Source organism: Bos indicus, chromosome 6, assembly GCF_029378745.1.
Source record: "Bos indicus isolate NIAB-ARS_2022 breed Sahiwal x Tharparkar chromosome 6, NIAB-ARS_B.indTharparkar_mat_pri_1.0, whole genome shotgun sequence".
Lineage (NCBI taxonomy): Eukaryota > Metazoa > Chordata > Mammalia > Artiodactyla > Bovidae > Bos > Bos indicus.
The window spans coordinates 46950244-47238601 of NC_091765.1; the positions used below are offsets into that span (position 1 = coordinate 46950244).

General features: G+C 39.8%; 1 protein-coding gene across 3 annotated transcripts; it reads left to right on the plus strand.

The window, feature by feature from the left end:
* Window positions 1-35338: 35338 nt before the first annotated feature.
* STIM2 (stromal interaction molecule 2) lies at window positions 35339-217648 on the plus strand. 3 transcript variants are annotated; one of them, XM_019962556.2, is made up of 13 exons: window positions 35339-35934; window positions 107872-108002; window positions 153636-153750; window positions 184411-184522; window positions 188306-188421; window positions 191545-191722; window positions 192245-192422; window positions 198124-198291; window positions 198558-198581; window positions 198984-199084; window positions 199380-199618; window positions 211284-211557; window positions 216210-217648. In XM_019962556.2, the coding sequence occupies exons 1-13, from the start codon at window positions 35517-35519 to the stop codon at window positions 216685-216687; spliced, it is 2532 nt and encodes an 843-aa protein (XP_019818115.2). In that variant the 5' UTR covers window positions 35339-35516; the 3' UTR covers window positions 216688-217648. The 3 variants fall into 3 exon arrangements, with proteins under 3 accessions (XP_019818115.2, XP_019818116.2, XP_070647355.1); XM_070791254.1 differs by lacking the exon at window positions 35339-35934 and adding an exon at window positions 39124-41013; XM_019962557.2 differs by lacking the exon at window positions 198558-198581 and having other exon boundaries at window positions 35340-35934.
* The last annotated feature ends 70710 nt before the right edge of the window (window positions 217649-288358 follow it).

A 288358-nucleotide genomic window follows, 5' to 3' on the forward strand; every position in this document is an offset into this window, starting at 1 on the left:
TCATCTCACATGCTAGGAAAGTAATGCTCAAAATTCTCCAAGCCAGGCTTCAGCAATATGTGAACCGTGAACTTCCTGATGTTCAAGCTGGTTTTAGAAAAGGCAGAGGAATCAGAGATCAAAATTGCAAACATCCGCTGGGTCATCAAAAAAGCAAGAGAGTTCCAGAAAAACATCTATTTCTGCTTTATTGACTATGTCAAAGCCTTTGACTGTGTGGATCACAATAAACTGTGGAAAATTCTGAAAGAGATGGGAATACCAGACCACCTGACCTGCCTCTTGAGAAATCTGTATGCAGGTCAGGAAGCAACAGTTAGAACTGGACATGGAACAACAGGCTGGTTCCAAATAGGAAATGGAGTACATCAAGGCTGTATATTGTCACCCTGCTTATTTAACTTATATGTAGAGTACATCATGAGAAACGCTGGACTGGAAGAAGCACAAGCTGGAATCAAGATTTCTGGGAGAAATATCAATCACCTCAGATATGCAGATGACACCACCCTTATGGCAGAAAGTGAAAAGGAACTAAAAAGCCTCTTGATGAAAGTGAAAGAGGAGAGTGAAGAGGTTGGCCTAAAGCTCAACATTCAGAAAACTAAGATCATGGCATCCAGTCCCATCACTTCATGGGAAATAGATGGGGAAACAGTGGAAACAGTGTCAGACTTTATTTTTTTGGGCTCCCAAATCACTGCAGATGGTGACTGCAGCCATGAAATTAAAAGACGCTTACTCCTTGGAAGGAAAGTTATGATCAACCTAGATAGCATATTGAAAAGCAGAGACATTACTTTACAACAAAGGTCCGTCTAGTCAAGGCTATGGTTTTTCCAGTGGTCATGTATAGATGTGAGAGTTGGACTGTGAAAAATGCTGAGCACCGAAGAAATGATGCTTTTGAACTGTGGTGCTGGAGAAGACTCTTAGTTCTTTGCACTGCAAGGAGATCCAACCAGTCCATCCTAAAGGAGATCAGTCCTGGGTGTTCATTGGAAGGACTGATGCTGAGGCTTAAACTCCAATACTTTGGCCACTTCATGCGAAGAGTTGACTCATTGGAAAAGACCCTGATCCTGGGAGGGATTGGGGGCAGGAGGAGAAGGGGACGCCAGAGGATGAGATAGCTGGATGGCATCACCGACTCGATGCACAGGAGTTTGGGTGAACTCTGAGAGTTGGTGACGGACAGGGAGGCCTGGCATGCTGTGATTCATGGGGTTGCAAAGAGTCGGACATGACTGAGCGACTGAACTGAACTGAAATGAATATATATATATATATATATATATATATATATACCATTGGTTATAGTGAACATTTTGTAGAGAAAAATATAAGAATGGAAAACACTATTAACGATGTTTTACATTCTTTCTAATTTCTTAAAAAAATTTAAACTTTTAAATATTGGAGTATAATTGCTTTACAACGTTGTGAGAGTTTCTGCTGTACAACAAATGGAATCAACTATATGTATACACATATCCCCTCCCCGTTGATCCTGCCTCCCACGCCCCCATCCAGCCCTTCTAGATCATCACAGAGCACAAAGCTGAGCTCCCTGTGCCTTATAGCAGATTCCCACTAGCGGTCTATTTTACACATGGTAGTGTATATATGTCAATACTTCTTTCTCAGTTTGTCCCGCCTTCCTCTCCCCTCCTTCCATGTTTTAAATTCTTAACAGACTTCTTGTGGCTTTTCAATATACGTTTGGGAATCATTGTTGTAATTGACGTCTGTGTGCATTTTGTCAGATTGGGTTCGGCTAGATATTCAAGTCCTCTAACCACAAAGTCCAGGAAAGCTTGGCCTTATGACATTTCAGTTTATAACCGTGTTTGGCAAAACTAACACAATTATGTAAAGTTTAAAAATAAAATAAAATTTTTAAAAAAAATTAAAAAAAAAAAAAGAAAAGACAGCACTGCTTTTACTTAATAAAGATTAGTGCTCCAATGTTGGGTAGATGTTTATATTGGTTCAGGGTGTGATTGGTGACATAGATTGAGAGGAGAGAGCAGAGTAGTTGAGAGTGAAGTGTTATTAGCAATAAAAGATAAGCTCTTCCAGAGAAATAATAATAGTTTTGAAATAGGAATGAACCTCCCAGTCAGTTCAACCCCCTACTGAGAGGTGGGGTCAGGCAAGCCTCTCTCCTAAACTGATTACATAATATTTTTTCCCCCTTAGGAAGTTTCACAACCTCTTTTACAAACTGTTAATGTGCTTATTCAGTCGTATCATGGGGAAAGGTAACTAATTTTTAACTTTAACCAGGATGGCTTGACCTTTCCATGATCACTCTGGTGAACCAATGGGGCTTACTGTTCCATAACCTTTCTTTTACTCCTCATCACAAATTCCATCATAATACATGATAAATACAAAAATTGAACACAGTTTATTTTCCATTTTACTTGATTAAAATACTCAGCTTTAAATGTATTACTATTTAAATGATCTCTCATCTTATTCACTAATCCCATCATCTGCATCAAAAACATTAGGCTGGCACCCAACTATCCAGCCCTAAATCCAAGCAAATGTGTTTTGAGGAAGGGGCCACTTCACTGGGCTTTGAGATGGACAGAGGCCATCTGACAAATCCACATCTGAAGATTTGTAAAACAAAGAACTTTGCACCAGCTCCTCCAAGAACTAGTATGGCAGAAGCTTTGATTACTGTGAGTTTAAAGGGTAAGATGGAAACTCCCCAACACCGGTAAGTCCAATGCCTCAGCTCTGACTCATTTGTGTGTGGTCCCAGGAGAGATATCAAGTCCCTGAGCCTCGGTTTCCTCCTCTCTAAAATGAGCTCAGCAAAGGATCCATGGGCTATATGTGTAAACACAAAGGATACCTATTATTTTATTACTTCTGTGGGAGACATAATGTTCATCACCTGGGGAAATAAACTTCGGCCTCCAAGACTGTAGCTTCAACTGCCTTAAATGGAAAGAATGACCTGTGAACCCTAGCTCCGTTGAAAGTAGACTCTTTCTGGTAGATTTTTATTTTGTTTTGTTTTTTCAGAAATTCACAGTGGGATTAGAGACAAAAAGAAAGTACTGAAACATCTTTGCCTGTTTCATACAATCTTGGAGTTGTTGCTTTTATACTCAAAGATGATTTAATAGGAACCACTTTGTCATTCCAAATTATCTCTAGATTAGCCTTTGCTTGGATGATAAAATACTAGATGAAATGACATTTTTAAAACTTCTATTGTAAAGCATTGCTTCCCAAATTCATGCATGCCCAAGTACAATACACTGTGCTAAAGTAGTTAAGAGTCTGAGCTCTGGAGTCCTACCACCTTCAAATTCTGCTTTTGCCGCTTATTAGCTGTGTGACAAGTTACTAAAGCTCTCTGTGCTTCAATTTCCTTGTTGTTAAATATGAATAATAAAAGTATGTACCTCATAGGATGGGATTCCCTTGTAGCTCAACTGGCAAAGAATCCACCTGCAATGCGGGATACCTGGGTTCCATCCATGGGTTGGGAAGATCCCCTGGAGAAGGAAAAGGTTACCTACTCCAGTATTCTGGTCTAGAGAATTCCATGGACTGTATAGGCCATGGGGACACAAAGAGTCAGATACAACTGAGCGACTGTCAGAGGATTGTAGAGAGAGTTTGCTAAATTAACAAATGTAAAATACTTAGAATATTGTAAGTGCTGTATTTAGTGTTAGCCCTTAGAACAGTGTTTGGCAATTAGCAGGCACTGAGTAAATGTTAGCTTTTATATTACTGTTTTAAATGATAGAGACTGTGATGCAGGAGAGTGGGAAGAGCTCAGGAAGGGAGATTAGAACAAATTCATTTAGTTAATACACTTTAGTCATTGTATCTACAATGTTTATCAAACTAATTACCCTTCTTGAGAGCAAGTTCGCCTGGGCATCCAGAGATGCCCAGAATTCAAGATTGGAAGCAAACATGAAGCTCTAATAACAGGTAATTAGAAGGAGCTCACTTAAAAAAAAAAAATGTTTGCTTTTAATGGAGCTTTAAATGAGCTCATGGGAAGTTTATTATAAAATGCTTGCCTGCACCAAATGCCTTAATGGGAAAAACCTTACTGTGATTCAGTTGTTTAAATAATACACAGGCCATGTTCTTTCTGAGAGACTTTGTTCCCACTATGGGAGTCAAAGATTTCTTTGACTGTCCCAAGGTATTCCAAAACAATTACAAAATCACATTTCAGAGCTATAATAGGAGGGAATTTAAAAACCATCTCCTCCTAAGCTCTCTTTTTATAGCTGAAGAAACAAATCCAACAGGGTTAAAGGATTTGCCTGAGGCAACTCAGCAACCTCCAACCTCGGAGCTAAAGTCAACCCCCACTTTCTTTAATTCTTAGTTCAGGAGAGAAGGGGGAGAGGAAGGAAAGAGGGAGTGGTAGAGGGGAAAGGATGCTGCAACTTGCAGATGGGGAGCACTCCAAGTTCTTCTCTTTCACACAGAAAAAAAGGATAAACTGATCACATACCTGTAGAAACAATTATGGTTTACCAGAAAACGTGTTGAGGCTAAGGAATGATCAAGAAGCATTCAAGGAGCAAGTGTATTGGCTGCAGGTATGTTTCTTGTTTGTTGATTTTTTTCTTCATTGGGACTAAAACCTGAGCATTTTGAGATGCCTGTAGACTAACAGCATAGCTAGCTACCCAGTTGGTGAGGTTTCACTCTCCCGGAATTACTCTAGCGAACAATGTAACCAACCTGACACAGTATAATAGGCCTCTATGGGTGGCTATAGCTGCTGCTGCTGCTGCTGCTGCTGCTGCGTCACTTCAGTCGTGTCCGACTCTGTGTGACCCCAGAGACGGCAGCCAACCAGGTTCCTTCTGCACCCCTACCACACTCATAAAACCCTACAGGAACCATCTGGGACCTGGACTCAGGAAATAGGGACTCAAAGATGCGGGTCGTTCCATCTCAAGGAAGTTACGGCTTCCCAACCTCAGGTGTCCACCATCCACAAAAGAGATTTCTGTAAGAAGTAGACCCTATCATAAGAGCACTCGATTTCACATATTCAATGGGGAAGATCACATAACTAGTTACTCAACTTTACAGGTACTTGCAAATCACCTGCTCTGTTCCCTCTGTGAATAAACAAAGCCTATATGCAAATGGTGAACACCCCGTGTTTGACCTGGACTCCTGAGCAGTGTGGGTCTCACGCCAGTGGAGACTTCACTGGAGGGTTTCCATCTCCCATCTTTAACTTGTTGGATTATCATCCAGTTATTCTGATTTCTTTAAGTGTATGTGACATCCTACCTCTGCTTAGATGTTTCTGCCAACCTGACTTCCCTGGTATGCTAATGGGTAGACAAAACTGAAAGAGATAAGAGAGAGATAGGTCTTTGCAGTTAAGCATGGGGCCCATGTACAACTCTCAGAACTGTGCAGTGTTTGCATATTTCTGGGATGTTTTCACCTCTGACTTCTGCAGTTGCCTTCTGTTACTGGGGATTCCCTAACCACCAAACTGCAGCTTCTGCAATTCAGGGGCTCACAAAGGTTTTTGTTTGTACCTCAGATCACATAGTACAAGCATTCAGATTCTAGTATCTGCAGCTTAAAAACACTTTAAGGTTTTAGATTTATAAAACAAAATGACTGCCTATGAGGTGTGATTTTCCATTAATGTTGGGACTGCCCAAGAGCCTCCACATACTCCTCCTCAAACTGGCTTATGCCTGGAGTTCTGCCTGTCAAGACTCATTGATCAGTAAAGGAATAAGTTACCTGGACTGTACAGGTAGACTTCAGACCTCTGTACGTTCTTGAGGTTAAACACAGAGTCCGTATGCATTTGCCCATTTTTAGCCCTGAAGAGAGGCACTTTAGGTCTTTGCTGGTTCCCAAAAGTATCAGTAACCCCCCAAAAGTTTAAGAATGATTGCTTTTTCTGGTAAGATGTTTTAAGTTATTTACTATTGAATGTTCTGGAAAACACATAAATGAAAAGACAATCATAAATTTTTTATGTCATAAAGAGGGCCAACTGGAAACTTTGCCTAAGATATTTTCTAGAAAAACAAACAATGATTTTATTAGCTTTGCTCTCATTCTTTATTCAAAACAAAATATCTGCATTCTTGGGAGAGTTGATCACAACACAGATGTGACCTTTTCATTCTTCACTTCGAAAGTAAGGCCTGAGTATAGGACTAAGGAGGATTCTGAACCTGACTCTGGAAAATGTTATTTCTAAGAACAGAGGTGGTCAAATTTCTGTAAAGAGTCAGTAGTAAATTCTTTTTTGGGGGCCTTGTGGTCTCTGCTGCTTTGTGCTACTCAATTGTGCTGCTTTGTGGAAAGCAGCCATAGACAACATGTGAACAAATGGAAGTGGTGATGTTTCAATAAAATTTTACTTACAAAAACAAGTGGTGGGCCAGATCTGGCCCATAGCAGCAGTTTGCTGATCCCTATCTTAAAGGTTTAAAGATGCGATTGAATAAAAATGATAAGACTCACGTATTTGCCGGGTTTATGATATATACCAATATCAAGCTCTTTTGCAAAAAATGAAATGTCTGATTATATTATTATATTGATTGTTGCATTGGAATGAAAGTAATTTCACAAGTTATTCTGCAAGTCAGGCAAGCCACGCATTACATTAAACATCAGACAATTAAAATCCATCACTCCACATGCCACCATCAACAAAACAAAAAGACAACCTACTGAGTAGGGGGAAATATTTGCAAATGATATGATCAATAAGGGGTTAATATCCAAAATATATAAACAACTCACGCATGCGTACATGCTAAGTCACTTCAGTTGTGTCTGACTCTTTGCGACCCTGTGGACTGTAGCCCACCAAGCTCCTAAGTCCATGGGATTTCCCAAGCATGAATACTGGAGTGGGTTGCCATTTCCTTATCCAGGGGATATTTCTGACCCAGGGATCAAACTAGCATCTCTTGCATCTCCTGCACTGGCTTTACCACTAGCCCACATGGGAAGTCCAGGCACATGAAAAGATGCTCAACATCATTAACTATCAGAGACATGCATATCAAAACCACAATGAGATATCACCTCATGCCTCATGACATGCCTCATGGCTGTCATCAAAAAGAGCTCAGATAACAAATGTTGATGAGGATGTGCAGAAAAGGGAACCCTCATTCACTGTTTGTGTGGGAATGTAAATTGGTGCAACCTCTGTGCAAAACAGTATGGAAGTTCTTCAAAAAACTAAAAGGAGCTATAAGAGATAAATGGATAAAGAAGATATGCATATATACACACACAATCAGAAAAAAGAATGAAATTTTGCCATTTGCAACAATGCAGAAGGACCTGGAAATTATTTTGCTAAGTGAAAGAAGTCATACATGTTGGTGTACATGATATCACTTATGTATAGAATCTAAAACACAAAACGAATGAATATAACAGAATAGAAATGGACTTCCAAATATAGAAAACAAACTACTGGTTACCGGGGAGGAGTGGGAAGAGGGGAGGAACAAGATAGCGGTAGGGGATTAAAAGGTACAAATTACTGTGCATAAAATAAAGAAGCTACAAGGATATATTATATGGCTCAGGGAATATAGCTAATATTTTATTAAAACTTTAAATAAAGTAGAATCTATAAAAATATTGAACCATCACATTGGACACCTGAAACCAATATAACATGGTACATCAATTACACTTCAATTAAAAAATAAGATAAATAAAAGACAAAGCTTAAAAAGACCAAAAGATTTAGACATGCCTGATTTTTCCAGGGCATAAGACGAAAATAAAACTGGATTCTTTAAACCATGATTTGTCTCCATGCACCTCAAGGAAATTGTATTTTTGGCAAATGATGACAGTAAAATAACCCTTTTACCCTCAGACCTCACTCCAGGTGGGAAATCCCTCCCTGATCCTCCACAGGTAGACTTTTGTTTTTTCTAGAAACCTGATATCCTTTAGAATCACAGGCTTTTGGCATCACAAACGCAAGCAGGCAGCGCCTGCCAGGCTTCAGGCTGCTGCTTGTCCAACAGGGGAGAAAAGAAATCCTTGTGATGCTCCCAAAGTCTGCAGTTTCTTTCTTTTCTAAAGCAAGATGACAGAAACCCTGGACCTCTTTTTACTTTCTGCATTCGAAATAATGAGTCATTTTATCTTCCTGTTTAATATTTAGTTTTGCATGCTGTCTGGTTAGAACATTTCATATCTGCACAGTATCAGATTGTGAGGTTTGAACAAATGCGCTAAGAGGTTAAGGGAAAGGGCCAGAATGGGCACCAAATGAATCAGAGACAAGTCAATCCAAAGACCATCACAGAGCTCAACAAAACTGAAATCACTCTCTGGAAAACAGACTCCCTCAGAACGAGTGAGTGCTAACTGACCTACAGGAAAAACAGCCCAAATGTATGTAAGCTCTGCCCACTGTCTGCAGGAGCAAACAGCAGTTGCAAACACACAAAGAGACAAACAAGGGATGATTTTACAGTGCTGTACTGTGCTTAGTCTCTTGGCCATGTCAGACTCTTTTCGACCCCATGGACTGTAGCCTGACAGGCTCCTCTGTCCATGGGAAGTCTCTAGGCCAGAATACTGGAGTGAGTTGCCATTCCCTTCTCCAGGGACCTTCTCAACCCAGGGACTGAACCCAGGTCTCCCGTGTTACAGGTGGATTCTTTACTGTTTGAGCCACCAGGGAAGCCCGATTTTTACAATACATTGCCCAATAACAGATTTAAACTGAAATGAGTAGCCAGATTTCACACATGCCAAAGTAGGAGGGGGTACAAGAGAGAAATTAGGGGTGCAATTCAGGTGCAAGAGTCAGTAGGAAGGAAAGATTTTTTTAAGTTAAGCTTATTAAAGCATAATTTACAAGCAGTTAAATCACCCTCTTGAGAGTACAATTCTTTGAGTTTTGACAAACGCATACAATCAGGAAACAGGATTTCCATCACCATAAAATATTCTCTTGTGCCCTTCACAGTCAACCCCTCTGGGGAGTCCCAGCCCCTCCCAAACACTGACTTGATTTGTGTCCCTACATATATATGGGGTCTCTGTTTTTGCCTTTTCCAGAATATCAGATAAATGGAAACATCCAGTGGGTAGCAGAAAAAGTGAGATTTTAATCTCAAGCAAAGAGGAGTGTTTTAGAGATCAAATGTCTATAAAGCATCTTAAGACAGACAGGGCAGTTGGTAAAGGTGGCCTGTGCCATAAAATCTGCCATGGATAACGGAACTTCTGCAGGCATGTTATTTCCACACAAACTTCCTAAAATGAATACCACCATAATGGTTTCCCATTGTCTTTTAAGATAAAATCCAGATTCTAGAATGTAGCTTACCAGGCCTTCCTCGAGAATGACATTTGTTGCCTCCTCCAGCCCTGTCTTTCCCCATTCTCCTCTTTCCCATTCTCCACTCTGCCCACACACTGGTTCTTTCGCTCACAGTCCACTCTCTCTCATCTCTGGACCTTTGTACGTGAGTTTCTTTCTATCAAGTGCCTTTTCCCCTGACCCCTATCTCTTTGGCTTCAGACTTTGGCTTCCTCTAGAAGGACTTCCTGACCCTCCCAGTTTGCTTTAAACCCCATTCTTGTGTGGGCTCCCACACTTGGACTTTCCCTATCTTAGTGCTCATCAAGCTACACTGTATGATAGTGAAAGTGAAAGTCGCTCAGTCGAGCCCGACTCTTTGCGACCCCATGGACTGTACAGTCCATGAAATTCTCTAGGCCAGAATACTGGACTAGGTAGCCTTTCCCTTCTCCAGGGGATCTTCCCGACCCAGGAATCAAACTGGGGTTTCCTGCATTGCATGCGGATTCTTTGCCAACTGAGTTATCAGGAAAGCCCACATTGATAAGTGCATATTTAATGGTGTGTCTCCCCAGTGAGACGTTACATTCCATGGAGCTTCAGGGGAAACGAAGTGCAGGCTGTCCTACTCATAGCTGTATCTTCAGCACCTAGCATGGTGCCTGGTACAAAGTGGTTTCTCAATAGACATACTTTAAATTGAGTCAAAGAGACAAATACAATGTAGACAAGATTCAGAAGAGGGAGTGTTTCTTTCAGCTAGGGATGGTGAAGGGGCAGGGAGGTAGGAATTGAGAACTCCTTTGGGAAATGCATGGAGTTTGCACAGGGCTCTTGTCAAGTTATTGCCTGTGGTCTCACAGCCCCATTCTGCTCTGGAGAGGTAAGTTTGAGTGCCTGAAAATTATATTTCCTAGACTCTCTTGTGAGCAGGGCCCAGAAGGGAACCAAAGACAGGAGAGAGAGGAGTCCTGCTGTAGATCTGAGAGTGAGGTGGTTGCTGGGGTCACTGCAGGGATGGGGGTCCAGACCGTGGCAGCCCAGAAGAAGGCAGCGTCATTTCAGCAGTTCCAGACTGGTCCAGGCAGCACCCCTTTGGCAAACCCGGAACTGACAAGCAGCACAGGAGCAGGTGTGGACTGAGGGGTTTAGACCAAGGGTGCCTAGTTGTGGCTTCTCTTCCATTCCTTCAGTTTCTCCCGCCTCACCTTTTGCTCTTCCACCACTTTCAGCACTTTTGCCACCAATTCCCTGTATTAAAATTCCTTGTGTTTGAAATACCTAGAGTAGTTTCCATTCTCCTTCCTGGATCCAGACCAATATTGTCGAAAAATCAGAATAAAGGTGAAGACAGAAAGGTAATCTGTTGGGAGAGATTTGCATGAGCAAAAGTCCAGAGTTGAAAGAGTTTGGAGGAACTTTTGGAGAACACAAAATAGTCCAGTTTGGCTGAGGTATAGCTCAGCTGGTAAAGAATCCACCTGTAATGCAGGAGACACCAGTTTGATTCCTGGGTTGGGAAGATCCGCTAGAGAAGGGATAGGCTACCCACTTCAGTATTTTGGGGCTTCCCTGGTGGCTCAGCCGGTAAAGAATCTGCCTGCAATGCGGGAGACCTGGGTTCGATCCCTGGGTTGGGAAGATCCCCTAGAGAAGGGAACAGCTCCCCACTCCAGTATTCTGGCCTAAAGAATTCCATGGACTGTACAGTCCATAGAGTCACAAAGAGTCAGACATGACTGAGCGACTCTCACTTCTTTTGGCTGAGGTATAGTGATTAAATGGGAGAATGGCAAGGAGAAAAGCCACAGAGGCATACAAAGTCTGTGGTGTGGAAGAACTCAGATAGTGGTAGAAACGTCTGCACTGGGTTTGGTGAACAAGGAGATTCACTGAGGCTTTGAGTCAAGTGCTCTGATTGGAGATGGGCATAAGACAACTGTTCTGCTTAGTGGTGGGTGGGATGAGTTGGAAAGAAGGGAAAGATGCAAAAACTGGCATCCTCTAAATACTATTAGTATTAGTATTATTAAATAGTATTTAGAGGCTGAGAGGCTTTGTTGGATGAGGTGAACAAGAGAGGAAAAACCAAATGGCACCACAATTTCCCCCTATTTAATTAAGAGAAAAGTAGAGGTATTAGGTGAGTCAAGAAGACAGAATTAAAGTGACTGGGAAGCTGCGGAAGGCAGAAAATGACAAGTGGCATCTGTAAAGCAGTTTGAGTTTTCACCTGTGATCGCATTTGGTTTCACTTCCAGTTTCCTTGCTTTTCCATTATACTGCTTGTTGATCTTAGTGTACATCTCGACAAAGAGGTTGGGTTTACATAACATGACTCGATAGTCATTTGCACAGAAGAGAGAATCAAAAACCTAATGCTGGATGAGATCACTAAAGATGAGAGTGGAGAAGCCAGCCCCACAAGGATGCCTGTGGGCAGGTGGGTAGGAGAATGAAGTGCTGGATGTGAGAGAAGCGAGGTAGAGAAGTAGTTAGCATGTAGGTGGCAGGAGGACCAAGGCAGTTCTGTGCCACGCAAGTTAAGAAAGAAGACAGCTTGATGAAAAATGGAACTTGCCAAGACTGTCACCTCCTGCAAAGTGTTCAAAAGTATAAAGGTTGAAGAAAAATCCTTGGGATTTGCACATATCAGTTTGAGTCATGTAGCAGGGACAGAATCTAGGTTTCTAATGGCTGTGTGTGTGCTAAGTCGATTTAGTCACGTCCCACTCTCTGCAACCCATGGACTGTAGCCCACCAGCTTCTCTGTCCGTGGGATTCTCCAGGCAAGAGTACTGGAGTGGGTTGCCATGCCCTGCTCCAGCGGATCTTCCCAACCCAGGGATCAAAACCGCATCTCCTGCGATTCCTGCATTTCAGGTGGATTCTTTTTCACTGAGCCACTGGGAAAGCCCATTTCTAATGGTGAGAGTGGTTGAATAATGAGGAAGTAAGACAGTAAGAATGTGTATTTACCATCCTCCTGACCCCTTCTGCATCCATTTTCTCTGTCTACCACAAAACCAGTCTCTCTCACACCTCAGCCCCTTGCCCACAACTCCCCACACCACCTTCATCCAAGTCTAGGATGGGTCCACTGTAGGAATTATGCATACAAAGCCAGCTCGCTGACTTTCAACTTTGAACTTCATGTAGATAGTACCAGCTTATTGTGGAGGCCAAAGCTATTTATTGGGCTTCCCTCATAGCCCAGTTGGTAAAGAATCTGCATTCAATGCAGGAGACTCAGGTCGGAAAGATCCCCTGGAGAAGGAAATGGCAACCAACTCCAGTATCCTTGTCTGGAGAATCCCATGGATAGAGGAGCCTAGCAGGCTCCATGGGGTCGGAAGAGTCAGACACAACTTAGCGACTAAATCACCACCACCAAAGCTATTTATTAGCATCAAAGAATGGTGCTCAAAGCTGAAGATTAATGACCCTTAAAATTATGCTTAGGGGTTTTTCCTAGAGATAACTAATAGTTTATCAAATAAAGGCTCGTTGCCTTCTACAACTTCATTAAAAACAAACAGAAGAATTATGCAGCTCTCCCCTCCCCTCCTTTGTTTTTTGAATTAAGTGTAGCTTGTCTCATATACTTGACATCCACTTAAAGTCACAAAAATCTCATCAATACACACTTTTAAGTGCTGAAAGCTGCCTGTGTACAAGACCCAGCTGAACTCTGAAGAATACACTCTAAATACTTGGTGAGAGGAGGCCACAGAGGGAGTGAGCAGGCTTCCTGTATTTTGAGACTAGCGGAAGCCAAGGTTAAAATCTGATTACTTTGCAAGGATTCCAAAACTTGACGTAAATCACTTCGTACAAGTCCATTAACAAATCAGAGCATCTCCAGTAACACTGAGCCAGAGGTATTCAACTCTCATGATTCTAGTTAAGTTCTGCTTTGGGGGTAAAGTATACTTGCCCAAGTTAGACCTTTCATAAAATGTAGAACCCACTAAATACAAACCTAACTAGTTCATGGTAAAATATCAGCCTGTAAGACTCATTCTGTATAGAAAAACAAGCCTGCAAAATATCCCAACAATGGTGCAGTAGGTGGAAACAGATGTCATCATTTATTTTAAGATTAGTTTATTCAACAATTGAAAGGGAGAATGTTGCTTATTCTACATAACAGCTTAAGATTTGAGTAGTTTACTTGTTTTTTAAATTTCTAATACAGGACTATCAAATAGTTTTCTAGATTTTTTAAAACAGTGCCTAAATGTTAGACTCTGTGTTGTCCTGCCATATTAAAAAGAAAATCAGGTTTTTCCATACAATACTATGTTGCCATAGGATAAAATATTTTAAAGTAACTTAAAAAAAAAAAAAAAAACAACCTCTGCCTTCCTCTCGAATGGCCTAACTTTATTTTTTCTAACTGCCAATATGAAGCAATAAATTGGTATCTTTGAGGATGACATTTTAACATTGAGCAGTGAAATCTCAGTTAATTTCCACTTATGGTCTTGAAGTGATTTTTTTCCCCCCAAGTGTAAAATTTCAAACAGAGATCTTGCTTCATGTCATGTTGCTTTCCTTCTTTATTTAGATATAGAGAGTGTGTGGGAAGGAGGAGGAGGGAGGGATACAGAGAGCTGGGTGGGTTCAAACTACTTTTCTATCACCCTCCTTTATGACAAAAAAAAAAAAGTGCTTGAAAAATGAGTCCTTAGCCTTGCTGACTCAACTTCATCACCTCCCATTCACTTCACAACCCACTGCCATCTGGCTCCCATCCCGTGGCCCCATTCAGACTGCTCTGATGCAGATGTCACTAGCGGCTTCCTACTTGCCGAATCCAGTGACCCATTTTTAGGCCCCCTCCTACCTGACCTTTCTGCACATTGGACAGGCTGTGGGAGCCGAGGTTCTGATCTCAGCGCCCACGGTGATTGGTCGGGAGAAGGGGTCCTGGCAAGGCTGCACAGGTTAGAGCCCAGTGAGTCGCCGGAGGGTGGTTCAGCTCATCGTTGATTGATTTTGGCTATGGTGGAGTGTAATCACGGTGTTGTTAAAGCTCTACATTTGTTAAAGAAAAACTTGTTTGTTATGAATGCTTCCCATTTCTAAATATTGGCTCAAAATTTTAAAATGAGTGTGGGACAAGCAACCATATCAGTAGACCTCCCGGGAGAAGCCTCCGCGGAGATGGTCCTCTGCTGCTCCTGGCATCTGCGCTTGCCTCTCTCTCCTTGTTTATCTCTTCCTTGTTCCCGCTTTCGTTTCTGTGTCTGATTTTCATCTACTCTCTCATGTCAGGGCTCCCCAGTCTTCCTTCTTGGCTCTCTTCTATTTTCTCATCCTCTTGGGTGATACCATAGGCCTAGGGCTGGCTCTACAGGTTTGTAATTATTAATAGTAAAGTTCAAAGAGTTCCCCACTTGGGGTTTCATACTACTCTGAGAATCTTATGCCGTTTTTGAATTTGGGTTTGGGAGTGAATCTGATGGGACAACGGGAGCTTGTGCTGAAGGCTTGGCATCTCAGTTTAGGTGCCTTCTCTCCTCCTCTGCCTCCCTAGGAAGGGTTCCTCGCCCCCCGCTCCCTACCCCTGAACCCTGGGTCCTGCCTGCTCTCCTCTTCCTCCACTTTCCCCCAAACTGCTACTGCCTTCCGCCCTGGCAGGGATCTGAGCACAGGTGTAAGAGGGTTGGGGTCACAACCAGTGGCATCTCGGAGGTACAGCCTGGCTGGTGTCTCTGCCCACCTCAGGTTGACAACCCTGCAGCTCCTTCAGTGGATAATTGGCCAGAGCCAACCTCTGGCCATCCGTAATTCAAATACCCAGCATATCCTGACACAAAGGCCGTGGTACCCTGGGGGTTGTCTCTTTGCTGTGGCTTGGTCTGTGGAAATGGGAGATGCCTGACTTGATTTCCCAGCTCCCTATTGAGGTATGGCCTTTAAGCAGGGGGATGGGAGGGTCCACTGGTGGAAGGGGGAATATGGTAGCCATGACGCAGAACTTTCCAGTACCAAGGCGGAATCCCTAGGACCTTTGAGGCACTGAACTTACCCTTCAAGTACCTCCAGATTCTTAGGGCCCACACTGTGCTGGGGGAACCTTCTCTTCTTAACTTTCCTGAATCTGGCTAGTATTTATTTTTTTCTGAGCAGCTTGAGGCACCCTCCAGGGTCCAGCCAGAAATATAAATTGCATAATTTCAGTGATTCCATGTAAGCTAAACATTCTGATATCTACATTTAGAACTGGTGTTGCACAATATAAAGATGAATGGTAAAATTCATGCCAATGATTTAAAATTTTTATTTATTTAGAAGAACATTAAATAGCAAATAAAAACCACCATGACATGCTAAGAAACTGGAAAAAAGAAAATGCTTTGTGTTTTCAGTTCAGTTCAGTTCAGTTCAGTTGATCAGTCGCGTCCGACTCTTTGCGACCACATGAATAGCAGCACACCAGGCCTCTCTGTCCATCACCAACTCCCGGAGTTCACTCAAACTCATGTCCATAGAGTCGGTGATGCCATCCAGACATCTCATCCTCTGTCATCCCCTTTTCCTCCTGCCCCAAATCCCTCCCAGCATCAGAGTCTTTTCCAATGAGTCAACTCTTCGCCTGAGGTGGCCAAAGTACTGGAGTTTCAGCTTTAGCATCATTCTTTCCAAAGAACACCCAGGACTGATCTCCTTTAGAACAGACTGGTTGGATCTCCTTGCAGTCCAAGGGACTCTCAAGAGTCTAAGTACAAGTTTATTTAATACCTTTAATGGCACCCTTTCCCTGCTTTGTGAACAAGGAGGCCCACGTTTTCATTTTCACCAGGCCCCACAAATCGTAAATCTGGTCCTGTCCAGGCCTTCATTTGCTGATGGCTCCCACCCTGTGTCTTCAGCCTGGGCATCCCTCCTCCTCTTAGACCCACATTTCTGAGGGCACAGTTGGTCACTGCACCTGGAGGGTTTGCGGGCAACTCAAATTCAACATATTCTCATCTGATCTCACTCCCTTAAACTGCTTCTCCCCTTACATTTCCTTTTTCTGTTAATGAAATATCATCCACTCATTCTCTTATAACAGAGGAGGTAATAAAATTTTTTTGAGGTATTTATTTATTTCGGCTGGGCTGGGTCTTCATTTCTATGGGCACGGACTCTAGTTGTGGCGAGCAGGGTCTACTCTTTGCTGGGGTGTGCAGGCTTCCCATTCTGGTGGCTTCTCTTGTAGCGGAGCATAGGGTCTAGGCAAAAGGGCTTGGTAGGTGTGATGCATGGGCTTAGTTGCTCTGCAGCATGTGGAATCTTCCCAGACCAGGGAATGGCAGGTGGATTCTTATCCACTGCACCACCAAGGAAGCCCTAAAATTGTTAAATGAATGAATAAAATCTTAGAAGCATTTTCAATTCTCTCATTTCTCTGTTTCCAATATCCCATTGGTCATCAAGTTCTATCAGTTCAACCAAACATTCCATTCCCTCTCATGTCTCTGTGCCTACATATGGTACATGCTGCCCACAATATCTGTTTAATTCTGGTTCAAAATCCAGATCATATATCACCTTCTCCAAGAAGCCTTTTCATAACCATCCAGGAAGAATCAGTCATTCCTTTTTCTGTAATCCTATAGCTTGCTTTTACTTTTATTATGCTGTATTATGATTATTTGTGCATATATATGTGTCTCCCTTACTGGAGTGGGAGCAAGCCAAAGACAGAATATATTTATTTACCCCTAAATTCCCAAGTGGTGCTAGTGATAAAGAATCTACCTGCCAATGTAGGAGATGCAAGAGACTTAGGTTCTATCCCTGGGTTGGGAAGATAACCTGGAGTAGAAAATGGCGACTGACTCCAGTATTCTTGCCTGCAAAATTCCATGGACAAAGGAGCCTGGTGGGCTATAGTCCATGGGATCAGAAAGAGTTGGACACAACTGAGCACACACATATACACACACACACACACACATACTTTTTATATCTGGCATAGTATATTGGACACTCTCAGTAAATTATTAGATGGTGCAGCAAAAATATGACAGAATTTATGGGTGCCAGAAAAAGCAGAATATTATACAGAATAAAGCTATTCTCTAGGAATACCTGGGCCTCGGTACAGAAGATGGAGGCAGACCCCATATCTGCATAGCTAAAGGTTCATTCCAATCACAGACTTGTCATGAAGAAGAAAAAGCAAAAAAGCAGGAAAAAAATTTGTTACTTGCAAAAGCATTTAGTTCAGTTCAGTTCAGTCCAGTCACTCAGTCGTGTCCGACTCTTTGTGACCCCATGGACAGCAGCATGCCAAGCTTCCCTGGCCATCACTGACTCCCTGAGCTTGCTCAGACTCATGTTGGTCAAATTGGTAATGCCATCCAATCATCTCATCCTCTGTCGCCACCCTTCTCCTGCCTTTAATCTTTCCCAGCATCAGTCTTTTCTAGTGAGTCAGTTCTTCGCATTAGGTGGCCAAAGTATTGGAGTTTCAGCTTCAGCATTAGTCCTTCCAATGGATATTCAGGACTGATTTCCTTTAAGATTGACTGATTTGACCTCCTTGCAGTTCAAGGGACTCTCAAGAGTCTTCTCCAACACCACAGTTCAAAAGCATCAATTATTCAGCATTCAGTTTTCTTTATGGTCCAACTCTCTCATCCATACATGACTACTGGAAAAACCATAGCTTTGACTAGATGGACCTTTGTTGGTAAAGTAATAGTTTCTGCTTTTTAATATGTTGTCTAAGTTTGTCATAGCTTTTCTTCCAAGGAGCAAGCGTCTTTTAATTTCATGGCTGTAGTCACCATCTGCAGTGATTTTGGAGCCCAAGAAAATAAAGTCTGTCACTGTTTCCATTGTTTCCCCATCTATTTGCTGTGAAGTGATGGGCATTATATAATGAAAATTAATGAGTAATGAAATAATTCCCATATTAAATTTTTTGGAAAGCATATCATGTTAATATGACATTTAAAAAATTTTAATATAGAGAACGCTATACATAATTAATGTATACAACTTGATGGGTTTAGAGATAAGTATATATCTGTGATGGAGAAGAGTACGGCAACCCACTCCAGTATTCTTGCCTGGAGAATCCCATGGACATATGAGCCTGGCAGGCTACCATCCATAGGTTCACAAAGAGTTGGACATGACTGAAGTGACTGAACACGAATGCATATATCCATAAAACCATCACCATGATCTGTACATTAACACATCCCTTACCTTGAAAAGTATTTATTACTATTGTAATAATCTCATCACACTATTACTATGTGATGAGAACACCAGATATAAGATCTACCTTCTCAGCAAAATTTGAAGTATGCAGTATAATATTGTTAACCCTAGGTATTATGCTGTACAGGAGGTCTCTAGGACTGATTCATCTGTATAACTGAAACTTTATACCCTTTGGCTAATACCTCCCTGTTTCTCTGGCAAACTTCATTCTACTCTCTGTTTCTAAGAGTTTGACTATTTTATATTTATCTCATAATTGCTATCGTGACACTTAAAGCTTCATGCTTATTTAAAGTCCACACAAGGGAAAAATATCAATGCCATGTACATCTCATGATGTGCTCCGCATACATCTGTACCCTGTCAGAATGGCTATCCTCAAAAAAAGAAACAAAAAACAGAAATAACAATTGTTGGCATGGGTGCAGAGAAAAGGGAACCCTCGTACACTGTTGGTGGGAATGTAAATTGGTAAAGCCACTATGGAAAATTATGTATGGCAGTTTCTGAAAACACTAAAAATAAAAGCACCATTTGACCCAGCAATTCCACTCCTGGATATATATATATATATATATATATATATGAAAAAAACAAAACACTAACTTGAAAAGATACATGCCGCTCAGTGCTCACAACAGCATTATTTACAATTGTCCAGATAGGAAGCAACTTCAGCGTCCATCAACTGATAAATGGCTAAAGAATATGTGGTGCGTGTATATATATATACACACACACACACAATGGAATACTACTTAACCATAAAAAGTAGGACATTTTGCCATTTGCAGCAACATGCATGGACTTGGAGGGTGTTATGCCAAGTGAAATAAGTCAGAGAAAGACAAGTACTGTATGAAATCACTTATGTGTGCATGCCTGCTCAGTTGCTCATTCATGTCTGACTCTGCGATCCCATGTACTGTAGCCCACCAGGCTCCTCTGTCCATGGAACTTTCCAGGCAAGAATACTGGAGTGGGTGGCCATTTTCTTCTCCAGTGTATCTTCCTGACCCAGGGATCAAACCCACATCTCCTGTGTCTCCTGCGTTGGCAGGTGCATTCTTTACCACTGAGCCGCCTGGGAAGCCTGATGTCACTTGTATGTGGAATCAAAAAAAAAAAAAAAAACACCACAAACTAGAGAATAAAGCAAAAAAGAAATAGATTCACAGATATGGAGAACAAACTTATAGTTCCCAGTAGGAAGAAGGAAGTGGGGAAAGGCAATATAGGGGTAGGGGGTTAAGAAGTACAAACTATGGTGTATAAAATAAGCTATAAAAATATTATACAACACAGGGAATATAGCCAATATTTTATAGTAACTATAAGTGGAATATAATCTTTAAAACTGTGAATCAATATATTGTACGCCTGTAACTTATATAGTGTTGTACATCAACTGTACTTCAGTTAGCAGAACCCAGAATTATAAAACCTTAATTAAAGGCAGTGCAAATGTGATCCTCAACTGCCTTAAAAAATGCAGCCAATTATTCTGGGTAGGTTCAGTTCAGTTCAGTTCAGTCGCTCAGTTGTATCCGACTCTTTGTGACCCCACATGAATTGCAGCACGCCAGGCCTCCCTGTCCATCACCAACTCCTGGAGTCCACCCAAACCCATGTCCATTGAGTTGGTGATGCCATCCAACCACCTCATCCTCTGTTGTCCCCTTCTCCTGCCCTCAATCTTTCCCAGCATCAGGGTCTTTTTCAATGAGTCAACACTTCACATCAAGTGGCCAAAGTATTGGAGTTTCAGCTTCAACATCAGTCCTTCCAATGAATACCCAGGACTGATCTCCTTTAGGATGGACTGGTTGGATCTCTTTGCAGTCCAAGGGACTCTCAAGAGTCTTCTCCAGCACCACAGTTCAAAAGCATCAATTCTTCTGCGCTCAGCTTTCTTCACAGTCCAACTCTCACATCTATATATGACCACTGGAAAAACCATAGTACTTTCCTTCAATCTAACAAGTGATGTTTTCTACCTCTTCTTGTGTAGAGCAGCAAGCATTGATATGTTCTCAGCTGGAGGTCTGATAAAGTGGAGAACTCACTAGTAATTCCTTAGCTAAGTCTTCATAGCTTGATTCCACTGCTTCAGGATGTCCAGACCACATCATCTGAAGTGTCTGTTAGAAATGCCAGTACTTAAGTTCCATCCTAGACTTGCTAAATTAGAATCTTTGGAGGAAGGACTGAGAACACTGCCTTTTTAACAAGCCCTCCCCACCATCTCAAGTGATCATTAGACACTCCAGATTTTAGGAAAACCCAATTTCCAACATAAACACAAGAATTTTAAATTGTCAAATAAAATAAATTTTCTTTTCTCTTTAACAATATTGGGGAAATGAGAAGTTCCAGCTGAGTTTCTCAAAAGAATTTAATTTCAGTTTACCCACAAAAGTTTCACTGTTTTAAACATTTTAATGAAAATCCTTCTAAACTGTGTTATATAATGCACCATCTTCTCAAACAGAATATATTATACACATTAGGCAGCGTTATGGATGACTCAGGATCATTATTACAAATATCCATTATTATAAGAATAGCTTAAAAATTATGAAGTCTATAAAACTGTCTGATCCTGCCCTAAACTCTACAGCCAGCTGTGTTTTTATGATACTACATTTACTTTTTTGTGCTTTGTTTAGATTTTTTTTTTCAGTTTTCTTCCTTGCCTGTAGGTAACTTTTATTAATGGTACCATTACTTTTTTTACTTTCCACATCACTCTTTAATAAGCTCTGGGAAAGCATGAGGAATTCTAGATGAGTAAAGTTCTTGTGTGGGTGTAAAGATCCGCTGGAATGCTTTCAGGTGTCATAAAAAGCCCCAACTCAGATTGACTTAAACAATAGGGGAATTCATTATCTCACATAACAAGAATCTTTGTTTTTGCATAGTCCAAATCAAATTGTATATACAAGTTTTACTCTGCCTTTTTTCACTTATTATATCACACCGTTTCCTTTCAGGGTCTGGTATATATGTGTTGAGCTTTCTGTGGTAAATGCATATGTTAGACATCATGTTAACTACTTCTAAATGTACAATTTAGTGGTATTAGATACATGCACAGTGTTGTACAACCATCATCACTAACCATTTCCAGAGCCTTTCATCATCCCAAACTGAAACTACTCATGAAATGATAATCTCCTACTCTTTTCTCCCCAGACACTAGTAAGCACCATTCTGCTTTCTGTCTCTGTGAATTTGACTATTCTAGGTACTTTGTATATGTGGAATCGTATAATATTTGTCCTTTTATGTCTGGCTTGTTTCACTTAGCATAATGTTTTCAAAATTCATTCACAATATCAGTTCAGTTCAGTTGAGTCGCTCAGTCGTGTCTGACTCTTTGCGACCCCATGAATTGCAGCACGCCAGGCCTCCCTGTCCATCACCAACTCCCGGAGTCCACCCAAACCCATGTCCATTGAGTTGGTGATGCCATCCAACCATCTCATCCTCTGTCGTCCCCTTCTCCTCCTGCCCCCAATCCCTCCCAGCATCAGAGTCTTTTCCAATGAGTCAGCTCTTCGAATCAGGTGGCCCAAGTATTGGAGTTTCAGCTTCAACATTAGTCCTTCCAATGAACACCCAGGACTGATCTCCTTTAGAATTGACTGGTTGGATCTCTTTGCAGTCCAAGGGACTCTCAAGAGTCTTCCCCAACACCACAGTTCAAAAGCATCAATTCTTCTGCGCTCAGCTTTCTTTATAGTCCAACTCTCACATCCATACATGACCACTGGAAAAACCAGAGCCTTGACTAGATGGACCTTTGTTGGCAAAGTAATTCACAATATAGCAGTATCAAATTTCCTTTTTAAAGCTAAATAATATTTCATTGTGTATATATACCATATTTTGTTTATTCCTTCATCTGTTGATGGACACTTCGATTGCTTCTACCTTTTGGCTATTGTGTATATCTCATTTTCTTTTTAAATTTCATTCTAAAATAAATTATATCTGGTTAGGTCCATTGACAGTATATAAGTAATTTTTTTCACATCTTAGTTGCCATAATATTTTAAAACTCTGTTAATTAATCGGAGAAAAATGTCTTAGCATTGTTTTAATTGATATTTCTCCATTAGTTGGTCAAGTAGAGCATTTTCAATTGTTTATATTTCCACTTTTGTGAAATGTCTGTTCATGTTTTTCACCCATATATTTATATATATTAGAATCTTAAGATTTTTCTAACTGGAACAGTTTTTTACACTTAAAAATATTTCCCCAGTGTCAAATTTACTGTATATATTTTCTCAGTTTATTTTAGCCTTTTAATTTTGTTCAGGCTTGTTTTTGATACTGAAAATATTTTTTATTTTATTGTAGTCAAATTAATCATTTAGTACATTTGTAAATTATATAACTTATTTTAAGCTTAAAGAAGTCTTCCCCATCAAGAGCATATTTCTTCACTGATTTTTTTCATTCAACATTTTATCCATCTGGAGTTGGATATATGATGTAAGATGATCTAAGCAATTTTCGCGGACACTTTTTATGGCCACTCTTACTTATCTTTCTGCTACATTGGCTGCTAATCACTCTTTCTGAAACTATGTCTACAATTTACTGCTCACTGTTTTCCTGGTTCTTCCACATTCTTGCTGTTGGTTTTCAGGCTCTTTCCCTGCACCTTTTGCCTACCTGTTTCTAAGATTGATTTCAATCATTTGTTCTTCTCATGCTGTACATGCTATCTGAGTAATTAGCCCCTTGGACCCATATGTCAATGATACCCTCTCCCTATTTTTTAAAATCTTTGGCAGAAACTCTAGCCCAGATCTGTAAGTTCAGTCATTAGGTCATTTAATATTCACCAAATATTACTTGAACATTTACTCTACCAGGCACTTTTTTAGGCTCAGGAGATAAAATACCTACTCTCACGGAACTTATAAGGGAGAGACTGACAATATTCTAAGTACATACAATATACAGTATTTAAGGGCTATAGAGAACTGATGCAAGCAAGGAAGTTCAAAAGTGCCCATGGGTGGTCCTGGAAGGCCTGGCTAAGAAGGGGACATATATGCAAGGAGCTGAAGGAGACAGATGAGGGAACAGCCATTGAGGACATTTGTTAGAAGAACATTCCAGGCAGAAGGAAAAGCAAATGCAAAAGTCTGAAGCATGTTGTACTTAGTTTGTTCCAGAAGGAGTGAGGGAAATTAAAGGCTTATGCAGATTGAATCAGGAGGAAGGCAAAAGAAAATGAGGGCAGAGATGCAATTGGGGCCAAATCATGCTGGGACCTGTCAGTCATTTATTGTCTTTACTCCAAGGAAAATTGTCTGTTTGAGAGTTTTAAGGAGAGAAATAACATGATCTCTGGCAGATGTGTCAAGAATAGAATTTAGGAGAGCATTGGCAAAGCAAGGAAGCCAGTTAAGAGTTGGTTGCAATAATCCAGGCGAGAGGTGATGATTGCTTGGACCAGAGTGGTAACTGTAGAGGCGATGAGAAATTGGCAGGGTCAACAGGATTTACTGAGTGCTTAGATGTGGGAGTATGAGGAAGGATCTCAGTTACTGACTAAGCTAGGGACTAGAGAGAAGCAGGACTGGGCAGAATGTCAGGACCATGGGTTTTGAACATGTGGACTGGAGATGCTAATTAGAGATCCAAGTGGAGATGTCAGTATGAGTCTGGAGTTTACAAGACAGCTCTGAGCTGGAGAAATTTGGGATTCATTAAAATATGATGGCATTTAAAGCTATGAGGCTAGATGAAATTATTAAAGAATGAATATAGCTAGAGAAGCATTCTGTGCACTGAGCTCCAGGCACTCTGTATATGTACAAAATCACAATTTTCACAGAACAGAGGAATAAAAACTGAGAGGAAACAGCAAGCTGTTATATAGGTTTAAGTTTCTATATGATTATTGAAATTTCACAGCACATTTCGCTTTGAGCTTCCTGGCAGCCAAGGAATAACACTGCTCATCAAATTCTCATAAGTCTTACTGCCATTATTACTTCTTTTACCTTGCAATGATAAGCCACTAACTTTTCTAAAGATCTTCTCCCACTCATTTCTGCTCCAGTGGGTATACATGACTGTGGTTTTCATTGCTTATTAGGCAGAAATAAACTTTTAGGTTTAGATCTTTCCATTTAAAATGTGGTATTCTAAGAACTTCCCAAGTTGCTCAGTATTAAAATATGCATGTGTGTGTGTGTGTGTGTGTGTGTGTGCGCGTGCGCATCATGGATCTGAGGCATCATGATGTCAAAATCTATTATTCAGTTATTTACATGCTAATGTTGAGTGAAATGGTTCTCCAAAAAGTGCATATTTACTCTTCTATAAGGAAGTTTTTACTTAGCTGCTAGTACTTCTGTTTGGAATGTCTTCTCCTTCTTTTTCATCTTGTTACCCTTAGATGGTATGGTAACAGCTTCTTGACCTTCAAAATCATTTCAATTGTTGTCTCTTTTAGGACAATTGTCCCTCTGTTGTATTTTTTTAGTGCCCTAATTGGACTGTGGTTATACAGCATTCTCTTCTTACACCTATTACTACATTGTTATCCCTGTTATCACTTTTTACTATAAATCTTTATTCATATGTCTCCATCATTAGATAGGAAGTTTCTTTGTAGCAGGCAGTCTCTTTTTAACCTCTGATACTCAGCTAGGATCACAGTGACTGGCCTTAGTAATCAGTGAATACAAATATGGTGACAAAATTAAGGCCCTTTGCAAATGAAAGAGCTTAATGACTGCACAGAAAAATAAAGTTCTCTTGTTGTTGGGTGGGCTTCTAAATCATTATCCAAGTTCTACAGTAACCTAACACACTTATTGGAGAAGGCAATGGCACCCCACTCCAGTACTCTTGCCTGGAAAATCCCGTGGATGGAGGAGTCTGGTAGGCTGCGGTCCATGGGGTTGCTAAGGGTTGAACACGACTGAGCGACTTCACTTTCACTTTTCACTTTCATGCATTGGAGAAGGAAATGGCAACCCACTCCAGTGTTCTTGCCTGGAGAATCCCAGGGACGGAGGAGCCTGGTGGGCTGCCGTCTCAGGGGTTGCACAGAGTCGGACATGACTGAAGTGACTTAGCAGCAGCAGCAACACACTTACAGATGCAACTATTGGTTGGATCTGAAGGAGAGTGACATTTTCATTATTTTTAAAGCCAGCTCATGTCTGTTACTATGCTAATTGTTGTCTGTTGTTTAGTCGTGTCTGAATCTTTGCGACCTCGTGACTGCAGCCTGCCAGTTTCCTCTGTCCATGGGATTCTCCAGGCAAAAACACTGGAGTGGGTTGCCATTTCCTTCTCCAGGGGATCTTCCCAACCCAGGGATTGAACCTGTGTCTCCTGCATTGGCAGGAGGTTTCTTTGCCACTGAGCCACCAAGGAAACCTGGACTATGTTAATAGTACGGGTGTGTGTGTGTGTGTGTGTGTGTGTGTGTGTGTGTGTTTAAGGGATCGTACTTAAGTCAGTATTGTTTGCCAAACTGTATTTTCTGTTACCCGACAATATTTGATAGCCTACTATATGCCAGTTACTGTATCAGATACCGGACTTATTTAAACTTCAAGATAGTATCACAACCTAGATTTATTATTTTCACAGTCACTGCTCTGGGTTGAACTGTGTCCTCCTCCTAGTCCATATGGTGAAGTCCTAACGCCCGGTACCTCAGAATGTGATGTTATTTGGAGATAAGTCTTTACAGAGGTCATCAGGTTAAAGTGAGGTTACTGGATGGGCTCTAATCCAGTATAACTGGTGTCCTTATAAAAGGGGGATATTTGGAGATAGACATGCACGGACAGAAGGCAACATGAAAAGACATGTAGAGAAAATGTCCCTCCACAATCAATGAGAGAGGACTGGCCAGATCTTTCTCTCACAGTCCTCAAAATGAACCAGCCCTACTGACGCCTTGGTTTTGGACTTCTAGAACTCTGAGAATTCTTTCCCAGAACTCATATTTCTGTTTTTTAAGCCAGTGTGGTACTTTGTTATAGTAGCCCAAGTAAACAAATACAGAAATGTATTTATTTTCTCAATGACAATCAGAGTAGTTTCAAAGACTTTTTCTTTTATTGTGAAATATACTCCTTGGCATTTCAAACTTTGGGTGAGTGGTGCAAGAATATAAACCTCATTTGCTGAATTTTCTTTATAAGCTCACTTTGGACCATTTGGCCATTAATTTAACAAAGTCTTTGCAGTTATTTAGTACTTATTTCATACAGCTTCTAAGGGCAGTACAGTCTATAAATGAGTTCCTTGCTGCAATAAGTAATTTTTCTTTGATTTGTACCTGTTTAATGCACATACACAAAAAAGACAGGATGGATGTATTTTGGTCAAGTGTGTGTGGATAATCTCACGGTTTTATAGTCAACCCATGTGCTGATGACCACTAAAGGTAGGTCTCTGAACTCCAGGTCTGTATATCCAACTACTCTTTGGTGTTTCTATTGAGATACCTAGTAGCATCTCAAATTGAACCGATCCAAAACTGAGCTCCTTATCTTTTCCAACACATACCATCTGATCTTCAAATAGTCTTCGCCATCTTGGTTGATGACAACTCTACTCTTCTCATTGCTTAAGGCAGAAATGTCGGTGTCAATGTCAATGTCAAAGATAACTTTGACTTTGTTGTCACACATTTTTTTCAGTTGGTTCAATAATGCCAGCTGATTCTACTTTCAAAATGTACCAATAATTTCACCATTTTTACCACCACGTCTGCCTCTGTCTTGGCCCAAACTGCCATCACATCTTGTCTGGGCTGTTGGAGGAGACTCCAAACTATTGTTCCTGCTCTTGCCATGAAGCAACTGGCATGATCCTATAAAAGTGTATGTTGGATCTCATCATGCTATTCAAAACCTTCCACTCATTTCTGAACTCATTCACAGGGAAAAGCTAAAATTCTTACTATGACCAGAGAGACCCTGCATTTTCTGGCTCCTATTACTTCTCTTACATCTTCTACTATTCTCTTCCTATGTCTACTCTACCACACTTGTGTGTGCATGCATGCATGCTCAGTCATGTCCAATTCTTTTCAATTGTATGGACTGTAGCCTGCCAGACTCATCTGTCCATGGGATTTCCCAGGCAAGAATACTGGAGTGGGTTGCCACTTTCTTCTGAGGATCTTCCCAACATGGGGATTGCATTTGTGTCTCCTGTGTCTCCTGCATTAGCAGGTGGATCCTTTGCCACTGAGCCACCTGGGAAGCCCACTCTACCACAGTTATGTCCTTGTTATTCCTGGAACAAGCCACACGTATCATTTTCCCTCAAACTGTCCTGCTTCAGGATCCTCTCTCCCCAGATATCTGTGTGGTTATTTCACCTTGTTTGAGACGTCACTCAAAAATCTTTCACTTTTTTCCCCCATCTTTATTACTTATTAGCATCTAACACTGGACATGTCCTTATTTATCTCACATATTGTCAGCTTCCCCAGCTAGAACATACTTCCCACGAGGTGTGTTTTTCTTTTCCTCTTACATTTCAAGGACTCAATAAAGTTTGGACAAACAGCACTAATTTGTCCTGTTTAGAGAGATAACACTGAACTCTCATTTTCTTCCTTCTGGATTTGCAATAATGCTATGAGAACGTGTTCCTTCATAATCTGAACCTCCACGTCTCAGGCTGTTTTCATTCTTTTCCATGTCAGGCGGCTTGTTCCCAAACTCTGCTTTTATCATTCCACTCACCTGATTGCAAACACATTCTGGAACACCTTTGTGTAAACATTAAAACATTCAGACAAATGCCTAATTTTCCAGTTCCTGGCAGTTGTATTATGTAAAGTATGAGATCATTCATAAACTCACTTGATATTAATTTTTTGGGGGAAGAACGTTAAAAACAAATTGTTTTCTTGGAAGTTTTAGCCACACCAGATAATGTAGAACCAGCATTTAATGATGGCAGATATTATTAAACAGTTAACAAAGCATGAATAAATGAATGAAAAATCTATTTTTTATTGCTGCTATGTGGCTGTGAGCTCCTTCAGTCCTGGACCTAAGGATTATTTTATTCATCTTTGATTCTATCACCTAATTTATCATCTAACGCCTAAAATAAATTCAGTGTTTGATGCATGAATCATGAAGGGCTTCTGTTAGTTCATATTGCCTTTTAAGCCTTGGTCCTCCTATGTTTCTGCCATTACTATTATGTCTAATCCAGGTTATGTGCCTCCTTGAGTTTGCTTGGCTAAAGTGTTCTGTTTGATGCTATGCTTACCATCCAGTAACATGACTCCACTATAGAGCACTCTTCTAGGTTGCAAAAGGGATGTTTCAGTCTTCCTTGGAAGGAGGCTTGTTGAAATCTGTGGCTGCCTTGGTGATAGTGGCCAAGATACTCTGATGCTCTGCTTGCTCAGGTTCCTCATGTTGCTTTTGGACATGACTTAGTAACATTTTACTTAATACCTTGAAAACCCAGCCTTTTTTCCTGGAACTTCTCTGTTGCTACAGTGGTGGTAGGCACTGCTGGAAGCTGCAGGCTGCGGGTGGACAGCTGGGGAGTGCTCTTGGCTCTCATTCACTTGCAAGCTCAGCTCATGCATGGATAATGCCACTGCTGTTCAGAGTCTCACTTCCCTAGAGCTGCCTGGGGAGGCAGGAGGCATGATTCAGAAATACGGGGTAGTCCACAGCTCCTGCAGTAACCTGTGCCCAAAGGGAGCTCCATTGTTCTCTCTTCCTCTGTTCCAAAACAGTGTAGTTTCCCAGGTCTGCCATGGAGAAATCACATGAGACTGAGCAGCCAGACCTCTTTGTGGCCATCTCAGTTCATCACCTTGGTTATCTTTCTTTTTTTTTTTTTAACCTCCTTGCCTGCCTCATTTCCCCTTTCCCTTCACTCTTGCTTTCCTGGGGTTGCACTCCCTAAGGAATTGTCATACAAGCCCTTACCTCAGGTTCTGTTTTCTAGACAACCAGGATTCAAATATCACCATTGAACATCTCCTCAAGCATAGGCCTTGTAAAGATTTTTATGTGTTTACTTTTGTGGTATGTGCTCTCATATATGTTTCTTGTGTTCTTTCTTTCCATGTTCCTCTTTTGCACAATTCAAGTGAAAACAAGTTCTTATCCTTAACACCCTTAAGGGCTTAGATCACCCTTAAGGGCTTAGATCACTGACTGGTAGTGGTCCGTGGCTTGTTAGGAACCAGGCTGCACAATAGGAGGTAAGTAGCAGCAAGTGAGCAAGCTTCATCTGTATTACAGCTGCACCCCATCACTCTCATTCCTGCCTGAACTCCTCCTTTTAGATCAACAGTGGCATTGGATTCTTGGAGGAGCACAATGAATGTAATGTGCTTGAGTCATCCCCAACCATCCTCCCACCCTGGTTTGAGGAAAAACTGTCTTCCTCAAAACAGGTCTCTGGTGCCAAAAAAGTTGGGGACCACTGGCCTAGATAATAACAGCTAATTATGCACCAGGCACCTTTACGACCATTTTTATCTCTCAACAGCTCTGTCTAGGTACTAGCATTATGACTTTTTTTTTTAACAAAAGAGGAAACTGAGATTAAGGTGTTTAGTGACTTGGTCAAAGCCGCACAGTTAGTAAATGGCTATGTGAACTCCAGAATTCATATTCTTAAAGACATCATAGCTCAAAGAAGCCTCCAGTAAGGACCTGGCTTTCCTGGAACCAAGATAAAGGAGCTTCTCTCTTAACAAAGAGTTTAGATTCCAAATGGCTATACTTATGGCCATGGCTTTAATTCATTCAAACTTAACACGAAGGGGTTTACATTTCCAGTCTCCAGATGAATTTCCCACAAAAGGAAAGGGAGATGGGCAACCCTTTTAAAAGATGTCTACTTTTCTCATCTTTGCTCATATATGTCCTATGGCATCTCTTTCTTTTTTTCTGGCCACTCCATGTGGCAAGCAGGATCTTAGTTCCCCAACCAGGGATTGAACCCATGCCCTCTGCAGTAAGAGCAAGGACTCAACCACTGGACCACCAGGGAAATACAATAGTGTCTCTTTCTAAAGGAGACATGTTTTCTATACTTTGAAATTGAGGGTAGGTAATTCCCTCCTAGATAATCTCTTCAAGTGTGAAGAGGAACTGTTTAGCAGCTTTGTGCCCACAGATATTTTGAACATTTGATTAGTGCTTTGAGCCTATGGAACCACATTTTGCCCAAAACACAAATTTTACCATCTTAAACTTTAGTTCTAGAACCAATACTTGGTCTTAACTAACTCCAGATTAGGTTAGTAAGCATCTGACTTGGAAGCTTATCTCTTGGATTATACTCCAAGGTTTTTCCATTCCATCAATCACTTTCCCAGTCTCCTACTGTCAAGAGCATAGGCATATCATGTTTTACCTGTTGCCTGATTTGCTTTTCACCTTCAGAATTGTCAGTACTATCCAAGGAGTCATCTGTGTGCAAATGAAGCAATTCTCATTCTCATCAGTTTCAATTGTAAATATCTCCTCTTTTATCTCCATCACAATTCTATTCCTCTTTTTTACAGGACCTATCAGCACTCCTACTGCTTTTGTATCAATCAGATACTATGTGATCATTATTGTTCATGTAGCGCCTCAAATTAAGCAGTAGCAGAGCAAACATCTTTAATAAAAAATGACTCCAGAGCCCGCTGACTCCCAGGACTTTGGTGGGGAAAGATGACTTGCTTTTGCTCTAATTCAGTTCAGTTCAGTCGCTCAGTCCTGTCCGACTCCTTGCTACCCCACAAAAACTGCAGCGGGCCAGCCCTCCCTGTCCATCACCAACTCCCAGAGTTTACTCTTAAACTCATGTCAGTGATGCCATCCAACCATCTCATCCTCTGTCGTCCCTTTGCTCTGATGGGTGGCTTTTAAAAATGTTAATAAATTAACAGTTCTTAGTTTTTGATTTTTCTACTCTGGATGCTTGACATCTTTTAGGAGGCTTCCTTCTTCCACTCAAGGAGAAAGATGTAATAAGGTTACCACGTTCATTGAACTAGTTGAGTAATACTCCATGCCTTATTGGCTTATTGACTTTAGAAAGAAAGGATCTTGCTAACTAGTTACCTCCCTTTTTTATAGTGCTTTAATTTATTGATCAATTTGAAGCCCATGTTTATATGCGGAGGCGTCACTGATCAGATCCTGGGGCCATCACATAAGCAGTATCACTTTGGACATGTTTCCAAAGTTCTCAGGACATCGAGTCCCTTGCAAGCTAGTGTGGGGAGTCGGTGGGAAAACATAAAAAGAGTTGTTATGCAAAAGGGTTTCCACCAACGGAAACTCTTTGAATTTCTCTGAGGGGCTTAAACAGGATGAGCAAGTGAAGCAAGATCTCGTATGATGTTCAGTCAGTCCCCGATATTCCAGGGACAGGGAATAGAAGCTGAGAAATCCAGATCACAGGCGGACGGGATAAATTCCGTGCGTGGAATGAGTCGCAAGACTAAGCCCCGCTGGGTGAACCACAGGCTGGAGCGCCCCACTTCTCCACCTCCATCCCTGTTCTCGCTCCACGCCCACCCACAGCCCGCCAGCATCGGAACGTCATCGCCGGGCAGCCGGGTGCCGGGTCGCGCGGCCCAAGGCGTGGGAGCCGGAAGCCGAGCCATCAGGCGCGCGGCGTCCCGGAACCGCGGGAGCCTGAGAGCTCGAGCACCTGGGGAAAACCGGCAGGAGACAGCGGGCATGCGCGAGGCTGCCGGGCGGCGCAGGCGCGCTGGTGGCCTCGCGCGAGGAACTAGATCTGGTTCTCCGGGTTGGAGTGCTTGGGGGTGTCGTGGGTTGTCCTGGCTGCGGGGGAAGAAAGGGGAGAAAAAGGAGATGCGGTTGGAGCCGGACTCTTGAGACGGGCGGATTTGCTTCTGTGATGGGGAAGGGCCGAGTGGACGGATCCTAGTGTGCGTCTGTGCTGGACGCACACTACAGAGTTAGGGATTTATCGGAAGATGAAATCAAACTGTTCTGCAAAGGTGCGATGAGATTTTCCTAAGCCAGGAACACGCTCAGATTCACGCCCAGATCCTGGGGATAGTGCTCCTTCGGGGTGACTCTGTATCTGTGTGCCGGCACCGCGCGAAAGCTGACCTGTTATTTCAGTCTCTTGTCACCAACGACTGCAGGGCTGGCTTTAATACATTACTCCTCAGTTTCCCTACTGGAAACCTAAGACAGATAAAAGTTGTCTATAGGTCGCACAGCTGAAGTCATGGAGTTGCTTTTTCCACCAGGTTTGTCTCCAAAGCCCACCTGCTGCCTATTAGACGGTTGGAAGTCGTGAAGTGAAGTCGCTCAGTCGTGTCTTTGCGACCCCATGGACTGTAGCCTACCAGTTCATGGGATTTTCCAGGCAAGAGTCATGAATAGGTGATAATTAGACAAGAAAGACATTCTGTAAATAAGTGGTAAATCGTGAGGTTTGAACGTTAAAAGGTATAAATCAGGCTGTAGGAATAGGTAGGTGTCAGGGTAAAGGGGTCACAGTGGATTTTGAATAGAATTTGGCTGGAAGTAAGGAAAGGGAAAGCAGAAACTTGGAGGTGGAACCGGAAACCGGAAAAGAAAAGGAAAGAATTGCCTCAACTGAAACCTTGTGTTGGCTTGCAAATTATAGCATCTGTAATTCTAGAGATTCTTCCAAAGCAGTGGACTATCTCTTTTCTGTACCTAGATTTATGCTAGATGCATAGTGCTAACTATTCCTCTGTTCAGCCAGAAGATGCATTACGGCCACCCATTTAACAGTCGGAAACTTTGGTACCCATCACAAAAATAATAGGAGATGGAGGGTTTCTTGCTGAACTCTGACCTGCCTTAGAGAGGTCTCTTTAACGCTTGCAGGTTTTCTAACTCCGTAACTCTTTTGTGGCTCCAGTAAGAGGAATAAATAATCATAACTCCCAATCTAGTATCATCTCAGTGCCAACATCTATTTTTAAAGACAGGAAGAAGCCCATATCATCTTTGTTTAAAGAAGCTTGGAACCAGTGATTTGTTAATTTGTTCGTGGTTTCATACTGCTGTTATTGCTCTAACAGCTTGCTCTGCCCAATTTAACAACTGATTACTACCTTGTCTTAACCTCTCATTGTTTAATGGGTATAAATTTTATCTCCCAAGCAAGACTGTAAGATTCCCCAGGCAGGAACGGTGTTTTCTATCTTATATCTGAATACTGACTTTGACTTTGCCTTTCGTTCCCACTACTGAGCATACGCGAGGCACTCAGTTAATAATGAATGAAACGTTGCCTTCTGAAGAGCAGGAAACAAGCCTGTTATGTCTTTATATTTTGCTGGCCCTCTAGCAGAACTATCTCCTTTTGGAGGACATTCAGCAAGTATGTGACTTGACTGCTGTGCCTTTCAGCAGAGGAAATATAATCTCCCTGTTGCCCTATAAAGAATTGGCACCTAAACACCATGTTCCCAAGAAGTCTGTCAAGAAATCATTGTTGATAAATTGATTAGCCTCAGAGAAATTCTTAATTCCTTTCTGAAGTGTGCATCTGCTCTTCCACAGTGAAATTCATGGTCAGGCTGCCCAAGAAATTCTTTGGGAGACTGTAATTTGAGTATCTTCTTGATTGAGAAAATAAATAAACCAATAAAAACCCCAACCCAACAACGGAAACCCAATACCAAACAAGACCTTTGTGCTTAAGAACCTCATCTGCAAATCAAACAACTTCGTGCCGCTGGGGTGGGGGAAGGGTGCTGGGGGGGGTGGGGAGAGTGGGGCGGGGATGCGGGGGAGAGAGTTGGGGGAGCTGGGAGGGAGAGAGTAGGGGGTCGGCGCGGGGAGAGAGAGAGTGCATGTGTGTGTGTGTCTCGTGCTTCATTTGAGGTAGCAGAAGCCAAGAAAAATCTGAAACACCGTTTTTCTGTTAGCCTATTCAACTGACAGCAAAGACTCCATGGGGTGGGGGTTAGGGAGGCGATGAGTTCAGGTAATGTTTGAGCACAGGAGAGTCAGAGGCTAGACCAAATCCTTTTCAATATTTACATCCAGTGGCGCTAAATCTGGCCCTTTCTCCCATTTATTAGCTGTGGAAATTGGGAACATTTCTGAGCCTTAGTTTCCTCTTTTGTAAAATGGGCATGAAAACGATACCACCATTTAAATTTTGTCCTCACAATGTGTAAATTTGTAAAGCGCTCAGGATAGTCCCTGGCACACTAGTACTTAGCAAGAGCTTTAAGTAAGTAAAAGGCGATGACCTCGACTTCCACACTGCTAGCCTCCTGTAAACCCCACCTGTACCAAAATACTGGAGCCGCCGCAGTTTCGGATTACAAGGTTTTCTGACCCATGCAATTATTTGTCTGCTGTCTGCTCGGCTAAAACTCGCTCAAACGATTTGGGATGTTGGTACTCTCCTCCTCGCCTCCATGGTTCCCGCTCCCAGTTCCTTGCCGTCTCAATCGCGGTGGGGGCGTGAACGGGGGAGGAGGACATGCCGGTCTTCCTCCCCACCCCCAATCTTCGCGGCTCTGCGAAAGCCTTGGAAACCACTCCGCGGCCCTCTTCCTCCCTGGAACGCCCGAGGGGCGGGGCTCGGGGGCCGCGCAGGCCCAGTGCAGCCGCTCCGCGCCTGCGCAGCGGAGCAGCTGAAGGAGGCGGGGGATTGGTATCCGAGCGAATGTGTGAGGGGAGGAGGCGTCCGGGCCGAGCGTGGTACTACGACGGGCGCGGGCCGGAGGGGGCGGGGGGATGCGCCGCGGCGGTGGCGGCGGCGGCGGCGGCGGCGCGGGCGCCGGGACTGGTGTTTGGAGGCGCCAGAGCAGCGGATCCCGGTCTCGCTGCCGCAGCAGCGCGGGTGTCGCGCGCGGCCTGAAGACGCCGTACCTTTTTGCTCCTCACCTTTTTTTTTTTTTTTTAAATAACCGGAACCAATGAACGCAGCCGGGACCCAAGCTTCAGAGGCCGCCGGTGCCGACGGGACCAGACTGGCGCCCGGCAGGAGCTCGCGTCTGGGGTGGCGGGGGCGGCCCGAGGAATCACAGGCGGCGGCGGCGCCTCTCGAAGCGGGCGAGTGGCCGGCGGCCGGGGCGCTGCCGCGCTTTCCCCCCGCTCCTCCTCCTTCTCGTCCTCATCCCGCCACGACGTCTGGTCCGGCCTCGGGCTGGCTGCTGCGGCGGCTCTGGGCTCCGCTGCTGTTGCTCGGGCTGCTGGTGGCCGGCGCGGCGGACGGATGCGAGCTGGTGCCCAGACACCTCCCCGGACGGCGGGCGGCGGGCTCTGCTGCGGCGGCCGCCTCCCCTGCCCCTGCCGCGGCGGCGGCGGCGGGCGACAGCTCGGTGCTCATGACAGGTGAGGGCCCGGAGGGCGGCGGGCGGGGCTCTGCCTGGCACTGCGGGACCCCCATCTTCAGGAGGGGCCCGGGCCGCTCCCCGACGCCTGCAGTTCGACGGCCCGGGTCAGTGTGTGATGCCCGGACGCCAGCGCCCTGGTCGCTGCTGGGTCGCAGTCTCCTGCACTCCGGATGCCTTCCCTCTCCCCCCTGACACCCCGCCCTCGCCAGAGCCTCCCGACGGCATTCGCTTCCCCGCCCTTAAGTCTGCTCCCCGGTGTTCCACGCTGAGCAATGCAGTGGTTTCTCTTCCGTGCTGCAGAAAGAGCCAGCAGGGTCTGCAGGGTACTGGGCTGATTCTTTTTTTTTTTTTTGAAGCTGCTAGAAGTAGTCAGCAACAGCAATGCGGTATGGAGTTCGCCTCTGGTGCTGCTTTTGCAAAGGCAGCTGGCAGCGAGTCTCACCGGTTCAAAGCCCCGCTGAGCAAAATGTCCCAGGGGAGACTGCTAGAGCGGATTCTTTGACAGCCATAATACCTAGTGGTATTAGTGGTTCCTTGTTAGTAGGGCAAACCTCTAGTCTAATGTGGATTTCTTTTCTTTTTTTTTTTTCTTTTTGAGTGGGAGGAAGACCCTTTTGAAGGATGGATAGATAGTATTTGCTGGTGGGATCTTAACAGTGCAAAGAGTGCAGAAAGCTCAGCAGCTAACCAGCAAGATACCGAAAATTTACCAGTGCAGGATATTCGGTGCTTGTATTTGAGCAGCATAGTCCTTACAGACTGCAATAGCACCTTTTAGAAATATGGAACGTTCTTGAAATTTGCGAACATATATGGTGAGGTGAGGTACAAAATTAAATCCTTTAAAGCTTTCCTTTTTCGTGTGCTACTGATAGGTTGTGGTTTAAGTAATGATGTAAGGATCTTGAAATGCTTTCTTTTGGAAAGGTAATGGCGTTAAAGTGAGCTTTTTTGTGTGTGTGTGAACTTTATTTTTAAAAGTAATTTGTAGGTTTTATATATAATTGCAGGACTAAAAAGGAAACAGTCAAGTGTAACAATATGACCCATCATTAATTTAACCAAAGAGATAGTCGAACAGGCGTTTGAAAGTTACTAACAGCTGCTGAGTGGTGCTCAGGAGGTAGAGTTCAGAGCAAAGCAGCTATACTCTGGGTTCTATGACAGGATGTTTACTATTCTAAAGAGGAGGGTGTTGGTAAACTTTCCAAGCTCTTTGGAAGTTTTATGAAACATAATGATCGGAATATTTAACTTGCTTTCCCTAAAGCTTATCAGGCCCTTTAAATGGAACTTGAAACATTAGATCTCCATGGTTTGATAAAAAGATTACAGAATGGTCAGTATTAGGAGTGTAATAGAGTTTGAGTGAGAGAATAGATTGGATACTTTTATGCTTGAATAGTCTTAGTCATTATTAAGAAGGTAGCAAGATAAAACTAGACTGTGGAGTGTTAATGCCTCATGCAGGAAGGGAGGGGGTGAAACTCCTTGGGTTTCTAGAAGCTATAGGAGTGTGACTCTTAGTTTCTTGAGTAGAAAAGTTTGTTTAATAAATAATTGACTACTGTTTTATCAATATGTAGTTGGTAGAAAGGCATATGATTGAGAAAATTTAGAATTAACCGCTAATGTTGTGTGTCATGTAGATTACATCAGGAAAATTACTTAAGATGGGATTTTATTTTAATAAGCAGTTAATAATCCTTCCTTTTGAAGACTTAAGTTCCTCTGAGTTATTTATGGCATTGTGAAAAAGGCAAGGTGATTTGTACTGGATGAAAAGTATGATATATCACATAAAATGAGTTTGAGTGGTAGTGCTTTAAGTTTACTAAAATAATATTAACCCTGAAATTTGTTTTTAATATCCTTTCCCTTTGTTAGAATATTAGTTTTGAAAAGTTGGACATTTCTGTTTAAACTTTAAGATAATCAAACTACACAATGCACAAGTTAAATTGTCATTTTAATAAGTATGTAAATACAGTCAACAGAACTGGTAGCTGGGAAAAGGTAAATTGAAAGTCCACAAGAAGGTTAGAGAATATTGAAAATTTCACTGGTTTATATGGTCTGTATGGGGCTCCTTCCTATTCTTCTGATTGTATGAATAGTGCTGTCTTTTATGGTTTCCGTTTGTAAATGTTGTGCTAAACTCAGAACATAATTATTGCTATTGTACACTTCAGGAAGTAGAACCATAGACTGAACCAAAAAAATACAGCATTATCATAATCTAGTCAGTGTTAATGGATAGAAATGGAGTAGAGAGTTTCAGTAGTAAAACTAAGTTTTATGTAACTTTTGAAAAGTGGAAAATTCTTGTAAGAATTTGGAGACAGTTGTTCTGTCTGACTCTGTATGAATGATGTCATGTAACCGTGAATTCTTAGTAGATCTGAAAATGACAATCAGAGTCACTATCTTCTTTTCCTCTTCAGATTAGTATTTTAAATACTTAGCTTTAGCAACACCATGAGTTTTTCTCTTACTAATAAAATCTAGAGAGCGTTCTATTCCACTGAAGTTTTCCTCTCAAGAGTTTTACTTTAGAGGTTTAGTGTATTTTGAGAATAAATTGCCTTTCAATCATCTATTGCATGCTGAGTTTTGAGTAAGCAGGTGTTCTTTTAAAGAGACTGTGTGTGCACGTGTGCTCAGTTGCTTCAGTGGTGTCTGACTCTTTGCAACCCTGTAGACTGTAGCCCACCAGGCTCTGCTGTCCATGGAATTTTCCAAGCAAAAGTACTGGAATAGGTTGCCATGTCCTCCTCCAGAGGATCTTCCCGACCCAGGGATCGAACCCCCATCTCCTGCTTTGCAGGCGGATTCTTTACTGCTGAGCCACTGGGGAAGCCCTTGAAAGAGAGAGACTATGTCAAATCATCAGGATAAACAGACCCATTGTTGTAAGAATATTGATTTTTCTTTTCTTTTCTTTTTTTATATTACTGTTTTAGGATTTAGTGTGTGCAAATTTTTGATAAGATGAAACCATTAAATGTTTACAATGCTTTGTAGTAAGGGTTTAAGTTGTATATGTGTATATGTATATATGTATATGTATATACATATGTGTATATATATATGAATACATATGTATATATGTATATGTATATATACACACATATAACTTAAACCCTTACTACAAAGCATTGTAAACATTTAATGGTTATGTATATAAGATTTTAATAATAATTTTAATTTAATAACTGGATGTATACTTAGGGTTCTTTGAAAGCAATTTTGAAATTTAAAGCAATTTAGGGATGCACTTGTTGATTATAATCTAAAGCAGTGCTTGAATAATTTAAAATATCATGTTTTTTTCTCTTTTGCCTAACAGATTCACAGTCAATGACTTGATCTCAATCAAGTCTGAGTGATGGATCTCATCCAGATATGGTCTCTGAGGAACAGTTTATGAAAGGGCATTGACAGAGGGCATATACATATATATATACACATATATGTATGTTTGTGTGTGCATAATGTACATACATAAACATACTGCATGTATATAGAACACAATTATTCTGGCAAAATATGCAGAACAATTGAAATATTAGAACATTTTCAGAGTCTTTTAAAACAAATTTTATCTTAAAAAAATTTGCTTCTATCATTATTTTATGAATTAATGTAACCCTTTTTAGTGTTTATATAAAGGTTTTAACTGTAATACTTTTCACTAGTTTGGCATACTAGTAAAAATATAAAATTCATATTTTTAAACACGTCTTTTGGAAGTATTAACATTTCATTGAAAATGTAAAGTGTTCTTTTTTTGAAAGTATAATACCGTTTAGAAGAGCTACCACTACTTTCTAGTGTTAAACGTATCTGTATTGTAGGGCTTGCACTTAGATGAAAATACCTCACATGAGCATGATTGTCTTTGGGAAAACATTAAACTTCACTTTTTTCACCTTGCCTCCCTAACATTTACCCCAGCAAATGCTGTCACTTTTTTGAAAATTAGCAGTTGGCTTGAGTGTAGTGTGTGTATATATATATATATTACTCTGAGTAATATTTTGTGAATTTACACGTGTCAGTGGTTTCATTGTGACAGTAGTTAAATTCATAGTGTAGCTCACATAGTAATAGAAAGTGTTTTTACTCCTTTCGCGAAGTTACTCTTTTTGGATTTAGGATTTCATGAAACCACCTTTTGATGGCTAGCTCTTCTGCTGTATCCTTTTTTTCCTTTCCCATGGTTAACATTTACCAATCCCTTTCTTTACTAGTCTTTGGCCATAGCTCTAGGTTGTTTTTTTCTTTTCCCTGATTGCAGAATTAAAGAATATACTCATATCCCTTTGATCTAGTGTATTCTGACCATTTAAGAATTGGTAGTAATATCATTGATCTGGAAACACTGCATCCCTTGGTGCTCTTTGAGAATACTGTGGCAGAACTGATTGGTCTCTGTTGGGAATCCCCTGGTACAGGAAAAACTCCGAGGGCCAGCTGGAATAGTTCAGGATTTAGCTTAATTTTAACAGTAGGAGGATCCACACAGAAATTGTTTAATTTGCTAAAGGCTTGCTTTGTGACTGGATACATGCTGATATTTTTAGATTAATTAAGACTTTGGAGTAACTATATCAAGCATTTTAGATATTGCCCTGCTCATTGATAATAATGCAGCATGGAACACTTTGTGTATATGGTAGCTAAAGTATGAACTCATTAAGCTAATGTTAAAATTAACAACTAATAATATGATTAGCTGATTAGCAAGCCATTTTTGATTTTTGCCAGAATTTGGACCTTACCTGATTAAGACCTACCTAGGAGATTACTTCGGAATTGATCAGATTTCATCAACCAAGCAAGTATCAAGCATATGCAGAATACCACAGGGTCGCTAAGTCGTGCCCAATTCTTTTGCAGCTCCATGGACTGTAGCCCTCCAGGCTCCTCTATTAATGGCATTTCCCAGGCAAGAATACTGGAGTGGATTGCTATTTCCTTCTCCAGGGAATCTTCCTGACGGAGGAATTGAACCTGCGTCTCCTGAATTGGCATGTGGATTCTTTACCACTGAGCCACCAGGGAAGCCCACCAGGTAGTAGGAATGGGAAAAAATAGAAAAGAGAGTAAGACGTGGGTTTGCGCATTGGGAATAATACTATTATTTGGTGGTCAGTATTTTGCTGAGTGCTTTATGTATATCACTGTTTTTGATTGTGAAATTAATTCTGTTAGGTAATTGCTTTCTTCAAATAAAAGATGAGAAAATTGAAGCAGGATGATCTTAAGTAAGTAACTTGTCCAAAATCCCAGTAAGTAGCAGAGTTAGACATTGATGTGGGTTTCTCTGACTCCAGAGCTTTGTTTCTTAACTGATATGTTGTATGCATCATTATATACTCAAGTAGACATAATAATAGACTGTGATTAACTGTAACAGAACCCACTCCAGTGTTCTTTCCTGGAGAATCCCAGGGATCGGGAAGCCTGGTGGGCTGCTGTCTATGGGGTCACACAGAGTTGGACACGACTGAAGCGACTTAGCAGCAGCAGTAGCAGCAACTGTAACAGACTTCAAAATGTTGGAGAAAGTAAGGCTACTGGAGACTGTGCCTTGGAGCAGGGTTAGATTTGAGCTTGACCTTGATGTATTATAGATAGGACTTCTTGTGGAGATGAGTGAAAAGGCTTTCAAGAGGGAGGTGTATACAAGAATAACTAATAAGTGAAATAGTTTTCTTTAATGTTTAAGCATGACTCAGACAGTAAAGAATCTGCCTGTGATGCTGGAGACCCAGTCCTGGGTGGGGAAGATCCCATGGAGGAGGAAATGGCAACCTATTCCAGTATTCTTGCCTGAAAAATCCCATGGACAGAGGAGCCTGGTGGGCTACAGTCCATGGGATCGCAGAGTCAGACGCGAATGAGTGACTAAAACTGATAGGGTGTGTGTAGAATAGTAGAAATGCTGGGAGAAAGAAGGTTTGCCAAATTACCAAGGACTTTAATATTCCCTTATGTCAGGACTTCCCTGATAACTCAGTTGGTAAAGAATCCCCCTGCAGTGCAAGAGATACCAGTTTAATTCCTGGGTTGGATAGATCCACTGGAGAAGGAAAAGGCTACCCGTTCCAGTATTCTTGGGCTTCCCTTGGTAAAAAACTCACCTGCAATACAGGAGACTGGGTTTGATCCCTGGGTTGGGAAAATCCCCTGGAGAACAGAAAGGCTACCCACTCCAGTATTCTGGCCTAGAGAATTCCATGGACGGTATAGTCCGTGGGGTCACAAAGAGTTGGACACAACTGAGCAACTTTCACTTAATATTCTCTAGTTTATTCCCTGGCTACTGAAATGTCAAGTCATCTAAAACTGGGGTATGCAGCCATGTACCTGGGGAGTATGGAAAGCTGCAGGGAAGTTTTGATACATTTTCTTGGTATATTCATTTTACTAATATTTTGAAAACAAACATTAAATATTTAATAGTAATTTAAAACATTTAACAATACTAAACGTGTAGGTTATGGAAAAAATAGGTTTATTATAAATTTTGAGGTTGAACAAAAGGCTTAAAAATGTATCTTGAACTTTCAGAATGTTTTGTTCATGAACTGAGTTCTAAATCTATCATCTTGTCAGGGGTTGAGAAGCTCTGTGGTATTTAAACATGGAAGTGAGATGACCTCAGTGTTTGAAAAGCTAAATATGGGTGGATGGAAGTGGGGAGATAAGAGAGATAAAGAGGCCAATTAGTAAGCTATATAGAAGTGGAGGTCTTGAGAGTTTAAATGATGCAGTGGCTATGAAAATGTTTAAAGGAAATTTTATAAAATTTAATGTTAGATTAGAAAGGAATCTATTTATAGGAGGTCTGAGAAATAAGTTACCTTTAATCTTTTAACTCCTAGAGCTTGTAGAATGATTTAAATTGGTACAAGTCCTTGAAAGTTGGGCAAGAAGAAACACTTGGTTGTAGAGGGTCTTCTTTATTTCAAATATGCCTTTATTTTTGTATATGATTGGACTTATGTGTTGATTTCCTAAGTATTTATATGAAACTTTTTAGTATTCTGTATTTAGAAATGAATGTCTGTTCCTTAACAAAGGATATAGATTGAACTAACATTACAATGCTTCAGAGTTGGACCTACCCCCCACCCCCCCCCACGCCACCCTTCTTTGAATGAATAACAGTGCCTCAGAGTGCTGACATATTGTTTCAGAATTAATTTTTGAGTTTCATTGTGTGAATTACACATTTGATCACATGCCAAATCTAAATGATTTGTTTTTTTTCTGTATTCTTCCAGATCTTTATATTAGTAGGTATTAGCTATTCAATCCTTCTTGACACTTGCTAATCCTACCTTCAGCAACTATTCTTGACTGGTTTTACTGTTGCAGATTTAAGGGTGGTTCTCTCCTAAGCCTGAGTGCCCAGTCCTGTGTTCCTCTGGTCTAGCTGAACATTTCCTCCTCAGAGACCTTCATTACTAGGAAAGTTCTAAATTGGGGGTGGGGAACCCCAAGCCAATGATTGATTTGACTTTTGACTTTATTTCATTTGGCCCTTGAGGTGATACTGCACAGTTATCATAGTTGCAGTCCTGAGAGTAATTTCCTTTTCTGCTAGGCTTCATCAACCATCTGGTCGAAATGAAACAACTTTTAGGATTAAGACTAAGATTAGTTGTAGAACAGTGCCTTTTCAGTGTTTTCTTAAGATAGTGGCAACTTCCCCACCCCAGGACCAGGGAGCTAGAGTATGACAAAGAGAGTTTACTTGGACTGATTCATTTCAAAACCAAGTGCCTGTATCTGTCCCAGTATTTCTTTCTAATGAATTTGTGTTGTTGTGTTCTTCTGGATCTTAGCTTCTGTAATTTGCAATTTACTTTTTTCCTCTAGTCATTTTCACTTTCTGTACCTCTCTTTGATTTCCCTAAATGTGACATTATATGGAACTGAAAATTTTGAAGACATTTTACAGAATTAAATAAAATTAAAATTTAAAACTATTTGAATTGACTATCTTATGTTTAATTAAAAAATACTGAGAAACCTCATCACAAACCCCCACATTAATAAAGATGATTCATAATTGTTTTTTAAGCGATTCTCAATAATTGAAAAGGTTTTTAAATCCTGATTTGATTTTTTTCCCCTGCTATTCACAATGTACATGTTATTGCACTCATGTTTTCTTTACACTGTTGTTTTTCTTTCCTTTCAAAAATATACGATGTTGTGTAATAGATAATCTTAGTTCCCCTCCTTTTTTATTCCTCTTCTCCAGCAATAAATCTTTTAACTTTTCCATTCGTGACAAATACATTATTTTCCCCATGTTTTCCTGTTCTCTGTCATCTTCAGCTGTTTCTACTTTGTCACACAACTTCAGGCTATATTAATCCTTGATGTTTCCTCCTTCTGTGTTTCTGGGTCTAAATTAAAAAAAGAAAACAAAAGACTACTCGAAATCTTTGTCCAACTGTGGTATAGGTATGCTTTGCTGTTTCTTGGCTGCTGTGAATGTAGGATCCTAGATCCCTGATGAGCGATGGTACCCTCATGCCTTGGAAGCACGAGGTCTTAACCACTGGACTGCCAGGGAACTCCCCTCCTTTGCTGTTTCTTGAATTTGCTTTTTAAAATATACCTTGTGCTATGCATCCAGTGTTTGGTTCTAGTTCTGTCAAAATGGATTCTGAAAAAACCCATAGAGGCTAAAAATGAGAAAGTCAGATTTCAGTGAATGTGTGTGTTCACGTAAGTTTTGAACATTTTTAAGTGACTGTTTCGTGCCAGACATGATACAAAGAACTGGGGATATAAAATTTGACCATTTTTATTGTTGCAAAAACAATGTAAACTTGAAAATTGCCAAAGTGTTGCATAATTTTAAAAAAATGTTATAAATGTTATATCATTCTTTAAAATTGAGGTATAGATGTACAATAGTATATAAGTTTCAGGTGTACAGCACAGTGATTCACAATTTTTAAAGGTTATACTCCATTTATAGTTACTGTAAAATATTAACTATGTTCCCTTTGTATCCTTGTAGCTTATTTACTTTATGCCTAGTAGTGTGTACCTCTTAATTCCTCACCCCTTTCTTGCCCCTCCCCACTTCTGTCTCCCCATTGGTAACCATTAGTTCTCTATATCTGTGAGTCTGCTGCTTTTTTTTTTTTTGTAATATTCACTAGTTTGTTTTGTTTTTTAAAATTCCACAAATAAGTGATACCATACAGTATTTGTCTTTCTCTGTCTGACTTATTTCACTTAGCATAATACCCTCCAAGTGGCAAAATTTTGTTCTTTTTTGTGGCTGAGTAGTATTCCGGTATGTATGTATGTTTGTGTGTGTGTGTGTATACATGCCACATCTTCTTTATTCATTCATCTGTTGGTGGACACTTAAGTTGCTTCATATCTTGACAATTGTAAATAATGCTGCTGTGAACATTGGGGTGGATATATCTATTTGAATTAGTGGTTTTTTTTTTTTTTTTAAATGTATATAGGTGTGAAATTCCTAGATCATATGGTAGTTCTAGTTTTAGTTTCTGAAAAATCTCCATACTGTTTTCTACAGTACCTGCACCAGTGTGCATTCCCACCAACAGTGTAAGAGGGTTCCCTTTTCTCCACATCCTTGCCAGCATTTGTTATTTGTATTCTTTTTGATGATAGCCATTCTTAATAGATACCTCATTCATAATGAGGTGATATCTCATTATAGCTTTAATTTGCATTTCTCTGATGATAAATGATGTTGAGGATCTTGTCATATGCCCATTGGCCATCTGCCTGTCTTCTGAAAGAATGTCTATTCAGGTCTTCTGCCTGTTTTTTAATTGGGTTGTTTGCTTTCTTGATATTGAGTTTTATGAGCTGTTTATATTGGATGTTCACCCATTATTGGTCATAGCATTTGCAGATATTTTCTCTCATTTAGTAGGTTGTCTTTTTCTTTAGTTGATGGTTTCCTTTTCTGGGCAAAAGCTTTTAAGTTTAGTTTGGAACCATTTGATTATTTTTGGTTTTATTTCTTTTGCTTTAGAGGACAGAGCCAGAAATTATTGCTATAATTTATGACAAATTCTTCTAGGAATTTTATGATTCCTGGTCATACACTTTGATCTTTAATCTATTTTGAATTTATTTTGTATATGGTGTTAGGGAATGTTCCAATTTCAGTCTTTTCACTTGTAGCTGTCCGGTTTTCCTAGCACCACTTATTGTAGAGACTGTCTTTTCTCTCTTGCGTGTTCTTGCCTCCTTTGTTGTAGATTGACCATAAGTGTGTGGATTTATTTCTGGACTCCCAGTTCTGTTTAGTTGATCTGTGTGTCTGTTTTTAATGCCAGTACCGTACTGTTTTGGTTACTATAGCTCTGTAGTATAATCTGAAGTCAGATTCCTCTAGCTCTGTTCTTTCTCAAGATTGTTTTGTCTATTTGGGATCTTTTATATGTCCATACACATTTTAAAACTACTTGTTCTAATTCTGTGAAAAATGCCTTTGGTGTCTTGATAGAGATTGCAGTGAATTTGTAGATTGCCTTGGGTAGTACAGTCATTTTAATAGTATTAATTCATCTAATCTAATCCATGAACACAGTGTATCTTACCATTTATTTGTGTTGTCTTCAGTTTTCTTTCATCAGTCTCTCACAGTTTTTTGAGTACAATTCTTTTTTTTTTTTTTTTTAATTTTTTTTAAAATTTAATTTAATTTTTTTTTAATTTTTTAATTTTTTTTTTTTAAAATTTCAGGTATACACGTGCTTTTACTTCCACGGGTAGATTTCATTCTAGGTATTTTATTTTTTTGATGCTATTGTGAATGGGATTGCCTCCTTAATTTCTCTTTCTGATAGTGTTTTGTTAGTCTGTAGAAATGCAACAGATATCTATTTGTTTTTTAAAAGGAAATGACTATATATACTAGCTTATTTAGTAGCATGCCTGTATTTATTAAAAATATCAGAATATTTGTTACAGGTGTCTGTTATACATTTGCAGTATTAAGAATAAGTCTCCCCTTTCTTTGGGAAAAGTTATATAAAAATAAATGTTCTTTTTTGTTTACTCTTTTTTGTGTTACTTTTATCCTTTATTAACAAAGAAACTAAAAAATGCAAGCAAACAAAAAGCTTCAGTGAGTTTTATGTGCTACTCACCAAGGATTAATAAACTATCAATCCTTCCTGTTTTTCCAGGAGGGGATATACCCACTGAAAAAGTGATGCTCCACTGTGATGGAGGTATTTGAACATTCGGCTATGTACTATATTTAATAGAATTACAAAGATGGAGTTCCTAACTTTGATTTGGTGAGGTGAGTTATTAATGAAGGTGTTCCTGCTTCTCCACAGTAGAGGTATACCCTTACTGAGAATATATGAGAGTTTACCAGATAGGGAAATTTACAGTGGTGTGAGAGGCATAAGCTGGTGGAGGGGGAAATGACTCTGGTCATGAACATTGGCATTTGAGAATGCTACATGGAGCTTGTGAATTACCAGATACCCAAGATGGCAGAGTCAGTTGTGAGCCAGCTTGTAGTGTATCAACATTTGTATTTGAATGTGAGATTTAAATTTATACCTGGCATTTGTGTATTTTATCTCACTTAAACTTTACAGAAGCCTTGTGAAATTATGGTCTTCTCTATGATAATTATTCCACATAATGGAGAGATTTAGGATTGCTGTCCAATAGTTTATACATTAAAAATCCTCCAGTGTGAAGGATTTTTATGATAAAGCCCAGGGTGTGATTAGAAGTGAATTAGAAAATGAGGCTGGAGAAGTAGTAGAATTAAACTTTTTGATTAATGTTAAATTCTAGATCTTTATTGTTTGAGGAATTTTATAAATTCCTTCTTCATTTATGTTTTGTTCGGTTCGGTTCAGTCACTGAGTCATGTCCAACTCTTTGCAACCCCATGAACTGCAGCACGCCAGGCTTCCTTGTCCATCACCAACTCCCAGAGCCTACTCAAACTCATGTCCATTGCGTTGGTGATGCCATCCAACCATCTCTTCCTCTGTTGCCCCCCTTCTCCCTTCTCTTCCTGCCTTCAGTCTTTCTCAGCATCAGGGTCTTTTCCAATGAGTTGGTTCTTCTCATCAGGTGGCCAAAGTATTGGAGTTCCTTCCAAAGAACATTTGGGACTGATATCTGTTAGGATAGCTTCCCTGGTGGCTCAGACGGTAAAGCGTCTGTCTACAATGCGGGAGACCCGGGTTTGATCCCTGGGTTGGGAAGATCCCCTGGAGAATGAAATGGCAATCCACTCCAGGACTATTGACTGGAAAATCCCATGGACAGAGGAGCCTGGTAGGCTACAGACCATGGGGTTGCAAAGAGTCGGACACGACTGAGTGACTTCACTCACACTTTCCTTTAGGATAGACTGGTTGGATCTCCTTGTAGTCCAAGGAACTCTCAAGAGTCTTCTCCAACACCACAGTTAAAAAGCATCCATTCTTTGGTGCTCAGCTTTCTTTATAGTCCAACTCTCTTCTATACATGACTACTGGAAAAACCATAACTTTGACTAGATGGACCTTTGTTGGTAAAGTAATGTCTCTGCTTTTTAATATGCTGTCTAAGTCGGTGATAGCTTTTCTTCCACGGAGCAAGCATCTTTTAATTTCATGGCTGCAGTCACCATCTGCAGTGATTCTGGAGCCCCCCAAAATAGTCTGTCACTGTTTCCATTGTTTCCCCATCTATTTGCCATGAAGTGATGGGACTGGATGCCATGATCTTAGTTTTCTGAATGTTGAGTTTTAAGCCAATTTTTTCATTCTCCTGTTTCACTTTCATCAAGAGGCTCTTTAGTTCTTCTTCGCTTTCTGCCATAAGGGTCGTGTCACCTGCATATCTGAGGTTATTGATATTTCTCCTGGCAATCTTGATTCCAGCTTGTGCTTCATCCAGCCCAGCATTTTGCATGATGTACTTTGCATATAAGTTAAATAAGCAGAGTGACAATATACAGCCTTGACGTACTCCTTTTCTGATTTGGAATCAGTCTGTTGTTCCATGTCCAGTTCTAACTTGCTTCTTGACCTGCATACAGATTTCTCAGGAGGCAGGTCAGGAGGTCTGGTATTCCCATCTCTTGAAAAGTTTTCCAGTTTATTGTGATCCACACAGTCAAAGGCTTTGGTGTTATCTTTGGTAAATAACCAATTTTTCCTTCCTTAAAGTTTTGCTATTAAATATTCTGAGCTCTTAAAAATGCTCATTTAAAGTGTACATTTCTGGGGCTTAAGACAAACAACTTTAAAAAAAATTGGTATTCTCAATAAGTGGGTAATTCCTGTTTGTGCTTTGTTTTCATGGCTATTTAAGGATGAAATGTAATTTTTAAGAAACATAGCATTTTATATCTTGAATTTTTATTTGGGCCATAAGTCAGTTCCAGCTTTTGTGAAGAGTAATTAAGAGCATAGTCTCTAGACTACAGCATGATTTCCTGGGCTTGAGTCCCAGACTGACAGTGGTATTGTAATTTAGGGTAGATGGTTTAACCTATTAGTACCTAAATTTCCTTATCTCTAAAATGGGTTTTCAAGTACAAATGAGTTAATCTATGTAGAAGAGTGCTTAGAGTATGGCAAGTGTAAGTGTTCAGTTATTGTTGATTTTTTTTTTAATCAATAGATAGAGATGTAGGAAAGTTGGAGAAATGTGCAGTGATATATTACATATTGTTAAGATGTTTTACATACATTTAGAAAAGTAAGAAGACATAATTTGAGTCACTTCTGTAATCTCAACAACCATTAACGGCCTGTTGTTGTTCCATCGCTAAGTCATGTCCAACTCTGCAACCCCGTGAACTGCAGCATGCTGGGCTTCTTGTCCTTCATGGCCTGAGATTAGTTAAAACTTTGTCTAAATAGAAAACTAAGTATAGACAGAGATTGAGGAGTACTATGGTATTTTTAAGAAGTTGGTTGTATTGTTAACTTGAGTTGTTCTTTACCTTTATTTTATATAATTAAAAGATGCATGTAACAGCTGAAATATTAGTCTTAAAAATCTTAAATTTCCGAGTGTAAAGATTTATTACAGGAAATTCAGAGCATGTTGAAAATTATAGTTAATGTATCTACCTCAATAACTAGAAATAATAATTGTAGCATCAGTTACACCCTTTTAAAGATCTGTATGTATGTTTAATAACAGGCTTATAGAATGATATTTTCCTTAATGTGGAATTAATAAGTATTTAAATGTTAAGTATACAACAGGCATATGATAAATATTAGGGACATAATGATGAATAAGACTGATGAGGTCCTTGTCCTGATGGAGCCTGCATTTTGTTTGGGAAGATAGGGGGAAAAAATAGTTAATTAGAAATGCCATCAAGGAATGAAAGAGACAGAAGACAGAAAATAATGTGGATGGTGTGGGGACACCTATTAATTTAGGTAAGCTGGTTAGGGGAGGCTTCTGAGAAGGTCACATTTAAGGTGACATCTGAAGGATGATGGAGAGCCAAGACTGTGAAGATTAGGGATGAGCATTCCGCACAAGGGCAACAGAATGGACAAAGACCTTGAGGCAAGAAGGGATCTGAATTGTCTGAAGTGAGAGAGTATTATTCTGACTGAGCATCTTGAAGGGAGGAGGAGAGAAGCGTGTGATCTGGCTGTATAAGCAAGAAGGACCAGATGGTACAGAGCCTCATAGACCTTGTTTGAAGTTTATCAGTGGGTGATAGGAAGCAGCTGAAGGATTTTAAGAAGAGTTAAGTGATAGGATTTATTTTTGTTTGGCCTGATGTGTGTGTATTTTATACTGTGAAAAGAATGCTTCACATAAAATTTGTCATCTTAACCGTTTTTAAGTGTACAGTTGAGAAGTGTTAAATACATTTACTACCATTCTACCTATTTCTGTGAATTTGACTACTTTTGATAGGCCCTGTAAGTGAAATTATGTGGTATTTGTCTTACTGTGACTAGCTTATGTCACTTAAAATAGGGTCCTCACGGTTCGTCCTTTTTGTATATAATACAGAATTTTCTTTCATCTGAAGGCTGAATAATATTCCAGCGTATGTTTATACTGCACTTTCTTTTTTTTTTATACTGCACTTTCTAAAAAGAGATTTATTTTATTTTTTGGCTGTGGGTGGGTCGTCATTGCTGCACATGGGCTTTCTCTAGATGCGGCCCGCGGGGGCTACTCTTCACTGGGGTGTGCGTGCTTCTCTTGTTGGGGAGCATGGGCTGTATGTGCCTGGCTTCAGTAGCTACAGTGTGTGGGATCAGTAGTTGGCGGCTTGTGGGCTTAGTGCTCTGTGGCATGTAGGATCTTCCTGGGTTAGGGATCGAACTGGTGTCCCTTGCATTGCAAGGTGAATTCTTATCCAGAGAAGCCCTCTACTGCGTGTTTTTTTTTTTAATGTCCTTTCATCTGTTGGTTTTACCTCTTGGCTGTTATGAATAGTGCTGTTCTGAATGTGGGTATGCAAATACCTCTTTGAGACTCTGGTTTCAATTTTTTTGGATGTGTGTATATATATACATAAATATATATATATGTATATATTAGTGTTTTGAGGAAACTAAACTTTTTTTCGTTTCTATGGTGGTTTCTTTTTGTTTGTACTCTTTTCTATGGTGGTTGGACCATTTTACAATCCTAGCAGCAGAGCGTGTGTTCAGTTGCTCCATGATTTATATTTTAAAGATTTCTTTGGCTGCTCTTCGGGGAATGAATTGTTGGGAGCAGGAGTGTCCACAGGGAGATTGACTAGGAGAGTAATTATTAGAGTCCATTTGAGAGTTAATAAAGGCCTGGAATAGGATGATAGGAGAAAAGGGTTCATGAGATATTTTGGAACTAGAATTGATTTGACTTGGTGATGGATTGGAAAGCAGGGATAACTGTTAGATTGGTAGCTTCAATATCCGAAATGCTAATGCAGGTAGAAAAGTTCCCCAGAGCCCTCAACGTATTTCTTCTCATGCCTCATGGGTCAGGCCTGGGTTATTGGACAATGGAAATAGGATTTCCTTTGTTTAGAACAATCAGGATTCATTGTCCCTGGGCTAGGCGAGTGGCCCACCTTCCTGAGCACATTGCTGGCCCATATTTGAACAAAATGGAGGTTGTCTTAGGAAGGAAGAAGAGAGGGAGTGACACATAAGTAATTAGCTTTGTGAGTTTTGGGGAAGCCTCTTGACCTCTTTGCTCCATTTGTAAAATGGGAGTATAACTATCTCACAGAGATGTTTTGAAGACTAAATAAATGGTGTATTTGAAATGTTTAACACGGAGTAAATTCTCAACAAACATCATTTTCTTTATGTGATTCTTCCTCCCACCCCCACCATCTTGTTTTGGACTTTGTATTTCCTTAAATTATCCTACTGTTTTTTGATCAGCCAAACTCAAATTCTTAGAATTACATTTCACCTTTCCCCCACTCCTTTCGTTCTTATTGCTACCACAGTGGTTCTGAACTAAATCGTTTGTGTTAGAGGAGGGAATAATCTTATAACTCATCTTGTATTCTCTTATATTCTAGTTTCATTCATAAAACTTATTATTATTTTTGGTTATACCAAATTAAGTTTAAACGTTTTGAAATTCATAGTGGACACAAACTCCTCCTGATCTTCTGCACGTTATAAATATACGCCACCAAAATTAGGCTAATTCTTGTTCTTTGAAACACATCGTTATTTCCTCCTTTATTCTTTTCCTTACACGTTTCCCTCATGCTAGAGTGTCCTCTCAGTCTCTCAAGGTCCATTTTAAATGTTGTGTATTCAGTCAGTAAATATTACAATATTCTGTGTTCAGTGCACTGTTTTAAGAGTTGGAGATACAGTGGTAGGCAAAAATTGACGTGGTTCCTGCTCTTCTGCGTTTATTTAGTCATAAAGTATTTTCAGAGTCATCGTCAATTTGAAGACATGACTTCTACCTTCAAACTTTGTTAGCATTCTTTATACCCTTCTTATTGCAATTCTTGCAGGCAATATCTGTCTGCTTACATTGTGTTAGAGTGGTTTTTCTTTCTTTTTTACTCAGTTGAGAGGCATCTGTTCTGGTATCTTTCTCTTAAAAGTTGTATCATAGTCTTGTAAATGCTTTTTGACTTGAAGCTTTGTCTTTGTAATCTGTTATAGTTGATTCTTTACATCTGTATAGTGATTTATGGTTTATAAATATCACTTTGCTACATTGTGGTCTAACACTTGAAAATATATGCATAGTTTGGAATACTGTATGATTTAATCATTGACACCTGATCTAACATGTATTTGTTGATATTGAAAGTTTTGTGTATCAGGTATTTTTGGGCAGAATTATAGCACATCTTTATTTATGCCTGTAATTTCTAGTGGAAAAACGTTAACAGGATTAACTTTGCTTTTCACTTTAAAAAACTGAGCAGTTATAATTAATATGTTACTCAGTTGTCTTAACACTTGAACTCTTTAATTGATAATTTCACATCTTTTTGAAAGTGTTTAGGGGAATTAAAATGATGTGGTTATTAAAAGGAATGGAATTTATTCAGTTTATAATCTTACAGACTTTAAAAACTTTTAAAAAGTGCTGATTAGTATGAAATTAAGAGTAGTAAAGTCAGTAAGTATTCGGCAGGGACTTACAGTGTGTTACTTAATTGGGGAGCATATTCAGCAGATGTTTGAATGCCTACTTCAAACTACTAGACATGTTTTACATGCCAGAGGAGTATAGAAAATAAACAAATGAAGTCTCTGGTCTCATGATTTCACTTGTCATGAATCTGTAGTTTCGCTGTGTACAGTATCTGATCCTTGAACAGATTGACATTTTCCTCATTTTGTGATTGCCACTGATCCCAGTGTTCACTGGTTTCCACACTCCTTTGTAATCGAAGCTGGGTGGCACATTGATTTTATTTGTGCTCATTTATAATATCAGTTATACAAGTCATAATAAATCTCTTTGAGTTTTATGCAAAGCATGTATAAATATATGTTTTCTGAAGTCTAATATAATATAATAGATCTAGAACTGGAATTAAAAATCTATTAATTCCTGGTTCTGTGTTTTTTTTTGCCATATGCCATATCATATTTCTTTATGGGACCTATTTTTTCTCATTGTCCTTGGCTCTCCCCACCCTCCATCCCTCTGCTCCCTCCTGCTACAGTGCACCCCTTGCTTGATGCTGCCTCCTCTGCCTGACTTGCCCCCAGTTGCTCTCTTCGTGCCTGCTCCTGCCCTCAGCTCATGCTTCTGCCTTGTTTAAAGGTGTGTACTAACTTCACTCTTGATGCCTCCTTGGGAGCCTTTTTCTGGGTAGTGCCAACTGTGTGTAAGCCTCAGGGCATCCACTTTTCTGAGCCTATCTTTGTCAATTTTTGTGTTTTTATTTGCAGCTCTTGGAGTTTACTTATAGATCTTTTTTTTTTTTTTTAAAGCTTGCATTAAGCTTTTTTTTGTATTTGTATGTTTGTCACCATTTGTAAAATCTTAAAAATAACCAAAACAAAAATTCTTAACGTGTATTTTAAAAATTTTACGTTTTAAAACTTTTAACCCCTAGAAACATGTAGATATGTTGGCCCTTTGAATTTAGTCGAAACACATATGAACATCTCTGAAGTTTTTTAAACTTGTTTATAAAATTATCAACTGGCTTTTATAGTGTATTAAAATTTAGTTTTACATTTTGAAGTCTAAAAATTTTGTTTTTAGGTAGGTGGCTGGTGATTATGATATATTCATCATAAGCCTTGAATATTGAACTGTTAGTAATTAGGACTTTTTTCTTCATATTCTAGATTAGTAAAGGGATAAAAAATTGTTATATTCTAGGACCTCTAATTTATAATGAAATGACATGGGAATAGACTCTGCTTAGGAAATAAAAGATAAGTCATTTTTTGTCTTTAGTCAGTGTTTCAAGATTTCCAGATAAATAGCAGCTGCTTTTGGTTAAATACAAATTCCAAAGCAAGACATGGTATGTTTATAGATAATTCTTTTCTAATGATGCTGAAGATGGTCCTGAGAAGTCTTAACCCTAGCACAATTTGAAATTGAAGAACTAAAATCTTATAGGAAAAGTGGGCTTTGAAGTGAGGATCAATAGACACGTCAAAGTCTATTAGTATTTATGTTTGCTGAAAGAAAATACCATAGTGAAGAGTCATTGCATGTTCTGACTTGGTAATTCAGGAAAGTGTCTTCCTTGGAGGCTCAGATGGTAAAGCCTCTGCCTACAATGCGGGAGATGCAGGTTCGATCCCTGGGTCGGGAAGATCTCCTGGAGAAGGAAATGGCAACCCACTCTAGTACTCTTGCTTGGAAAATCGCATGGACGGAGGAGCCTGGTACGCTACAGTCCATGGGGTCGCAGAGTCAGACACGACTGAGCAATTGTCTTGAACACCTTGAATTTCCATTTATCATCTTTTCATTATGAGGAAGGGTTCAGAATTTCCTTCTGTAGCTTGTGAGGTGCTTGAAAACTCATTTTAAGTTATAGTAGACTATCTGGTAGTTTGTGTCACTAGTTGAGCTGGGTGTGGCTTTCAATGTCACCTTCAGTGCACCACAGACCTGAAATTTCCCCAGTGGAGTATTGCTGTTACTTGGTGTTCTGTGTGGCCTGAATAATGTTCCTGCTTCACTGGCAACTGTCTGCAGCACGACTGTGCTGTAGAGGGGGCCCTCTGTGTGTGCTGGGTTTGCGGTAGGAATGGAGGAATTCTTGATTCTCCTGAGGGCCCTTCAGCTTTAGGTAGGGCTTGTGAGCCTGGGCCTTGGTAGTGGGTCTTTCTAAGTCTTCTCCCCTTTCTCCTAGTGGAAGCTAAACTCTGCCTTGTGTCTGAGGGAGTACTTAGGCTAGAGAGAGCTTCCTGTCTTTTGCCCAGTGGTAGCTTACTGCTTGGTTGCAGCATGGGATCCTGGGCCAAGTGGGTTTCTTGTCTTTCTCCTAAGGTAGTGGGATTTTACTACTGCTCTGTCTTAGGAGCAGTGAATCTGCCTGGGCCCTGGGGATGGGAGGATTTCTCAACTATCCTGCTGGTAGATACCTACTTCTCCCAGTCTATGCTTATCTCTCAGACTCTGACCAATAGTGGTTTTTGGTATATGTATCTGTGCATCTGTGCTAATTCTTTGCTTCCAGGTTTTGGATTCTGTTCTCTTATCCTGGTACTCACTTGTCTTCCCTCTCTATGTCCTGACTTCCTATTGATAATTTTTTGCTGTCCAGACCCTCATGGTCTAACTAAATTCCTAGTCTTGTGCTTCCTCTGCAGTGTCTTCAGGTTGAGTCATCAACATTACTGAAGTACTTACTGAAAAGCCAGGAAATGTTTCAGTTAATTTTGTGATTCAGAAATTGCCAGTTATTCTATAGTTAATCCACTTGACTGTGTATTATACTTAGCCCTCTGGACCTTGGACTTTTGTGTAATTTGTACCAAAAAGTCTCTAATGAGGATTCCATCCATTCTCCTTAGTTGATTTCACAATCTAACAGTTGTTACAGGTTTTATTCTTCATTGCTCACCTGTGGTATAGAGTGTATGGTTTTGTAGAGTTTGAGTCAGATGACCTGGGTTTAAATTCCTGTTTCACCATTTCTTTTATCTGCCTGTCTGTCTATCTATAAAATATTTATTGACTACCTTCTTTATTCTGGGTGCAGAGTCATTACTGTGACTTCTGGCAACTTTAACTTATTGAGCATAGTCATTATGTTAAGTGCTTTTTATAGGTTCACATTTAATTTTCCAACAGCTCTATAACAGCAGTAGTTTTTTTTTTTTTGTAGTAGTAGTAATTATTTGAGGATTTTTTTTGTAGTAGTAGTAGTAATTATTTGAGGAAATATTGAGTAATTAATTTTAGGAAACTCAAGGCTCAAATAGTTAAGAATCATGCCTACTGCCTCTGGATAGTAAGAGAAAGCAAACCTTCCACAAACATTAGTAATGTTTATCTGATGGAGTCTTTCATAATATACTTAACTCTTTCTCTATTAGAAACACGCTGTTAAGTTTTAGTTTTGTAAATAATGATTCAGCCAGACTTCTAGGAGCTGTACTTGATTGTTCTGATTTCTCATTTCCCACATCCTGACCATCTGTCAGTAATACTATGGGTTCTGACTACCCACATAAGTTTTGAGTTTCTCCACTTTTCTCTGTTCCCGTTGCCATCACTCTAGTCCAGGCCATCATTACCCCTCGCTGGGGTTCCTGCAGTAGCTTCCTAACTTCTGGTTATTGCTCTTAACCTTCGACAGTCTCTCCTCTCTGAAGCCTGTAAAAATGCACATAAGATCATTTCCTTCCCATTTCAGTGGCTTTCCTTTGCAATTACAATAAAATAGCAACTTTTTACCCTGGCCTGTAAATCCCTGCTTGTTCTGATTTCCTTTCTGCTGCTAAATATGCCAAACTCTTTCCCTGTTTCTGAGTCTTAGTACTTGAGGTTTTCTGCCTGTTGCTCATCAGCTTTTTTTTTTTAAGTTTTATTTTAATTGGAGGCTAATTACAATATTGTAGTGGTTTTTGCCATACATTGACAGTCAGCCACGGGCGCACATGTGTTCCCCATCCAGAACCCCTCCTCCCCATCCCATCCCCCAGGGTCATCAGTGCACCAGCCCTGAGCACCCTGTCTCAGGCATCCAACCTGGATCATCAGCTTTTTGCATGGCTGACTTTAGTGTTTTGTTTTGTTTCTTTTTCGGTGACCACCTGTAGGATCAGCCTGTTTCCTTCCTCTCTTCAGTATATACACAAATCACTTAATAGTTTGATACACTTATAACTAGAAATTATATCTTAATATATTTATTAATTTGCAGTCTGTACTTGCCGATAGAAATGTAAGTTTCTAAAGAATTGGACCGTTGTCTGTCTTATTTGTATCCTAAGTAATGTCTAGTATGTTGTCGGTAATCTATAAAACTTTCTGGATGATGAATGTCATGATTCATGCCTTTTGTGCATAAGTCTTTTTCTGTATTTTGATCTTTTCCCTTTCTGACGCTAGAAAGCCAAAGTAGAATTAAGCTAAGGGAAATGTTTAATGTATTTTTGTAACTGTATATGCTAATTTAAACATTCAGTAATAATTTCCTTTCTATTTAGATCTTATGATACTTAAAATGGGTGCTGTATTATCTCAGTTTTCATTCTTCTTTTATACAGTTTTTTTATTATGAACTTGAGACAAGTGTAGCAAAGAAAATAAATTTCACGCTCAGAACCACTTTGTTACTGTTCTTTTTAAATGTACGCAGTTACATTTATATATATATAGTTGCAATTCTTTTAGATGCAATTTTGCATCTTGCTTTTAAAAGTCTAACATATTCTGAGCTTTTCCTAACTGTTAAATGAAATAGAAGATATATTTGCTTGTTCTTATTGTCGGATAGTTTCCCATTTTTAAGTAGACTCTCTTCAGTTTTTCCATTAAATATATTGTTACAAACATTTATGTGCATAAAGCATTTTGGCATTTTGGGTATTAAGGGTGAGTTCCCAAAGGCATACTATTAGATTAAAAGGTATGAATGTTTTAAGATTTAAAAAATATATATTACTGGCAGTAATTACTGGCATATTTTTGCCTAATGCATATATTACTGCCAAATTGCATTTTGGAAGGATTGTGTTTTTGAGTGCCCATTGGTGTTTTCTGAAACTCCAATACTTTGGCTACCAGATCCGAAGAACTGACTCATTGGAAAAGACGCTGATGCTGGGAAAGATTGAAGGCAGGAGGAGAAGGGGTCGACAGAGGATGAGGTGGTTGGATGGCATCACTGACTTGATAGACATGAGTTTAAGTTCCGGGAGTTGGTGATGGACAGGGAAGCCTGGCGTGCTGCAGTTCATCAGGTCCCAAAGAGTCGGACACGACTGAGGGACTGAACTGAATTGAACTGATTGGTGTTTGCAGTGAAAAAGAATCTTTGCTAGTTGGGGTGAAATATCATGTTTCGTTTCTATAATTACTAGAGTTTGAATGTTCCCCCATGATGTATTGTTTAACACTTTGTCCCTTGTGAGGGCTGGGGGGTGGATTAGAGTGGTCCTGACAGCAGATCTCTTATCTTAAACTAATGAGAGGATGAAGCTTGATTCTTTCCTGACATTCCATTATTGTGATTTTTGTAACAGTGTGATGTTAAAAAGGCTGAGCTTTCCCATAGATTATTTATGCTTCTTTTCTCCAATTCTGTTGACGTTTGAGCTGTTGGTAGTTTTTTTCCCCTCTTAATTCACATTTAATCCAGCAATTTAGTTCCTTGAATTTATTGAATTTAACAACTTAAATTTCTTACCAGTAAGATCAGATCAGTCACTCAGTTATGTCCGACTCTTTGCGACCCCATGAATCGCAGCACGCCAGGCCTCCCTGTCCATCACCAACTCCCGGAGTTCACCCAGACTCATGTCCATCGAGTCAGTGATGCCATCCAGCCATCTCATCCTCTGGCGTCCCCTTCTCCTCCTGCCCCCAATCCCTACCAGCATCAGAGTCTTTTCCAATGAGTTAACTCTTCGCATGAGGTGGCCAAAGTACTGGAGTTTCAGCTTTAGCATCATTCCTTCCAAAGAAATCCCAGGGCTGATCTCCTTTAGAATGGACTGGTTGGATCTCCTTGTAGTCCAAAGGACTCTCAAGAGTCTTCTCCAACACCACAGTTCAAAAGCATCAGTTCTTCAGCGCTCAGCCTTCTTCACAGTCCAACTCTCACATCCATACATGACCACAGGAAAAACCATAGCCTTGAGTAGACGAACCTTTGTTGGCAAAGTAGTGTCTCTGCTTTTGAATATGCTATCTAGGTTGGTCATAACTTTCCTTCCAAGGAGTAAGCGTCTTTTAATTTCATGGCTGCAGTCACCATCTGTAGTGATTTTGGAGCCCAGAAAAATAAAGTCTGACACTGTTTCCACTGTTTCCCCATCTATTTGCCATGAAGTGATGGGACTGGATGCCATGATCTTAGTTTTCTGAATGTTGAGCTTTAAGCCAACTTTTTCACTTTCCACTTTCACTTTCATCAAGAGGCTTTGAGTTCCTCTTCACTTTCTGCCATAAGGGTGGTGTCATCTGCATATCTGAGGTGATTGAGATTTCTCCCGGCAATCTTGATTCCAGCTTGTGTTTCTTCCAGTTCCAGCGTTTCTCATGATGTACTCTGCATATAAGTTAAATAAGCAGGGTGACAATATACAGCCTTGACGAACTCCTTTTCCTATTTGGAACCAGTCTGTTGTTCCATGTCCAGTTCTAACTGTTGCTTCCTGACCTGCATACAGATTTCTCAAGAGGCAGGTCAGGTGGTCTGGTATTCCCATCTCTTTCAGAATTTTCCACAGTTGATTGTGATCCACAGAGTCAAAGGCTTTGGCATAGTCAAGAAAGCAGAAATTGATGTTTTTCTTGAACTCTCTTGCTTTTTCCATGATCCAGTGGATGTTGGCAATTTGATCTCTGATTCCTCTGCCTTTTCTAAAACCAGCTTGAACATCAGGAAGTTCACGGTTCACGTATTGCTGAAGCCTGGCTTGGAGAATTTTGAGCATTATTTTCCTAGCGTGTGAGATGAGTGCAATTGTGGGGTAGTTTGAGCATTCTTTGGCATTGCCTTTCTTTGGGATTGGAATGACAAGTGACCTTTTCCAGTCCTGTGGCCACTGCTGAGTTTTCCAAATTTGCTGGCATATTGAGTGCAGCACTTTCATAGCATCATCTTTTAGGATTTGGAATGCACTGGTCATAACAAACACCCTCTTCCAACAACACAAGAGAAGACTCTTACCAGTAAGTTACCATGAATATTATAAATGTTGATTGCCTTTATTTTCTGTTGGAAATTCCCCTTGATTGTTGACTTTTCTCCAGGTGGTTATGTCCATAGTACCTAACTGCATAGTCTGAAGTTTGTGTTATTCATCTCTTTTTATGGCTTGAAATATAATATGTAAGTCTGGGAACTGTGTGTCTCTTTCACCATGGGAACTGGTGATGAGAGAAAATTGCAGAGTGAGAAACAGGGAGGGTAGGAAGTGAAGACAGGCTTGGAATAAAGGAACAGCTACCGTTTACAGTAATGTAAACCTGCATTTTAATTGTGTCCCATTTACTGATTTGAAGCTTCTGTGCCTCAGTTTCTTTCTTGGGGAGAAAAGGAGATGATGATTTCTATCTTAAGGTCACATTAAGGATTAAATTTTACACACACACAGCATGTATATTCCTGTGCTGTATAGTATGTTATGGCATTCAGTAAATAGCTGTTTTTTCCCCTTGGGAAATAGAGGGAGTGTCATGATGTCTGGGAAGACCATATTGTTCAAACACAGGTGTGAGTTGTATGAGCATATGTTAAGACATTGTCTCAGATTCCGAACATATGCAGTAAGTTACATTGTGGTGAGCAAAACTCTTGAGCAGGTTTGTTCTCTGTAACCAAGCTGTAGTGGAAATAGAATTGTATACTTAAAATAGGGTATGAAAAAAATTTTAAACTTCAATTTAAAATGAAAACTTCCTGCTACATTTGTTAATTTTTTTGGAAGAAGACTTAATGTTTTATCAAATAATGCTCTTTTTATAATTGAAGAAAGCAAGCAGCATGTGGGATACTGGAATACTGTCGCCTTATGGTGAGTCATATAAATCTGCAAGATTGTGTCTTTTGATAGGATGTTGGTAATTTGATAGTGGATGCCCATCAGATGGATCCTCAGGATTTATCTTATTCTCTGAAAAGTAGTTGTTAAAATAGGATTATCAGATTGTCACCTGAATTAGCAATTGGCAAATGGATTGCCTTCTCAGTGAGCCAAAAGCCTTACTGTATCTCCAGTGGGATTGGGATAATGGGATGAGATACCTGAGTTCTTTATATTCCTCTGGAAGAAAAGGTGCTGCTGTGGAGTTCACTTACATGCAGTTGGGCTTAAGAGTTACAGCTTCTCACCTTGTAATGAGCCAGTTCCTGGAGAGTACCCCCCAGTCCCTTCTTTGTGCTATTTTCTGTACCAGCTCTGGGAATGGGGAAAGTGAAAGTCACTCAGTCATGTCTGACTCTTTGTGACCCCATGGACTACACAGTCTATGGAATTCTGCAGGCCAGAATACTGGAGTGGGTAGCCTTTCCCTTCTCCAGGGGATCTTCCCAACCCAGGAATTGAACCCAGGTGGATTCTTTACCAGCTGAGCTACCAGGGGAGCCCAAAAGTACAGGAGTTGGTAGGCTATCCCTTCTCCAGGGGATCATCCTGACCCAGGAATTGAATCCATGTCTCCTGCATTTCAGGTGTATTATTTACAGGTGAGCTACCAGGAGAGCCCTGGGAATGGGTTGTTGAGGTATTTATAACCTAGTGAGGAAGAGTGGATATAACTATGAGACACTGTGATTGATTAACAGAGGTATATATAAAAAGATTTTTGAGAAAAAAAAAATTGTGAGAGTAAAGTGAAGGAGATAAATGTAATAACATGGGCTCTGAAATAAAATGGACTTAGGAGAAGGCAGTGGCACTCCACTCCAGTACTCTTGCCTGGAAAATCCCATGGATGGGGGAGCCTGGTGGGCTACAGTCCACGGGGTTGCTAAGAGTCGGACACGACTGAGCGACTTCACTTTCACTTTGCACTCTCATGCATTGGAGAAGGAAATGGCAACCTACTCCAGTGTTCTTGCCTGGAGAATCCCAGGGACGGGGGAGCCTGGTGGGCTGCCGTCTATGGGGTCACACAGAGTCGGACACGACTGAAGCGACTTAGCAGCAGCAGCAGGCTGTTTTAATTAGGATGAATAAAAATAAAATGGGCTTGTGCCATTTTATTTAATGGAATTGTTTTGAATAAATGAGAGCAGTATAGGAAAAATGTTTGACATAGTGTTTGCCATATAGTGACTTTTATAAAGTGTTAGCTGTTAGTATTACTTTAAATTCATTTTTTAAAAATAATATAAATTTATTTATTTTAATTGGAGGCTAATTACTTTATAATATTGTATTGGTTTTGCCATACATTGACATGAATCTGCCATGGGTGTACATGTGTTTCCCATCCAGAACCCCCCTCTCATCTTCCTCTCCATCCCATCCCTCTGGGTCATCCCAGTGCACCAGCCCCGAGCATCCTATATCATGCATCAAACCTGGACTGGTGATTCGTTTCACATAATGATATTATACATGTTTCAATGCCATTCTCCCAAATCATCCCACCCTTGCCCTCTCCCATAGAGTCCAAAAGACTGTTCTATACATCTTTGTCTCTTTTGCTGTCTCGCATACAGGGTTATTGTTACCATTTTTCTAAATTCCATATATATGCATTATTATACTGTATTGGTTTTTTCTTTCTGGCTTACTTCACTCTGTATAATAGGCTCCAGTTTCATCCACTTCATTAGAACTGATTCAAATGTATTCTTTTTAATGGCTGAGTACTACTCCATTGTGTATATGTACCACAGCTTTCTTTTCCATTTTTCCAGGCAGTAGTACTGGAGTGGATTGCCATTTCCTTCTCCAGGGGATCTTCCCAACCCAGGGGTTGAACCCCGGTCTCCTGCATTGTAGACAGATACTTTACCGTCTGAGCCACCAGGGAACTCTGCTGATGGGCATCTAGGTTGCTTCCATGTCCTGGCTATTATAAACGGTGCTGCGATGAACATTGGGGTACATGTGTCTCTTTCAGTTCTGGTTTCCTCCGTGTGTAATTCCTGTTGTTTCTTTCTGTGATGATGCATCTTAAAGCTATTTGGAGTAGAGAATTAAAAAAGTACTGGAATGGGACCGGAGTGTGATTTGTTGCTACTATCCCAGCTTCTTTAGGAAATTCAAATACAAGGAAAGCTAACAGTTAATAATCCTGTGTTTTAGAAGGGCTTCACTGGTAGTTCAGCTGGTAGAGAATCTGCTTGCGATGCAGGAGACCCCGGTTCAATTCCTAGGTCAAAGATCCCCTGCAGAAGACATAGGTTATCCACTCCAGTATTCTTGGGCTTCCCTGGTGGCTCAGGTGGTAAAGAATCTGCCTGCAATGCAGGAGACCTGGGTTCAATCCCTGGGTTGGGAAGATCCCCTGGAGAAGGAAATGGTAACCCACTCCAGTATTCTTGCCTGGAGAATCTGCATGGACAAGAGGAGCCTGGTAGGCTATAGTCCATGGGGTCACAAAGAGTTGGACATGACTAATCACAGCTTTTTAGAAAGAGTACAGTGCATGCTATTTTAAGAAGGGGCTTTTTGTTGTATTCTAGCCCCCATCTGTCATTTGACTGTGGTGGAAACACCCTGTTTATTTAGCATCATTGGAAGATTAAGTATGCCACTCGAGTGAAAAGCCAGGATTTATTGAGTATGCACTGTGTGTCGGGTGTAGTTCTGAATGCTCTACATAGGGTACTTCATTTAGTCTTCACTGCAGGATTGCGAGGTAGAGCTCCATTTCACAGGTGACGTAATGGAGACCCAGAGAGGTTAGAAAAACATTCATAGGGCTTCCCTGGTGGCTCAGTGGCAAAGAATTTGCCGGCAAATGTAGAAGCCACAGGTTCGATCCCTGGTCAGGGAAAATCCCACATGCAACGGAGCAACTAAGCCCGTGGGCCACAACTGCTAGCCTGTGCTTTGGAGCCTGGGAGCCGCACCTGCCGAAGCTGCGCACTCTAGAGTCTGTGCTCCGCAGCAAGAGAAGCCTGCGCACCACAGTAAGAGAAGCCTGCGCACCACAGTTAGAGAGTAGTCCCACTCACTGCAACTGGAGAAAAGCCCAAACAGCAATGAAGATCCAGCACAGACATAAATAAATAAGTGAAAAAGAAAACATTCACAGGGCTGCTAAATGGTAGAGACAGGATTCTACCAACAGCACTCCTATCCTTAATCAGTCCTCCTTTGATTCTTGAATAATTAATTGTACTTTAACTCTTTTGAATTATAAACTTCCTTTATTTCAAGTGTTTTGGAAGCAGATTATTTCTCAAATTTGTTACTTCTCTGCCTTGTACTGAATGTAAATTAACAGGTACATTGTTAGTGCTCACGCAGAAGCACAGGTATTTTTCAGGACTGTTGATCTGTATAGATTTGTTCAACTTTATCTTTCATGGCTTTGAACTGCTGTAGTATTTATTTCTTCATAAGCTTTTTACTAAAGTAGAACAGTACAGAAAATGGCACAAAATCATTAGTGCAATTATTTTTCACAAAGTGAATGCTCCCATATTACCAATACCTAGGACAAGAAAACACAGTATTGCCTTCACTCATGCCCCTCGTGCCCCTCATAGTCACTCTCTGCCTCTGCCCGTGGTTAACTGCTCCTGTCATTAATTCAGTACTGTAGGGTAGCTTTCCTGCTTTTGAATGTAAAACAAAGGTAGACCTGTCAAAATATGATTATAATCACGGTTTATTAATTGTACAGCTGTATTTAATTTTTTTTGTTGTTGTTGTTAGCTGCTTAGGCTGGAATGCAAAAGGAGAAAGGAGTGGCAGAAGGTGAGATGGTTCACTGACTCAGTGGACATGAATCTGAGCAAATTCTGGGAGTTAGGACAAACCTGAATCTGAGCAAACTCTGGGAGTAGAGGACAGAGGAGTTAGAGTCCATGAGGTTGCAAAGAGTCGAAGGTGACTTACCGACTGAACAACAACAACAAAGGCCGGAAGATGGGTGTCTAAAAGCTTGAGTGGTCATAACTATTGGTAGTGTAAGGGATCCTCCTTTGAGTAAAGGCTGTAGTTTTTAACGTGTGATATTTGTGATATCTTTTTCATTTCTGAGGATATATTTGTAGTTTTTCAGGTTTATCTGTGTTTTGCCTAGGTGAAGTCAGAAGGAAGCTTTCATATAATTCTGCTTATAAGACTAAGGAGTTTAGGAGCAGAGAAATGCAAAATCTGTAAGGTTCACTGTTACTTGCATTATGAGAATGTAGCTAAAATTATCACCTCAGATTATAGATAAGGTGTACATATATGTAATATATATATATTACAGTGTTGACTTATCCTAAGTACTGAGAGATTTCATGATAATTTATTGAAAAATTCATTTGAACTTTGCTTCATACCTGATATTTAGATGCTAGATTTTTAGAAACTGATTACCGTGGGCCAGTTCCTCTTATTTGACAAATAAGGAAGTTGGGACACTGAAAGCCCATAATTTGTGGTTAAGTGGAAAAGAAGAGAAATATGACAGGTGGAACATTTCGCTATCTTTTTATGTTCATTGTGAAACCAAATCGGTAAGAAGAATGGAAGGAGAGCTAGGGAAGTATATCAGATTTTCCTGCTTAAAACTTTTATTATCTAGCAGCATATTCACATAATTGAGAAGATTGTTTTAAATTTTAATTTAAGGCTAATGTATTAAATCAACATATATTTATTGAGCGTTTATAGACATTGTTCTAGGCTGTAGAGCAATTAATAAAAGAGAATAAAACAATGAGCTTACCTTTAAGTGGGTAAGACATAGTAAAGAAGTAGACAAACAAGTGTGTATTAAGTCAGTTCAGTTCAGTTCAGTTGCTCAGTTGTGTCCAACTCTTTGTGACCCCGTGGACTGCAGCATGCCAGGCTTCCCTGTCTATTACCAATTCCCGGAGCTTACTCAAACTCAAGTCCATTGAGTCAGTGATGCCATCCAACCATCTCATCCTCTGTCGTCCACTTCTCCTTCTGCCTTCAATCTTTCCCAGCATCAGGGTCTTTTCCAATGAGTCAGTTCTTCGCATCAGGTGGCCAAAGTATTGGAGTTTCAGCTTCAGCATCAGTCCTTCCAGTGAATATTCAGGACTGATTTCCTTTAGGATGGACTGGTTGGATCTCCTTGCAGTCCAAGGGACTCTTGAGAGTCTTCTCCAACACCACAGTTCAAAAGCATCTGTTCTTTGGCACTCAGTTTTCTTTATAGTTCAACTCTTACATCCATACATGACTACTGGAAAAACCATAGCTTTGACTAGACAGACTTTTGTTGGCAAAGTAATGTCTCTGCTTATTTTAATTAGCTGTCTAGATTGGTCATAGCTTTTCTTCCAAGGAGCAAGCATCTTTTAATTTCATGGCTGCATTCACCATCTGCAGAGATTTTGGGGCCCCCCAGAATAAAATCTCTTACTGTTTCTGTTATTTCCCCATCTATTTGCCGTGAAGTGATGGGACCAGATGCCATGATTTTAGTTTTCTGAATGTTGAAAACTAAATATTAAGTCAAGCAGTATTAAATTCTTTGGAGGAAAATTAAGTACAGGGAATGAAGAATGCCAGGGCAAAGTCTAAGTGTATTTGCTGTTTTGTATACAGTGGTCAGAGAAAGCTTGGGTGACATTTGAAAAGAGGGAAGAGAGGGACAGAGTGATGTGAGTCCTACTTAGGTGGAGGGAACAAGCAGGTACCATGGGCCCTGAAGTGGATGGAGTGTGTTTGGATGTTGCAGAAACTTCCAAGGAGATCTCTGGACTGGTGGGTGGAGTAAGATATAGAGAGAGGAGTAAGAGATTAAGTTGGAGAGGTAGATGAATCTAGAATGTTTAGAGTCTTATAGATTGATGTAGGGGTGTTGGTTTTTCTCTGAGATGGGGACCACCGCAGGATTTGAGGAAAGTTGTGACATGGTCTAATTTGTGTATTAAAAGCATCCCTTTAGTTACTTCATTGAGATTAGACTGTAGAAGATCCTAGTCTCAGGGAGCAGCGAGACCAGTTAGGAGGCTTTTGTCCTTGTGGGAGGGAGTGGTGTCGCTCTAGTGCTAGCTGTGGAGTTGGTGGGGGTTTGCTATGTTGCTGCTGCTGCTGCTAAGTCGCTTCAGTCGTGTCCTGACTCTTTGTGACCCCATAGACGGCAGCCCACCAGGCTCCACCATCCCTGGGATTCTCCAGTCAAAAACACTGGAGTGGGTTGCCATTTCCTTCTCCAATGCATGAAAGTGAAAAGTGAAAGTGAAGTCGCTGAGTCGTGTCTAACTCTTGGCGACCCCATGGACTGCAGCCTACCAGGCTCCTCCGTCCCTGGGATTTTCCAGGCAAGAGCACTGGAGTGGGTTGCCATTACCTTCTCCAGGGATTGCTATAGGTGGTTCTATATGCAGATACTAAATGCAGTGAAAGCCTTTCTGTTCTCTGGCCCTCAAAATCAAGTTCATGTAACATAATATTGTGATGTAAAAACATGAAAGCTGCTGCTGCTGCTGCTGCTGCTGCTAAGTCGCTTCAGTCTTGTCCAACTCTGTGCGACCACATAGATGGCAGCCCACCAGGCTTCCCCATCCCTGGGATTCTCCAGGCAAGAACACTGAAGTGGGTTGCCATTTCCTTCTCCAATGCATGAAAGTGAAAAGTGAAAAGTGAAAGTGAAGTGAAGTGAAAATACATAACTGAAGGAATTAAGAGATTGCAACAAACTTTGTAGTTTTTCAAATGTTGTATATTAGCATTAATACCAAGCCAAATAAACTTTTTTTTTTTTTTTACTGCTCTCTATGTCCTTGATTCCTTTAAAACATAGTCTATTGTAGTTTTTCCCGTTACTTTTTATGTTGATTTTGCTTTCATTTCTGTTGTTTCTGATTTTTAGCTTTCCTCTTCTGTGGTGGTGTAATTACAAATACCTCATGTCTTTTATTTATCCATACTTTAACCAGTATTCCTGTGGTAGTTTATTAGATTTTTGATTTTTCTTTCTTGATTCGGATGATCTTTTAAATTCTCTTGAACTTACATCATTGTCTCTGTTACCTAACCTGAAGTTATTTTGCTTGATCATATAATTGGAGTTTTTTGAATTCTGAAAAGGCGGTAGAGAGATAAATGTACGAAGTAAATGCTCAATATTATTTTGCTTGTTCACTCTGTTAGTTGCTTGTTATTTGGTTCATGGTTTACTTACCTGTTGCAAACTGTATTCATTATGTCATGAACACACTTAAAAATTTATACACATGCCTATTTCAGTAATTATAGTCCATGGTAAGTATCCAGGCTTTGCAGTCAGGCCAGTATGAGTTAGAATCTCGGTTCTGCTGCTTATTAGACTTGCAGGGTATGCTAGGCCCTTCTTATACTTACCTGTGAATGGGGAACACAGTGTCTTCTTCCAAGAATATGAAATGCATAACTGTTTCTGGCAGTACTAATAATAGTCCTTCAAGTGGTTATTGCCTCTTTTTTCTTTATAAGCCATTGCTGTTGCTTAGTCTCTAAGTTGTATTTGACTCTTGTGATAGAATGGACTGTTGCCTGCCAGGCTCCATGGGATTTCCCAGGCAGGAGAACTGGAGGTTGCCATTTCTTTCTCCAGGAAATCTTCCTGGATCAGGGATTGAACCAGCGTCTCCTGCATTGTCAGGCGGATTCTTTACCACTGAGCCACTGAGGAAGCCCTTATAAACCACTGGGGTAATTTTTAAAGAGTTAACAAGTGATAAATATGAAGTGTTTTTTTTTTTGTTTTTGTTTTTTTTAATTTTCTTTAAGCTGGAATTCCCTTTGCCTTCTTTCTTCTTTCCTTTTCTTTGTTCTTACCCCAGTGCATAGTCATCTTGCTAAAAGGCTGTGGATCCTTTTGGGAATGGCTGGGACAAAGATAAATAGAATGAAATTTTTGCTGTGTAGGAAGGTTTTTCCTTAAGGGGACCTATTCTCCCCTTCAGCCAAGAGGTTCTAAGTCTGTAAGCTGGGAGGGCCTTGACTCTGTTTTGGTAATTCAAATTAGTCTTGTGTTCACTTGACCTAGAGCTCTTTAGTGCATATGGATCAAATAAGAATTTAGTAGACAGCTGATATGTTTCTCTTTTACAGGTACCATGATCAACTGGCAAAGGCCATATACGGTTTTCTGAGTCAGACTGTTGTGATTTCTGTTTTCACCCTGCTGTGCATTGTGGTAACCAAGTCCACTTTGTCTTTGGTGATTAAATATTGTCTAGGCCCCTGCCTCCCAGGATCCACTTTTGTCCATTGCATTTGGGGAGCCCAGTTCAGTGGTAGTAGTTCCCACTGTAATTTCTGACCTACAGAGAAGAGCAACCATGGAGTTCTTCAGTGATGCTAAGGCTCACCTCACACATTTATTTCTGACAGTTGTCCAGAAAGGTATGTCTTCTGGACTATCCTTTATTATACTGGTATTCTACCATATTATTATTATTCTACCAGTTGAGCTATTTCAAATCCTGAAAGATGATGCTGTGAAAGTGCTGCACTCAATATGCCAGCAAATTTGGAAAACTCAGCAGTGGCCACAGGACTGGAAAAGGTCAGTTTTCATTCCAATCCCAAAGAAAGGCAATGCCAAAGAATGCTCAAACTACCGCACAATTGTACTCATCTCACACACTAATAAAGTGATGCTCAAAATTCTCCAAGCTAGGCTTCAGCAACATGTGAACTGTGAGCTTCCAGATGTTCAAGCTTGTTTTAGAAAAGGCAGAGGAACCAGAGATCAAATTGCCAACATCCATTGGATCATGGAAAAAGCAAGAGTTCAAGAAAAACATCTATGTCTGCTTTATTGACTATGCCAAAGCCTTTGACTCTGTGGATCACAATAAACTGTGGAAAATTCTGAAAGAGATGGGAGTACCAGACCACCTGATCTGCCTCTTGAGAAACCTGTATGCAGGTCAGGAAGCAACAGTTAGAACTGGACATGGAATAACAGACTGGTTCCAAATAGGAAAAGGAGTACATTAAGGCTATATATTGTCACCCTGCTTGTTTAACTTATATGCAGAGTACATCATGAGAAACGTTGGAACTGGAAGAAACACAAGCTGGAATCAAGATTGCCGGGAGAAATATCAATAACCTCAGATATGCAGATGATACCACCCTTATGGCAGAAAGTGAAGAACTAAAAAGCCTCTTGATGAAAGTGAAAGTGGAGAGTGAAAAAGTTGGCTTAAAGCTCAACATTCAGAAAACTAAGATCATGGCATCCAGTCCCATCACTTCATGGCAAATAGATGGGAAAACAGTGGCTAACTTTATTTTTTGGGGCTCCAAAATCACTGCAGATGGTGACTGCAGCCATGTAATTAAAAGACGCTTACTCCTTGGAAGGAAAGTTATGACCAACGTAGACAGCATATTAAAAAGCAGAGACATTACTTTGCCAGCAAAGGTCCGTCTAGTCCAGGCTGTGATTTTTCTAGTAGTCATGTATGGATGTGAGAGTTGGACTATAAAGAAAGCTGAGAGCCAAAAAATTGATGCTTTTGAACTGTGGTGTTGGAGAAGACTCTTGAGAGTCCCTTGGACTGCAAGGACATCCAACCAGTCCATCCAAAAGGAGAAGAGTCCTGGGTGTTCATTGGAAGGACTGATGTTGAAGCTGAAGCTCCAATACTTTGGCCATCTGATGCGAAGAACTGACTCATATGAAAAGACCCTGATGCTGGGAAAGATTGAAGGCAGGAGGAGAAGGGAACGACAGAGGATGAGATGGTTGGGTGGCACCACCGACTTAATGGACATGGGTTTGGGTGGACTCTGGGAGTTGGTGATGGACAGGGAGGCCTGGCATGCTGCAGTCCATGGGGTTGCAAAGAGTCAGACACGACTGAGTGACTGAACTGAACTGAACCGTATTATATTGAGGCAGTCCTGGCATTTCAAGTTCTGTTAGTGTATACTTCTTTTTAGTACATGTTTTAGCCCATTGAACCAGAGCCTTTTCTAACCAGCCCCTTGAGGTACAATATTGAATCTAGAATAGCCATTTGGTTAGTCTCATAACAACAAATTCTCCTCATACAAGTTTGTCTTGTCCATATTAGCCCACATCCATAATATTAAATCCCACATGTATTACTCAGGTTTTTATCTGTGTATATTGGAAAAATCATACTGTTCTTTTGAATTATAGTACTAGGGGCGTAGACCTAGAGGTCACTCCTTGCATCACACCTTTCAGGGCCAAGGGCCAGTTGGGACTTTTGGGTCTAGAAGGAAAGGGTCTGTGTAGATCCTGAAGAGAATTAGCTGTGTCTGGCAAGGCACCTACCTAAGGGGAAGTTATTACAGAGTGTTCATGCAAACCAGAGTTCACCTCTGTCAAGGGTCTGTGTCTTATAGCAAAGAAGACCCAGCAAAATTTAGAGGTTCAGTGTCCCCAGCTTCATTGAGATTTGTGTACATGTTGTCACTCCAGTTTGCAAGGCCCCATTTCTTCCTAGCCAGTGCCCTTTAAAAGACAGTATCTTGTGAGGTCGAGAATTCAATTTGTGTTGGAATTCAGCCACTCACCGGATGACTCTGGGTTTGGTTTACAGAAATCTCAGCTCTGAGGCTTCAGTAGATAAGGGTTTCTTTCAGGGAAGACAAGAAACTTTCAGGTCATTTATATAGCATTTGAGCTAGGCATGTGAAGTGCTGAGCTTATCCTTTTACTTCCCCACTTTACCCAGCACAGGAGTCACTGCTAATCTCATTGTAATTTTTAGTTTGACACATGTTGTAAGGTATCAATTGCATGTTCACCTAGAACCTTGATTTCTGTAAGTATTTGACTAAGAGTATCCAGTGGTTATATATCTTTTTCTGTACATCTCTTTTGCTGTGTCACTCTATGGATTGGCAGTGCCTTCTTTGCCTGTCCACTGGAAATGGAATCAGTGCCTTTAAATTTAATCAGAGTAGAGAACCAATTTCATAAACCCCAGAACAAATTCAGAAAACTCATGTTTAAGCATCTGTTCTTATAGAACTACTTTTGATACCCAAGTCAGTATCAGGTAGGGTTCTTTAGAGAAACAACAAGTGTATATGTGCACACACATGTACAGATGACTTCCATGGTAATAATTTTCTTCCTTTTGTTAAGCAATATTACTTAGTTTTGTCTTGAAGTATGTATAGAATCATGTACCTTTTGTCTCTCTTGCCAGTGCTGAGAAGTATATTTTGTTCATTTATTGTATGTAACTTCATTTTATTTCTGTATTGTATTCCAGGTGTGAATACTCCACAGTTTAACTTTTTAAATGAACATTTTTTTCTTTCCAGTTTCTGCCCTTTTGTGAGCAGTGCTTCTGTGAATATCCTTTTATTTACATCTATGTGAGTTTTTCAGGGTGATGTAATCAAGGAGTTTGCTGGGTCAGATAGTATCATCTTTACTTGTTTATACCTAATTATTTGCCAAAAGAGGAAATGTTAGTTTATTTTCCCAGCATCACCAATATTGATATTATATACACTTAAAAAAAGTTTCTGGGGTGGATGTGAAAAATGGTATCTCTTTGTGTATTTAATTTGTTCATTACTGTTGAATGTTAGTTGCTCAGTCCTGTCTGACTCTTTGTGACCCCATGGATGGTTGCTCGCCAGGCTCCTCTGTCCATGGAATTCTCCAGGCAAGAATACTGGAGTGGGTTGTCATTTCCTTCTCCAGGGGAACTTCTTGACCCAGGGGTGTAACCTAGGTCTCTTGCATTACAGGTAGATTCTTTACTGTCTGAGACACCAGAAAAATTAAGCATTATTTCATATTGCCGGTTATTTCAGTTTCTTCTTTTGGAGATTGTCTATTCAGGCCTTCTTTATTTTTTTCTATTGGGTTGTTGTTGTTTTTTTTTTAATAATGTTTTTGGAATTCTTTATATTTCTATCCTTTTTTACAAACTATTTTGTAATTCTTTGTATTTCTATCCTTTGGTTACAACTGCAGTATTTCTTTTCAGTTTATGGCTTGTCTATTTATTTACTTATGGTGGGCTTAATATTAGTTCTTATAGTTAGTTTTGTCAAATTAACTGGGCTTTTCTTTTATTGTTAAATGCTTTTTGTGTCTTAGTTAAGAAATTCTTGCTCACTCTGATATATAATCTTACATTATCTTCTCAAAGCTGTGTAATTTGTATTTCAGTTGAGGATTTTAATTTGCCAAGAATTGACTTTTGTGTATTTTGTGAGAATCCAGTCTGATTTTCTTTTCTTTTTTTTCTGTATGTAGATCCTCAGCTAATTCCAGAACCATTTATTTTACAAGTTTCAGTTTTCCTCACCAATTTGTATTGCTCATTCTGCCATTTATCAAGTGTCTATATATGTGTGTGGATCTGTTTCTGAGCTCTTTATTTCTTCCACTGATTTGTTTGTCTGTTACTTTGACAATACAGTTTTTTAAGTTACTGTCATCTTAAGTATAGCAGGTTTCCTCATTTTTTCCCCCAAACTGGCTATTCATTGTCATTTTGCATATTCATATTCATTTTATAATCAGCTTGTTCAGCTCTAGTGGGGGAGAAAAAACTGTTGGGTTTTGACTGGAATTGCAAATTGATTTGGGGATAGTTGACATCTTTATAACATTGAGTCTTCCAATCTGAAATTTTGGTATATATCTCTATTTTAATGGCTCTCATAAAGCTTTATAGTTTTTTGCCTTAGAAGTCTTACATGTTGTTTTAATTATTCCTAGGTAGTTTGTTTCATTCTCCCTCTTTTAAAAAAATATTCTAGTATCTATTTTAAAAATGTAATTGTCAAAAAAAATGTAATTGTCAGTTCTCCTGCTGTAGGATAGCAAACATTATGGATTCATGGTTGTCTTGAGTTGGTTGTTTTTTTATTTCAAGAAGCATGAACTTGTAAATTTTCTCTTTTCCTGAAATTTTTTAGCATGGGTAGGAAAAGGCAAGAGTTAGGCCTTAAATTGGGTTTTGGAAACCCTTTGTGTATGAGAAATGTGAAAAAACAGAAATTTGACTCTAACCAAATTTCATCAGTTTAAAGTCTTCATCTTGCTCTGTTGTTCAGAGGGTCAACTGAAGTTGTAATCCCAACTAAGTAACTCCTTGGATAATTTCTTCTTATGAAACTTTCAGCTAGGACATGAGGGCCTAAGGTTCAGACAAATTTTGAATTAGTTTGAAAAAGTAAGTGAGTCTATTTTAGGCTTTATCCACTCCTCAAAGTAATAGTCTTTTTAAGCACTTTTGAGGAATAATTGTCAAACTCAGTGTATTATCTGTATTGCTGCATCGTACATTACTACAAACTCATCTACTTAAAACATGTGAATTCATTATCTTAGAGTTTCTCTTGGTCAGGTATCTTGGCGTAGGTTAACTGGAGTCTCTGCTCAGTCTCCCAAGGTTGAAATCAAGGTGTTTGTTGGGCCACATTCTCACCTGGAGCTTGGAGTCCTCTTCCAGGCTCATTCAGTGTTGGCAGAATTCAGGTCCTTGTGGTTACAGTACCAAGGACCTTGATCTCCTGATGTCTTTTGGCCCTTTGTTATTCTCTCCACAGTATGATGGTTTGCTCCTTCTAGGTCAATCTTTTTTACATGTTGTGTCTTTTTGACCTTTTTTTTTTTTAAATGGGCCCTTTTAATGTGATGAGGTTATTCCCGCCCTGGATAAAATCTCTTTTAAAGTGAAGTAAAAGTCAACTGATTGACTTAACCTTAAAGACATCTACAAAATCTTTTCTGCCAGGTAATATAACAAATCACACTAGGGATATCTCATCATATTCATAATTCCTCACATTTGAGAGAAATGGATTATGTAGGTTGTATACACCAGCGAGACAGCTTAGAATTATGCCTGTCACAGTCTGACTCATACAAGAAGTTTCCAGTTTCTCATATCTAATGATACCTTGATTGTTGTTAACACATGATTTATGTTCACACATAAAGCTTTTTTTAAAATGTGCTTTTATTTTGAACTAACTATAGACTGAAGTTGCAAAATTTTTACAAAGAGGTTCTCTGTATCCATTCTGATAAACTGAATCTTCCAATCTAAAAATTGAAAAAATTTCCCCAGTGGTGATACCTTACATAAATACAGTACATTATCAAACTCAGGAAACTGATACTGGCATAGTATGAATAAGTAGACTACAGACTTTACTCCAGTTTCAACAGTTTTTATGTCATGAATTTTTAAATTTTGGTATGTCTTTGTGCATAAATATATGTATAGATTCTTAATAACAATCTCATTCAGGACAGAACTGCTCTGTCATCAGAAAGGAATTTCCTTGTGCTCTAGGCATATAGTAACACATTACTTCTGAATCCCTGACAGCTGTTCTGTTCTCCACTTTGATACTTTTGTCATTACAAGAATGTTATATAAATGAAAATTTAGATTATGTAATTTCCTGAGATTGATGCTCTTCACTCAGCATAATACCCTTAAAGGTCATTCAAATTGCTGAATGTATCAATAGTTGATTTCTTTTTTAAGGCTGAGTAGTATTCCACTGTATGGATATACCACAGCTTGTTTAGCCATTCATACCCATTAAAGGAAATACGTGTTTCCAGTTTGGCCCTGTTAACAAATAAACTTCCTACAAATATTTCTGTTCAGGATTTTGTATAAACATGTTTCTGTTTCTCCAGAATAAGTGTCTAGGAATGCAGTTGACCAGAGAAGGCAATGGCAACCCACTCCAGTACTCTTGCCTGGAAAATCCCATGGGCAGAGGAACCTGGTAGGCTGCAGTCCATGGGGTTGCGAAGAGTCAGACATGACTGAGCAACTTCATTTTCACTTTCGTGCATTGGAGAAGGAAATGGCAGCCCACTCCAGTGTTCTTGCCTGGAGAATCTCAGGGATGGGGTGCTTGGTGGGCTGCCGTCTATGGGGTCGCACAGAGTTGGACATGGCTGAAGCGACTTAGCAGCAATGCAGTTGATGGACTATATGACAAGTATGTGTTTAACTTTTTAAGAAACTGCCAGACTGATTTTCAGAGTAATTTCTGTACTGATTTCCAGAGTTCAATTTTACATTCTCAGCAGCAAAGGATAAGTGATACAGTTTCTCTGCATCCTTGCCAGTTTTTAGTTCTATTGGTATTTTTTATTTTGAGTGTCCTAATAGATGTATGGTGGTATTCCACTGTGATTTTAATTTGCCTTTTTCTGATTGCTAACAGGGTTCAACACCTTTTCATGTGTTTATCTGCCATCTCTATGTTCTTGTTTTTGCTCATTTTCTAACTGGATTTTGGTTGTTTTTCACTGTGGATCTTTTCAAATAAAGTGGAGACAGTAGTATAATGAATCCCTGTTATCGAGTTTCAGCAGTTATTGCATTTTGTTCTTTTGAATATGTCAAAGCAAATCAGGTATGTAAGTTTCATGTCATTTCACTTGTCTTAGTATCTAATACTAATACCTAATTGTATTAGTGTATACCTATTATATATTGTTGCTGCTAAGTTGTTTCAGTTGTGTCCGACTCTGTGCGACCCCATAGACGGCAGCCCACCAGGCTCCGCCGTCCCTGGGATTCTCCAGGCAAAAACACTGGAGTGGGTTGCCATTTCCTTCTCCAGTGCAGGAAAGTGAAAAGTGAAAGTGACGTCGCTCAGTGTCCGACTCCTCGAGACCCCATGGACTGCAGCCCACAAGGCTCCTCCGTCCCTGGGATTTTCCAGGCAAGAGTACTGGAGTGGGGTGCCATTGCCTTCTCCAATTATATATTAGTAATAGTATATATTAGTAGTTAGTATATACTTAGGATATGTCAGTAATATATGTATCTAATACCTAATATTTAGTCCATGTTTACATTTTTCTGTTTCAAAGATGTATTTTTAAAAATGGTGAGTCTGAATCAGAATTCAAGTAAGATCATTTAGTTATATATTCTTTTTTGATCACTCTCCTTGCTTTTTTTCCCTCAAGCATTAGATTTGTTGGAAAAGATGGGTCATTTGTCTTCTAGACCAATTTGGATTTGGCTGATTTCTTTCTCTTTGTGTTAATTAACTTGTCTTATCCCCAGTTTCCTCTAAATTGACAGTAAAATTTAGTGTATTCGTTAGATACTGGTTCAGATTTTTAGACAAGAGTACTTCACAGGGCTATGGCATACTCCCCATTGTATCACATCACATGACACGTAACGTTTGACTGTTCCGCTTTTCAGACTGCTAAGTTCGATCATTTCAGGCATTGTCAGCCTCATGCCTCCATTTAAGCACTTCTCATTTATCTTTTACTTAACGGTTATGGCTTCCATTGAGGACTCTTGCCAGTATTTCATGTGGGGTTACAAAGTGATGATTTTCCAATTCAGTTGTTTTTGCATTTGTTTGCTGGATTGTTGAGAACTTTTATCAACTTTTTGATTTTCATGAAATACATTCATACAGGAAAGGTAGTAAAAAAAATGCTCAATTCCCCCCACTCCTCTTTAATTATCAGTTCTCAGAGTAATGACTTGTTGTCCAAGTCATCTACAGAAGACACCAATGAGGTGTTTCCCTTCCTGTCATTTTCTTTGTGTGTCATTTTGAATTTGTAGTTTTTTAAAAAAGTATTTTATACTTTTCAATGACATTTTCTTTAAAATTTCACTTTCTAACCATAGATGTTTAGAAGTGCAATTGATTTTTGTACACTGATCCTTTTAATCCAGGAACCTTGCTAAGTTCTTGTTCATTTAAATTTATTTTTAGATTTATAATTACAAGTTTTTTATTCTGCTTTTCACATCTTTATACCATTTTTGGTTCCTTACTGTGGTAGTATAATACTCTATTATTGTTTGAATAGAAATGGAAAATATAACCCTTCTGTTATTCCTTACATCAGGGGCAACATTTTAAATATTTTATTATTAAGAATGTGTTTTGCTATAGATTCTTTATCTGATTAAGGATGTTCCCTTACATACCTATTCATTTTATCATGTACTAGTGTCTAATTTTGTGAAATGTTTTACTGTACTTGTGATTCTACGAGTTTTCTGCCTTTAATCTGTTAATGTTAATATATTAATTGATTTTCATTAATGTTCAGCCTTCTCCAGTGGACCACATTTTGTCAGAACTCTCCACCGTGACCCATCCATCTTGGGTGTCCCTACACGGCATGGCTGTTTCCTTGAGTTAGACAAGGCTGTGGTCCATGTGATTAGCTTGGTTAGTTTTCTGTGACTGTGGTTTCAGTCTGTCTGCCCTCTGATACCCTCTTTAAGAGCCTACTGTGTTACTGGGGATTCTCTTACCTTGGATGTGGGGTATCTCTTCACAATGCTCCAGCAAAGCTCAGCCGCTGCTCCTTTCATTGGATGTAGGTTATCTACTTAGGGCTGCTACTGACCTTGGACCTGGAGTATCTAACAGAAGAGGAAGATATTAAGAAGAGGTGGCAAGAATACACAGAAGAACTGTACAAAAAAGATCTTCATGACCCAGATAATCACAGTGGTGTGATCACTCACCTAGAGCCTGGTATCCTGGAAGGTGAAGTCAAGTGGGCCTTAGTAAGCATCACTATGAACAAAGCTAGTGGAGGTGATGGAATTTCAGTTGAGCTATTTCAAATCCTAAAAGATGTTGCTATGAAAGTGCTGAACTCACTATGCCAGCAAATTTGGAAAACTCAGCAGTGGCCACAGGACTGGAAAAGGTCAGTTTTCATTCCAATCCCAAAGAAAGGCAATGCCAAAGAATGCTCAAACTACCACACAATTGCACTCATCTCACACACTAGTAAAGTAATGCTCAAAATTCTCCAAGCCAGACTTCAATAGTATGTAAACCGTGAACTTCCAGATGTTCAAGCTGGATTTAAAAAGGCAGGGGAACTGGAGATCAAATTGCCAGTATCCACTGGATCATCAAAGAAGCAAGAGAGTTCCAGAAAAACATCTATTTCTGCTTTCTTGACTATGCCAAAGCCTTTGACTGTGTGGATCACAATAGACTGTGAAAAATTCTTCAAGGATTGGGAATACCAGACCACCTGACCTGCCTCTTGAGAAACCTGTATGCAGGTCAGGAAGCAACAGGTAGAACTGGACATGGAACAACAGACTGGTTCCAAATAGGAAAAGGAGTATGTTAAGGCTATATATTGTCACCCTGCTTGTTTAACTTAAATGCAGAGTACATCATGAGAAACGCTGGACTGGATGAAGCACAAGCTGGAATCAAGATTGCCGGGAGAAATATCAATAACCAGAGGACATCACCCTAATGGCAGAAAGTGAAGAAGAACTAAAGAGCCTCTTGATGAAAGTAGAAGAGGAGAGAGAAAAAGTTGGCTTAAAACTTAACATTTAGACGACTAAGATCATGACATCTGGTCCCATCACTTCTTGGGAAATAGATGGGGAAACAGTGGAAACAGTGGCAGGCTTTATTTTTATGGGCTCCAAAATCACTGCAGATGGTGACCGCAGCCATTAAATTAAAAGATGCTTACTCCTTGGAAGGAAAGTTATGACCAACGTAGACAGCATATTAAAAAGCAGAGACATACTTTGCCAACAAAGGTCTGTCTCGTCAAACTATGGTTTTTCTAGTAGTCATGTGTGGATGTGAGAGTTGGACTATAAAGAAAGGTGAGTGCCAAAAAATTGATGCTTTTGAGCTGTGGTGTTGGAGAAGACTCTTGAGAGTCCCTTGGACTGCAAGGATATCCAACCAGTCCATCCTAAAGGAGGTCAGTCCTGGGTGTTCATTGGAAGGACTGATGTTGAAACTGAAACTCCAATACTTTGGCCACCTGATGCGAAGAACTGACTTATTTGAAAAGACCCTGATGCTGGGAAAGATTGAAGGCAGGAGGAGAAGGGGACAACAGAGGATGAGATGGTTGGATGGCATCACCGACTCAATGGACATGGGTTTGGGTGGACTCCAGGAGTTGGTGATGGACAGGGAGGCCTGGGGTCCATGGGGTCACAAAGAGTCAGACACTACTGAGCAACTGAACTGAATGTTCAACCAGTCTTCCATCCCTGGTATAAACTCTGGTTTGTCATGATGTATTATTATCCCTTTTCTGTAGTTTGCTTAATTTGCTAATATTTTTAGATTTTTATGTTTTAAGTGAGGCTGGATTGTAATTTTCAGTTTTAGTACTGTTTTCTTGGCTTTGGTACTGGTGTTAAGCTATCCTCATAAAATGAGTTAAGGAAGTTTCTGTTTTCTTTTTGTGTTAAAAGTCGGATTCCTTTTTCCTTGATTATTGTTAAAACTCAAAAATGAAAACAACTGGGCTTGGATTTTCTTTGTGGGAAAAGTTCCTAGGTAGTTTAGTTTTCGATTTTTTGAAGACTGTAAGTTTAAAGTAGTGTCTTTCTGTAGTGATAAGCTAGTAGTTAAAAGTGAAAAATTCCGTATTTTTATTTTAGGAGTTATTAGGCTTCCCTGATAGCTCAGTTGGCAAAGAATCTGCCTTCATTGCTGGAGACCCTGGTTCAATTTTCGAGTCGGGAAGACCTGCTGGAGAAGGGATAGACTACCCACTCCTGTATCCTTGGCTTCCCTTGTGGCTTAGCTGGCAAAGAATCTGCCTGCAGTGTGGGAAACCGGGGTTTGATCCCTGGGTTGGGAAGATCCCCTGGAGAAGGGAAAGGCTACCCACTCCAGTATTCTGGCCTGGAGAATTCCACGGACTGTATAGTCCATGGGGTCACAAAGAGTCGGATACAACTGAGCGTTTTTCACTTTCACTTTTTTATGTATATATGTATTTATTTAGCCTCCGTAGAGTCTGCCTGCAGTGCAGGAGATGTGGGTTTGATCCCTGGATTGGAAATATCCCCTGGAGAAGGAAATGGCAACCCGCTCCAGTATTCTTGCCTGGGATATCTCGTGGACAGAGAAGCCTGGTGATTTACACTCCAGTTATATACTTATTTAAATTGTGGCATAGATGATCTACAGTGTATTAGTTTCAGATGTTTGAAAGTGAAAGTGTTAGTTGCTCAGTTGTGTCCATCTCTTTGCCACCCCATGGACAGACCCCATCTAAGCCCACCAGATGTATAGCAAAGTGATTCAGTTAAACACACACACACACACACAGAGTAGGTCTTTAATGGTTATCTATTTTATATGTAGTAGAGTGTATGTGTTAATGCCAAACCCCTGCTTTATCTGTTCCCTCCTTCACCTTTGATAAACATGTTTGTTTACTTTGTCTCTGGGTCTAGTTCTGATAAGTTTTTTTCATTTTTAAAGATTCTTTTTTTAGATTCAACATTCTTTGATTAATGGTTTGAGATGAGCTATTTTGTCTCCATTTTTTGAGGTATTGCTTGCATGCTTTTTGTCTGTAAGTAACAGTTATTTTAAATAAAATTACATTAAAATTGATTAGTATATTGTGCTTTAATATAGTTTCAGTTCAGTTCAGTTCAGTAGCTCACTCGTGTCCGACTCTTTGCGACCCCATGAATCGCAGCACGCCAGGCCTCCCTGTCCATCACCAACTCCCGGAGTTCACTCAGACTCATGTCCATCGAGTCAGTGATGCCATCCAGCCATCTCATCCTCTGTCGTCCCCTTCTCCTCCTGCCCCCAGTCCCTCCCAGCATCAGTGTTTTCCAATGAGTCAGCTCTTCGCATGAGGTGGCCAAAGTACTGGAGTTTCAGCTTTAGCATCATTTCTTCCAAAGAAATCCCAGGGCTGATCTCCTTCAGAATGGACCAGCTGGATCTCCTTGCAGTCCAAGGGACTCTCAAGAGTCTTCTCCAACACCACAGTTCAAAAGCATCAACTCTTCGACACTCACCTTTCTTTATAGTCCAGCTCTCACATCCATACATAACCACAGGAAAAACCATAGCCTTGACTAGACAGACCTTTGTTGGCAGAGTAATGTCTCTGCTTTTGAATATGCTATCTAGGTTGGTCATAACTTTCCTTCCAAGGAGTAAGCATCTTTTAATTTCATGGCTGCATTCACCATCTGCAGTGATTTTGGAGCCCCCCAAAATAAAGTCTGACACTGTATCCACTGTTTCCCCATCTATTTCCCATGAAGTGATGGAACCGGATGCCATGATCTTCGTTTTCTGAATGTTGAGCTTTAAGCCAACTTTTTCACTCTCCACTTTCACTTTCATCAAGAGGCTTTTTAGTTTCTCTTCCCTTTCTGCCATAAGGGTGGTGTCATCTGCATATCTGAGGTGATTGATATTTCTCCCGGCAATCTTGATGCCAACTTGTGCTTCTTCCAGCCCAGCGTTTCTCATGATGTACTCTGCATATAAGTTAAATAAGCAGGGTGATAATATACAGCCTTGACGTACTCCTTTTCCTATTTGGAACCAGTCTGTTGTTCCATGTCCAGTTCTAACTGTTGCTTCCTGACCTGCATACAAATTTCTCAAGAGGCAGATCAGATGGTCTGGTATTCCCATCTCTTTCAGAATTTTCCACAGTTTATTGTGATCCACACAGTCAAAGGCTTTGGCATAGTCAATAAAGCAGAAATTGATGTTTTTCTGGAACTCTCTTGCTTTTTCCATGATTCAGCAGATGTTTGCAATTTGATCTCTGGTTCCTCTGCCTTTTTTAAAACCAGCTTGAACATCAGGAAGTTCACGGTTCACGTATTGCTGAAGCCTGGCTTCGAGAATTTTGAGCATTACTTTCCTAGCATGTGAGATGAGTGCAATTGTGGGGTAGTTTGAGCATTCTTTGGCATTGCCTTTCTTTGGGATTGGAATGAAAACTGACCTTTTCCAGTCCTGTGGCCACTGCTGAGTTTTCCAAATTTGCTGGCATATTGAGTGCAGCACTTTCACAGCATCATGTTTCAGGATTTGGAATAGCTCAACTGGAATTCCATCACTTCCACTAGTTTTGTTCGTAGTGATGCGTCCTAAGGCCCATTTGACTTCACATTTCAGGATGTCTGGCTCTAGGTCAGTGATCACACCATCGTGATTATCTGGGTCGTGAAGATCTTTTTTGTACAGTTCTGTGTTCTTGCCATCTCTTCTTAGTATCTTCTGCTTCTGTTAGGTCCATACCATTTCTGTCCTTTATTGAACCCATCTTTGCATGAAATGTTTCCTTGGTATCTCTAATTTTCTTGAAGAGATCTCTAGTCTTTCCCATTCTTTTGTTTTCCTCTATTTCTTTGCACTGATCGCTGAAGAAGGCTTTCTTATCTCTTCTTGCTATTCTTTGAAACTCTGCATTCAGATGCTTTTATCTTTCCTTTTCTCCTTTGCTTTTTGCTTCTCTTCTTTTCACAGCTATTTGTAAGGCCTCCCCAGACAACCATTTTGCTTTTTTGCATTTCTTTTCCATGGGGATGGTCTTGATCCCTGTCTTGTGTACAGTGTCACGAACCTCATTCCATAGTTCATCAGGCACTCTATAAGATCTAGGCCCTTAAATCTATTTCTCACTTCCATTCTATAATCATAAGGGATTAGATTTAGGTCATACCTGAATGGTCTAGTGGTTTTCCCTACTTACTTCAATTTAAGTCTGAATTTGGCAATAAGGAGTTCATGATCTGAGCCACAGTCAGCTCCTGGTCTTGTTTTTGCTGACTGTATAGAGCTTCTCCATCTTTGGCTGCAAAGAATATAATCAATCTGATTTTGGTATTTACTGTCTGGCAGTGTCCATGTGTAGAGTCTTCTCTTGTGTTGTTGGAAGAGGGTGTTTGTTATGACCAGTGCATTTTCTTGGCAAAACTCTTATTAGTCTTTGCTCTGCTTCATTCTGTATTCCAAGGCCAAATTTGCCTGTTACCCCAGGTGTTTCTTGACTTCCTACTTTTGCATTCCAGTCCCCTATAATGAAAAGGACATCTTTTTTGGGTGTTAGTTCTAAAAGGTCTTGTAGGTCTTCATAGAATTGTTCAGCTTCTTCAATGTTACTGGTTGGGGCATAGACTTGGATTACTGTGATATTGAACAGTTTAGATTTGTGTTTTAAGCTTCTTAAATTTGTAAGCTTTCCAAATAATGAATCTTCAAGGAATCTTTAGAGGACTTTGAGCTAGGTATCTAACTTCAGCTTCTTGCTCTGCTACTTAAAATCATTGAATATATCTTTTACTTTTGGGGTTTCAGATTTCTCATTTGTAAAAGTATCTACTTATGAGGAAAAACTGAGAAGTGCTTTATAATCGTACACTATTTTATGTATATATATATATATATATATATGTATATATGAAAAGTTTAAAAGATCATGGATATAGATAATATGTTTGAAGAGAGACATGAGAAGGAAACTTTTTACTGAGGTATAGTTGATTTACAGTATTGTATGTTACAGGTGTGCCACATAATTCACAGTTCTTAAAGGTTACACTCCACTTGCAGTTATTATGAAATCCTGGCTCTTTCCCCTGTGTTGTGCAATATATCCTTGTAGCTTATTTATTTAATGCATAATAGTTTGTACGGCTTAATCCCCTACCCCTGTCTTGGCCTTACCACCTACTTCTTCCCACTGGTAACTACTGTTTGTTCTTCATAACTGTGAGTGCGTTTCTTTTTGCTATATTCACTAGGTTTTTGTGTTTTAAAATTCCACATAGAAGTGGTATCATATAGTATTTGTCTTTCTCTGTATGACTTATTTAACTCAGCATAATACCCTCCAAGTCCATCCATTTCACTCTTTTTTATAGCTGAGTATTATTCCATTTTGTATGTATATATATGGGTGTGTGTATACACACATACCATATCTTCATTGTCCTTTCATATCTTGATGAACGCTTAAGTTACTTACATATCTTGAAAATTGTATAAATGCTGCTGTGAAGATTGGGGTGCATGTATTTGTTTGAATTAGTGTTCTGATTTTTTGTTTGTTTTTTTTTTTTTTTTTTGCATATATATACACAGTAATGAAATTGCTGGGTCAAATGGTAGTTCTTTATTTAGTTTTTAGAGAAACTTCCATACTGTTTTCCACAGTGGCTACTTCAATTTACGTTTCCACCAACAGTGTGGGAGGGTTTCTTTTTCTCCACATCTTCACCAACATTTGTTATTTGTGTTCTTTTTGATGACAGGTATTCTGACAGGTGTGTGGTGATACCTCATTTTGATTTTAATTTGCATTCTCTGAGTTTTACTGGTGGTGATCATCTTTTCATGTGCCTTTTGGCCATTTGCATTTCCTCTTTAGAAAAATGTCTATTAGATTCTGCTCATTTTTCATTTGGGTTGTTTTATTTTTTTGTATTGAGTTGTGTGAGCTGTTTATGCATTTTTAATATTAACTCCCTTATTGGTAATATCACTTGCAAATATTTTCTCTCTTTCAGCTGGTTGTCTTTTTGTTTTGTCAGTGGTTTCCCTTGCTGGGCAAAAGCTTTTAAGTTTAATTAGGTCTCGTTTGATTATTTTGGTTTTATTTCTTTCCTTTAGGAGACAGAACCAGAAATTATTGCTGTGATTTATGTCATAGAGTATTCCATCTATGTTTTCGTCTAGCATTTTCATGGTTTTGTCTTATAAGTAGGTCTTTAATCCATTTTGAGTTTATTTTTGTGTGTAGTGTTAGAAAATGTTCTAATTTCATTCTTTTACATGTAGCTGTCCAGTTTTCCCCGGAGAAGGCAATGGCAACCCACTCCAGTACTCTTGCCTGGAAAATCCCATGGATGGAGGAGCCTGGTAGGCTGCAGTCCATGGGGTCCCTAAGAGTTGGAAATGACTGAGCAACTTCACTTTCACTTTTCACTTTCATGCATTGGAGAAGGAAATGGCAACCCACTCCAGCGTTCTTGCCTGGAGAATCCCAGGGGCAGGAGAGCCTGGTGGGCTGACGTCTATGGGGTCACACAGAGTCGTACACGACTGACGTGACTTAGCAGCAGCAGTCCAGTTTTCCCAGCACTGTTTGTTGGAGAGACTGTCTTGTATATGTTGTGTATTCTTGTCTCTGTGAGTTTGTTTCTGGGCTCTCTCTTTTGTTTCAGTAATCTTCTGTGTGTCTGTTTTTGTATTGGTACCATACTATTTTGATTACTGTAGCTTTGTAGTATAATCTGAAGTCAGGGAGCATGGTTCTTCCAGCTCTGTTCTCCTTTCTCAGGATTGTTTTGGCTATTTGACGTCTTTTGTCTGTCCGTATAGATTTTAAAAGTATTTGTTCTAGTTCTGTGAAAAATGCCCTTGATGTTTTAGTAGAGATGGCATTGAATCTGTAGATTGCTTTGGATAATATCATCATTTTAACATTATTTCTTTCAGTCCATGAACATGGTATATTTTTCCTCCTGTTTGTGTTGTCTTCATTTTCTTTCATCAGCGTCTTACAGTTCTCTGACTATAAGGCTTTTACCTCCTTGAAAGTGAAAGTGAAGTTGCTCAGCCATGTCTGACCCTTTGTGACCCCATGGACTGTAGCCTACCAGGCTCCTCCGTCCATGGGATTTTCCAGGCAAGAATACTGGAGTGGGTTGCCAATTCTTTCTCCAGGAGATCTTCCCCACCCAGGGATTGAACCTGGGTCTCCTGCATTGGTCTGAGCCACCGGGGAAGTCCTTTACCTCCTTAGGTAGCTTTATTCCTAGATAGTTTATTCTTTTTGATGTGTTTGTTTCCTTAATTTCTCTTCTGATGGTATTTTGTTAGTGTTAAGAAATGTAAGATTTCTGTATATTAATTTTGTACCTTGCAACTTTACTAAATTCATTGATGAGCTCTAGTAGTTTTTTGGTGGTGTTTTTAGGATTTTCTACTTACAGTATCATGTCATCTGCAAACAGTGATAGTTTTACTTCTTTCCTTCCAATTTGGATTCCTTTTATTTCTTTTTCTTTTCTGACCACTGTGGTCCAGTATTATGCTGAATAAAAGTCCAATATTACGTTGAATAAAAGTGGTGAAAGTGGGCATCCCTGTCTTATTCTAGATCTTAGAGGAAATGCTTTCAGCTTTTCACCATGAGTATGTTGTTAGCTGCGTGTTTGTCATATATAGTCTTGATTATATATTGAGACATGTTCCTTCCATGCCTGCTCTTTGAAAAGTTTTTTTTTTTTTTTAATCATAAATGGATGTTGAACTTTATCAGAAACTTTCTGTGTCTATTGAGATGATCGTGTGGTTTTTATTCTTAAGTTTCTTAATGTGTATCACATTGATAATCTTCAGTTATTGAAAAATCCTTGCATCTCTGGGATAAATCCCACTTGACAATGGTATGATCCTTTTAATGTATTGTTGGTTTCAGTTTGCTAGTATTTTGTTGAGGATTTTTGTATCTTTGTTCATTAGAGATATTGATGTGTACTTTTCATTTTTGTGTGCACTGTCTTTGTGTGATTTTGGTTAAAAAAGTAACCTTTGAGATCTGGTTGAATCCCTCCATTTTTTAGATAATAGAAGCTACTGGAGGATATGTAGAGCTCTCTGCACGGTCTGGGCTTCTTGTTTCCCAGATTATTGGCTTTTCCTATTTTGTCTTCCTTCAAATTAAATACTGGGTACTTGAGAGAGACTGACTTCTTTAGGCACATAGATGACTGTATCATTCCTAAGAGGTCAGGTAGAAAAGTACACTTGATATTAGGGAGAAAAAGGAATGTTAAGACTTTAGTTTCTTAAGTTACAAGTAATTAAAGCTGCTTCAGAGAAGTTATTGATCTTTTTTTTTTCCACCACAGTTTAGACAAAGAGAACCTTGTTATACTTTTCAGGGATTAAAATTGATGTAATTCAGTAAGAAGTAAAGCTCTTTGTGGTTGCTGCATAACTTTGTACTTGAAATTCAGTTGAAATTTTACTTAAAAAACCATTAGTTCAGAATAATTTTAGTAAAATTTTACCTTATGTTTAACATGACTTTCAAATCAACTGTGTCTATGAGATAGTATTTGAAATCTAATTTGTCTACTTGATTCTTTATTCTCACTAAACGTGCTTGTGCTAAGTTGCTTTAGTCATGTCCAACTCTTTGCAACCCCACGGACTGTAGCCCACCAAGCTCTCCTGTCCATGGGATTCTCTAGGTAAAAATACTGGAGTGGGTTGCCGTGCCCTCCTCCAGGGGATCTTCCCAACCCAGGGATCGAACCTGTGTCTCTTACATCTCCTGCATTGGGAGGTGGGTTCTTTACCAGTAGCTCCACCTGGAAAGCCCCTCACTAAATATAGTCTTGAAGAAAATTGTTTCCTTCAAATTTAAGTTGAAACTGATAGTGGGAAGGGTTTGAGCTTTGAAGATGCCGTATATTGTATCCTGTTTGTGGGCTTCCCTTGTGGCTTAATGGTAAAGAATCCGTCTGCCAATGCAGGAGACATGGATTCCATCTCTGGATTGGGAAGATCCCCTGGAGGATGTAATGGTAACCCACTCCAGTATTCTTGGTGGGGAAATTCCACGGACAGAGGAGCCTGATGGGCTATAGTCCACAGGGTCACAAGAGTTAGACACGACTTACCAACTAAACAACAACAACAGCATCCTGTTTGTGGGGGCTTTTTCCTCCCTCTCACTGCTGCAGTAACTGAAGACCCCAGACCACTCTCTTCTCCATTCCTCCAGCTTAACCTCCTCTTGCCCCATTGTGCGTGCATGCTAAGTTGCTTCAGTCGTGTCGGACTATTTGCAACCCTATGAACTGTAGCCCTGTAGCCAGGCTCCTCTGTCCATGGGGGTTCTCCAGGCAAGAATACTGGAGTGGGTTGCCATGCTCTCCTCCAGGGCATCTTCCCGACCCGGGGATCGAACTCACGTCTCTTATGTCTCCTGCATTCTCAGGCAAGGTCTTTACACTGGCGCCACTTGGGAAACCCCTCTCCATCATTAGTACAGCACGTATTTCAGTTGCTAATTATTATCTCCAGTTCCTGCTATCTGTTCTTGTTTGAGAATTTCCTCTTTCCTTCCTTTTTCACCCCTCCTTTCCCAGGAAGTTTATTACTTGTGAAATGATGAGGCACACGGGGACTTGTTAATGGGAGGAGCCCAGGTTTGCTAAGGCAACTTTAAAATCCCAAATGTCTTGTAGAAAGTATGTGACCCATATTTTAAATCAATTACATGCTAGAGTTGTTAATAGTTATTTTGAGTAAAAATTTTCTAGAAACTGAGGCTGTGTTGATTTTGTATGAATAGAAATTTCTCTGAGGAGTTAGATATAGTTGCTTAGTTGTGTCCGACTCTTTGCAACCCTGTGGATAGTAGCCTGCCAGTCTCCTGTGACCGTGGAATTCACCAGGCGAGAATAGTGGAGTGGTTTGCCATTTTCTTCTCCAGGGGATCTTTCTGACCCAGGGATCGAACCCAAGTCTCCCACATTGCAGGCAGGTTCTTTACTGTCTGAACCACGAGGAAAGCCCCTGAAGAGTTAATAAGGATTTATATAAAATTAATGGTAATTTTGTTTAAAGTAACTTTGATTTAAAGTTGAAGGTGACATTTAACACGGCTTATGACTTCTTTGTTCTGAAAAACAAGACATTTTATTCAAATAAAACTCATTACATACATCCTGTCACAAAGGTTGTGCTTATACCTCCATAGAGAATGTTTAGTTCCTTTATGTAATAAATGTGAGTTTCTTTTTAGGTTTTATGAGTGTTATTAGCTGCACTGTGGTTCTTCAAGTTTACTAAAGTGAAGTATTGCTTTTTACTTGTATTTTTCAATGCTACTCATAAGAAGTCATGAGGATGAGTATTTTATGCTAATTTTGTAGCTAGGGAAACTAAGAACCAGAGATGTTGAGGTTTGCTGAAGGTTACATGGTTATTGTGATAAAATTGAAATTACGATTTACGTCTCATGCCGAAGTTGAAGGTATTGTGATTATTTAGGAAATTTTGGCATTGATAGGTAGACTACTACTTGTAATTATAATAGTTATGTATAAAAATGCTAAAAGAGTGAAGAATAGGAAGTACCTGTTACGAAATCAGGGAGTCTTTATAGAGGAAGGTAATCACTAGTGAAGAGATCCTTCAGGGATCAGAATGTGTCTTGTATTTCGTATTGTGGAGATTGGGGAGTCTGGGGAGTCTCTATGGGAGACTAGGAAGTACTGAAGGATTTCAACAGGAGGGGAAGATGAGACCATCATCGTATCCTAAAGATGTGGTGACCATAAAGGAAGATACGTTTGTAGCACGGTGGTCCTGGAGATAGGGACCATTACAGGAAGGCTGTGGGCGAAGCATTGAGGTTCTCTCTGATGGCAGTGATGGAGAGGTAGAGAGGCTGGAACTGGATTTGTGCTTTTTTTTTAAAAAGTATTTTTTATTAAAAGATAATTGCTTTACAGATGGATTTGAGCTTTTGATAGACTGACGACATACAATTGTTGTTCACACTTATTCTACTCCCCTCCTCACCACCAGTGTCAAAAATAGAGCTAAAAGTTTGTGTTTAGAAAACTGACCCAGTTCTGCAATCTTCAGATTGCTAATTTGCAAAGAGCCTTGCTGTAAATTGTTAAGAGTATAGCTACATTTAGGATAGAAATCGTCTTAGTGACAAAGCTGTTTCTTTGGATGAAAGCTAAATTTATGCCTGGATTATGGTAATAGTGTAAATAAGACTTTTCAATATAGGATATACACAGTCATTTCAGGAAGCAAAGCTCATATTACTTAAAGTGATCAGTATTATTTTATGAATGGCTTCTTTATTCCCTTCTAGATCATTTCTTAGAAATATCTGATTGAGTTCTGTAGGCAGGAAGAATGCAGTAATTGTCCATCTTTTTGACATCATATCCTTCTAAGCCAGATTCTACTTAATTGATGCCACCCTGCATCTTGTCCTTTCTTCATATCCTGAAGTGCAAGGGACCTGTTGCAGTGTTCCAGCCTGTCATGTGGTGGAGTTTTCTTAGGTTTTCTGTCAGAACAGTCTTCCTGTTGTTAACTGTGCCAAAAAAAAAAAAAAAAAAAAAGGTTTATATGAGCTTAGTTTTTAGTCTCTAATCATTCAGAAATTTAGGTTATTCCTCTAGATTGTCTTTCTGTAAAATTATGAAGTACAGAGGAAAATGATTCATCGTTGTCTTTATGCTTGATAATCAAGAAAGTCTTTTATTTAATGGAGACTGCATACCATAGTGGAATTAAATGAAAGTTCTAGGAATTAATACAATTTATCTTTTAAACACTTTTGTAATCTGCCTCATTCTGTCTCACCTTATAAGCATAACCTTAGTTTAGACCTTGTCGCTTGGGATAATAAAATAACTTGTCTCTCTGCCTCTAACTGGTTGTCCTTACATCCACATACTGGAGCTACCTGAATATTCTATTCCAAACAAATCTGACACCATCCCACCGGTGTCTCCATGAGTTTCTCATTGCTGTTGAGTTCTCTAAACTTTTGAAGTTGTGGTGTAACTAGAGTGGTTTCTTGAATATTTAATTTCCATGAAGTCTTGCTGTCTCTGACGGTTTTACATGTCCCCCCCCCCCCACATATTTAAATTTTTGTTAAATATTTTAATGTATATGTTTCTTTTCATGTTTTAAGTACTATTTACTTATTTACTTAATCACTTATTGGTAGTATTTATTAAAATGCTTGATACAGGTTAATGTTAGTTGAGACAGGGGTATAAAATTATGAAAAGATAGAAAATAGGACACATAGCTGATAGTAAATAAGAAAGTGGCACAGATCTCTGGCAACCATTTTCATAGTTCTTAAAGGCCAAATTTAGCTGAGGATTGCCGACCCTGCTAAGAATAATAAGAGACATTTTGAATGTTTGGAGAAAAATCCCACTCCAGTGTTCTTGCCTGGAGAATCTAAGGGATGAGGGAGCCTGGTGGGCTGCCGTGTATGGGGTCACACAGAGTCAGACATGACTGAAGCGACTTAGCAGCAGCAGCAGCGGCAGCAGCAGATTATTTCTGACCTTGTAATCATAATGGATGACAATAGAGAGTCAAACTCTTCACCACCCGTTTGACTCTCTCTTTTGTTAGTAAAGTAATTTGATTGAAAACGGTAGATCCAAGTTATTTTGAGAGAATAGGATGAGAAAGGAACTAACTGTTCTCAGTGGCTGGGATATTTTCATTCTAGGATTTAAAAACAACTTTAATAATTCTGTTGTCATGATCTCTGAGCAGTCTGAGAGACCAGGAATAGTAGGTGAAGGCTGACGGGTTTTTTTTGAGGTATAATTGACCTATAATAAATGGTTTCTATTAAAAGTGTACAGTTGGCAAAGTGTTAGTATATGTATATATATTTTGCCACAGTTAGAATATGTATATAAATCTTTGCCACAGTCAAGATAATTTACGTAGCCATCAGCCCCCCAAATTTCCTTTGCCCTATGGAAGAGAAGACAGAAAAAGCAGTCCATGAGGAGGAGAATGACAATACCATGTTGTCCTGAAATCTGGAAAAAGAAGAGACTGATCAGCTGTGGCAGATACTTACTGATAGGCCAAGTAATATGAGAACTGAGAATTGATACTGAATTTAATAATGTGGAGATCACTGGTGATTTTGACCAGGACTGTTTAGCTGAAGTGGTAAGAGCACAAACCTGACTGGAATGTATTTTAAAACATTTTATAAATTCAATTTTTTAAAGGTTACTTTCCATTTTCAGTTATTACAAAATGTTAGCTATGTTTCCTCTGTTGCACAATATTGGGTTGGCTAAAAAGTTTGTTTGGGGTTTTCATTACATCTTATGGAAAAACCTGAATGAACTTATTGGCCAATTCAATACATGCTTGATCCTGTCTTATACCCAGTAGTTTGAACCTCCCATTTCTCCACCCATATATTGCCTCTTTCCCCCAAGCACAGTTTGCTTTCTATATCTGTGAGTCTGTTCCTTTTTATTTTTCATTATATTCACTAGTTGTATTTTTTAGATTCCCCACATAAGTAGTATCTTACAGTGTTTGTCTTTTTCTTTCTGACTTATTTCACTCACTGTAATACCCTTCAAGTGTATCCAAATTGCTGCAAAACTTCATTCTTTTTTGTAGCTAAGTAGTATTCCATTGTATTTATATACCATATCTTTTGTTGGTGGACCCTCGGGTTGCTTCCATATATTGGCAATTATAAGTAATGCTGCTTTGAACATTGAGGTGCGTATATCTTTTTCAATTAGTATTCTGATTTTTTTTTTTTTTTCTTTTTGAGGGAGATATATACCCAGGAGAAAAATTGCTGGGTCAAATGATAGTTCTGTTTTTTAATTTTTTTAGAAACCTCCCTACTGTTTTCCATACTGGCTGCACCGGTTTACATTCCCGCCAACAGTGTATGAGGGTTCTTTTTTCTCCACATATTCTCCAATGTTTGTTATTTGTGTTCTTATTGATGATAGCCATTCTGATAGGTATGAGGTGATAATCTCATTGTGTATTTGATTTGCATTTCTCTGGTGATTACCGATGGTGACCATTTTTTCATGTGCCTACCTGTTGGCCGTCTACATTTCCTCTTTGGAAAAGATGTTTGTTTTCTTTTGTACATTTTTAAATTGTTTGTTTTTGATGTTAGGCGATATGAGCTTTTTATATATGTTGGATATTAATCCCTTATTGGTCATATCATTCGCAAATACTTTGTCCCATTTGGTAGATTGTCTTTTTGTTGAGGGTTTCCTTTGCTATGCAAAGGCTTTTAAGTTTAATTAGGTCTCATTTGTTTATTTTTGCATTTATTTCCTTTGCTTTATGGAGACAGATCCAAAAAAATGTTGCTGTGAAATATGTCAAAGAGTGTTCCACCTATGTTTTCCTCTAAGAGTTTTATAGTATCTGTATCTGGTCTTATGTTTCGGTCTTTAATCCATTTGAGTGTACTTTTGTATATGGATTGGTGAATGTTCTGATTCCTTTCTTTTAGATATAGCTGTCCAATTTTGCTAGTATCACTTATTTGAGAGACTGTCTTCTCCATTGTATATTCTTGCTTCCTTTGTTGGGGATCAATTGACCATAAGTGTGTGGGTTTATTTCTGGACTCTGTGTTTTGTTTCGTTGATCTGTATGTGTTTTTGTGCTAGTACCAGATACTGTTTTGATTACTGTAGCTTTGTAGTATACTCTGAAGTCAGGAAACTTGACTCTTCTAGTTTTGTTCTTTCTCAAGATTGTTTTGGTTGGAGTGTATTTTAACAGAAAGGGAGGAGAGAAATTAGAGATGGTAAATTAACAGTGTTTTCAAGGAGATTTTCTGAAAGAGGAGTAGTGAAGTGAAATTAAAAAGTATTTTGCCTTTTTTTTTTTAAGAATGAGAGAAAAGGATGTTTATATTCTGATGCTAGTGATCTGCTGAGAACAAAATGTTAAAATGTTAAGGATGAATACTTGGAGTAGTGCTGTTGAGGAGTTCATTGAGGTGAGATTTAGTTCATAAGGAGATTAACATTATATAGGAAGTTGGATAATTCATCTGTGTCAGTAGGTCAGAGGCACAGTATGAGGTGCAGACACTGGGAGGTTGATTGGTCATGAGAGTTTATGGAAAATCTCTTTTAATTGCTTCATTAAAAATTTTTTTTTCAGTGAAGCATGAGAAGCAGAGTCATTGCCATGAATAAGGATGAGGATAAGACATTAAGGGTTGAGGATCAGGAAGGTGTGAAATAGACTGGGAGAGTGAATAGACCAGATAGTTACAGTATGATTACCTGGCAACATTAGGGTGCCATTGAAGTCTGTGGTTATGAATTTCAGGCATCATGATCAGCCTTGTTTAGATGCATGGGTATAGAGGTACAGTAGGTGGAGAATTAGATTTTTATCAAGGTTGTGGCCTGGCTAACCAAGTGAGATAATAGAGAAGGAGGTGAGGGTGTTTACAGAGGGGTGGTTATTGTGGGTGGCCATGGATTTAGCTATAACAGGAGGAGACAGAAGACATTAAAGATGAGGGACAGTAATCCATGCAACAGATGGTGACCCTGAATAGGGCAGAGTCTACATAATGTTTCAGAGGGAGAACCAGCAGGTTTCTTGAGGTCAGATGTGATGTGTATGAGTGTCATCAAGAATGACTTTAGAGTTTTTGACCCTTAGCACTTGTTAAGAGTGAAGTTGCTGTCAGCTCAAGTGCTCAGTTTGTTATCACAGTTGGTGGTTTGGTCATACTTTGTTGATATGATTGTTCCATATAAAAGAGAAAGTTTTCTAGTGTAATTAAAAGTTAGGCAAATATAATATAAGCCAGCCTACCCCATGACCACTCATTAACTTTCTGTATTGATGCACTCATTCAGTATATACTTACTTAATGAGTGCTTGTTATGTTTCAGGTGATAAGAATATTGCACAAAATATTCTTTTTGGGTATTTTTAAAACTGAGAAGTCTTTTTCTTTTGACAGATTGTGGGATATAGGGAAAAATTAAGTTCTTTGGATTTGGACAGATCTAGGTTGAATTTCAGCAAAATGATTAAAACTTTTGACCTGGGAGTAAATTATTTTACATATGAGAGTCTTGGCTAATTCATCGTGAGAAGCTCTAGTGTGTTTTCAACTTGGTAGGGCTGTTGAGAGAAGTAGAATTAGCCAAGCAAAGCAACTGGCATGTAAGTTATCCAACAAACTCTCTATTCCTTCTTTAACTTTTCTTTTTATATTTTAGGGTGTATTTGGTTTTGAGATCAGGCAAAAGATATTCAGAGTTAAGTCTAATTAAAAACTAATGTTTTTGCTGTCTGTTAAGGTAATAGCAGTATAATAGGAAGAGTACACTTAGATTGCAAGAGACTTGGCATTGAATTCCTGCTGTGCTGTTTACTTTCAACGGGCACTTTACCTTTCTGGATAATAATAATAATAAAAGGTATCTCTTGAGTGTTGTTTGTGGAGTTCTAAGTATGTGCCAACACTGTGCTAGATGTTTTATACATAGATATCTCATTTAATCCTAATAACAACCTTGTAAATATACTGTTACTCCCATTTTATAGATGAAGTAGTTAAGGCAAAGAAGTTAAATAACTTTCCTGAGGTTGTATAATAAGTGGCAGAATGAGAATGAATTGAAAGTTCTTTTTCCCCCTATAGAGTGCTCAACCTTTCTCATCAGTAAAATTGGGATACCGTTTTTATTTTCTTATTGTTGTTGGTTTCTTGTGCTGAGAAAGAAGTGAAACAGTGTCATGCTCTTAGATCAGTGCCTGGCAGTACCAGTAATGTTCTTTATTTCCCAAAGTGTTGATATAAGTAGAATGGTTTTAATAGTCTTTTTTTTCTACTTGTTTTGCTCATAGCTTTTAAAAAAATTATAGAATATATGTAACATCAAATTTATAATTTTAACCACTTTAAGAATATGAATTAGTGGCATAAAGTACATGCAGAATGTTCTGGTTGTAATTTTGAATTACCATTTTCTTCCCTTCAAAACAAACGAAAATAAGCAAAGCTATTCCATTGCTCTGTGCACATAATATTGCTAATCGTCATTAGTGTTCATAGCATCCTGGGAAACCAGGAGTCAGTAAATAAGTGTATACATGCACCTGTTTACTTCTGTTTTTTCCACCTAGTCAGCAGTATTTTCCTGCATATGACAGATACAACAATGTCATGTACAGATACAGTATTGCTTTCTAGGAGGTTATAGTATAAAATAAAATTGGAAAAATTAGGCATCTGTCAGTGAATCTAGAGATGAATACAGCTGCATAAATACTCCTGCTCATTTATTAATATTTATTAATATTAATAAGTTGATTATTAAAATCAAAGGAACATATTGGTTAACCATGAATATAATGTAGATATTTTTGGATTGAGGAATGTTTGGTAAATGAATTGCATATTAAGAGTTTTGAGGCAGAGGGGATTACCTTCTGTCTCCTACCTTTGAGAAGATTAGCAGGAACTTCTTGAGGTGACAAGGACAACATGTTTTGTTTGGGCTGGGGAATAAGTGGGAGTAAAATAATCAGAGATGGTAAGTTGAAAGATGTCCCTGGAAAGGGAAAAGGGACCTAAGTAACTGAGTTTGTATCCAGTAGTCTGTTTAAAACATTTGGAAGGTATTTTTGGACTTAGCAGTTTTTAAGGGAAATTTTTAGCTAACAGATTGGGGAAAGTTTTTTTCTCTTTACAAGAGTCAGACTACTTCTTTGTCAACAAAGTCAGTCATTCAGAGCTCCAGTCATTAGTCAGAAGAGATTTCAAAGAACAGGCCCTTTATTTTCTGTTGAGTATAACAGTTAAGCCATAATTTGATAATATCAATGGATGTTTCTCAAAAAAATAAATTAATCCTCCTATATGGCAGATTTTGGTGATATGCTTGACACTGGGAAAATAAGGGACAATAGACTCTGCCTTAAAGAGGATATCAAAAAAGAAAGAAGGCATTATTCACTTTCTTTTTGAATTTGAATCAGATTGTTGGTTTATTGGAAAATGACACCGAATGGTAATCTCTGAAGATTTTAGAGAAAATATCTCAAAATACTCTGATTGAAGTATTTAATTTGATAAGTGGCTTGGGAGCCATTAATGAAAATACTAAGTATGAACAATAGTTGTTTAAAATTTTTCTCTCAGTGGTAGTAATTAAGAAAAGCCTAATCATGAGACTCATAAACAGTCGCCAGTGTGGTAAGTCAAGTTCTTGGCAATATATGATGTTACACATTGTTAATGGGCTTCAGTCATTGGTTTGTGATTAAAAGTCAGCTGGCTCTCCTTCTTAGTTGTTATGAAACTGCTGACCTTCAAGGTTTTGTAGGAGGGAAACTAGCTTTAAAGACTGGATTTGCTTTTTCAGGTTCATTTGTTTCTTAAGTTCTTATTTTTCTTACATTTCTGAACTGTACCCCTACCTGTATCAATTGACTGGGACAAAAAAATGAAGAATATGGCATAAATATTGGTCTCTAGTAAAGGCTTAATGCAATCACTTTTGATGCATTTGTAACGATGTTATTTGGTTACACTCAGCCAAATAGAAGTGTACCTTTGTTTTACCTAGACTTGTAGTTCAGAAATGTCAGTCATGGTTGCCTCCTTTCTCTGACTACATTTCAGTTGTCACTTCAGTCTGACCTTTTCCATCTGACCAACTGCTGTGATTGTGGTTTATGTTCTGTTACTTCCTGCCTGCAGTTGGAATAGGCATTCAGTGGTGACAAGCATGTTAACTGAGACTGTAGTTTTCCTCTGTAGATTAAAATGAAATTGAGTATATAGGAAAGCATTTTTTTAAACTTGAAAGCACTATACAAAATATAAATTGTGACTTATCTCTGTTATAGTTACCAACAAGTCACGGTTCAGTTCAGTTGCTCAGTCGTGTGACTCTTTGTGACCCCGTGGACTGCAGTACGCCAGGCCTCCCTGTGCATCACCCGAGTTTACTCAAACTCATGTCCATTGAGTTGGTGATGTCATCCAACTACCTCATCCTCTGTCGTCCCCTTCTCCTCCCACCTTCATCTTTCCCAGCCACTTAAAACTTTATCAGTAGTTCCTTGAATATTCTATTTTTTTAAAAATTTATTTTAATTCTTGGTTCCTTGTCATTCACTGACTAATAGCCCCAGGCCACCAGATTCACATCCTACTGCTTCTCCACTTGCTAGTGTTTTCCTTCCTCCTTCTAGGGAGGAGTGTTGTCTAGCAGAGGACAGTTCCTTGTACTGTGGGACTGACCTTCCCGCCCCACTCTTGTGAAGGCCAGAGGCAGCATCTGGGAGAGGTGAACAGGGAGGAGCACTGAGTAGCACTCTCTGCTGAGAGCCAGTCTGCCAGCAGACTGCTCTTTGTGGGTCCCAGATCTTATCTTATTTCCTCTTTGGGTTTGTTGTTTTCTCTTTTTTCAAAACCCTGCTTATTAAAATCCAATTTCTTTTTCATAATACCACCAAAAATGCAATTGCTTGCATGTAAAAATCAGTCAGGCATAATTATTTATTAGGAGTGCTGATCCCCTGGAGGAAGGCATGGCAACCTACTCCAGTATTCTTGCTTGAAGAATTCCGTGGACAGAGGAGTCTGGTGGGCTACAGTCCATAGGATCGCAAAGAGTCAGACACGACTGAAGCATCTGATCATGTACACACTGTATAATAATAATATACATATATCATAACATATATAATAATAGTGATGTATAGTAATCAATAAAATGGGGCTTCTCTGGTGGCTCAGTGCTAAGGAGTCTGCCTGCCAGTGCAGGGGGGCGTGGGTTTGATCCCTAAGTTGGGAATATCCCCTGGAGAAGGAAATGGCAACCCTATCCAGTATTCTTGCCTGGGAGATCCCATGGACAGAGGAGCCTGGTGGGCTACAATCCATGGGGTTGCAAAGAGTTGGACATGACTGAATGACTAAAACAACAATCAGTAAAAACAAGCTTAGGCCTTGCCTTCATGAAATTTTATCTTTACTGCTCAAGTTGTAGAGCCTTGAATCTTAAATATTTTAAAGTTCTCCTTCCATTTTTTTATAATGTGTTATATATTTTGTTCATTAAGTATTTATACAGCTGTCTTTGACAGTGGATAGATAAGATTTCATACTTCAGGCTCTTGAAGACTACTGAATAGTTTTCATGAAAGGAGGAGTAATATTAATAGATTTCAACTAACTGCTTAGACTAACGTCAGTGTTGTAAAGAGGTAAGGGATTTTTATTGTCATTTTCTACATCTTAGTTTTCTAATCAGCCAAGTAATTTCGTGAAAAGTTTTTCTCTTCCAAAAATTTATATTGGAAACCAGTTATGTAAGTAATTCAGTGAACGCATTTTTTGAGTGCGGACTATGTGCCAGGCCCTGTTCTAGGCACTCAAGGAAGAGCAGTGCCTATAATCTCATGACTGCATTATAGTGGAGGAGTGGAAAGTAAGGAAATAAATACATAATATATGCGCTGTGATTAAGTGCTGTGAAGAAAAACATAGCAAATAGAAAAGGCGGGGAATATTTTAGGTGAGGAAAGAAGATGACCTCTGAGGAGAAACATTTGTGCTGGAATGAAAAGAGTTACCAACAATGGGTGTACTTGGGAAAAAGAGCTTTGCAGGTTGGGGAAACTGCAAATAGGGGGTTTCAGTGAGTAATCTATTAATATTTTTTCCCCTTTTTGGCACTTTATAGTAATCTGTAGATCCCTCCATAATCTGGCCTTCATTGATACTGTCAGTCTTATCTCTTAATTACCTTGTCAAATGGTAATAATAGTGCCTATTTTATAGGCAAAGTGAAATGTATAATATGTAACATAGATTTATGTGATGTGTAATAGACACTCCATAATTGATAGCTGTTGTCATCATTAGTTTGTTAGTATAATAACTATTAGCAGCTTATGTTCTTGCCTATTGATGTCTTCCTAGAGAACACTTGCTCATCTTTCAAGATTCAGTGTGAATGTATCTTTCTTCTCAAATCTTTTTCTTGCCGTGTAGGACTACGTTCTAAGTTTTGCTGCCATTATATATTTATTACATGTCTGTCATTGCATTTGCCATGTTTAACTTTGTTTTTACCCTTTATATACCTGGCTTCTAAACTGAAGCCTGGCATTCTACATTTTTCCAGGTAAAAACTTATATTCAGCAGTTTATTTGGCTTCTGATATTTATATATGTTTAAGCTTTCAGTTCTTCCTTGGTGGCTCAAACGGTAAAGAATCTGCCTGCAATATGGGAGACCCGGGTTCGATCCCTGGGTCAAACAGATGCTCTGGAGAATGGAATGGCAACCAACTCCAGTGTTCTTGCCTGGAGAGTTCTATGGACAGAGGAGCCTGGTGGGCCACAGTCCATGGGATAGCAGAGTCAGACATGACTGAGCAACTAACACTTTCATTTTCAAACTTTCAATATATGTCTATCACTGTGGTAATATAGTAAAGGTTTGTTCAAGGGGAGTGTGAGTTAAAGGTACGTTATTATCAAAAGGAGAAGAAAGCTAAGAAGTGTAGGTCTGTATTTTAGATTGTGTCTGTCTTTCATGAGGTGTCTAATGATCCTCTTCCATGGGATACAATTGTGTTTCTTGGTTTTCTCTGCTTCTCAGCCAGGTTTGGGCATGATCTATGATAGCGATTCCTTATTCTTCTCTGACACGGGAAACACTGATGTATTTATATTCATTGTACTGACACTCAAACATGAATTTGAAGACTGGTGTGAATCCCAAGTCTGTCATTTCTAGGGGTGTAATCTTTAGCAGGTTACTCATAAGTCTCATTTCCTCATCTGAAAAACGAATATGTTCTTCACACAACGTTGTAGGGATTATATTACGTACATAAAATAGCTTTGGCTTCTAGAATACATTAGATGCTTCTTACTAGGTAAAATCATTTTAATTCATTAGTTATTTCTGCAGAATCAGACTGAGCATTTGTTTGGGTAAAGGAAAGCAGGATAGAACTTAACAATGGTGTTGATTGCTGACTTTGGTTGGTTAAGTCTTTCTCTGTTTCAGCTGATTTCTTTTTTATTTTTTTCTCACTGGAATGTGCTGCTCTTGATTCAGAGAAGAGAAAGGAATGCTCAGCATAATGCTGAAAAGATACATTGCTTCATGTTGCGTTTAACACAAGATGAGGGCACTGAAAGCTTCCCAGGTGGCACTGGTGTTAAAGAAACTGCCTGCCAATGCTGGAGACAGACACAGGTTTATTTTCTGGGTTGAGAAGATCCCATGGACAAGGAAATGGCAACCCACTCCAGTATCCTTGCCTGGAGAATCCCATGGACAGAGAATCCTGGCAGCCTACAGTCCATAGGGTTGCAAAGAGTCGGACACGACTGAAGCGACTTAGCACACACACACACACATGAGGGCACTAAGGGGAGGAAATTTATTTTTGGTGGGTGTCTGCACTAAGCACAGGGCCTTCCAGGGACAGGCACTCTTTATCATGTGTAAAAATGAACAGGTGATTTTTGTTTAAGTGAGAAACTGGTTATGGAGTACATGGTGCATTTTGGGTAGCTAAGGTAGATGTCTGTATGATGGCAAAGGAGACAGATTTTGGTATTTAAGCAGTTGTCTTTGAAATTTGTCTATTAATCCCGATTCGTTAACTGCATAGTTCTTTTATATCAGTTTGTATATTCTAAAAGAAATTTAGATCACCTACTTTGAGTTAAAATGGTCAGTTGTGCTGAATTAACCTAGAAGGAAAAACAACTGAGAAAAAAATGAAAAAGACGTTGGAACAGGTTCAGTTCAGTTCAGTCACTCAATCCTGTCCGACTCTTTGCTACCCTATGAACCGCAGCATGGCAGGCCTCCCTGTCCATCACCAACTCCCAGAGTTCACCCAAACCCATGTCCATTGAGTCAGTGATGCCATCCAACCATCTCATCCTCTGTCGTCCCCTTCTCCTGCTGCCCTCAATCTTTCCCAGCATCAGGGTCTTTTCAAAATTAGTCAGCTCTTCGCATCAGGTGGCCCAAGTATTGGAGTTTCAGCTTCAACATCAGTCCTTCCGATGTACACCCAGGACTGATCTCCTTTAGGATGGACTGGTTGGATCTCCTTGCAGTCCAAGGGACTCTCAAGAATCTTCTCCAACACCACGGTTCAAAAGCATCAATTCTTCAGCGCTCAGCTTTCTTTATAGTCCAACTCTCACATCCGTACATGACTACTGGAAAAACCATAGCCTTGACTAGATGGACCTTTGTTGACAAAGGAATGTCTCTGCTTTTTAATATGCTGTCTAGGTTGGTCATGACTTTCCTTCCAAGGAGTAAGTGTCTTTTAATTTTGGCTGCAATCACCATATGCAGTGACTTTGGAGCCCAAAAAAATAAAGTCAGCTAAGAGGCTCTTTAGTTCTTCTTTCTGCCGTAAGGGTGGTGTCATCTGCATATCTGAGGTTATTGATATTTCTCCCGGCAATCTTGATTCCAGCTTGTGCTTCTTCCAGCCCAGCATTTCTCATGATGTGCTCTGCGTATAAGTTAAATAAGCAGGGTGACAATATACAGCCTTGACGAACTCCTTTTCCTATTTGGAACCAGTCTGTTGTTCCATGTCCAGTTCTAACTGCTGCTTCCTGACCTGCATACATATTTCTCAAGAGGCAGGTCAGGTGGTCTGGTATTCCCATCTCTTTCAGAATTTTCCACAGTTGATTGTGATCCACATAGTCAAAGGCTTTGGCATAGTTAATTAAGCAGAAATAGATGTTTTTTTAGAACAAGTAATGGAATTCAGAATTCACAGCTCATCTAAGTTAGAATTCAAAGGCCGTAAGACACTGTACCAAATGGAAACAGAATTTCATGTGGAAAATGGATCATTCTTGCCGTATCCTCAGCTCCTGTCTTTCCTTTCCTTCTGCTGTTCCATCATGGCAAAACACCAAACCTTAGCGCAGTCTTCGTCCTTTACCTTCCCATTCCTTGGGAGCATGGGCTCTTGAGTGCTGCCAGGATTCCTGCAGCACTTCCTGATGATTGTGCCTCCCAGTCTTGTCTCCATTTGTCTTCCGCTGTCACCAGATTGATCTCTCTATATGAATCTGATTTTGTTGGTCTTCTCCTTGAAATCCCTAGTGGGCTTCTTATAGTTTTCAGAGTAAAAAATCCAAATTCTTTAGTATGGAAAAACGACTTTTAGAGTTTTTATCCCTTCTTACCAGTCTCCTATTTGGTCTCTTGTTTATTGATTTTTTTCCCCTCTGATTGTAATTTGTGCCAGCCATATCAACCAGTTGGATTTCTGTGAGTGTTTTGTGGTCTTTTCATGACACTGAATGTATGATGCATGCATTTCTGTCCTTCCCAAGGTCATCAATACAGTTCTTTAAAACTCCCTGTGTTTACCTCTAGAAAAGTTCTGCCTCTTCTTTCCCAGTCTGGATTAGGTGCCGTCCCTCCATGCTCTCACAGCACTCTACAATTAATGTTCTCAGTGCCAACAGCATGCCTTTCCCTAGCCTGTGAGCTTTTTTAGGTACAGGATACTCTTATTATCTCTTTAATGCTGGCCAGTGGTTTGCCCAGTATAGAAGACTAGAACTTTGTGATTTAGTTAATGTATGAAATAGCAGAATTTACAGAGGTCCAGAATGTGTCCAGCTAAGTTGTGGGTATTATGAGCATGTGAGAAATGGAAGAACATGGCCCCTGCCCTTTTCATAAGCTTAGTCATATGGACAAAATCACATTAAGCAATTAGAGGTTAAAGTGAAAGTCGCTCAGTCGTGTCCAACTATTTGCGACCCCATGGACTGTACAGTCCATGGAATTCTCCAGGCCAGAATACTGGAGTGCGTAGCCTTTCCCTTCTCCAGGGGATCTTCCCAACTCAGAGATCAAACCCAGGTCTCCCGCATTGCAGGCGGATTCTTTACCAGCTGAGCCACAAGGGGAGCCCAAGAATACTGGAGTAGGTAACCTATCCCTTCTCCAGCAGATCTTCCTGACCCAGGAATCGAACCAGGGTCTCCTGTATTGCAGGCGGATTTCTTTACCAATTGAGCTATCAATGAAGCCAAAAGCAGGACCTGTTGTACCAGAAGTGGGTTCGAACTCATGAGGATATAAATCCATTGGAACTTAAGTCTAATGCCTTAACCACTCGGCCATTCTGGTACAACATTAAAGACTGATTTGAGAATAAAGATTATAGTTGAGAATTTCAAATTCCTTGACATTTCATTATCTGCTCTTTGTTCTGTTGTTCCTTAATACTTACCACTCCTGACATGCTATTCCAGAGAAAGCACTGGCGACCCACTCCAGTACTTTTGCCTGGAAAATCTCAGGGACGGGGGAGCCTGGTGGGCTGCTGTCTATGGGGTCACACAGAGTCGGACACGACTGAAGTGACTTAGCAGCACCAGTTAGCAGCTACTAGTAAAAGTTGAGGTTGTTTCTAATATTTTGTTACTAAAAACAACATGCTATTCATTTTGCTTATTTACCTTGTTGTGCTCATCTCCTGCATTAGAACGTAAGTTTTGTGAGAAATTTTTCTCTCTGTTGTTCACTGCTATTTCCAATGCCTGACACATGGTAGTGCTCAGTAGATATTTGTTGAATGGATTGAATGGCATTCAGAGAAAGAAGTACTCAGAGTTGGTTTTTATGAAATACGTCATGAAGAAGTTAAATTCAGAGGTAGATTCTGATAGTGTTTTATTAATTTAAGTTAAAAAAATACAATTTTGTTTACATGTGAGTTTTTTCCAGATTATAGGACTTCCTCCTTTTCTCTACTTTTTAACATTTCTACCGTCCTCACTGTTGACTCTGCTTAGAGAGTTTAACAACAAGGCCTATTTAATCAGAGTGAGTGATGCTGAACCTTTCCTTATGTGCTAGTTATAATAAACTTTCACTTCACATGCTTATTTGCAAAATAAAATATGTATAAAAATATGTCTGAGAGGCAATAACACATTTTACACATAATCTTCTTTATGCCATATGTGGTGGTGATACCCGAGAGCTTATATTTTATTTTGAATCCATTCAGGAAAAGTTGGGGCATCTCAGGGTTCTGGATTGTTTTGTGAATTAGGGATTATAATTGACCATTATTTTTATAAGTTCTTAGATTTTTAGCAAATGGTTATCAGAGTTTTAAATATTTACACATTTATGTCACATAACTTATAATTTCATTTTCTTATTTTTATAGGCTTTTCTGTTTCCTTCCTTTTCAAGACTAAAGGAATGAAAATTAGGTTTTGATTTAAAACTGTTAAAAATGTTAAATTGCCAAAATGGTCTGTAAGTAGAACATGTAGGTAATAGAGGCGTAAATTGTTTTGTTTTGTTTTTAAAGGAAGTTACTAGTTGATCTCCACAACTGACTTCTTGTTTTTTTTCCTCAGTGCAGAATTAGATACTCTTAGGCCATTATAGTGAAAGTGAAGTGAAAGTGAAGTTGCTCAGTTTCACTTTTCACTTTCATGCATTGGAGAAGGAAATGGCAACCCACTCCAGTGTTCTTGCCTGGAGAATCCCAGGGATGGTGGAGCCTGTTGGGCTGCCATCTATGGGGTCACACAGAGTCAGACACGACTGAAGTGACTTAGCATCAGCGAGCCATTATAACTGCAATCAATTCAGGTGAGCAAGAGTCCTTCCAGTGAATATTCAGGGTTGATTTCTTTTAGGATTGACTGGTTTGATCTCCTTGCAGTCCAAGAGATTCTCAGGAATCTTCTCCAGCACCACAATTCAAAAGCATCAGTTCTTTGGCTCTCAGCCTTCTTTATGGTCCAACTCTCACATCCATACATGACTACTGGAAAAACCAAAGCTTTGACTTTAAAAACTTCAAGACCACACTATTTGTGGAAATACATGTGGATTTGATGACATTTTAAAAGGATATTTTACTATTTTAGTGACTTGGTATAAATCAGTTCTTGGAATTTGTCAATCTGCCAGTCAGCCAGATTGGGTATGAGTGAAGCTTTGACAGTACTTTTCCATTTTGGTGTATAGGCTGTTTACTATTTGAGGTCAGCAAGAGGTAATTTTTATTAATCTCATTTTAAGTCATGAAAAATTACATATTCTCTATAAATTGTTATTTTTTGACAATCTACATGTGAGGATTCACTCATTTCCGTACAAAATTATTTAGGCAATAAATTTATGTTAAGAAAAATATGAAGAACAAGGTTTTTAAAATTCAGTTTTTCCTTGTTGAATCTAAGAAGTTACACATTTAGAGAGTCATATGATGGACTCTTAGAATCTGTTAGAAAAATGATAAAGACATTTCTAAGGATCATGTCAATGTTCTACATTTCTTTTTCTTGTATTCTTTGTGATGTTGCCCTAAGGACTTACATTTTAGACTGGCCTATACAAGAAAACCCCTTGTGCTCTGTGATTTTTTTTTTTTTTTTTTAGTTTTTAAGGAGGGAGTTTATCTGTTTTTTTGGGGGGTTAATTTACAAATATCATGAGTTGAATAAGAAGATGACTGTTGAAGATGTATAAGAATGTGGACAACTTGAATTTAGTATTGGTTGTAGTTTGATATCAATTAAGTTGGATTATTTATTTTTAGTCAGTATGTTCATATACTATACTTTTGATGTGAAGAATATCCTACTAGATAGAATTGTTAAAGCATCTTAGTTTGACTTAGTCTGAAATTTAATTTGTTGGTTTTGTTTGAAATCCAACTGTCTTGATTATAGCCTGTGTTTTGGGGTGGCAGGTTAGTAATTGCCCTTTGTTTTATTTCAGATCCATGCATGTCACTGAGTCCACCATGCTTCACAGAAGAAGATAGATTTAGTCTGGAAGCTCTTCAAACAATACATAAACAAATGGATGATGACAAAGATGGTGGAATCGAAGTAGATGAAAGTGATGAAGTAGGTGGAGACCCTTTTTCACTGATACTCTCTTGTAACAGCGTGACCAAGTTTATAGTCTTGAATTTTCCCATTATTCCTTGTATGACTCAACTCCATTTTCCTCATCTTTAGTTTTTTTCTTTATGCTTTAATTTTGCCCTTTGTATTTAGCATGATTTTTTCTTTTTTTCACACGTATATGTCTTCCTAGTTTTATAAGAATCCTTGGCCTCATGTACTTACGTTTCTCAAACATATATTCTGTTCTATGTCACCTGTTTCTGTTTTATAAACCACCACCACATTTTGTCGTCTAAAACAACAACGATTTGTTGTTTGTCCTGGTTCTCTGGGTTGACCGGGCTTTGCTGGGTACATTTTCTGTTCCTGTAGTTATGGCCCAGGGTCATGGTGGCAGTTGTATTCAGTTGTGATCTCTTTTGGGCTGAAATATCTCAAATGACTTTTTTACCTTCAGTCTCTCCATTTGGCCGTTACTAACGTGTCGTCATTCAGGGGTCTAGCTCAGACTTCCTCATGACATGACAGCTGGCCTTCCAGGTGGCAGTGTTCTAAGAAAACAAGTTCCCGTGTGAAAGTGCTTATTATACCCCTGCATGCCAATACCTGTTAATATCAAATTGGTTTAAAACAAAGTTAATTGGCTGAATTCAGAGTTTGTGTGGGAGAGGATTATATGAAAATATGAATGCCAGCATATGTGGTTTATTGGGGGTCACCGGCGTCATAGTCTACTGTAACCACTGTACAAATAAATAATGCTTTTTTTTTTTTTTAAGGATTCTCACCTTACCCCTGCTCTGGTGTCCCTTTTAGTTTTCTTCGTAGAAATTGTTTTCTTTATTTGATTATGATCTCATTCTTACCAAATCTTTTAGGTCTGTTCAACCTTTTTGTTGTATTTGTCACTGTTGACACTGCTTCTCTTTTAGTTTATATAATACTAAATTACATTTTTTTCTACATTATTATCTAATGTTGTATAACAGTGACATCTTCTTATCACACTGTTGTCTAATCACATTGTTATGTAACAGTAGCATTCTCTAAAGATCAATTTTTGACCTGCTGTATCCCTGGGTGCTTAAATGGTAAAGAATATGCCACCAGTGCAGGAGACCTGGTTTCGATCCCTGGGTCAGGAAGATCCCCTGAAGAAGGAAATAGCAACCCACGCCAGTGTTCTTGCTAGGATAATTCAATTCACAGAGGAGCCCGGAGGGCTACAGTCCATGGGGTTGCAAAGAGTTGGATACAACTGAGCGACTAACACTTTCAATACTTACATAAAACATTTACCTTGAAACTCCTCATCTGTTTTTAGGTTACTCTTATTTCTTCCATCTCTAAGTCAGTGCAGATTCTGACCTACATGTATGGCTTTCTGCCTGATGTCTTTTGAGGACTCTTGTTTTCAGCTTAGTTTATCTAAAACAAAATCCCAGATCTTTGCTTTGAAATCCTCAGTGGCACGTGTGGACCTATTTCTTCTTTTTTTTAAGTCTTCTAAGTCAGGAGTTGGCAGACTTTAATGTAAAGGACCAGGTTAAGGGTTGAAATGTATCCCAGTCCCTAAATATTTTGGAGTCCTAACCCCCAGAACCTCATAGTGTGACCTTATCTGGAAATGAGGTTGTTTCAGATGTAGTTATTTAAGAGGAGCATATGGAGTAGCATGGGTCCTTAGTCCAGTATGACTGGTGTCTTTGTAAGAGAGGAGAAAACCATGTGGAAAGGCAGGTGTGGGGGAAGATTATCATGTGACAGTGGAGGCAGAGATTGGAGTTATGAAGTTAGAAGTCAAGGAATGACAAGGATTGCTGATGATCCCAGAAACCAAGACAAAGGCATCAAACAGATTGTCCCCTAGAGCCTTTCAGAGAGCATGGCCCTCCTAACACTTGATTTCAGATTTATAGCCTCCAGACCTGAGAAAGAATAAATTTCTGTTATTTTAAGCCATTTAGTTTATGGTACTTTATTACAGCAGCCCTAGGAAACTAACATAGGTTAGCTAATCAATATTTTAGATGTTTGTGGGCCATATAATCTCTGTTGTATCTACTCATCACTCCCATTGTAGTGCCAAGCAGCCACAGACAGTATGTGGAGTAATGGTCATGGCTGTGTTTCAATAAAACTTTGTTTGCACAAAAACAAGTATCGGGCTGTAGTGTGTTAACCCCTGCTATAAATGAAATTTTGTGTTTTTAGAATTAATTCCTCCCCCCCTTCCACTTATCTGTTCTAGTTATTGTTCCATTTTAATCTAGGTATTTATTATTTTATGGGTAGATTATCACTTTTACATTTTTCTGCTCTAATTCATCATGCATATCACTTTGAGAATGTTTTTCTCTAGCTTAGAAGTTTAACAGTGATTTCTTAGTACTTATTAGATCAGATATTAACTCTTTAGTCTTTTTTTTTTGACTGTCTCTGCATCAACTGATTTCTGCTTACTGAGATAATAATCTCTTCTCATTTGGTTTAAATCATTTTGAATTGAGTTCAGTTCCAGTAATACCAAAATCATGGCTTCAGTTCAAAACAGTCAAATTTATTTGTTCACTTTTAGAACTACAGATGACAGGGTATTCCTATTTTACATTGTTCTCAACTTAAAAAGTATTTAGTAGAGTAAATGAAATGAAGTTGATGGATTGTTAGTTTTACTTACTAGAATGTAACAAAGTAGTTGTCATTTATTAAGGGTCACTTTATTATACTGAGTAATTCATTCTCTCAGCATCACCATTTTTTCTCTCTTCCACTACAAAGACACACAATATACACAACAAAATTAAGCTATAAAACTACTTTTAGTTTTTTAGTAAAGCATTGAAAAGTAATGCTCTAGATTATTAGTGATAAATTGTTCATTCTAATCCTCTCAAGATTGTCTAAATGGTTTATTTAGTTGCCAGTATATTTACTTAGGATTTTGAAGATCAGTATTCTAACATAAGTTTTATTTACTCCATAACTTATTACTTGCACATGAATTATGGAATAAATAGCATTTTATGTTCATATATTTGATACTCTTTGTAAAGGAAATTATATTCTCTAGACTGAATAGATTTCCTAAAAATATTGTTGTACATTTTCTTAATCATTTACAGTATTAGTTTGATCAGACTCCGTGTCAGCTCAGAGTGTCTAGTGTTATGTAGATGAGTGCCCTGTTCAGTTTCATAATTCAGTCCATCAATTAAATTGGAAATAACTTGTAACACTAAACCCTGTACTGTGTTGAAAGGTTATAATTTTAAGCTATTATACTAATGGTGCTGTTTTCCTCTGATTTTTAGTATTACTGAGGAACTAATAATTGTTTAACAGTGTTTTAGGTTAAGAAATATATTAATTCAGAGGGATTATTTCAGGGAGAGTTAGAGGTGGGACTGGAAGAGCATATGTGGTTAATTTGGAAAGTTTTGGTATTATAAAATGTTTAAAAAAAGATTAGTGTGCACTTTCACTTTTTGAAACTAGAAACACATGTATACCTGTGGTGGATTCATTTCGATATTTGGCAAAACCAATACAATATTGTAAAGTTTAAAAATAAAATTTAAAAAAAAAAGGAAAAAAAAATAAAAATATGAAATGATTCAAAAAAAAAACTAGAATAGTTTTAGATAGCTACCTTTCAGAACTTATAAATTAAGATTGGTTCATTTTTAGCTTAAAAAATGTTAGATTTTTTAATATTAAAATCTACATAACAAAATTAGTCTTGTTATTAATTGATATATCACATTATAAATATTATTACTCTGGGGTGTTTTCTGACACCAAGCAGTTTTTTCAGTTTTCTAGCACCCAACTGCATTTCCAGGAGTTCAATTCTGACACTCTCTACCTGGAGATGGTATCAAATCCATGAGTTAAAGGACTCAGTCCCATTATACCGCCCTTGCTTCAGATGCCAGCCACAAATCTCTGGTTATGTTTATGAACTTTAACTGACTGGCCTTGAATCTGAGATTCCCATGGCTCTTTCCTCAGATTTGAAAATTTGCTGGGTATGTATCTGAATAAAACGAAAACATGAATTCAAACCATACACGCACTACAGGTTCATAGCAGCATTATTTAAAGTTGCCAAGCTATGGAAGCAACCTAAGCATCCACCAATAGATGAATGGATAAAGATGATGTGGTATACAATAGAATATGACTTAGCCGTAAAAAGAATAAAATTTTGCCATTTGCAGCAACATGGATGCACTTTGAGGGTATTATGCTGCTAAGTGAAATAAGTCAGACAGAGAAAGACAAATACTGTATGATACTGCTGACGTGTGAAATCTAAACATACAACAAATTAGTGAATAATACAAAAAGGAAGCAGAGTCACAATATTGAGAGCAAACTGTGATTACCAGTGGGGAGAGGGAAGTGCTGGGAGGGGCAAGATAGTGGGCATAGGGTACTAAGAGGTAAAAACTGTTAAGCTACAAGGATATATTGTACAACACAGGGAATATAGCCAATATTTTGTAATAACTATAAGTAGACCAGGGCCTTTAAAAATTCTTAGCCACTATTGTACACCTGTAAGTTAGATAATATTGTTTATCATCTGTACTTCAATAAAAAAAGAAAATTTGCTTCAATGGCTCTCTGGAACAGCCAAATGGAAGAGATGTACAGGACAGGGTTTGATAGAAGGGGCATGAAGCTTTCATGCCCTCTCTGGGCATGCCACCCTCCCAGCACCTCCCACACTGTGATGTGTTCACTGGCTCTCTGAATCTCTAAGTTGAGGAGTTTTTACAGAGCTCAGTTTTCCCAGAGGTCAGGTGAGAGGTACTAAAGTTTCCAATTCTCTAATCACTTGGTCCTTTTGGTGACCAGCTCCATCTTGAGGCTGCCTGGAGGCCCCACCCTTACTCATCTCATTAGTGTGAACTCAGGTGTGATCAAAGGAGAAAAGAACACGGTCACTGAGGAAATTCCGAGAGTTTTAAGAGCTCTATGCCAGGAACCAGGGATGAAGAACAAATATATTTTTTATTCTGTCACAATTATAAAAATATTTAAATATGAAAAAACAGCAAAAACTCATTTAATTATTAAAAGTGCATTCAGTGGGAAAGATCTGTTCCAGTAGTGTGTTATATATAGGCAGGTATTAAGTAAGCTTATGCAGATAATTGACAGCCTGTTTGAATGTATTTGATTGCATAATAGTTTCTAGAATTACAAGTTATTTTAATCTTTTTACCTCATCATAAGATATTAAGTGCTCTAGTGTGTGAGGTGTTATCATTATCACTGTGCCAAACAAAGTAAGCATGCATGGCTGTATAATTTATACTTCAGTGGAATTTTTATTCAGTCTTTTAAATTTTAATAGAATTCCAAATATTTTGTAATGAAAATAAAAACTATAAAACAAAGCTTATGTTTAAAGAACCTAGAATTCTATTAGTGTGATAGTTAACCTTTAATGTTTAAAAACAGAAGATGATATCTTTCTCTTTGTATTTCTTTTAATATTAATATTTAAAAGCAAATATAGCATGCTTCTGTGTTTTAATAGTACCCAAAAGAATCTAGAAATCCATTGTACAGTATGGTAGCTACTAGTATGTTTGTGTATTGAGCACTTAAAATTGAAGTGTGTTATATGTGTAAAATGTACTTCAGATTTGGAAGATTTATATAAATATAAAACATTTAAACTTTGAAATCTTGATTACCTGTTGGAAATGGTTGTATTATGGACATACACACTGAGTTACATGAAATACAAAATTTGTTTTACTTGTTTCTTTTTACTTTTTAATGTGACTCCTAGGAAATTTTAACTCACAATTTATTTCTATTGGACAGGACTGATCTTAGAGACTATAATGTATTGCAAGTGTTAAGGAATAGGTTTTTAATTCTGAGTTTTTGGACCAGTTTGCTGTCTTCAGTTCATTACAGCTGTGTCTTGATTTGTATTTCTTCAGTGTCTGTTTTTTAAAGTGAATATTAATACTATTATACATCTCCAGTGGGCATCATTAGGAAACTTCCTGAGTTTCTTAGGGAACCTTACTCAGAAATGTTAAAATACTTAATTTCTTGTGATTTTTGGAATCAAAGTATTGCTTTTAAAAGTATTTTGAATTAAAAACTTTTTATCACAGTATAGTCTTTACAATGTTGTGTTAGTTCTGCTGTACAGCAGAGTGAATCAGTTATGTGTGTACATATAGCCACTCTTTTTTTGATTTCCTTCCCATTTAGGTCACCACAGATAATTGAATAGAGTTCTTTGTGCTATACAGTAGGTCTTCATCAGTTATTATTTTATGTGTGTGTTAGTTGCTCAGTCGTGTCTGACTCTGCAACCCATGGACTATAGCCTGCCAGGCTCCTCTGTCCATGGAATTCTCTAGGCAAGAATACTGGAGTGGGTTGCCTTTCCCTTCTCCAGGGGATCTTCCCAACGCAGGGATTCAACCTCGGTCTCCTGCACTGTGGGCAAATTCTTTACCCTCTGCGCTACCTGGGAAGCCTATTTTATACATAGTAGTGTATATATGTCAGTCCCTATCTCTCAGTTTGTCCCATCTCCCCCTTCCCTTCTGGATAACTGTAAGTTTGTTCTCTACATCTGTGACTCTATTTCTGCTTTTTTTCATCTGTACCGTTTTTCTATATTCCACATATAAGCAATATTATACAGTATTTGTTTTTCTGACTTCACTCTGTATGACAATCTCTAGGTCCATCCATGTCTCTGCAAATGGCAATATTTTCATCCCTTTTTATGGCTAAGTAATATTCCATTGTTATGTACCACATCTTCTTTATCCATTTCTCTGTTGATGGGCATTTAAGTTGCTTCCATATGCTGGCTATTGTAAATAGTGCTGCAGTGAACATCGGGGTGCATGTATCCTTTCAAATTATGGTTTTCTCCAGATATATGTCTACGAGTGTGATTGTAGGGTCATATGGTAGCTCTATGCAGCTTAGTATAAAAAAAAAAACCTAATCAAAAATGGGGAGAAGACCTAAACAGACATTTCATCAAAGAAGACATACAGATGACCAGCAAACACATGAAAAAATGCTCAACATCACTAATTATTCCTGGAGAAGGTAATTCTTTAATTTTTAGAGAAATGCATATCAAAACTACAATGAGGTATCACTTCACACTGATCATAGTGCCAGTTATTAAAAAATCTACAATAAATGCTGGAGGTGAGGAGAAAAAGAAACTCTCCTACACTGTTAGTGGGAATATAAATTGGTGCAGCCACTATGGAGAACAGTATGCAGGTTCCTTAAAAAACTAGCAATATTGCTTTTTTTTAAAAAAAAAAGTTTAGGATAATATTTAGCATTTGAAAATGCTGATTGGAAGCTTAATTTTTTTCTCACATGCCCTTTGTTTTTGGTCATATGAGAAAGCATTTTCTTTCTAGTTTATTCATTCATTTGATATTGAGCTAGTATTGGGTATCTGCTGTATGCCAGATACTCAAGTAGACCTTGGAATACATCAGGAACAAAACAGACAAAATTATATAAATCTTCAAGCACTTGCTAACATTCTAATGGGCCTTGTGGGAAGGCAGACTAAACAAACTAAGCAGGGAAAGGGGGATCAGACAGGTAGATAATGGATAGCCACAGCTGTAGCTTTAAATAGGATGTCATGGCAGAACTCATTAAGAAGGTAGCACTTAAAGTGTATATTGTATGCAGTGCTTGGACAAGAGAATAAATATCTGGAAAATTTCCAGAGCTGTTCTAAAACTGAAATTGGAGGACTGGGGATGTTTTAGATTAGGAACAGGATGTATGGCTTTTGCTCTCTAGGTCATTGTCTTTTGACTCAAGATCAAGGAGACTAAGTGTCAGTATATGCCGAATTTGTGACCTGCTTAGATTGACGTGTTGATTACAGTTAAGTTTACATGTTCTGTTAATACTGAAGATATTTTGGACAGTGAAGGTACTTGATTAACAGGTAATTTAAATGAAATTATTGAATGATTTTGTGGCCCTGAACCCAGCAGTAGCAGGCAGTGAGAATTGACATTATTATTGCCTACTAAGTGGCTGGAAATTTTATTAAATTTCTAGTGTATATGAACTTTGTTTTCTGTTTTTACTTTTCCTGCTTTTTCTTTTATATTTTAAAAAGTTTTACCTTTTTTTACTTTCTCTTCCTTTTTATCTATTCTTCTTTTCATTCATGTGATTTTGAATAGTTTCAGTTTTTGTTCTTAATCAGTTTGTTTTATATGTATATAAATATAAATAATTTATATATAAATTTATATATACATAATAATTTCTTTGAAAAATCTGATTGTACCTTGTATTTCAGTTTTTCTTAGCTATTCTACCTGAAAAACACCTTTGTCATCATTTATCTGTACCCCTTTCAGAAGACTTAGTTTTAACCACACAGTTATATCTGTCTGAAACAAGGAGAGTCACCTAAGAAAATAGGCAAAAGTAGGGTCAGAAAAAAATAGTAGATAATACATTTTAAAAAAGGATCACTGAGTTTTGAATTTCATGGAGTACTGTTTGTAAAGGAATGTTGTTGTTGGTGTTGTTTAGTTGCTAAGTTATTTCTGACACTTGCGACCCCATGGACTATAGCCCGCCAGAGCCTCTGTCCATGGGATTTCCCTGACAGGAATACTGGAGTGGTTGCCATTTCCTTCTCTAGGGGGTCTTCCTGACCCAGGGATCGAACCCACATCTCCTTCACTGGCAGGCGAATTCTTTACCACTGAGCCACCAGGGAAGGTCTTCTGAAGGAATAACTAACTGCATGCATTCTTCTTAAGTTTTCTAAGTTAAAATTTCAACTTATGTATTATTATCTATTATATAATAAATTCTCCCCAACTTAATGGTTTACTAAGTCACTCATGGTTTTACCATCTCACAGTTTCCGTGCATCAGAAATCCAGGTGCAGTTTAGCTGGGTTTCCTGGTTCTGAGCCTTTTACAAGCTGCAGTTAAGATGTCAGCTGGTGTACTTCCTGGAGGTCCAGTGGTTAAGACTTCATGCTCCCAATCCTGGGGTCACAAGTTTGATCCCTGGTCAGGGAACTAAGATCCTGCACGCTGAGTGGTGTGGCAGGAATAAAACAGAAATAAAACAAAAAGATGTCAGGTGATATTGCAGTCATCTCAAGGCTAATTTGGGGAGGATCCACTTCAAGGCTGACGTATGTGGCTCTTGGCCCCCCAGGTCCTCACTGGTCATTGGTTGGAGATGTTGGTTCTCTGTCACATGGCTGTCTCCATGGGGCAGTGCGTTTCACTCATTGAGTGAGAGGGGAGCTAAAGGGGCAGGGAGATTGTAGCGTGGGGAGAGAGAGGAAGCGGGAAGAGCAGACAACATAGAAATCAAAGTCTTTTTGTAACCACATCTTGAAAGTGACGTTTCATCCGTTTTTTGCTTTGTTCTGTTTGTCTAAAATGAGTCCTTAGGTCTAGCTGATTCTCAGGGGAGGCGGTTACATTGGAGCAGGAATAAGAGGATGTGGGGACTATTATGAGCCACGTTAGAGGCTGCTTACCATGGTTTGTTTTTATTTTCTGCTAACTAGAGATATTTGACAGGAACTTCTCAAGCCACAGGATTATAAAAACAATAAAATTATATAACTTCCTTCAAAAGGCTTCGTTTTATAAGCGACCCACAGTAAGACTTTTCATGTTTATCTTTGTAATGCGTGTGCTAAGCTCACAGTTGTGTCTGACTGTCTGCAGCCCCATGGACTGTAACTCGACAGGCTCCTCTGTCCATGGGATTCTCCAGGCAAGAATACTGTAGTGGGTTGCCATTCCCTTCTCCAGGGGATCTTTCTGACCCAGGGATTGAACCCTGGTGGCCTGCATTGCAGGCAGATTATTCACTGTCTGAACCACCAAGGGAAGCCCATCTTTATAATAGGATACATCTAACATTTTAGAGCACGTTAAATTTGATTAAAATGATCTATTGAGTAGCGCTTTACATGGACAAATGTACAAGTACAACATAATTTGACTGAAGGATCACTTGGCATTCACCCAAAAGGACGGGTGGGACAAAGTAAACTGAAGAGAGTAGGTGCAAAAGAGTTCTTGCTGTTAAATTATAATTATTGAGGTATTTTCCTGTATGTTGAGATTTTTCATAGTTTCATAGTTCAGTTATTTAAAGACTTGATGCTGTAAAAACAAGCTTTAGTTCTTTCTGGAAAATAGTAGCAATAAGCATACAACTGGAGTAGCAGAGAACATTAATAGTTATTCCATAGAAAAAAGTTTTTCTATGGAAAAACTGGAAAATAGCTAATTTGCTTTTGTTACTGTAGGACTTCTCAAGCTTCTATTTGTGGATTTATATACTAAAATAATAGAAAACATTTATTTAGCATTTACTTTTTCTTCCACAATTGTAAGCACTTTGCACACACTCTGGTATGGACTCCTCATAGCAACCCTAGGAGCTAAGAATATACAATAATTATCTATTTGCAGACAAGGAAGTCCATTTAGGGAGATTGGGGAAATGCCCCGGGCCACTGGCTTAAAAGTGATAAAGCAGACTGAACCCATATTCTTGATTTCTAGTCTGTGTTGCCTTTCTGTGTAAATGTATATCATTAATCTCTATCATCAAGCCCTCCCTGATACAATTTATAAATAAATAGCTGTCTATAAATAGTGTGTGTATAAAAATATTTTTACTATACAATATATACATACATGGGCTTTCCTGGTGACTCAGTGGTAAAGAATTCGTGTGCCAGTGCAGGGGATGCAGAATCGATCCCTGGGTCAGGAAGATCCCCTGGAGAAGGAAATGACAACACACTCTAGTATTCTTGCCAATAAAATTCCATAGACAGAGGAGTCTGGTGGCCTGTATATAGTCCATGAGATCACAACAGTTGGACATGACTTAGTGACTGAGAAACATATACATACATGCTACAATATCAGTGTTATTGTTTTTAAAAGGTTTACAAAAAATATAAGTTAAAAATGATATAAGATTAAATACAAGTGGAAGCTCTAATATTTTCTCCCTTTAAAGTGGATTAGATTTTACATCCCTTTGGCGTCTGGGCAACCAAATTTGGAGACCACTGCAGTAATGAATTGTAAAGCATTATCTGTTATCTGTCACATAGGCTTCACTCCACAATTGTAAGTACCAGCAACTGTGAGAATGTTTCACAAAAGCAAGTTCCTGAACACTAATAATGCTAATATTCTTCTCTAATTTCCCACTGTTCATTGTATACAGGTCTCCTTATTATATAGCATATAAGTTACTGATATTCTTATGGTGACTGCCCTGTTTCTTATGATTGAAATTAGCTCTGATACTATGATACCTTTCAGAAATTATATTGTGACTGGGCTTCCCTTGTGGCTCAGCTGGTAAAGACTCTGCCTGCAATGTGGGAGACCTGGGTTTGATCCCTGGGTTGGGAAGATCCCCTGGAGAAGGGATAGGCTACCCACTCCAGGATTCTGGCCTGGAGAATTCCATGGACTGTATAGTCCATGGGGTTGCAAAGAGTCGGACACAACTGAGCGACTTTCACTTCACTTCATTGTAAGAATGAAGGAGAGGTCACACTCTTTATACTAATTTAGAAAAAGGCAGGAGATGACTGAGACAGAAAATTTAGATACCATTTTGATGAGTGAATCAGTGACTAAAATCTATATTTTCTTTGAACAGTATGCTTTTTGTAAATTTATGATTTTTCATTTTAGATGCAAATTCTTTTAATTTTTAAATTGAATTTTTACTTGGCATGTGTCTAATTATTGATCTGTAGAGATCACAAAAGAAGTAATGATTTTGAACACCTTTGAAGAGGAGTCTGTGCAAGAAATACCCTTCTCTTATCAGGAAGAAGTCATCTGTTTGGGTTTTTTTGCACAGTACTGTTTGGGTTTTTATGCACAGTATTGTTTTTAAATTTTATTTTAAATTGGAAGATAATTACAATATTGTGATGATTTCTGCTGTACACCAACATGAATCAGCCATAGGTTTACATATGTCTCCTCCCTCTTAAACCTTCCTTCCACCACCCCCCCCATCCCACCCCTCTAGCTGGTCACAGAGCATGGGCTTTGGGTTCCAAGTCATACAGCAAATTCCCACTATCTGCTTTACATATGGTGATATACATGTTTCAGTGCTACTCTCTCAAATCATCCCACCATCTCTCTGCTTCACTGTGTCCAAAAGTCTGTTCTTTATGTCTGCATCTCTGTTGCTGCACTATAGATAGGTTCATCAGTATCATCTTTCTATATTCCATATATATATACATGAATACAGGATATTTGTCTTTCTCTTTCTGACTGACTTCTCTTTGAATGATAGGCTCTAGGTTCATCCACTTCATTAGAACCTACTCAAAGCATTCCTTTTTATAGTTGAGTACTATTTCATTGTGTATATGTAAGATGTTGAAGCTGGTTTTAAAAAATGGCAGAGGAACCAGAGATCAAATTGCCAACATCTGCTGGATCATCGAAAAAGCAAGAGAGTTTCAGAGAAACATGTATTTGTGCTTTATTGACTATGCCAAAGCTTTTGACTGTGTGGATCACAATAAACTGTGGAAAATTCTTCAAAAGATGGGAATACCAGACCACCTGACCTGCCTCTTGAGAAATCTGTATGGAGGTCAGGAAGCAACAGTTAGAACTGGACATGGAACAACAGACTGGTTCCGAATAGGAAAAGGAGTATGTCAAGGCTGTATATTGTCACCCTGCTTATTTAACTTCTATGCAGAGTACATCATGAGAAATGCTGGGCTGGAAGAAGCACAAGCTGGAATCAAGATTGCTGGGAGAAATATCAAGAACCTCATGCAGATGACACCACCCTTACGGCAGAAAGTGAAGAAGAACTAAAGAGCCTCTTGATGAAAGTGAAAGAGGAGAGTGAAAAAGTTGGCTTAAAGCTCAACATTCAGAAAACGAAGATCATGGCATCTGGTCCCATCACTTCATGGCAAATAGATGGGGAAGCAGTGGCTGACTATTTTTCTGGGCTCCAAAATCACTGCAAATGGTGACTGCAGCCATGAAATTAAAGGCCCTTACTCCTTGGAAGGAAAGTTATGACCAATCTAGACAGCATATTAAAAAGCAGAGACATTACTTTGCCAACAAAGGTCCATCTAGTCAAGGCTATGGTTTTTCCAGTAGTCATGTATGGATGTGAGAGTTGGACTATATAGAAAGCTGAGCACCGAAGAATTGATGCTTTTGAACTGTGGTGTTGGAGAAGACTCTGGAGAGTCCCTTGGACTGCAAGGAGATCCAACTAGTCCATCCTAAAGGAGATCACTCCTGGGTATTCATTGGAAGGACTGATGTTGAAGCTGAAACTCCAATACTTTGGCGAAGAGTATTGACTCTTTTGAAAAGACCCTGATACTGGGAAAGATTGAGGGCAGAAGGAGAAGGGGATGACAGAGGATGAGATGGTTGGATGTCATCACCGACTCAATGGACGTGAGTTTGGGTCGGCTCCAGGAGTTGGTGATGGGCAGGGAGGCCTGGCATGCTGCGGTTCATGGGGTTGCAAAGAGTCGGACACGAGTGAGTGACTGAACTGAACTGAACCACAACTTCTTTATCCATTCATCTGGCAATATCTAGGTTTCTTCCATGTCCTAGCTATTGCAGATAGTGCTGCAGTGAACATTGGGGTGCGTGTGTCTTTTTGAGTTATGGTTTCCTTAGGGTATATGCACAGTAGTGGGATTGCTGGATCATATGGTAGTTTCATTCCTAATTTTTTTAAGAAATCTCTATACTATTCTCCATAGTGGCTGTATCAATTTATGCATGATTTTTCATACCTTGTGACACATCAAAATCTGTTAAGTACCAAATATGTTTGTTACTTTGCCTCATCTCTTCTCTGTTCTCATGTTCCTATAGCTTGTGTGCTGTGCTGAGTTGCTTCAGTTGTGTCCGATTCTTTGCGACCCAGTGGACTGTAGCTTGCCGGACACCCCATCTGTGGGATTCTCCAGGGGATCTTTCCAACTCAGGGATCAAACCCATGTCTCTTACATCCCCTGCATTGGCAGGCGGGTTCTTTATCACTAGTGCCACCTGGAAAGCCCCAACTATAGCTTGCTATTCAAAATAATTTGGAGGCTATAGACATGTTTTGGAAACAAGGCAGAAATGAGGTTGGGGCACTCTTCTACTTTGCATTTAGCCTACAGAGTGAGAAAATAAAGGCAGTGAACCCTTAGGACAAAGGGATCACTGCAGCCAAATCTGCAGGCCTCAAGGGAGAGAAGTGGATTGAAAACATTTTTTATCTTTTGAAAGGTTGCTGTAAGGAATAAATAGAAGGGTGTCCCAGGATAAGCAGGAGCTTGTTAGAAATGCAAAATTACAGGCCCCATCCCAGCCCTACTGGATCAGAAACTTGGGGATAGAGCCCAGAAATCTGTTTTAACGTGTTCTTCCATGATTCTGATGCCTACTCTGTACTTAATAAATCTTGATAGTTTTTGCACTATGCTTTTTTAACAGTTTTTATAATATCAGGCATTATATTTGGCTGCTGTGATAGTCTTGGTCCCTGAACTTTGTGATTTCACTTTGGCCACGTTCCACCTTAAAGAAGTTACAGACCTGCGGTTACTATGAAACAGGGCTGTGTGTGTTTTTGGGGGGAGATTCTTTGCTTTTGTTAAGGTAAGGTGGTTCTATAGACTAGAATAGTTATGAATCATTGTATAAATTATTTGGGCAGATCTTAAGAAAACGTCTCATTTTATAGTTATATAAATATAATTAGAATGTTTCTTAGGTTCTAAATTTTCTATCCTGCTGCAGCATGTGTTTACTTGAGTACCTGGGCTCTTATATCTTTTCTTGACCATTATATTAATATTACCTATTTACTAGACTTCCTCTTCTGTCTCTTACTTTTGCAATTCATTTACCAGCTGCTGTTATCTTTTTATGATAGTTGGTAAGAACTAACTCTCCTGCTGCTGCTGCTAAGTCGCTTCAGTCTTGTCCAACTCTGTGCGAGCCCATAGATGGCAGCCCACCAGGCTCCCCTGTCCCTGGGATTCTCCAGGCATGAACACTGGAGTGGGTTGCCATTTCCTTCTCCAATGCATGAAAGTGAAAAGTGAAAGTGAAGTCGCTTAGTCGTGTCAGACTGTTAGCGACCCCATGGACTGCAGCCCACCAGGCTCCTCCGTCCATGGGATTTTCCAGGCAAGAGTACTGGAGTGGGGTGCCATTGCCTTCTCCGACTAACTCCCCTAGAATGTTTCAGTTCACAAACCTCCTTCTCTTTCAAAGCAAGTGCCATAGAAACCAGAAGACTTCTCTTTTATAATCATCCAGACTGTCTCACCTCTACGCCTTCCATCCCTGATTTATTATAGTAGGTTCCCTCTTGATAATTCCTTAGTCACAGGTCATTTGAGAATACCATTGGTCCTATGTAGTTCAGTTATATATAGATTGAATATTAGGCTTTTGTTGTAGGACCTTAAATAAAACAACAATTTCTGTGGAAAGGTGGGTTTCAAACAGCAAATAAATGCTCTTACGGCAAATAAATGCAACTGGGAATTAATAATTTGTGGCATGAGATCTGTATATAAAGAACACAAAACTTCGGAATTATTTTATGGTGTTGAAACTTTTGAAATTTTTGTCTCTTTCTTGGAGTTCCCACAACCCCTGCTTCAACTGGTGAATATTTTAGCCTTTTCCTCCAAATAATATCTGCTTTAGTATCCTATCATACCAAATGATAATTATGTATTTTAATTTAATTGACTTCTCATTCCTGTTGATTAATTGTTAAAGTGCCTTGCAGAGGGTTTCGTGTTGAGTACTGTTACAGACTGGAAGGGGGCAGCAGCGTGGGAGTGTCCATCAGGACCTGCATCTGTGCTCCTTCAGTTCCAGCCCGACTGTACTGCCAGTCCTGCTCTCTCGTCCCCCTCCTTTCCTGGGCACTCGCTGGATCACAGCATGGCACTGCATTTATGTAAATTTTTTTTTTTTTTGAGAGTTTAGCACCCTTCACATTATTGTAAAAGATCTCTTGAGTCCCAGTGGGTACAGAACCTATTTATTCCCATTTCACCAATGAATTAGATAAAATTGTACCTTTGCTGGAACATTAACTCTGTCTGCTGTTTATATGACCATATGATTCATCATCCACACTAGAATCCTTTTCAGAATGAAAGGAGGTCATATGAGTTAACTACACGAGGACGGCAGTTGTGAGCGAGGGGTGCCCCTGGCAAGTGGGGCAGCGTAGTCACCTCACTGTGTGTCCTATCACAGGTTCCCGTTGTGCTGCTTATCTTTATCTTCGTTTTGCTCCTTTACTAAGTTGTTGTTAAGTTGATCTAAGTTTGTGCCAAGGTTTGTTCTGTTAGCAAAGCTTGATTGGATCTATTTCAGTTTAGTTTATCATCTTAAGTCCTTTTACATGGTATAATTTGTTTTCTAGTAACATGGCAGAGACTTGGGTGGTTTTCTATTACTTTTTCTTAGAATTGAGTGATTTCTCTCTCTCTCTCTATTCTTTAGAAATAATGTAGTGTAACAATATTTTCTGTATTAACTTAGTACTTGCTGACCCTTTCATTGCTTTTTAGTTATTTTTTTTAGTAGTTTTCTTGGCTTTCCCTCATTTTTATATGTGAAGAATTCAGTCTAAATTCTCCTATGGACTTATCCAGTTTTCAGCCTGCTAGGCAGAAAGGAGCAGAACAAAAATGCGGATTGGTTGTGTCAAGGTCGCTTTCCTTTAAAAGGGGACAGTAGGTGTCCATCAGACAGCTTACCTCGGTAGTGCTGACTAGGTGATTCCTGACTGAATTAAGATTCCATTCCTGGGAGAGGGTGAAACTGTAATTAAGTTAAATATTGTCTTGGTTTAGTGATGTGGGGCTTAGCGTAAGTGACTCCATTATGGGCCTGTTGTCTTTGTTTTTAACAGTTCTCCCCTTTTGATCAGACCTTCGGCCTGAGAGGTGTAATCAAAATTTAAGGTGTTAGTGACCCTGCCAGCTATTGCTCTGAAATTCTAGCTGTTTTTGCTGACCCTCTGTGTGGTGTTGACGGGTCATGACTTCAGGTTCACATTTTTTAAGTTGGTCATTCTCTTCATTCCTTTTCTGATACATTCCTTGTTTAGTGGTTAGTAGCTATGAACATTCACTTAAAGCTTTTGAGAGAATGCAGCATACCAGGAAGACACTATGGTTATTATAAGGATAATTCTTAATATCTGGAGTTCATTTTGAAGCCATGGTCCGCAAGACCCAAACCACTCAGATTCAAATAAGTCAAAGACAGACTTGGTTGAAAGAGTCACTTTGTTAAGCCAAGTGGCTTGTTCAGTGATCTTATATTGTTGAGTTTCAGCTCCCCCAGGAGTGTTGACCCAGGTTCAGCAGGTGGTGTTAGCCACAGCACAGACACCTTCTTGCTCAGCTAAAAGATAACCAAGGGCTATCCCATTACCACGAACAACTTTGGCCAGAGAGTTAAGGCTTATTGTTGGACACCTGCATTCTGCTTTTGCAGCAGATTCTGTAGTATCTTCAAGAGTAAAGGAGAGGTTCCTGATCAGAGCGTCAGATTTGTATTCACTTCTAACCAAGGTGGCTCAGATGGTAAAGGGTCAAATGAGGGAGACCCGTGTTCGATCCCTGGGTTGGGAAGGTCCCCTGGGGAAGGAAATGGCAACCCAGTCCAGTACTATTGCCTGGAAAATCCCATGGACGGAGGAACCTGGTAGACTACAGTCCATGGGGTCGCAGAGAGTTGGACACGACTGAGCGACTTCACTTTCACTTTCTAACCAAGGAAGGAAGTAGGGATCTGCCAAAGGAAGCAAATCCTGGATCATGAATGCCTCCTGTTAGATTCCTTCTAACTTGATGTAAATTCAGGGGAATTGACCAATGAGGTATTTCACTTTGACTGTGGACGGTTAGGGCTGCAGTTAGATCACCTAAGGGGCATTGCTAAGTTATGTGCCAGCCATCTAGGCATTCATAAGTCTAAGGAGAATGATAACCACCACAAAGATAAATCCTATCAAGGCACAGACTACTCCTGTGTAAGTGGTACTGTTAATGGATTCATTTGTCTGTTGCAAGCCATGGGTCAGTTAGGTTTCCAGTGAATTTGAGACGTAAATCTCCTAGCCTGAAATTAAAAAAAAAAAGTTCTAAATTCCTTGCAAAGGTGGGTGCTGCTGGTGAGATTTTTTCTGTGATTGAGAGTAGGTCCAGTTTAAATGATCCTAAGAACATGCAGGTGCAAATGTGCCGTGATTTGTATAGGTATTTATGTCTAATTGAGAAAGTACAGTTTTAATTGGAGAAAGGTTAGAACAAGGCCGTGGATGTTCTGGCTATAAAATTTGGACTCTAACTTCCAGGGGGTTTGACTGTAGTTTGTTCGTTCCCTCTCTTCTTCCCTCCTTCCTTCTTTCCATCCTTCTTTCCTTGTTTGTAGTTTATGTTGACATTGGGAATAGACAGAAAATTGGGAGGACGAGGGGGGTCTCTAGCATCATGGACAGATTGGAATTTTTTGATATGAAATTCAGCAGTCTGAAAGGTTACCTCTCTTAGCAGTGGCTTGGGAGATATGGATGATGGCTTTATCTTTCCAGGCCAGTACCAGAGTAAAGGAAAGAAAGAGAGGAAGAAAGGGTTTCATGTTTAGTAAAGTATGAAGTCTTGACCCAGCAGCTTGGATGGAAGTAGTCTACCTTGATGTTGGCAACTTCTCTAACTGGTCAGTTTGATTTGTAGATCTCCAGTGCTTGTACAGGACCTGATGTCAGGTGGAGCCTTCAGCCATGAAACGTGTACCCAAGTTTTAATGCTTTCTAGTTTCACTGTAGTGTCAGTGCTCAGAAGCACTTGGTAAGGTCCCTTGTAGTGGGGCTCAGAGGTTGTTTTCCTCTGATGCTATTTCCAAAATACCCCGTCATCAGGCTCCAGACTATGACCTACAGGGTCCTTTAAATTGGGATCTGGGAAAGCTTTTTTAACCTGTTGATAATAGGCTTTAGCATAAGATATTATAATAGGTAATCATATTTGCATGTGATAAAGGGATCAGAAAGTTGTATACCAATAGTTTATATGGAGTAGTTTGTTGCCTAAAAGGAGTACAGAAGCAGACCCTGACCAAGAAGCAGTACCTTAGGCCAAAGGAGGCCAGTAGTTTCAGTGAGTTTTGCAGTGTTTTTTTGTTCAGGGTTGTATAATTTGCCTAGTGAAGTGAGTTCCTTGATCACTGGAGGTTGTGGGAGGTAGACTCAAGTGGGACATTAGCTTCGTGGCTAAGGAAGGCTTCAAGTCATCTGAAAAACATACATACACTAACATAAACATACTGGTAAGTCATTCAGGGCGGCAGTTGAGTAGTTTTCCCAGGAGTGGACCTGACAGGTCCGACACTGGTGGTAAACTGTTTCCACAGTTTTGTAGAAGTGTCCTCATGCATGTTTGTTCATAATTTGAGTCACCATAATTGTACCATGGTTGGTAAAGAGATGTAAAAACCGAAAGATGGGGTTTGCCAGGGGGTCAGGAAGAACCAAGCAGCTTTGGTTCTTGGTTGGGTTTCCACAGCCCCAACTAGTCATTCAATTTGTAACCATTATTTGCCCATTGTGGTTTCTCCTATTTAGGAACAGATTGTTTCCATGTTGCAAGGACATCAGGGTGACAGAAATACGGCAGCACGTGGTCAGTTTTTGCATAAACAGAATGGACTTGATCCACATGTACCGTGACCTTTATAGACCTTGCTGCTGCCTGTACATGAAAATCAGCCAGGACATTCCCCCAATAGCCAGGTTTAGTCCTTTTAGTGTGAGCCTCAATTTTGATACAATTTAGAAGGTAAGAGAACAGTAGCAAGAAAGTCATCTACTTGTTGTCCATTTTTGATTGAAGTCTCAGTGGATATAAGAAAACCCCTTTCTTTCTATAATGTCCCCAAATCATAGATGATCCTAAAGGCACACCAGCTGTCAGTATAAATATTAATAACTTGTCCTCCTGATAATTTGTGTTTTTCTGGTAAGGGCGTGGACCTCTGCTTGTTGGACTGATTTAGCTTGTGGGAGGTTTCCCCTCTCAAGTAGTTTGTATCAAGTAGTAATAGCATAGCCAGCTGGGAAATTCCCACTTTCATTTTTACAGTATGATCTATCAACAAACAAAATTAGATCAAGATTAGTCAAAGGAGCATCTCATAAATTGCTGTCACAAAATGGGATGTTATTATCTCATCGTCATGGGGTTCACTCTTGTCAGGCAAGGGTAGTAATGAAGCAGAATTAATAACACTGTAGCATTTAAGATGCAGATTAGGTGATGAAAGCAGAAGGCGCTTGTAAAGGGTTAGACTGCTTGCAGAGAAATGCTGAGTCAGTTCAGAATTAAGAAGACTTTGGACAGCATGTGGAGTTTGTAAGTAAATGTCATTTCCTAGGATTAAATCTGAGGCTTCTACTGACTTTACTGCTGCAGCTGTAGCCTCAAGGCAGTTGGGAGAGACACAAACAACTGAATTGAGCTCTATGCTCTAATAGGCAATAGGCCTGTGTTTATCGCCTTGGTCTTGCACGAGCATTTCCAGGGCTTGGTTGTCTTGTTCATGTACAAATAAGGTGAAAGACTTTGAATTGTTAGGTAGCCCTAGGGCAGGTGGTTCTTACAGGCTTCCTTTAAGTCTTATGATGGCCTACTCATGTTTACCTTCCCAAAAGAGGAATTTACGGTTGAAATTTTAGTTAGTTCATAGAGTGGGAAAGCTGATAGAGAAAAATTAAGAACCTGTACTCGACCCATAGCCAGGCAGGCCTAGGAATCCACAAATCTTTCCCTTAGTTGTGGGCCTACGAAATAATTTGCGTGATTTAGTTCTTTTTGGAGATAGCTGGAATCCTTTAGCACTTAAGATTATGACCTAGATGATGAATAACGTTCAGGATCTTTTGCAGTCTGTTCATAGTCTACATGCAGCTTCTTTACACACTCTTTACTCTCGCCAAAGTGAACTATTGACAGACAGCTGTCTTGTACACATCCTGTATTCTTATGCTTACAAGGCACTTCACTCATGATTTCTCATAGTCTTTTCTTGTTCTATTTTTTTGGTTTGTTTTAATCTTTTGGCTGCACCACGTGGCACGTGATATCTTATTTCTCTGACCAGGGATCGAATCCATGCCTCCTGCATCAACAGCACAAGAATCTTAACCACTGGACTGCCAGGGACGTCCTCTTGTTCCATTTTGTATGTCAAACTATATCCAGTTTCTTAAGATTAATTTTATAATTTAGCTGAAATAGGACTTAGTCCATATAAAGTCTCTCCTGTTTCTTTTTTTGTGTGTGTGTGTGTGTATTTTTTCCTGTCCGTTTTCTAAGCCAGAATAATCCCTTTCATTGCACTGTGTTTTTCCCTTGGGGTATTTGTTGGCTTATAGTTTAGCTTGACCTTTATTTTCATTTTATTCCCTTCTTTCAGTCAACTCTTTGTGTTTTGCCTGTCCCAGATTAGTTACTTAGCATATGTCGTTGAGGGAAATTGAACTCTTTCTGTAGGCGATTAAAGGATGCCAAAAAAACCAATATTTTCTGAGTACTAGTATAGGATTGTCTTCATCAAAAGAAATGGATTACAGTTACGACCCTGAGTCTCACTGATGGAAATATTTTTACCTCTTCCTCTACTCTCTTTTCTACAGTTGAAAACCACAAATGATAGAAAAAGATGTTTAAAAATTATAATATATTGCAAATTAATGAAATTTCTTAAAGGTTGGTTTTCTTAATGATCCTGAGATATCAGAAGTACATTTAATTCTTTTAAGTGAGTAAAATTGTGCGTATAAATATAAGACAAAGAGTTTCCTAACATTCTTGATGGTTTAAATATTTGAGGTATGTTTTACATTCAGTTCAATGCAGAGATTTTAAATATACACTTTGATGATTTTTGACAACTGTGTGATAACCCAGATAACCGTGATGGTGTGGTCACTCATCTAGAGCCAGACATCCTGGAGTATGAATTCAAGTGGGCCTTAGGAAGCATAACTACTACCAATAAAACTAGTGGAGATGATGGAATTCCAGCTGAGCTATTTACAATACTAAAGGACGATAGTGTTAAAGTGCTGCAATCAATATGTCAGCAGATTTGGAAAACCCAGCAGTGGCCACAGGAGTGGATAAAGGTCAGTTTTCATCCTAATTCCAAAGAAGGGCAATGCCAAAGAATGTTCAAACTATCATACAATTGCACTCATTTCACATGCTAGCAAGATAATGCTCAGAATCCTTCAAGTTGATAAAGTCCTTCAGACTTTATCAGTCTGTGAACCAAGAACTTCCAGATGTACAAGCTGGATTTAGAAAAGGCAGAGGAACTAGAAATCAAATTGTCAACATTTGTTAGATCATAGAGAAAGCAAGGGAATTCCAGAAAAACATCTACTTCTGTTTCATTGACTACAGTAAAGCCTTTGACTATGTGGGTCACAACAAACTGTGGAAAATTCTTAGAGATGAAAATACCGGACCATCTTGCCTGTCTCCTGAAGCCTATATGTGGGTCAAGAAGCAACAGTTAGAGCCTTACATGAAATTACTGACTGGCTCAAAATTGGGAAAGGAGTAAGACAAGACTGTATATAGTCACTGTTTGTTTAACTTATATGTAGAGTATATGATGTGAAATGCCTGGCTGGGTGAGTTAACAAGCTAGAATCAAGATTGCTGGGAGAAATATCAGCAGCCTCAGATATACAGATGATACCGCTCTAACAGCAGAGAGTGAAGAGGAAATAAAGAACGTTTTGATGAGGGTGAAGGAGGAGAGTGAAAAAGCTAGCTTAGAACTCAGAATTCTAAAAACTAAGATCATGGCATTTGGTCCCATCACTTCATGGCAAACAGAAGGGGAAAAAGTGGAAGCAGTGACAGATTTTCTCTTCTTGGGCTCCAAAATCACTGCAAATTTTGACTGCAGCCGTGAAATTAGAAGATGCTTGCTTCTTGGACGGAAGGATATGACAAACCTAGTGTGTGGGTGCTTAGTCGCTCAGTTGTGTCAGACTCTCTGCAGCCCCATGGATGGTAGTCCACTAGACTCCTCTGTCCATGGAGATTCTCCGGACAAGAATACTGGGGTGGGTTGCCATGCCCTCCTCCAGGGAATCTTCCCAACTCAGGGATTGAACCCAGGCCTCCTGAATTACAGGTAAATTCTTTACTCTCTGAGCCACCAGGGAAGCCTAAGAATACTGGAATGGGTAGCCTGTCCCTTCTTCAGGGGATCTTCTTGACCCAGGAATTGAATTGGGGTCTCCTTCATTGCAGGCGGATTCTTTACCAGCTGAGCTACCAGGGAAGCCCATGACAAACCTTGACAGTGTATTAAAAAGCAAAGACATCACTTTTCCCACAAAGGTCTGTATAATCAAAGCTATGGTCTTTCCACTAGTCATGTACAGATGTGAGTTGGATCATAAAGAAGGCTGAGTGCCAAAGAATTGATGCTTTCAAATTGTGGTGCTGGATAAGACTCTTGCAAGTCCCTTGGACAGCAAGGAGCTCAAACCAGTCAAGGAAAATCAACCCCGAATACTCATTGGAAGGACTGATGCTGAAGCTGAAACTCCAGTACCTTGGCTACCTGATGCAAACAGCTGATTCATTGGAAAAGATCCTGGTGCTGGAAAGATTGAAGGCAAAAAGAGAAGAGGGTGGCAGATGATGAGATGGTTGGATGGCATCACTGATGCAATGGACATGCACTTGGGTGAACTCTGGGAGATGTTGAGGGACATAGAGGCCTGGCGTGCTGCAGTTCATGGGGTCCCAAAGAGTGGACACAACTTAGCGACTGAATAGTAACAGCAAAAATACACCCATGTATTTACCACCCCAGTTGAGATACAGAACATTTTGATTCTCAAATTTTGAAACTCATTTTCTTTTGTAGAAGACAAGAAATCTTTGTGCTGCTTTAAATCTATTAAGTGTAATTGGCCAGTAATTTTCCTTTAACTCCCCATTGCTAGTTTATTTCCCACACTTTGCAGTATATTTGAAATCTCATTCTAGCAATTCAGTGATTAACCAAAGATATTAGAAATCAGGTAGGGAAGATTTTTCCTCTCTCGTTGTCAATGACCACATAACATAGGGGGAGGGTTCATCCACCGGCATTCATATCTACAAACTCTCTCTCCTATTACTGTGGATTCACTGTTTGTGCTCTTGGAAAAAATTGAATTTGTGTACTTAGGCATTCAATCTCATCAACTCTTTGTCACTCTTCAGCATTTTTCTCTCTCCTTCAAGAACCATATTTTCCATATTCTACTGGATTTTTCTCATCTGACTCAAACCTGCCGTTATTTTCCCACCTTATAACCACAGGAAAATAAAAACTTCTCTTGACTCTACTTTTCCCTTTGGTTACTGCTCAATTACTTTCTCCTTCGTTTACAACAAGATCCCATGAAAGGACTTGTGTAGTATTTCTCTCATCTTGTTGTTTCTTGAACTCATGTAAACTTTCGCCTCTTGCTCACCAGAGATGTCTGTATTGCTATGCAGTGGTCAGTTGTCAATCGTTACATCACTTTTTGGTATCATGCTTTCCTTTTTAAACATGAAATTTTCACTTGCTTCCATGAAGCCACACTTTCCTTGTTTCCTTCTGTATTAGTTGCTTTTTTTCACTTTCTTTGCTGATTTTCTCTTCATCTCCCCGACTGCCTAATGTTGGAGTGCTCTGAACTTAGGGTTTATACCTCTTTGCCTGTTCATACTTACCTCCTTGGTGGTAAAGTATACTTACTTCCTCATTTCAAGGCTTTCAAATACCTTCTACTGATTGGTATCCTAAGTTCTGGTTTTATATATCCGACTGCATCAATACCTTTATTTGGATGTCTAATAGTACATTCAGACTTACGTTGTTGTTCAGTTGCTAAGTCGTGTCTGACTCTTGTGACCTCATGAACTGCAGCATGCCAGAATTCCCTGTCCTTCACCATCTCCCTGAGTTTGCTCAAACTCACGTCCATTGAGTCAGTGATGCCATGCAACCATCTCATCCTCTGTTGTCCCCTTCTCCTCTTGCCCTCAGTCTTTCCCAGCATCAGGATCTTTTCTGATAAATCAGTTGTTGGCACCAAGTGGCCCAAGGATTGGAGCTTCAGCTTCAGCCACAGTGCTTCCCATTAATATTCAGGGTTGATTTCCTTTAGGATTGACTGGTTTGATCTCCTTGCTGTCCAAGGAGACTCTCAAGAGTCTTCTCTACCACCACAGCTGAAAGCATCAGTTCTTCAGCACTCAGCCTTCTTTATGGTCCAACCCTCACATCCATACGTGACTACTGAAAAAATCATAGCTTTGACTATACAGACCTTTGTCAGCAAAGTGATGTCTCTGCTTTTTAATATACTGTCTAGGTTTGTCATAGCTATTCTTACAAGGAGCAAGTTTATTTTAATTTCGTGGCTGCAGACACTGTCCCCATTGATTTTGGAGCCAAAGAAAATGAAATGTGACACTGTTTCTACTTTCTCCCCATCAATTTGCCATGAGATGATAGGGCCAGATGCCGTGATCTTAGTTTTTTGAATGTTGAGTTTTAAGCCAACTTTTTCACGCTCCTCTTTAACCTTCATCAAGAGGCTCTTTAGTTCCTCTCACTTTCTGCCAATAAAGTAGTATCATCTGCATATCTGAGGTTGTTGATGTTTCTCCTGGCAGTCTTGATTCTAGCTTGTGAGTCATCTGGCCCAGCATTTCTTAGACTTCAGTTGTTCAAAATTTATTACTGATTTTCTGCTTGACTCAGATCTTTTCTCAGTTGTCTTCATTTCTAACAATTAAATTATTGTTTAAGCAGTGTATATAAGAAGCATGGACTGGCCTCCCAAAATTTGCATCATCTTTAATGTTTTGTGATTTTTTTCACTATCACTGTTCATATCTGAGATCCTTTAACCTATTAGAGGCTGCAGAATGCTGATTATTTTAATGCCATTCTCCTTTCTTGCTAGCGGGAATACTTCTTTAGAGAAAAATTTCAGTATATCAGTTATTGGAATTCCTGTTTATATGGGAAAGGCTGGATAAATCCTTGATTCCTTCCTCTTATTTATAGATTTAAAAAATAACTAGGTATTTTCCAGGAGTTCTCCAAAGGAGATAAAAGAGAAGTATGTGTGTGTAGTATCATGAATTCATAGATGTAAATGAATTTCAGGCTGTTATTATTGTTATCATTTGTTTTATTGTTTAAACTGTGCCAGTGTTTGACCTTATAAATATTTGAAGCTTATTTAAGCTTGCGTTGGGTCTTTTTGCCCCAGCCTGAGTAGGCTTCCCAGGTAGCACTGGTGGTAAAGAACCTGTCTGCCAATGCAGGTTATACGTAACAGGCATAGGTTCTGCCCCTGGATCGGGAAGATCTCCTGGAGGAGGGCACAACAACCTATTTCAGTATTCTTGCCTGGAGAATCCCATGGACAGAGGGGACTGCAGTCCGTAGGGTCGCACAGAATTGGGTTGACTGAAGGGACTTAGCACACGTGCACGAGTAGACTTTGATAGGCTTCTTGTTTTCTGCTGTAATTTGTTCCAGGCTGTGCTTGTACATAGCTGGTTCCAGAGTTCCACTTTCTTTAGCCATTTCTTTAGGGGACTTGATTGTTTTTATTGGAAAACAATTTCTGACAGACCATAGTTAAGGTGCTAGCAGTGCTGTTAGTCATTGTTCCTAAATGTTCTTTCAGTGGACAGAGTAAGAAACATTTTATTGTTTTTTTTCTTTTTTCTTTTTGCTAAAGGTGATACTATGAATTCAGCCTGAGACTTAAGATTCAAATTTAGTACTACAGGGTTTTTATTTTACTTTATTGATTTTACCCCTGTAATCCCATTGAAACTTTTTGTGCTTAATACCAGCATAATTACTCACTAGAATTATTCCACAGTAGGTACCCACCAGTCTCAGGATAATAGTACTAATATTAACTCCAAGATGTGATTACTAAAAGCAGTTTAAACCCTTTCTCTCTTAATTCTTGTTTCGTCCATAAAGTATATCCCACTGGAGATACATGATTAAAATCATTGGAAGATATTTCCTATGTTGTTATGCTACTAACTAGATATAACAGATGCATTTGTTTTATTTTACTTGTGATTTTAGGGTTTACATTTTAAAATTCATTTTTTAATAATTATAAAAGACATTTATTTGATTCTACAGTAATATCTGTAAAACAAAGTTTATACAAAAAGTATAGCTTCTATCTCTGTGTGAAATATCATTTTCCTTCCATTTCTTTTAGAGGTAACCCCCCTGACCTTATGGTTTACTTGCCCTTTAATTTTTTAAAAATAAGTAAATATTTACATATTTTTATTCTCTTCTTAAAAAGTCAACCTTGTTTCAAGTAACAGTATACTTTTAATTTTATCTGTTTATTTCTGGGTTCCATATGCTAGGAAGTATATTCTTTGAGGGTAGGGATTTTTGGTGGTTTCAAACCTCTATGTTCTCACCACTCAGAACAAAGTCCAGTTCATAATAGATACTCAATAAGTATTTATGTGAATAATTGTTTGCATTGTGCTTTCCTGGTGTTTTGTCTTAATACAAATTAAAATTTCTGTGTTCATTAAAATACATTACTTTATACTCTATTTAAGAGTGATAATATACTTAAGAGCTCAAATTAGTATTCTGAAAGTTTATTTTTACTTTTGTGTAGTAATTTTCCCAGTAACTAGTGAAAACAGTTTCTTAATAAAAGTAACAGGACATTGTTTGTAAGTAACAATCACTGAATATGTTTTTCTCATTGATTACCCAAATAGTATTTCCCCTTGTAAAGAATCTGCCTGCAGTGTGGCAAACCTGGGTTTGATCCCTGGGTTGGGCAGATCCCCTGGAGAAGGGAAAGGCTATCCACTCCAGTATTCTGGCCTGGAGAATTCCATGGACTGTATAGTTTGTGGGGTTGCAAAGAGTTGGACACGACTGAGTGACTTCCACTTTCAGACTCTGTTAACTCTACGCATGTGTGGTGCATATGTACTGATTTGTAATATGGCTCAGTATAGATTTTTAAATCTTAACAATGTATGGAGAATGTTTAAATGAAAAAAAGCACGTACTGGGACTCCCCTGGTGATCCAGTGGCTAAGAGTCCGTGATCCCAGTGCAGGGGGCCCAGGTTTGACCCTGTTCAGGGAACTAGATCCCACATGCTGGAACAAAGAGTTTACATGTAGCAATTAATAATCCCAAATGCTGCAATGAAGATCGAAAAGCCCATGTACTACAACTAAGACCCAGGGCAGCCAAAGAAATAATTGAAAATAAATATATATATATATATATATTTTAAAAGTATGTACTACAGGGGCAGAGGTTATTTGGAAACTCTATACTTTTCTGTTAAATTTTCTGTGAATCTTAAACTGTTCCAAAAAATAAAGTCTTAAAAAAAATCATGTACTATTGTAGTACTACTACTACTATTTTAATTAGAATCCATGGCAGATTTTAAAAAGCCACAGTGACATCAATTTTGTGCCAGGAGCCATGTATAAAATAGTTGCATTTGTCTATGATATTATTATAAGTTGCACATGCAAAAATCATCATTTTTCTACTATTAGTATTAGAATTAAACAAGTAATGCATTAATAGACTAAGTGTCTCAGACATAGAACCATCTATGTGTATGATTAGTTGAACACTGTGAAAATACTGATATTTAACTGTTTGCATTATATAAAGGTAGCATTGTAGATCATTGGGAATATTAAAGTTATTACAGTAAGTTATACTTGGATAACTAAGATTTAGAGAAAAATAAAACTAGATTCTAACTTTTCACCTTACATCAAAAATAAATCAAATTAAAGAACTTAATAAAAGTGAAACCACTTTGAAATTAAAAGAAAATATAGATGAATACTTACCAGAAGTCACTAGAACTTATGACTAAGCACCTGTCAGTTCCCTTAATTAGTCTGATTAAAACTTGGTTTTTAAGTTTGACAAGGGAGAAAGAATATTAGATGGAAGGAACTATTCAGTTTATAGCACTGACTTTTATCTCTAGATTTTTTTTTTCCCTTATAAAGGTCTCTCACTGTTTGCTGCTGTGATAGCCTGGCATGCTTGTATGTGTGTATGCGTGCACACTTCTGTGCATTTGCACTTCTCTGCACTCCTCTTTTTTCCTTTTATCTAACTCTAATATTGGAGAAGGCAATGGCAACCCACTCCAGTACTCTTACCTGGAAAATCCCATGGACGGAGGAGCCTAGTAGGCTGCAGTACATGGGGTCGCTAAGAGTCGGGCATGACTGAGCAACTTCACTTTTCACTTTCATGAATTGGAGAAGGAAATGGCAACCCACTCCAGTATTCTTGGCCTGGAGAATCCCAGGGACGGGGAGCCTGATGGGCTGCTGTCTATGGGATCGCACAGAATTGGACACGACTGAAGTGACTTAACAGCAGCAGCAGCAGCAGCAACTCTAATATGGAAATATGCCTTTCCCAGGTGGCACTAATGGTAAAGAACCCGCCTGCCAGTGCAGGAGACCAAGAGACGCCAGGTTCGATCCCTGGGTCGGGAAGGTCCCCTGGGGGAGGACATGGTAACCCACCCCAGTATTCTTGCCTGGAGAATCCCATTAACAGGAACCTGGCAGGCTACATTCCATAGGGTCGCAAAGAGTTGGATACAACTGAAGTGAATTAGCATCCATGAGTTCCCCCAAAGCTGAAACAAATATGGCTTCATGTCTCTTAATTAAGAGAATATTGAGATATAGTAAAATGCAGTTGGATAATCAGTTTATGAAGTCAGTTTTCAGTTTAAATTTGTGGTTCTTTAGAGCCAGACATCCTGGAATGTAAAGTCAAGTGGGCCTTAGGAGGCATCACTATGAACAAAGCTAGTGGAGGTGATGGAATTCCAGTTGAGCTATTTCAAATCCTAAAAAGATGATGCTGTGAAAGTGCTGCACTCAATATATCAGCAAATTTGGAGAACTCAGCAGTGGCCACAGGACTGGAAAAGGTCAATTTTCATTCCAACCCCAAAGAAAGGCAATGCCAAAGAATGCTCAAATACCGCACAATTGCACTCATCTCACGCACTAGTAAAGTAATGCTCAAAATTCTCCAAGCCACGCTTCAGTAATACGTGAACTGTGAACCTCCAGATGTTCAAGCTGGTTTTAGAAAAGGCAGAGGAACCAGAGATCAAATTGCCAACATCTGCTGGATCATGGAAAAAGGAAGAGAGTTCCAGAAAAAACACCTATTTATGCTTTATTGACTATGCCAAAGCCTTTGACTGTGTGGATCACAATAAATGTGGAAAATTCTGAAAGAGATGGGAATACCAGCCCACCTGACCTGCCTGTTGAGAAACCTGTATGCAAGTCAGGAAGCAACAGTTAGAACTGGACATGAAACAACAGACTGGTTCCAAATACGTCAAGGCTGTATATTGTCACCCTGCTTGTTTAACTTCTATGCAGAGTACATCATGAGAGATGCTCGGCTGGATGAAGCACAAGCTGGAATCAAGATTGCCGGGAAAAATATCAATAACCTCAAATATGCAGATGACACCACCCTTATGGCAGAAAGTGAAGAAGAACTAAAGAGCTTCTTGATGAAAGTGAAAGAGGAGAGTGAAAAGTTGGCTTAAAGCTCAACATTCAGAAAACTAAAATCATGGCATCCAGTCCCATCACTTCATGGCAAATAGATGGGGAAACAGGGGAAACAGTGGCTGACTTTATTTTTTGGGGGCTCCAAAATCACTGCAGATGGTGATTGCAGCCATGAAATTAAAAGATGCTTACTCCTTGGAAGCAAAGTTATGACCAACCTAGACAGTGTATTAAAAAGCAGAGACATTACTTTGAAATTAAAAGATGCTTACTCCTTGGAAGCAAAGTTATAACCAACCTAGACAACGTATTAAAAAGCAGAGACATTACTGTCTAGTCAAGGCTATTATTTTTCCAGTGGTCATGTATGGATGTGAGAGTTGGACTGTGAAGAAAGCTGAGCGCCGAAGAATTGATGCTTTTGAAGTGTGGTGTTAGAGAAGACTCTTGAGAGTCCCTTGGACTGCAAGGAGATCCAACCAGTCCATCCTAAAGGAGATCAGTCCTGGGTGTTCATTGGAGGGACTGATGTTGATGCTGAAACGCCAGTACTTGGGCCACCTGACGCGAAGAGCTGACTCACTGGAAAAGACCCTGATGCTGGGAAAGATTGCGGGCAGGAGAAGAAGGGGATGACAGAGGATGAGATGGTTGGATGGCATCACTGAGTCAATGGACATGAGTTTGGGTAAACTCCAGGAGTTGGTGATGGACAAGGAGGCCTGGCGTGCTGTGGTTCGTGGGGTCCCAGAGTCAGACACAATTGAGCGACTGAACTGAACTGATACAGCAAATTCCTTGTATGTCTCTTGCTTTATTTCCTGTGTCAGAAGCCACCTTTGCTTATTATTGGTCATTAAATGAGTCTACACTTTGGGTAATAGGGACCTGCAAGCTACAGAAGTTTTGTTATTTGAGGACTGTATATTTTAGGGTGATGTAGCCTCAAGTTATTCAATACCTGAATTAAAGTAGCTGTAAAAACAGGTGTTTAGTATTCAAAATTTCCATAAGTCTCAGACCAGATGGTATCATGGTTAGTTCACAAGCTCAGTGATGTGTAGCTCCGAGCTTTGTGTATCCTCCCATGGTAATATCAAGAGTGAGGAGGTTTGTCCCAGTCTCTCTTTGTTTTATGAGAGAGGAGTCTAGTACCTATTCCCTTGTAAATTATACTTGTAAATTAAGTATATAATATTTCATAAGATAAATACAGTGGTTAATAAACATATGAGAATTTTAACCTCAATAAGATTTTGGGAATGCCTAATTTAATTGTGTTGTTCTTGGGAATTATCAAACACTGCCTTGGTGAATCTAGGTTAACACCTTTCTGCATCAGGATAGGAGTTAAGAGACACTATGAAAATGTCATCAGAAGCTCTGATTGATTTGTTATAATTTTATTTTTTAATATATTCAATATATAGCTTCTAGTCAGTATAAAAAATATACAAGGAAATCATACTCAGTGGACATAATTTTATTAAATATCAGATTTATTAAATGTAAGCTGCTTTTTTTTATTAAGGATAAATATGCCTCATTTTAAGTTATGCCATGGTAGTGCCATAATTTGTGTAATAATTCTAATTGTTGACAGTTTGGGTATCTTCAAATTTTTATTATTGGTAACAATATTACAATGAAAGTTCTTACCTTTCCTGAAAAGTGGAAATTTTGGTATAAAAGCAATTACCATTTAACATTTTAATTGTTTTGCTAAAATTATCCTCTAAAAAGGTTGTACTAGTTTTTACTCTTTTTTAACAGATGTGTGAATGTGCCATTTCCTTTGTGTCCTGTAGACTGTGTTTTTTTCCAGCCAGTAGCTTTATTGAGGTAAAGTTGACCTATCATAAATTGCGTGTATTTTCCCATGTAGTTTCATTTCCAGCAATCTTTATTCCTTTATAAAGATTTTGATTTTCAGCTGGTTACATTTTTCTTCTGCTTATAGGGCTTTAAAAACATTTCTGATGGTACAGGAACAAGCTCTTTTGGTATTTGTATATATGAAAATGTTTTTATTTTGCCTTTATTTTTGAAAGATGCTTTTGCTAGGTGAGAATTTTAGGTTAAGAGTTTTTTTTTTTCCCTCCTTATTTCAAATATGCTGCTGAAGTGGTCTCTGGATTCTTTGTGTCTGATGAAAAATCTGCTGTCCTCCTTTTCTCTGTCCCCCAGTTGTACTTAATGTGCCCTTTTTTCCCTCCTCTGGTTGCTTTTAAGATACTCTGTTTATCCCTGATTTTAAGCTAGTTGACCATGATATGGATTGGTGTAGTTTGTGTCTCTTGTCTTGAGGTTCACTGATCTTATGGAATGTGTAGGTTCATAGTATTAGTAAGAATTGGAACAATTATGACCATCATTTCTTCAAATAAACTTTTTTGTTCTTCCTTCTTGGCTCCTTGGAGACTCCAGTTATACCTGAGTTATAGCTGCTTGAGGTGGGCCCACAGCTCATTATCCAGTTTGGGTAGTTTCTGATGCTTATTGTTAAAAGTTTGCTGATATTAGTCTGTCATGTTTAATCTATCATTAATTTCATTTAGTGTGAGATTTTTTCATTTCCTTCATTATAGTTTTAATGTTTAGAATTTTGATTTGGGCCTTTAAAAAAGAACTTTAATTTTTCATGTCTCCATTAATGTGTTTAATATTTACCCTAACTTTGAATATCTAGAATACATCTGAAATGACTATTTTAATATCTTTGTTTACTAATTCTCCCTGCCATGTTTGGATTGGTTTTGATTGACTTTTATCCTAATTTGGGTTTTAATTTTCTGTATCTTTGCATGCCTGGTAGTTATTATTAGATGCTAGACATTGTAGATTTTACCTTTTTGGATCTGAGTATTCCTATTTATGGGCTTCTCTGGTGGCTCAGACAGTAAAGAATCTGCCTGCAGTGAGGGAGACCTGGGTTCATTCCCTGGGTGGGGAAGATCCCTTGGAGAAGGGAACGGCAATCCACTCCAGTATTCTTGCCTGAAGGATTCCATGGGCAGAGGAGCCTGGCGAGCTACAGTCCATGGGTTACAAAGAGTCAGACCTGACTGAGCTACTAACACTTAACGCTGCTTCTGTTTATTCCTGTAAAAGTTCTTAAGCTTTGTTCTAGGTCAGGTTGAAATTACTTGGAAACAGTTTAATCTCTTTGGCTGGCACTTTTAAGCTTCTTTCCAATGAATATTCAGTACTGATTTCCTTTAGGATTAACTGGTTTGGTCTCCTTGCAGTCCAAGGGACTCCCTAGAGTCTTCTCCAGTACCACAGTTCCTACTGTTCATGGGGTTCTTGAGACAAGAATACTGAAGTGGTTTGCCATTCTCTTCTCCAGTGGACCATGTTCTGTCAGAACTCTCCACCATGACCCCATCTGTCTTGGGTGGCCCTACACGGTATGGCTCACAGTTTCATTGAGTTAGACAAGGCTGTGGTCCATGTGATCAGTTTGATTAGTTTTCTTTCATTGTGGTTTTCATTCTGTCTGCCTTCCCACTGATAAGAGGCTTATGGAAGCTTCCTGATGGGAGAGACTGATGTGAGGGAAACTGGGTCTTGTTCTGATGGGCGGGGCCACGCTCAGTAAATCTTTAATCCGATTAAAGATTGAGATGGTTGGATGGCATCACCACTCATGGACATGAGTTTGAGCAAGCTCCGGGAGTTGGTGATGGACAGGGAAGCCTGGCGTGCTGCAGTCCATGGGGTTGCAAAGAGTTGGACACAGCTGAGTGACTAAACTATAAGCTTTAGACAGGACCAATGTGGTGTTTAGTCTAGGGTTAATATTTCCCAGTACTGAGGCACTCTTAGTATTCTGTGTGGTGACTCACATATTATGGTTTTCTACTCTGTCTTGTTGGAACAAGCACCATTCCTTGCCCTGCATAATCTTTAGGGATTGTTTTCTCTGGTTCTTTTGCATGTCTTTTTTCCTTGCATGCCTGAGCTGATTAGTAGTCAGCTAGAGACTCAAGGCACTCCTTTGAGATGTCCAGGCTTCTCTCCTCTGTGCAGCTCACTCTTCTCTGGTACTTAGAGCCCATATTCTCTAGCTTCCCTTAGTCTCCCCAACTTTCTACTTCCATCTCTTCAACTCAGAACTGCTAGTCTCTGCCTGGGTTCTCTCTTCCTGTACCTTTTCCTGGAAGTTCTCTCCAGGAACTAATTTAGGGCAACCATAAGGTGTACTTTGTTTCTTGTCTCTCAGAGATCACTGTACTTTGTTGCCTAATGTTCAGTGTCCTGAAAGCTGTTGTTCCTTATGTTTTGTCTTATTTTTTAGTTGTTTGGGGAGAGGATGGTAAATCTGATCTGTATAATTTCATCTTGGCTGGAAATACAAATTCTGACTTACTAAGTTTTAGCCAATAAAAACAGAATAAGATTTTTTGTTTGTTACATCTTGAATGCTTATCACTACTTAAAGTGAAATTCACATATTTATGTTAAATTTGAATGACTGGCCTTACGTATTACTGATTTTATGCTGATTGTATAGAAGTTTAATTTTTGTGGTCTTATGACCACACAGATTCATGGATGACAGAAAGATGTGTAAGTAGCTTTTTGGGTGTTCAGAGTTCTGGAATCTGAGACCACATCCTAATGGTAGATATTGACAGAAGAAATGAAGGCCAAGACTTGGCTTTGGTGATCTAGTTGCCACGAAACCTATCTGTTTTAGGTAAAAGCAATAAGTTTTCACCATATATTTGTAAAGCTGTCCTCTTTTCTTTTTTAAGTCATTATAATTTGTGAAATAATTTTTACCTTTTATTTCCTAAATGAGGATCCAAAAGGTAAGTCATTTGGACCCTATCTTAGTGTTCTTTTAAATGATAGTACAATGCCTTTTCTTTTTTTTAAACTAGTGGACAGACTGATAGAATCATGCATAAATAATTTCGTTAGAGATTTTTGGATTATAATCAATAATAATACTGAAGAGTAACCAAGATACAGGTCATGCATTGGTTTTTGTAAAACAAATGGCAGGCCAACTTCACTCACAAAAACATTGAGTTTCACAAGTTTCTTTGTAAATTACTTGTTTGGCTCTGTCCGCCTGTCATTTCTCTATTAACTGATCAGTCAGTTGCACCTGTATCACAAATAATGGTTAAGTTCTACAATTACTTAAAAAAGGCTGTGATCTAGGTTAAATGGTGTTGACAGTAATTGTGCAGCTCAATTGAACCCTGGAGTTGTTCAGAGAACAAAATCCTAAGGAGGTCACTGTTGGATTTACTGTAGGTAAACTGGGGATTGATGGGTAGATTTTTGATGTTGGAAACTTGGAATGGGATTAAGGGCTGAAGTGGTTCTATAGCAATACTGCAGGGAGTTACTGTGGTGGGAGGTGGAGCCAAAGTGTGAAGTTACGCTTGTGTAAAATGGAGACTCTTTTCTAGGTCAGCTTGCAGTTTTCATTAGCATAGAATTTAAATTTTTGAATTTAGGATCTGAAGAAATTTTTTCAGATGTTACATAATTTACCTTTAAAAAAAATTCTTAGTTGCATGACGGCATGTTCCACTTCGCCTGTATTCTCTTGTGTACTTTATGTCAGTGTCATCAACCATCTTAGATAATAAGATCAGTTTTTAAAACAGGTTCTGTCTTCAGTACTATAAATGGCTGACATTGTTGAGTGTTTACTATATGCCAGGTACTGTTCTTTGCACTTCATATGAAATGAATTAATTTCACAACCCTTTGATACATGACTTTTATTACCATTTGCTGATGAGAAAGCAAGAGCACAGAGGATAAAGTAACTTACTGAGGTCAAATGACAAATGGTAGATTTGGGATACCTGCGTGCTCTGGGGACCCAGGGTGTGCTGTCATCCACTGTGCTGTTTGCTTTAACAGTTTTGGGAAGAGGAGAGAAACATAGGCAGCTCATGCTTAATTAGCATGAAGGGAAAGGCTACCCACTCCAGTATTCTGGCCTGGAGAATTCCATGGACTGTATAGTCCATGGGGTCGCAAAGAGTTGGACATGATTGAGCAACCTTCACTTTCTGAGACATTATTCTAAGCTATTTTAATATTATTTTCAAGACAGGAAGACCCTGGAATTTTTTTTTCAAGGAATGATTCTGCTTTGACTGACACATATCAGACCTTGGACACTGTTGTTTTCTTGACAGGTGTCATTTGGGGAAGTCTCTGCTTACATTGTTATGAAAAAACTGTGGTTTTCCTCTTCACCTCTAGGTTGTATGTTTTGTTTCAGTATGTCTGAGATGGCACTTTAAAAGTACTGGGCTTGGATAGAAGGTGGGAGGGAGGTTCAAAAGGGAGGGGGTGTATGTATACCTATGGCTAGTTCATGTTGATGTATGGCAGAAACCAACACAACATTGTAAAGCAATTATCCTTCAATTAAAAATAAACAAATAGCATTGGGCAGTCTTTTCCTCATAAATGTCCGAATTCCTCAAAATCCTAACATATAGTCAGGATGAAACTCATTTATTTAAGCTTTAAACAACAGTAATAACATTGACATATAAAAACCAGTCATTTTGGGTCAGAAATATTTTTATTGTCTAATACTTCTGTGTACTATGAATGCCTTTTTAATTTATTCATTTTCATGGCTGTATATAATGGGCAGTTTTGTTTTCCTCACTGTATAGAGGAGAAATTTGAGATCAAAGAGAATATAAGTAGTAGAGCCAGATTTTGAATATAGTCTGCCAACTTCGAGAGTCTTGAGTGCTTAACTGTGATGGTAAATCACCTCTCCTGGGGTTTGAGGCCTTTAAGTGGTGCATTTAAAAATAAAAGAGAAAACACAGATCTGTCATTGTATGTCATAGAAATCAGGGCCAGAGCTGTGTAGCCCAGGCCTCCTGAGACACTAAGGCAGTCCTGGCACTATTTCTTTCTGTCTCTGTGTTCAGTCCTGTCTCTTTCATCATTTTCTTTCTCTCTCTGCATTTTGGCTTCCTCCTTTCTCCTTACCACCTGGCTCACCTTGACTGTTCCTAAAATGATACCTTCAACACAAGTGTCTTTACCACCTTGAATATGCAGACCCTTGGCCAAGTGACTCAGCTTTTCATGATCAGATTTATAGTTTGTCGTGAGATAGAATTCTGTCGTTCTGGTCAGGCTCTGGATTATTTTCTTCAGGGCCAAGCGTCCATCCTTCGATCACCTATCTGTGGTGGGGCTGATAGGCTGAAGGACAAGTGAGTGGACAGGATAGTCAAGGATCTGTCTACACGACCACTGGTAGGTAGTTCTTAGGGAAAGATTAGTACCCCAGAATATGTCTATACTAGTACATATTGGATTTTATTAAAGCAGTATCATAAAACTAACTACACATATATAAATATCAATACAGATGCAATAAACACATCATAAAAATTAAATGAAGCGATAAAAAGTAAAACAACTTCACAAATACAAATATAAAATGCAAAATAATATATATGTTATAGGTACAAGTTTTTTAAAAGATGACTTCCTTTTAGGTTGTGAAAATCAAGGAAAGATTGAAGAATTGTTCTAAATTGAAGAAGATGAAGGGACATCTGGGGCTTCCCAGGTGGCTCAGTGGTAAAGAATCCACCTGCCAATGCAGGTGACGCAGGATTGGGAAGATCCCCTGAAGGAGGAAAGGGCAACCTAATCCAGAATTCTTGCTTGGAGTTCCCATGGACAGAGGAGCCTGGTGGGCTCCTGTCCATGGAGTTACAAAGAATCTGACTAGACTTAGTTACTAGGTATGATGCAAAAGGACATGTGGACTAAATGTAACACATGGTCCTGGATTGAATCCTTTAGCTGCAAAGATTTTCATTGGGACAACAGCACATATGGAATGTGTTCTGTGAATTAGATAGTGCAAAATAGAGAGTGTCAGGATTAATTTCCTAATTTATATGGTCATACCAATACTATATAGGATGAAATCATGTTTATAGGAAAACATGCTGAATTATTCAATGATAATGGGACAACATGCCTACAACTTATTACTAAGTAATTCATTTGGGGGTAGGGGAAAGCTTTTTGTTCTGCAATTTTTGAAAATATTTCAAAATAAAAAGTAAGAAAAGATAACTTCCTGCAACTGCATATATAATTTCTTTAATGGTACATGCTAGAAGAATTTATATAATAGAATCATCTGATAAATGTTTTTGAAAAGAATATTTGAGTCATTTATTTGCTGAGCACTCCTTTATTTGTATTGTCAATGCAGACTTTCCTGAAGTATGTTTACATAATTGGATAGGTTTACCATGAAACTCTACGTTATTTGCTATATGTTATTTGAGGATTTACTTAATAAGATTTCAAATTCCGTTTTCAGATTTCATAATTTACTGGCCTTACTGAATAAGAAGTACCTCCCTGGTGGCTCAATGGTAAAGAATCCGCCTGCTAATGCAGGAGACTTGGGTTCAATCCTTGGGTCTAGAAGATCCCTGGAGTAGGAAATGGCACCCATTCCAGTATTCTTGCCTGCGATATCCCACAGACAGAGGAGCCCGGCAGGCTACAGTCCACGGGATCACAAAAGAGTCAGACACGACTTAGCAACTAAACAACAACATGTATTTTCACTTATTGGTGACTCTTTAAATTTTTTCTTATAGCGTCCCCCATTTCGAAAATATGCAGTTGTCTGTGAAGTTTTAGAAAAGTGTGAATAGTCAGAATTGTCTTCTCCTCTCTAGGATATTGAGGAGTTTATTGAAGCTGTTGGTTTGTAGTATATTTGTTTTATTTTCCAACTTAGTGTCAACATAAAGTAATTCTAAATATAGTACTTTCTCATCATCTTTCGTGATCAAAATGTTGAAGATATATGAAATGTAGAATATACTTTTGTTATATGAGTATACTTTTGTGTTATCCTGAAGGTCATATTTTAAAGCAGAAATATATATATATTAATTTTTGAATTATAATTCTACAGAAAACATAATTCAGTGTTATTTATTCAGTTTTTGCCCAACTTAGGAGCCAGATAGTTTTTTTACTCCAGATAGTTACTTTAAATTTATAAGCTTTTTTAAAAATTGCATTTTGATACCTTTATTTTGTTAAGCACACATTTTGGTAGATATCTATACACTCATTTTAGGCTTTCTAAAATAGTTCAGTATTTGGAATGTCACATCTAGTTTATAGGTGGTAAGTAGCTTTATTTTATGAAGTGTATTGATCCTAAAGCCACTGAACTCTTTTTTTCTGGTTTTTTTCTGGGTTCTCTGTGTTCATTGTGGTAAGAAGAATTTCCTAGGACATTGTTTTTTTAATGTATCACATAAATGAAACACTTGCTATTTGTTCCAACTGACTGGACCATTTCCAAGGCAGGCTTCCTCTCTGCCATGTCAATCATCGTATTTTTCAGTCTAGAATTTCTCTCTAGCTCTTGGATCTCTTCCAAGATAGGGTTTCTGAGCATCTCAGCAGCAGTGATTTTTACAGGTATATTCACAGGATTCTGAAAATGTCAGTCAGAATGAAGTGGGATGGACAGAAATAGGGAAATAGAAATAGACAAGAGAAGTAGAGGCAATGAGGCAGGTCGCTTTAAAAACAACTTTTTTTTTTAAAGGAGCATTTAGAAAAAAAAGAGTAAGGCACTGTTTAGAACAATAGAATATACAAGTGCTAGAGTGGACCTTCTAGAATAGTGCTTTCCAGATTATCTAGATTAGTGTTAACCTGTGGTGAGGGACCAGATTTTTTGTTTCCAATTCATTGTGGATAGGGCCTATCCAGTAAGTCCATTTACCACACGATTGGTTAGGATTCTTTGAACACATTGTCTCATTGCTATAATGGATTCTGAATTCTGAAATTTCTCCATTTCTGTGTGTATTGTATGCAGCTATCAATTTGCTGACTGATGCTAGTCTGCTGACCACATGTTGAGTAGTGATTTTTATTTTCCTAAAACTTTATTTCCTCATTTTACACCCAAGGTTATTTAGCTCAGAAAAGTGAAATGATTTTCTTTATATTGTATAGCTGTTAAATTTTCTTTTGTATTTTCAGTAGAGAACAGTTGTACTCAAAAGCAAACGTTGGCCTTTGGTCGGAAGGCGATATTCACAGTCAGTACATTGTTGTTGTTCATTCTGTCAGTCCTGTCTGACTTTGTGACACCATGGACTGCAGCATGCCAGGCTTCCTTGTCCTTCATTATCTCCTGGAGTGTGCTCAAATTCATGTCCATTGAGTGATGCAGTCCAACCATCTCATCCTCTGTTGCACCCTTCTTTTCTTGCCCTCAGTCATTCCCAGCATCAGGGTCTTTCCCAATGACCCAGGATCTTTTCCTGCTCCTCACATCAGGTTTTCAAAGTATTGGAGCTTCAGTTTTAGCGCCAGTTCTTCCAGTGAATATTCAGGGTTGATTTCCTTTTAGGATTGACTGGTTTGATCTCCTTGCTGTTCAAGGATCTCTCAAGAGTCTTCTCCAGCACCAGAATTCAGAAGGATCAATTCTTTGGCACTCGGCCTTCTTCTTTATGGTCCAACCCTCACAATCATACGTAACTACTGGAAAAACTATAGCTTTGATTATATGGACCTTTGTCAGCAAAGTGGTGTTGCTGCTTTTTAATAGGCTGTCCAGGTTTGTCATAGCTTTTCTTCCAAGGAGCAAGCTTTTTTAAATTTCATGGCTGCAGTCACTGTCTGCCATTATTTTGGAGCCCAGGAAAATAAAATTTGTCCCTGTTTTCACTTTTTCCCCATCTATTTGCCATGAAGTGATGGGACCAGATGACTTGATCTTAGTATTTTGAATGTTGAGTTTTAAGCTAGCCTTTTCACTCTCCTCTTTCACCAAAGTCATAAATATGTGCCTCTGTGGTTTGGGTCTGTAACAGATTTATACTTTCTGCATTATGGATTTCTTAAATAATCTTTTGTATGCCATTATAATTTTAGAATCAGGAAAAAAATCAATAAAGATGCCAAGTAAACAATACCAAACAAGAAAAATCAGAAATATTGAAATAGAAAAAGCATCAGTTCATTTCAGTTGCTCAGTCGTGTCTGGCTTTTTGTGACACCATGAATCACAGCACGCCAGGCCTCCCTGTCTATCACCAACTCCTGGAGTTCATTCAAACTCATGTCCATTGAGTCGGTGATGCCATCCAGCCATCTCATCCTCTGTTGTCCCCTTCTCCTCCTGCCCCCAATCCCTCCCAGCATCTGACTCTTTTCCAATGATCAACTGTTTGCATGAGGTGGCCAAAGTATTGGAGTTTCAGCTTTAGCAGCAGTCCTTCCAGTGAACACCCAGGACTGATCTTCTTTAGGATGGACTGGTGGATCTCCTTGCAGTCCAAGGGACTCTCAAGAGTCTTCTCCAACACCACAGTTCAAAAGCATCAGTTCTTCAGTGCTAAGCTTTCTTCACAGTCCAACTCTCACATCCATACATGACTACTGGAAAAACCATAGCCTTGACTAGACGGACCTTTGTTGGCAGAGTAATGTCTCTGCTTTTTAATATGCTATCTAGGTTGGTCATAACTTTCCTTCCAAGGAGTAAGCGTCTTTTAATTTCATGGCTGCAGTCACCATCTGTAGTGATTTTGGAGCCCAAATAAATAAAGTCTGACACTGTTTCCACTGTTCCCCCATCTATTTGCCATGAAGTGATGGGACAAGATGCTATGATCTTAGCTTTCTGAATGTTGAGCTTTAAGCCAACTTTTCACTCTCCTCTTTCACTTTCATCAAGAGGCTTTTTAGTTCCTCTTCCCTTTCTGCCATAAGGGTGGTGTCATCTGCATATCTGAGGTTACTGATATTTCTCCCGGCAACCTTGATTCCAGCTTGTGCTTCTTCCAGCCCAGCATTTCTCATGATGTACTCTGCATAGAGTTAAATAAGCAGGGTGACAATACACAGCCTTGATGTACTCCTTTTCCTAATTGGAACCAGTCTGTTGTTCCATGTCCAGTTCTGTTGCTTCCTGACCTGCATATAGGTTTCTCAAGAGGCAGGTCAGGTGGTCTGGTATTCCCATCTCTTTCAGAATTTTCCACAGTTTATTGTGATCCATATAGTCAAAGGCTTTGGCATAGTCAATAAAACAGAAATAGATGTTTTTCTGGAACTCTCTTCCTTTTTTCGTGATCCAGCGGATGTTGGCAATTTGATCTCTGGTTCCTCTGCCTTTTCTAAAACCAGCTTGAACATCTGGAAGTTCACGGTTCACGTATTGCTGAAGCCTGGCTTGGAGAATTTTGAGCGTTACTTTACTAGCATGTGACATGAGTGCAGTTGCGTGGTAGTTTGAGCATTCTTTGGCATTGCCTTTCTTTGGGATTGGAATGAAAACTGACCTTTTCCAGTCTGTGGCCACTGCTGAGTTTTTCCTGGCATATTGAGTGCAGTACTTTCACAGCATCATCTTTCAGGATTTGAAATAGCTCCACTGAAATTCCATCACCTCCACTCGCTTTGTTCATAGTGATGCTTTCTAAGGCCCACTTGACTTCACATTCCAGGATGTCTGGCTCTAGGTCAGTGATCACACCATCGTGATTATCTGGGTAGTGAAGCTCTTTTTTGAACAGTTCTTCTGTGTATTCTTGCCACCTCTTCTTAATATCTTCTGCTTCTGTTAGGTCCATACCATTTCTGTCCTTTATTGAGCCCATCTTTGTATGAAATGTTCCCTTGGTATCTCTGATTTTCTTGAAGAATCTCTACTCTTTCCCATTCTGTTGTTTTCCTCTATTTCTTTGCATTGATCGCTGAAGAAGGCTGTCTTATCTCTCCTTGCTATGCTTTGGAACTCTGCATTCAGATGCTTATATCTTTCCCTTTATCCTTTGCTTTTTGCTTCTCTTCTTTTCACAGCTATTTGTAAGGCCTCCCCAGACAACCATTTTGCTTTTTTGCATTTCTTTTCCATGGGGATGGTCTTGATCCCTGTCTCCTGTACAATGTCACAAACCTCCGTCCATAGTTACATAATAATCTATAAAAACTTTTCTTTTTGCATAGAGTAATGGGTTTATATGTAAAAATGTCAAGGGATGAGGCCTAAAAGATGGTCAGAAACAAGATTAGGAAGCAGTACATAATTCATAAAAATTTGCTTTTTATTTGGTAGACAGTGGAGGGCAATTGAAGAATTTTATATAATGAGGCAATACAGACTAGTTTGGTTTTTAGCGAAGAAAATTTTAGTGTTTTCTTACTATATATTTTAAAGTCAGATTAAGTTATATCCAACCTAGATAGCATATTGAAAAGCAGAGACATTACTTTGCCAACAAAGGTCCGTCTAGTCAAGGCTATGGTTCTTCCTGTGGTCATGTATGGATGTGAGAGTTGGACTGTGAAGAAGGCTGAGCACCAAAGAAATGATGCTTTTGAACTGTGGTGTTGGAGAAGACTCTTGAGAGTCCCTTGGACTGCAAGGAGATCCAACCAGTCCATTCTAAAGGAGATCAGCCCTGTGATTTCTTTGGAAGGAATGATGCTGAAGCTGAAACTCCAGTACTTTGGCCACCTCATGCAAAGAGTTGACTTATTGGAAAAGACTCTGATGCTGGGAGGGATTGGGGGCAGGAGGAGAAGGGGATGCCAGAGGATGAGATGGCTGGATGGCATCACTGACTCTATGGACGTGAGTTTGAGTGAACTCCGGGAGTTGGTGATGGACAGGGAGGCCTGGCGTGCTGTGATTCATGGGGTCCCAAAGAGTCAGACACGACTGAGCGACTGAACTGAACTGAACTGAACTTCAGTTTTGTAAAAAAAACTTTAGTTCTAAATGCTGTAATTGAATGTCTTTCAACTAGAAAAAATGAATTAAAATGTAGAAGAACAAAAATACGATGTAGTGATTGAGGCTGTTTACTATCTTATGGAATATCCCTGTCACTAAGTATTTGGTCAGATTGTGGCAGCATATTATACTGTTGAGCATAACCAAACTGCTTGGGCTGGACTCTCAACTCTGGTGTTCTTTTTTCAACATTGGAAAATTACTTAACCTCTTTGGGTCTTGGTTTCTTCTCCTATAAAATAGCGATACTTGATACTTTGCTTATAGAACCATCATAAAGTTAAATAGTTAAAAGACTCTCTGTGTGTATGTGTGTGTTGATGTGACATCTTTATTCTATAACAGATGGCAATATCTGATAAATGTGTGTGCTTAGTCACTCAGTTGTGTCCAATTCTTTGTGACCCCATGGGCTGTAGCCCTCCAGGCTCTTCTCTCCATGGAATTCTCCAGGCAAGAATACTGGAGTGGGTTGCCATGTCCTCCTTCACAGGGGATCTTCCCAACCCAGAGATCAAACCCAGGTCTTCCACCTTGCAGGTGGATTCTTTACCGTTTGAGCCACCAGGCAAGCCTAAGAATATTGGAGTGGGTAGCCTGTCCCTTCTCCAGGGAATCTTCTGGACCTAGGAATCAAACGGGGGTTTCCTGCATTGCAGGCAGGTTCTTTACCAGCTGAGCTACCAGGGAAGCCCACCTGATAAATAATGAGCATTAAATACGTACTTTTAACTGCTGCTGTTGTTGTTACAATTAGAAGATATCTTATTAAATAAATTTGATAAGCATTTGAGAATAATATGAGTGTAAAATACCAAAAATATGCCAGTTGTTATGAGAAAATTACCAACCGCTGGACTTCAAATTTTACTTTTTTCTGTTTATAGAGAAATGCGGAAAACTATTCTATCAATGCTCAGGAGTTTTATTAATGTGTGAGATGATTTGCTTATATTTTTTGTTTTCATTTAAGTATACTTAATATTTTCTCTTTTACAGTTTATCAGAGAAGATATGAAATATAAAGATGCCACTAATAAACACAGCCATCTGCACAGAGAGGATAAGCACATAACTGTTGAGGATTTATGGAAACAGTGGAAAACATCAGAAGGTAAGGCTGTTTTAGTGATCTGGAGCTCTCAGCTGCTTTTCTGCACTGCTCACCCATTTTTAACATACGATTTACAAAAAAAATCCAAATAGTATTTCTGTAAGGATGTTTATATTTTAATAAATAATTGTTCCAGTTTTGGTTTTGAAATATGATTTTCATTTTTCTTAGGATTTAAGGGTCAGCCTGTTTTCAGATAATTTGATACCTTATACTAGAATAAAAAGATAATACATGTCTGAGAGCTTAAAATTTTAGTGTGTTGTTTCATCTATTAAATGGCATTATTATAAAAGGTTTGTCAAATAAACATATGGATCACAAAGTTTTCCTTTTACTTACGGAGGACAGTTCATAAAGTTTTTAGAAGGCACAGAACTTTTAACCTTTTTCTTAAGGAAACTGTTCATGAAGTCATCTAATAGTTGCTTGGTAAAGTGTAATTTATATTTTATTCCTTTTTCTACACTTAAGTCCTCAAACTGTCTTATGGATAGTAATTGTTTAGGGCAGAAAAGATGTGTGACATAAAATTTCAACTAGATCTCGAGTATTGGAAAGCTACTTAAAAAAAAAGTCTTCCAAGTTTTTGGTTTTTTTTTGGTAACAGAGTTCAATAAAATGTCTTTTTTCTAATGTTTCTATTCACTTATCAAATCACAATTATATTGTAGTTTATATTTTTCTCAAGTTTGAATGGTGAAATGAAATTAAAAAGAAGCTAGGACAGAGTGCCAAGTAGGAATATGAAGCAATTATGAAGCTTACTAGACTGTCAGTGATAGCATTTGGAAATCAGAAAATACAAGAAACTATTTCCATCAGTGCTTCATATTTTTATTCATGCTTAAGATTTGCTAACATTTTTGTTTTCATTTTTTAAAAATAATTCTGATGAAATACTCTGGGAAGAAGAAAATGAAAGAAGGGAAAAAATACTGTTGACCTCAATGAAAGATACATAGATTAAAAAAAAAAACCAGTTTGTCTCCATTCCCCTTCCCCATACGATTTAAAGTAATACAAACTTGAGTAGGAATAGGAATGAAAGTGAAAGTGTTAGTTGCTGAGTTGTGTCTTACTCTCTGCAACCCCATGGACTGTAGCCCACCAGGCTCCTCTGTCCATGGAATTCTCCAGGCAAGAATATTGGAGTGGGTTGCCATTCCCTTCTCCAGGGTATCTTCTTGACCCAAGGTTGAACCCAGGTCTTCTGCATTGCAGGAGGATTTTTTTTTTTTTTTTTACTATCTGAGCCACCAGGAAGGAATAAATGAGTATAAATTTCATGGGCAAAAGTGCTAGAATGGTCAAACTCAGTAAGATTTACTCAATTTATATGAGATATCTCAGTAGTACATAGATATTAGTAAATATTAGTAAATGGACTTGGTGATCCATTATGGAGTTGATTGCTACTAATATCTTTTAGATTTGGAGTTTGTGATAAGTTGAATGGAGCCCACTTAACTATGTTTGAAGGAAGGAAAAAAAAGACTTGACCACTTCTCACCACCTGTTGTGCTCTCACCATGGTTCAGCCCCCATCTCTTTCCTAGATATCACGGTAATTTTCTGATAATGGTGGAGGGTCCTTAAGCATCTCCCTGTGGATGCTTGTGTTCTGTGGTAGTCTGTGCTTCACTTGTAGAGTAATCTATTTACCATATAAATCAGATTTGCTCAATATCCTGTAATGACTCGGTCAGTTCATTTCAGTTGCTCAGTCGCACGACCCCATGGACCGCAGCACAACAGGCTTCCCTGTCCATCACCAACTCCTGGAGCCTACTCAAACTCATGTCCATCGCATTGGTGAAGCCATCCAACCGTTTCATCCTCTGTCATCCCCTTCTCCTCCCACCTTCAGTCTTTCTCTGCATCAGGTTCTTTTCCAGTGAGTCAGTTCTTTGCATCAGGTGGCCAAAGTATCGGAGTTTCAGCTTCCACATCAGTCCTTCGAATGAATATTCAGAACTCATTTCCTTTAGGATGGACTGGTTGGATCTCCTTGCAGTCCAAGGGACTCTCAAGAGTCTTCTCCAACACCACAGTTTAAAAGCATCAGTTCTTTGGCACTCAGCTTTCTTTATAGTTCAACTCTCATACATGACTACTGGAAAAACCATAGCCTTGACTAGACGGATCTTTGTTGGTAAAGTAATGTCTCTGCTTTTTAATATGCTGTCTAGGTTGGTTATACCTTTTCTTCCAAGGAACAAGCATCTTTTAATTTTATGGCTGCAGTCACCATCTCCAGTGATTTTGGAGCCCCCAAAAATAACATCTCTCACTGTTTCCACTGTTTCCCCATCTATTTGCCAGGAAGTGATGGGACCAGATGCCATGATCTTTGTTTTCTGAATGTTGAGCTTTAAGCCAACTTTTTCACTCTCCTCTTTCACTTTCATCAAGAGGCTCTTTAGCTCCTCTTCACTTTCTGCCGTAAGGGTGGTGTCATCTGCATATTTGAGGTTATTGATATTTCTCCCGGCAATCTTGATTCCAGCTTGTGTTTCATCCAGCCTGGCATTTCACGTGATGTACTCTTCAGATAAGTTAAATAAGCAGGGTGACAATATACAGCCTTGATGTACTCCTTTTCCTATTTGGAACCAGTCTGTTGTTCCATGTCCAGTTCTAACTGTTGCTTCTTGACCTGCGTACAGATTTCTCAGGAGGCAGGTCAGATGGTCTGGTATTCCCATCTGTTTCAGAATTTTCCACAGTTTGTTGTGATCCACACAGTCAGACTTTGGCATAGTCAATAAAGCAGAAGTAGATGTTTTTCTGGAACTCTCTTGCTTTTTTTATGATCTAACAGATGTTGGCAATTTGATCTCTGGTTCCTCTGCCTTTTCTAAATCCAGCTTGAACATCTGGATGTTCATGGTTTACATACTGTTGAAGTCTGACTTGGAGAGTTTTGAGCATTACTTTGCTAGTGTGTGAGATGAGTGCAAATGTGTGGTAGTTTGAACATTCTTTGGCATTGTCTTTCTTTGGGATTGGTATGACAACTGACCTTTTCCAGTCCTGTGGCCACTGCTGAGTTTTCCAGATTTGCTGGCATATTGAGTGCAGCACTTTCACAGCATCATCTTTTAGGATTCAAAAGAGCTCAACTGGAATTCCATCACCACCACTAGCTTTGTTCGTAGTGATGCTTCCTAAGGCCCACTTGACCTCACATTCCAGGATGTCTGGCTCTAGGTGAGTGATCACACCATTGTGGTTATCTGGGTCATGAAGATCTTTTTTGTATAGTTTTTCTGTGTATTCTTGTCAACTCTTCTTAATATCTTCTGCTTCTGTTAGGTCCATACCATTTCTGTCCTTTATTGTGCTCATGTTTGCATGAAATGTTCCCTTGGTATCTCTAATTTTCTTGAAGAGATCTCTAATCTTTCCCATTCTATTGTTTTCCTCTATTACTTTGCATTGATCACTGAGGAAGCCTTTCTTATCTCTCCTTGCTATTCTTTGAAACTCTGAATTCAGTTGGGTATATTTTTCCTTTTCTCCTTTGCCTTTAGCTTCTCTTATTTTCATAGCTATTTGTAAGGCCTCGTCAGACAACTGTTTTGCCTTTTTGCATTTTTTTTTCTTGGGGATGGTCTTGATAACTGCTCCCTGTACAGTGTCATGAGCCTCCATCCATAGTTCTTCAGGCATTCTATCATATCTAATCCCTTGAATCTGTTTCTCACTTCCACTGTATAAGGGATTTGATTTAGGTCATACCTGAATGGTTTTAGTTTTCCCTACTTTCTTCAATTTAAGTCTGAATTTGCCAATAAGGAGTTCATGGTCTGAGCCACAGTCCACTCTTGGTCTTGTTTTTCCTGACTGTATAGAGCTTCTCCATCTTTGGCTGTAAAAGCTAAAGTCTTTAGGAAGACCTCTAAAGGTCAGTGATCTGCCCTATCCTAGACCCTCTTTTCCGTTTTCTGTCCTGTCCATCTCACTCTCACTGGGCTCTGTCTTAGATGGACTTCTTGCTGCAGGACTGCAGATGTCCTCCTGATAACCTCTTTTATTGGGCTATTCTCTCCCTAAGGTCTATCCTGACCACTCTATTTAAAACAGCAAATTGCAAACCACAACCCCCATTGTCTCTTGTACCCTTGTTGATCCCTCTTCTGTAGCTTCAGACTTTCTCCACCACCTCCATCATGTATCAGCTTCCAAAATATAATTGATTAACTTGTTTTGCTTGTCCTTTTCCTTCTCTCCCCTGCCCCCAAAAAAGTTAGCTGCAGAGAAAAGGGGTATCTTGGTCTATTTTTGTTTATTATTGTGTCCCAGATTTGATGGGTTCTGTCCCTAAACCCTATTTTGATTTCTCACCGTAGTGAGGGATCTTTTGTGAGAAATGAGAAATGTCTGTTTGGTTTTAGTTGGAAGATCTTTTTAAGTTTTGAATAGCCTCTTAAATTTCTTTTTCCCTAGGCTTTCAACTTGATTTCCATGCCCTGAGATTTTATCATCATGGTGGTACGAAGATTTTCCCCTTAACTCTTCAAAGAATTGGCCTAAATTATCTACTCCATGCATTTTCTCTGAACTCCAGTCTCTCACATAACAACCTCTTAGGGGTTAGGGTTTGGGAGGAAGAGTCTTAGGTTCCTACTGCAAGAACTGCATGGGAGGGAAGAGAGAGGAGCTACATGAAAGAAACGTTTATTAGAAGTTCTGTAGTGACCGAATTGATTTTCTCAGTGTCATTTCTCTCAGTTGATTTGACCATGTGTGACTCTTTCCAGTTATTAAAGTGCTCATGTGAAAAGGCAGGGCATTGTTCTTAAGTCAGTGATTTTAATCATAACCTGACAGGCCCCCGGTTTCCTGGAGGCATCTCGGGGGACAGGGCATGCTAAATGTGTAGGGTTCTGCTTTTATCTGGTATATTTGTTCCTCTTAAAGATTTCTTTTCGGAAACAAAAAGTAATTCTGAAAAGATTTGAAAACTGCTGATAAAGTGACTAGAATGCAATAATATGTAACTTAAGTTTGTTTACTTGAATATGAATACAGATACATACACACACACATGGACATACACACAAATATCCAGTCATACCTGTGCCCATCCTTGTGTCTCCAGTGCCTAGAACAGTGCCTTATTTACCTTAATATTCAGTAAAGATCTGATGAATGAATGAGTGTACAATGTCTGATGAGCGCTGGATACTCAGTAGTTCAGTTCATACTTTGAGTACAGGCATTTCTGTTGTAATGAAATATATGCATTCCTGGAAAACTTATGCTATTCAATTATTATGCTTAATAATTGGAATTTATGGAAGAAAACTGGGGTTGGAGCCAACTACTCAAAACCTATGCAGCTTTGTAATCAGAGCACTAACAGTACTAATAAAAATACTAGCACAGGTAAAAAAAAAAGAAGTGTTGAATTTCAAACCAGTAAATACTGTGCTTACTGTAGAACTTTACCTTTAATAATACATAAAGATAACTTAATAAAAGGAGTGTTAGATAGGGCTGAACTTGCTAAATAATGACGATAAGGGCAATGTATGCAAAGGTGAAAACTAAACAGCAGGCATATCTCAGAGGCTGTGGCCAGGCTGAGCTAAGAAGAAGAAGGAGTGGCAAGCAGACATCATTTTCATAGCTTTGTTGTTCTGTCTTTATACTTTTTTGTATCCAGTTCCTGTTACTTGGTGGTATAAAATGATAACATGTGAGGAAAAGTCACCTGTGAGATGATATGACTTTTATGTTAACACGATTTCTTTTTATCAGTTGCAGGTAAGCTAATTCATGCTACAGAAGCAGTGTAGCCTAATAGGTTATATCTATTTTGTGTTAAGCAGCCAGTGGATCCTGGGTATTAAAGATAAGTTAAATGCATTCTGTGCTATTAATATGAGAAGTAAGTAGCTGAGTGGAAAAACCAAAGTAAAGAAATAATTACAACATATGGTGATAGTGTATAATAATAGAAGTAAGTATAAGATATGAGGTAGCTCATTGGAAGGACTAATGAACTCTCTGATAGAATTATACCCAGAAGGGGGTGTTTGTAATCAGCTGTGAGGATTGACCGGGAGTTCTGGAGGGGAATAAGGAAAGTAAAAGTTGCTCACTCGTGTCTGACTCTTCGTGACCCCATGGACTGTACAGTCCACGGAATTCTCCAGGCCAGAACACTGGAGTGGGTAGCCTTTCCCTTCTCCAGGGGATTTTCCCAACCCAGGGATCGAATCCAGTTCTCCTGCATTGCAGGTGGGTTCTTTACCAGCTGAGCCATAAGGGAAGCCCAAGAACTGGAGTGAATAGCCTGTCCCTTCTCTAGCAGATCTTCCTGACCCAGGAATTGAACTGGGGTCTCCTGCATTGCAGGTGGATTCTTTACCAGCTGAGCTATCAGGGAAGCCCTAGGCAATAAGGAGGTAGACCATATATTGGAGCTCCCTTATAGCTCCTCTTTCAATTACCTGAAAATTTGCTGGAAGTGGAGGTAGCCTGCTTTAGGTGGTGTGTGGGTTTTCAAGCTGTATAAATATACATCACAGCCCTTCTGTTTATAAACATTAAGACATCTGGCACATTTTAAAATGCACTTGAAAATGGATCTCTTGTGTCATATAAATGAGTAATGTAGTAAAAGTGCCTGGCATACTTCCTGGCAACACCTGATAGGCACTTAATAAGTGTTGACTTACTTACATTTGTAATAATGCTGAATGAACAAAAATGTTCAGCCCTATTTAAAGTTTTGTAAGGTTTTTTGCTTCAGTCTCATAATATTCATCAGTAAAATGAACAGATATATTAGGCTAAAGACTCACCATTTTAGTGTACAAATCTCTGGGTGGTGAAATGTAACTAAGATCTTTATGGAATGTTGTCAAATGGGGGAAAAGGTAGAATTGTGTTCCTCAGAAATTGATACTGATCTCATATAGAAAAATTTCAGTGTGACCTGAATGTACTGGTGTGTGTGTATGTGTAGAGAATCCTTGGTTAGCTTGCACATGGCAAAAGTCCGATATAAATAAAAGTCACTTAAAAAACTAATATTAGATTTCAGACAGATTTTGATAAACTGGATCAGTTGTTAAAACTAATGAATGCAGCAGTTAGACAGCAGCCAGATACCTAATGAAGGAAAATATATATAGAAAATTATTGATTATGTATGAGATCTAGGGACTCATGTTAGATATAAAACTGATTAAGTAATATACTGTTTTTAAAAACAGCTCATTGGGTTAAATAGTTATTTTAACATGTGACAACCATGAGGTAATCTTTCCATCCTGTTCATGTTCAGTATGGGTCTTATCTTACATAAGGTCATTGTATAATTTTGGTCTTTACACATTGAATAGACATTTGGAAATTTTGCTGAAGGTTTATTGTTGTTTTTTTGACTAAGAATTTAAAGAATCTGAAATTGCTGGAGAGAATGAAAGATGTCAGCCTTTAATAATGTATGTTTTAAAGTGTGTCCAAAATCTAGCTAGAGAGAAATGAGCAAGAGCATTTTCCTTCTGTTTAGGAAAGCAAAAATGTCAGTGTTACATGAAGAAAATATAAAGGAAAAGAATTCCTGATGATGGGTGTTAAATTTCTAAAAGTAAGGAGGATTTTAAATCTTTCTTTATGTAGATCCTTGATATTCCTAAGGATATTTTTCTGGGTGTAAAAGTACAAATGGATCTCTAAATGTCAATAAAATTACTTTTTCATGTGTATGCTGTTGGTTGCAGTGAGACTGGAATAAAATAAAATGTAAAACAATCAATGCATATTGTTTGACATTATCAGTGGAGTAACTCAAAATGTAGACCTTGTGGATAATAAGGTAGCCAGTTATCTTTGTGGCATCCATCAACACAATATTGTATATTTACAGTATGCATAGCAGTCACTATGGCAGGATACAAGTATAAGATAAGGCCTTTTTCTTCCAGAAGTTTACAATATTGTTACATGTGCACAGATGAAATGTTAAACAACAATACATGAAGATTTGATTAAATAGTAGGTAAGTGGTTCTATTGTGGGACTTTAAAAGAATGGATAGATTTATTATGAGGAAGTCTTCATTAGAGGATGACTCTTTAGCAAGATTTTGAAAGATAAAATTTTCCTAGAATTGAGAAAAAGAGGGATATACATACAGGTTAGCATATTAAAATGAGTACTTGTAATTCCCATTAGTCCTAAATCCCTCAAATAAGCATAGTTTTCAAGTCAGAAATGTAATTTTTTAGTGTATAAGATAGAGTAAATCACTGTTTAATATTTGTCTTTTACTATTAACATGTAGTGTTTAACCTTTCTGTATCTTGGTCTTGTCATCTGTTAGATAGGGGTAAGGCTGTCTACTACAGAATGTTGAAGATGAAATGAATTTGTGAATGTAAAGTGCTTAGAATAGTGCCTGCCACCTCGCAAGTGCTCAGAGACTAAGATAAGTGTGAGCACAACACATACAGAGGACACTGGAGATTAACGTTTCTGAGTTGGGGGCCGTATCACTTACTAAATGATACTGATTACCTGGAGCACTTATTGAGGATGTTTGATGTGTGCCTGATCTCAGTAGCAAAGGAGGATATTATTGTAGAAATTATGAGTTGGCAGTGTTTACAGTCTTTTAACCTTTTTAACATCATTGCACTAATTAGGAGCTATTACAGCTTCTTGTTTTAGAAAGTCATATAATATAGAAGAGATATAGGACAATGAATTCACTATAGTCAAGAAACCCTGCTTTGAGTTTAATGTAATATGGATTTGAGTAGGAGGAATAATAATACACAGATACTGAAGATACACAGGTTCTGAAGAAATACAGATGAAGAATATGTTTTCTGTTCTCCACCTGCCTACAGTCTGCTATTGGGGGAAGTTCTGTTGACAAGTAATTAAAGGATGTGCTACTGTCTACGATCTGTAATCATGATAGGCAGTAGGCACTGTGAGTTAATAGAGAAAGAAGTATGCTGGTCTGCCTGCAGAAGTCAGGTAAGGCCTGAGGAGTTAGTTGCATATAAAGGGACATTTATCTTTTATCTTTTGTCACTCTTTCAGTGGTAGGCACTCTGCTGGATTAATAGCTTTCAGGGTATTTGTAATTAATATATCATTTTAAAAACATAAGACTCTTAATATGCTTCAGATGCTTATCTGTTTTATTAATCCAGCTGTTTAACACTTCAAGTTTTATATCATACTTTTAGTTCTAGGAGAAGTTGTTAACTATCTATAGAGGTACTGGGTTTTCATAGCCCACAGAAAGTGGTTTATACAAAGGAAGCCCTGTTCTTGAGGTAGAGTCTAGTTTCAGAATGACAAATGTCATTATTTGCACCACTAACAAAAGTCTTTTATAGTCAAAGTTTCTTTTATGTAGAGGGTAGGTAAGACAAGCATATTGTTCATTTATTCTGTCAACCAGCATTCAAGTGTGTTAACATGGGCTTTTTCTATAAGAATAGAATAAATATTACTTGATCAGTATGTAAATTACTTGATCATTTTGCAAAAACAGTTTTGTATTCATCAGAATTGATTTTTATACTTTATATAAAGTGTGGTTTTATTCTTTTACAATCAGATAGCTTTCTTTGTATTGGGTCCTTCTCCAAATGAGTTCAGAGCACTCACAATAAATTGCTAGTGTTTCTTAATCTTATCCTGTGTAAGTATTTTGGTCTCTGTTCTCTGAATTTCAGCTCTCTTTCAGGGATAACTATTTTAATTATTTTAGTTGTCTTCTATTTCTCTTTTTCTTTTCTTGTTGGGACTCTGTCTTTTACTTCAGGATACTTGACTTCTGGAGATTTAGTCATTGCATATGCTGATTTGCTAGGATGAATTATGACTTTTTAATGTATAGCAGATACTTGACTTTGAGACAGCTCTGTGTTCCTTTATAGTTCTTTCTTGGTTTTGTTCTGAAGTAGAGACCACCTGTCAATATGAGATGCAGAGACCCACTGCTTATTACATTTCTCTCAACATTGGGCTCTAGAAAACTTGATCGTTTCTATTCTGTGTGAACACGTGCATTAGATGTATTGTGAGCTTCATTTTTTCCTCAAATAATGAACTTTTATATAGTCATCATGCAGCGAAGCTTTTCTTATCATTTAAGGAGGTACTATTCTAAAATTGTTTGTGAATTTGCCTTATTATGGTTTTTTATATACCTGAATTATTCTACATTTCTCCTCTGCTATGTTCACAGACTCAAGGGATACCTCACGTTTGGAGTACAGTAACAGAACCTTCTGCAGAAGGTAAACATAAGGGCTGTCCACTTTTCACTGTGATGGACTATCTAGAAAACAGGCTTTCTTGAACATCTTACTGTTCTTTCTTTCCTTACCCCACCAATTGGGAACCAGTTCCGTATGGATGTGTATTAAATTTTGCTTTACTAATCTTTTGGGAAGGGGCTGGGTAGGAGGGACTCTGGTTCAAGTTCTGGTTGTTAAAATTACATGATTATGGAAGACTCACTATGTCAAATTCTGCTTTAGGTGGAACAGATGTTTTGTTCCTGCTCTTTTGGATACAGAACTTGTTCGTTGGTAATAGTATTTTCTTCTTCAAAGGTGGCTAGTTTTACAAACTCTTTTTTCAAGCAAGTCTTATGTTTACTTGGGTCTCTTTTTCAATTCTAGTGAAAATTAGCAACTTAGAAGCAACTGTAATAGAAATAATGCAAATTATAAATACAAAGAAAATAAAGATTTCAAAGATACTAGATAACAATTTCAATTTGAATATGAACATGACTTATTTCTAAAAATTCTAAACATTTCTGTAATTCTGGAACATATGTATATACATATATTACATATATAAATATGTTTCAGAGGGAATGTATGATAAAACACAGGATAAATCACATAGCACTTATGTCTTATGCTTAAAAATCTTTACACTATGAATGGCTATACTACTGAAATGGAGTACTAAGTACAAATAATGTTAATTGTCTAACTTTCTCATCTGGTTAGGGTGCTCTTCAATAAGAGGGCGTTAATACACATTCTTCTGACATTTGGGTAGTCTGTTTCTCTTTCTCTTTGTATCGGTATTAATTCTTCCAGGAAGTTGAAAATGATGGATCATTTAGAAACTTTTGATTAAAATTGCTTAAAATCAGCTGCATGCTTAAGTTATTAAACTAGAAGGTCATTACATTTCTATGTATCTTCACAGAAGATAATGTACAAAAAGGATTGAAGATTCACATTTGAAATTAAAATATTTCATGGTTGAGAAAAAGTCTAGATCAGTCTGACAAAATGAAACAGCAAATGTCAGTTGCATTGAAGGAAATTTAATTTTTACTTCCATTATCAATTTTCTTACCATGTAATCAGCTAAAAAAAAACTATCAAACAGGTATATATCACTAGTAACTTATGGCTGCTTAAGGGCTATGTTTCAGAACAGAATTAATGATGTAGAGTTGTGATTCACTCATATAAAGGTCTCATCGTTAGAGTCATATGAATTAAGAGTTCACCGAGAGAAGGAAAAGGAAAGAGAATAGCTCCTTGGGAATACTGCTAATAAGACAAATGCGTAGCTAATGAGATAAATATGGCCATCAAGACATGGGGGATGAATCAGGAAGGTACAGTTTCTTGAAAGTCTGTAGAGGAGAGTTTTCAGAAAGTGACAGATGGTTGTATAGTTGAGGGCATGGTCCACCTGTGCCCCCAAAGGACATGCTGAGAGCCCTCATGAAGAATCCTTTTTTAGTTCTGAGGAGATGATTTGTGCTTATTTTGTGAACCCTTTCAGTGATTTCATTTCCTTCTTTGTCTACTTTTTGTAACTGTTAAGGGTCCTCATGTATATTTTGTGTATCCTTTTAGTTTCATTTTATTTTTCTAGTTCACTGATGTCCTTCATGTTTTACGTCTTTGCATTATATGAATCTTTGTAAGTAATTTCTTCTCTCTCTCTGGGGGATAGAGAGAGGAAATGGAAAGTGGCCAGTAGTACTAAATAGAGAAATGTGATGTATTGGAAAAAAGCCATTAAATGTGGTGAGAAGACAATCATTAATCTACAGATAGCAATTTAAACATTGGTATGGGGAATTGACTCACATTTGCACACAAAATAAATCTTAAAGAAGGTGTGAGTAGAGCAGCCCGAATGGTTATCAACAGATAAATAGATAAACAAAATGTGGTATACGGTGAAATACTATTCAGCCTTAAAAAGTATGGAAATTCTGACAAATGTTGCAACATGGGTGAACCTTGAAGACATTATACTAAGTGAAATAACTCAGTCACAGAAAAGCAAATACAGTATGATTCTGCTTACATGAGGTACCTAGAGTAGTCAAAATCAAAGAGTAGTATAGTAGTTGCTGGGGGCTAGCAGGAGGCGGAGAAGGCAATGGCACCCCACTCCAGTACTCTTGCCTGGAAAATCCCATGGACGGAGGAGCCTGGTCGGCTGCAGTCCATGGGGTCGCACAGAGTCGGTCGAGACTGAGCGACTTCACTTTCACTTTTCACTTTCATGCATTGGAGAAGGAAATGGCAACCTACTCCAGTGTTCTTGCCTGGAGAATCCCAGGGACGGGGGAGCCTGGTGGGCTGCCGTCTATGGGATTGCACAGAGTTGGACACAACTGAAGCGACTTAGCAGCAGCAGCAGCAGCAGTGGGAGGAGAATGGGGAATTATTGGTTAATGGGTACAGAGTTTAAATTTTGCAAGATGAGAGTTCTGGAGTGGATGGTGCTGATGGTTGTACAACAATATGAATACTTAATACCATTGATCTATACACTTAAAATGGATAAAACGGTAAATTTTATGTTACGCATGTTTTGCCACAATAAAAACTGATTTATGAGAATAAATAGATATGACATAGGTAAATGAGTGACTTCTTATTTAAGGCGTAGGTAAGAAAATGGAGGAAACTGAATGGCAGTTACAAATGGGTAGTTTGATGAGGTAAAGGGCTTTCTTAAGAAACTGGTAGAGCTGATTATGCTTGAAAAAAGGAAATACTTTACTGACATGTTAAAAAGTTGAACATTTAAAAATTTTTAATTCAACAAGAATTTTGTTCAAAAAGTAGTACCACCATGTTTTAGCATAAGAGTTGGAAGTTGGTATTACCCCTTATTACATCTATTTTATCCACAAAAGTTTATTAGAAATATTATAATCTTGACAATTATATAAGCAAGCAACAGTCTATACCTTATTACATCTTAATGTAATCTGTATTTCTTTCTTTATAATTATGTTGGTTTATGGTTTGAAAACATAGGTTAATAAAAAATGCATTTAGTGTGGGCAAGAAACTGGTTGACAGAATAATATTCCATTGCTGGATGGCACTATCACTACCCATTTTCAAGTCCTTTATAGAATTACTTCCCATGAAGAATTTGAATGACAGTTCTCTTAAAACAGTGCGCTGAACTTTTTGGAAGGCGATGGAGGTGGGCTGGGCTGGGCTGGGGAAAGGGAAGATGAGAGGATGAGTAATGAGAGAGGGGAGATGCAAGAAATTCTTACCTTTAAAATATGCTTATTCGTTTGTTTGGTTTCTGAAGTATATATCGTAAGAATGTAGAATTCTAACATCCTTATTTTCCATGTTTTGACCAGTACCAAATATTTTGTGGCAGGATTTTAATGGTAGTGCTGTAGCTCTACTACAGTGACTAATAATAGGTTTCTGTGTGCTAGCTGCATACCCACTGATCCAGAGCCTGTGACCCTAGCAAAGGTAAGCAAGCAAATCCCAGATTGCAGTGTGAGATAGTTGAAGACTGATGTGCTTTGGTAGCTGTTAAATTTCTCTCATCTGTTTTTAATGAGCATGCCCAATTGCATGAATCTGACCATGACTTTAGACTGCATTTTCTTTTAGATGTGTAATTTTGAAAAAGAGAAGATTAAGTTTTAAGTTAGTGGATATATGTTTTTAGGCCTGTGTCTAGATTCTTTGAGTGGTTTTAAAGAATGTCCCCTCAAAGTAATCATTCTAGTTTCTAATGGAACCCGCACTATATTAAATATTGGAGGCTGAATTTATCACAAGACTAAACGCTTAATAAATTACTGTGCATAACTGACTGTTCAACATGCTTTGTTGATTGGCTTGAAATTACGGTATACTGTGTCTTCTTCTGTACTCTAGAGCTTTCTTTTAAAGTTTGAGAAGTTGATGTGTTTTAGTTAAGTCTTTTTTTTAGTGGCAGAAGATAAAGAGACTTAAAGTACTTCAAGTAATGGGAAATTTGTTGTAAGAATGCTTATCATCAAAGGTGTTATTTATTGCAAGTGACAAAAGCATGCCCATTTGCTCCATTCATTAAGTCATTAAACATTGATTCAGTTCCTCCTGAAGACTGGCATTATTCCAGGTTTTGGAAATAGAGCACTGATCAAAATAGATATCCTACCTTCATGAAGTTAGCAGTCTTAGGAAGACAGGTAATGAACAGGTTTGCATGATCTCAGAAGACCTTGTAGGGCCTAATAGAATTCAGGATTTAAGTTTAAAGTCATTATACTTACTGCAATTCTAGCTCCATTTAGGAGTTTTGAGCTAAGCAGTGAGGTGTGATCTGTCTTTTGAGAAGATTATGTAGTTACTGTGTGGCTGTTAGACTCTGGAGAAGAGAGGAGTAGAAGTAAAAGGTCTGCTCTTGCAGTGACCTGGGAGAGGGAGGTAGCAGAGGGGTCTGATTCCTGAAGGACTAGCTGACAGGATTTGCTGTTGGATTGGATTTAAGAATTTGATGGGGGGAGGGGGGTTGGAGACAGGAATTATGGATCATACAGTGCCAGTTTTATGTACCTGTGGTGTTAAAATTTCTTGGAGGCAGTTAGGGGAAAAAAGGTTGAAAAAGGCTCAGTTGAGGGATCAATAAGGGTCACATTTCAAAGAGGTGAAGAACTGAGTGCTGAGAGGTCAAGATGCAGTGAGGGATCCTGGAAAGAAGAAAGAGAAGTGAGCAATGAGCTTATGAGGGGAACTGGGAGAGTCTAGGGTGCTGAAGTATATGAAGGAAATATTTTTTTTTTAAAGGGCATAGACAGTGTCAGATGCTCCAGAAGTTTGAGTAAGATCACAACAGAGAACCACCCTTGGGTCAGCAAAGTAGAGGTTGAGGTTGCGCTGTAATGGTGGAAGTGAAAGTCACATTAGAGTGGATGAAAGAGGAAGTGAAGACAGTAAATACTGACTTTCAAAAGAAGGGGAAGAGAAATGGGACTATGATAACCTGAAGATAGATATGATGTCAGGGGCAGTTTTATTTTTTTTTAAAAGGTGAAAGATTTTAAATGTGTTTACATATTAATGGAATGACCCAGTTGAGATATAATTGATGTAGGAGAAAATCAATTAATTAAAGCCATCTTTATTTAAGGAGAGTATAGGTATGTAGTAGGGGCTTAATCCACTCTGGTCATCTGTATTTCTGTCTGTTTCTTTCTGGATTTTGCTTTTATTTTCTCCTACTGTATTTCCTAAAGGCTAACTCTGTGGCTGCGGGCAGTTGTAGACTTACCTTTTCCCAGGGTCATGACAAAAGAGAAAATAATTTTTCCTGCCTCCTCTAGTTAGAGAAATTTCAGGAAGTAACTGGCTTTAGGTCATGTGGCCATAACCTAGACCTGTCAGTGTGACCTCCAGAATGATGCCCTCTGATTACTTCCTTCTCTGACCCCCTCTCCCTGGTGATTATGAGTCTTGTCTCAGAAGACAGCAGAGAGAAAAGGGGTACCTACTTGACAAACAGCTGTAACAGATTGATGAGCAAGAGAAGGTAGATGTTGACAAGAGTAGATTGAAGAAAAGCTTAAAAGGTTATTCTGGATCCAGAAGTAGGTGAGTGGAGTCTGGCAGCATGGGTCACAAGTTACAAAATATAGTTACTCCTTCAGAAAATCTGATACGTTCTTGACATTTTCAGTCGAAAACTTTTGGATTACAAATGGATTTTTCTCGTAGACCTCTTTTCTTCCCACTCTGGATTTTATGGTAAGAGCATGTTATTTCCCAAATGTAAATGCTTTATTAAATCCCATTTTGGTATTTTAATTAAATGAGCTAATATAACTCTCAACACTGGGCACTATCATTACAGTTTGCGTCACCTCTACCCTTTCCAAAATTTTTCTGGCTGTTACAGATTTTCACTACTGCACAGCAGTTTTTTCATTGATGAGGTGAAACCCTGACTGTGTTCACCTAGGATTGCCAGAAATGCCTATACTGTGCAGGAGGAAACAGGTGTTTTTAAAAGCATCATTGGAGGATCAAAGAAGTGAATTTGAGGTGTCAAAAAGTAGGTGCTGTCCATTCCACGTTAGTTTGGAAACGTTGAGAAAGTGATGCCCTCCAGATACTTGTCAGTGTAAGGAATAATATGAGTCTTGGAGCATGACACACTCCCTAAAGGCAAATAGTATTCATCACACTTCAGTAATATCTAAAAATACCGCCTGCTGTTTGCAACTACTGTAAAGAGCTTAAGAATATGGAATACTTTTCCCATGCTGAGTCTTCATCATGTCCTGGAGTTCTTGTCAGTTGTGCTACTCATCAGTTTTTGCCAAGTGAGGTCTTCTCAGCAGGGAGAAGAACAGACATAACATTAGAGAATCAATGAATATAAAGTTTATAAAGTCATCCTTAGTGAGTTGTCTGGAAAGATATGCTTTTGTGAAACTACAAAGAGTTACTAAATTAATAGTAGTTATGGGTAATTTCCTGCTGTTATCAATTCTAGGAAAAGCAATACTTGTATGAGTTTAGGCTACTAGAAAAAATGGAAGTTTTATTTAGTTTACAATGCTGTTTTAATTTTCTGTATTTTCTAATGGAAAATTTGGACAGTATTTTTTTCAAAAAATTGTCATTTTGGTTGTCTTTCACTTCTCTTTATATTAATAGGAAGCAAGGAGCAGAATTCTCTGAAATAGCAAATTGGTGTAATATTTTTACTAGTAACATTTGTGTAGACTGAAGACGTGTATAAGCTACAAAATAGATAATGTATTGTCTTCAGGAATGTAAGAATCCATTTGTTTTCCAAGTAAATGGACTAGGCAGGATTTAGAGGTCACTTCTAGGGTTTTGGTTTGTCAACAATTCCATTGAAATAAATTATCATTACTTACTAGATAATAAAGTATTCTGTTTATGTGGAATAAGAGGGCAATTTATAATTTAAGAAGAATTCTGAATTTAATAATTTGGTAATAACTGTTCATTTGTCTTCAACACTGTTTCACCAAAGTGAGCAAAATTACTTTTTTCCCCAGTGACACAGCTGGGGCCTGAAAAAAAAATTAAAACAGGAAAGCACTTTTGGATCTTGGAAATAAGTCAATTGCAAGAGAACAAGGAAATACAAATGTGAATTATTGAGTAGACAATTAGAAAAGTAAAAAAAAGAGAGGTTATTTCAATTCCAGCTGTGCTTTTATAGTAGAGCAATATGTATGGATGTGAAAGTTGGACTGTGAAGAAAGCTGAGTGCTGAAGAATTGATGCTTTTGAACTGTGGTGTTGGAGAAGACTCTTGAGAGTCCCTTGGACTGCAAGGAGATCCAACCAGTCCATTCTAAAGATCAGTCCTGGATGTTCACTGGAAGGACTGATGCTAAAGCTGAAACTCCAATACTTTGACCACCTCATGCAAAGAGTTGACTCATTAGAAAAGACTGATGCTGGGAGGGATTGGGGGCAGGAGGAGAAGGGGACGCCAGAGGATGAGATGGCTGGATGGCATCACTGACTTGATGGACAAGAGTTTGGGTGAACTCCAGGAGTTGGTGATGGACAGGGAGGCCTGGCATGCTGCGATTCATGGGGTCTCAAAGAGTCGGACACAGTTGTCCCAGATATGACTGTTGTAAACCTTTCAAGCTGGCTTTTCTATTCTTTTATATGTGTGTCTCCATAGTTTTTTAAGCCTTCCTTATATTCTGGCACAAAAAGGTGTTCTAGGCTTATTTTGTTATTTCTTAGCTCTACCCCTGGAAACAACCATTACTCCAAGGAGTTCTGGTTACTTGTAGTTGAGGTAGTATTTAGAAACCAAGATTTGCACACTAGGTCTTCTCATTGCTATTGAGGTATTATTCCCAGGCCCTCTCAGTAGCAAGACTTAAGAAACACACTCCTGTATTTACTTCTCTCTGTATATTAAAAGTCATGAACTGAATTGAATAGTAAATCTCGTTTTAAAAGTGTCAAAGATATTTTTGCAGTAGTTTATTATTGGTTGTTTTTTTCCCTAAATAAACAGCATAAATCTGTATGGCAAGCTTTCCAATATTATGAAGATAGGATCTTAGATCTTTGCAACCTGGTACTAAGTGAATGTTGAACAATTAGCCTTTTTAAAGATTCTGAGTCGTTATAATCACTGAGTCTCTCACCTTTTGGATACTGATATCTTGAGAAACTCCAAGGTACAGCTATCCTTTCCTAGACAGACAGTATTCTAAAGAAGGTGTGGCACTTGACTGCCTGGATTCAAGTCTTTGTATAGATTTTTTTCCCCTTGGGCAAGTGTATTAATCTTTTCTGTCTTTAACTTTCCCCATCTGTGAAATGTAGATGGTAATAGTACCCTCTATAGAAGTCTCTGTTAAGGATTAATCAATCAGTATATACAGCTTAGAACAAGACTAGACAGCTAATAAGGACCTGGTATTTGCTATAACCATTGTTAGTGTTAAAAGATTGCCATACTTTCTCGAAGAAAACCACAAACTACAAAGTAATGAAGGAGTTAGCAATTATTAGAAGTCTATGCCTATATAATGGAAAAAGAAAGATTAGTAATACAGTTTTTAATTTCTTAATTGAAAGCAACTTCAAATTGAGTGAAAATCTTCAGGACCAAAACACTGCCCAGAGGCCCTCACCCCAGCTTTGCTTTTGGTCCTGATAAGAGTATGCAAGTATACCCAGGTGTCCTCACTTTGCAGTCTTCTTTAATCTGCAACAATTCCAAAGTATTTCCTGGCCTTGCATGTCTGTGGCCAGTAATTGTTAACAGTGTCATTTTGTAGGTTGTATCTAAATTAGGATTTGTTGGGTATTTTCTCTGATTAGATCCATGTTAGGCATTTGGGGCTGGACTGTCACAGAAATGATTCTTTTCATTAGAGCCTTTGAGTGCCACCTGGTGTTAGTCTGTTATGCAGTATTACCTTTGATCACTTGATTAAGATAATGTCTGTTCTGCTTCTGTAACTGTAAAGCTGCGTTTTCCCCCTTTGTAGTTAGTATTTTTTTATGAAGAGAAACTTGCAGACTTTGTAACATCACATCCCTCATCACTTTTCACCCACTGATTTTAGCATCCATTTTGCCTGAATTAATTGTTACTCTGATGGTTGTCAAATTATAGTTTTTAAAAATCCCGTCATTCCTTCTATTTATTAGTTGCATTCTACTATAAGGAAAAATTAAACAGAGTATATTAACATCTTGTCCTGTGAAGATGGTGGGAGATAAAAGGCATATCTTGAAAATAGAAGTGGGAGAAATAATGAATATCAAAATCTTATGACTGATCTGAAAATTGATCTTCTGTATTTATTCATTTATATCAGCATGGTGCCTGGATTTCAACTTTATTCAGTGAGTTTGTTGCTCTTGTTATTTTGATGCTTTAATTGTCCCAGATATGACTGTTGTAAACCTTTCAAGCTGACTTTTCTATTCTTTTATATGTGTGTCTTCATAGTTTTTTAAGCCTTCCTTATATTCTGGCACAAAAAGGTGTTCTAGGCTTATTTTGTTATTTCTTAGCTCTACCCCTGGAAACAACCATTACTCCAAGGAGTTCTGGTTACTTGTAGTTGAGGTAGTATTTAGAAACCAAGATTTGCACACTAGGTCTTCTCATTGCTATTGAGGTATTATTCCCAGGCCCTCTCAGTAGCAAGAGTTAAGAAACACACTCCTGTATTTACTTCTCTCTGTATATTAAAAGTCATGAGTTCTCACTGATACCTGATACTAGTTCACATTGATAGCAGTTTAACACTACTGGATTAATTCTAGCTGGTTTATTTAGTTGACTTCTTGTCCTATTTATCTCTCGGTTATGTCTGACTCGTTGTGACCCCATGGACTATACAGTCCATGGAATTCTCCAGGCCAGAAGACTGGAGTGGGTAGCCTTTCCGTTCTCCAGGGGATCTGCCCAACCCAGGGATGGAACCCACGTCTCCCTCATTGCAGGCAGATTCTTTACCAGCTGAGCCACAGGAGAAGCCCAAGAATACTGGAGTGGGTAGCCTATCCCTTCTCCAGCAGATCTTCCCAACCCAGGAATTGAACCGGGGTCTCCTGCATTGCAGGCAGATTTTTTACCAACTGAGCTATCTCTTTTCACCAATCATGAAAAAACTAGTTCTGTTATCATCAATATATTTTCTAGTTAGCTCAGTCCCCCTGTACATTTTCAGTCTCTTGACACCATTGGGCTGTTACCTCACGGAGGAGCTTGCCTTGTATGGACCTAGTATTCCCATGTCCTCATATGCAGACTCTGACCACCAGTAGTCTACCTTCCCCTCCCCATATGGAACTCAGCTACTGTTGGGCAATTTGAGACTTAAAAAATAGACCTTGGAGAGAAGTTGAGTGAGCACTGTACAGTGACATGGTGTTCAGGAGTCCATCTTTATGAATTTATTTTTATTATTGAAGCACATTATTTTCTTTATGAATTTATTTTTATTACTAAAGCACATTATTCACATTTTTCCTTTATCACATAACTCTAGCTATTGAAAAAGTCCCCTGTAAATGGGGGTGCCATTTAGTATTTTAATGTTTTAATCATTGTGTTAGTAGTACTCAAAAAACAAGTAAACTTTTCCTAAAAGTTGTTTTGGTGTTAGTAATGTATATTAGTAGATGAAGCCTAAGTTAGAAAATGCTATATACCAAATGCAGCTAATATAATTTGTGAACTGTTTCAGATGCTAGATGTCCTAGAAAGAGTCATATCAAACAAATTTCCTGAGTAACATTATCTTGAAAATGCTTTTACCATGGAAATTGGTGAATTTTTCTATTCTGGAAGAAATAAGGATTAACACGTTTCTCATGTAATGTCTCTTCTTGCCCAGAGATGTGTGACATGAAACTGTGAAAGCTCAACTTTTATCTGGCCTTTGATTTAATACTCTTTGGAAATAAAGCATGTATTAACTGGACGTTGTGTTCATCATTTGTTGAACTCCTTGAAGTCAATACATTTTCTTACATTAAGCTTTACATTAGTCTTAGTAATAATTTCTTGTCTCTGATGTTTTATCTAGTGCCCGCTGGTAATTACTGTGCACTCAGTAAATATTTGTTGAATAAAAAAATCCCAAGTCACCTGTGCAGGTAGTCTTTTGAAGAGACTTTCAAATTCCAAGAGAAAAAAAATTTGAGCATTTTTGAACTCTTAGCAGAAAATAAAGCAAACATTTGTAAAGCTGTAATTTAGAATTGTTTTTGTTATTTTGTTATTAACATATTCTTTGAAAAGTATCATCCTCTCTTTTTTATGAAGTTTAACCATACTTTTGAAAAGTTTGTTGCTTTATCTAGAAATGCCACTCTTAAGAGTGAATGCAAAGGTGACATTTTCCTGGCAGCTTTGGTTAATAAATCATTTTATTATTCACTCACTTATCCAGCAAGTATTAATTGAGTTCCTAAGAAACATCTGCCATTCCACATTTGTTTAGTGCATGTTATATTTTTGGCATTGTATAGCGTGTTGTGAGTATAGGAATGAACGAGAGATATTGTTTGCCCTTAAAGAACTTGTTTTCATTTGATGTGAATTATTCTTTATAGTCTCAGTTTGGGGTTTAAAAAAAAAGGTCAAGGGCTGAGTGTAAAATGGAAGATACATAACTAGAAATTCATCCACTCAGTCCCTCAGGTGATGTCTTCAATGATGCCATAATGAGATATTTAGGAAAACTTGACATTTAGTTCCTTTATAGCCATTGAGTCCACTATTTTATTGACTGATACATAAAGTAAGTAGACTCCTTGAACTTACTTATTTGTTATAAGTAATAATACTTATTATACTATGATAATAATTTACATTTGTGGAGCACTTTTACCATTCCTAAGAGTTATTTCCTCATATGTTTTGTTAATCTTCAGAACAGTCATACAATTTTGAGATTCAGTGTTTCTCCAGTTTCTGTTTTTAGATATGTCTTTGTTATCTTCCATAATCTTCATGAAAATAGGTGTTGATGGCATATTCTTGTTTAAATGATAAGAATGCACTTGACAATAGGAAAAGTATTAAAATCTTCTCTTAGTGTCCATTGTACCACTGTTGGGAAGAGAACAATAATACCCTTGTAATTTTTGAACTCTGAGCATTGAGACATTTACCAATATTTATCTAGGATGCCTAAAAATTACATGTAGTTCTTGAATGATGAAAGGTAAGGAGCTCCTGAGAGAAAGTGTGTAGTTATTTCTCTTTGATACAACTACTGATATTTAGGTTTCCCAAGTTCAGGGTGTGGCTCTTAGGTGTCCAAATATAGCATAGTGCAGGAATTTAGTCCACGTTACAGAGACATGCCCTGCTGACCACCATGCATCTGAGGCGCTCACATGCTTGCTTGTTCTAAAGATAAGCCTCTGTTGATGGTCTTGAGCAGCTGATCAGCTAAAATCTCACTCTGAGCTCTGGACACCACAAAGTCTGTAAACCGTCTGAGTTAAGATGGAGTGTGGAAGGCTTTAAATTTTTTCATTTTTTATATTTGAAAGTTATTTTTTATGTTTATATTATATTTCGTTAAAGTTGCTTTTCACCAAAGTCTTGCTATGTTGAACCTTCAGTCAGTTGCATTTTCCCATAATAAGTTATGACTGTCACTGTAAGAACTTCTGAGTCTTTTGTAACTTGAAATTCTTAGTTGAAACAGACTTTGGAAAAGTTATGAATACGGGTTGCACCTATATTTTAGAAATTAGCACTTCACATAAACATGGCAATAATTGAGATATTTTTCAAATGACAAATAGTTTTTAGGTTGTGTATCTGGGTAGCTTCAAAATATAGGACTTCTTTCACTAACCATTTCATATAGCCAGCTTTAAGGATAGTTACTTTCATTAACAATATTTTTACTTTCTCCTTCCTGACCCTCCTACCATACCTTTGGATACTTACAAAGAAGTTTTCATACTTTATTAGAAAGTAGTAAGTGTGTAGTAACTGTAACGTGTTTAGCTGTACAGTACTGTATTAAGATATTAGGAATTGATTTTTCTAAAATACGTAGTTTGCCAAAAGAAACTATTATGCCAGTTGCTTTCTTAATATTAAGAACGTTAGATACGGTATCATAAATTTAGAATGTAGCGCTTTTTAAAAAGTAGTAAGAAAGAAAGATATTAAGAAATGAAGTGCAGAGTAAATGTAAATGATGTATTATATCCATGGTGTAGATATAAATATATCCAAGGTGTGACACAGCTAATTGTGAATTTGGAAATATTTTTGAAATATTCTCATTAATACAGAAAAGAGGAGAACAAGGAGTGTAATGGTGAAGAGCTGGGGCTTTGAAGTCAACAGATACTGTTTTGAATCCTATCTCCACTGCTTACTTTGTGTGTGAATTTAGACAAGTTACTCATACTGTCTGAGCCTCAGCTTCCTGATCTGTAAACCAAGATTATATTACTCCTACCTACTTCATAGGATTTCATGAGATAGTTCACATAAAGCATTTAGCCCAGTTGCTGGAACTTGCTAAGTGCTTATAAAATGTTAGGTGCTGCTGTATTAACATGTCTCTACATGCACACTAATGCTTTGTCATTAGTACCACACCCCCCCGCCCCCCCACACAGAATTTAGGTGATTTCACAAATCATATTTGAAGGCTTTTAGGACAGCTTGTACTTATATTAAATATAACAGATGAAAACTTAGGTGGTGGTACTTCACAAAGCTGTTTCGTATTTTTAGGCCTATAACTTCATGAACTGAACTGAACTTAACACAAGTATATGGCTAACTGCACTGGGTGCATTCAGTTCAGTTCAGTTGCTCAGTTGTGTCCGACTCTTTGCGACCCCATGAATCGCAGCACGCCAGGCCTCCCTGTCCATCACCAACTCCTGGAGTCCACCCAAACCCATGTTTATTGAGTCGGTGATGCCATCCAACCATCTCATCCTCCATCGTCCCCTTCTCCTCCTGCCCTCAATCTTTCCTAGCATCAGGGTCTTTTCAGATGACTCAACTTTTCGCATGAGGTGGCCAAAGTATTGGAGTTTCAGCTTCAACATCAGTCCTGACTGATCTCCTTTAGGATGGACTGGTTGGATCTCCTTGAGTCCAAGGGACTCTCAAGAGTCTTCTCCAACACCACAGTTCAGTAGCATCAATTCTTCTGCGTTTGCTTTCTTTATAGTCCAACTCTTACATTCATACGTGACCACTGGAGAAAGTTTTATAAGATTCCATTTTATAGATGAAATGAGCAAGTAAATACATGTATTTTAATCTTCTGAAGTTTCTCTTTCACAGTTTTTGTTTCTGTCACATTTGCTTGAGGCAGGAATGGACAGGAAGCACACAAATTCTTACCTCATCCTAATGTCACATACATGGCTATACACTGGCACCTTATAACTTCCAACATGTTATAAGTTCCTGTGATCTTCTTTTGGAGTCGGGGGATTCTCCATTGTTACTTTGAAATGTGATATTGTGAAAACAGTATCATATGTCTTTCATACAACTATGGGATAGCAAGTGGACACAATTAAAAACAAAACAGGTTCTTTAAGAAAGAAAAAAGTCAGTTATATATTCAGCTAATACTTAAATGGCAACTTTATGCTGAGCTGCTGGAAACTTACAATATGGTAGGAACATAAGATGTAATTAAGCAAATAGTTACAAAATAAGGCAGCACATATGATATGCCATTTGGTAGGAATAGTAAGTACTATAGAAATTCAGGGGAGGGAGACATCACTTTCAGTTGGTGTTTCTTCTCCTTATAAGTTCATTTGTTCAATTGAGGATGTACCTATGCATGACTCATGCATCTTTTTTGGAAGCCTGCTTTTGTTAAATGGCCACAGGAATGTTCCTTTCTTTACTCTGTTGCTGGGTGTTTCTAGCCTTTCCTATCTCTTCATTCTTCTCATTACTACAGCTCCTGCTGCTATCTAAAAGCTTTCTCCTAAGCACAGTTATAATTTTTCTCTTTAAAGTGCTGGTCCAAAATAATTATGTGGAGGTAGGATTGATAACAACAGTTAGGATAAGGGGAAGAAAGGGAAGCTGTTTTGGTACAGAACCAGGAATCTCATCCCTTATTACAGTAATAGCTCTTTAGCTAGCAGCAAAGGGAGATAATGGAAAGGAGAATCCTCATCTTGCCTGTGTTCCTGTGAAAAATCCATAAATGTGCACCCCCCACACCCTCTTATCTCCTGGAGATTTGCTTCTAGTCACCATCCTGTCCCCATTCTCCCCTGTCCCACACTACTTCCTTTGGTCCAGAGCCCTGCTGCAGCTCTGAATCTCCTGAAATCTCTTTGAAATCTTACCCTTCAGGCTGGTAGAGCCCCCTTTTCAAGTCATAGAAGCCAGTGCCATGATGAAGAACTGGCATAGCTCCACTGGGCTATAGTGTTACTATTGCCGGGCCTTCAGCAGGCCATGGTGCTTACTTGATGTCTCTAGTGGAATCCTGACTCCATTAACACAATTACTCTTGGCAGATTGCTCATATGTAATGTTTAACTCTTGAATTACTATTAATGCTATATGTCCAGAAGCTTTGATTCTAAGAGAAAATGTGTTTTGAGTTTTAAAGTTAAATAATGAGCACTTCTTTTAAATCAGGAGCCACCTATATTGTCAGTGAACTTGGGGTCAGAAGATTAGAGTCAAATTCTAGCTGTGTGCTACATTACAGTTATATGGCCTCTCTTGGCCAAGGTTCTCTGTATAGACTGTAGAGAAACAGCTGTCTCACAGATGTGGCTTGGAGATGTTAAATATAGTGTATATTAATATATAAAATCCTAATCAAAGGGATGTGGCATTATGGTGTTAATAATCACTGTGTTAGGCAGAACAAGTTCCTGCCCTTGAGGAACTCATCAGCCAGAGGGTAACCCAAGCACGGACAATTTCATTAGAGCACATGGATAAATCCTATGACAGATATATGTACATATGATCAGGGGCGTGAGGAAGAGCAACTGTAATCTAGAAATGGATAGACAGGGAAGACTTCATGGAGGAATGAGTTCCTGATCTGGGTCTCAAAGGCTAAGGAAGAGCAGCCTGACAAGGAAGAAGACGGGCATGCCATTCCAGGTTAAAGGAATGACATGTGGGAATATGGCAGATTTAGAAAGCTACATATATGGCAGATTTAGAAAGCTACATACATGGTTGCAAGTGTGGAGCATAAACTGTTTACTTGAAGTGCCTAATTTGATAAGAGGGCCATTTACCTGACTCTAAAGAGGTAACGGTATTGTACAGTGGTAAACGATTCTAGACATGGACTTGTTTGAAACCTGGTTTGACCATTTAGTAATCCATTTTAGCTAATTAAGAACTTCACCTTCATAAACTAACAGGTTCAGTATGATGCTGAAAGTACCTACTTCAAAGAGTTGTCGCAGTGGTTTTGGAAATAAGCTTTGCAAATCTCCCAGTGTTTAATAGGAACAGTTTTGTTGCTGTCCTGAAAGTTCTTAGAGTTACTTTTCCCCCTCTCATTATTCTATAATCTACTGTTCTAGGTTAACAGTCTAGCAGTATTTTAAACATCATCTTTTGTTCATTATAACGAAATCAAAAACAAAGAATTTGAATGAATTTTAAAGATGGTCTAGCTCAGTTTCATTATTTTTTATGGTGAGAAATTGAGTTCCTGGGATTGGAATCAGGTCTGTTTTAATTCCAGAGTTCTTTCTGTTGATATTGGGATAAATTGTCCTAGATCACTCAAAGACAACAACCTGTAGCGCTGGTCGCAGTTTCTAGCAGAAACAATAGAATTTAAGTAGAAACTGACATTTCCATAGCTTTCCAGATAGACTAAAAGAAGAAAATCTATATTTTTAAAGAAATACATTATCCTCCTCTGTCTGCCCTCTGGTGGAAATGCTGTTTAGCAACAGCGCATGTGAAAGAGGCAGTGAGACTTGGATAATAAAGAACTGGATAATTTTTTTAAGTTTACTTTTTAAAAATTGAAGTATAGTTGATTTCTAGATAATTCTTAATAACTCTTTTGCCAACAAAAATTTCTTACACAGAAAAGTTCCTCTTTCTGTTTGAATCTCCTTTCTGAAATGTAAAAATAGATTTTCATCAGATCAGTCGCTCAGTCGTGTCCGACTCTTTGCGACCCCATGAATCGCAGCACGCCAGTTGTCAATTACACACACAGTCTGCTTCATTTATTTGAGAGGATCTTGTTGAGCACCTTTTGTGTACCAAGTGCTAGGGACAGAAGAGTGAGCAAGAAACTTATGCTTGAGAGGTATAAACAGATGTTAAGACAATAATCCTAGAAACAAATAATCATAAATGCTATGTTAAATGCTGTGCCTAAAAGTACAGTGTGATGTATGATCATATAGCAGTGTTTGACAAGGTTTCCCAAGGAATTAAAGTTTTAACTGCAATATGAAGGCTCAATAAAGTACATAGGTAAAGGTGAGTCAGAGGGGTGGAGAAAATGAAAGAGGAAATGCCATGTGTGCAAAGACCCCGAGGAAGGGCATAGTATTATCTGTCCTAAGAATCAAAAGACAATTACTGAATTTGGAGCGGAGAAAGCTAATATACATACAGTACAGGTCCTGGTCCTGAGAAGATACTTACCGGACATTACCAAAGAAACCAAAAAGCATGAGAAAAAGATGATGAAATGAACCCCATACCCCTGCACCCCAAAGCAAACTGTGTGCTCTGTGTTAGAATTTTGTAGTTTTACAGATTCATTGTAAAGAAAATTACTTTAGCACCAGTGTAATCCTCTACTTATCAGATGGAATAATACTAGAATTTGGGTACTTTAAACATGTCTTCTTCTTCATTTGATTTTTCTTCTTTTCTGTCTTATTTCATTGATAATTGAGAGAATATTTTGATGCACTGGAGTGTTTAGGCTTTTGCTGTTGATCAGATGAACAGCCATGGGCATGACAGCATCTTATCCTGTTATCTTGGCTGAAGTTTTCGTGTGGGTGTGTGAGGTGCAGCTGTGCTGTCGGTTTCTTGGCAGAGTCTCAGACCAGGCAGTTCTCAGTGCAGTTCGTCTTGAATAGGAAGAAACTTAAAAAAAAAAAAAAAAGCTACTTTGCATGTATTAAATTCAGTGGAAAGCACCCAGGTCCTGAACCTTTGGCTGATATTTATTCTACGTTATTTGGCTAAATGGGTACAGCAGCCTCAGGCACATGGCCAGTCTTAAGGGCAGGAACACAAGAAGAAGAGCTCATTTAAAAAATTGTCAAAGCTGTCTTAGTACAAAATTATCAAATGTTGTATGTTATTTAAAAGTTAAGTTTTGTTAATGTTTTGTTTCTGATTTATTTAAACTTTTCTTCTAAAGAACACTTAATGAAAAAGGCAGATTGTGAACATCAGCTTTGCTTGCAAAAGTAAGTTCATACTCAGGAAGATCTCATCTCAGGTTTATCACAGATGGATTTCCAGATCTGCTTTTATTGCTCACTTTTTTCCTTTCCTCTCCTTTGGCCTTTTCTGTCATCTGTAAGCATTTTGTTTTTCCACATCTTCAAAGTATGTATGAAGACGAATATGGAGCTCTTCTTTTTTCAAGCACATTCAAATCTTTTCCTTTGGATAAACTTGTCTTTGTTCTTCTTGAAGTAGAATGTGTTTAGCTGCTTCCAGTATTTAACTGCTTGTTTATATCTCTACTGTTATTTAATATTATTCCTCTCACAGTAGCATAGAATCAGGTCCTGAGGTCAGTTGGTCTGAGTTGAGATCCAGTTCTGCTACTGACTGTCTTGATCCCATTAACTTCTCAGTTTCTTATCTCCAGAATGGAGATAATCATGTTAGTATCTCATAAATTTTTGTTTGTTTCTTTATTTTTAAGGCTTAAAGGGAAAAATGCATATAAAGGGCTTAATTCAAAGTAAGTGTCTAGAAGAGATGTTAGTTGTCCTTTTCTTCATGATTTGGAGCCAGTCTCCTAGAATCCAGTAATAGCTATCTTTAGCTCTTTTGGGTGATCTCATTCAGTCTAAAGACCATCTGTATGCTCATGACTCCTAATTTATGTCTCTATTCCTAACCTTACTTTTCTCTAAGCTCAAGATTTGTATATCTGACTGCTCTTGTCTATCTGCACTTAAATATCTGATACATACTTCAAATGTTTAGACATGTTATAATGTCTAAAAATAGAACTTTTGGTCTCTATCACTTGCCCCTACTTGCTGTCCAAGTCTAGTCCTCCTCACTCTTTCCTATCTTAATTAGTGGAAGCACTCTCTGTGCTTCTTTAGACTTTCTTCTGCCTACCAGCTTCCATCCATTTCATCAGAACATCTAAAAGCATTTTCCCCGGAATACGTCCTGAATCTGGCCACTTGTCACTATATCCTCTACTAGAACCTTGGTCCAAGACAATAACTCCTTTTGCTTGGATAAGGACTGGTCTTATTTCTCTTTGTTTTCAGTCTTGTCTCCCACAATTCATTCTCCACAGTGGAGAGTGCTATTTTAAAAGCATAGATTATTTACTTTTCCCTCTTCTTATTGAAAGATATCCAGAATTCTTGAAAATCTTTTTTGGACTGGTCCTTCCAGTCCTACACGCTATCCCTCATACACAGCTGGTTCTTCCGTAAGGTTTTTACACCAGCTTTTAAGTCTGTTTGGATTGTTTTTTCTCCAAGATCATCACAGTGTTGGCTCCTTGTAATTTTTGAGTCTTAAATCAGGTAACAGCTCCTCAGAGAAACTTACCCTGACATCTTTCCTTTCTTTTGTAATAGCTGATCATTATCTGAAATTCTTCCTCTTTTCTTCCTCCTCTTATTAATTGCCCCTGCCTACTCCCAAAAGAATTTGTTTTATGAAGGCAAGGAGTTTATCCATCTTCTTTACTGCTATATTCCCAGTGCCTAGAATGGAATCTGATACTGAGCAGGTTTATAATGTTATGTGGATGGATGGTTAAATGAAAGGAAGAATGAATATATATCTGGTAAGTTTTTTTACAGCCAGGGAAATAGTAGATTATTTCATCCTGTTCAAATTTGCATAGGTTCTTATTTTAGAATTAAACATGCTAATGTTTTGTTCTCTTTTCCTTTATGTGTCCTCTCTGTTCTAGATTGTAAGCCCTTAAGGGTAGGAGGTATGTCTCCATTGTTTTGAGCTTCTCATATAATGCCAAACATTATTTTAGTACTTATTAGTGATTGAATTGAAAATTCAGTCTAACATCGTTATTTCCTCTGAAGTTACAGTAGTGTTATATATGTATGTATATACATATATATAATTTTTATAAATTCTGAATGCACATGTGTTTAAAATATTCTTTGTTTTTATCTTTTGTAGTTCATAATTGGACCCTTGAGGACACACTTCAGTGGTTGATAGAATTTGTTGAACTACCCCAATATGAGAAGAATTTTAGAGACAACAATGTCAAAGGAACAACGCTTCCCAGGTGGGTCTTTATTATCCAAGTGTTTTTTTTTTTCCTGCTCCTAGAGAATAAGGTCACTTTTCAATTAAGTTACTTCTGTGGCTAAGGACTCAAAGAAAATATTATAAATATATCCATTCCCTGACACTTGTAAGGTATGAATTTGTAAGTTTTAATCAGTTTTTCTTGCTTGAATAATCAGGTCTTTGAAAAAAATTATTTCTAGAGAAAGTAATTTGAGAATTAGAAGATGGGTCAACTATATCTTTTTTGCTGCTGCTGCTACTGCTAAGTCGCTTCAATAGGGTCCGACTCTGCGACCCCGTAGACGGCAGCCCACCAGGCTCCCCCGTCCCTAGGATTCTCCAGGCAAGAACACTGGAGTGGGTTGCCATTTCCTTTTCCAATGCATGAAAGTGAAAAGTCAAAGTGAAGTCGCTCAGTCATGTCCGACTCCAGTGACCTCATGGACTGCAACCTATCAGGCTCCTCCGTCCATGGGATTTTCTAGGCAAAAGTACTGGAGTGGGGTGCCATTGCCTTCTCCTTAGGTAAATCAAAGGACCAACCTCTGAACCTATGGTAAAAGTAACAGAACTTATTCATTTGATATGAGAAAACCTATTTGAATGGATTAATGTACAGATATCTCTTAATTGTTGTTCTTTTAATAACAGCAATAACCACTTAATATTAGAGACAGTAAGTTAAATCTCAAAAAAAAGTTTAATAAATAAAAGGTAAATGATAGTAATTATTTTTGAATGTATATTACACAGAGATGCTTTGTGTTATCTCATTTAAGCTTCAGGTTAAAATTAAGTATGTACTATTATTCCCATTTTATAGATTGAAGAAACCAAGTCAGAAAGAATTTAGATATTTTGCCCAGGTAGTATTTGAACCTGGATAGATCTGATACCAAAGTATAAGATGCTAGTTTATCCCTTAGATGTCTGGAATTAATTGTCACTACTTTTCTAAATTATATTTTAAAATTCCATTAGTTAACCTAATAATCACTAAAGATTTAAATGTTAAAATTTGCAGAAATTTCACTGAAATTTGACCCTTACAAGATTGCTCATGTTCCATTCAAACTTAGATTGTTTCTGTATCAAAAGACTTTAATAATGTTGTCTATTATTATATGCATATTTCTAATCAATTTGCCTGCATGTATCTTATTTAAGTACACAGCTTTTTTTTGCTTAGAAGTTGGTATTTTGGATCGAGTTGAAAGTTTCCGTATCTCCTTAAATGTATTCTGAGCATCAGTATTTCTGATTTTACTGTGCACATGACTATAATGATGAAATTAATGGGGTTAAGAGTCAAATCAGTAAGTGCATATTAAGTATTTTTTATATTCATGGTGCAACTAGATGCTGGAAAGAAGAAAAAAAATTGAGTTCTTGCTTTTTAAATAAGACACATTTCTAAGTTAAAACAGAATAGTAGAGCATTAAGGTGGGATTAGGGTTTTTTAAGTTGTTTATGTTAACCCTGTGACTTATACAACTTTTCTTATGTGGTCCTTTGGAAAGTTTCTTTACATAATAACAACATGAAATAAACAGGCTGCTCAATATTTTGACTGTACATGTTATGGCCACTTTTTTTGTTTTAGTAAAGTAAACATTTTCAGTTTTTTAGTCACTAAGTCATGTCAAACTCTTTTGTGACTCCATGGCCTGTAGCCTACCAGGCTCCTCTGTCCATGGGCTTTCCCAGGTAAGAATACTGGAGTGGGTTGCTATTTCCTCCTCCAGGGGACCTTCCAGACCCAGGTATCAAACCTGCATCTCCTGGATTGCAGGCAGATTCTTTACCACTTAGCCATCTGGGAAGCCTGAAAGTTATCAGAGATAACCTCAAATTCTGGTAGAATTGTTGAGATAACATCACACTTAATCAAGATAAGTTTTTCAAAATAGTGAACATGTTACTACAGAAGAAAACTTTTAGGTCAGCCTACTGGTGCCTTTTTGAATGGAGGGGAAAGAAAAACTGGCATAGTCTTCATCAAGCCCCTTTTATGTGGTGATAGAGATTAGAGGAGTCCATTCAAAGGGGCAGTAGCAATTAATTACCTACGTCACAAAGCTTTTTGTAGTGTAACTGTAGATATAAGAGCTATTTGTAAGAATGTATAAGAAATGTATTACACATTCCAAATGTACACATACCTACAGTAATTCATTATTTTGTTTCCTTTCTGTGACTTTAAAATACTATTACATCTGTAGTAGGTAGGTAAAACTATGTTCGTTTTCATGTCATGGTTATCTTAAACCTTTTACTGTATTTTCTATATTCTGTAATTCTGTTACCAGAGCTTATACTAAGGCTCTCTTCACCTGACACATGCCTCCTCATTCCTTTCAGACCTGTGTGAACTTCCCTGACATCCTCACCCACTCAGGTAGAATCCCTTCCACCTCTGGACTCATATTGAACTTTGCATAAAATTCTGTTTTATAGTTTCGTTTTTACTACATCTCATTGTCTCTCTTAAATTTTGTGTACTGATAGTATTGCTATTCATTCTTGCCCCCATTCATGCATTCATTCATCTATTACATAAACATTTATCAAGCATCTACTTTTGCCAAGCACCATGCTAGGTTTGGGGATAAAGAGATAAGACACAGTTTGCCTTCAGGCACTTTAATAAGTGTCATATTAAAGATGTGACAAGAGCTTACACACAAAAGTTTACCCACAGAGATGATGAATGTAGGCATTTTCTATAGGGAAAGTTAGAGTTCTTTACTCTCTAAAGTTTTGTGGAAACCTCATAGGAGTTCTGTAACCTGAAATTTTCCTAAATAAAAGGTTCAGAGTTCAGTCATTGGAATCATAGATAATTGGGATTGTCTTACTTACTAATTGTCTTCTTACTAATTATGTCATCTTGGGCAAGTTACAACTGCCATAGTTTCCTCATTTATAAAATGGCAATTTTACATATATTATAGAATTTTTTGAGTTTGAAAAGTTCTTGGCACAGTACTCAGCACATAATACATGCTTATTTTTTTAATTGTCATTGTTATTAACAGTTTTATTATTATTATTACACTTTGTGTCATAAGATTCGTCTTTGTATCCCACTTGGTTGATAAGACATCTTAACTACTGGCCTGCTTGGATTGGAAGTCCAAAACAAAGCAGTTTTATTTCCTTATTTCACCTGAGCCTTTTGGCACCCTGCAGACTTTCTTCATTGCTAGTGAAATGGTTCTATACTTCTTATTACAAATATTCTTCAATTTATTCCCCCAACCAGCGATGACTTTTTACTTTTCATTTATGACTTCAGTGAACTTTTAAATAGTTTAAATATTAGAATGTAAAGATACAGGTTTTTAAAATGCTATTTATAAAGAAAATGAATATGATCTAAACTGAGAATGATTAAGTCTGCTGTGTTAATAAGTAAATTGCTTACAACTTTCTTGTTGTTTATGAAATGATGGTAAAATGCCAGAGGTAATTTAATAATCATAAAATATTTTGAATTTGATAAATTTCTGAATCACATTAATTTATAGCATAAAGAAACCTTAGAAAACAAAAACATCAATATAGCAATGAAATTATTGACATACAGAAGTCTTTGCACTGCTAAGCTTGCACTGAAAAGGTTTTTGTTGCATATAATAAAGTATTAAATTGCACTTGGGTGAACTCTTAAAGTAATCATCACTAATATATATAAGTATTAAGTATGTTGCTGAAATATTTAAGTGTACATCCTAGTAATATTTTTAATATGTATGTATTTTTTTAAATGAACAGGATAGCAGTGCATGAATTTTCATTTATGATCTCTCAGTTGAAAATCAGCGACCGGAGTCATAGACAAAAACTTCAGCTCAAGGCGCTGGATGTGGTTTTGTTCGGACCTCTAACGCGTTAGTATTCTCTCGCACAAAATATGATGAAAAAGAGTAATCAGATCATCTGTTGTTATTTAAAGAAGGAAAAAGTAAGAAAGGTAGTAGACCAGAAGAATCCTCTGTTGGGTATAAGAGTATAATACTATCTTAAAAGATTTATAGGATGAGATTTTCTGTCATTGAAATATCCCGTGTGGTATTTTCAAAGCTGGTTACTGATGTAGAAAGTTGTAAAACTATATGTAAGTTGATTAAATTTCTAGATTTAAAACTCTATAGCAGTTTTAATGTTTGTTATTATAGTTCAATATTCACTAGAGTCCTTTTTTTAAAAGGTGCATTCCCACTATCTTGATGACATGAAATAATAAATCCTAACTGGACTGTATTAATTACCAGGAAAAGGATTTTTAAGATACAGATCAAAAACAGTGGCCCTAGAGGCCTGCTTGAAACTGTATAAAGGAACAGACTATTCTGGCAGAAGCACAAGGTGGAGAATATTATTTGATTGTTCTGAGGAAGAACATTTAAGAAATTGCTTTGTCATATTTGTAAGGAAAATAAGCCTTCTTCTTTACCTTTACAGGAATACTTTCTTCCCAGAAGGGAAGTTTAATTTGTTTACGTCATTTAATTTCAGATTTCAGAAAGCTTTGGGGGGAAATTGTTTGAAGAGTACACATTTTAGAGGAATTTTATTTTTCAAAACGGAAAGACTAATTCTAGAAAAATGGTTTTCACAAATTATAAATGAAGAAACTAATGTTTATTTTACCTCAGTTTTTGCAGTTAAGAGGCTTATAGATTTCTATGATACTGCGTTGGGGGTGCCCCTGCTTAAAAAAGGGTTACTGGAGAGGTTTGATGCATTCCATGAGTTTACTGGTGGTTCTTTTTTGGCTCAGGCTAAAAGAGCAGCTGGTGAAACAGCTGGAACCCCCCTTTGTGAGAGTTGGTGGAAATGCACTGTTGGTGGGAATTACAAACCTAGGAAATAGAACACTATTGAAATGCCAAGCATTCCATGGAGATGATACCCTTTCTAACCTTTTCCTTGTCCTGAATTTTCAACTGAATCTATTGGGGATTGTCTTCTGTGAGAGTCACTCTAGTTTTTTCATGTGAATTATTGGTTAAAATAGGAATTAAACTATAGCATTTGTCTCTATATAGAGGTTGATTGGGGATATTTTTATTTTATTGATCCAAGAACAAACTATTCTGTAAGCCAGACAGTATTATCATTTGTAAAGAAACCAAACTAGTCTCAAAGAATGTTGAAAACAAATGTATTAATAAATAAACTAGTTTAGAAGTTAATGATGCATTACCTTTTTAATGTGTTTGTCTTAGAATTATGACTTGAGTGAATGAAACTTATGGTTGGAACACCCACATTAAGATTATTTAAAAAAAAAAAAAAAAAAAAACTAGCAGTATCCAGTGAATAGAGATACATTTTAAAGGAGTTTTCACTGAAATCCTTACCAGTTCATGGTATTTGTTGTATAGTTAGAGACTTGTCCCTCTTTTTATTATTATTTCTGGTGATTATAGTTCAGCCTGAATAAGTCTCATATTTGAACTAGAGCCTGAGCTGAACCTCTCAGCCCGAGGCAGAATAAAAACAAATCCTTTTGAGACTTTAGCCTTCTGCCAAAGAGTGAGGAGAGAATCTCTTTCACTGTAGGTGAGGGTATCTGCTCTGAAAATATGTAGCGCTGAGGATCTCTGGCATGGAACATGCTGTTTATCACACCATGTAAACATACATGAACCCTAGGCTTATAAGCATGAGAACTTTTCATTTCTGTGGAGCTCTTCATCTTGTCGAACATGGAAAATATCTCCTTCCTGCCAGAGGTATGGGCAGCTAGGCAGTTTTTCACTGAACACCTGTAATCTCTTTGCAATACATCAAATAATACATCATGTTTTATTAGTTACCCTGCATCCCTCAATTGAGCCCCTGCATTCAGAGATAAACTAGGAAATTATTTGACTAGCGGTTTCTGTGTTTTGTATTACTGAAGACAATAGGCCCTGGCTCCTGACTCCTTACTTTAGAAACAAGTAAGTGTGGGGGTTACATCTGTCCCTGGCACCTGTTTCCCTCGAGTCACCCAGATCTCTCTGGCAAAAAACCACCTAAAACATGGCTTGTCGTGATCATTTGACCCGTGGTTTCTCAACCTTGCCACTATTTGCATTCTAGGCTGTATAATTCCCAGATAATTCTTTGTTATCACCAGAGTGGGAGCGGGAAAGAGATTATTTTGTACATTAGTGGGTGTTTAGCAACATCCCTGGCCTCTACCTACTGGATACCAGTAGCAAATAGCCCTACTTCCACTTCCCGAATTGTGACAAGCAAAAATTGTCAAATGTCTGCTGGAGGGAAGTGTCCCTCTCAGTTGAGAATCACTAATTAATCCTAACTAGTTATGTGGCTACATGCTTCGGAAGAAAGCTTTCTGGTGAATGATTAGGGTTTCAGTTTTTGTATTACAGCATGGCCACTACCTAACTGTCTGAAGGAAGGAGTTGGGCTGGTGATGGTGATACTCGTTATGACTCTTCACCCCATAGAGGACCATTCCCTGTGTATGTGATTGGAGATACTGTGCTTTTTCAGAATGCTCCAGGATTTTTGTCACTAACTCCTGTACCAGCAGGGGTGTAGTGCATCCATGTGGGGTTATCTCTGCCCCCTGTTGTTGTGGTTTAGTTGCTCAGTCATTTCCAGCTCTTTTGTGACCCCATGGACTATAGCCCGCCAGGCTTCTCTGTCCATGGCATTTCCCAGGCAAGAATACTGGAGTGGGTTGCCATTTCCTCCTCCAGGGGACCTTCCTGACCCAGGGAACGAAACTGCATTTCCTGCATTGCAACCAGATTCTTTACCACTGAGCCACTGGGGAAGCCCCTGCCTCCTATAGGTGTAGTATATCAGGTAGTTATCATAAACTCATTGATTATTTGAAGAAAAGATTTGTAAAAGGCTGGGGCTTATATATGGGAGGAACATCTTCATATTTTGTTTTTAGATATCTACTACTTTTTAAATTAAGTGGCCATGTGTATTGAGATTTTGTGATACTCAGATTAATTTGCCATTTGTAATTCTCTTTATAGGCCCTCCTCATAACTGGATGAAGGATTTTATACTTACAGTTTCTATAGTAATTGGTGTTGGAGGGTGTTGGTTTGCTTATACGCAGAATAAGACATCAAAAGAGCATGTTGCAAAAATGATGAAAGACTTAGAGAGTCTACAAACTGCAGAGCAAAGTCTAATGGACTTACAAGAGAGGTGAGTAGATAAAAAAGGCTATAAATCTTGTTTATGTGGGACCATACAGTTTGTGAATATGTAATGTGGGCATGTGCTTATGCGTTTGTATTTAGATTGATATATATATCAGGAATTGTGTGTACACTGCATTTCACATTTTTAGAAAGGTCCTAATTACAAATTTATTAAAAAGATATGCATTAGGGAATAAATGGGTAGAAGACAAGTGGAAATCAAATGTAGGTAGAATTACATGTGTAGTTAAATTTTATTTTAAACATGACTTAAATAATTATCAATTTTTGAAAAGTCTTTTTCCTGAAGAGTATTTCCATGCTATTTCTGTATTTTTAGGCCAAGATAAACCAAATAGCTATCTAGTATGTTACCTGATTTTTTTTGTCCAGATTTAAGATTAATAGAAATGGCTGCGAATTTTGATCAAAACATGTATATTATTGCTTGATACATATTTATTCTTCACTAAAATAATGAAGTTTTGGAAACTTTTGTGAGGAATTTTCATGTTTATTCTGTAAGGCTTGAAAAGGCACAGGAAGAGAACAGAAATGTTGCTGTAGAAAAGCAAAATCTGGAGCGCAAAATGATGGATGAAATCAATTACGCAAAGGAAGAAGCTTTTCGACTGAGAGAGCTGAGGGAGGGAGCTGAATGTGAACTGAGTAGACGTCAGTATGCAGAGCAGGAATTGGAACAGGTATTTACATTTTTAAGAAGAGTTTGTGAGGAAATTTGTATTGTTACTCTGAGGATTTTTTTTTTAAATTTTGTTCAGTCTCCTAGATTTGTTCCATCGTATATTCTTCCTTGGTCAGTAATAGGGTCACCTGTCCATATTGTTAGCATTGGGCAGAGTTCATACAGCAAAAAACAAAGAACCAACTAAAAGATAAAGTTAGCATTATGTTCACTCATTCATGAAGTCCTAGCCCATGCCATGTTGTCTTGAGTAAACCTAAGATGTTTATTTAACATCTGTAGTATGTCTCAGTTTCTGACTATAACCTAGTAGTAAAGTATTAGTATGTGTAATGTTAAACTTCTCTGCTCATGTTAATAATCTCTATTAAAAATCCATTTGAATCCTGTTGGATGGTTTTAGAACATTCTGTGCTACAGATTTTGAAGTTGTCCAAAAGGTGTCCTTTCCAGTGTCTGCTTCTACTGTGCATTTACTCAGGATGGAATTCAGGCATTGCACTATCCTTCAGAGAAGGTGGGGAGGTCGCAGGAGAATATCTTCATAGGTAGATGTATTAGTTTTCTAATTCTGCTATAAAAAATTACCACAAACTTAGTAGCTTAAAACAACACATCGTGATTATCTTAGGGTTCTTGCAGTCAGAGTCTAAAATAGGTCTACAAGGCTGCATTCCTTCTGGAGGCTCTGGGGAGGATCTGTTTCCTTGCCTTGTCCAACTTCTAGAGGCTGCCTGCATTTCTTGGCTCATGGCCCCTTCCTTCCTCTTCAAAGCCTGTTGCTCCAACCTCTGCTTCCATAATGTCATCTCCTTCTTCTGACTTTGACCCTTTGTTTACTGATAAAGAATCTGAGGAACAAAATGAAGACAAGAAAGTGTGTTCAAGTTTAGAGAGTGACTCATAAGAGAGGGCCAAGAACTTAGGTATTCTGCCTCCCACTTTGCTTTATGCACTGTTGCCTTCTCAGTCAGGTGCTAAATATGAAATAAAAATTAAGTTATGAATGAGTTTCAGTTTAAACTTAAACTCATCAGAAAATGTTCAGTGTATGGTACTAGTTCTTCAGGATTGTCATTTTTGGTAGGACTTGTCTGACTGAATGCAGCTATCTCTTTTGTTAACTGTTAACTTTTCTTTCTCTCATACCCTAGACATTGTCTTTTGAGTCTTTTCCCTGTAAGGAGTTTGTTCTCTAAAATGACTCTTAGACTTATTTTTCAGTCTGGTCCTGTTTACCTGATAGAACCTTCTTTCTACAGAATGTAGTAAAGAAACAAGGAGTTCACAAAAAAGGCCTAGCTAAAATTAGCCTGTGTTTGAGAATTAATTTTATGTTTTTTACTTCTGTGACAACTCCATACCTCTTCTCAATGAGAATTCAAGTCTTGGTTTGTTCCCAGTGCTAAACTAAAACGTTTGTTAACTGTTTTTCTGATCTTTGCAGATAAGAAAGAACAAATCAGAAAGCAGTAGAGGGAAAACTTCTATAGAGACATAAACTGATAGCATGTTATAATGGAGACTGCCCCTCAGCGAGAGGAAAAGACACCATGTAAGGAAGGACCTCTTAATCACAAGTATTCTAGTCTGAGGTTTGGAGCCTCGAGGCCTTGCACTCCATGGTAGACCCTAAGATTACCAGGATATTACAACCCAGCACAAACTTAATGATCCTAATGAGATCCTCAGTCACTAAGTGTAAAGGAGAGAATTGGGTATTTAAAAAGAACTCTATCCTATGTGATTATGGTAACAAGAAACACAATTTTATGAGTGCTTACTGTATGCCAAAACTTTATGCTGTGTACATCATTGCAAACGGTTTGCTCATAAATTTTAATCCTCACTGTACATAGATACATTCTTATTTACAGATGAGATGTGTACGCAGAGAAGTTAAATAACTTGCCATAGGTAACACAGCTATTATGTGGCTAAGGGAAGATGATTACATGCGTCTTATTCCAAAGTCCATGTTTTCCCATACTGCTATTAAAAGCTTTGTTTATAGAAGTAAGTTTAACTGGGAAATTAATTTACATATTATGTCACATAATCCACAATCCCACATAGTTTAAAGCTTTATTGTATTTTATGTGATGGGTAATCAACTCCTCAAAATTAAAAGGCAGAAAAACTGGTATATATTTTGTTAATTTCCGTTAAACAGGAGCTTTTGGATGAATAATAGTACGACTATATTTTGTGTGGTTTAAATACATAAATTATTTTGTTCTTAAAGTCTTAAGAAACTTAAAATCAGGACAAGTCATAGTACCCCTGTTATACATGAAACAACAATAAGCCTCAGAAAGGAAAGAAAGAAGCTCATTTCAGTTCAGTTCAGTTGCTTAGTTGTGTCCGACTCTTTGTGACCCCATGAATCGCAGCATGCCAGGCCTCCCTGTCTATCACAAACTCCCGGAGTTCACTCAGACTCACGTCCATCGAGTCAGTGATGCCATCCAGCCATCTCATCCTCTGTCGTCCCCTTCTCCTCCTGCCCCCAATCCCTCCCAGCATCAGACTCTTTTCCAATGAGTCAACTCTTCACATGAGGTGGCCAAAGTATTGGAGTTTCAGCTTCAGCATCATTCCTTCCAAAGAAATCCCAGGGCTGATCTCCTTCAGAATGGACTGGTTGGATCTCCTTGCAGTCCAAGGGACTCTCAAGAGTCTTCTCCAACACCACAGTTCAAAAGCATCAATTCTTTGGCTCTCAGCTTTCTTCACAGTCTAACTCTCACATCCATACATGACCACAGGAAAAACCATAGCCTTTAGAAGATGGACCTTTGTTGGCAAAGTAATATCTCTGCTTTTGAATATGCTATCTAGGTTGGACATAACTTTCCTTCCAAGGAGTAAGCGTCTTTTAATTTCATGGCTGCAGTCACTATCTGCAGTGATTTTGGAGCCCAGAAAAATAAAGTCTGACACTGTTTCCACTGTTTCCCCATCTATTTCCCATGAAGTGATGGGACCAGATGCCATGATCTTCGTTTCCTGAATGTTGAGCTTTAAGCCAACTTTTTCACTCTCCACTTTCACTTTCATCAAGAGGCTTTTTAGTTCCTCTTCACTTTCTGCCATAAGGGTGGTGTCATCTGCATGTCTGAGGTGATTGATATTTCTCCCGGCAATCTTGATTCCAGCTTGTGTTTCTTCCAGCCCAGAGTTTCTCATGATGTACTCTGCATATAAGTTAAATAAACAGGGTGACAATATACAGCCTTGACGAACTCCTTTTCTTATTTGGAACCAGTCTGTTGTTCCATGTCCAGTTCTAACTGTTGCTTCCTGACCTGCATACAAATTTCTCAAGAGGCGGGTCAGGTGGTCTGGTATTCCCATCTCTTTCAGAATTTTCTACAGTTTATTGTCATCCACACAGTCAAAGGCTTTTGCATAGTCAATAAAGCAGAAATAGATGTTTTTCTGGAACTCTCTTGCTTTTTCCATGATCCAGCAGATGCTGGCAATTTGATCTCTGGTTCCTCTGCCTTTTCTAAAACCAGCTTGAACATCAGGAAGTTCACGGTTAACGTATTGCTGAAGCCTGCCTTGGAGAATTTTGAGCATTACTTTCCTAGTGTGTGAGATGAGTGCAATTGTGTGGTAGTTTGAGCATTCTTTGGCATTGCCTTTCTGAAAGAAGCTCACAGAGGTATAAATCATAAAGTCAGGTCCAGAAGCCATGTTTTCAGATACTTAGGTTGTTTTTATGTGTGATACCATGTTTTTAGTACTGTTTTAGTCCTAAGACACAAAAATTATATAATTATTGTATTTTGAAACAACTTAATTCATCATTGTAAAAACTATTCATTATTCAATTTTCACTGCATCTATTTCCCTCTTTATTGAGCTCTTTGGGGGAAATACATTTATGGACACAACATTAAGGAAAATCTTAATGAGAAAAACATGAGTGAATTTGTTCAGATTATCTGTATACTTACATGACAATGAAAATGTACAGAAATTTTAGCTTTATAAGAAGACAGGCGTGTGACCTTCACTTTGTAGTGTTACATAGAACTCCGTGTCACAGGACCTGAGCTCAGCTTCTTTCCTGAGAGATTAGCAAGGACGCCGCAGGGCCCTGCCAGCTGTCTTATTAAGCACAGTATTGTCCCAAGCATATTGCATAGCTAATCGCGTCAGGCAAGTGTTGCTTATGATTTGTCTTAAGTAAGTGTTGTTTTACTTTCCCTGTTAATGTCTACATTTTGAATTATTTACTTCCTGTCTGATGGTTTTAGAGTTTCAGAAAGTTTTTAGGAAACTTGAAAAAGTTTTAAAAAATATTTTTCTACATTTTTTGTCTTGTAGTATCTGACAGCTGTTCTCTTTATCAGAAATTTGTGTCTAGTATTCTAGTTTACTCTGGCATGTAAGATTTATTTAAATAAATTAGATTTTATCAGATCAGACATTCCTTTGCACATTAGTTTAGGAATGAAGTTTCAGTTTACTTAACTTTGGAAAAATTAATTTGCAGTTTTGGTGCTCCCGAAGGATGTCTGAATATGTGTGTCTTGTCTTGAATATGTGTGCATAATTTCATGTGTGTCTTGCATATGTCTTGAATATGTGTGCATAATTTCATAAATTCCATCATGTATCTTTACACATCCTTAGCTTGAGCTCTTGCTAGTTTTTAAATGAATCATTCCTAGAATAGGTTATCTCTTCCTCTGTGTCATTTTCTTAGACTGTCCCTAAGAGGTTTTTTGTTAGCACTTAATGCCACCTCACAAACTCACACACTAAGCATTTTAATTTTCTGTTTGTTGTCTGCCTTCCCTAAAAGTTGACTAGAAGAAAAACTTACACATTCTGACACTGAAGCTATTCATAGTTTCCCTTGGAAAAATCAAGATGAATCTCACTCACAGTCTGTTTTCTTGAAATTTACATTTGGTCTGCAGGTGTTAATTTATCTACTTTTTGATGTGTCAGAAGCAGGAAAAAATTAAATAGAGGTGATATAAAACAGACTATAAGAGGCAGATGTGCTCATAACAATGAGGAATAACTGGCATAAAGAAGATTTCTGAAAACCTTTTTTAAAATGGTATAATTACTTAAAAAATGAGTGTATAATTATAGTTTATAGTTCCCAGCAGAGTCTCTATAGTGTATAGTTCCCAGCAGAGTCTTCTGGGAACATTAGAAGGGGTAATAGGACAAGTATTCACCCTGTTTTGGATACTTCTTCATATCCTGTCCATAAACAAACAAAAAAAACACGTTATGAGAAAAATACTATCCATTTCAGTTGGTACATGCCCTGGGTTTTTGTCTCTCAGTTGAGTCTGGCTGTTGTAAAATGTGAAAATGCAGTATTGCAACCTAAGAGAGATGTAAGCTCCCTCTCACCCTCTGGCTTTTTACAACCTTGCTTAGTGAGTTTAAGATGTACTTAAATCTTTAACTTTTGTTTTAATGTTAGAAATATCATTTTAGACTGTGATTTTACAAAGAGTATAATTCAAATTGCTTTTTTCTTTTAATTCTGGTACTTAAAAAAATCTTAATTTCTTTTTTTTTTAAGCTTAATTTAAATAGTTTTAAAAAAGAGAAATTTCTCTGTCTCCAACTTCTGCCACTTTCCTTTGCATCTCTTTGTACCTCCCTCTCCTCCGCTCCTCCTCCTCCTTCTCTTTTTTTTTTCCCTCCCTCCCTCTCAGGTTCGAATGGCTCTAAAAAAGGCGGAAAAAGAATTTGAACTCAGAAGCAGCTGGTCTGTTCCAGATGCACTTCAAAAATGGCTTCAGCTAACACATGAAGTAGAAGTCCAGTACTACAATATAAAAAGACAGAATGCTGAAATGCAGCTAGCTATTGCTAAGGATGAGGTACTCGACTATATCGACTAAACTTACTAACATTTCTAAAGGGATTAACCAGTTGGTGTGTAAAGGCCTGAATAAAATTTTTAGTATCACAGATTCTTTCATGAATTGGAACTTAGTGGGTAGATTGACTCTTGTAATCATAGGCTGAAGAGTAAAGTTACTTTTTTAAGAGAAGGGTACACCTTTCAGAATGACCTTAGTATCATTTAAAAATCATCCCTACTATCATGATCATAAATGTTTTATACAGAGCTTTTCTCCTCTAGGTTGCTGCTTCATATCTGATTCAGGTTAGTAGTTACTAGAAATTAATGTCTGACTATTAATAATTGTGTGAAATTATTGAGTCTTATTCTGATTTCTAGTGAAAAAGAACAATAAAAAACTCAGTGCATTCACTAACACCGCCATTGCAGTAGGATATAGTTTATGTTCTTCTAGTTTTAAATAGAAGATTCAGGTCTTTCTGATCCATGGAAATAAAGAGAAAAAATTCTCCAGAACAGGGTTTGGCTTAGGAAAGCATGCTTTCTCCCTCATCTGTTTTCCTTTTTTAGAAAATAGGGCTATGTCTTGGCTAATAATTCTCCATTGATTTTATAATTATTAATATATTCAAGACAAAATAAACCTTATTAGTGTGTGTTTTTTCCCCCAAACTGAGCCTTATTTTTCTCTCCTTGGGCTTGTAGGCAGAGAAAATTAAAAAGAAGAGGAGCACAGTCTTTGGAACTCTACATGTTGCACATAGCTCCTCCTTAGATGAGGTAGACCACAAAATTCTGGAAGCAAAGTAAGAATCTTATTGCAGTTATCTGTCTATTTTTATTGTGTAGAAATTTATAGACAATTTGTTTTAATTTGTAATTATAGATAATTTTTAATTTTAATTTGTTATTTATAGACAATTTATGGTTTCATTTGTCATTTAATCATGTTCTCTTATATCCTTTGTGCTCATTCTAAGAGGGGATAATTTCTTTTGGAAATTGGTTAACTGCCTTGGTCTGCTGATATAGTTGCCTGTTTTCAGTGCTGTATTAAAGACTTTTTGATGCAAGAAGTAATTCCTATATTGGCTTTTCCAGGAAAGCTCTTTCTGAGTTGACAACTTGTTTACGAGAACGACTTTTTCGCTGGCAACAGATAGAGAAGATCTGTGGTTTTCAGATAGCCCATAACTCGGGACTCCCCAGCCTCACCTCTTCCCTTTATTGTGATCACAGCTGGGTAGTGATGCCCAGAGTCTCCATTCCACCCTATCCCATAGCTGGAGGAGTAGATGATTTAGATGAAGATACACCCCCAATAGTGTCACAGTTTCCAGGTAAGTGGTTAGTTCAAAAAAGAGCTGATACAATTTAACAATTAACTTTGTACCATACCTTTTATGAATCATTTGCTTTGAAATCTATAATAAAAATTTAGTTAATTCTTCATTTTTTTTTCTTTTTGTTCATTGTGTTTACTGTTTGAGAATACTATATAAGGTATGTGTGGTATACATATGTATGTACGCATATATAATAGCACATCATACATGCTGAGTCATTGTATGAATGAAATGCTGAACTTTGAGGCAAAACATCCTTTCATATGATAGCATTATCTATAGTAGAAACTAAAAATTAGCGGAAGGCCTTAGAAACCTAAGCTCCAATCCTAGCTCTGCCACTCACTAACCAGCTCTGTGACTTTGAGCCAGTCAGTGTATTTTAAATTGAGTTGCTGTCCCAATAGGCATGTTTCATAGTATTTTGTTTTGCTTTTCCAATTCTGTCTTTTTATTTGAGAATATTATCCTGCTGTATTTAACTCATAAAGCACTAAATCCATTCAACTTTAAACAAAGTTAAATGTGTTTATGTTTATAAAATGTATCTTTTTGTTGCTAGAAGGTGGTGCTTCTCCCAGAGGTGGTTTTAACATGTACAATTTTCATTATAATTGCTTTGTTATGCTCTATTCTTTGAAGATGTTTACAATGTTTCTACATTTTGGTAGAAAGGTAAAGTTTTAATATTTTATAATTTATTAATATTTGGAATTTTTGCAAAGTTACAGAGATTAAATTTAAAATATATATTTCTTACATTAGAAATTATTTGAAGAACTATTTATCCTTATTATTGCTTATCTGATACATTTTCCCAATCTTTGTAACCCTTTTGAAACAGTATATATAGAACAAGATTCCAAAGAATGGAGCACAAAATTTAATCATTGATCAGTTGAAAACTTACACAGAGATTTGAGACAAATCATGATATATGACGATTTTCCAGTTTGAATTTTTCTGTCAGTTGATAGAGCTTTCCTAAAAGTTAAGATTTAGAAAGTGTTCTAATTTTAAAGCAATTTTATGAAATAAAGCCCTAAATTTGCAAATAATTAGTGACTTATTTGCTTGTGTTCATATCTGTGATTTTAATTATCTAGTTTAATGGTAGACAGGTAATACAAGCAGATTGGGGAGACATTAACCTCTTACAAGAGGAACAGGGGAGAGGGCGGATTGTATGCAGTCTTCACTGCACTTACATACTGCACGTGTGTGACCTCAGTCACTTCACCTCCACATGCTGCAGAATAGTGAGGACTGCAGAGTTTTATCTAGATGTGGGCCCCTCTGCTGTCAACTTGTGTTTATCAGAATTATGTGCCCTTAGGCTGCCTTTAAGCTTGCCATATGCATACTGATTTGTAAGTATATGGTTTTGTTTGAAAATGATAGCTTTTCAGTTACAGTTTCTCCTTAGAAACAGTATTCAGTAACAGAAGTATGTGTATATGTATTCCCTAAAATTAACAAGTTTTTTTCTTTCCCTTTTTTTTAAAGTACTTTTTGATTAGGACGAGATATCTACATGTGCATTTAAAACAAAACTTACAACCAAATGTGAATAATTTCTTTATGATTGTGATATACAGGGAAATCTGAACTTTTAAAAATAAGAAAGTACAAGAACTGATTTTAAATTCAGTATGATGTTTTAGAAATGCTGAATTTTATTATCTGTGGAAAATAAGTTATACCAGAGATTACACTTTGAGAGCTCTGTCTCCACCCAGTGGCACAAAAGTAATACTTTGTTTAGGGACAGAAAGCATAATTTCTAGACCTGATAGATAAACTCTTGGCAGCAGTACTAGGGTCTAGGGTAGAATGAAGGGTCTTCATTATATATTCTTTAAAGCAGTTTTAAATCTGCACCATGGATGTGCGGTAAATTGTCTGAGTGTGAAGTAATGACAAGGAGACCTGCCTGTGGTATGCTAAGTGCCAAACAAAAGATTATAGAACCGTATACAGAATAATCTTGTATATGTTTAAGTATGTACAAATAAAAAAGAAAATATTATCAAAGGTTAGCTCTGTGTGGATAGGAGAACAGGTAATAGTTGTTTTCCTATGACCTTTATAGTGTCTACTAAATATTTATAGTAGGATTGTAGTAGCAATTTATTTAAAATTTCTTACTATAAAGCTCTTCAGATATGCTTAAAAATGCTGAAAATAAATTACTTATTTACTATGAAGATAACATTTTGCTTTATTCATCTTTCTTTTTCTCTGAAAAAAGAAAATAAGTCATCTCCCCTTCCTACTGAAGTTGTTGTGTGTCTTCTAAAGCCTTTTGTACTTTTATTACATGCAGCTATAGCTGTAAGCAGTAGATACAATTGGTTATTTAAAAATGTACATAAATATGATCACGCTGTAGGTATCATTTCACAACTTTTTGCTCACCAATATGTTTCAGAGAATTTCCATGTTTATATACAGATTAATTAAATTCACTAAAACGGTTTAATATGAGTTAACCACAGTATATTTATTTATGTATTGTAATAATAAACTAAGATTGTGGCATCCAGTCCCATCACTTCATGGCAAATAGAAGGGGGAAAAGTGGAAGCAGTGACAGATTTTATTTTCTTAGGCTCCAAAATCACTGTGGATGGTGACTACAGTCACAGAATTAAAAGATGCTTTTTACTTGGAAGGAGAGCTATGACAAACCTAGACAGCATATTAAAAAGCAGAGACATCACTTTGCCAACAAGGCCCGTGTAGTCAAAGCTATGGTTTTTCCAGTACTCATGTATGGATGTGAGAGTTGGACCATAAAGAAGGCTGAGCGCTGAAGAATCGATGCTTTCAAATTATGGTACTGGAGAAAATTCTTGAGTCCCTTGGACTCCAAGGAGATCAAACCAGTCAATCCTAAAGCAAATTAACCCTGAATATGCACTGGAAGGGCTGATGGTGAAACTGAAGCCCCAGTACTCTGGCCAGCTGATGTGAAGAGCTGACCCATTGGGAAAGACCCTGATGTTGGGAAAGACTGAAGGCCAAAAAAGAAGAGGGTGGCAGAGGAAGAGATGGTTAGATAGCATCGCCAACTCAATGGACATGAGTTTGAGCAAAGTCCAGGAAACAGTGAAGTACAGGGCAGCCTGGCATGCTGCAGTCCATGGGTTTGTAAAGAGTCGGACACACCTTAATGAGGGAACACGCACAAGGCAGTAAACTACAGTTTATCCATTTTTCTGCCAAGATAGGTGCTTTCTGCTCTTGCTGCTAAGTCGCTTCAGTCGTGTCCGACTCTGTGAGACCCCATAGACGGCAGCCCACAAGGCTCTCCCGTCCCTGGATTCTCCAGGCAAGAAAACTGGAGTGGGTTGCCATTTCTTTCTGCTCTTACGCTCTTGCAAACAAACTGCAGTGAGTATCCTTATCTCTGTCTCCTTCTTCCTGACTTGGAGAGTTTCTCTGGGTGGACACCTAGAAATCTCTAACTTGTTGGGAAAGCATTTCTTAAGAGTTGTTGCCAAGTTGTTTTCAAAATGGTTTATGAATTTTCAGGCTTCCCATTTTGCTAATATATGATTTTATGGCTATAGATTTCCCTCCGAGAACCACTTTAACTGAACCTACGAGTTTTGATACGTGTAGTTTGATCGTCATCTAGTTTTAAAAATGTTTCCAACTTTTAAAATGTCTCTTCCTTGAGATATTAATTACCTAGGAGTATATGTTTTCATTTCCAAATGTAGTGTGCTTGTTTAGTTGTTTATTTGGTCCTTAATTTTTTTAAAATATCTTCACTTATCAATTTCTAATTGTATCCTGGTTAGAGAATTGCACCTGTATAACATTTATTCTTTGGTATCTCCTGAGACTTGGTTCATAACCTAGCATTTATTTGATTGAATATTTAAAATTTTGCACACATGTATGAAAACTATTTTCCTAGCTAGCGGAGGTGATGGAATTCCAGTGGAGCTATTTCAAATCCTGAAAGATGATGCTGTGAAAGTGCTGCATTCAATATGCCAGCAAATTTGGAAGACTCAACAGTGGCCACAGGACTGGAAAAGGTCAGTTTTCATTCCAATCCCAAAGAAAGGCAATGCCAAAGAATGCTCAAACTACCGCACAATTGCACTCATCTCACACACTAGTAAAGTAATGCTCAAAATTCTCCAAGCCAGGCTTTGGCAATATGTGAACCATGAACTTCCAGATGTTCAAGCTGGTTTTAGAAAAGGCAGAGGAACCAGAGATCAAATTGCCAACATCTGCTGGATCATGGAAAAAGCAAGAGAGTTCCAGAAAAACATCTATTTCTGCTTTATTGACTATGCAAAAGCCTTTGACTGTGTGCATGACAATAAACTGTGGAAAATTCTGAAAGAGATGGGAATACCAGACCACCTGACCTGCCTCTTGAGAAACCTATATGCAGGTCAGGAAGCAACAGTTAGAACTGGACATGGAACAACAGACTGGTTCCAAATAGGAAAAGGAGTACGTCAAGGCTGTATATTGTCACCCTGCTTATTTAACTTCTATGTAGAGTACATCATGAGAAACACTGGGCTGGAAGAAGCACAAGCTGGAATCAAGATTGCCGGGAGAAATCTCAATAACCTCAGATATGCAGATGACACCACCCTTATGGCAGAAAGTGAAGAGGAACTCAAAAGCCTCTTGATGAAAGTGAAAGAGGAGAGTGAAAAAGTTGGCTTAAAGCTCAACATTCAGAAAACGAAGATCCTGGCATCTGGTCCCATCACTTCATGGGAAATAGATGGGGAAAAAGTGGAAACAGTGTCAGACTTTATTTTTTGGGGCTCCCAAATCACTGCAGATGGTGACTGCAGCCATGAAATTAAAAGACGCTTACTCCTTGGAAGGAAAGTTATGACCTGAATAGCATATTCAATTATGTTGAATAGCATATTCAGTTATGACCTAGATAGCATATTCAAAAGCAGAGACATTACTTTGCCAACAAAGGTCTGTCTAGTCAAGGCTATGGTTTTTCCAGTAGTCATGTATGGATGTGAGAGTTGGACTATGAAGAAAGCTGAGCGCTGAAGAATTGATGCTTTTGAACTGTGGTGTTGGAGAAGACTCTTGAGAGTCCCTTGGACTGCAAGGAGATCCAACCAGTCCATTCTAAAGGAGATCAGTCCTGGGTGTTCTTTGGATGGACTGATGCTAAAACTGAAACTCCAGTACTTTGGCCACCTCACGCGAAGAGTTGACTCATTGGAAAAGACTGTGATGCTGGGAGGGATTGGGGGCAGGAGGAGAAGGGAATAGAGGATGAGATGGCTGGATGGCATCACCGACTCAATGGACGTGAGTTTGAGTGAACTCTGGGAGTTGGTGATGGACAGGGAGGCCTGGCATGCTGCAATTCATGGGGTCACAAAGAGTCGGAAACAACTGAGTAACTGAACTGAATTTAACTGAGACTTGGTTCATAACCTAGCATTTATTTGATTGAATATTTAAAATTTTGCACACATATCTGAAAACTCTTTTCCTAGTTGTTAGTTATAGGGCACTGCATTGTTAGTTAATCATGTATTAGTTATGAAAAATCTTCTATATACCTATATTTTTGTCTACTTTTCTATCAGTTACAGAAAGATGTGTTAAGAACGCTCATATTTATCAGTTTATTCTTGTGATTCTGCTCATTTCTGTTTTATATAGTTTGAACCAAGTTATGTGGTAAATACAAGTTCACTGTATCTTTCTAGAAGATCAACTGTTCTTTTATGATTATGCAGAGACTGCTGTACAGCTAACAGTACTTTTTGCCTTCAAGTTTGTATTATTTGATATTAAAATAGCTAAAGCAGCTTTCTTTTCATTAATATTTGCCAACATAATCTTTTCTCTTTCTTAAAGTTTTTTCCATCATCAGACTCTAGAATATGTCTGTATAAGAAATAGCAGTAACTGTTACTTCATTGCATTCTCTTTGAGGATTTCTGTTGCCAGCTGTGGTCAACTTAATCTAATTACCTTTAATCTGCTTGTTGATCCATTTGGATTTATCTCTGGCATATTATTTTGTCTATTTTCTACACCTCTTCTCAGCTTGTCTATCATTCTCCTAAGGTTCTTCAGATCCTTTAATTTTAGACACTCCCCTCCCCATCTTATATATTAATGTTGTCTAGTATTTTCTTTTGAATACCCTTCAAAAATCATTTTTTTTGTTTTATTCCATCATTGTTGAGAAATATTTATGTGTTTCTCTGTTCATTGTATTTTCTTCATTCTTTCCTTTTTTCTTCTTCCTTAAAAATATATTTTTTGATAAAAGTTCTTTCAGGGAGTGACTGGGATGGTAAATTTTTTCTTAGCCTGAAAATGTCTTTTTTTTTTCACTCTCACTTTAGAATAGTTATTTAATAGGATATCAAATTCTAAATTAATAATTGTTTCTCCCATAATATTTTGAGAGCATTTTCTGGCCCCTTATTGTTACTGTTGAGAAGTTCTAGTAAGGTAGATTGTTCTCATTTCTTTTTAGTTAATCTCTTATTTTCTCTCATTGCCTAGAGAATGTTTTCATTTTCTTTTATAATATAGTTCTATTGTAATATAATTAGGTATAGAATTTTCCCCAGATACTTGGTATGCTTTTGAATCTGAAGATGTGTATCTCTCTTTAATTATGGAAAATTATTAGTAATTTTCTCTTTGAATATTATTTTTCTTCTGTTTACTCCTACTGTAATATTAGCTATATAGAAATATAAGACTAATATTAGCCTCTAGTTACATGCTGGATTTTATTTTATATTCCATATCTCTTAACCTTTCTTCTTATCTAATTGTGCTGCATTCAGAGAAATTTCCTTAGATTTGTCTTCTAGATTACTTATTCTTTCTGCAGCTCTAATTTTGTTTAACCTGTTGCTTGAATTTTCAATTTCAGTGACTTTTCATTTCTGTTCTCCTTGATTCTTCATAAAATCGACTTGTTTTTTAATGCTTTTCCTTTTCTCGTATTTTCAGTTTTTATTTTATAATTTAATGATCTTAAACATCTTATTTTTTAGTTTTATTTGATAATTGTATTACTTGGTGATCTTGATGAATTATTGCACCTGTTTCTTGAGTTTGCATAGCAGATGGCTTCTCCTTAAGTGTTGTTCTGAACTATCTTAAAGGGATTTGCTTTTTTTTTTCTTCCTCCTGGGAAACATTTGTGAGGAGTAGGAGTAAGAACTATCTTAAAGGGATTTGCTTTTTTTCCTTCCTCCTGGGAAACACTTTGTGAAGAGCTCCTCAATATGATTTGTTTTGCTCTGGCACTAGTTTCAAGGGCTTCACCTACTCAGAACCATCCTTTTTTTTTGTTGTTGTTAACTTCTTGAATTTGAGTTTCACAGACTTTTGTGGTAGTAAAAACTTGATCTCCAAGGTAGTATGAGTTAGCTTGTACTGAGTTTGAGTATTGAACACCCAGAGTACTGATGTTTCCACAAGAACCTTTTTAGATTCCTATATCGACAGAACTTGCATTGAAGGAAGTTCCTTTGTTCGTTGGTCAGATTTTTTTTGCAATACACCCTCCCACTGAGGAGGGTGGTGGCCCTTCCAGGACTAAGCTTTTATCCAGAACACTCACTCTTGATTCCTTTTCCTCCCCTTATGTGGGCTCTAGCTGTCATTTATAGCCCCAAATTAAAACCCAAAGCCTTAAAGTACTGAAACTGAGCCCCTCCCACAGCAGTTCCCGCATCACTCACAAGCCTGTTAGCTCTGGCTTTAGTCTTTGTTTGGCATCTGAGAATTTTCTCTTCTTCCTTTCACAGTCAGGTATGCACTTAAAACTATTGTTTTATTTTATTCCACATAATGAAGTATTTGAGGATATTTAAAATGTGTGGTTAGGGGCTGAGGGGTTGGGAATGGTGGTCAGGTTATCTTTGACTGCCATACTGCTAGAACCAGAAGTCCATATATTACTTATTATTTTCGGTTGTTGGTGGTAGGGGGACCCCCTTATTCAAAACAGAATTTTCCCTTCTTTGTCATAAGGAAGTACAGTGTGCAAAATAGCGTCATATTAAACCGCTTTGCTTTTGTATGTAATTACTGATACTAGAATGAAAAATTATCTCAGAAATAAATTTCTGTATAGTAAACTTCAGTGTTTCACTACTCTGATAAATCACAGGATGAGATAGCTGTAGACTTTCATTGAGAATTAATAATTGCCTGGAGATATTAAACATATTCACCTATGTATAGAAGAGTTTGTTATCCAAGGTCAAAACAAACTGCTTTTTAATTCTACTTGAGTTTTATGGTGTTATAACTGAGTGCAGCCTTCTGTAGACCTCATTAAGCCACAAGGAAGAAGGACCCTCAACTCTATAAGTGTATATACCTCTAATGGAAGGATTTGTACATTTCTTTAAGTGAAAGAAATGGCAACATATGTGACAAGAAAATTTTTCAAGAGAATTGTAGAGTTGTAAACAATTCCATATGTGACCCATGTACTGCTTCTTATCTTCGTGGTATATTTTTTATTGGATTACTTAGAATTTTCCTCATGTAATATATTTAATTTTTTTCTTAAACCTTCTTAGAGACACATCTTTCCATATTTGTAATACTCATTTTTTGCAAGCAGGGAACCCTAATTCTTCCTAGTCTTTCTCATCACTTCTAGTCATGGCTGAATGTGGCTACATTTTACTGTATATACCAAATAAGCAGTGGCTGATGAGAATGGCTGCATCATATGCTAAGAGTTGTAGAACTTAATTATCTGTGTCAGCCTGGATACATTCTTTTAGTATTTGTAGGATGTTATTTCTTCTTTGGTGAAGTGATATTGGACTTTGGAAGATTCCGATATTGGAAATCTTCTAGTTCTGTAATATATGAATCATAAGTAAGTACAATTCTAACTGTTGGCCTACTAAATTAGTATTTTCATATTGTATAATTTGTGCTTCAAAAAAGCTTTCTATGGAGGTAGTCCATTATGGAGGTAGTCAAATATTATGAAAATATTCCTTTCAATTTCATCTTTTTTTTTACTCCATCAAGATATTTCATTGGCTGTTTCTATTTGAGTTGTTCATTGATTCACTCACTGAATTCAGCTTACTGATTCACTCAGTAAATACTTATTGTACATCTGCTTTTTTGCCTGGCTCTGTGCTAGTTGTTGTGATGCAGTGCTGAACATTTTACACAGTTAATTCCTTCATGAAACATGCAGTCTAGTGGAAGACCAACAAGAGCCATTCAATGCGAAAAGTTTTATGATGTGAAAATACTCTGTGGTATTGCCATGTGAGAACAAGGGGGGAAATGCTGACCTTAAATTTGGAGGGGCTAGGAAAGTTCCTGGAGGAGCTGCTTTTTAAGCAAAAACCTGAAATCAGAGGTCAAGGGAGAGATGAGATGAGGAATGGAAGTGTGAGATGAATATCTTTTCCTAGTATTCCTATAACAGAAAAGAGGGACACCAGTTCCAAGTTAGGGGCTAGATAAATAGGGCATTCTAAGCCATGTTAAGGTGTTTGGCTTTATCCTAATCCTAGAATTAATGGGAATCAAGTGTTCTAGGCAATAAAATGTCATATTCCTTTTCCATCGTAAAGAGATTGTGCAGGCCGCTGCATGGAGAGTAGGTTGGAGGAGAAAGATCAGTTATTAGTCTGGTACAGTAGTTCAGCATAATGCAGTGGTGGTGGAGGGGGGAGTGGACAGATGTGAGACGGATTGAGGAGGTAGAATTAGAAACCCTTTATGATTAACTAGATGTAGATTATGATGAAGGAAGAGGAGTATCAAGAATATCTGGTTTGTCCAATTCATGTAACTAGGTGAGGTGTGATAGCTTTTTTTTTTTTTTTTTTTTTTAAACCAAGGTAAAGAACAGAGAAGGAGGAGTGTGTTTGGGATGAAAATGTTGAATTCAGTATGGACATCTGTGGAATACTTAAATGTCCAGTAAGCAGGTGAATGTGAAGTTCCGAAGTTTAGAAAAAACATGAAAGCTGGAGTCACAGATTTGGACTTCTGTTGACTGCAAAGGATAGTTTGAAGTAATGGGAGTGGATGAAATTTGTTGAGAAGAAAAAGTGGAACAAGAATAGAACGAGGCCTAGAATAGAACTTTGAAGCAGTGAGTAAAGGAAGAGGTGAGAAGATGGTTGGAGAAGTCGAGGAAAGGACAAACTAATAAGATCACGTGCTGATTCGGTGGTAAGAAAGGGTGGAGATACTCACTGAACTTAGCAGTGAGGACGTTTATCATAACTTTGTTAACAGTAGTTGTAGCGAAATCATATGGGAGCACTTTACCATTTTTTCCCTGAGTGAGTGAAGATAAAGTAGAGGAGAAAGCAACACTGATCCATTACATGAGAAGGAATAGTGTGTCCGCTGAAACCAGGACACGTAGAGGAGGCTTTGTTGTCGCTGTTGTGGTTTATCTGTTTCTTGGGTTTGTTTTTTCAACTTTTTTAAGTGCTGATGGGAAATGGAAGGGAGAGGATGAAAATAAAGGCAGCAGAAGGGACAATCAGTAGAATAGGGTCATGGAGCTGAGGGTCAAGAATGGGACAGGTAGTGGAAGGAACAGGACGTGTGAGCTTGAAAGGTAGAAATGTGGTCAGAGTCTAGATTATTTGGTATCTTAGACTTACTATTTCAAAAAATGGGAGTTTTGAATAATGGTGAGACCAAGGCATGAGAGTGGGTGGTGGAGTAGAATAGAGGTGAATGTCTGGTGAGAAGAGATGAGAAGCATGATTGGTTGAGGTGATGGTCTTACGGATGAGATGGCTCAAGTTGATGAGAGGTTGGATGAACTGGAAAGAGAATGACTGAACAGCAAGTGCCTAGTGAGGTGGAAGTGAGAAATTCATGTGTGAGCTGAATAGTGTGAGCAGAGAAGAAACACGTCTTTATACAAGGAGTGAGAGTTTGCAGACAGTATTGGGGAATGAGAAGGCCATCAGTGTGATGTGCTGATGCCACAGATAGGAGTTCTGTAAGAAGGAATAGCTTCAGCTTGAGCAGTGTTAGGAGAACTCTGTTTCCATTAAGGCAAAGAAATGAGGTGCCCATTCAGTGAAGATTTAAGCATGTAGGGGAAGTTTGTCTACAATCAGCATAGGTCTAGACTGAGACTAGGAGCAGGTAGAAGGTAATCTAAGACTTCTGGTTAGTTCCACAATAGTCAGTGTTTAAGAAACAAGTTTTTATCTAACCTTTGTCTAAAAAGTAGTGAGACTGTATATACAGTATTTAATGATTCTTGATTTAAAATGTCTCAGTGTTCAAACAAGTTGTGCTGTCTTTATGCTATGTTGATTTTTAAATATAAGGATTTGTTATCATAGGTAAATATTTAAGCTTTTAGGTTAGTAATGCCAATTATTATATTAAAACCTCAAGTGTTTATGTTCATGTCTGTTTATTTTTCAGACCTGTTTTTATTTTTGTTACATGTTTTCACTTCTTAGCTTTCCTGAGAATCATAGGTGAGAGAGGATGGTAACACGGGTACAGTCACTTCCTGCAGTAATGGTAGATTCGCTGGTGGCACTGCCACCAGCTCTCGTCAGTGTGTCTCTGTAGCATGCGGGCAAGGAGCAGTGGGCTTTATGAGCATTGCCATTTATTTCTGCTTGGTTTTCAGGGACCATGGCTAAACCTGCTGCATCACTGGCCAGAAGCAGCAGCTTGTGTCGCTCCCGCCGCAGCATCATGCAGTCCTCCCCCCAGTCTCAGCGAGCTCAGCTTCCTGCACACACCCCGCATCCATCACACCCACGGCACCCCCACCATCTGCCGCACACGCAGCACTCGTTGCCTTCCCCTGATCCAGATATCCTCTCAGTGTCAAGTTGCCCTGCTCTGTATCGGAATGAAGAGGAGGAGGAGGCCATCTACTTCTCTGCAGAAAAGCAATGGTACTGGCAATGAATGAAGTACAGTCTGTGTCTGGCTGGGTGGGTGGGAGGAGGTGGGGGGGAAGGAGTGGTGTGTGGTATTGATTTTCTTTTGCTGCATAACACGTTACCACAGGGCTTCTAACAACACCCCAATGGTATTAGCTGTCAGTTCTGCATGCAAAAGTCCAAGCTTGGTGTGGCTAGGTTTTCTGCTGAGGGTCCCACAAGGTGAAAATCAAAGTGTTGGCTGGGCTTTGTTCTCACCTGGAGCTTGCGGGGCCTCATCGAAGTTCACTTGGTTGTGGCAGAGTTCAGTTCCTTGTGGAGCTAGGACTGAGGTGCCGGTTTCTGTGTCTGCTCTCAGCTGGGGCTCCTCTCAGTTTCCAGAGGCTACCCGCTATTCCTTGCCATCCACGTGTGGCCTCTGTGCCTCCTTTGCTTGGAATCTCTGCCTTCCTTTATCTCTGATCTCTAGACCCAAATTTAAAAGGCTTACCTGAATAATAATCTCTCTAAAGATGAACAGATTTGGTCCTTAATTATACCTGCAAGATCCCTTCATAGCAGCACCTATGGTAGTGTTGATTAATAACTAACTGGGAGAAGATGTGTGTGTACCAGGGCTGGGAATTGGGGAACCATCTTAGAAATCTGCCCACTGCAGACCTAGGATATTTTGAGATATAACTATTAGAGGCCATTGAACACAATTGACTCAAGTCTCAGAATATCAACTTGTCTAATGAAGAGTTGACTCATTGAAAAAGACTCTGATGCTGGGAGGGATTGGGGGCAGGAGGAGAAAGGGGCGACAGAGGATGAGATGGCTGGATGGCATCACCGACTCGATGGACGTGAGTTTGAGTGAACTCCGGCAGTCAGTGATGGACAGGGAGGCCTGGCGTGCTGCAATTCATGGGGTCGCAAAGAGTCGAACACGACTGAGCGACTAAACTGAACTGAACTGAACTGAATGAACAGTTTTATATGTAAACTGTAAAGGCATGAACCTCAGTATGCTTGAGCACAAAGAAACATTAAATATGAATGCCTCAGGTTTTAAAATATTTGTTGTCACTTAATGATTTGTTCTGTTGCATGCTAGTACTTGCTAGTAAGCATGCAGTATCAGATGCTAAAGGTGTAGGAACTTAAAGGAGGAACTTATATTCACAACAGTTTCTTTTTCTATAAAATGGATATAGTAGCAGTGTGTTCTAGTCCAGTGAGACCTCATGTTGTTGGGGATCTCTCTTTCTAAACCGTATTCCTTTTTTGGAGGAGGAATAAGTGACAGGAAAACTGTTAATAGTTTCTGATCCTGCTACTTAATAGCTATGTGGCCTGACTTCTTACTGCCCTCCTAAGAGAAACAAAGCCAGAGAGAATGGTCTGGACATTTTCCATGAGCCCCGGAGGCTCTCTCGTGATTTTTTTTTTTTTTTCCTGTAACATATCATTATTTTACTTACTAGCAGAAGTAAAATGTATGATTAGCAGGTGATCAGTATGGCATATTCCTAAGGAGATAGAACAAGTTTTGTATCCTCATTGCTACTGAGCATTTGATGCAGCTTTGCTTGGTTAACACTTTATAGTTAGCTTTTTTTGTCTAGCCTTTGCAGTGTAATGGTAGTCACCAGTAAGATGGCTTTACTGACAAAACTAATTCTGTGTGGCTTACAGAAATTGGTAGGAAAACTCTAGAATTAAAATTCTTGTCTAGAATTTTTGCAGGGATGAAAATGTTCAGTCCTTGTTTCAAAGAGCACTGTCAGAAATTCAGAGCTCACTGATAAATACGAGAAGAATTTAGATTCAGAAAACGTCCTCTTCTCTTAGTCTTTAAAGTGTTGAACTACCAGAATCCTTACAAAATGGTAATAAATAAAGCATTTACTATTTACTGATCTTTTTATGTTCTACACATTATTACATGTACACACTCATTTAAACCTTACTTTAAGTCTTGTTATACATGCATTAAACTTACATAAATTCAACTACATGTCAATATGGGGGGAAAAAGGTAGAAAAATGACATAAATGGTATATACAATTAAGTTCAACATTCTAAAGAATATATGTTGTAGAAAAAAATGGGAGATTTTAAGATGCACTGGACCTATATTCCAAATCTGACTAAGTTATACAGAATAAGCAACACTTCAGATTATTATTGTTTTGAAATTAGGATGTGAGAACTAGAAGAAATATTAGAAGTTAATCAAATTCTCTTACTTTGTCAGGAAAATTGAGATCTGATTAAGTGATTTGCCCTAGGTTGTACAGCTGATTAATGGCCGGACCAGGACAGGAATCTAGGTTTCCTAACTTAGACCGATATTCCGCTTACACATTATTTGGATTTTAGAAACTAGATTTTGGAGTATTTTTAACCTAGTTTAGAATTTCATAAACAAACCAGCCAAAGAACATAACAGAATAAAGAGTAAATTCATAAAATTTTAACTAAATCAGCTTCTGATTCTGGAAGCTGAACAGCTTCTAGGAACGGTGACGTGTATATATACATATATATATGTATACACACACACACACACTATTTGATTAATGGACATCTACTCCAGAAAGAAGCCTTGCAGAAAAGTCCTTACCGGTGATTGATTTCTGAGTCATTTCTTGCTGTCTGAACTGCCTCTTGCCCCCTGTTAGCACTATCCATTATCAAGTTGTAAAAGCATTTGAAAAAGTATGTAGTACATGTAACTATATAAAATGAAAGCATCATTTAAATCTCTTATTTTCCCAGGAGATTTTCTGCCTTCTGAGAGCTTGTGGTGTAATAGACAATCTGCACATACATGTATGTGTAAAGTTCATGGAAAGACTAAATACATTTAGCAATCTAATATATATCTAAAGTATGATATTAAAATGCATGTCAGAAGCCATAAACATGCATCCATACGTGAGTCATGATAGTAATCATAGGTCATCCACGGTGAGAGATGATTCACTTCATTCACTCTGCAAATACGAATTTAGTCCTTGCTGTGTGTCGTGTACTTGCTAAAAACTTGAGCTGCCAAGACAGGTGAGACAAGATCCTGGCCTAGTTTCAGCTGGTGGATGATGATCATGTGTTCCTGCCTTTCTGTCTTTAGTTCTTTTCCTTCTCTTACCTTATTTCTTTTGCCAGTTACTTTTTTACTCTAATCCCTACCTTGACTGTACTTTTCATTTCGTAGTCATTCCTTTCATAGAGTGAGTGCTGTTCATCTCACCTGGATGGTACATACGAAAATGAATATAACATGATCCCTATTCTTCCCTCCCTTCCTCCCTTATTTATTAAATATCCCCATTAGCTTGTCCCTATTCCAGGAAAAAACAAGTTAGTAAGACTCCCTGTCTTCATTCAGTCTCTTTTCTTCTGAGGAAACTGACTGTAAACAAGTTACTATGAAATATTTTAGGTAGTGATAAGTTCTGGGAAGCTAAACAAAGACTGGTAAAAGGAGAGAGAAAGCTGCTCTGAATAGGGTGATTGGGGAGACATCTCTGGGAGAGAACATTTGAGCAGTGATGTGAATGACAGGGAGATGTAAACCATGCAGAGAAGAGGGGAGAAAGATGAGGCAGAGGGAACAGTAAGAGCAGCAGCCTTGAGGGGGTCACAAGGTCGGCATGTGGCAGGAACAGGGCAGAGGCTGAAAATGGTACGGCGTGCAGCCGGAGGGACAGCCGAAGGCCTGACCGTCCTGGTCTTAGTGGACTTTGGCAAGGACTTTGGATTCTAGCCTAAGCAAGTGAGGAAGCATTGGAAAGTTTCTTGAGTAAAGGAATGATGTGCTCTGGTTGAGTTTTTAAAAACCACTTTAAGGGCTGATCAGAGAAGTGACTGAAAGGGAAAAGCAAGAATGGAAGCCAGGAAGCTACTGCAGTCCTGAGGTAGGGCAGGAAGAGGGATAGTGGCAGTAGGGCAGGCAGAAAGAGGTAGGTTTGAGGCATATTTGGAAGGAATAGCTGATAGCATTTACTGTATGTTGGCTTTGGGGTTGTAAACTTTATTTTCCTAGTCTTCTTTATTTCTCTTTCAACTATGGAGAAGGTGAGGGAAATCACAGAGGAATAAAGTGAGAATTTATTAAATAGCACTGTATCATTACCTTTCACCTGCCATCCACTCCCTACCCCGATCTCCCCTTCTTTTTTAAACTTGGGAGAGGTTATATTTTAGCTTAGTATATTTTTTTCTTTCTTCCTTAGGAAGCTATATTCAGTCAATTTAATGACTAAAAAATAAAGGGAGAGGCAGTGACTGTAATTTGTCTTTTCAACTATATGTCAAATATATGATTTCGTAAGAAAAGTTTTCAGTATGGAAACAAAACACAGAAGTAGCTAAATGATAAAAGTCTGTAAAAATTAAACATTTTCATTTCTCTAACAATTGAAGGAGTTGTAACTTCAGTTATGATGTTTTTTTAGATTGTTCATAGAAACAATCATAGTTTATGTTAAAAATTAAACATTCAATTTTGATTAGTATATTATTTAGAGTAGTAGTTTTCTAATTTTGTTGCAATGTGTACAGAACGATAGCTTAAACTATGGAAGCTGTTCTGGTTAGGATTCCTTGGAACATCTGCTGGTACCTTAAGAACATACTGACAGAATTTTACCTTTGCCTCTCTCTCATCCAGGGAAGTGCCAGACACAGCTTCAGAATGTGACTCCTTAAATTCTTCCATTGGAAGGAAACAGTCTCCTCCTTCAAGCCTTGAGATATACCAAACGTTGTCTCCTCGAAAAATATCAAGAGATGAGCTCTCTCTAGAGGATTCATCGCGAGGAGATTCACCGATAACTGCAGACATCTCGCGGGGTTCTCCTGATTGCATGGGTCTGACAGAAACGAAGAGCATGATCTTTAGTCCTGCCAGCAAAGTATACAATGGCATCCTGGAAAAATCGTGTAGCATGAACCAGCTCTCCAGTGGCATCCCCGTGCCTAAACCTCGCCATACGTCGTGTTCCTCCACGGGCAACGACAGCAAGCCAGTGCAGGAAGCCCCGAGTGTTGCCAGGATAAGCAGCATCCCACATGACCTTTGCCATAATGGAGAGAAAAGCAAAAAGCCATCAAAAATTAAAAGCCTTTTTAAGAAGAAATCTAAGTGAACTGGCTTGGCTGACTTGGTGTAATTCCATTCAAGTGACATCTTTAAACTTTTATCTCCCATCCTTCACTCCCCCTTTTTTTGTTTTAATTTTAGGAATGTAACTCCGTTGAGGCTTTCCAGACTGGATGCCATAGTGGAATGTCCTTAAGGGCAACTGTCTACTGTCTGCTTATTTAAATGACTATATAATCAATTTTTCAAGCCAGTTATTACTGAAAAATCATTAAGAGATGAGACAGTTTACAGTCGTTTTTGCCTATTTATTTCTGCTTTGTTATTAGTGATGTATATACAACATTTTGTTGAAAGCCACTATGGACTTACAAGCTTTAATGGACTAGTAAGCCAGCATGGGCTTGCAAAAATTTTCTTGTTTACCAGAGCATCTTCTTATCTTTCCACAGAGCTATTTACATCCTGGACTGAAATAACTTTAAAGGAGTAAAACTAATTGCACTACTGTTTTCCAGACTGGAAAAAAATCCCTGCAAGTGAAACTGTATAGAGTTTATAAAATGACTACGGATAGGGGACTGTTTTCACTTTTAGATCAAAATGGGTTTTTAAGTAGAACCTAGAATTTCTAATTGACTTGATTTCTGGAAATGAAAACCCGTGCTTTTATTATGGGACGCTTCTTTAAATGCATTTAACATTGTAAGTGTCAAGTCCTGCTGTAAAGATCATGTTGTTTTGTTTATCCCAGGGCTTTCACTGTGATTTTCTGCATTGCAGGCTGTATGATAAAATATAAATAATTTAAAGAGAGAGGCTTTTAATTCCTTACACAAGTAGAAGAGTTAAAAAACTTGATTGACGGACTTAAAACATTCACAAGCATATCCTGAGGTGGGGGAATGTGGGAATTCAGGCATTTGTTTACAGACTTAATAACTGCAAAGGATTTATGGTTTGTGAAAAACTTGTACTGTGGAAAAGATAATAAATCTCAGACATTATTGTGTGGGACTGTGCTGATTTTTGTTGATAACACTCCACTAAGAACACTATATGTTTTCTGGAGAGCTGTGTAAACTGTCTTCTTGCTTAATTGCAATATAAGAAATAGTGATGTTTTGAAAGCAAGTTGTCAACAAATTTCTTTCTATTTTATATTGTTTGTCATATTTTTATGTAGTTTGAAATGTTTAAATGTTCTAATATCAAGATTAACAAATATAAATTTATGGTGCATTTAGATTGTGTTGTATTAATTTGTAAAGTTTGTTTAAATGATAGCATATGATAAAGGTAACTTTTACTGTGAAGATTGTCACGTGGAGCAACAAAGTAATATCTGAGGAGTTTCTGCTTAAACAAATTCTTTTAAAAATTCAGTCAAAATGATCTGGTGAATGCAGTGTGAGTGGATGTTTGGTGGCATATTAACTAGAATGGTTTTTCAGCTTTATGGCTGTAACTGGTAATGTCCAACTCAGTCCTGTTTAGATGAAAATGCTGATTAAACAATCAGCATTTGAGACTTACTCCAAAGAAATACTTTAGTGAGAATATTAACAGTTTCCCAACAACTCCTATAAATTTTGCATACTTTAATGCAGTTGTTAAAACTGTTAAGGTCTTGAATGATTTTTATATATACAGATATTTATATATTTAGTAGACAGTGGTATAAGTTAAATACTTTGATTGAAATTAACATAGCGTTTTGGACTAATTATCAGGTAAGTTAACCTGAAAGGTCAAGAATTGAGGAACATAGGCCCGAAACTGTTGAGGAAGGGGAAAAACTGCATAAAGAATTGAAAAGCGTTTTGGAAACTTTCTTCAGAATGAAGGGAACATCTTCTTTCTTCTTACAACCAGGCAGAAGTTCTTCCCTTTTAAAACTGCACAAGGAATGAGAACTTTTCAGTTTAATGAATAGAAAAGGTAAAAGCTGCAGAGTGTGGAGTGGGGCTGGGAGGAGGAAGGGCTCTAGGAACGCCCAGCAAGGCCCTTGCTCAGGGTTACAAGGGATCCTGGATCAGAAACACCTGTCTGCTAGAACTTGTGGTTGGGAGTGGGAGAGGCCAACCTAAGTAGAATGTGGGCTGTCGTAAGTCAGAGAATGCATTGTTTGTGCTAGATTTCATACACTTTTTATAAACAGATTCAACCAAGGAATACTTGCTGCTGCTCCATGTTGCTTGTAATATTTACTTTGCATTAGTACAACGCTCCATATTCGTAAATTTGAAAGATAATTTGAGTTTTGGAAAGCCACAATAATTCCATATCACACTATTTACACATGAAGAGTTGGATGTTAGTATATATTTTTGAACTTAACCTATTTATAACCTTATTTTAAGCTTATAAAAACCATGGTATTTTCCTGATTTTAAAAGTTATTACTTACCAAAAATATTTCATGATAGAAAAGTATGAAGAAGAAAAACAACCAAGCAGGTCAAATTCTACTGCCAAAGTAATCCTTTTAATATTTTGGCATGTTTTCTACTAGATCACTTTCTATATATTGATAAATACTTTACATAATTGAAATCATACTATATATCTTTATATTATACTTTTCCACTTAATATAAGCATTTCTCCATCATTAGTAAAACTCTTTAAGAGCAACATTTTAGTGATTGTATGATTTCAGGAGCAACATTTTAATGATTATATGATATACTGTTGTATTGATTTATCTATCTTTTTAAACATTCTTTTATTATTAAACATTAGGCTGTTTCCAGATTTCTAATATATGGAACGCTAGCATTTAAGATTTGTTGAGTGCCCTGTATGCCAGGCACTGTTCTAAACTCTATATTCTCATTTAATTTTTACACCAACCTTCTAAGGTCTGATCATTTTTTTCTTTTTTTAAAATTATCATTTTACTGATAAGGAAACTAAGTCCAAAAAATTAATTATTTGCTGAAGATCATTAGCAAGTGATAGAATTATGCTAACTTCTTTTTTTTTTTTAATTTTTTTAAATTTTATTTTATTTTTAAACTTTACATATTGTATTGGTTCTGCGATATATCGAAATGAAGCCGCCACAGGCATACACGTGTTCCCCATCCTGAACCCTCCTCCCTCCTCCCTCCCCATACCATCCCTCTGGGTCGTCCCAGTGCACCAGCCCCAAGCATCCAGTATCGTGCATCGAACCTGGACTGGCGACTCGTTTCATATATGATATTATGCATACTTCAATGCCATTCTCCCAAATCATCTCACCCTCTCCCTCTCCCACAGAGTCCAAAAGACTGTTCTATACATCATTGTCTCTTTTGCTGTCTCATATACAGGGTTATTGTTACCATCTTTCTAAATTCCATATATATGCATTAGTATACTGTATTGGTGTTTTTATTTCTGGCTTACTTCACTCTCAGGCTCCAGTTTCATCCACCTCATTAGAACTGATTCAAATGTATTCTTTTTAATGGCTGAGTAATACTCCATTGTGTATATGTAACACAGCTTTCTTATCCATTCATCTGCTGACGGACATCTAGATTGCTTCCATGTCCTGGCTATTATAAACAGTGCTGCGATGAACATTGGGGTACACGTGTCTCTTTCCCTTCTGGTTTCCTCAGTATATATGCCCAGCAGTGGGATTGCTGGATCATAAGGCAGTTCTATTTCCAGTTTTTTAAGGAATCCCCATACTCTTCTCCATAGTGGCTGTACTAGTTTGCATTCCCACCAACAGTGTAAAAGGGTTCCCTTTTCTCCACATCCTCTCCAGCATTTATTACTTGTAGACTTTCTAAGTCATACTGCATAAATTCTAAGGAACATTCTCATTCCTTGGAATACATATTTTTTAGAAAAGCATAAAGATTTAGTTTATGTACATGCATATGTGTTTGTATGTATACACATGGAGTCTTACATGTATACCTTGACGGTGACTGGAAATTCTTTCTCCATGTAGCTGTGTTTATATCCCCCTAATATCTGAGTGTACAAGTGCTTTTTTACTTCACATCATCATTTCTGAATTACCATTTGTTAAAACTTCACTGTTTTAATACGTTTTTTTTTTACTAGGTAAATAATGTCTAGTGTGGATGGAAAGGTTATTTTATGCCGTGTGTTTTTAATTTCAGTGAATTATTTCTTCATGTCCTTTGCCCATTAAATGCTTGGGGTCCTAGTGTTTTTCTCAGTCTTTTACACAGTCTTCAAATGCTGTTGTATTCTTTACTTACTAGAACAGTGAATTTTTTTTTTTTATCAAATAGCATTTTACAAGTTTATTTTTAAAAGCAAGCTGAAGAAAACCTACCTTTAAGTTTTAGCCTTACTGCTCTCCTGTTTTTAGGTGTTGAATGAGAAACTACATTCCTCCCTCCTCCTCCAATAGCAGGTAAGAAGCATTCAGAATCTGCTTAATTCATTCAGCAAGTATCTAATTGCTTACCATGCACCAAACATTATGACAAGCTCTGGAGGTATCGAGGCTAATGTGACAGGTACCTCCCCTAAAGGAACTTGATATTTAATAGGGGAGACAGGTCATAAACCCTAACATAAGGGCAGTAATAGAAATACAAACCAAATGTTGGGAAGAGGGATTATGGAATTCAAAAGTATTTATTAAATCAAGGGTAATTTGATGGTGTTAATTTGCTAAGGATGTGGAGAGGTTTGCTATGGCTGAAATACGCCAAGTCCAAAGGCGAGTTAGTTTTAGGGCTTCTACTAAGTAGGAGTCTAGTTCCAACAAGTGAACTTGCAATTACTGAGTTCCAGCAAAACACTTTGTGCCAGCTGTGAGGGTGCTCGTTGTGGGGTAAGTTGTTCACCAGAGAGAAACACTGAGCTACTGCACCAGAGGCCTGACAGTACCGTAAAAGACTTTCCCTCCCCACCCTCTCAACCCGAAAACAAAGCAGTCTGTTGAAAGACACTCCAGATTTCCCAAGGAGGCCTGATCTGATCTTTCGGTAACTCATTTTTTTGAGGAAACTCCATACTGTTTTCCATAGTGGCTGTACCAGTTTACATTCCCACCAACAGTGTAGGAAGGCTCTGTTTCCTCCACACCCTCTTCAGCAGTTTTTATTTGTTGACTTTGATGATGGCCATTTTGACAGGTGGAAGGTGATACCCTCATTGCAGTTCTGATTTACATTTCTCAATTGGTATCAGAAGGCCAGTTTTCAGAGGCTGCCTCAGTCCCATCATTGGGCTTTCCTGAGGTTATGTATGGGTCTCTGACCCCCAGGGTCCTATCCATGACAATGTGTGTTGTGGGCCCAGGTAGGACACTGTAGGGAGGACTCAGTCCAGATCTTGATTTCTTATCAGCGAGAAAGGATTGAGGCAATGCCCAGGATTCCTTCATGAGCTAGTTTTGACTGCCAGGGTCTCCATTATCCCGATGTTTGATCTTTTACTGCTTATGTTGCAGTATCTTCATTTGCCTCTAAAAATGAGAGAGCAAGCAGGTAAGGAGAGCAGTTGTGCAGTTTGCGGGAGTCACAGTGACTTGGCCCCTCCAAATCCCGTCTTTAAAGTAGCAGGAGAGTCGCCCTCCCCTTCCCACATCCTGCCTGGTTGGCCTGGCAGGTTCTAGTCCCCTGTAAGTAGGGCTCTAAGAAATCTTACCTGAGTCAAACTTGTTCTTGTCTTGCTTCCAACTGCCACATTTTAGTTTCAAATAGTTGTGTGACATAGCAGCCATTCCAGTGTTGTGGTTCTGTTGAGAATACCTGGTGTCTATTTCTGGTAGAGGTCCATCACCTTTTTAATTGGAGCATCTTAGTTCTAAAGTATCCACATGGGCTAATTTCTCATGTGTGAGAACATTAACTTCTGGAATCTCTCACATACCTCCAGTCCCTGGGATTTGGTAGATCAGAGGGAGATTGAAGGGCAATACCACTTAGGAACTGGAAAAGGTTTCTAGAATAAGTAGGTGGCATTTTTGTTTTGTTTTTGAAGTACCAGCTATTCAACTTTGGTGCTTCTCCTTGAAAAAGCTTTCAATTAACACTCAAGATGTGCATCTGTAGTCAAAAAGTTGTGTGACAGGAAGTTAAAACAAAGAGGGGCTGGTTGAGGGTGGGTAGGGGATGAAGCCTGGGTGCAGCAGTGACCCAGACGTTTCCTTTGACCTATAACGTAAAGGTAAGATGGTGAACCCAGGAATACGACTAGGGCATGGAACGTTGGGAAAGGAGAGGACAAGTAGGGAGAGAAAAGGTGCATTTATTGTCAAGTCACCAAATCTTGTTCATTTTAATTCCTGAACATCTCAGCTAATGCCTCTGCTGCCCTGGGGCCTTGCTTTCTTCATTTCTTATCTTATTAACTTTAAAGGGCTTTAGCATCTTTCATCCACTTGGCGAGCTTTCCAAGCCGCAGGATGGATTTGTCTCTGATTAAAATCTCTCTATGCCTCTCTGTTGCCTGTACGATAAAGTACAAACTTAAACTAGCAAAAGACCTTGGTGTTCTGGGCCTGTTTGCTTCTCTAGCCTCATGGCTTCATGAGGACACAGCCATGTGTAACCTCCAGTTACACAGAACCATATGGAGGTTTCTGAAAAGCCAGGCTACTGCTTTTGCCTGGAATGTCCTCTCCTGTCTTGGGCCATAAACTAAAGTTTTAACTCGGCTCAGGTATCTCCAGGAAGCCTTCCATACATACCCCGATCTGAGCATGATAGACCACTTGTGTGAATGTCCAGAAATTGGGTGTTTATTCTAGCGTTTGTCACATCAGATTGTTAATATATGGAACTATTGATTTGTTTTCCCAATAAACCGAACTGCTTAAGAGCAGGGACTCTGCCTTATCTTGCTTTGAAGTCCCAAAGACTGGAACTTCAGTCACTGAATACATTATATGCCTGACGAATGAATAAATGAGTAACAGACATTACTGCTGCCTTCAAGTTTCAGACTGTTAGGGCATTCACAAGTTTAATGATTAAAAGGCAATTCAAGACTATTTCCTCATACAAATGAGCATGGTATGGCTGTATTTCCATTGTCTTATAATGCAGATTCCAAAGAAGGAAGAGAACAAGATGGCATGGGGGTAATGAGTCTGTTTTCTTTATGAGATGTATTTTTAGAGCTGGGTTCTATCCCTGGGTCAGAAAGATCCCCTGGAGAAGGAAATGGCAACCCACTCCAGTATTCTTGCCTGGAGAATTCCATGGACAGAGGAGTCTGGTGGGCTATAGTCATGGGGTCATAAAGTTGGACACGACTAAGTGACTAACTTTCACTGAATGAGGAGTGCTGTCTGAATAGGTCTAAAAGAAATGGTGTCAGAATGGCTTCTTTCCTTTCAGGCTCTGTTCAGGTGTTTCCTCTGTGCAATTGCTTAGCTTATCAGTCCTGCTCTTCACTTGAGCTTTTAATGACTGTTCTACATATCTGGTAATTAGTAGGATTCTTGTATCATTAGATCTTATTCTTTTAGTAAGTTATATGGTGAGAGCCTATACTGTGCTGAGTGCTGAGCACAGGACAGTAAGATAAACATAGTCTTCACTTCACTTGTTGAACGAATCCATAAATAGCTGTTTAAATCACCCTGTTTGTTATTAGGGTGCTCCCCAGGTGGCACAATTGATAAAGAACCTGCTTGCCAATGCAAGAGATGTAAGAAATGTGGGCTTCGTGGTCCCTGGGTCAGGAAGATCCCCTGGAGGAGGGCACGGGAAGCCACTCCAATATTCTTGCCTGGAGAATCCCATGGACAGAGAAGCCTGGAGGGCTGCAGTCCACAAGGTTGCAAAACAGCCGGACATGACTGAAGTGACTTAGCACGTTTAGTTTGTTATTGGTGCTATGAAGAAAATGGTCACAGAGCCAGGCAAGTATTTAAATAAGCTTTAACTCCATTAAAGGGCAGGAAGGGCTTTGCCAAGGAAGTGATTTTGTGCTTAACCCTGCGGAGTTAGTAGGAAACAAAGAGGAGATCCAAGTTTTTGAATGGCCCAGGCAGTGGTAATATAGAAGGACTTGGGAGGAAAAGCATCAGGTGTGTGTAAGAAACTGAAGGAAGGCTGGATGGTAATGAGGAAGCGAGAGACCCAGAGAGAGCAATGCCTTGCAGGTCATATTGAAGACGGTAGACGTGCTCCTGAGACCGTGGGAAATCATTGAAAGGGTTAAGTGTGGGGAAAATGATTCTTCTTAAATTTATTTTACATTTCTATTGCTTCCAGATAGCTTGAGGGGTAAACACTGTTGATTTACGTATCCTTATATTCTCTCTTAGCACCCGTCACTAAATCCAATAGTAAATATTTAGCAACTTGGTTTCCAAGTGGAGGGAGACAAGTGCAAGGCTGAGACTGCGCAGGGTAATTCTGGAGGCTGATAGAGACTGTAGGAAGAGCCATGGGAGAGCCACGGGGAGCCTTGGGAGAGGGTGGTTCTACTTCCCTTTGGTTAGAAGTTTGTTTTATAATAGCTGGGATTGCCGTGGCAAAACACCATGGACTGGGGGCTTCAACAACAGAAACTGATTTTCTCACAGTTCTGGATGCTGAAACAGATCAAGCTACCAGCACGACTGGGTTCTGGTGAGGCCTCTTCCCGGCTTACAGACAACCAGCTGCATTCTTGCTGTGTCCTCACAGGGCAGAGAGGGGAGCAAGAGATGGGGAATGCTCAAGTTCTATCAGGTTAGGATCCCATTGTGTGGTTTCACTGAACCTTAATTAGCTCCTTGAACTTCCCTGGTGGCTCAGTGGTAAAGAACTTGCCTACCAATGCGAGACACAGGAGATGCAGGTTCAATCCTTGGGTCAGGAAGATCCCCTGGAGAAGGAAATGGCAACCCACTCCAGTATTCTTGCTTAGAGAATCCCCATGGACAGAGGAGCCTGGCAGGCTATAGTCCATGGGGTCACAAAGTGTCAGACATGACTTAGTGTCTGAACAAGACTCTGTCTCCAAGTATAGTCACAATTGGGGTTAGACTTTCAACAAATGAATTTAGGGAGGACACAACTCAATCCTTCTTAAAGGATTGAAACCACTGAAGCAGTGGTTCTCAACCTGCATGCAAGTCAACAGCACTAGGGGAGCTCTCTCAAAGTTAATGCCGAGGGGACCTATCTTGGGAGTTCCTGTTTCTTTTAATTCTCACTAGGGATTCAATTGACATTTTAAAACTATATCCCGGGGATGATCCTAATTGTATCAGGGAACAATGACTGTATCTATGTATTGTATTCCTAGCCTGTAAACTGAAGGACTTCATATTTAATTCTGTCTGTTCCTCTCTCTGAAATTTTTTCCTGATTAGAAAAATTTGAGAGAAACCAACCTTTGCTAGGTCTGTACAGGAAAAGCAGCCAGCTCTTCACTGTCTTGTGCTTGGTGTTATTTGTCTTGCCACGACTGACTGCATTGTTAAACAGCAATTGTAATCTCCATATTGTTGGCTGAGGGGGTGCCAAGCACACCTAACTTTCCCGCAGATGGATCACGGCAAAGTTAGATTTGAAGGAGGGGAAAGCAGGAAGCACAATTCTGACCTTAGTGGTTTTTAACCGGAATGCTTCAGCTTCAAGTCACAGAAAACATGACTAAGCAATGGCTCAGAAATTTGAGGCTCTATTCTCCCTCCTAGGATTAGATATCCAGAGGAAGGGGGTCCAGGTGGTCCCCATAGTGGCTCCTTTCCTCTTTCCACTGTATCCATCCTAGCTGCCTAATGGCCCAGGACAGCTGCACTGCCTCTCACATCACGTGTCCATGCCAGACTGGAAGAAGGCAAAAGCTAAGCAGTGTATGCCTGTTGACGCCTCTACCTTGTAAAGAGCTTTTCAGGAAGCTTTGCCGAGTAACACCCCTCTTCACTTCATCAGCCAGGACTGTGGCTCACAGCATCATCCACAAGAGAAGGCGGGAAATAGAATGGTTTTACTTTTATTTATTTATGTTTGGTATGCTACTGCTGCTCCCAGACACAACTCTATTGATGATAGAGAAGGGGGCTGGATTTTAACAAAAGAATTAGAAACATCTGCCACAGGTCACTGGGCACTTGCTTGACCTTGAGATAAATTTTAAAATGTTAAGAGTTTTCCACAACTAGAGCATAGCCCCTGCTCCCGGCAACTAGACAAAGCCCTCGGGCAGCAATGGAGACCCAGCGCACCACAAATAGCTTAATAAATAAAATTATTACAAAATAAAATGTTTGCATTTCTATCATGTGCCAGGAACCGTTCTAGATACTGGGAGTACAACAGTGAAAACAAAAATGAAAAAACAAAACAGAAAACCAGACAAAGCCAAGTCTTCAGTCTCATGGGGTTACATTCAAGTGGGGGATACAATATACAAATGAACTATGTAATATGTTAGATGAATGGAGTGAGGACTGAGATGGTTGTTTGCAGTTTTCATTTGGATGCTCAGGAAGACCAGTGTTTGGAACCTGGTGTATGAGTAATAACATGAAGGAAGTGAGGTATGTAAATTCCTTGGAATATAAATACCTTGAAAGGAGCCTCTAAGGCAAGGCAATAGGGAACAACAGATACAAAGGCCCTGCGTTCCTCTTTGTACTTCTGGTCTATGTTTGTTTTATGGGTTCTCATTATTTTTGTCTTTTGGACATTTTTATCTTCATATGGACATTGGTATATACAGTTGAGGTATAAAGGGCAATTCTAGGGTTTGTCTTGATACTTCTTCCCCCTTTGGAAAAAATAAGGTGCTTGAATGTACATCTTGAGAGATTGTTAAGTGTCTTCTCCCACTTCTCTCCCCCTCCTGAATCCTGTTCCCTTATTTCCTTATCCTTCCAGAGATGATGCTGCAGAAATTGTGAGAATGGATTTGGAGTCTTGATAGCTTTGAGTATGAGCCCTTACATTTCCTAGCTGAGATACTGGGCAAATAGCATATCCTCCTAGAGCCTATCAGCTCATCTGAGAAGCTGGGATGGATGCTAATGCCCCTCCTCACTCTTGCTATACTGAGTGAGGTGAGTTGGTGAAGGGCCCCATCAGAGAGCTGGGTACCTCTTGGTTATCTCTACTCTTCTCTTCCTTATGGTCTTCAGCTTCTGGGTCACATAGAATATCTGAGGTAGGTCAAGCACTGTTCTATGAAAAAGGACTTCATACTCTTCACCAGTGTGCGAGAATCTAGTGTCACATATATATTCCTCAGTGAAGTTATATTTACCAGCCTGTCCCTACACCCAACCCCAAAGTCTTCTGAGAGGTTGACTGCAGGCCTTTACTTACTGAATGTCAGACACCGGTGCTGCTGACACTGTGAAACCTCATCATCATCTGAAACCATCCACCTGCCCTGTGTGTCTTTGCTGCTGATTCCTTTGCTGCATTTTGCCTCACCTGCTTTGACAATGTTGTAAAGAGTGGTTCATTTCAGTTTGCAAAAGCATAGTCTAAAATGGGATCAGCAAACTTTTTCTATAAAGAACTGGACAGTAAATGTTTTCAGTTTTGCAGGCCATGGGTCTACCACAAATTTTGTGCTCAAATCTGCCATTGCAGCCTGAAAGAAGCCACAGATAGCATGTAAGCAATGGCACATAGATTAGATTTGACCTGTGGTGAGCTGGATTTAGTCCATGGACCAGAGTTTTCTAATCCCCAATTTAAAATAAAGGTTAGGCATTGATCAAGAGGAAGAGCTTAATCATGCTGCTGCTGCTAAGCCGCTTCAGTCGTGTCCGACTCTGTGCAACCCCATAGACGACAGCCCACCAGGCTTCCCCGTCCCTGGGATTCTCCAGGCAATAGGCCCATAAAAATAGAACATTAAAAATAATTCACAATAAGAAATAATTGCTAAGTCATGTCCGACTCTTGCAACCCCATGGACTGTAGCCTGCCAGGCTTCTCTGTCCATGGGATTCTCTAGGCAAGAATACTGCAGTGGGTTGCCATTTCCTTCTCCAGGGGATTTTCCCAACCCAAGAATCGAACTGGGGTCTCCTACGTTGCAGGCAGATTCTTTAGCGACTGAGTTACAAGGGAAGCCCTAAGAAATAATATCCCAGTACAAATAATCACAATTCATCCAATCAGTTCATTCACTCCCATGTAACTAATTCTTGCTGCACTGGATGTTAGGTCTTCAATCTGCTTTTACAAAGTGGGTGCTTCTGGACTGAAATAAAAGTCCTGGAGATCCTGACTCAGTCCCTTGCTGCCATCTGCAGTTGCCTGAGTGGTGTCAGCTTGGAAGTTAGTGATGTGTCAGTGTGTCTATGAGAAGGTGAGGTGGACCGTAAAGGTGTCTTCTGGATCCTTAGCTGAGAGCTTGGCGGAAATCCACAAGGTGAGGCTTCATGAGGCTTAGGGGAGAGTGACAGTGATGAGCCAGCAGGTGTCCGGTGCTGTGAGACACTGAAGTCTGACCAATCCCAAAGGGAATGTCTTCAGTAAGCACTGCAGGGGTTCAGGTAAGGACTAATAAAGGCCACATGCTAGGATTGGGGGACCATGCCCAAAAGTAGGGGTCCAGAAACTATGGCCAAATCTGGCTTGTGGCATGTTTTAGTGTGGCCCTTGAGCTAAGAATGATTGTTAGTTTTTAAAAGTGTTGTTCAAAAGCAGCAGGAGCTGGAAGAAGAGGAAAGGGGAAAAGAAGGAAAAGGAAACTGAGACCATACATTGCTCACAAGAATTGAATTAATTACTACCTGGCTTTTATAGATAACATTTGCCAAACCCTGCAATATGAGTAAAAGCCATATCCTGGGACTAAGAATAAATATGAGACAGAACCACCCTAACAAAAATAAAACCAAGCCAGGGTAAGAAAATTTCACAATAATTAGCTGCTTTGCAGAACAAAACCAACCTTCTTTAAAGACAATAACATAATTCAGACTTCTTAAATATCATCCACAAGGTCCAACATACAATAAAAATTATCAGACATGTGAGCAACATGTGTTACCTCTGATCAAGGGGGCAAACAGCAATCAATGAAATAGACTTTGATATGATTCAAATATTGTACTTAGAAGATCAGGACTTTAAAAGTACCATTATAAAAATGTTCAGAGAATTATTAAAAAAATAGATGAATGAGGTAAGTCAGCAGATGTGAGATCTCAGTGGAGAAATAGATACAATAAAACAGAACCAAATGGAAATTCTATAACTGAAAGGCATATCAGAAATGAAAGGTTCAGTGAATGAATTTAACAGCAGATTGGAGACTTCAAAAGGAAAGGACAGTGAAATTGAAGGAAAATTAGTAGAATTATCTAATCTAAAGAAGAAAGATGTAAAAAGAAAAAAGTCTGAATATGAAACTAATGTAGAGAGTCTCAGGGATCCTTGATGATCTGTGAGAGATATTAAAATGTCCATTAAGAGTCTGAGAAAGAGAGGGAATGGTTCAGAAAAAAATATTTGAGGAAACAATACCTGAAAATTTCCAAAATTTGGTGTGTGTGAGTCGCTCAGTCGTGTCTGACTCTTTGTGACTCCATGGATTGTAGCCCTCCAGGCTCTTTAATTCATGGGATTTTCCAGGCAAGAATACTGGAATGGGTTGCCATTTCCTTCTCCAGGAGATCTTCCCAACCCAGAGATTGAACCTGTGTCTCCCACATTGCAGGCAGACTCTTTATCATCTGAGCCACCAGGGAAGTTCCAAAATTTGGTAGAAAAGTAATTAATCTATCTAAGAAGCTCAGCCAATTCCTAACAAGTACAAAGAAAACCACACTTAGCCACATCACAGTCATTCTTTTGAAAACCAAAGATTAAAGAGGAAATCTAAAGATAGCCAGGGAAAAAATACTTAAAAGGGAATAATCATGCATATGACAACTCATTCTCATAAGAAACAATGAAGTCCAGAGGAAAATGGGGCAACATTTTAAAAATGTTGGAAGAAAGCAAAAACTCTGCAAACCAAGAATTCTGTATCCAGCATGAAAACTCTTCAAAAATTAGGATGAAATGAATTTTTAAAATAAAAGAAAAGCTGAGAAAATTGCTTGCCAGAAGACCTGCACTATAAGAAATGCTAAAGCAAGTTCTTTAGTCTAAAGGGAAATGATACTGATGAAAACTCAAATATACTGAAAGTAATAAAAAGCACTGGGAATGATAAATGTGGATAAATATAAAAGATGCAATTTTTAAACTTTATTAAAAAACATGGCACTTTAAAGCAAAGATAATGTAGCATTTTGGAATTTATAACACATGTGGAATAAAATATATGACACTAATAGCTTAGGGGAGAATGGAATTATTCTCTTGCAAGTATCTTACATTTCACAGGAAGTGGTTTAATATGAATGCTCTGCAGTATGTAATTAGCAAGGATGAGCAGTGTCATCCCAAGATATAGCTAAAACTTCCGTGAAAGTAACACACAGAATGCTTGAAAGATGATTAATTCAAAGAGAATGAGCCAGGTGAGATGGAGAAACCATAAGAACAAACAAGAAGGATTCAAAAAATAGAAAACAAATAGCGGGATAGTAGAATTAAACCCAATCATTTTAATTACTTAAAATGAATTGACTAAACTCTTCATTTAAGAGATAGAGACTGCCTGCACAAAAATGGGAGACTCTACAATATACTACCTACAAATGAAGCAATTTAAATATATGTATGCATGTAGTTTGAAAGTGAAAAAAGGATGCAAAATAATGTACCCTGGATAGTGAGCATAAGAAAGCGGCTGTGCCTATATCAGTTTCACACAGAGAGACTTTCGGACAAAGATTATTGTTACATATAAATAGAGACATTTCATAATGATGAATTAATTCATCAGGAAGGCACAGAACTCCTAAATATACAGAGACACACATAATGCAGCTTTAAAATACATGAAGCAAAATCACAGAATTGAAGCAAGAACTAGACAAAGGCACAGTTACAAATGGAGGTTTTAACACCTTGTTTTCATAAATCAATGGAACAAGGAGATTAAAAAAATCAGAATAGAAAGAGGAAGGAAAATTGGAAAGGAGATGAACCCCCTTCACCCTCACTGACGATGCATGCCCCTGCTTCCTCCTAGGGTCTTGTGAACACAGTCCTGAAATGTCCTTCTCTCACCCCTCTGTTTAGCAGAAGCGTGTGGAATCAGCTGAATAAATTACGAAACATATGTCATGATTCTCTTTGTGACAGTGTAAACCTGCTGTTATTTATTGGGAGGAAAAACAGAACACACAGAGCACCTCAGTACAAGATAACCGAACAGTGCAAATCAATTGCAACATTCCACCTTGCCTGGTGTTTGCTGGCTACCCGCAAACACGTATTTGCTCAACGGAGACAGCGCAGAGCTTCGCCTCACTCTGTATACCATTTTTTGTTTTACTCTCTCTGAGTTATTTGATACTGAGCCTGTAGTTAGTTATGACTTTTGCTCATTGCAATGATTTGAAAACAGTATCATAACAGAAGCCTCATGTTTCCTTCTTTGGCAGTTTCTCTCTGCCTTGGGCATTTTCCCCTAAGCTTTCTCTCCTTCCTTTCTTTCCCATGGCATCTCCCATCTCCTGGGTCACAATTCTTGGGGAAGCTTTCTCAGCTGTAACCAGGGTTAAGACTGGCCTAACACAGAAATGATTCAGCGTTATGAACACTTTTCCCTGTGTGATGAGGTGGGGGAAGAGCTCATTGCATTAGCGTGTGTGAGACTGCATATTTCCTCAAGTCTTATTCACTGGACTGCCAGGAAATTCCCTACTTTATCTTGTTCAGACTTCCAGCAGCATTTATCATACTCCTTCCTCCTCAAAACACTTCTCTCCATTTCTGTACCCCACACTCTTCTGAATAGTCAGGCTTCCCTTATGGCTCAGACTGTAAAGAATCTGCCTGCAATGTAGGAGACCCAGATTTGGTGCCAGGGTTGCGAAGATCCTCTGGAGAAGGGAATGGTTACCCACTCCAGTATGCTTGCCTGGAGAATTCCATGGACAGAGGAGCCTGGCAGGCTACAGTCCATGGGGTCTCAAAGAGTTGGACACAACTGAGCGAATAACACTTCCACTTCATGCCACAGAAGTCCTTGAACTACAGAGTTGGAGAGGGAATGCCACTGTTACCTTAGACTCTTGTCTTCCTAATGATGAATCTCAGGGTGTGGCCGCCAAATCCTTTTTAATACATTTCCAAGCTGGTAACAACGTCCTCAGTTCTCCCTTCCTTTCTCCTTAGGTCAGAATTCACCAGTAATATTTTTTCTTTCTTTCCACATGTCACAAACCCGCTACCCTTTGAGCCAAAGTTGCATCCCAGACATGTATTCATACTGAACAGTTAAATTTTTTTTTTGTAGTTGCCAAATTAAAACATCTGGAAATTTCACATACAAATACAAATTTTCAGATTTCCTTAAACAAACACAAAAACAGAGAAGGAGGAGGAGTCATTGCTAAGCTCCCTCCCGCTCACGTCTTCAGGTTCCTGACCGGCCAGGCGGCAGCCTCCTTGTCAGGTCAGCAATCATGCCCTCTCTTCAACCTCCCAAATACCCCAGAGTCCAAAGAAGTGAAAAAAGTTTGGAGAGCTCTGCTCTAAGTCATGTAGGAAAATAGGAATCTCATTATTTAGAATCCTGTCTCCTTTTTCTATCCTTATCGGCTATTTTATTTCTCTGGAATAAACCAACCTGAAAAAAAAAAACTTTTTTTGAACTGTAGTTTCCTCTAGATGGCAGTATTGTACTGACATTCTCTCAGCTATCCCCATTCCCGCGGCCTTCAAAATGTTAATTATCTAATTTTTCAGTGCAAATAATTTTTGTTTCTAAATTTATTTCAGTATTTTTCCAATGATGTCAATTTACCAGTAAGCAGGTATAGTCCACAAGCTACAATATTTAAAAGAACAAAACGACAATTTTCTTTTTTTTCCCCCCTCTTGGAGCTTCCTGGGTTGATTAGTAGAAACAGAACATATTGCAACGTGTAATTGTCATGATTACGCAGGCTGTTCATTTAGAGTTTGTGTGTGCACATGAATTCAGCTGCCGCATCTGCAATGCATGCTGGAAAAATAGCCCTTTTCTCTGTGCACTTGGAAACATCAAATGTTTCTCATTTGGAGCAATTTCTTTATATTATTTTGTGGATACTGAATGTTACCCACAAATACGGGAGGCGAGGGAGCATAAAATAGTGTGTACTACAAGGAGGAGGCTCTTAGAGATATACATGTACATAAGTGGACACATGTGAGCTGTGTGCCGGCCTCATATATAAACGAGGCGAGTGCCGCAGGAGGAAAGTTGCGTATGTTAATTAGATTAATGGTTTGGGAGCAAATCCATTTCAGAGCAACTAATTAAATATTTCATTGCAGTTGTTTTATATAATTTGCTTTGGTATGCCACAGACAGATATTAAGTATTTAATTTTATCTTCAAGTACAACCAACTAATATTTCACTGATTTAATTCTTTGGTTTTGGTTTCAGGTTTTCAAAGTGCTATCTTTTTGGTCCTGGTTAATCCACTTGACAGCTAAGTGTGACACAGGGACCCTGCAGTTCCCTTTTGTAAAAGCTTGGTCAATTGCACCTTGGACCAACCCAAGTAGGATTTAAGCCCTCCGGTTGTCATCACTTTGATTACTCCCTAAAAGGTTAGAGTTGGAAGAACTCCATGAGGGCTTCTCTCATTCAGTGTTTGAAGGTTACAGTTTCCTTGATGGACGAGCCCTCCAGTCCCTGCATGAGCCCTCTCAGGGATGGGACTATCTTGGGCAGCACTGTGCCAATATTGGCCCCACTGAGGGACAGAGGTGACTCTGGGGACCTTTTTTCTTCATTCTGAGCTGGGGGAGGGCAGCAGCAGGAAGGAAATGCAAGCAGACAGGTGAGCAGGTATGTGTCCGGGGAGTTCTGCAGGCTACATGGGGAGTATGGGTCCCAGGCAACACAGCCTCCAGGAAGTTATCATGATTTCTTTGGAAATGGCACAGAGAGGGAACCCATCTGACTGGGCAGGCTTATTCTATATGCAGCGTGCAGAGTCCACTGTGACTTCTCTCTGTTATGTGTAGACTATCTTACTTCTATGGTTCCTGACTCCTCCCCACCCCTGAACTGAATGCCTTGACTCTTAGATCCAAATGATGGATTTTACCTTTGTTCCACTACGTGGCATACTGTTTCCACATCCTACTTGGAGTCTGGCTTTTGGATCAAACTTGGCAGCACCCATGGAAGATCTTTAGAGAAAAGGTCATCAGTAGCTTTAGCTTTCAGGCAAAAGCACCCATGCGGGTGAGCGGATTCCTCCCTGTAAAGTCAGAACAGTGACCTGACCTCCTCAGGTATAGCTTCTACTCTGCCGGACAACCAGCTCCTCCCAAACACCCTTCCTGACTCCTCTCCTCCTCTCTCTTCCTTTTCTGTCTTCCGGACCATAGTTAAGACTGAATGTCTTTCACTAAGCCTTCCTGGACACGTCTGTTTCCACAACAGAATTTTCCCTCTCTCTAAATACTTCCAGATCCTGAGTCCACCCATTTGGAAGGAGTTAAGAGAGAGATGTGGTCTATCTTTTGGTCCAGATTTTCAGCGGCTCTAACCCTGGGTAAATGGAATCAGTATTACCGCACATAAAATCCAACCTTCTCTGGAGCATTTAAAATTCTGACAACCTTTCTAGTTTCAAGAAAAATTTCAAGACAAGTCACTTTTTATAAGCAGCATGCATTTTCAACACCATAGCCTTTGGCTAATGGGATCTTGTTATAGTAAGTGTGAGGTCTGCATTTCCACTTTTGGGACAGTCTCATCTTGCCCCAGGTCTGGAAGCCCTGTGCTCCACCTGGCACTCTGTCAAAATGCTCACCGTGTAACTGACAGAGTTTGCAAAGACTGAACGACTTGAGGGAGCAGAAAGGAAATAGCTGAGCTGAGAGGTGGGGCTGGTGGGGTATGCTCCAGCTCTAGATTTTGAAATCCTTCAAGAAAAAATAGGTGTTTTCTAAGATGAGATGAAGAGTGGGTTCCAGGCAGAGGGAATAGAAGATGCAGAGATATGGAAATAGGAAACAGCTAACTACATACATCCCTGTGCTTCAGGGCTTAACTAAATTCCTATCTTCTTCAGAACTCTTTCACTGATAATCTCAGACCACAGAGATGTTCACTGTGGTTGCCTGTCGTCCCTACAGAGCAAGACTGGAAGCCTTTGGAGACCGGAAGCTCCAAGAGACCAGTTCCATCCTTTCTGACATCTGATCCAGTCCTCAGAACTATATTCCCGAACTGCTCAGACACTGATGTCCTGTAGGGGGAGCCCAGGATGAATACAGTTGAAATAACTGGGTTTGCAGCTTCTTACTGATTCTGCAACAAAGGAAAAGATCTTTCATTGAATGTATAAGGTGAAAAAAAATGCTTGAGTTTCTCTTGGTGGAAAACAAAGGGAAGTTGCATAACTCAGACTCTGTCTTTTCAGCATGTAAAGTGCTGTTTTTCTGCAGAATAGGGTTTTTAATATTTGATAAGTCTTTGAGAACACTGCACGATATCAACACTGAATGGTGGGGCTCAGTGCAAAGGCTTGTACAAATATATCTAAAGAAGAGCCATATTAAAGAGTCCAGTTTCCCTGATCTGTGCTTTAAGTTTATTGACACATAAATCTTCAGAAGAGTTCTTGACCTCACGTTCCTCCAGACTCTAATGCTGGCCTTTTTATGGACCAGAAATCTGGCCACTTTGTATTTCTCCAACAGCGACGACAGTAAAGCCACCTTCGTTAGGGAATAAAATTGAAAACTGCCTCCCAGTTGAGCAGTGGATTTGAATGAAATCTGTTGTTTGTCTTAGGAGGTTGTCATCAGTGATAGATGTTGAGGGGCATTTGGGGGCTTCTGTGGATTCTGACACAAGGCCTAATAACTGGAGCTGCACCCATGCTGGCATCCATCATTCTGAGCAGCATGAAGGGCTTCTCACCAAAAGCTGGCGCCCACCGCTGGCCGGGATGGGGTTTGGGCTTGCTCTGATTTGTCACACGATGCCTCCAAGGCAGAAGGTCAGAGAGGTTTGAATTTTGTTCAACAAAAATCATAGTTCTTCATTTGTGAACATCTCTTTAAAGGAAATACTTTCCGTGAGTGAGTGAGTGTGTGTACGTATGTGTATGTCCCAACCATTGCAGCAACAAGGACACCACATTTTGGTTCTCACTGCCCACCGAGTGTATTGCTTGTGTGGCTTCATTTGTAATCTGCCTAGCCCTCTCTCCCTGGTCAAATACCAACACAGCTCTCTGAACCCACAGCTGCTGCTTCATGCTTTCCCTGCCTCTTCTTAAAATCAGAGAGGAGTCACTTTCCCCTGGTGTGGTGACCTTCAGCTGGGCTTGCTTGCTCTCAGTTTTTCCTGATTCCTGCCTGGTGAGGGAACGTGCTAAGCTGGGACTGGCTTAGAATTCAAACATGTTGTCTGTCCCCAGAGTCGTTACTGTCTTAATTAAGCCGTAAGACGTTGTTGAGGGATGGGGGGGAGCAGTGAATAATCATCTCTTTTTGATTTTCCCGAAGTGTATTTGGCTCAAAATAAAATGCAGGTAAAGGTACGTTTCTTTCCCTAAGAGCTTGGAATAATAGAAATATTATTGTGCTGAGCAGGGCTCGAAGCAGGAAGATATTTGAAGAATTTGCTTCTGGTTTTGCTCCAGCTGGTCCCAGGAAGGAGGTGATAGAAGTTTAGGGGCTGGCCAGTCCTTGTCTGGGCCTTGTGTAGCTTCCATGCTTGGTGATGGTATAGACCAGGTCATAGACATAGTTCTAGTAAACAGCTAGATTTTTTTCTTCACTTCTTATAGAATCTTCTTTTGTATCCTTCATTTACAAATAGGTCAGAAAAAATAGGGTTTTCTCCAGAGGATGTGTTAACTCATTATCCACTAGCTGTTATTTCACAGATGTCTGCCAAACTTTGCACTTTATGTGGTACATATTTTATTAGTTTGCACATAGATGGATGTTGGCAGTTACTCAAGGATCTACTCAAAGCAAGCAAATCCTTTACCAACATCACATGTTTATTCTCTTGTGTTCTTTTGTATCATATTTATATCCCCTCTTGATAGCAACTTATTTTATCATCATCTATCATTTCCTTTTGTCTCCTTAAATATAGAGTGAATTCCTGCATGGTAAATTTCTGGAAGATTATTGTTTGAAATATGATTGTGTTGATTTGATAAATGTTTTGTAAATATTTTTGGAAAGCATGAGTTTTATAAATTATAGAGTTTGATAGTAAATAATGAATGTTTCTGACTTACTGGTGACTGTGCATATGAAAGTCAGTTATGATTTCTGTCTTATCCCCACTTCCCGAGCCCCTCAAGCCTATGCCTCTTCTTTCTTTGTTACCTTTGTTAGTCAGTATTGATTCTATTTCCCTTTTCTTTTTATTATTCATCATCAATTTAAAGGACTAGTTGTCACTAACTTTTACATAAGCAGCCCATCACCTAAGGCAAATGTTTGAGCAAAGTGCCTTGGAACACAGGGAAGGAGGTTTGAAAAGGGAGTAAAAAGAGAATGAACTTACTGTAGACTCTGTGCCAAGCACTTTACATAAGTTATTTTATTTCTTGTTCACAGTGACCCTGTAAAACAGATATCAGATGCAAGGGATGAGACTCAGAAGTTAAATCTTTCACCCAGGGCCATGCAGTGATGGAGATGAGATTGGTACCAGCCAAATATGGCTTTGGAACATAATCAAGAGAATTCAGTAGGTGAGGGCAGATGGGAGGGAAAAGGATGGTTTGAAGATAATAAATTTCACCCACTAATGAGCAATTAGTTAAAACACATGTAAGGACATATGTTCACCTGTCACACACAGATACACAAAATTAATCTCGGGACTCAGGGACAAAAAAAGGAGAGAGAAATGAGAGAAAGTATGAAGGTGTGCTGGGATGGTCCAGCAGGAACTTTCGGATAGGAAACCACAGCTGCAAGTGCCGGCCAGTCCCCAGACAGGATAACAACCCTCCCCTTGCGTCTCTGCATTGGTGGGTGAATTCTCTACCACTGTGCCACCTGGGGAGCCCATGTGCACACTGCTATATATAAAACAGATAACTAATAAGGATCTGCTGTACAGCACAGGGAACTCTTCTCAGTACTCTGTAACGACATATATGGGCCAGGAATCTAAAAGAGTGGATGTAAGTGTATGTATAAGTGATTCACTTTGCTGTACACTTGACGCTAACACAGTGTTTAAATCAATTATACTCCAGTAAAAATGAAAAAAAAAACAAAAACAAAGGAAATGCTCAAACACCTTTGATGAAGGAAGGAAAGAAAAAAAGGAAGGAAGGAAGGGAGGAGTTCCATCAGATGGCATAACTTTGACTGTATCCTAGCCTCAATGTTCCTGATATTACAATGCTCTCTTCCATGAAACTGATCCTGGAAAGCACCATGCTTAATGACTCCTTCATGGCCCTGGGTTTTCCTGTCATCCAAGGTGATTAATCTCATGTGCCAGCAGTGACTGCAGCTGGTCTTGAAGAGCTCAGAAGGCTGGCTATGGCTCTTGGTGCCTCATCCTTGGAGTGTTTGCCTCACAGTTTTTGAGTTTTCCGGATACTGTGTAGCTCTTTTTTCGATGCGACGGGTTCTCACTTCCTTGTACCAAAACAATCCCACTCTGGCTGGTTGCATTTATATGTGTGGAAAAACATATACTTAGGTAAGAGATCCTTTAGAAAACAAATTGGAAAGGATGCCTGAAATTAATCTCAAAGCCTTTTCTGTAGCTGGCAGCTTTTTCTGCAGATGTGTTCATCTGCTCAGGGATGTGGACTTCGGTTTTCTGAGTGTTAGTGTAAGTGCAGTCTGTTTAGAAAAGCAAATCTGCGTTTATCTCCTAATTAGACATTGCTGTGAAACTACGAGGCCCTGCCAGAAGTGACGCATGCTCCCTGCTCCTCTGCCAGGCCCCCTCTCACACTCTGTGAGCTGTTACATGTCCCTTTCAGCTGGGAGAACCCACATTCTCTTGCATAAGTAACATGTCCGAACAAAGTGTGGAAGCAATGCGCTTAGAACCAACTCTTCTTGGACACCTAAGTGGTGGACCTAAAACTGCACATCAACACCAAAACCAAATACATAAGAGGAAAACATGAACCCCCTCCATCCCCCACTCCCAGCCCGTAACACACAAAATGGAGTAGCAAAATCCTCACATCTGATCTTAAAATCTCAGACTTCTCTGAAATGGCTGGCACCAGCCCCGAGGAATTCCAGCGCTCCTGTGGCAGACGCTTGTAGCATGGATAGCGAGGCTGATGGAGCTGGGACAGGATCTGTGAGTCTGGCAACACAGTGACCTTGGGCAGAAGCTTAATGTCACTTGGGCTCCCTCTGGCCACTTCACACATCTGTCAAAGGCGCATAATAACCCATCGTCATCTCATGTGGGGGCTGAGGATTAATTAATAAGTGATTATAAATTACTTGGCGCTCCTCAGAGTCCAGGCATTCCATAAATGCAAAGAATCGTTATTATCCTGCAATTCAGCTGGCTCTGAAGCACTAATGACCTCAGGGAAGCTGCTGGAACACGCGATGTGGTCTTTCCAATTGGAAACCAAAGGTGGAGGGACTAAATGGGGCTTTATTTCCCTGTCAACCCTCCTATGAAACAAGACATTCTTCCCCACAAAAATGTCTGCCCTATGGCATTTTATCCCCTGAATTATGAAAACAGGTACCATCCTTGTTTCTGGCTTTGAATTCACAGTGGGAGTCCGGCAGTTCCCAAGGCCAATTCTCAGAGCACCAGGCTCGCAGACACACAAAACCAACAGGGCTTTGTCGGGACACCACTCATAATGCACTCTAGTGTGTTAACGACCTGCAAGGGCTTTATAAGAACATGTTGAATTTTTTGTTTGTTTTGTTTAAATTTATTTATTTTTAATGGAAAGATAATTGCTTGACAATATTGTGTTGGTTTCTCCATACATCAACATGAATCAGCATACATCAACATACATATGTTTCCCTGCTTCCAGGTTGTTACAGAGCCCTGGTTTGAGTTCCCTGAGTCATTCAGCAAATTCCCATTGGTTATCTATTTTCCATATGGTAATATGTTTCCATGCTACTCTCTCTACTCTCTCCTTTCCTCCCAACCTCACCTCCTCCCCTCTGCCCACGTCCATAAGTCTAGAACAGGTTGAACTTTATCCTGCTCCTCAAATTGTTGGATAAAGTCTAGCAGATGTTTGTAAAAATTGCACACTCCAGTCTGTGTGCCTCCCTGATTGGAACGTGACTTTGAGGCTTTTCTCATCCGTGGGTGGGGCTGTTTCCGGGCCTTTGAGTCTGGGCAGGCCTGGTAACATACTGTGGCCAATAGGATGTGTCCAAAATGACATTGTAACAGTTCTGAGCCTGGGCATCAGGAGGTTTTGCAGCTTCTATTTCCACAGTTAGAACCCTGCCAGTCTCCACAAGATCCAGCCCAGGCCCTTCTGCTGGATGATGAGAGAGATGTGGGCCTGGCCAACTACCGGCCAACAGCCAGAGCCATCCAACTTAGTGGAAAGAAGCCGATCACAGACACGTGAGAGCGACCAGCGGTACACAGCCCAGATTGCTGGGCTTGTGAGCCCAGATAATCCACTAGTGTTGCTTTAATCCACTAAGTTTGGGTGGTTTGTATGCAGCAATAGATTCATAATACAGTAGTGGCATCCATTTAAAAATCCTTATACTATTCCCAGGGACACAGATTGGAGTTACAAGTTGGCAATGCTTAGACTAGCATTTGGCCGGGTTGGCTGTGATCAGCTCAGGATCTTTGCTGCCTCTCTGTCTGTTTTTTTCTATGTTTGGAGGAAGAAGTAGGGACTTATATGTCCCACAGTTCCTGTCCTCATATGGTTCTGGGATATATTTAGCCAATCAGAACCACTTGAATGAGATTTGGAAAGTGAATGAAAAGAAAAAGCTATCGTCCTTGGGTAATTGTGAGCAGGAGTGTGGGCAGATGCTGGTGAGAACTTTGTAACAGCTTCTGGGTGAGTGCCTAGGAATCATCCCCAGGGTCCTTCTACTTCTGGGTTTATGAACTCAGGCAGTTTCTTCCCCAGACCTTTCAAGGGTGTGTAAACCTCTGATGGGGAGATTTCCAGTTACATTTGGAATTAGAATGTGATGACAGCTATAAGGGCATTTCTAGGGTATAGCACATGCCTGTGGCTGATGGCCCAGGGGAACCACACTCCAGCTAAAAGCTCTACTTTGCTATCTTTTAAAAATAAACGTTTACTAATGTATTATAAGGGATTTCCCTGTGGCAGAGGTATAAAGAATTCTACAAGGCAGGAGATATGGGTTCAGTCCCTGGGTCTGGAAGATCCCCTGGAGAAGGAAATGGCAACCACTCCAGTGTCCTTGCCTGGAAAATTTCATGGACAGAGGCTGGTGGGCTGCCGTCTGTGGGCATCACAGAAGACTCGACAAAATTTAGCAACTAAACAACAACAACAATTATAAGAGATTCAATTCGGTAACAGCCAAATGTTAGTTGGTGATGGACAGGGAAGCCTGGAGTGCTGCAGTCCTTGGGGTTGCAGAGAGTCGGACATGACTGAGCAACTGAACAGAACTGAACTGAACTGAACAACCAAATGGGAGAGACGTTTATAGGAAGAGGGAGCTTCTATGCCCTCCTGGGGCACACCACCCTTCCCAGCACCAACCTGGAAGCTCTTACACCTTTTTAGTTCAGTGACGCAGGAGCCTTTCTGGACATTTTGCCTCATTTTACTTATGTAAAATGGGAATGACAATTTTTATCCTAAAGAGTTGTGAAGAAAAGACATGGTCCAAATGTGCAAATCTGTGGGATATGGTTGCTCTCTAAATGGCACTTGTCTGTTAGTTCAGGCCAAGTCCAAACGTTCAATTAATGGAGGCTACATTACTGAATTGTACTCTTCAAGTGGCTCCATGTTTCTCCCTTCACTTTTCTATTAAACATGACACATTAGTACAGCTCAAGGAATCCTCAGTAACTTCCCCAGTATCTCTATTGGCCTCTCTGCTTCCCAATCTCTACATCTTTTGCACGACTTGCTCCTGTTGCAAAGATTGTTTTCTAATAAGCAATCGACTCAGGTGAATTAGAACGCAATTGCTGTGATATTTCCCAGGGATTTGCATTTGAAATCAACAAACAAATCAAAATATCTCATTCCTCTGAAAGGATCTCAATAGGCTTGTATTAAAACTCCAAGGCAAGGTGGGCGGTGCAGGAATGAGAAAAGCAGCCATCCATTCTCACTGTAGAGTAGCTGCTGTGTTGTGAGAGGCCCACAAGGAATCAAGACTGAGTTAGAAACAAAAAAAATAAGAAAAACTTTGTCTGGTGTCTTGCTGTTTTAGCTTGTTGCTTGCTTACTTGTAGGGAGGCAGGGGTGGGTGTGGGTGTTGGGCTTCTTGAACTTTTTTATGGAGGAAACTTCAAGTGCAACCAAGAGGAAACTTCTCCCTAGAGATCTGCGTGTGTGTTCCAGCCCACAACCCATGGCGTTTACTTGATCTTAACAATGCACATTAATTTTCCCTAGCTGTAATAATCTATTTTAATATGAAAATCATATTTCCCCCTAACTCTTTGTAGATAACTGATACTTTAGGAGGATGTGTGTACCAGATTTGCTTCTTGAGTGGTAATACTGTGAAGAGAATGGACTCTGACTCAGATATGGGTTTGAATTCTGCACTCCCCATTGTAGCTGCATGAGCTGTGGAAAACGAATTAATTAATCTGAGCTGATTATCTCATCCGGGGAAAAAAAAGATAATATATCTTTTGCAAGGTTGTTGCGAGGATAAGAATTAAATAAAACAATGCATGTAAAGTGTCTAACAAAGTAAGTGATAATATGTGCATAGCAAACAGTAGCTGTTATTTTTATTGTTATTTATTCTTTTGGGGGGCTTTCCTGGTGGCTCAGTGATAAAGAATCCTCATGGGTTCGATCACTGGAAGATCCTCTGGAGAAGGAAATGGCAACCCACTTCACTATTCTTGCCAGGGAAATTCCATGGACAAAGGAGCCAAGAGGGCTACAGTCCATGGGGTCGCAAAAGAGTTGGACATGACTTAGTAAACATATACACATATACACACATTCTTTTTTTGAATACTTAAAAAAAAATTGAAGTAGAGTTGAATTATAATATTGTGTTAGTTTCAGGTATATAGCAAAGTGATTGGGTTATGCATATGTATGTGTATATCTATATTCTTTTTTCAATTCTTTTCCATTGTAGATTATTATAAGATTTGAATATAGTTCTCTGTGCAATACAGTAAATCCTTGCTGTTTATTTTATATATGGTACTGTGCATGTGTTAATCTAATACTCCCAATTTATCCCTATACCTCCTTCTACTTTGGTAATCATAAGTTTGTTTTCTATGTCTCTGTGAGTCTGTTTATGTTTTGTAAAGAAGTTCACTTATCTGATTTTTTTTTAGATTCCATGTGTAAGTGATATCATATGATATTTGTTTTTCTTCACCTGACTTAACTTCACTTAGTATGATAATCTCTAAGTCCATCTGTGTTGATGAAAATGACATTATTTCGTTCATTTTATGGCTAAGTAATATTCCATTGTATATATATGCCACATCTTCTTTTTGCATTTATCTATTGATGGACACTTAGGTTGCTTTTATGTCTTGGCTTATTGTAACTAGTGCTGTCGTGAACATCGGGGTACACGTATCTTTCCAAATGAGAGCTTTGTCTTTTTCATATATATGTCCAAGAGTGGGACTGCTGCATCATATGGTAACTCTATTGTTAGATTTTTAAGAAACCTTCAAACAACTGTTACTTACTCTTAGAAGGAAGAAAGTGAACTTTTCCTCATCTACTTGATATTGGAAGACACTTAAATTTCATGTTATGGCTGAGATCTCACAGTGGACGTTGTGAAACTTTTGCTGATGTGGAGTTGAATAAGGAGCCTGGACTAGCCAGAGAGAAGGAAACACACGTGTGTAAAGATGGACTGCATGTGAACAGCGACTTTGATATCCTTCAGCTGATGGTAGCCAAGGGTCTCTTCCTGAGAGTCTTGCCTATGATTATGCAGATCTAAACCTTTACTCAAATAGTCATGTCTTTGGGACCCTGGAGTTTTTATGGCATGTTGAGCTGCTTGTACCCGTTCATTTGGTTCATTTTATCTGCTTGATTTCTTTGCCCAAACATAAATTTCAGACATTCAAATGCCTTGTCAAGTAAGTATGATAGGATAAAATGAGAGGATAATAGCCAAGGTTTGCCTCTTGGTTCCTTTTTTGGTTTTTGCTATTTTCTTTTCTCTCTCTCTTTTTTTTTTGGTCACAAAGTATTTATTGCCTCCAGGGGATGAAGGGAGCACTAAGATATCTCTGAATAATGGTTTCAAACAAGTTTCTGAATGGAATTTAAGACATAGGATGAGATGAGGGGAGTGCTAAGGTATTTCTGAATAATGGTTTTCAGACAAGTTTCTGAATGGATTTTAAGAGACAGTGGTACACAATTGTCTTGATAGCGTGGGCTATTAAGAACTTTGTTTTTTGGTTTTATTTTTGACAAAAGGTATTTTGCAGCCAGAGTTTGTCATAAGTCTTAGAGTGATGTTATGGTTATAGTGCCACACTTTAAACGGAATACAGCATGTTAGATCAGATAGAGTAGAATATGGCAGCAGTGATGAGATGTCACTTGGAGAAAGTGGCTTTCATCTCGGGAGCTGTCCCTCGCTCTCTCTCAGCATGCTGGCTCTGGGGGAAGCCAGCTGCTACATCGTGAGGTAGTCCTGTGGAAAGGTCCTTGTAAGTGAGCTGGAAGGCAGACTTCAGAGGCCCGCCATATCACGTGAGGGAGCCTGGAAGTGAATCCTCTCTCAATCTAGCCTTGAGAGAACTGCAGTCCAGCCGATGAAAGATTGACCCTATTCTCAGGAGACACCCTGAGGCAGAGACACCCAGCTTAGTCACGCCCAGGTTCCTGACCCATAGAAACTGTGAGATCATCAATGTTTGTTTTGCTGAGCTGTTAAGTTTTGGAATCATTCGTTATACAGCAATAGATAACTAATACACGTGGCCAGTTCATGGTGTTATAAAATCAGTTTTTCTTCCAAAGAGGTGATAAAGATTGATGGCTTGTTGGTGGTAACGAATGAGCAGAATGAACGTCACCAGGGTTAAGGGCATGCTGGATTTCCATCTGGGAGCATTGACAAATGCCTGTCTTAGTAGAAACTCTGGGTAAGTTTGAGGGGTTCTGCAAAGTAGAGAGGACTTAAGACTTGCTTCCTGAGGAGGCAGCAGATGTCCTACAGGAGAAAAGAATGTCTGCTGTGCTGAAATAGAAAGTAGAAGTAATGTCCGGTGTGTCTCGGCCAGGGGACGGCAAGCCTATGCTGTAATGAGTCAGATAAGTATTTTTGCTTGTGGGCTGTTCATTCTCTGTCACAACGACTTAACTCTGCCCTTGAGAGGGAAAGCAGGCAGCCTCCTGGACCTGGAAGTGCTTCTCTGTGATCATGAAGAGATGCAGAAGGGGGTGTGTGGACCAGAGGGCAGAGAAGGCCCTCACGTTTCAGCAACATCTACAGACAGATGAGTACTGAAGGGTACAGACAAAAGAGAATGGTACATCTCAGTCAGCGTGGATGACTCTTCATGATGGAGCCAGGAATTTCTTCCCAGATTTTAATCCCTCCCTGGGGAGGTGTGGAGTGTGTTGTGTGTGTGTGTCTGAGAGAGAGAGAGAGAAAGAAAGAGAGAGAAAGTTTACAAGGGACAGTATCCTGAATTGAGTTCAAACCCCAAAATCACTGCGCTTCTTTGAATTGGAAAATTTTTTCCTCCATCAGTGCTAAATGGCATTTCAAGAACTAAGCTTACATCAGTCATGGGGAAATTAAAAAGGTGACATTTTTGCTCACTGAGCACTGTGATTATGTAAAATCTGTGTATGCTGTGTGCATATGAATCGTTATAAGAAATAATATCAAGAAGATCCAGATTTTGGAGTTGGGGAAAAGCCAAAAGTTCAGAGCACCTAAGTAGAAATATCATTTCCTGCAATTCTTGGCTTATTCTAGAATTGAGTCAGCTATGTTCTTTGCAGGGTCCAGCACAAAATGAAAATGCAGGTCCTTTTCTTCAAAATGTGGAGAACGAGTACTGTTTAAAAGTAGTACAATATAAAACTTTTTCCTTTCTTCCATGGTCTGTCTGTTTTTCAATTTGTGATGGCATTTTGTATTTGCTCTTTAAGGTTGTTTTAAGTAAAGACAAATTAAAAATTTAATTATTAATAGGACTTTTACTATTCATCTGTATATTTTGCAATGCCTCTTTTAAATGCAAACATAAGAGCATTTAACTCATATAATCACCTAAATTACATAATTCATATTTTGCAGCTTGTACCCACATATAAATATATATGTGTGTGTGTGTGTGTGTGTGTGTGTGTGTATACATATACATGCATATAAAATGTATATGTGTGTATATATATACATACATATAAAATATATATACTTTTTTTTCTTACCAGAAGAGTCAAAATGCTGCACCAAATGTGCATGCACTAAGAAGTGAAATTTAAAACAGGTTTAAAACAGCTGGGTTCATGCACATTCCACCGTGACTCTATATTTGGCTGACGATGAGTCAGGAAGGACGACAGACAGGAAAAGGGATTATGAGTTAACCATCTTTCCTTTTCCTTCTGTGTCATCATTTTCAGCATCTGTGGTTGACTAACAAAGGTGAGTAACATGAGGAAGAGAAGATATGGTAGGGTTCAGGTTTCCTTCGCTAGAAATGCTCTAACGAGGAACCACAGACTGAGGAACTTAGCGTTAGTTGCTCAGTCACGTCCAACTCTTTGCGACCCCATGGACTGTAGCCCATCAGGCCATGGAATTCTCCAGGCAAGAATACTGGACTGGGTTGCCATGCCATGGCATGTATCAGAAATGTATCATCTCACAGCTCTAGGGGGAGAGGTCTAAGATCAAGGTGCTGGCAGGGCCATCTCCTCTGAAGGCTCTAGGGAAGGCTCTTCCAGATCTCTCCCCAGCTTCTGGAGCATGCCTGGGCTTGTGGCAGCATGACTCCAATCTCCACATGCCATTTTCCCTGTACATGTCAGGGTCCAAATTTCCCCATTGTATCAAGATACCAGTCATATTGGCGGAGAAGGCAATGGCACCCCACTCCAGTACTCTTGCCTGGAAAATCCCATGGATGGAGGAGCCTGGTAGACTGCAGTCCATGGGGTCGCTAGGAGTCGGACATGACTGTATAACTTTCAAGTAGACAACCTGAGCGACTTCACTTTCACTTTCATGCATTGGAGAAGGAAATGGCAAGCCACTCCAGTGTTCTTGCCTGGAGAATCCCAGGGATGGGGGAGCCTGGTGGGCTGCCATCTCTGGGGTCACACAGAGTCAGACACGACTGAAGCGACTTAGCAGCATATTGGAGTAGGGCCTGTCCTACTCCAATATGACCTCATTTAAGCTAATTACAGCTGCAATGACCCTATTTCTGAATGAAGGCGCATTCTGAGGTGCTGGGGATTAGGACTCCAAACTATGAATCTGTGGGCAGGGACACAGTTCAACCCACAGCAATTTCCCTGGTTGTTCATGTTTCTTAGAGCTCACAGCTGCATTTAGAGCAAGTTCTGGTTTGACCTCTCGGGGCTGGCAATATACCCCTTACCCAGTTATATACGTGAATCGTGCTGAATTCCCCCTTGTTGGCCACTTGCTTTCTGTGCTCCTCGGGAGCCTAAACACCATCTGGGAATGTGATGGCAGGGGAGAGAGAGGGACACACTTAGTGTCTATCTCCTCTTCTCATGTACGTGTTTCATCGTCCCATCAGACTTCACTTACAAAACCCAAGTTCAGAGAGAAAATCATTAAGGAGCCAAAGATGGTGACACTTGAGCATTAAACCAAGCAGGGGGCTCTCTAAATCTTGGGTCCTGTGGACTGTATGGGTTGCACCGGCCCAAAGCGAGCTGTCTCAGAAATGTGGCCCAGATCTCTTACCTGAGCGTCATTCTCTGTTCTATAGAACCTTAGAAACTTGTGGGTGACCAAACGCAGCCACTGACTTCCTGGGGTCCACAGAGGTTAAGCGCCTGTCCCAAGTTTCCCAGTGAGAACAGGCAGAGCTGGAGCCCCTCTGACAGGTTCTCAGGCCATCACTAAGTGTTCTCCATCCATCACCTGGCCACCTGCTTCTCAGCTACCTTGCTTATTAAGAATTAGCACACTGTGGATACCCAGAGCACAGAGCGTTCTCCAGGTTCACTGTCCCCAGGATGTGCCAAGATGCTCCGCAGATGGGTGTGAACAGGGGCCTGACCCGCTTTGCCTTCTTAGATGGCAGTGGAGGCAAGTGGCAGCTGTTACCGTTGTTCAGGGCAATGGGACAGTGAGCAAAGCTGAGACGTTGGAAGGGTCTGAATTTTCCTGTTCACTGCTCAGTGAAAAGCTCTGAATTTTAAGTGGGGTGCTGGAGAGTGAGGAAGCCAGAAAGTGGCCTTATCACACAGCAGGGGCTCAGTATTTAGATCTGGCCTAGGGCAAAATGCTCCAATGATGGAATTGAGTTTTAGGGTTCCCTGGACACCCCCTGGCCTCTTTCTTGTCTCAGTTAACTTTTGCTACGTAACAAGCTACCCAAAACTTAGTGCCTTGAGAGAATAGCCATCCACTTGGCTCAGTATTCTGCAAGAAATTTGGGTTGGACTCCACAGGGCAGTCCTTGTCTGGCCTATCTTGCTCAGGTATTTGTTTCTATGGCTGGGGTTTGCTGGCTTGTAAAGGATTAGAGTAGCTTTTGACCATGTCATGCCACATTCTAGAAACATTCTAGAATAAGCCTGCCATGTTCTGTTGATCAAAGTAGGTCACAGGCCAGCTCAGATTCAAGAAGTGGAGAAGAAATAGATTCCACTTTTTTTGTGGGAGGAGCTGTCAAGTATTGTGGCCGTTTTGTAATTTACTTCATAGACCCCAGGGCGCCTCTCAACATCTCGTGCCTTCCATCCAAGCCTACTACACTTCACCTATCCTTGGTCTCGCTGCTTTTTACAAATCGCCACCCTCCTTGTTCTTCCAGGCTATTTATTTGAAATCTTTTATGGGAAAGAACCAGTTTATTTTAGAATGACTTGTGATAGATAATAGGTAACAGAAGTGGGAACACTAGTAGGTTTTTCTGGGATTCGTCTTATGATAGAACTTTCGGGCATTTTGGAAACCAGGCCTTAACTCTATCTTAAACTTTCATGATCATAAGAATTATCTGGGGAGCTTGTTGGAAAATGCAAATTCATAATTCCAAATTTTCTGGGAGGAACTTAGGAGTCCATGTATTTCAAGCTTCCTGGGTGTTTCTTTTTAAATAACTGGTTTTGGAAACACAAACTTATTTCAAAAGCATAAGAAGCATCTTGGCAGGAGGCAGGGAAGGTGTCTGCATCCTGGAGGGATAGACTGGGTCTTATTTATTTCTCTGTCCCCACAGCGCCTGACACCTGTGTAGTTGTCTTTCCATGTTTAACTGAATTGAGTGGGGCCATGGTTCCCATGGGTGGTTTGTGTTCCAGAAGTATCACTTTCTTGTGAACATGTTAAGAGTGCAAATTCCCTGAGCCCACTCCAAGCCCACTGAACCAGAGACTCTGAGCTGGGGCCACAGTCCGCTTTAAGAGCCTTCCGGGTGGTTGTGATGCTGCTCTCTTGAGTGTGAGAGTTGCCAGGTCGGAGCTGTGTACCCATGAGTAGGGCCTCCTGGGCATATGCACGGGGGAGCGAGAAGGGCCCACCCAGGCTTGGAGGGAGTGACTGTGCCCCTCTCCCTCCCTGCTCACCCCCCACCAGGCCAGACCCACTCGCTCTTTAGTGGAATATTCCCGCGGGTCCCAAGCTTGAGTGAGCTGGCCCTTGGGCCTGTCCTCACCTGTGCTAACACACTCACAACTTGCTGAATTCTTTCTTCTGCCTTCTGGACAGGGCCTCTGGCTTGTTAGTTCAGGTTTCTGGGTTAAGAGAAAAATGATGGTTCCTGCTGGGCAAATAGAGCTTTTAAGTTGGTATCAAGATTTCTCCCCCTTTCTTGAGCAGTTAATAAAACTCTATGCCTTAGGGGGAGAGCTGAGGGATTAGGAATTAAAAAGGAATTGGCACAAGGAAGCCACTATTTCTGCAGAGTTTCAGATGCACACTTAATTTTAAAAGTGGATATACCAGCATACACATACACACAAACATACACACACACAATCTAGGAGTCAAGTTCCTTAAAGCCAAGTTCTGCTTCATTGCAGTTTCTTGGATAGCCCTCAGCAAAAAGGAACCTGAAAGTCCTCGTCAGCCTCAATGGCCACTGGACATTTTGTTCTCGGTACCAGAAGGCCCCTCTCTCCCCCCAAGAGAAGGAGGAGACTGAAGAAGTGAGAAGGACATTGGTGTGGACGTTAGGATTTGACTTCTAACCCAGATAGCAGCACACATTCTTGAACTCATTGCTGCATCTCCTCAAGGAGTAGCCCCTTCGCTGTAAAACAGAACATACAATTAGATTTCACCTTTCCAGAAAATATTTTTGAAGGCACTTACAAATATAAATGCATGTGAAACGGCACTTAGAGATACATAAACAAAACTAGGAATTCGGTAGGATATTTGAACAAGACAAGTGGAAGGAAACGGGAAAGAGAAAGTCTGAACATTAAATTTGATTCTGAAAGTTTGGACAGGCTGGGAGGCCTGGGAGAGGTACAATCAAAAGTTATTTCTCACCCTATCAGGTAAAGAAGGAGGTGGGTGAGCATGGGTAGGGAGTACAGTTGAGCTTGGGGTGGTCCGTGGGGTGTCTGTTTTCAGATGGGACTTCAAACGGGAAGCGAGTCTTTCAACTCAAAGAAGTACAAAGTGTCCCATCCTTTGTTGGATTTGCAAACTGAAAGGGGAGAGAGGCTACTAGTGGTTTAGAAAGTTAGGCAGCAGCCGGTGTTGTGTAGACTGGTTGGAGGGAGCCAGATGGGAATGGGGTGTCCCCATACGTCATGCTGTGCTAACAGACACCTCTGAAAATGAATAACAAGATGGGGGATTCTCCCTGCCAGCTCCCAAGACAGATCATGAAGCTGTAGTGAGGACAGGGTGGCACTGGCACAGGCAAATAGATCACTGGCAAAGGATAGAGAGCCCAGAACACTCCAGGCATATCCGGCTGGCACAGCAGCTCAATGAAAAGAATGACACTATTCAGTCAACTTACTTACTTATTGGCAATTGGTTATTACTATGGAGAAAAATACAGTGACATCCCCAGCATCATATGGGCTGAAATTTTAATTGTAGAAAGACTAAAATATAAAAGTCTAAACGCTTTTATAAGAAAATAGACCGTCTTTATGAACTTGATGGAAAAAAGAATTTCATAATGTTCCAAACTCACAAACCATCACAAAAACCAAAAAGTTCAATTTGTGTTAAAACAAAAAAATTTTGTCCATCAAAAGATACCTTTAAAAAAGTTAGGAAGATATAAAGAATTAATATCTAGATTACATAAAGAACTTCTCTAAATTGAAGAGAAAAAGACAGGTTAGTAAAAGCAGGCAGAAAAGATATAATTTACTGAAGTGAAAACATCAATTGCTAACAAACACATGGAAAGATATGAGAAGATACTTAACTTCATTATTAATAAGGGAAATGCAAATTAAAACTAAAATTAGATGCTGTTTCACACCATCAGATTAGCAAAAATGCAAAGTCTGACAGGATCAAGTTTTGTTAGGGTATGGAGTGGTGGGACCTCTTACACACGCTGTTGGAAACTGGCAACGATAAGCTGAAGATACATGTACACTACTGTTCAGAAGGATACCACAAGATGGCTTCCCAAGCGGCTCAGTGTAAAGAATCTGCCTGCAATACAGGAGATGAAGTTTCAATGCCTGGATCAGGAAAATCCCCTGGAGAAGGAAATGGCAACCCACTCTAGTATTCTTGCTTGGGAAATTCCACAGACAGTGGAGCCTGCAGGGCAACAGTCCATGGGGTTTCAAAGGAATCAGACACTACTTAGCAACTAAACAACAAAAACACCACTAGATATATATCCTAGATGAATTAATATATACACATAAATACACATATATGCAGGCATGTACCTACACATGTATGTTAGAAGACATGAAAAATAACAATCATAGAAGTATTATTTATAATAGCAAAATATTGGCAACTTTCCAGTGTCCATGCAGAGGAGAAATAAACTGTGTTATCTCTATAATGGAATTCACATAGCAGTGAAAAGGAATGAACTAGAGCTACATGAATCAATATGGATTAATTCCACAAACATAATATTGATCAAAAGAAAGCAATTTGCAAATGAATATTTGCAGTATGATATCTACAAGAAAGTTCAATGCACACCATAATTCTATTAATTGAACAGGGAGAAATATATATGCAAAGGAAAAAAAGAAACATAAATAAATGAAAAATCTCCAAAATCTGGGCCAAGGGTTCCTCCTGGGCAGGAAGAAGGGAGCAAAGGAATCTTGGTGGGCTCTGTAAAGGGGATTTAACTATGTTGGCAGTTAGTTTCTTTTTTAAGCTGGATTATGAGTTGTTATTCTTGATGCTGTTTTTTTGTGTGTGTGTCAAGCATTAAGGCAATGGCAATCCACTCCAGTACTCTTGTCTGGAAAATCCCATGGATGGAGGAGTCTGGTGGGCTGCAGTCCATGGGGTTGCGAAGAGTTGGACACAACTGAGCGACTTCACTTTCACTTTTTACTTTCATGCATTGGAGAAGGAAATGGCAACCCACTCCAGTGTTCTTGCCTGGAGAATCCCAGGGACAGGGGAGCCTGGTGGGCTGCCGTCTATGGGGTCGCACAGAGTCGGACGTGACTGAAGCAACTTAGCAGCAGCAGCAGCAGCAGCAGCAAGCATTAATAATAAAAGGTGTGGCCCTGTTGGTTATTGACCACGCACCCATCCTCAGAGATAAATCAGCACTGTGCTAATCCAGGCAAGGCCATTCCATTTCCCTTTGCCAGAGACTCACTTACCTAAACCCTCAGATTCTCCCTTACATGGGGGATTGGGCACACAACCTATTTTCAGATCTAAGACGAGGTCGGCTGGGGGACTTGGTTCTGGAAAACTTTCATTTTCCTCCTTTCCTTCTTGGGGCATCAGATGAGGATGTGACATCAGCTACTTGTGGCAGCCACCATGGTGGGGTGACAAGCCCCAGGGCGGAAGGCCAGTGCTCTGAGGATGGGAGAAGAGAAGAATGGTCAGAGCAGGGCTTATATTTGATGACATAACCAAGTCACAGAATGACCCTTGGGCCATTCAGAACCCACAGAGTTTCATGAAGTAAACAACAATTACCATCATGGCTCAAACTACTGGTGGTCTGGCTTTCTGTTACTTGTAGAAAAAGCTTCCTTTGTATTTGTTGATACAGAACCCAACAAGACATTCTCCTTTTATCCTTAGCATTGGGCTTGCCATTCTATGAAAACACTGGGCACTTTGCTTCAAATCTCTACTCTTTTTTCCCACATACAAGGCCCCTTATGTCCTGGCGAACTCCTCAACCTTAAAAGCCCTCCTGAAACGTGTTGTCTGTAATGCTCTCCCAGCAAGCCCCGTCAGCAGCACGCTTCCTTTTTCTGGCCCCACAGTCCCCTTCTCTGTGTTACAGTCCTTCCCTCGTGCGCCTGTGCACTGCACCATGAGTCCTTTTAAGGCAGGACCATGGTGCCGTCATTGCTGTGTCTCCAGTGGCTGACAGTTGTGGGTACAGCATAGAGACCTGGTAAAAGTTGGATAGAATGAATGATTCTGCTTGTATCTATATCTTAGAGGGAAAACAGATTAAGTACTGAAATGGATAATTTCACTACCAGGAGGAGGAAAGGTATGGGGAAGGAGGAATTTGAATGGCTTTCCCAGAAATGAACATGCCAAGGGAAACTTTTTCTTAACAGCTCTTGATGCAGTATTCCATCAGTCACATTCACATCTACTAATGATTTGGTGTGCTCGATAGAGTCACATTTAAGCTCACCAGCCTAGTAAAATCCTAGTTTCCTTTCATTTCCCTATCCTAATCAGGTTTAAGCAACAATTGTAAGGACTTATTTTCTAGGAGAAAAATGAATGCGCAGGTGATGCTGGGCACTTGCAAAGCAATTGCCATCTCAGGACTTGAACTACAAAAATGTGGGCGACCTTTATTATTAAACAGAGACAGTGATACTCTTTATTATTAAAGAGATACAGTAACCCAGGCAATGCATTATTTAATTGTAATGAGTTTAAACATTTCCTCCAGTATACTTCTCTGTGTGAGTAATCATGAGAATAGAACAGGGATTACATTAAATGTTGCTTACTGCCTTCTGAAAGCCTTTTTCTTTTTAAAGTAGCTGGTGTGTGTGTGTGTGAATGTGGAGGGGACTCAGAGAGAAATGAAAGACAAGGAGCAACAATATGCAGAATAACCTTGAGAACAACGTCAATGCATGGAAAGGTCGGCATTAGCTTTTGATGCAGCCAGGGCGCTGGGACCACTAATTGGTGCACGTGTAGGTGAGAGCAGCCCTGGTTCAGAGAAGATTCCAGCTGCAACCGGAGTGGACCGAGACAGACTGTTTAAGCAGATGTTCATTCTGCAGAGGGTCATTTGAAACACCTTATTTTTGGAAATGTAGGTGAATTATGATAGCAACATTTTACATAATATTTATTATCTATCTGCATGTGCATGCTCAATGCGTTACATGCATTCTGTCATTTAAATTTATAAAAATCACATGAGGTTGATACTATTAAGATTTTCATTTTGCATAAAACAGAAAACTCATCCAGGAGTCATAGAACCAGTAAAGCAAAGAGCTTCCCATTTTCCTGGGAAGAGGGTATAGCTCTTATTTGTGGGTTTACAAATGTTGTCTCTCCCATCAGGTCCTAGGAGAACCAGTATGAAGAGGGCCCCAGGAGCAGTCAGGACATGAGATGACCCACGTCTCAGCCACTAAGGCACAGAAGTTAACATTAGAACAGGGTGATCCTAACCAAGGCTGGGGCAGCGAAGGCCAACAGAGTCCTTGGCGGGTTTACCATCAGACTGGAGATCTGGGACTTTTCTCTTGTCAAACAGGATGTTGACCACCCGGAATCAGTGAGATTGCAAACTATAAAGCTCTCCTGATACTATTTTCAGTCTCTAAAGTGGGGATAACAGGAGCCCTGCTTACTGGATTGCAGGGAAAAGAGAATGAGAGGCCTTATGGAAGTCACCAAACAGAGTCACCTCCTGCCATGGTTCCCTGTCACAGAGGCCGTGGAGGCTCAGAGGTTTCTAGTAATTCTCATATTCTATACATCTCTTCCGTGCAGGGGGTGGTCCTTCCAGGGCTGCCAGATGTGGTGACCTCCATTCAACACATCACAGAGGAAGTTTCCTGATACCCAGACCCTTCGGTCTGCCTTGGGGTAGACTCATAACATCATCCCACCCCTATTCCTGGCTGCTCCCATGGCTGCTGGCCTCCTTTCTCTGGTCCTTCTTTTCTTTGCCCATCAAGATATATCTGTATTGTTTCTCTTTCCCTCAGGGTTCTCTCTCTTTCAGTGTTAAGAACCTCCGTAATATGCTTTGGTGATTTAATTTAAAAAGCTGTCAATGGATGGGGCCCAGGAATCTAGGAGCAAAATATCAGAGTGAGGGGGCTCTTTCCAGGATGCCTGACAAAACACTGATGGCAACGTCCTGTTCTGTGCACTTCAAGTCCAACTCTAATGAGCATCTGTGCAAAATGAGGCAGGACGGGACCTGACCGTGTGATTCTCCTTGTGGTCTCCACACTCGCAGCCTTGGCCCCTAGGGGCACAAGATGGGGCAAAGAGCTTAGCTTTTGTCTAAACAGGTTTTGGGAAGGAACTGATTTTCTGATGTTCAACCCACAAGTTCCTCCCAGTGGAAAACTGGAAGAGAAGTGAAGGCAGCTTGGTTAGAGAACAGTGACATTGCTGTGCACCAACAGGATTTGGTGACTGGAGGTGACAGTTCTAACTTTTCATTGGCAAGAAAGGGTATATGGTCATCTCTTAGCATCCAGGGAGGGACTGGTGACAGGGCCCCTCTTTCCTCCCACTGATAACAAAATCTGTGGACACTCAAGACCCTTCAATAAAAAGGCCTAGTACAGTTGCCACCTGCCTTACCCGTAGGTTCTCCGTCGCTGATCAGAACATGCAGAGGCAGAGGGTGACTGTGAATGTCCATGGGCATATTTTCCAGTTCATGTCTACGTCTGGCCAGTGCTGCTCGTCAATTTGCTCAACTCGACTGAACGGCCCATGACTCCAGTGGCACCAGCCAGCTGGAACAGGCTTGGGGGATTTGTCTCTATTTTAATTCCGCTAAAGTGGAGCAACTGTTCCTCTGCTCTGAAGACTCCACCTGAACCTCCTAGAGGAAGGTCACTACAAGTTTTATTCCCAAGTCCAATGTGTGATTTCTTTTTTTTTTACACCAAGCAATTCTCAGATACCAGCTGGGTGTCCTACAATTCAACTAAATTCCAACACTGAAGAGATGGCATCAGATTCCACAGGTTAAAGACTCAGACCCACAAGACTTGCATTCCCTCCCCCTTCAGACGCCAATGTCACCTGTGCTTCTGAAGTGCCCATATAGATAGAGGTTCTCCTGACCCCCTCCTTGGGCTCAATTAACTTGCTAGAGTGGCTCAAGGAGCTCAGAGAAACATTATACTTGCTAGATCAGCATTTTATTAAAAAAGGATAGAATTCAGGAACTGCTAGCTAGAATAGATGCCCAGGGCAAGGCATGAAGAGGGGTTACTGAGCTTTAATGCTTTCTCCCAAGATCTCCACATGCTCACCCATCCAGAAACTCTCCGAACCCCACCCTATTGGGCTTTTATGGAAGCTTCATTATGTAGCCATGGCTCTTTAAATTATTGGCCATTGGTGACTAAATTCATCCTCTGAATTCATCCTCCCCAGAGGTCTGGCTGGGTCTGAAAGTTCCATTTCTCTAATCAGTGGTTGGTTCCTCTAGGTGGTTGGTCAATCACCTAGCCCCTCAGTTCAGTTCAGTTCAGTTCAGTTCACTTCAGTCTCTCAGTCGTGTCTGACTCTTTGTGACCCCATGAATCGCAGCATGCCAGGCCTCCCTGTCCATCACCAACTCCTGGAGTCTACCCAAACCCATGTCCATCGAATCGGTGATGCCATCCAGCCATCTCATCCTCTGTCGTCCCCTTCTCCTCCTGCCCCCAATCCCTCCCATCAGTCCTTCCAAAGAACACCCAGGACTGATCTCCTTCAGAATGGACTGGTTGGATCTCCTTGCAGTCCAAGGGACTCTCAAGAGTCTTCTCCAACACCACAGTTCAAAAGCATCAATTCTTCAGCATTCAGCTTTCTTCACAGTCCAACTCTCACATCCATACGTGACTACTGGAAAAACCATAGCCTTGACTAGATGGACCTTTGTTGGCAAAGTGTGTCTCTGCTTTTGAATGTGCTATCTAGGTTGGTCATAACTTTCCTTCCAAGGAGTAAGCGTCTTTTAATTTCATGGCTGCAATCACCATCTGCAGTGATTTTGGAGCCCAGAAAAATAAAGTCTGACACTGTTTCCACTGTTTCCCCATCTATTTTCCATGAAGTGATGGGACCAGATGCCATGATCTTCGTTTTCTGAATGTTGAGCTTTAAGCCAACTTTTTCACTCTCCTCTTTCATCAAGAGGCTTTTTAGTTCCTCTTCACTTTCTGCCATAAGGGTGGTGTCATCTGAATATCTGAGGTTATTGATATTTCTCCCGGAAATCTTGATTTCAGCTTGTGCTTCTTCCAGCCCAGCGTTTCTCATGATGTACTCTGCACAGAAGTTAAATAAGCAGGGTGACAATATACAGCCTTGATGTACTCCTTTTCCTATCTGGAACCAGTCTGTTGTTCCACGTCCAGTTCTAACTGTTGCTTCCTGACCTGGTCTAGGTGATTTCCAAAGTAACCTCATCCAAATAAAAAGTTACATTTATTACTCTCATCACAGGAAATTCCAAGGGTTTGATAGGAAAGACAGTGAAAGTGTTAGTCACTCAGTTGTGTCTGAGTCTTTTGCAACCCCATGTACTGTAGCCCACCAGGCTCCTTTGTCCATGGAATTCTCCAGGCAAGAATACTGAAGTGGGTTGCCACTCCCTTCTCCAAGGGATCTTTCTGACCCAGGGATGGAACCTGGATCTTCTGCGTTGCAGATTCTTTACTGTCTGAGCCACCAGAGAAGCCTCAAATACATATATCTCATTAAAAGTTACACTATCACAGTCACAAAAATTTAAGTTTCAAGAGGGGAGGACTTGGGAACTCCTCTCCCTAGGCCTGTTGGGGCCTGCATGTTGAAGACTGGAGATCTTGGCAAAGGGATGGTAAACTTCCCATAAGTGCTTTTCCTAAATCACTATGAATTCCAGCACTGAATGGGGGTTAGGAATAAAAATCTCACCTCTCTGCCCATCAAGAGTTGGTTAATCTTCATCTTCACACACAAATGAGCAAAATTGTTTTATGAAAGAAGCAATGAGAAAATAATCTTATGGGCTGTTCTTATAGCTGGCTGTTGTCCTTTTGAGAGAGACTTTTCTGTTTGTGAATGAGGAGCTTGGCTATGAACCAGCAATTCATTAACTGTGATTCACTGAGCACTTACTATATCCCAGGCTAGTTTCAGAGAGAAAAGTGAAAGTGTTAATTGCTTAGTCGTGTCCAACTCTTTTGAGACCCCATGGACTATAGCCCACCAGGCCCCTCTGTCGATGGAATTCTCCAGGCAAGAGAGAATTCCCACTGGGGTGGGTAGCCATTCCCTTCTCCAGGGGATCTTTTTGACCTAGGGATGGAACTCGGCTCTTAGGCATTGCAGGCAGGTTCCTTAGCATCTGAGCCACTAGGGAAGCCCAGTCTCAGAGAGAAGAGGGATATTATTCTCTCACTGCCACACTCTGCTTTGTTTGGTTGAGTCTGTTCGCCTTTCCTTTTGTGTCTGTGTTTTCTTTTCCTTGACCTGCTTTATTTACTCCTTCTCTTGGCTTTACTTACTGTTGCAGGAGGGGAGAGGAAACAACAGTAGCACTACTCAGGGGCTGGGATGGGCAAATCCTAACCAGGGCTTTCTCGCGGCTAATGGTGAGATGGGGGCACATCCCTTTTCCCCTTGAGGCTGATTAAGCATCAGTCAAGTGAGTCCATTGAATCAGACAACTATTTCTTCTTCCAGTGCTGACACTCCTGGCCTTCCTCTGCCAGTTGGAGCTTTTTATCTGCAGAAATTCTTTCAAGAGGATATTTATTTGTTGTAATTTAATGTAGCTTCATTATGATAAGTGCCTCTAAGTAGTTTTGTTCTTACTGTGGGATTTTTTTTTTTTAATGTGGCTTTCCCCTGTAGTATAATCATTTCAGCAAGAGCCTGAGTCTCTGGCATATACTCATGGGACTGACTTCAATCTTAGTACTTTTCAAGGGGAACACATATAAGTCTGGGAGCATTAGGACTGAGCAGGGTCTGACCTTCAAAATCCACTCTTGTGCACTGACTGGTTGTCCATTTACAAGACTGGCAGCCAGTGAGGACATGGCAGCTCCAGAGATGCTGGGTCATTCAGATGCTTTAGACAGTATAGGTACCTCCTGGGTTATCTGCTCAGCCCTCTGCTCTAAGAACTGCGAACATACATGACTCCTTATAGCCATGTTTGCCCCTTGCCTCTGCTTGATAAAGGTGGGCATTTGATTCAATGTGGGCTCACCATAGAATTTCCCTGAGAAAACAGTTAGGGTGGAGAAAGAGATCACTCTTTAAGGTAGCTGGACCGCCCTGAAGGAGATGTGGGCGGATTTCCCCAGGCAGAAACAGAGACTATTGTGCTACAGAGAGAAGGATAAAGTAGCTTTGTGTGTGGGGCTGTGATGGGAGATGGTGATGACCATTTCCCAGTTTTTTCTTTTGAGTCCTCTGAGGCTTGGCTACATTTCTATACTTCAGACATGGCCACATAGCTTTGATTAGTCTCATCATTAACAAAGGACCCTTTCCAATAAGGTATTTAGATAGATATAAGCTGGAGGCTCATATTGAAGAAAAATATTTCTTCCTATACTATTGTGCCCTTCATTATTTGTCCATTGATTAATTCATTCATTCACTCATATAGCATATATTGAGCTGTACTACATACTGGGTATGTGCTCTGTAGGGACTGATGAGTGATACGGACACAGGGCCTGACCTCAGGGAGCTTATGGTCTGCTCCTGTGGCTGCCCTAGCAAGTTACTATTAATACAAACATGGTCACTTGAAACAACAGAAATTTATTCTCTTGCAGTTCTGGAATCCAGAAGTCCAAAAAAAGGCGTCAGAGTCTTCACTCCCTCTAAAGACTCTAGGGGAGAATCCTTCTTTGCCTCTTCTAGCTTCTGGTGCCTCCAAAAATCCCTTGGATTATAGCCACATCCCTGTCTCTGATTGCACCTGGTCTCTCCTCTTCTCTCAGTGTGTCTCTCCTCTGAGTGTCTCTTGTAAGGACACTTGTCATCAGATGTAAGGCCCGTCTACATAATCCAGGCTGATCTCATCTCCATTGCCTTAACTTAATTATACCTGCAAAGACCCTTCTTCTAAATAAGGTCACATATATAGGAACCAGAGATTAAGACATGAACACAACTTTTGGGGGGCTACCATTCAAGCTACTACAGATTGGTGAACCAATTTTAGGAGCATGAAGCATGTTACAAAGGGAACATGTAAAGTCCTCAGGAAAATGGTGCCACAACTTTTTGCAGGTACCAGGGAAAGCTTGTCAGAGGAAGGGACATCATCTGAAACGGGAAGGAAGAACATTACAGAGGGTGGAGCCTTACAAAGGAAGGAAGGGGGAGAGTTAGGAGAGGATGAACTTCCCAGGGAAGAAAGGGGAGGCACGGTGGCTGGGGTGGGGCATGCAGATAGAGTGGAGAGGCCATGTGTTCCCACTGCACAGCCTCAGCGCTGTCTTGTGGTTTTATCCGGAGGAAAGTGATTTGATTTGCATTTGTAAAGAGATATCTTGGTTCCTTCCCTTTTTCTCAGCAGCCTCCAACTCCCTAATTTTCTGCTGATGGCCAACGACATCATTGGTGGGAAATCCATGACAATCCAGAAAGGCGCAGGAGACGGTTGAAAAGTATCAAAAGCCCCCAATTAGCATCTAATGTGCCACTCTCCCCACCTCTCATCCCTTCCTGCCTTAATTTTGATTTTGCAAATAGTAAGTCAGTAAACTGTTATTTACCTCAAGGCCTAAGATACCAATGGCAATTTAATATTGTGAAAAATAAGAGGTGTCTTTGCTATTCTGACATTTATTCTTTCAGAGCTCATTATTTTTTTTTTTTCCTAATGAACGTTTCTTTCTGTCCTTCCTCTTATCGGTTTTAACACATGCCATTTACTACCTCCGACCTGCTGATTACAGGGCTGGGCACAGGCTTACATCACTGTCAGAAGAAGGAGAGGAAAAATGGCAAAGTAAATGGCAAGATGTCGGGGCGATAGCGAGCAGCAAAATTTGCAGCGCTTAGGAGAACGCGGCACCCAAATGAAATTCCGGGCTCCGGGCCGGCGAGGTGCGGCTGAGCCCCAGGCAGGTGCCTGGGCCACGTGACTGATTATTCAAATAGGCCGATGATTAACTCGGTTTATATTGATGCAAATAATCTTGCCGGAGCCGGCAACAGCTAATGCATTTTGGAACTGTGGTTTTCCATTGATAGCACAAAATAGTGTAGAGGAAAGCCATTTTCATAATATTAATAATGGAATTACAGAATCAGGTCACTTAAAGGAACGGCGCTGACTCAGCGAAAGCAGCGTCGACTTGACTGTGGAGATTAATACTGAGCAAAATGAAGCACAGACCTTGTGCAGCTATCTCATGGCATGAAACACACGTCCCTTACCGTTTTCTTTTTGAAAGAGAATGAGCTTGAAAAATGGTTCAAGCTAAGTACAGTTCTCAGACGAATTTATTGCTTAGGAAAGAACTGTCCAGCGTGCTGAGGGAGCCTCTTCTGAGGTGTTTTCTTTCTTGTTTCTTTGATCAAATATTGGGTTTACCTTCCTTGCCCATCCCCTGGTTTAATGCCCACGTCTTAGAACAACTGAATGAGTGCTTAAAATTGCAAATGAAGATCCACAAATGCCCTCTAAAGAAATGAATATATTTGCCAGTGAAGATCTTGTCGGGTTGATGAGAAATACTGGGATGATCTCCCAGGATCTTCTGCTGGGTAGAGTGAGCCAAGATGAGCTCCTGGGAGTGTTGGAGGGCAGTGTGGGGATACAGTGGCGGGGACAAAGGAGGTGGCTCTATCTGTGAATTCTAAACAAAACAAAACAAAAGACCTTGAAAATATTTGGAGGAGGGCACAAATGTGTACATAGAGTGAGGTTCACTGCAGTGCTCTTATGAAGATGAAGCAACCAGAGATGGAATACCATGCAGATGTTGAAGATCACAGTGAAGGGACAGGAAAAATGTTCATGGTATATTAACGGAAGAAGCAGGTTGCAAACATTTTAAAAAGAAAGTCAAGGGGTTCCTGTCATGATTATTTATCTAGCCCAGTTCATCTTTCTAGCAGCTTGATGACTGAGAATAGGGTAAGAGGCACCTGGGTAAGAAGCCAACTGCTTCTCCTTCAGAAATACCTCTTCTCAGGCAAAAGAAGGGACTGGAGAAGAATTATGGGACAAAACGTTAACTTGGAAGGGAGTCAAATGCTGTTAGAAGTTAATGCATGTCATGTTTTTTTTAAACAAGGAAAAATTGTGGCAAAATATGCAGAACAGAAAATTTAGCATTTTAACTGAAGTGTACAATTAGTGGCATTTTTCCATTCAAAGTATATAAGCATCAACATTCTTTCTCAGTTCTGAGGTTTCTTGCAAACTGAGAAACTTTCATTTCATATATGTATGCAAGGAATTGGAACAGGGCTGAAGACCCATTAAGCACAGGCTAGAGGTTGCCTGCTAATCTAGGCTGATCTCCATGCATCAGCCAATAGCTGGGTTATCACACCATGAAGCCCCTGCCAGCAGTCGCAGAGCCATGCTGTGGCAGGATCATAGGGTGGAGAGTCAGATCAGTCTTCTTGGTTCTATCTGTCTCTCTGGTACTTTCCTGGGTTGTTACCACAGCTGGATCACTTACAGTGTTGGAGGAGGATGTGAAGAGAACATAATTGCAGGTTGGACCTCACCAGTTGGACCTGTCCTCGGAATGTACTTCCTGCCCACTGTTCTCACAGTGGAAGCCCTTTGCAAAGATGCAGCCTTGAGAGAGCAAAGCGGTGCTGAGGCCATCTTTATGGTACACATGACTGAATCCCATTAAGGCCTCTAGATAAACTTAAAATTCTGACTGGGGGGTACTGAGATCTATTCAACTTGTGGCATCCAGTCAAGTCTCCTATATAAGTTCCCTGGCTTATTAAAACTCTCACCTACCAGTCTGGAGTGGGTTGCCTCTTTCTCTGATCTCTCCTTGCCCTCTGTGAATGGGGGTTAGTAATGCCTGTCTTTCTTTTCTCTGTCAACAAATCTCAGGCCAGGATATGAGCTGGGTGCTATGCTCCTCCAGGAGAGAGATGGGGAGAGGGAGTGGTAATCAGTGGAGTTTTCTTGTCAAGATACACATTGATCAGGGGAATCGGGGAACTCTATACCCACCAGGATTATGTGAGGGGAATAGGGCAAAGAGTGGGTGAGAGGATAATCCAAAGGTTAAAAGAGGAGGTCCAACTTCTAGGAAATATTCCTTTTGGTGTCCCAAACACAGGGAAACTTTTACATTAAGGATGCTTTTATTATTATTTTTTAAACCACAGTATCTTCTTTCTTCCTTCCTTATTGTGATCTATGGTCGTTGTTTTGTTTTTGTCAAGGTGCCTGTTGGGAACACTATAGAAGCATTTCACCTGGCTGTGCCCCTAGTACACTCTTGGGTGCAACTTAGTCCCCTGGCAGCTTTGCTAGCACAAGTTTAACCACCTTCAGGATAACGAGAACATTGGGCTCCTTATTTTTAGCAAACAGAGGGGAATGCAGTCAGCAAAGGGTGATACTAAATATTTCACAGTAATGAAAAAAAACAACCTCTGCCTTAAAATTGGACATTTTTTTTCAATGTAATTTTTTTTTTTTTTTAAGGGCAGAAAAATTGGCTAAGTCGGGGTGGGCAGATGTAGCTCTCATCAGCCCTGGATAGATTTCCTGGTGACTGGCCCAATGGGGCGTGCAGAATTTCCGCCTGTGGTCCTCTGCACACATTCATCAGGCAGCAGGCGAGGGGAATGTTGCTGGCAGAAGCAGCCCAGGAGAAAGGATTCACCTTTGTGAGCAAATAATTTTCAGCCCTGGGAGCAGCTGGGATGTAAAAATCAAAGCCCCCACCTGGGATCTCCACTGGGCTGGTTCATTTACACTTGAATATGAGCCTAGAGGGAAGGTAGCAAGCTCTTTGTGATTAAGGAGGGGCCACAGGTGCTCTGATGGCAGGGGCGGAGTGCTGGCAGCTCCACCTTGGGAACTTGGTACTTGGGACTGGTGGCCTGGTTGAGGAGTCACCACACTGGGGCCTGGGAGGCACAGAGATGATTAGATTTTCCAGGCTGATGTTTAGTTCTCACTGCGGTGGTTTAGGCTTTATTTCTTTCATTCCAAGTGTCAACTAAAAAAAAAAAAAAGCACAGTGTGAGAGTTGTGAGTTAAGTTTATCTGGGGCAATATGAGAGGAGCCTGGTGCATGCATGGGCCATGGTCTGATGCTGCTGCTGCTGCTAAGTCACTTCAGTTGTGTCCACCTCTGTGCGATCCCTTAGACGGCAGCCCATCTGGCTCCCCTGTCCCTGGGATTCTCCAGGCAAGAACACTGGAGTGGGTTGCCATTTCCGTCTCCAATGCATGAAAGTGAAAAGTGAAAGTGAAGTTGCTCAGGTGTGTCCGACTCTTAGCTACCCCACGGACTGCAGCCTTCCAGGCACCTCCATCCATGGGATTTTCCAGGCAAGAGTACCGGAGTGGGGTGCCATTGCCTTTTCTGATGGTCTGGTCCATAGGGTCACAAAGATTTGGACACGACTGAAACAACTTTGCACTCATGCACGTGAGGACTGCAGCCTGGGAGCTAGCACCTCAGATAGCTCTAAGATACTGCTCCAAAGAGGTAGTGGGGAAAGGACAGTATATATGTGATTTTGGCAAAGGGGGAGTACATGCAATCAAGCACGTATTTTTTGTAGAAAGTTTCTGCTGGTTTCATAAAGCTTTTGCTAGTCATGAGAAACAATTGTCACCATGAAGGATTTTAGTGCTTTATTAGAGATGAGGAGATATAAGAATTGGGCTCATAAAATCAGCTCCTGAGAATATCTGACTATCTAAAGACCTGTCCTACTAGTTTTCCAGGAGCACAGAGTGCCTCAGTTCTGCTCTCCACCCTGAAATCCTTCAGTGGGTGTTGGAGGTCCGCAGCTGCAGCAGCACATGATTTAATCCCTATAGAGTAGATGGCAAGCCCACGGCAAGTGCTGATTTGTGGTTGACACAAGGGAGATTCACAGGGTGACTTTTTTTTTTTATTAATAGACTTTATTTCTTAGAGCACTTTTAGGATTATAGAAAAACTACGCAGAAAGTACAGCAACTTCTCACAGACTCCATTCCCTGTCCCATACCCACCAGTTTCTCCTATGATTAACGTCCTGCATTAATGTGCTACATTTGTTACAACTGTTGAACAATTAACTAAAGTCCATATTTTACATTAAGGTCACTGTGTTGTTGGGCTCCCTAGTGGGCTCAGTGGTAAAGAATCTTCCCATTAATGCAGGAGATTTGGGTTGGATTCCTTGGTCAAGAAGATCCCCTGGAGAAGGAAATGACAAGCCACTCCAGTATTCTTGCCTGGAAAATTCCACGGATAGAGAAGCCTGGCAGGCTACAGTCCGTGGGGTTGCAGAGTCGACAACTAGCAATTAAACAACAAACAACACTCTGTTGTACAGTCCTATAGGTTTTTACAGTGTCCCATGGGAGCCAGTGATTTTCCCAGAGCATTTACTCCTACAAGCAGTGCCCAGGCTCTGGTGGAGCCCTTGTGGGCTAAGCAAAGGGGTCACGAGTGTCAAGCTGTCTGAGAACAGTGTTGCTCGTCTCTGTCCAATGGGAAAAGAAGAGCTGCTCTCAGGCATAAGGATGAGTGTCACTGACCCTAAGAGAGGTCACTTGGAGAAGTGTTAGGTTTGCTCTGCAACAGGTGAGGAGTCTGCCTTGATCCCCCTCTCCCAGCTGGATGTCCCTTCCCATCAACCTTTGGGTTCACATTTTCTTGGGCTATTGGGATGGGTGGTGTATTCACAGGGGCCATTGGATGATGTCAGGAGGTCCTGTGGTCCCCCCTCCCCCCACCCAGGACCACTGGCTTCCAAAGGCTCAGGTTATCCCACTGCATTTGATGATTTCTTGTGGCTCCCTGGGAGCAGAGGAGGTGGGATGTTCATTAGGCCTTAAAAATGGGGTTAATGGAATGAACAAAAAGATACAGAAGCTGGACATACTAAGATCCAGCTTATTATGTGCTCAGTCAATGCTGAGCACTGACTATATCCTAGGAGAGTTCCAAGAGTTTTGCTCTCCATGAATTAACTCATTTAATCCTCAAAAGAACTATGTTGTTTATTATTACTACCCCTATTTTATGAGAAAACAACTTAAGAAAAGTTAAGTAACTTTGCTCAGGTGAGTGGGTCTAGAGTCTTATTCTGAGTTACTGGAAGCTTAGTCAATGCACTGCTGCTGTTGACTGAGCCCCACTGCACGTGAGGCCAGATACCTACACACACTCCTAAATTTAAGTCTTACTCCAACTCTATGAGGGAAGGCATTTGTCTTTGACAGAGAGACTGAGTCTCAGAGTGGTCAAACAACTTAAGCTCAGCCACACAGCTCTTAAGTGGCAAAATTGGGGCTTGAACTCAGAATTCCCTGAATTGAAACTCAGACTCACTTTCTCATATATTAGTAGCTGTTGTACCTGGAAACACATCTGAATAACCCAGGGAGCGTTAGTAAATCCAAACTCCTCAGTCCTCTCTCTGGAGACTGATTCAGAAGCTTGGGGGCAGGCCTGGGAATCTGTATTTTATAGAAGCCTTTCTTGGTGGTATTGCCAGCTTATCAGGTGCCCAAGTCCATGCCTAGAGGGGACACTCTGCCCCCCACAGCAGCACCGCGGTCTGGTTGGGGTGCAGGCTGCACAGCAGCATTGCTTTGTGGCACATTTCAGTTAATGAAATCACTCTAATAATTTGAGTGGACGTGGGGATCTGAATCACCCCGTGAACCACTCATCTGGGAAGCCAATCCAGGAGCAGATGCTACTTTACTGACTTGCTACAAGGGTCCAGGGGGCAAGGAACCTGCAGGCCCATTCCTTCTGCATGGTGAGGCTCTCCTATCCCCCTGCCTATAGTGGATGGACCCCAAGAGAACCCAGATCACCAGCCAGAAAGTGCCTCGGTGAGATCTAGAGTCTGAGCGATGGCCATCATCTCAGTCAGTCTTGGCTGCACATAGCCTTGCTTTGGGGAGACTTTTGAAAGAAGACTGATGCCTGCTACTGCTGCTAAGTCACTTCAGTCGTGTCCGACTCTGTGCGATCCCATAGATGGCAGCCCACCAGGCTCCCCCTGTCCCTGGGATTCTCCAGGCAAGAACACTGGAGTGGGTTGCCATTTCCTTCTCCAATGAAAGTGAAAAGTGAAAGTGAAGCTGCTCAGTCGTGTCTGACCCTCAGCGACCCCGTGGACTGCAGCCCACCAGGCTCCTCCGTCCATAGGATTTTCCAGGCAAGAGTACTGGAGTGGGGTGCCATTGCCTTCTCCGAGACTGATGCCTACTCCACCCTAAACCAATCAGATTCGAACTTCTGAGGGTGGCGATAGGGGATGAGTATTTTAAAAAACCCTCTAGCTGACTCTGATGCAGGGGCCAGGTTGTAAACTGTTGATTGGATGAAGCTGATGTTTAGTTGCCTCTCTGATGTTTAGTTCTTTGAGTGATTTCTTTCCTTTACCAAGTGCTGCGGGTTAAATTTTTTTTTTTAATTTAACTAATACACTTAATTTTTTATTACAGAGTCCCCGTAGATCCTCACCTCCACATATGCATGACCCCCATCAAATGCTATTTTTGGTACAAATTTGCAAGACTTTAAATAACCAAAGGACAACTCTTAGATTTCCTATCCTGAAAAGATGCTTCCTGAAATCGCTCAGGCACAAAATTGACAGAAGTTTCATGGCAACAGCTTGAGTGACTGGCTGAATCTCCAGCTCCTCTGTGGTCACAGCGTTGAACCGGGCGGCTGTTCCTTCTGCCTAGGTGCAAGCAGGCTTGCAAGATTTCTCTGGTGGAATCTCTGTGGGTGAAATCTGCCTGTCTCAGGGACCAGTCTGGCAGGCACTCCACGTGAGTAAGCGTATATCAACAGAAATGGGCTGCCAACTAGATTTTAAAACAATCATGTTCAAATCCCCTTGAAACAAGGGAACAATTCCCCTCACCTCCACTCTTGCCCCTATTTCTTTCTAAAATTCTCTTCAGCTCTATGAAAATCTTTGCAGCAGTTTCTTAGCTTATTAAATACAAAAACATTTCACTAGGGGGCACTTCAAGACTGAGTAAGGAAAAAACTCATCAACTTGGTGACAATGGATTTCACTTCATCATTAACTAGGTAAATAGTCCTGTGCAAAGCAAAATATAAAAAATACATAAGGAATTAAATATGTATTTAGCTGAAACTGTGATTCAATTTCTGTGGGTTGTTTCCTTGAAACTGGACATGGGAGGAAAGTGGCATTCTTGGGCTTACTGATAATTTTGACTTGAATATTAAAATGATAATAACAATAGTCTCTTTACCTGGTTTAAGATGGACACTTTGCCTACTGCAGTGCTTTAGTGTAATAGAGTGTTTAAAGCTTTTATTCAAATTTATGTTTAAGAAACGTCTTTTTTTGTTGACATTCATGAAGAGCATTAACGTGGTTCCTAGCAAGTCCCTGCTGTAGGGCTGACAGAGGACTGTGTGTGGAGGAGAGAAGGTCTACCGGTGCATCAGGACCTGAGTTCTGGACCTGGACTCGTTCTATCCAGCAGTATGACTTTGGGCCAACCACTGCCCCACTTGGGACCTCAGTATCCTCATTTAAAAAATATATCTCTTTCTGATGGAACATGCTATAAGAATCTCCCAAGCTATCTCTTTGTGGTTTGCTTTTCTCCTGAACAGGTTGTGCCCTGACTACATCCTGCCCAGCTGGGATTCTGTAGGCAGCTTCAGTGCATTCCTATCCAGAAGCCCCTTTGGGGCCAGGTGTGGACACCCGCATTCTTACCACAGGGTTCCTGCCAGCACTGGCACCAAGATTTTTGTTGCTTATCCCTCTGCTACAACCATGTGTCTTGGGGTGTATTCATTTCCTAGGGCTGGCTGCTGCATAAATTACCACGAACTGGGAGGGTTAAAACAGCAGACATGTATTTTCTCACTGTCCTGGAGGCCAGACGTCTGAAATCAAGGTGTGAGCTTGCCATGTTTTCTTGAAGGCCCTGGGGGAATATCTTTCCACATCTCCTCCACCTTCTGGTGACTCTCACAGCCCTACGTGTTCTCTGGCTCTGGTAGCACAATGGCAACTCTGCTGCTCTCTTCACATGGTCTTTTCCATGTTTCTGAGTGCCACCAAATCTATCTGTCTTTATTAGGCCACCAGTCATTGGAGTAAGGCCCACTCAAATCCAGGATGATATCATCTTAGCTCGATTACGCCTGCAATGATTCTGTTTCCCAAGGAAAGTCAGAGCATGGAGATCAAACTAGTCAATCCTAAAGGAAATCAACTTTGACTATTCATTGGTAGGACTGATGCTGAAACTCCAATACTTTGGCCACCTCATTCGAAGAGCTGACTCATTGGAAAAGACCCTGATACTGGGAAAGATTAAGGGCAGGAAAAGAAGGGAGCGACAGAGGATGAGATGATTGGATGGCATCACTGACTCAATGGACATGAGTTTGAGCAAACTCCGGGAGATAGTTAGTGAAGGACAGGGAAGCCTGGCGGGCTGCAATCCATGGGGTCACAGAGTCAGACACGACTGAGCGACTGAACAACAGCAACGAGGTCACAGTCACAGCACTGCCTTTATTCACAGGTATTGGGGGTGAAGATTTCAACATCTTTTAGGAGACACTCAGGCTCTGATGCGCCTGCAGACCTTCCCCTCTCCTGTGCAGAAAATCCCCCGTTAATTCCACAGCAGAGACTCGCCCGCTCCACATTAATGCTGTGTTACGTTCCTAGTGTCTTCTTGAGAAAAGACATTTCCTGAACATAAATTTCTGAGTTTAAGCTTCAAAAAACACTGAAGTAAGCTAAGGATCCTTGTTAAATCAGATGAAGAGAATATTATTAACCAGCATTAACATCATTATTCTAATCCTCAAGTCGAAGTCACCAGTAAGACCAAGAACCAGGGGTTAGAGCTTCCGTGTGTCTTTTTGGGGGACACAACTCAACCCACAATACAGGCTGTGACAAGCAGAGCTTCCTTGGGAGGGTCGTAAGCCAGGCTCCCTCACTCAGGATAAGAAGCAGAGCTCCCAGTGTCTCCCAGCATTTCTCAAGCAGTTAGGGCCCCCATGTTCTCTCTGCAGGCTTGGTCCCTGACTTCAGAGATGGGTCTGCTGGGTCAGCTGACTGCCAGGATATGGAAGTGAAGGACAATGACAACCTTGTTCTGCTTTCCACATTCCTCTTTTGCAGATGCTGGCTGAGTTGGCTGGACAGTGAGCGGCAAGGTGGGGGTGCCTGATGCATTTGAGTATATCATACATTCCCGTTCTTGGGTGATCGGCTTTGTTCTCTGCACCAGCCCTTTCTCATTTCACTGTTTGGTTCCAAGTGGTGCCTCTGGATGAAAAGTAACCCAGAGGCACGTGGGGAGGCTGAGATTTAGCCGGCAGGGCTAGGAGCTGTTTTCTGACTGCAGATCAGTATTAGGAGAAGCAGAGATTTCTCTGTGCTGACTTGAGATCCCAAGCAAAACAAAACAGCTACCAAGCCCTGCTGCTCTGATGTGCAGCCTGCTGCCCCGCGGCCTAAGAAAGCAATGGGTCAGATTGATCGCTGTGCTCTTTCTAGAAATTTCTAGGAAACACCTGGGATGGTACAAGTGGCCTGAAGCCAGAAAGTATTTTTGCTTCTCCGAGTTGAGTGTTTATCAGATGTTTTTTCCCCCATAAAACAAACTCTGTTGATTTGAATGCCGTGATCTTTCCTTAAAGAGTGTCTGGTTGTTATGGATTCAGTTCTGTGAACATCCACTTCTCAGTCTTTCTCCTGAGCAGGGTGAGCTGTGGGTGAAAGTTTGAATCTAACTCGCCTTAGCAGCGAGCAAGCACGTTTCCTCTTAGTGAAGCAACTTTTTAATGTGTCTCTGCCAGACACTGCTCAGAACACCTCCACCCGGGCACTTAGGCGCCGCGCTGAGATGTTAAGTACGGAGGATGGCGGGATGTTTTTGTTGCTGTGCTCGGCAAAGCCGACTGCTTTTTACAAACACATTAAACATTAATATCTACAGAATGGGCAGTTTTAGAGTGCACAAGCACGAGTTTCCTGGACACGGATTTATTTATTTTTTATTAATGTAACCTTAGCATGCTACATATTTCTCGCGGAGCTCCAGATCTGAAAAGGCCTTGGCAAGGCCCAATGAATACTTCATGATTCCATTTAAGACCAAGGGAGCCAATAAACTCACCTCAATTTACATTTCAGCAGAGTCTTATAAGTAATGCATGTCGACCGCCTCCCAGCTGTCTCCTGGGCCGCCTAACATCTCAGCACATTCGTGGCCTTTTTGGGAGATGGAACAGAGAAGTACTCTTTTCAATCTGTTTTCTGTTTCTTTTTTCAGCTCCTCGAATCCCTGCTCTGGTGGTCGTGACTAGATGATTGGAAGGAGCTGGTCACGGAGAGCGCTGTGGTCTCTCTCCTCTCTTCCTGGGTCAGCCAACACCCCTCCCCTTCCCCCCACCCACATGGTTTCAGCATCACCCGCTGAGCCAAGCCTTTCAGATGACAGCGCAGCCCTGGGCCCATGGGTCAAGCCTGTCCTGACTCTCCAGCTATTCTGATTCAAGCTGGTTGAGCAGCTTCCATCTCAGACCTGACTTTCTTAGATCAAGAGCCCCATTTTGCTGTCTTCATGTCAGTCTCACAGCTGACGCTGCTTGTTCAGCTGGCCTGGCAAGCATGGGCTGCCCTGCCTACGCCCCTTCCTCCACTCCCTCCAGACTCCTGATCCAGGAGCTGATGACTCGGGGCCGCCCTCCTCCAACCTGCACCCTCTCTACACGGGGTGAGTCAGAATGGCACTACCCTGCAGAATCTTCCAGTGGTTTCCAACTATTCAAGGCCCGCCTGAGTATCCAGCTAACAGCTGCCCTATGGGCTTCAGACTTGCCACTTCGCACAGTGGGCAGAATTGGCATAATTGCATGTGCCAATCCTTGAAATAGGCTTCCCTGGTAGATCAGACGGTAAAGAGTCTGCCTGCAGTGTGGGAGACCCGGGTTAGATCCCTGGGTGGGGAAAATCCCTGGGGGCGGGGGGCGGTGGGGAAGATCCCCTGGGGAAGGAAATGGCAACCCACTCCAGTATTCTTGCCTGGAAAATCCCATCACCTGAGGAGACTGGCAGGCTACAGTCCATGGGGTCGCAATGAGTTGGATATAACTGAGCGAATTCACTTTATTTCACTTTCAATCCTTGAAATAAATATTTCTTCCTATGTATGTGTGTATGCATGTGTAATATAAATATATATAATAAATATAACTATATGATAAATACAAATATGTATATATTTATATGTTATGTGTATAAATATATATATATGTGTGTGTGTGGACAGTCACTTCGGTCGTGTACAACTCTTTGTGACCCTATGGACTGTAGCCCACCAGGCTCCTTTCTCCTTGGGATTCTCCAGGTAAGAATACTGGAGTGGGTTGCCATGCCCTCCTTCAAGGGATCTCCCTGACCCAGGGATCGAACCCACATCTCTCCTGCATTGGCAGGTAGGTTTTTTATCACTAGTGCCACCTGGGAAGGCCATATGTGTATGTTTATGTCAATTTATATGTATAGGTATATGTATATCTCTTCCCTCTGTCTCTCTGGAGAACCTTGACTAATGATTCTGGAGCACCCCTTTTACTAACCATCTGGTATAAGAGGCTATCCTCCCACATGGCTCTCTGTGATGTCCACACATCCTTTGATGTTCTTCTCATAGAAATGTAGAGACTAATTCCTCTCCCCTCCAGTACTAGCCAACCTTAGTGACTCACTTCTGTGAATAGAACTCATGAGCTCTGAGGCTGCATTAGGAAAGGCGATATACTGTCAGCCTCACGCTCTCTTTCTCTCCCTGTCACTCTCTGTCCCTTGCTCGTGGAACCTTCCCACCACTTTGTGAGAAAGCTCAGGACATGAAGAGAAGCCATGAGAAGGTGTTTCAGCCCATGGGCCCATCAAAGTGGCAGCTGCAACCAGCATCATCTCCAGACGTGGGAGAACAGCCTTGGGTGACCCAGCCGCCCACCTGGGAGCTGCCCCGGTGACAGTGAGTGGAGCAGAGACACTGTCCCCACAGAGCCCAGCCCAATGTGGAGAGTCAAGAGCAAAACCTAACGATTATTACTCTTTAAAGATATATATATATATATATATATATATATATATATATTTAAATTTACTTTCTTTTGCTGCTTCAGGTTTTAGTTGCAGCACACGGGATCTTTCGCTGGGGCACCTGGGCTTTGCTGCCCCCCAGCATGCCCCTGAGTGAGGATTCAACCAACCCCTGCCTTGCAAGGAGGATTCTTAACCACTGGACCACCAGGGAGGTCCCTGGCGGTTGGTTTTTATACTGCAAAAGATAACTGGTGAACATTCTCTCTCTGTTTATGCTGATGGCTTCTTATTTTTCTTACTGCTCACTATTTGGAATAAAGTTATTTATTTCTTAACTTGTTTATTTTCTATCTTCTTTATTAAACAGAAGGTCCATGAAGGAGGGAACCTTTTCTATCTTATCCATTTTTCCAACCTAGTGCCTGTAAGAGCTTTTGGCACAAAATAGGTGCCCAGTTAATATTTCTAGAGTGAATCAACTCTAGAATACTCTACTAAATTATATTCTTTTTGATTTTCCTTCTTTCTTCTCTTCCTCTCTTTCTTCTCTGCCTCAGTCTTTCTCTTTTTTCTTTCTTTACTTTCTTACTTCTGCCTTTTGCCCTTCCTTTCTGATAATTTTATTACCTCTTACCACTCAAGTACTACAGAGATAATTTTCCTTGTAAAAAAGTACAAATATTTCAGATAAAGCTGAATTCTCCTTCTCCCCATGCCTGGCCTCTTTCTTCCTCCCCCAACATCCTCACCTGTGTACTGCCTTGGCTCTCAGAAGAGAGGAGAAACCTCCCCGACCCCTCACCCAACACCCAGTGCTACAGGGGCCTGGTCACTCCTCTGCCTCCTAGCCTCACTCTCCTAACACCACCTTAATTTCACTGGATCACTGTCTCCAAGCTCTGCCCTGAGGGGCACTTGTGCCTGAAGCATTCAAAGGGTCCGGCCTCTTCTCGATGGCCCCTTTCTCTCCGCCTCTCTGAGGCTGGAATCTTAGACTCTATGGGCAGGTGCGCCAGAAGAGTCACTGTTGATAGCAGAGCCACAGCTGCATGACTTTGATGGGGAGCAGTGGGAGGGCCTGGGACTGAGGAAGGGAGAGGACGCATCTGGACTGAACTGGCTGTGAGTGGTTTTCCCAGAGCCTTATGCCTTTGATTATAGATCCAACACATTCAACAGGTATTTATTGAGCAGCTGCTGTGGGACCCACGCTGTGCTTCATGCGAGGGCTGCAGTGGTAAATACAGCAGGCGAGTTTGTGGTCTAGTGGGAGAGACAGGCAGAGAAGTGGCAAGTAAACAATTCTAATTTGACATGATCAGGGTGCTTCTGGAGATAAGTCAGGAAATCATGGTCATATCAAAGGGGCATAGGTCTAGTGTCGGAGGCTAGAGGAAACCTCCTTAGAAAAAGGAACGTGGAAGGTGAGATCTTAAGGCCAACGAGCAGCTCACCAGATGCAGGCGGGAGGTGGGGGAGAGGAAGCACAGCACAGTGTCTGGAGGAGAGAATAAAACAGAGAGGATATGACCTCAGGCCAGAAGACCAGCACAGTGACAGGAACCTGGGACCTGTTTACCAGGGCTACACTTACCAGATGGAATTGTTATTAGAACTTCAGCTTGTCGCCTTAAGGAGCAGGGAGGGAAGGCCAGCAGTCCTCAGCTTGGGACACCAGCACTGGGGCCCTGCTGGGCTCCCCGCAGGTGTGACCTAAGGCCTGGAGTGGGCTGTCATTTCACATGCGGGTGCCAGAAACCCAGGCCAGATGTTGCCCCCTTGTCCAGGTGGTCAGGCTCTTCACATTCCCCACTCTGACCTGGACACAAAATCTCTTCCCTTTCCAGGCTTCTCCAGGAAGGCCACCTCTGTGGGTGCAGGGGAATTGAATTGCTGCTATTTGTGAAGGATGTGTGGGGTTGGGGGTGGGTTTGTGCTCACATAGCAGAGCCCAGGGCACCACACACCCTCAGACATGGGTCTCTTTTCTTCCCAGGCTTCTTTGAATGTGCCGTTGACATGGAGTCTCCTCTCTCTGCTCCTCGTTCTCCCCCTTCTTCCCCTCCTCCACCTCCCTCTTATCCTCCTTCTCTAAAACTGAGCAGTCACTTTTCTTATCTTATGCAGAGCAGCCCCACCTGTGTCTCTAATCCCAGCCTCGGCTGACCTGAGCCCAAGTGGTTTATCAAAGCATTTGCCTGATGAAAGTGGGTCACTCCCTGGAGGACAGATTCTCATGGCAGCTGCTAAAAGGAAAAAAAATATATATATTATTGCAGAGGAAGATAAAATAAGCCTGGAAACACTGGTAGCTTAAGCACGTAATTGGTGTGGTCAGAGCTCCCCACCAGCTGAGAGTCAGCTGAGGGTAAAGGCACCCGTGCTTCTAAACACACATGAGTGACTTTCCCCTGGGCTCTCAATATGCTTTTGTAGGTGGTGAGCTCACCTGCAGGGAAGCTATGTCACTTTAACTGGAATCATGGCCAGACTGGCTTTTTGTCTATTCTCCTTACTTCCTGTCTTTTAATTCCTCCCCACCAACCCTTTTTCACTCTTGACATTCGTAACTATTTACTGAAGGCCTCTGTGTGCTAGGATTTAAACTAGGCGTTTGCTAAGGAGAGAAATACTTCCTAGATGAATGTAGGGAGCCTTAAGGGAACTGCTGCTCACTGTCCCCTTCTCCCAGGAAGTGCTCGCCTCCAGTCACCATGACTACCACGGGCACCTTGTGTCCATCACAAATGGTCTCCTTATTGAGATTTTTGGTCTTGAGGTTAAGAGGCATTAGTCAGCTCTCCTGATCTAGAAGCTACACAATGTCAAGCTCAGGTGCTTTAGGGAGGGCCACGTTTCCCCTCAAGTGTGGAGAAAAGCAGGGGTACACTGAAGAAGAATGAAGCAATACCTAGAGAGAAAGGGGAAACTTGTAGCAGATAATCCTGGTTATAACCGTTCTCCAAGCTCCCGCCGTCATAAAGCTGGGCTGCATCTCTGCCCATCCCACAGTCTGGCTTCTTAGTTTTTCTTTGCAGTTGAGCTAATAAATCTCTGATTTTGCCAAGACCGGTTTGAATTGTGATTCTGTCACTGGCATCCAAACTAATAAAGGAGTCATTAAAATTGGACACATAAGGTACTTTGCAGTAAAAGGGCTTCTCTGAAAACTAAGAGAACAAGGCCAGAGGATTGATGACTTCACGTCATTATGACCCAGCTTAAGCGAGAAGTTCTGTGAAGTGTCTGGGCGTAGCGTCTGACAACATAACAGGTCCCCTACCAATGTTAATTTCCTCCCTCCCTCCCATCACCTTATCTTTTCTTCCTGGAAGCTTATTTCAAGTTAGACGCCAGAAAGCAAAAGACATTTTAAAGCAGGTTTTGTGTGCCCTTTTAGATTGCTAATCTCCTAAGTGGTATGAAGTAGCCTGGGTGATCCAGTGCTTCTCTGATGTCCTACTTTTCCATGGGCTCAAGCTGAGTCTGTACTTAATATACAACCAGAATGATATCAAAAAAATATGAATCACAGAGGCATATAGATGGGGAGCTCTGTTACAGGGAAAACACAGCTTTAAGAGAATAGCTTTTATAGAGACTCCCAATCCTGGGGTTCATAGCATTTTAGTTCGAGTACTCACTTTAATTATAAACTGTTGGATTTAACATTCATCAACTTCCCAGGTATTTATCTTTATCCACAGTGACTCACTGACCAGTTTCTAGATTACCCTAGCCCCTTACCTTTAGAAATGCTTTCTTTGTTCTTATGAGGTTTGCTATTTGTTAATTCCTGACTTCTATCAAGACTGTGTGTTTTGAATACTTTTTCACACAAGACCGTGGTTTGTCTTTGAACTAAATCTCCATCTTGCTGGATAGTTGCTAAGTTACAGACTTCACAATATAACTGTTTACTTTCACAATAGAAACATTTATAACAGAAGGGTTAATTGATAAAGAACCAAGAACACTGTGTATGATAAGAAATAGCTTAGAATATATACACATGCAAAGTTGAGGCCCATGCTGCCAATTCTGAGTGACAACTGTCACTAGAAATCCAAGGATTCTGATGCCTGCATTGAAACCCCCACAAATGTCCCAGTTTAAGCTGTGGTGGTGGTTTAGTTGCTAAGTCTTGGTGGACTCTTTGTGACCCATGGACTGTAGTCCACCAGGCTCCTCTGATTTTCCAGGCAAGAATACTGGAGTGGGTAGCCATTCCCTTCTCCAGGGGTCTTCCCCACCCAAGGACTGAACCTGGGTATCCTACATTGCAGGTGGATTCTTTACCAACGGAGCCACTAGGGAAGCCCATTTTAACAGTGTAGCAGTTCTAATTGGTATGCATGGCTTGCACATGTCATAAATAGTTGTAACCTTTCTGCAAAGCGCCAAGTCAGGAGATGTTAATCCACAGGGAAAGCATGGTGAGGCTGCAGCTCCAACCTGATCGGTAATTCCTGTTCTCTGATTTGAAAAAAGAGATTCCTCTCCCTACAGTAGCCCAGCCTCTATTATGCTGTGTGTGCATTAGTAAAATTGATCTCCGTAAGAGTTCTTCAAACTGAATTACTTAACAGCCTTGTTGAGGGCTGTTGCAGAGGGAGAGAAGTCAGCGGAACCAGGCCTTGAGGAAGCCGCTGACGTTAAGGCTGATTAAGGCTTCCGCACTTGGCTAAACGGGCCATGCTGTCGATTAGGGAAGCCGGCTGCACTTTACACCTGGAAAACAGGCCCTCTGAGCTAGGCTCCTCTTGCATTAAGACTACTCATTTGGAGGTGGTGTGAATTTTCCATATTCATTTCAATTCACTCCTCTGGTTCCTCAGGGTAATGACACAATTCGGGCTGATTTTCAGGTGGAGAGCTCTCAACCGTTCCAATTCTAAAGTTTTCTTTTTCTTTTTTAAAATTATATAAAATTCATAATAGGGTGGGCAAAAAAAAAGGAAAAAAAAAAAAAAAAAGAAGAGAAATCAAGTGAACTCAGGTATTACCAAGCCGGGAGTTGTTTTGTTTAGAGTCTTAGGGTCTGGCACAGGCTAGGGAGTCCTGCAGAAAAAGACCTTAAGGTGAAAGTTGGAACCCACAAGGGATGCTTAGTAGGGGCTTTGCATGGAAATACCTGAGGAGGTGCTGGCGGAGGGGAACGAGCAGTTAATTTGCTTTGGGCATAAATTTTAAGGAGATGCTAAAAAGTTTGAGAATCAAGATACATAATATATTAACACTTTCTTTTTTTAATAAAAATTAGGGCAGAAAGAGCTATGATGAACAAAATACCAACATTTTAAATGGAGATAGGATCCAGCTCTGCACTTTCTGACTTCACTCTCCTTACTGGTGTCCCAGCCCAGGTCCCTTGTACACACAGCCATGTTTTCTGCCAGCAGCTGCCACCCCATCATGGCCACATGGCCCAGGTGATAAGAGCAGGTCAGAGTTACCCCAGCGGAGTTTTCACTTTTTGTGATAATTATGACATCCTCATCCAAGGTTATATATTGTGGACTCATCTTCCACTCCACACACTGTGTTGAGTGCTCTACACCAGTAATTCATTTACTTCTAGCAGGTAAGGTAGGTGTTTTTCCAGTAGTCATGTATGGATGTGAGAGTTGGACTATAAAGAAAGCTGAGCGCCGAAGAATTGATGCTTTTGAACTGTGGTGTTGGAAAAAACTCTTGAGAGTCCCTTGGAGTACAAGGAGTTCAACCAGTCCATCTGAAAGGAAATCAGTCCTGAATATTCATTGGAAGGACCGATGCTGAAGCTGAAACTTCAATACTTTGGGCTCCTGATGCGAAGAACTGACTTATTGGAAAAGACCCTGATGCTGGGAAAGATTGAAGGTGGGAGGAGAAGGGGATGACAGAGGATGAGATGGTTGGATGGCATTACTGATTCAATGGACATGAGCTTGAGTGAATTCCGGGAGTTGGTGATGGACAGGGAAGCCTGGTGTGCTGCAGTCCATCGGGTTGCAAAGAGTTGGACACGACTGAGTAACTGAAATGAACTGAACTGAACTGAAGGTAGGTGTTAAGAGTCCACAGGTGTGGAGACCAAGGCTCAGAGAGACTCTGTCAATCAAGACCCAGGGTTCTCACTAGACTGGTGTGATTTCGAGGCCACGCCCCTACCCTTGCACACACTCCAATTCCACTGTGAGCCGAGCTTGAGAGGGAACACCTTAAGGGCCGCTAAGGAGTCTAGGCAGAATTTAACCTGATTGTTCTCTTATTGATGCAGTGCTGTGTATGCTCTCCTCAGACCTCTCCAGTAGTGGAGGATCCTTGCTTTCTGCAGCAGTGTTCTATTTTGGGGATGTTTATGTTTTTATTGTGAAGAAGGCAATGGCACCCCACTCCAGTACTCTTGCCTGGAAAATCCCATGAACGGAGGAGCCTAGTAGGCTGCAGTCCATGGGGTCGATAAGAGTTGGGCATTACTGAGTGATTTCACTTTCACTTTTCACTTTCATGCATTGGAGAAGGAAATGGCAAGCCACTCCAGTGTTCTTGCCTGGAGAATCCCAGGGACGGGGGAGCCTGGTGGGCTGCCGTCTATGGGGTCGCACAGAGTCGGACACAACTGAGGCAAAACTGCCCCCTCATCACCTCCACACATTGTTCCCATATTTGTCTTTTGGAATAACTGTTTCTTTGCCTGTAATACCTTTTCTTGTTATTATCTGCTCTCTGAACTTCTAGTCATTCCCAAAAACCCACATTAAATATCCCCTTATTTATGTATATTTGTCATATTCTCTAGATCAGTTGTTCATCCCCCATCTCTGATCATATGGCATTTTATACTTGTTTAGGTTCTCACATTTACTACATTTTTGGGTATAGTTATTTGTTTTCACATTTACCCCCCACTAGACTGTGGGCCTTCAGTCTTGTTTATCATCGGTTCCCAAACACTCAGCCCATTGTTCGGTACACACTAAGGCCTCCCAGAAACACCTGGAGTAACAGGCAAATTTGGCCTTGGAGTACAGAATGAAGCAGGGCAAAGACTAACAGAGTTTTGCCAAGAAAACGCACTGGTCATAGCAAACACCCTCTTCCAACAACACAAGAGAAGACTCTATACATGGACATCACCAGATGGTCAACACCGAAATCAGATTGATTATATTCTTTGCAGCCAAAGATGGAGAAGCTCTATACAGTCAGCAAAAACAAGACCAGGAGCTGACTGTGGCTCAGACCATGAACTCCTTATTGCCAAATTCAGACTTAAATTGAAGAAAGTAGGGAAAACCACTAGACCATTCAGGTATGACCTAAATCAAATCCCTTATGATTATACAGTGGAAGTGAGAAATAGATTTAAGGGCCTAGATCTGATAGATAGAGTGCCTGATGAACTATGGGATGAGGTTCATGACATTGTACAGGAGACAGGGATCAAGACCATCCCCATGGAAAAGAAATGCAAAAAAGCAAAATGGCTGTCTGGGGAGGCCTTACAAATAGCTGTGAAAAGAAGAGAAGCAAAATTCAAAGGAGAAAAGGAAAGATATAAACATTTGAATGCAGAGTTCCAAAGAATAGCAAGAAGAGATAAGAAAGCCTTCTTCAGCGATCAATGCAAAGAAATAGAGGAAAACAACAGAATGGGAAAGACTAGGGATCTCTTCAAGAAAATCAGAGATACCAAAGGAACATTTCATGCAAAGATGGGCTCGATAAAGGACAGAAATGGTATGGACCTAACAGAAGCAGAAGATATTAAGAAGAAATGGCAAGAATACACAGAAGAACTGTACAAAAAAGATCTTCACGACCCAGATAATCACGATGGTGTGATCACTGACCTAGAGCCAGGCATCCTGGAATGTGAAGTCAAGCGGGCCTTAGAAAGCATCACTACAAACAAAGCTAGTGCAGGTGATGGAATTCCAGTTGAGCTATTTCAAATCCTGAAAGATGATGCTGTGAAAGTGCTGCACTCAATATGCCAGCAAATTTGGAAAACTCAGCAGTGGCCACAGGACTGGAAAAGGTCACTTTTCATTCCAATCCCAAAGAAAGGCAATGCCAAAGAATGCTCAAACTACCGCACAATTGCACTCATTTCACACGCTAGTAAAGTAATGCTCAAAATTCTCCAAGCCAAGCTTCAGCAATATGTGAACCATGAACTTCCTGATGTTCAAGCTGGTTTTAGAAAAGGCAGAGGAACCAGAAATCAAATTGCCAACATCTGCTGGATCATGGAAAAAGCAAGAGAGTTCCAGAAAAACATCTATTTCTGCTTTCTTGACTATGCCAAAGCCTTTGACTGTGTGGATGACAATAAACTGTGGAAAATTCTGAAAGAGATGGGAATACCAGACCACCTGGTCTGCCTCTTGAGAAATTTGTATGCAGGTCAGGAAGCAACAGTTAGAACTGGACATGGAACAACAGACTGTTTCCAAATAGGAAAAGGAGTTTGTCAAGGCTGTATATTGTCACCCTGTTTATTTAACTTACATGCAGAGTACATCATGAGCAATGCTGGACTGGAAGAAACACAAGCTGGAATCAAGATTGCTGGGAGAATTATCAATAACCTCAGATATGCAGATGACACCACCCTTATGGCAGGAAGTGAAGAGGAACTAAAAAGCCTCTTGATGAAAGTGAAAGAGAAGAGTGAAAAAGTTGGCTTAAAGCTCAACATTCAGAAAACTAAGATCATGGCATCTGGTCCCATCACTTCATGGGTAATAGATGGGGAAACAGTGGAAACAGTGTCAGATTTTATTTTTCTGGGCTCCAAAATCACTACAGATGGTGACTGCAGCCATGAAATTAAAAGACGCTTACTCCTTGGAAGGAAAGTTATGTCCAACGTAGACAGCATATTCAAAAGCCGAGACATTACTTTGCCAACAAAGGTCCATCTTCTAAAGGCTATGGTTTTTCCAGTGGTCATGTATGGATGTGAGAGTTGGACTGTGAAGAAAGCTGAGCGCTGAAGAATTGATGCTTTTGAACTGTGGTGTTGGAGAAGACTCGTGAGAGTCTCTTGGACTGCCAGGAGATCCAACCAGTCCATTCTGAAGGAGATCAGCCCTGGGATTTCTTTGGAAGGAATGATGCTGAAGCTGAAACTCCAGTACTTTGGCCAGCTCATGGGAAGAGTTGACTTATTGGAAAAGACTCTGATGCTGGGAGGGATTGGGGGCAAGAGGAGAAGGGGACGCCAGAGGATGAGATGGCTGGATGGCATCACTGACTTGATGGACGTGAGTCTGGGTGAACTCCGGGAGTTTGTGATGGACAGGGAGGCCTGGCGTGCTGCGATTCATGGGGTCGCAAAGAGTCGGACACGACTGAGCGACTGATCTGATCTCTGATCTGAAGGCCTATTAAAAAATGCTTTTGTGAAAATCACTAGAGTTAAACAGATTAGCCAGGAACACTCAAAGTTTGTTACAAAGAAAGGAAGTCTGAGTCTGAAAGTGAGTCACTCAGTCGTGACCAACTCTGCGACCCAATGGACTATACAGTCCATGGAATTCTCCAGGCCAGAATACTGGAGTGGGCAGCCTTTCCCTTCTCCAGGGCATCTTCCCAATCCAGGAATCAAACCAGGGTCTCCTGCATTGCAGGCAGATTCTTTACCAACTGAGCTATCAGGGAAGCCCATAAAGAAAGGAATTTGGAGTCAAATAGAAGCATGCTTGAATCTAAGTTCTGCCTCTTCTGTTTCCTAGATGAGTGCCCATGGACCAATCATTTAAATCCTTGTTTTCTTCCCTGCCCTATTCTCCTTCCTTATTTCTCTTTCCATCTTTGCTCCTTACCTGTCCACAGGTAGTTTCTTGCAGTGCCATAACAGAGCCCAGGACCTGGCTAGTTCCTACAGACAGTTCTTGGAGATCCCATGTTGAGGGCTATTCCTGAAGTTTGAGGATGGACTCTGCAAAGAGAAAGCTATGAGATTCTATGCTGCTACCCTGTACTTTCTCAGGGGGCATCAAATTGACCCTATAAAACCCCTCCCCAAACCCAGCACTGATCTTTGATTTTAATAATGCAAACTGTGGCAGAGAGAAATCCTTCTTCTAATGTGGAGAAGTCTCCAGTGATGTGGGGAAAACCAGCAGCAAACGACAACCCCTGGACGCCTGGAACTTTGGGGCCAAGTTTGCTTATCGCTGCCACTGGCTGGAGCAGTGAAGGTTGAAGATGAATCTTTTCCTCTTTTCCCTCCAGGTGGCGCTAGTGGTGAAGAACTCGCCTGCCAATGCAGGAGACTAAGAGACACGGGTTCCATTCCTGGGCGGGGAAGATCCCCTGGAGGACGGCATGGCAACGCATTCCAGTATTCTTGCCAGGAAAATCCCATGGACAGAGAGGAACCTGGAGGGCTACAGTCCATAGCGTTGCAAAGAGTTGGACAAGACAGAACCGACTTAGCACACATGCATGTGCCCCCACCCCAAGTTTCCATTATGTTAAGAAAAGGGCCTTAAGCACTGACTCTATTTACAGTTTTATTAGGTATACTTGATTGTGCCTGTGATATGAAGCCTGGGGCAAAGCACTGAATTAAATGTCAAAGAAACAAATACACAGAAAACTTCAGTGAATTGCTGAGATATGTGCACCCACATATCTCAGTGGGCTCTGTGCTAAGAAACAGACACCCAAATCTGTGGGGGAAGCACAGAGCAGTCCTTATCCTTTAGAAAATTCTGAGCCTGAGTCCTGTCATTGCCAAGGTCAGCATTTTAGGAATTCTGCATTTTCAAAACTTGCAGCCCAGGTGATGGAGGGCATGAAATTCACATCTCTTGTTCTACCACCTCCTGCTGCTTTTGAGCTCAGTAAGAATTTCAGAATGCCATTCTTTTTTATGCCTCCAGTTAACTCTGCACCACAACCCGAGGCAGTACCAACATGTAAAGGATGATTCCACAGATTGTAGCCACCATGCTGCTTCCCATGTCTGACAAGCCCTGGGCAGTGAGAGACTGCGGGAGGCGGGGAGGGGGACAGCGGGAAGAAGAGGAAGGTGAGCCTCCAGAGGGGCCAGGGGGAGGTTATGGGAAAGGAGACTCTGTTTTTTGTAAATCTGTATGCATGGTGGAAATATGTTGTTTTTGTTCGTCTTGTATGTATCACTTTGGTGAATAACTCCTCTGCTACTGTATGGCTTTGAAAGTTTGGGGTGGGGGGAATAACAAGCGAGATAACATTGTTTCTGCAGATCTGCACTCCACCCTTCTCTGCCTCTCTGCCTAAGAGGCTGAGCTGCAAGACCTTCATCTCCAGGGTTCTGGTTAGTTCATCCATTGAGAAGCACTGAGAGGGGACAGGAGCTGGGAGAGTGAGCCCCCTCCCTCCTGGGTTCATTTCTCGATAAAGCTCTGGTCTCTGCTTCTTCAGGTGCCTTTGACTTACTCTGGTAACACAGCCTGGCCGTGACTCGCTTGATGTCCTTTCTGTCTGGGGAAGCGAAACTCCTGGCTGTGCCCAGGGTAGGACGCCATCCCTTGTCAATTTCCCCACCCCTGCCCACATCTTTATAAACTGCCCCTTTGTTTAACTCTCCTCGAGCTTCCCAGGTGGCGCTATTGGTAAAGAACTCACCTGCCAGTGCAGGAGACAATGGAGTTTCGATCCCTGGGAAAGATCCCCTGGAGGAAGACATGGCAACCCACTCCAGTATTCTGGCCTGGAGAATGCCATGGACAGAGGAGACTGACGGGCTACAGTCCATGGGGTATCAAAGAGTCAGACACGACTGAAGTGACTGAGCGTGCGTGTACCATTGTCCCACTGAGTGTGCTGTTTCTTATTGTCACCCTGACAGATGCACAGCATGTCTCATTTCCCCTCAATATCCCTCTAAAATGAAAACCAAACACCACGGACAGGCAGATCACCCAGACTAGTTCCTTCATTTCTTTAGAAATTGCTGTCGATGATTTCTTATAAGCCAGGTTGTTCTGGGGGTTAGGAACACCAGGATGAAGGACATACCCTCCTTCTATCCTCATGGCTTTTATATCCTAATGGGAGAGACTAAACAGAGACAGACCTGAGGTCATCTCATACTCTAAAGAAAAGGAAAGAATGACATTGGAGCCTAGCTGGGAGGGTGTCGGTGGGTGGGTAACATCAGATAGGGTGGCCAGGGAAAGTTGAGAGGCACCGTGAATGAAAGAAAAATGGCAAAAAGTACAAATTACATGGAAAGGACAGCAAAGTGCCAGTGTATAGGAGCAGATATGAGCCTGGTCTGGTTCAAGATGAGAAAGAGGTCAGTGCAGCTGAAGTTCAGAAAGCCAGGGTGTGCGGGTAGGTGCTGAGGCCGTAGAGGTGCTGGCCCTGAATATATGACCTAGAAAATCAGGGGTTAGATCTTATTCCGAGTGGGACAGGGGCCATTTTAAGATTTAAAGATAGAAGTGATGTAATCTTTTTTTACATTTGTAAAAAATCCCCCTGGTTGACATCTCAGGAGGGATGCTTGGCTGTACAACCTCCAGCCCCATCTATGTGTGTCTTTGACTGTCATCCTTCACAGCTGGCTGCCCTGGCTTGGGGAATGGTGTCCTGTGTACCACATGATCAGGTAGGAAGCTGACCATCCTCCTTGACTGCTCCGTCTCATTTATCTTCATCCATTCAGTTGCCACATCCATCCTTTCTGCCTCTTTTGAAATTCCCCTCCTGGCTTTCATCTCCTCTGTCCTTACTTAGACTGGGAGCCTCAGCTTTCTCACCCTGGATTTCTGCACATCAGCATCTCTGCTTTCAGCCTCCTGCCTCCCCCGTCCATCTCCCACTTCTCTGACAGGGTTATTTTTATCAAACACACTCCCCAGATTCTTGGTTTTCCTTGACACCTCACTGCGTCCCTGGCCAGCCAACACTTAGCCTTTGTCCGTGATGCTAACAAGTGCTCTGTGATCTGGTGTTTCCTCAGAGGATATGCTCCTTCCTTCACTCTACACCTTGCCGCTGATGTTCCCTCTCCCTGGGATGCTGTTTCTCTGCTTGTCCCAGGCATACCTGGTTTTCGCAACACTTCTTGGATAAAGCCAGTTGTGAACCCCCAGGCACGAGGTGGAGTTGGCCCTGTCCTCCTTACTTCTGTGAGCAGCACTATTTTGGCTCTTGTCACACTGTTTGGCAACTCACTGTTTGCTTGTTCACCTTCTCTATCTCCCTGGTGGCTCAGATGGTAAAGAATCTGCCTGCAATGCAGGAGACCTGGATTCGATCCCTGGGGGGTGGGGGAAGATCCCCTGGAATGGCAACCCACTTCAGTAATCTTCTTGGAGAATCCCATGGACAGAGGAGCCTGGCAGGCTACAGTCCATGGGGTTGCAAAGAGTTGGACACAACTGAGAGGCTAACACTTTCACCTTCTTCTCCATTAGCCTGTGGAGGGGGAGCATGTTTCAGACACTAGCAACCAGGAGTGCAGGGGTACCGGCCCTTTGAAATGGAGGCCTTGGAAGGGGTCCTGGGGACCGAGGATTCTGCAGAAGCCCCAGAGCAGGAGTGGCAGGAATACTTGTCTTGGGCCTTGCATAGCAGTTATTTTCCAAGTGTTCACTAGCTGCTGTTATGATATTGACTTTCCAGCACTTTAGACGCTGTTCAATAAATCTTTGTTGCATGATCAA

What these genes read in the sequence shown, in the direction of transcription:
- STIM2 (XM_019962556.2), top strand. Translation starts at nt 35,517, where the DNA reads ATGAACGCAGCCGGGACCCAAGCTTCAGAGGCCGCCGGTGCCGACGGG. An exon ending in CTAATGGACTTACAAGAGAG is followed by an intron (nt 191,723 to 192,244) that starts GTGAGTAGATAA and finishes TTATTCTGTAAG; the next exon opens with GCTTGAAAAGGCACAGGAAG. An exon ending in AATAGTGTCACAGTTTCCAG is followed by an intron (nt 199,619 to 211,283) that starts GTAAGTGGTTAG and finishes CTTGGTTTTCAG; the next exon opens with GGACCATGGCTAAACCTGCT.